Genomic DNA, 288358 nt, shown 5'->3' with positions numbered 1-288358 from the left:
ACACCTGCCAAAAGGCAGCGTAAAACTCAGTAACGCAGCCCCATTGATTCCTATGGGGAAACTAAAGTTATGTTTACACCTAACACCCTAACATGAACCCCCGAGTCTAAACACCCCTAATCTTACACTTATTAACCCCTAATCTGCCGCCCCCGACATCACCGACACCTACATTATTCTTATTAACCGCTAATCTGCCGCTCCAGACACCGCCGCCACCTACATTATACTTATTAACCCCTAATCTGCTGCCCCCAACATTGCCAACAGCTACATTATATTTATTAACCCCTAATCTCCCGCCTGTCGCTGCAACCTACCTACACTTATTAACCCCTAATCTGCCACCCCCAACGTCGCAGCCACTATATTAAATGTATTAACCCCTAAATCTAAGTCTAACCTTAACACCCCCTAACTTAAATATAATTTAAATAAATCTACATAAAATTACTATCATTACCTAAATTATTCCTATTTAAAACTAAATACTTAACTATAAAATAAACCCTAAGATAGCTACAATATAACTAATAGTTACATTTTATCTAGCTTAGGGTTTATTTTTATTTTACAGGCAAGTTTGTATTTATTTTAACTAGGTAGAATAATTACTAAATAGTTATTAACTTTTTAATAACTACCTAGCTAAAATAAATACAAATTTACCTGTAAAATAAAACCTAACCTAAATTACAATAACACCTAACACTACACTACAATTAAATAAATTACCTACATTAAATACAATTAAATAAATTAAATTAATTTAGCTAAATCACAAAAAAATTACAGATCTTTAAACTAATTACACCTAATCTAAGAGCCCTATCAAAATAAAAAAAGCCCAACCAAAATAAAAAAAAAACCCTACCCTAAACTAAACTACCCATAGTCCTTAAAAGGGCCTTTTGCGGGGCATTGCCTCAAAGAAATCAGCTCTTTTACCTGTAAAAAAAAATACAAACAACCCCCCAACAGTAAAACCCACCACCCACGCAACCAACCCCCCAAATAAAAGCCTAACTAAAAAAAACTAAGCTCCCGATTGCCCTGAAAAGGGCATTTGGATGGGCATTTCCCTTAAAAGGGCATTTAGCTCTACTGCTGTCCAAAGCCCTAACCTAAAAAATAAACCCACCCAATACACCCTTAAAAAATCCTAACACTAACCCCCGAAGATAAAGATTCACTTACCGGGAGAAGTCTTCATCCAAGCGACAAGATGTCCTCAAGGAAGCCGGCAGAAGTGGTCCTCCAGACGGGCAGAAGTCTTCATCCAGACGGCATCTTCTATCTTCATCCTTCCGATGCGGTGCGGCTCCATCTTCAAGACATCCGGCGCGGAGCATCCTCTTCAAACGACGTCTTCTTCAGAATGAATATCACTTTAAGTGATGTCATCCAAGATGGCGTCCCTTAGATTCCGATTGGCTGATAGAATTCTATCAGCCAATCGGAAATAAGGTAGAAAAAATCCTATTGGCTGATGCAATCAGCCAATAGGATTGAACTTCAATCCTATTGGCTGATCCAATCAGCCAATAGGATTGAGCTCGCATTCTATTGGCTGATTGGAACAGCCAAAAGAATGCCAGCTCAATCGTATTGGCTGATTGCATCAGCCAATAGGATTTTTTCTACCTTAATTCCGATTGGCTGATAGAATTCTATCAGCCAATCGGAATCTAAGGGACGCCATCTTGGATGACGTCACATAAAATGATATTCATTCCGAAGAAGACGTTGTTTGAAGAGGATGCTCCGCACCGGATGTCTTGAAGATGGAGCCGCTCCGCGTCGGAAGGATGAAGATAGAAGATGCCGTCTGGATGAAGACTTCTGCCTGTCTGGAGGACCACTTCTGCCCGTCTGGAGGACCACTTCTGCCAGCTTCGTTGAGGACATCTTGCTGCTTGGATGAAGACTTCTCCCGGTAAGTGAATCTTCGTGGGTTAGTGTTAGGATTTTTTAAGGGTGTATTGGGTGGGTTTATTTTTTAGGTTAGGGCTTTGGGCAGCAATAGAGCTAAATACCCTTTTAAGGGCAATGCCCATCCAAATGCCCTTTTCAGGGCAATGGGGAGCTTAGGTTTTTTAGTTAGGCTTTTATTTGGGGGGTTGGTTGTGTGGGTGGTGGGTTTTACTGTTGGGGGGTTGTTTGTATTTTTTTTTACAGGTAAAAGAGCTGATTTCTTTGAGGCAATGCCCCGCAAAAGGCCCTTTTAAGGACTATGGGTAGTTTAGTTTAGGCTAGGGCTTTTTTATTTTGGGGAGGCTTTTTTATTTTGATAGGGCTCTTAGTTTAGGTGTAATTAGTTTAAAGATCTGTAATTTGTTTTTTATTTTCTGTAATTTAGTGTTTTTTTGTGATTTAGCTAATTTAATTTAATTTATTTAATTGGATTTAATGTCGGTAATTTATTTAATTGTAGTGTAATATTAGGTGTTATTGTAACATAGGTTAGGTTTTATTTTACAGGTAAATTTGTATTTATTTTAGCTAGGTAGTTATTAAATAGTTAATAACTATTTAGTAACTATTCTACCTAGTTAAAATAAATACAAACTTGCCTGTAATTTAAAAATAAACCCTAAGCTAGATACAATGTAACTATTAGTTATATTGTAGCTAGCTTAGGGTTTATTTTACAGGTAAGTATTTAGTTTTAAATAGGAATAATTTAGTTAATGATAGTAATATTTATTTAGATTTATTTAAATTATATTTGTTAGGGGGTGTTAGGGTTAGGGTTAGACTTAAGTTTAAAGGGTTAATAAATTTAGAATAGTGGCGGCGACGTTGGGGATGGCAGATTAGGGGTTAATAAATGTAGGTAGGTGGTGGCGATGTTGGGGGCAGCAGATTAGGGGTTATTAAATATAATGTAGGTTGCGGCGATGTCCGGAGCAGAAGATTAGGGGTTAATAAGTATAATGCAGGTGGCGGCAATGTTAGGGGCGGCAGATTAGGGGTTAATAATATTTAACTAGTGTTTGCGAGGCTGGAGTGCTGCGGTTTAGGGGTTAATATGTTTATTATAGTGGAGGCGATGTCCGGAGTGGCAGATTAGGGGTTAAAATTTTTATTATAGTGTTTGCGATGCGGGAGGGCCTCAGTTTAGGGGTTAATAGGTAGTTTATGGGTGTTAGTGTACTTTGTAGCACTTTAGTTATGAGTTTTATGCTACAGCGTTGTAGTGTAAAACTCATAACTACTGACTTTAGAATGCGTTACGGATCTTGTCGGTATAGGGTGTACCGCTCGCTTTTTGGTCTCCGAGGACAGACTTGTTATACCGGTTTTATGGAAGTCCCGTAGAAAAAAGGGTTTACGAACTTTACGTAAGTCGGTTTGCGGTAAGGCCAAACAAGTGTGCGGTGCACCTATACTTGCAAGACTCGTAATAGCAGCGGGCATAAAAAAGCAGCGTTAGGACCTGTTAACGCTGCTTTTTTACCTTAACGCACAACTCGTAATCTAGCCGATTGTTTTTGTTAGCAGAATTATATTCGCTATGTATGGTGCTAAATAACGTGTTATGCAACATGTATAGTGATGCTATCAATATGCTTGCATATCCGTTGAAATGAATTTATTTATTTATTTGCCTTTCCTTTGTTACAAGGAGTTAAAAAATAAAAAAAACATTAAAGGGACATGAAACCCAATTTTTTTATTTCATAATTCAGATAGAGCATACACTTTAAAACAACTTTCCAACTAAATTCTATTAGCAGATTTTCTTAATTCTCCTGGTGTCCTTTGTTGAAAGAGCAGCAATGCACTACTGGGAGCTAGCTAATCACATTGGGTGTGCACTCACCAATCAGCAGCTAGCTCCCAGTAATACATTGCTGCTCCTGAGCCTTCTTAAGTAACCTTTTCAACAAAGAATACCTAGAAAATGAACCAAATTAGATAACAGGAATAAATTGGAAAGCTGTTTAAAATTGCAGCCTCTATTTGAATATTAGAAGTTTAATTTTGACTTTACTTTCCCTTTAAACTCAAAATTGGATCAATCCATCAAATGTTAAATTAAAGATATTTACAAGCGTTCACTTAAAGGGATATTAAATACTTTCAGATGGTAATATAAAATGATAAATCCCATATATATAAAAAAAATGCAATATACTTATTTATTTTAGCCCATTTTCCTGTAATTCCATTCTGAAATTGTGAGCTTTTCGATTCCTGTTATAAATGGAAGTGCAGAACACTGTTATATTCCACACAGCCATTGGCTGCACACTCTAGTGACCTATTTATAACTGTCCCTTATTGGCCACAGGAGAAAAGGTAACCTAAGTTACAACATGGCAGTTCCCATTGTTTTGTAGACACTAAAAATTAAGCTTATTTTGTCAATATTTAAACAGCTTAAAAAACTTAAAAAAATCCATCTACATGTTATTCTCAGACTAATCTTTTCTTTGAATGTATCATTCTATCTAGCAGTTATTTAGTGTTTAATGTCCCTTTAATGAACTTTTTCATTATACTCACATTTACTAAAATGTTTTTAAAAATAAATTATAACAGGATTAGGTAATGTGCACATACATCAGAAATGTGTGGACATGCTGTTACATCACACATCACTTCAATTGGGACTTGTTAAAGGGACAGTCTACACCAGAATTTTTATTGTTTAAAAAGATAGATAATCCATTTATTAAGCATTCCTCAGTTTTGCATAACCAACACTGTTATATTAATATACTTTTTACCTCTGTGATTACCTTGTCTATAAACCTCTGCAGACTGCCCCCTATTTCAGTTCTTTTGGCAGACTTGCATTTTAGCCAATCAGTGCTGACTCCTCGCTAACTCCACGGGCATGAGCACAATGTTATCTATATGGCAAACATGAACTAATGCCCTCTAGTTGTGAAAAACTGTCAAAATGCATTCAGATAAGATACAGACTTCAAGGGCTACGAAATTAGCATAAAAAATAAATAATGAACATTATTAATATTGCTGTATTTCCTTTAATTCACTTTGGCAAATTATGTTTTTTTTCCATTTCCCCAGCGAAGCTGAAATGCATACTGCATATTTAAGTGATTTAAAACATTTTTATGCTGGTCTCTTGAAATGAAGCACTTAATGTCCCTTTAATTATAAATGCATTTAGAGGTAATATGATATGATATATCTTTGGAAGGGAACTATGAATCACAGATGCATTCTTTATGTCCAGTTCTAAATAAAATGATGTGCCTTAAAAGGACGATAAACTCATAGCATATCAGAAAATAATTGCTGTATTGGAAAATAAATGTATCAAAATCATTTAATATTTGCATACTGGCCAGTTTACATTGTCAAGGGCGGTTCTGATATACTTCTCCTGAAAATCTTGTTAGAATCCCTGTTTCTGGTCTCCTTTGCTGCAGGGCATTTTTACAGTTTTTCTCCACTAGAGGGTGTTAGTTCATGTGTTTCATATAGATAACACTGTGCTTACGCATGTGGAGTTCCTAGGAGCCCGCAGTGATTGGCTAAAATGCAAGTCTGTCAAAAGAATTGAAATAAGGGGCAGTTTGCAGAGGCTTAGATACAAGATAATCACAGAGGTAAAAAGTGTATTAATATAACTGTGTTGGTTATGCAAAACTAGAGAATGGTTAATAAAGGGATTATCTATCTTTTAAAACAATAAATATTCTGGTGTAGCCTGTCCCTTTAATAGGACATTAAAGGGATAGTAAAGTCCAAATTAAACTTTCATGATTCAGATAGGTCATGTAATTTTAAACAACTTTCTAATTTACTTTTATCATCAAATGTGCGTTGTTCTCTTATTATTCTTAGTTGAAAGATAAACCTAGGTAGGCTCATGTGCTAGTTTCTAAGCTCTTGAAGGCCGCCTCTCATCTGAATGCATTTAACAGTTTTTCATAGCTAGAGGGCGTTAGTTCATTTATTTAATATAGATAACACTGTGCTCACGCACGTGAAGTTATTTAAGAGTCAGCACTAATTGCCTGATATACAAGTCTGTCAAAAGATCTGAGATAAAGAGGCAGTCAGCAGAAGCTTAGATACAAGGTAACTACAGAGGTAAAAAAGTATATTAATATAACAGTGTTAGTTATGCAAAACTGGGGAATCGTAAATAAATGGATTATCTATCTTTTTAACCCTTTAAGGACACAGCTTTCAGTTTGCTCAATTGTTTTATGACGGAAAAATTCTGTCATATGTCCTTAAGAGGTTAAACAATATTTTTGGTGTTTACTATCCCTTTAAACACATTTTAAGCTGCATAACAATTTACGTCTATATCTGGGAAGAACTTTGCAAAGAATAATTCAGCTTTATTTTATCAAATGAGCAATTTTTTAATGTTTTTTTCTTTTCACGGATTTCCCTGTCCCCTAGAACAAAGGAACCCTTGTTAACCAATCACAAACTAGTACAAAGAAATAGCATAATCTTTGTTTGCACATGTGCATTTTAGGAAAGAGACTGGGGTAGCCTGCCCTCTTGTATTCCTTTAAAGGGACAGTCAACACTAAAATTGTTATTGTTTTAAAAGATAGATAACGCCTTTACTGCCCATTCCCCAGCTTTGCACAACCAACATTGTTATATTAATATACTTTATAACATTTAAACCTCTAAATGTCTGCCTGTTTCTAAGCCGCTATAGACAGCCTCTTATCACATGCTTTTTTATTAGCTTTTCACAACAGGAGACTGCTAGTTTGTGTGGGCCGTATAAATAAAAATGTGCTCACACCCGTTGAGTTATTTAAGAGTCAGCACAACACAGCACTAATTGGCTAAAATGCAAGTCAATAGATAATAAATAAAGTCATGTGATCAGGGGGCTGTCAGAAGATGCTTAGATACAAGGTAATCACAGAGGTAAAAAGTTTATTAATATAACTGTGTTAGTTATGCAAAACTAGAGAATGGGTAATAAAGGGATTATCTATCTTTTAAAACAATAACAATTCTGGTGTAGATTGTCTCAAGATGGTTTAGCTTAGTTGATTAGTAAAAAACAAACAACAAACAAACAGGTGTTAAAATAAGCAGACATATATTCCGTGTATCCTCTTTATCTAATAGCTAAATATAAATATACAATAATATTAACACCTAAACTACCTTATATGCTCACTGCTATTGCAAAAAATACTTTTCCTATCATGATTGATGATGCAAACCTTATAATACACCTTAAAAGAACAAATGAGGACTGAAAATGTGAGGTAAGGTGGGGGCGGGGTAAACAAAACTTCACAGATAAATTAGCTAAAAGTATTAAAGGGACATTATACACAACATTTAACTTAACTGCATGTAATAGACATTACTATACATAAGAATATGCAAAGATACTGGTATAAAAGTCCAATATAAAACCTTTTAAAAACGTACTTAGAAGCTCCCTATTTAGCACTGTTGGTGCTGTTAGGCTGGGACACCCACTGAAAGGTGCTGAGAACTGACCCCCCATATGACATTTATACAAACAGAAGCAATCTGAAGTCTGTATACATCAGTATACATCTAAAATGTTGGGGTTTGGTTAGGAGTCTGAAAATCAGAACAATGTTATTTAAAAATAAGCAAAACTATACATTTCTTTCATGTAATTGGCAAGAGTCCATGAGCTAGTGACGTATGGGATATACAATCCTACCAGGAGGGGAAAAGTTTCCCAAACCTCAAAATGCCTATAAATACACCCCTCACCACACCCACAACTTAGTTTTACAAACTTTGCCTCCTATGGAGGTGGTGAAATAAGTTTGTGCTAAGATTTCTACGTTGACATGCGCTTCTCAGCATTTTGAAGCCCAATTCCTCTCAGAGTACAGCGAATGTCAGAGGGACGTGGAGAGTATCACCTATTGGACGCAATGATTTTCCTAACGGGGGTCTTTTTCATAGGTTCTCTGTTATCGGTCGTAGAGATTCATCTCCTACCTCCCTTATTCAGATCGACGATATACTCTCATATACTATTACCTCTACTGATAACCGTTTCAGTACTGGTTTGGCTATCTGCTATATGTACATATACATTTTTACAAAAACACCCCCAGATGCGCTATATAAATAGATCATCTACAAAACATTTATGCACAGAAAAATCTAGTGTATAATGTCCCTTTAACTCAAGCTTCCCTGATGTAAAGTGGAACAAGTACAATTTTCAAAAGTATTTCACAGCAAAAGAAAGCAAAATAAATAATTTAATATATTGCAATAATGTTTCTTTTCAATAATGAAATATTTTATGCATTGTGGAAATGGTCCTTTCGACATGAATCCCCTTTTTTCCCTTTTCATGATTCAGATAGAGAGTATAATTTTAAACACGTGTCCAATTCACTACTATCACATTTGCGTCATTCTTGTTGTCCTTTATTGACAGAGCAGTAATACGCTACTGGGAGCTAGCTGAACACATCAGGAGAGACAATGACAAGAGACATGTGTGAACCCACCAATCAGTATAATCTCCCAGTAGTGCATTGCTGCTCCTGAGTTCGCCTAAGTAACCCTTTCCAAGAGAACAAAACAAATTAGATAACAGAAATAAATTAAATTGTTTGAAATTACACTCTATATCTGAATCAACAAAGTTTAATATTACATGTATTGTCCCTTTATATCTAATGACACTGCTGGGGTTTATGGCAGTTAAGGGGCTTATTGCAAATAGTAGCTTAGCAGTTAATAGCAGTGGGGTTTATAGTATTTTAGGGGTTTATTGCTGTGGAGCTTATGGAAACTAAGAGGTTTATTGCAGTGGGGGTCTTATCAGTTCAGTAGTTGGAAACAGTTATGGCAGTTTAGAGGTTAATAGCAGTGGGGATTTTAGCAGTTATGGGGATTTATTGTGGTGGGGGTTATTGATGTTTACGGGTTAAAGGGATACTAAACCCAATTTTTTGCTTAAAATACTCTATTTGAAGCATTAAAGAAAAAATTTGGGTTTAGTATCTCTTTAATAGCAATGGGGAGTATGATGGGGTATGGGGCAGGAAGACATATTGCTTGATATATATTCAAAAATACACATTTCTATATATATATATATATATATATATATATATATATATATATATATATATATATATATATATATATATAATCGTATTTTGGTACAATATATATATATTTATACCTATATATACGCATGATTAGATATAGGTATATATATATATATATAAAGGAATATATCTTTAAAAATACATAGAACATATTCTGCTATGTACAGAACATTGGAATGTGAAATATTTACAGTAAATACACAGTATAACACTTTATTAAATATGAATATTGCATAAATATGCTTTTACATGTTTTCATCTACCTAATTGCAAAGGGCTCCAATGAACTTATATATATATATATATATATATATATATATATATATGTGTGTGTACATATGTATTTATGTGTTTATATGTGTATATATGTCTGTTAATACATATATAAATACATATGTATACATATAATTATTATATATATATATATATACACATTTATACATATAGTGTACATCTTTAAAGATGTGTATGTGTATATCTAAATGTTAAAGTCCTCTGCCTGCCTTTTTTTTCTAACACCTAAGATCTCATATTTTTGAGCCCTTATAATTTGTTTGTGGATTTTTTTTTTTTTTTTAATAATTTCTAGTAGACAGTGTTATTATGAGCGTAACTGTACTTTGTAATGTATTTTTATATGTTTTGTACAACTTTTTAATTTCGCAAAACAGTTAGCCACAACTCTGAGATTGCGATTATGATTCTAGTGTAAATCGCGATTGCGCTCAACTTTTAATACAAGCGCAATTTAACCTGCGCGCAAACAATCGTACGTCACTGTGAAATCTAGACCTTAGTATTTGAATTGTATCAAGAGATTTTTAATATATCTTTGTTATAGATGAAATAACAGACACGCTTTATGTAATATAATTCATCTTCTAAAGTAAAGAAGTTTACTTATAAATAGTATATTGTTTACATTTCACAGACATTATTGCACTTATTTGGTTGTAAAGGATTGATCTGATCAAGTTACATTTAAAGGGGCAGTCTGGTCAAAATAAACATGTTAAGGATTCTAATAGGGCACACAATTGTAAACAACTTTCCAATGTACTTTTATCATCAAATTTGCTTTGTTCTCTTGGTGTTCTTAGTTGAAAGCTAAACCTAGGTAGGTTCATATGCTAGTTTCTAAGCCCTTGAAGTCTGCCTCTAATCTCAGTGCCTTTGACAGTTTTTTCCAAGTTAGAGGGTGTTAGTTTTTGTGTGCTTATAGATAACATTGTGCTCACGTGTGTGGAGTTACTTATGAGAGGTCAATGATTGATAAAATGCAAGTCTGTCAAAAGAACTGAGATAAGGAGCAGTCTGCAGAGGCTTAGATAAAAGGTAATCACAGAGGTAAAAACTATATTAATATAACCGTGGTGGTTATGCAAAACTGGGGAATCTGTAATAAAGGGATTATCTATCTTTTAAACAATAACAATTATGCAGTAGACTATCCCTTTAACACTGTTAGATAAGGCATAGTCTGGCTTGTCTCTACTACTATTTTCCCTTTTTTTTCACTGGTGATCTATTTTTTTCTGAAGTAATAAATAAAGTTCATATTAAAAAAAAAATAGAAATCTGTATAAAATAGAACAAATATACCAAAAAAGAAGTAAATAGTAAAACATTTAATTATATCATGGTCATTCAATATTTAATTATCCATAACGCTCCTGGCTGCTATATATTTATTTATTTAGAATTATTTTATTAGCTGAACTAAACTAAAAAATGGAATAGAGGTTTATAATGTAAGAATTAAATTTCTAGGTAGTTTGGTTTGTTACATTAGGGGAAATAATAATTCAGAATACTTTGGAAACAATACTATGTAAACAAGTCTGTTACCTGGCTCCTCAAATCTACAGAAATTCAAAATATGCTCCACTTTGCATCATTACCTTGCCCAGCTTAAAGTAAGAGGACTCATTATAGTATTATAGAGATTTGTATAATGTAATTTGTCGAAGTCTGAGTGGGGATTTATCTGGCCACTGCTAATGTGTTGTACAGATATATCAGAGGTGTTACTTTATGAAAATCTTGTAATTGTCACCTCCACAGACTAAAATGCACATATTACAATTATGATTCTTGAGTATAGTGCACGAAGACACCATTGTTACACACCAAAACAATTCCTGCCTTATCAGATATATATTGTAAGCATTAATGGGTCTTATTGTATGCAGAGCCATATACAGTATATTACTTTTATTATAATACTGTATATATATATATATATATATATATATAATATTTTTTTTTTAAATGACACCATTTAATGGATAACAAATTATAGATTTTTGCATAGATTGATACTAAGTGTAATTGTGAAATGATTCCATATATTTAATACTATTTTGGCTGTCTAAAGACCTTATAGCTTCTAAAAATAAAAGTTACTACTGTAATTTTGTAAATATCATCAATATAACTGGCCTTTTACCCTGAATGGTAAAGTTATAAAGAACAGAGTGACTGTATTACATATTTCTCCATGAATACAAATGGGTTATCAAATTATTCAATAAAATTGCATGTCTAAAGAATAGATGTGTTTATCAGATATGATACCTGTTATAGTTGCATTATGTGTTAAAATAAACACTTATTTTATCTGTAACCTATTATCTATGGATGTTCATTATGTAAATCTCAAATTTTGCTGGCACTGTGATAAGTATGTTTGTATAAAATGTACCTCAATAAAAGAAATATATAAAGAATATATGTGATTAACATAGACAAACACACCATTGTACAATTGAAAGGAATTATTTATTCCACTCGGTGAACTAGAACCAGCCACTAAAAAGCTACCAGAGCAAAAAGATAGCTTTGAAAATGTGCTTCCGATGTATATAAAATATGAATGGTTCCATATATATACATTTTTAGTTAGTGAATATTTATTTAAAATACTATTGGACCACTGTCTGTTGTTGTTGTTTTTTAATATATAATCTGACTCATAAATTGTACTTTAAAGGATTTCCTTGGGGGATATTGTATATAGTTATCTACAGGTTTATAAATCTAGTATATTTTTTGTTAGGGTGGGTTTTCCAATTACTGCCAGACATTTATTTAAATGGCTAATGTTTAAATACATTTAAATATGTACAAAAAAATGAGCATTGTTTTCTGCACACTCAAGCCAATATTTGCTCTTCCAAGTAAGGTAAATCGTGGGTATAGAAATTAGAAAAGTACTTTATGTTGACCACACACCTGGCTTTGGCCAAAAAGTTGTTGAGAGATTTCAGTAAAAATAGAGGCAAAACCAAATGAGAGTAACTGGGGAGTCGAAAGAGTAATTGTATTTTTTGCAATCCTCTTATAACTAATACTGTGAGCTTAGTGACTGCTATTTTAAGTCCCTGTAGGATTACCAACTAAAATGTTCCCATTGCAGATAGTTAGAGGCTAAATGTAGCCTTTTTTAAATAAAAAACTTGCGTAAAGTATTATAATCAAGATACATTGTGATGCAGCAGTCAAAATATCTTATATGTATACAAATGTATGGGCTAGTAGCTTTGAACCCCTGACTAGTAAGATATATATATATATATATATATATATATATATACAGGGAGTGCAGAATTATTAGGCAAATGAGTATTTTGACCACATCATCCTCTTTATGCATGTTGTCTTACTCCAAGCTGTATAGGCTCGAAAGCCTACTACCAATTAAGCATATTAGGTGATGTGCATCTCTGTAATGAGAAGGGGTGTGGTCTAATGACATCAACACCCTATATCAGGTGTGCATAATTATTAGGCAACTTCCTTTCCTTTGGCAAAATGGGTCAAAAGAAGGACTTGACAGGCTCAGAAAAGTAAAAAATAGTGAGATATCTTGCAAAGGGATGCAGCACTCTTAAAATTGCAAAGCTTCTGAAGCGTGATCATCGAACAATCAAGTGTTTCATTCAAAATAGTCAACAGGGTCGCAAGAAGCGTGTGGAAAAACCAAGGCGCAAAATAACTGCCCATGAACTGAGAAAAGTCAAGCGTGCAGCTGCCAAGATGCCACTTGCCACCAGTTTGGCCATATTTCAGAGCTGCAACATCACTGGAGTGCCCAAAAGCACAAGGTGTGCAATACTCAGAGACATGGCCAAGGTAAGAAAGGCTGAAAGACGACCACCACTGAACAAGACACACAAGCTGAAACGTCAAGACTGGGCCAAGAAATATCTCAAGACTGATTTTTCTAAGGTTTTATGGACTGATGAAATGAGAGTGAGTCTTGATGGGCCAGATGGATGGGCCCGTGGCTGGATTGGTAAAGGGCAGAGAGCTCCAGTCCGACTCAGACGCCAGCAAGGTGGAGGTGGAGTACTGGTTTGGGCTGGTATCATCAAAGATGAGCTTGTGGGGCCTTTTCGGGTTGAGGATGGAGTCAAGCTCAACTCCCAGTCCTACTGCCAGTTTCTGGAAGACACCTTCTTCAAGCAGTGGTACAGGAAGAAGTCTGCATCCTTCAAGAAAAAACATGATTTTCATGCAGGACAATGCTCCATCACGCGCGTCCAAGTACTCCACAGCGTGGCTGGCAAGAAAGGGTATAAAAGAAGAAAATCTAAAGACATGGCCTCCTTGTTCACCTGATCTGAACCCCATTGAGAACCTGTGGTCCATCATCAAATGTGAGATTTACAAGGAGGGAAAACAGTACACCTCTCTGAACAGTGTCTGGGAGGCTGTGGTTGCTGCTGCACACAATGTTGATGGTGAACAGATCAAAACACTGACAGAATCCATGGATGGCAGGCTTTTGAGTGTCCTTGCAAAGAAAGGTGGCTATATTGGTCACTGATTTGTTTTTGTTTTGTTTTTGAATGTCAGAAATGTATATTTGTGAATGTTGAGATGTTATATTGGTTTCACTGGTAAAAATAAATAATTGAAATGGGTATATAATTGTTTTTTGTTAAGTTGCCTAATAATTATGCACAGTAATAGTCACCTGCACACACAGATATCCCCCTAAAATAGCTAAAACTAAAAACAAACTAAAAACTACTTCCAAAAATATTCAGCTTTGATATTAATGAGTTTTTTGGGTTCATTGAGAACATGGTTGTTGTTCAATAATAAAATTAATCCTCAAAAATACAACTTGCCTAATAATTCTGCACTCCCTGTAAAACATGGGCAGGCAGTCTGGATTTTCAAATGTACTCAAACTTTATTTGTGATATTTTGAGGTCATCTGAGAAACATCACATTTGCATAAATCAAAGGTGAGTATGTTTGAAAATCTAGAGAATGTCTGCCAGATGTTTTGCCGGCACCAAGGTAGAGGGTGAGAGAAGTGAGAATGGGCACCTTTGTTAATATATATATATATATATATATATATATATATATATATATATATATATATATATATATATATACACACACACAATATCTCACAAAAGTGAGTACACGCCTCACATTTTTGTAAATATTTTATTATATCTTTTTATGTGACAACACTGAAGAAATGACACTTTGCTACAATGTAAAGTAGTGAGTGTACAGCCTGTATAACAGTGTAAATTTGCTGTCCCCTCAAAATAATTAATGTCTAAACCGTTGACAACAAAAGTGAGTACACCCCTAAGTAGAAATGTCCAAACTGGGCCAAAAGTGTCAATATTTTGTGTGGCCACCATTATTTTCCAGCACTGCCTTAACCCTCTTGGGCATGGAGTTCACCAGAGCTTCACAGGTTGCCACTGGAGTCCTTTTCCACAACGACATCACAGAGCTGGTGGATGTTAGAGACCTTGCGCTCCACCACCTTCCATTTGAGGATGCACCACAGATGCTCAATAGAGTTTAGGTCTGGAGACATGCTTGGCCAGTCCATCACCTTTCCCTTCAGCTTCTTTAACAAGGCAGTGGTCATCTTGGAGGTGTGTTTGAGGTCGTTATCATTTTGAAATACTGCCCTGCAGCCCAGTCTCCGAAGGGAGGGGATCATGCTCTGCTTCAGTATGTCACAGTACATGTTGGCATTAATGGTTCCCTCAATGAACTGTAGCTCCAAAGTGCCGGCAGCACTCATGCAGCCCCAGACCATGACACTCCCACCACCATGCTTGACTGTAGGCAAGACACACTTGTCTTTGTACTCCTCACCTGGTTGCCGCCACACATGCTTGACACCAGTTGAACTAAATAAGTTTATCTTGGTCTCATCAGACCACAGGACATGGTTCCAGTAATCCATGTTGTTAGTCTGCTTGTCTTTAGCAAACTGTTTGCAGGCTTTCTTGTGCATCATCTTTAGAAAAGGCTTCCTTCTGGGACGACAGCCATGCAGACCAATTTGATGCAGTGTGCGGCATATGGTCTGAGCACTGACAGGCTGACCCCCCCCTCCACCCCTTCAACCTCTGCAGCAATGCTGGCAGCACTCATATGTCTATTTCCCAAAAACAGCCTCTGGATATGATGCTGAGCATGTGCACTCAACTTCTTTGGTCGACCATGGCGAGGCCTGTTCTGAGTAGAACCTGTCCTGTGAAACCGCTGTATGGTCTTGCCCACCGTGCTGCAGCTCAGTTTCAGGGTCTTGGCAATCTTCTTATAGCCTAGGCCATCTTTATGTAGAGCAACAATTATTTTTTTCAGATCCTCAGAGAGTTCTTTGCCATGAGGTGCCATGTTGAACTTCCAGTGACCAGTATGAGAGAGTGTGAGAGCGATAACACCAAATTTAATACACCTGCTCCCCAATCACACCTGAGACCTTGTAACACTAACGAGTCACATGACACCGGGGAGGAAAAATGGCTAATTAGGCCCAATTCAGACATTTCCACTTAGGGGTGTACTCACTTTTGTTGCCAACGGTTTAGACATTAATGACTGTGTGTTGAGTTATTTTGAGGGGACAGCAAATTTACACTGTTATACAGGCTGTACACTCAATACTTTACATTGTAGAAAAGTGTAATTTCTTCAGTGTTGTCAGATGAAAGATATAATAAAGTATTTACAAAAATGTGAGGGGTGTACTCACTTTTGTGAGATACTGTATATATATATACATATATTTATGGACACAGATGTGGCTGAAAGTATTGGTACCCTTGAAATTTACAGAAAAACACGAAAATGCCCAACTGGAGTTTGCCAAAATGCATGTTGACATGCCACAGTCCGTTTGCGAGAATGTCTTTTGGACAGAGGAAACAAAAGTAGAGCATTGTGCAAATCACAACTCAATGTTTGGAGAAGGAAAAAAGAAGCTTTTAAAACAAAAGAACACCATCTCTACCGTGAAACATGGGGGCAGCTCAGTTATGTTTTGGAGTTGCTTTGCTGCCTCTGGCAATGGGTGCCTAGAATCTGTGCAGGGCACAATGAAATCAGAATTCTATGAAGGCATTCTGGAATGACATGTACTGCCAGTGTCAGAAAGCTCCGTCTCATTTGCAGGTCATGGATCCTCCAGCAGGATAATGACCCAAAACACACCTCAAAAAGCACCCAAGAATGGATGAGAAGAGAGCATTGGACTGTTCCAAAGTGGACTTTTATGAGTCCAGATCTGAATCCATTTGGAAATTTGTGGAAAGAGCTGAAATTCGCAGTGGAGAAAAGACACCCATCAAATCTGAGAGAACTGAAGCAGTTTGCTCAAGAAGAGGGGGCCAAAATCTCAGTCGAAAAGTGTAGAAATCTTATTCAGTAATTGACACCCTTCCACTTTTTAAGAACATGCACAATTTTCTCTAAACTAAGTTATATATATATATATATATATATATATATATATATATATATATATATATATATATGGAAAATTCCGGATGAGTAAGAAGCTGCTGCAGTGGATGATTAAGGCTTCTATCTATTCTTAGCATTGAGTGGACTAGTAACTTTTCCCATAAGTTGGCAATCTTGCTTGAATTTGAATAATAGCCATAGAGCCACTTAAAGTAATCTTTTGTGTCTCACAGCTTTGACTTTTGATATTTATGTGACTCTTCATCAGTCTTCCTTTGGGGTAGCTGTAAAATGTATGATTTAACCAAGCTAATGCTTCTCAGAAACTGGTGCTAAGCTACTGTTGCAGCTTGCTTGCCTCCTAAATCTATATTTTTTAACAAAATATAAATGTCTCCTGTATATTTCTATATATCAAGAGATGTAAAATAAAAATGTATTATTTTATAGCCTATGTGAATTTGTTTATCCAGAAAACAGGCGGTCTTCTTAGTGCATGGGCCAAAAAATACTTTAAATGAGCAAACACAAAAGATGATTGTATGTCATTTTCAATATGTAAATGTTGGTTTGTTTTCTCAGAAAATTGTTTTACAAAATCATTAAAATGTTTTCAACTAAGACTGTACTTATAATATATATATATGTATATATATATATATATATATATATATTGTATCCTCAATATTATAATTAATTTATATTTTAATTTGCATACTTTAAATATTAAGTAATTTAATTTACTTATTATATTTTTGTGTGCATACCATGATTTATAGCTTTTTTCTCTACATTATTATGAGCAAAAATAAATAAATACATAAATATAAAAGGACTCCATGCTAGTAAAAACCCAAAGGGTATGTTGTAAAATTGTCATACTGGTTATTAAATAATTTTATATTAAAATAGTACCAGTAAAAGAAAAAATGTATAATATTTTATAATAATAATAATTATTAATAATAATAAAAAATGTCTTGCATAACACAAATATAAATAATACTAAGAAATAAAATAAAATTATACTTCTACTACTACTACTAATTATAATGTTATAAATTAAAGTATTATATAAAGAAGTATATATATATATATACAGTATATATACACTATATATATATATATATGTATATATATATAGTGTATATATATATATTATATTATTTACCCTAAAGTTTTCTAGATGCAAATTACTTTAATGTAAGTGTTAAATAAACAGTACATTATTTATTTAGAAGACTGGGTTCACCCGCTCATGTTAGCTAATCCAGACACTCAAAAAACAATTACACTGATTTTTAACAACATTTTCAACTTACTGCAGTGTGCCTTATACTAAATCTATTGTTTCTTTAATGAACACATTAACCATTACATATGCATATGAAATAAATAGTCACATTTTCATCAGGATTAGCCTAATAGCATTAAGAGCTTATTTATTTATTTTAATTTCCTTGAAAATAAAATGGAAACACTTAAATAAGATCACTTATTACTTGACTGGTTTCTTAGAATACTGTAAAGGTATAACAACCCAAATTCATTAAAATATAAAAAATAATTTTATACATTAATGGTTTTAAATAAAAGAGGAGTTATATGATTGCCACTTTAGAGAAAGGAAGGGGGATGTTCTGGTTGGAAGAGATAACACCTTGTCCCACGTGATAGCTCCTCTAGTGTCCCCATTAGCTACTAATTACTTGCAAACAAATAAACAATTAACTCGCCATGCCTCTTGGTGGGGGAGTCTTCATTGAGATGCTAAAACTTTCTAATGAAAGATTTTAATTAATGACGTTGTAAATCCAACCCCCTCATCAACTAAACTATAAGAAGGGCCAAAAGGCTGAAGGCTAATCATTGTGGTGTGGAAGTTACACAGAAAGTGTAAGAATGGCTAGTGCAACCCTGTGTGAGGCCAGTCCAAGGATGTCTTCAACTTTTCAGAAAGGTTCTATTTTTGCAGAGAACAGAATCTCGCAGTGTTCATTTTCAATTGATCACATTTTGGGATTAGACAAGAAAAAGGATTTTTCACCAACACTTTCCAAGCCTCATAGGCCATGGATGGACCGATGTGACAAAAAAGGTATTTGAAGAAATGACATATTAGTTGTAGAACTGTAATTAGTTGCCATAGTGTGCGTGTGTGTGTATATATATATATATATATATACAGTATATATATATATATATATATATATATATATATAAATATATATATATATATATATATATATATATATATATTTTGACTTTCGCTTATGTACTGTGTTGTTTGACTGAAAACTGAACAACTTACTTTGGAGGCCAATAGCAGAATATAGACAACAGTCTTTTTCCCCCTTTTTGCATGATTTAAATTGTAAAAAGTTAATTAAAAATAGTTCCCTGTTTATATGCAAAATGATATATTTTTAGTTTTTTTTTCTTTGTTATTCAGTATTTATTTCTATTTTTAGGAGCAGTTGATACCCATTGTTGGCGGATCCCTGTGTTTACATATGACGTACCAATAAAAATGAATGCAGTGCAGCAATCTACAGAAAAAGAAACAACAATGAGCTATGAGAAATGTTGCCCAGGACTGGATCGGCTAACTTATAAACGGGAATTAAGTTGGTACCGAGGGAGAAGACCAAGGACAGCTTTCACAAGAAATCAGGTAGGTTCAATATCAAGAAATTGTTCAGTTTTGCTATGAAAATATTTGTCCTCCTTAAGCTTGTTTTTTTTTGCATAGTTTATCAATGGAAAAAGTTGACCCATAAGTTGACATTGTAACAGTGAATGTGTTTCTAAGTATATTTATTTAAAGGGACTGTGTAGCTCCCAGTGATCTATTTTACCTACTGACCTGCATACAATTTTTTTACAATAGCACCTTTACCTTTATTTAGTCATTTGAAATAAATGATTTTGCTGTTATACTGACAATTTCAGTACATAAATGCTGGTTATAGAGAAAGTATGTTAACAAGAAGGTTTAGATGAAATGATGCTCCTTGTGGGGGCTGTGACAGAGGGGTATTAATATATATATATATATATATATATATACCTGTTGTTGTTTTTTCCAGATCGAAATACTGGAGAATGTTTTCAGAGTAAATTCCTATCCAGGTATTGATATCAGGGAGGAGCTTGCGAACAAACTAGCACTAGATGAAGACAGGATACAGGTATGACATACAAGTTGTGTTATTTATATCTCAAAAGTGTTTTTTTTAATGTACACCTTTATAGATTTATGTGTGTGCTTGCCTGCATGTGTGTGTCGGCATGTGTTTGTATGTATATGTGTTACTGTATAAATATATGTGTTTGTGTGTATGCATGTATATGTGTGTATCTGTGTATGTATACTGTATACATATATGTGTGTGCATGTGTATGTATGTATATGCATGTATCTGTGTATGTATACTGTATACATATATGTGTTTGTGTGTGTATGCATGTACAGTATATGTGTTTATCTGTGTATGTATACTGTATACATATATGTGTGTATGCATGTATATGTGTGTATCTGTGTATGTATACTGTATACATATATGTGTGTTTGTGTGTATGTGTGTATCTGTGCATGTTTACTGTATACATATATGTGTGTTTGTGTTTATGCATGTATATGTGTGTATCTGTGTATGTATACTGCATAAATATGTGTGTGCATGTGTATGTATGTATATGCATGTATCTGTGTATGTATACTGTATACATATATGTGTGTTTGTGTGTATGCGTGTATATGTGTGTATTTGTATATGTATACTGTATACATATATGTGTGTTTGTGTATCTATGTATCTATGTATAATTAGCATAACATTAGAAATCTCAGTTTAGTCATTGCTACATTTTTATCAACATAGCTCTGAATAATAAAATAAAAATGTATTGCTTTTTTTTTTATGATTGCTTTTTTTTTCCATTACAGATTTGGTTCCAGAACCGTCGTGCAAAACTCAAAAGATCCCATCGTGAATCACAGTTCCTAATGGTCAAAGACTCATTAACTCCACAAATACAAGAATAAGGAGATCGTCTTGTAATTTACTTGAACTTGTATAATATTGTTTGGTTAAACATATACTGTATGTTAAAAAAGATAATCTTTCTTTACGCCCCTCAATGCCTTCATGAATGTGATGAACTATTGATTTTTCCCCCTTCCTGATTTATTTAATATTAAGTTAAAATATGTGTACCCCACCCCACAAGAAATGTAAATATTTTCATGTGAAATACAGATGCACTTTTTTGTAAATAGGTTTTTAAATGATTTAAATAAATATTTTTAAGGAGTACAGTGTACTTTTTTATTCTAGTTCACAACAAGGAAAGAATTTTTGGGATCAGAGAACAAGGTTTTAAAAACTGATTCCATCAAATACAGTATAGCATAAAGCATTGTTCTGCACTTGACTGTGTAATTTCTAAAATATATGGTATAGAGTAAAATATTTTGAGATACGTTTGCAAAAACATATATATATATATATATATATATATATATCTTACACAACCTTAAAGGGACAGTATACAATCATTTTCATATAACTGCATGTAATAGACACTACTATAAAGAATAAGATACTGATATAAAAATCCAGTATAGAACTGTTTAAAAACTAACTTAGAAGCTCTCAGTTTAGCTCTGTTGAAAAAGCAGTTGGAAAGCCCACTGCAAGGGGGACATAAGACATCCCCCCCTCCACCCTTCTTTTGCACGTGAAAAGACCCTTTACACAAACAGGAGCAAGCTGGAGTAGGTATCTGATGGTATTCTCATAAAACTTTGGGGCTTGGTTAGGAGTCTGAAAATCAGAGCAATGTTATTTAAAGTAAGCAAAACTATAATAAAAATTAAAAAAAAAACTTTATGGGCTTTATAAATAGATCATCTACAAAACATTTATGCAAATTAAAAATGAGTGTACAATGTCCCTTTAAAGGAACAGTACACTGTAAAATTGTTTTTCCATTAATGTATTCTGAATGACTTGTTATACCAACTGCAGAGTATAAAATATTTGAGAAATTGCATGTTCATGCTTATATGTATATATGAAGTAGCTGATTTTGTGCTTTGAAACCACAGCCTATTACAATGGGTTGAACTTAAAGGTGATATCAGATCTCATTATGTTATCACTTTGTGTACACACACTTGCTTCGTTATCTTTTATTTGGCTGGAACAGCAAAGCTCAATACATAGAGAGAACAATGGACAATTATCATTTTATTTCCTGCAGCCCACTGAGAGTGTAACTTCTTCTGCTGGCTGTGTTTACTTAAAAATATGTATATTAAAAATTTGTATAATTCACTTTCCATGTCTTTGTGATAACAAGTTGAACATATAATATTTATAATAAATTTGCTGCTCCCTAGAAATAGTTAAAATGGGTTATGCAAAAGAAAGAATAGAAGAAATGCATCATGATAACTTTTTAATACTGCACAAAAAAAAAAAGAGAAAAGATTTTTATCTTAAATAGAATCTGTCCCTTCAAGAGAATTAGAAAATAGTTTTCCATTCAATAAGCTTTAGCACACGCAGATGGATTATATTATACATTGTGTTAAAAGGACATACAAGTGCAAAATGCATATAACTATTTATTTAACCCCTGCAAAGGGGTCAAATACATCATTAAAGTCAACTCCTGAGCAGCAATACACTAATGGGAGATAGGGAATGGTGACAACACATATATGCTTCTTGTCATTGGCTTACCAAATGTGTTCAGCTAGCTCCCAGTAATGCATTACTGCTCTTTAGCTAACTTTAATTATGTGTTTAATCACATTGTATGGGGCTAATCGTGTAGTTACATGCAAACGTGCAAGCAGTAGTGCAATTCAACGCTACTGAATCTGTTGGCTACAAATAACTGATAACAATAATAATAATTATTATTATATTTTGTACATTTATGTCTCCTTGAATTATCTAAATGATCTCATTGCTTATTACAATAAATATAAATTTAACTATCATATATTGATATTTTTCATTGTCATTTTCAGGAGTACGTGAATTCCCTGGGAATACTTCTATGTTCTCTAGAGTGTTTTAAATAAAGTTATTCCCTGACATTAGCTATATGCTGAGGCAATATTCTTCATGTACCATTTTAAGTGTATCACTTATTTTTTTATAAAAAAAAAAAAAGGAAAGAGGGTTTAAGAGAGAATATCTAGCAGGGGTTATTTTATTATTATAAAGTTAGTAATTTACACTAGGGAAGAGAAGTGTGTGCATTTAAAACATTCAGCAAAGATGATGAAAAAAGCCAGCCAATTTTGGTGAAATTTAGCTGTATCAAATCAGCTTTAAAAGTTGCTTTATTCTCAAAAAAAGTGACGTTATAAAATTAAACAAACTGGCTTGGAAATTAGCAAAGTTTAACTGACTTGTAAAGGGAATTCACAAAAAAAGCTGCCTTGCTAGATTTTTATTCTTGTTTTCAATAAAATATTATCTTTGACAGGTCTATTTAATAAAAATGTACAACAAAATTTGCTATAATTGACAAGTCAAAGTTTTAAAGTAAGTTGCAAGTCAGGTATTTGTGGATAGTCGACTTGACAAACTTTTATTAGCAAGTTGGATATATGTTTTGAATAGCTAATTTTAAGTGGATATTATCCATAGCATGTTTATGTAAAAATATAGCAACATTGCAATATGCATACATTATTTACTTTGCTTTCTCTTGCTGTAATATAGCTGAAAATTCAGCTTGTGCACTTTCTAGATCTCTTTGCTAATCAAGACAAATTTTTTTTTTCTGTTATAGCAGTGGGGATACTGGGTGGTTTACATATATTCTTGTAGGATAGAAATGAGCAATATGTGTTTTACAAAGTAACTGTAGACTGTGAGCTTGTAAGGATATGTATGTGCCATATAACTATATAAGCATATGAACGTGGCAGCATTTCAAATTTTTTGTTTATTTGCAAGTGGATGTACACCAATACCCCCTGTTTTGTGTAACTATGTGTTCTCATTGACTCTACTTCCAAAGATGTATTTAAACTCTTTTTGTAAGGTGTGTTTAACCAAACTTTATGAATATATAATATATAGATAGTTAGATAGATATATTTGTTATTTATTCCAATATATTAACATAATATTGCACACATTTTTACTTTGTTTCCAAAGAACAAGATTATTTCATTTTTCCCTTTTAAACTCTTTTTTAAATTATTAAAAATCATTATCAATTTTTTTCATTCTCTTGGTATCTTTATTTGAAAAAGCAGGAATGTAAGCTTACAAGCCGGCCCATTTTTGGTTCAGAACCCTGGGTAGTGCTTGTTTAATGGTGGCTACATTTAGCCACCAATCAAAAAGCGCTTACCCAGGTGCTGAACCAAAGATGGGCCAGCTCGTAAGCTTACATTCCTGCTTTTTCAAATAAAGATACCAAAAGAATGAAGAAAATTTGATAATAGGAGTAAATTAGAAAGTTGCTTAAAATTACCTGCTCTATCTGAATCATGAAAGAAACAATTTGGGTTCAGTGTCCCTTAAACGTTCCTAATGTACTCTGGAAATGTAAGGGTGAAAACCACAATTCACTCCTACCGAGAGACTCTCCTCTGCAACCTCCCTTCTATAAAACCAAGATTTAACAACACCAGGAGCTGATTTTTCAAGGGCCGAATGGCCCCTGATGACCCTTTTTCCGCGCGAGCCTTCAGGCTCGCCAGAAACAGCAGTTATGAAGTAGCGGTCTTAAGACTGCTGGTCCGCCGCCACTTAGGCGGCGGACATCAATCCGATTGGATTGATTGATTGGCTGAGAATCTGCAGGGGGCGGCATTGCACAAGCAGTTCACCAGAACTGCTTGTGCAATGCTAAATGCCGACATTGTATGCTGTCGGCATTCAGCGATGTCTGGCGGACATGATAATTCGGCCCCCAGGTCTCCTGCTAGTGCCAAATGTAAAGTGGTGGACATTTTACATAGAGTGGATTTGTTAATGTGACAGTAAATACTTGTACTTACACGATTTGTCTTCAGTCGTGCAATACATTAACATTCTAGGTGAGCAGTGTTCCCTCTAAGGCCACAATCTGTCTGTGGCGTAGCAGTGAAAAAGTTAATTAGGTAACCCCCAACCTGTATTTAGCTAACACTGCACAATGCAGACTGCAATGTGTGGTTCTCTTATTAACTGTGTCACTGCTGGGCTGCACACAAACTGGCCTTAGACGGAACGCTGTAGGTGAATGTGAAATGTTGTAAATGCATTAATACTTTGTCTGTTGACGTTGCTATTCAATGACCAAACTTCCCCATCACATGTTTTATTTGCCATAACATTTTTAGATAAATTATATGACTGTGGAGCATTTATATCACAGAACAAACAAGATGTGTTTAGTCAGGGTAACTTACAAAGGAAATTATTTCTTGTAACAGTAAGTGTGGGCTGCAAAGATTATTCCTCACTCGATTGCAAAAGGGTTCAATCAAGTGGCATAAAACAAAATAAGAATAAGAATAGGATTTCTAACCTATCAGGAAGTGTGTGTTTGTGCACATCTCATCCTATTGGATAGATTTGCTCACTGGCTGATAAAGACAACTCCCGCATCACTATTGGTAGACATTAACAAGCCGAGAAAGCTTGAAATAAAAGTCTTATTTTAGTATAGCAGCATCTATTTTTAAAAAAAAACAACATTTTATCATATGTTATCATGTAACAAAGTTCCTTTACATTTTATTTTTAAAGAGACATGAAACCCAATTTTTGTTTTATGATTCAGATAAAGAATACAATCTTAAACAACATTCCAATTAACTTCTATTATCTAATTTGCTTCATTCTTTAGATATCCTTTGTTGAAGAAATAGCAATGCACATGAATAAGCCAATCACACAAGGCATCTATGTGCAGCCACTAATCAGCATCTACTGAGCCTATTTAAATATGATTTTCAACTAATAATATCAAGAGAATGAAGCAAATTAGATAATAGAAGTAAATTGGAAAGTTGTTTAAAATTGCATGGACAGGTAAGAGGAGCCGCAGCCTAGGTGTGTAGGGCGGTGAACCGGAAGAATACCTCGAACAGGCTTAGTGTGACCCTGGTTACCCGGAGCGCCGGAGCCAAGGTGGTGGATCAATCCGCATAGCAACAGAGAAGAAAGTAACAGCAGACACTGCTCCAGATTACAAAGTTAAAACCAAATAACTTTTATTTCAGTTGGTATAAAAAGCAAACAGACAGACATGGCAGGTTGGAGGACAGACCGTCTATGAGACGGTCTGTCCTCCAACCTGCCATGTCTGTCTGTTTGCTTTTTATACCGACTGAAATTAATGTTATTTGGTTTTAACTTTGTAATCTGGAATCTGGAGCAGTGCCTGCCGTTACTTTCTTCTCTGTTTAAAATTGCATGCTCTTTCTAAATCATGAAAGAAAGAAAAAAATTGGGTTCCATGTCCCTTTAAACAAACATGAAATATACTAAAGCAATGCCATTGCATTCTTAATTAACTTCCCTGTGTGATTCATCCCCATTTGTCTTGGTATTATATTTTGTGCCTTGAAATGCCAATGACAATATAGAAAGAGACTGTCCAATTATTTTTGTGTATAGTCATCAAGCATTGAGCCGGGTAGCCAGTGCACTTGTTAAATCTTCAAATGAGCTCTGCTCATAGCTGTGAAAGAGTGATAAAGACGCTCTGTTACTTTGCGTATTCTGTATTTTCTCTAAATCCCGTTAAAGGAACATTACAATCAATATTTATTTCTGCAGAGATTTTATTCCTCATCCATTCTCTAAACATTGCAAACTCAGTGGGAAGTAAATGCAGAAGTACAAACAGCCTTGTACATCATTAGTTATTTTAATATCAGTTTATTTTCTGATAAGTAATAAAAAAATAGAGAATCTCCAGTATCCTCTGATACAGTAGCCAACCTACTTAACAGAGGGCCCTAGTTCAACTCAGTAATAAGCAAGAGTAATAATATACCTGGTTCCCTGTATAAGTATTTTGAGTATCTATCTATCTATCTATCTATCTATCTATCATCTATCTATATATTATATATTTATTATCTTTTATCTATCTATTTATTATCGATCTATCTATCTAATTCTATTTATTATCTATTATCTATCTATTATCTATCTATTTAGTATCTATATATCTATCTATTTATCTATCTATCTACTTTAAAGAAATATGGTACTTAAAATCATTTATTTGAAAGAGAAGCAGTAAAAGGGACATGAAAAACAAAATTTTCTTTCCTAATTAAGACAGAAAATCAGATTTAAAACAAATTTCCCATTTATTTCTATTTTCAATTTTGGTTCATTCTCTCTAAAATATAACAATCATGATCATCTATCGATCTATTTATATCTGTATCCATCTATCTCTATCAGTCTATCTATCTCTATCAATCTATCTCTATCAATCAATCAATCAATCTTTATCTATCTATCCTTATCTATCTATCTATCTATCTTTATCTATATATCTATCTGTATCTATATATCTATCTATCTATCTCTATCAATCAATCTATCTTTATCTAGCTATCCTTATCTATCAAACTATATATCTTTATCTATATATCTATCTATATCTATCAGCTATCTATCTATCTATCTAAATAAATCTATCTATCTGTCTGTCTACACAAACACACACAAATAATATAAAAAAAGAATAAGACAGATAAACAAAAGTTGCTCTTTTACTGAAGTGTGGGAAGACAATTTTAAACATTATGCAAATAGTATGTTAAGTGCTGTACAATGATGTGAGTTTCTATCTATACATTACACCCTGATGAGTACACTTCTCTGTATAAACACAATGAGTTTGTATACTCTGATGAATATGCTGTGCTGTACAATGTTGGAATATCTATACACTACTAGGGAACACACTGTACTGTATAATGATGTATCTATACACAGATGAATATGTTGTAATGATGTATCTATACACTGATGAATATGTTGTAATGATGTATCTATACACTGATGAATATGCTGTGCTGTACAATGTTGGAATATCTATACACTACTAGGGAACACACTGTACTGTATAATGATGTATCTATACACAGATGAATATGTTGTAATGATGTATCTATACACTGATGAATATGTTGTAATGATGTATCTATACACTGATGAATATGCTGTGCTGTACAATGTTGGAATATCTATACACTACTAGGGAACACACTGCACTGTATAATGATGTATCTATACACTGATGAATATGCTGTAATGATGTATCTATACACTGATGAATATGCTGTAATGATGTTTCTATACACTGATGAATATGCTGTAATGATGTATCTATACACTGATGAATATGCTGTAATGAGTATCTATACACTGATGAATATGCTGTGCTGTATAATGTTGGAATATCTATACACTACTAGGGAACACACTGCACTATGTAATGATGTATCTATACACTGATGAATATGCTGTAATGATGTATCTATACACTGATGAATATGCTGTGCTGTATAATGTTGGAATATCTATACACTACTAGGGAACACACTGCACTATGTAATGATGTATCTATACACTGATGAATATGCTGTGCTGTATAATGTTGGAATATCTATACACTACTAGGGAACACACTGCACTGTATAATGATGTATCTATACACTGATGAATATGCTGTAATGATGTTTCTATACACTGATGAATATGCTGTAATGATGTATCTATACACTGATGAATATGCTGTGCTGTATAATGTTGGAATATCTATACACTACTAGGGAACACACTGCACTGTATAATGATGCATCTATACACAGATGAATATGTTGTAATGATGTATCTATACACTGATGAATATGTTGTAATGATGTATCTATACACTGATGAATATGCTGTGCTGTACAATGTTGGAATATCTATACACTACTAGGGAACACACTGTACTGTATAATGATGTATCTATACACTGATGAATATGTTGTAATGATGTATCTATACACTGATGAATATGCTGTAATGATGTATCTATGCACTGATGAATATGCTGTGCTGTATAATGTTGGAATATCTATACACTACTAGGGAACACACTGCACTGTATAATGATGTATCTATACACTGATGAATATGCTGTGCTGTACAATGATGTGAGTTTCTATCTATACATTACACCCTGATGAGTACACTTCTCTGTATAAATACAATGAGTTTGTATACTCTGATGAATATGCTGTGCTGTACAATGTTGGAATATCTATACACTACTAGGGAACACACTGCACTATGTAATGATGTATCTATACACAGATGAATATGCTGTGCTGTATAATATTGGAATATCTATACACTACTAGGGAACACATTGCACTGTATAATGATGTATCTATACACAGATGATTATGCTGTAATGATGTATCTATACACTGATGAATATGCTGTGCTGTACAATGTTGGAATATCTTTACACTACTAGGGAACACACTGCACTATGTAATGATGTATCTATACACTGATGAATATGCTGTAATGATGTATCTATACACTGATGAATATGCTGTAATGATGTATCTATACACTGATGAATATGCTGTAATGATGTATCTATACACTGATGAATATGCTGTGCTGTACAATGTTGGAATATCTTTACACTACTAGGGAACACACTGCACTATGTAATGATGTATCTATACACTGATGAATATGCTGCAATGATGTATCTATACACTGATGAATATGCTGTAATGATGTATCTATACACTGATGAATATGCTGTAATGATGTATCTATACACTGATGAATATGCTGTACAGTATAATGTTGGAATATCTATACACTACTAGGGAACACATTGCACTATGTAATGATGTATCTATACACTGATGAATATGCTGTGCTGTATAATATTAGAATATCTATACACTACTAGGGAACACTGCACTATGTAATGATGTATCTATACACTGATGAATATGCTGTGCTGTATAATATTGGAATATCTATACACTACTAGGGAACACACTGCACTATGTAATGATGTATCTATACACAGATGAATATGCTGTGCTGTACAATGTTGGAATATCTATACACTACTAGGGAACACACTGCACTATGTAATGATGTATCTATACACTGATGAATATGCTGTGCTGTACAATGTTGGAATATCTATACACTACTAGGGAACACACTGTACTGTATAATGATGTATCTATACACTGATGAATATGCTGTGCTGTACAATGTTGGAATATCTATACACTACTAGGGAACACACTGCACTATGTAATGATGTATCTATACACTGATGAATATGCTGTGCTGTACAATGTTGGAATATCTATACACTACTAGGGAACACACTGTACTGTATAATGATGTATCTATACACTGATGAATATGTTGTGCTGTACAATGATGTGTATTTCTATCTATACATTATACCCTGATGAGTACACTTCTCTGTATAAATATGATGAGTTTGTATAATCTGATGAATATGTTGTCCTGTATAATGTTGGAATATCTATACACTACTAGGGAACACACTGCACTGTATAATGATGTATCTATACACTGATGAATATGTTGTAATGATGTATCTATACACTGATGAATATGCTGTGCTGTATAATGTTGGAATATCTATACACTACTAGGGAACACACTGCACTATGTAATGATGTATCTATACACTGATGAATATGCTGTGCTGTACAATGTTGGAATATCTTTACACTACTAGGGAACACACTGCACTATGTAATTATGTATCTATACACTGATGAATATGCTGCAATGATGTATCTATACACTGATGAATATGCTGTAATGATGTATCTATACACTGATGAATATGCTGTAATGAGTATCTATACACTGATGAATATGCTGTAATGATGTATCTATACACTGATGAATATGCTGTGCTGTATAATGTTGGAATATCTATACACTACTAGGGAACACACTGCACTATGTAATGATGTATCTATACACTGATGAATATGCTCTACAGTATAATGTTGGAATATCTATACACTACTAGGGAACACACTGCACTATGTAATGATGTATCTATACACTGATGAATATGCTGTGCTGTATAATGTTGGAATATCTATACACTACTAGGGAACACACTGAACTATGTAATGATGTATCTATACACTGATGAATATGCTGTAATGATGTATCTATACACTGATGAATATGCTGTAATGATGTATCTATACACTGATGAATATGCTGTAATGATGTATCTATACACTGATGAGTATGCTGTAATGATGTATCTATACACTGATGAATATGCTGTAATGATGTATCTATACACTGATGAATATGCTGTAATGATGTATCTATACACTGATGAGTATGCTGTAATGATGTATCTATACACTGATGAATATGCTGTAATGATGTATCTATACACTGATGAATATGCTGTAATGATGTATCTATACACTGATGAATATGCTGTAATGATGTATCTATACACTGATGAATATGCTGTAATGATGTATCTATACACTGATGAATATGCTGCAATGATGTATCTATACACTGATGAATATGCTGTAATGATGTATCTATACACTGATGAATATGCTGTACAGTATAATGATGATGAGTGTCTATACACTAATAATGACCACATAGGCACATGCCTATGAATAGACTGGCTGCTATGGCCACAAGCATTTGGGTTCTGGTGTTACTGCACGTGCCAAACCAATGGTAGCTCCACCCCTAGTCTGATATATGTTTCTGGTGTGTTTATTTCAAACAACAATTATCTTTATAGTCTATGGTTGTGATGTCACTAAGTGTAAATAAATAAATGTTTCAGTGGCTCTAAAAGAAAGTGGCGTTTTCTAATATTATGAAAAGCAAAATACCTTTCTCAACGTTATAAAAAACTAAAAAAAGATTGCATGAAAGAGCACTTTCTTTAATGTTAGCAAGAGTCCATGAGCTAGTGACATATGGGATATACAATCCTACCAGGAGGGGCAAAGTTTCCCAAACCTCAAAATGCCTATAAATACACCCCTCACCACACCCACAATTCAGTTTTACAAACTTTGTCTCCTATGGAGGTGGTGAAGTAAGTTTGTGCTAGATTCTACGTTGATATGCGCTTCGCAGCAGGTTGGAGCCCGGTTTTCCTCTCAGCGTGCAGTGAATGTCAGAGGGATGTGAGGAGAGTATTGCCTATTTGAATGCAGTGATCTCCTTCTACGGGGTCTATTTCATAGGTTCTCTGTTATCGGTCACAACAAACAAGGCAAGTAGGAAATGAACTCATGCCTAGAGATACTTACTGCTGAAAACAGAGATGTGCATTTCAATTCACACAAACAAAAATCCATACATTTGAAAAATGCTAAATAAGTACCCTCTTTAATGAATGCATGTGATAAAAATGTAGTTGTGTCTTCCATGCAGGTGGGAAAGGTATATCTGCAAATGGTAAAACAACTTCAAAATTACAATTTTATACTATGCAATGACACTATTCAATACATTAAAAATATCTGCTGCTGGCTTGTAGCAGGGGCACTATCTCCTGCTGCATTGAACACATGTGAACATATGTGAACCTCCTAATTGATTCCTAATTGAATTATTTTATATCTATATTGTCCCTTGTCAATGCGAACTTATCTGGTTCACAATTTAAACCTTAATGTTTGCTATAATTATTTGTAACTAAGGAGGTCATTATTTCTCTATTACATAGAGAAAAGTTTTGAGCTGCATTTATCATTCTTACCACCACATGTGATCTGACATTTGTGTTTTTAAAAATATCAACCTTGGCTATTCAGTGCTCATATGTATAAGAGATCATTTGGGAATTTAATGCCCATTAAAGTTGTATTCTACCTTTACATTCTTTTTACAAAATCAATGAACATGTCATGTTACATGAATTAAAGGACCACTAAATACAATAAAATTGCATAATTAAGAAGAGTATGATAAAAAGACAATGCAATAACACTTTGAATTTCGCAAAAGCAGTGGATTTTTATTCTGGCAAATATATTTTTTCTCCCATTTGCCAGCCCCCTATATAATGTGACAGACATCAGCCAATCACAGACTAGTAATATGCGTACCCTGTGAGCTTGTGCACGTGCTTAGTAGGAGCTGATGCCTCAAAAAAGTGTGCATATAAAAAGATTGTGCAAAATTTGATAATGGAAGTAAATTGGAAAGATTCTTAAAATGTTGTGTCCTTTCAGAATCATGCAAGTCTAATTTTGACTTGAGTGTCCCTTTAAGTGACACTAATGGGTGGGAACAAATTAATCCAAATAATAGTAACAGAAAAGTATCTATACTATGGATGGATTAAGCATTGAACAAACTGCTTTCAATCCCTATTTTCAGAGAATGATGGAGATTGTATTAAAATCTATAAACCCAACATATGGGATCCACTGCCTGGATGAACCCATTTGCAGGTAATTCCATTGCATTGTTTACCTTAATGCTGAGAACATCTTTGACAATAGCAGCAGCTCTGGTTAATCCAGTCAGGTTAAAGCTTCTTTGGCTTTTCACTATTAACTGGCAACTGCCAAAATAAGTCTAATTTGTCCAGAGTGAAAACTAGAATCACAAAAGACACTTACACAGGAGGGATGGAAACATAATGGCTCCATCTCTGGTGGCCAATTGTCTATTAAATGACCATTGTCACCAGTAGTTAAATAACCATTATTTTAATCTTTTTGTTTTTAAGAAATTCCCATGTGTCTCAGTGACAAGTATTTTTTTTTTTTTTAAATAAAGGAATGAAAAACAAAATAAGTCTAAATTATGACACATTTAACAGCCATTTTGAAATACCTAAATACTAATTTATTTAAATGTAATGCAAAGAAGCACCTAAGGATGTATCTTTACTTTAAAAAAAAATGATGGACTTGTCTCCTAGCTGTGCCATTCTGGAACCAAATCCAAAGTAAAACAGGAACTGTTCTTTCTTGTGCTATGTCTTTTGACCTGCTAAAGTGAGGGTCCAATTATTTCATAATTTGATAAACAGTGTCTCCCAACTTATACTTAGGAGATGGAAACAAAAAAGATATCCCTTCTATAAAAACGCAACACAAGTTTCAGCTGCTATCTGTCTTGAAATATATCATTATTTGGTCAATTCTCAATTAGATACTTATGATTCCCTAAAATTCCCGTGAGATTAATACTTTGGTTCACATGGTAACCTGCTCTAAAGATGGGGTAAATTTATAAAGGCTTCATCAGCCTTTCGCCCCTCTACGACCTCAGGTTCTCACAAGAGAACCTGTAGTCCGTATCTATGAAGCAGTGGTCATCAGACCGCTGCTTCCCTGACCTCTTGCCCCTGTCCACTGCAGCTTGATAAATCGACTCCAATATGTAGCTTATTATTTTTCTTACCAAGTGGTTCTTTTCATCTTATAATATATAATTAATTAATATAATATTATTTTTTTTAAGTATACTCTTATTTATTACATTCTTTAATTTGTGTTCTTTTTATTTGACTGGATACAGTGTTAATAATATATGCAATGTTGTTTAAGTCTATATTTAATTTTGTATACAGCTTTTAATTTTTCAGTTTTTGTTGAGAAAAAGTACCATTAAAAAAGTAATAATAATAACAAACACATTTTAAATAAATTCTTGTCTTTTAATTAGATGGTGGTCAGCAACCAGTGTCACTCATTTTTCAATACCTATTCCTATTTTTATGATTCCTAATAAATAATTTCTGTTTTCTTAAAATAAAAAAATAAAATAAAAAATACACACACACACATACATTAGACCAGATTACAAGGGGGGGCTCTAACAAAATTTTTGGCTGCATTCAAAGTAAATTTTTTACACGGCCGGGTTTAGCACTCGTTATACAAGTTGAAAGCAAAAAGTTAGCGCAACAACAAAACATGATTCACGATTACTTTAATACCTTGGATATCGTGACTGCATTAACTTCTTCTTCCATAGACTTCAACAGACCGTACTGAATAAATCGCTTGCGCACTATCCCGACACACATTTGACCTACAGTGCTAAACCTGAAGTTAGTTATGAATATTTTATATTCCAATATTCTTCACATAGAATTTTTTTTTTAAATATACTGTATATATGTATGTATTTATATACATATATATAAACAAATAAACACATAAATGAACATGTATATACATATATACACACACATATATATGTATATATACACACATACACATATTTAGACACTATAGCTGTAGCAATCATGGCCGCCCGGCTTCGCTAAATGCAGACAGCATACGCTGTCTGCATTTAACATTGCACAAGCATTTCTTGTGAAATGTTTGTGCAATGCCGCCTCCTGCACATTTGCGGCCAATCGGCTGCTAGCAGGGGGTGTTAATCAACCCGATCGTATCAGATTGGGTTGATTGCAGTCCGCCACCCAAAAGGTGGCCAACAAGTTAAGGAGCAGTGGTCTTACAACCGCTGCTTCTTAACTTAAGTTTCCGGTGAGCCGGAAACGTCGGGGGTAGAAAGTAGCATCCGCTGCTTGTTAATACTACCCCATGGTCTTCAGCCACGCTAATAAGTTGAGCGCAAATTTTGTTTGTGTTTGAGCACAACAGTTTACATACAACTTGTAATATGCGCACTAGTTAGCGTGGTCACGATATTGTTTAGCAACCCACCTGTAATCTAGCCCATATTCTTTAATATATTTTTGCATATCAATATATTGATTCCATGTCATGATGGTGAGACTGGGGAAATCACAGGTACTTTTTCAGTTTTGTCAAGGTTCCTTAATCAATCCATTAAGTATTTTTAGGGATATTTAAAGTGACAAAAGAGATTTTCCTTTTTTTAATTGCAAATGGTTTTCTGGTGATCTTTGGGATAAATTTAGACTTGGCTATTGACACTGAGCAAGTGGCATCTAGTGTCTTTTTAATATATAGAAATCCATTTTTAGATTTTAAGGTATAAAGATTTTGCCCACAGTGGGGTATCTATGAGTAAACTAAGGGCTAAATTACAGTTGGAGCTCAACGCACCGTGCTCTTGCGCTGGGGCAAAAATGCACTTTTATGGGCGCACCTGTTATTGCGGCCTGTAGCAATTCCTGCGACCTTGTCTGTGGTATGTACTAGTCCCTGTGGCCTGTACCAATTCCTGCAGCTTCACCTGCACCTACGGTTGCCAACTGTCTGGGAATGACCCAGACAGTTCGGGTTTCCTTTTGTGTGTCCGGGTTTGAAGCTGAGTCAGGTCTGGACATGCAGATGTCTGGGTTTGGTGGGAAATAGCCACAGCCAAAAAGGTGACAGTGGGCATTTGCAACATACTGGACATGCCTACAGTTATTTCTCTCTTGCGTGTGTGTGTTTTTGTGTGGCAGTGTGTCTGAGTGTGGCAGTATGTGTGTGCGTCTGTGTGTTTAAGAGGGTGTTATTTTTTTGTTTTTTGTCAGTGTCTTTCTTTAGACATGTCTATTTATGTATCTGAATGTTAAAGCCTTTATCAGCCTTTTATTTTTCCTTACACCTGAGACCTCATATCTTTGAGCCCTGATAACTTTTGTGTGCAATATTTATTTGTTTTAATAATGTTTATTTGTGTTATTATGAGTGATATACTTCGTAATGTGTTTTTGAAGTGTTTTAAACAACCTTTTTGTTTTGCAAAACAGTTAACTAGAGCTCTGAAGTCGCGGTAATCATTCTAATCGCAATTGCGCTCAAGTGATCGCATCTACTTTCAACTCGTAATATCAGTGGTAAGCTGGATAAGCGCAAACACCCGTGATAAACCCCTTATTCCTTGCCCACTTGTAATCTGACCCTATATAGATAATATTTTTATTTATATTCAGGTAGCCCTCAGTTTACGCTGGGGTTAGGTTCCAGAAGGAATGGTTGTAAATCAAAAGCGTTGTAAATTGAAACCCAGTTTATAATGTAAGTCAATGGGAAGTGAGGGATATAGGTTCCAGGCCCCTCTCAAAATTGTCATAAGTAACACCTAATACATTCTTTTTAAAGCTTTAAAATGAAGACTTGAAATGCTAAACAGCATTATAAACCTAATAAAACAATCACACAACACAGAATATATAATTAAACTAAGTTAAATGAACAAAAACATTTGCTAAACAGCATTATAAACCTAATAAAATAATCACACAACACAGACTTCACTTGCATTTTTCTGCAAACAGTTCTTTCTATGCATTCCAATCTGGACTGATTTATAGGCAGGAAGATCTTGTTCCTTAGAAATCTGCTCGATAGCTCAGGTCTGGTTAAACTGATCAATGTCAGCTTGCTTAGCTTTGCTGCAACACAAGTGAACAGCTCCACCTACTGGCTATTTTAATAAATGCACTGCTTCTCAATGCTTTTCAATAGCAGTCACATGACTGGAAAAAAGGTTGTTATTCTGAAACTGTGTAAATTGAACCGTTGTAAAACGAGGGCCACCTGTATATAGAAAATGTGATTTATGCAAAATGCTCAATATAGCACTAAAGTACCTGATGCACGCAAACTTTAGGACCTTCAAATATCTTGACCGAGTTAACTTCTTCTCCCCATAGACACCAATAAAGCTTGCACACTAACCTGACACCGCGTTCGACCTATAGCGCTAAACCCCAAGGTAGTTATGAATCTTTTACATTCCAATGTAAAATAAAATTTAAAAAGTCCAATATCTATCTATCTATCTATCTATCTATCTATCTATCTAGAGATAGATTATATAGATAAATAGATAGATAGATATAATATGAATATATACAGGTATATATATAAATATTTAAAAATACTAAGAACATTTTCTTTTGTTAAATATTTACAGTAAAAACACATCATTAAATATGAAAACTGATTAAAAATTATTTTCAACTTTCAAGGTATTTGACTGTTGTACATATAAGTGTATTTATGTATATACATCTGTATATATGTGTTTATATTTGTATATACATATATAAACACATAAATACACGTATACATGTAAATACACATTTACAAATACACACATACACACATATTTAGACATATAATATAATATATATATATATATATATATATATATATATATATATATATAGATATATATATAGATAGATAGATATATATTTACATACACACAAAATAGCCCTTTCCGGTCAAATAGCTTGTCATATACCATATGTATACCCTTTAACTGTTATAAAATGTTTTTATTAATATTTATGTAAATAAATTTAATCAGAAACTGTATATATGAGTGTAACAATTTATTTTGTCTTTTTTTTTTTACCCCTTACATTTCACGCTAGGTTTTCAGTTGCGCTAACCTGACGAGCGCAAATTCTATTGAAATTATTATTAACAGTTTAGGATGGTATTCCAGGTGCACTTTATATGTGAGAATTATTTTAATGCCATTGTTTTTCAGTTTCGTTATTTGATTTAAAATGTCTATTAACCTCTCAAATCAGTCTATGGGGTACATTTATTATTCCGCACAAGCCTTCTGGCTTGCCGGAAACAGGATTTAAGACTGCTGCTCCTTAACTCATGGCGGACAGCAGTCATCCCGATCAGATACGATCGGGATGATTGACATTCCCCGCTAGGTGCCGATTGGCCGCGAATGTGCAGGGGTGGCATTGCACAAGCATTTCTTGTGAAATGCTTGTGCAACGATAAATTCGGACAGCGTATGCTGTTGTCATTTAGCGATGTCGGGCGGACATGATTCGCTACAACGAATCATGTCCGACCGACATTTGATAAATCGGCCCCTATATGTATAGACTAAAGGAAATGCTCTAATATGCCACATCATTAATTGCATATAACTATGGTCTAGATTACGGGTGGAGCAGTAGTTTGTGCCCGTTAACTTCGCTATAGGTAACCTTTTTGAGCGTATCTGGTTGTGCACGTATTACAAGTTGAAAGTAAAATGTTTGCACTCACGGGCTAACACGACGCACGCACAAAGCCAAACTTGGAATATTGCAACCGCATTAACGTATTCCCCCATAGACTTCATTAGAGCACGAAAAGTGGGGGGAAAATTAACATCCAACACGTTGCGCAAACTCTATCGTGTTTTCTTAAATGTGCTAAACCAGCATGAAATATATCTTTCAGAACTGTTTCATGCAATATTTTTATTATATAATTTTTATTAGACAGTGTTATTATGAGTGTTACTGTACCTTTAAATGTATTTTTGGTGTGTTTTGTGCAACTTTTTTGTCTCGCGTAATAGTTAACCAGAGATCTGAGGTTGCTTTATCGCTACGCATATTAAATTCAAATGAGCTCAATAGAACGCATTTACTTTTAACTTGTAATATGCGCACTACTTCTGACGTGCACAAAGAGCTGTGATAAACCCCTTTTCGCTCAAGCGCAACAGTTAGGGTGCCACTCGTGATCTAGCACTAAATGTGATAATATAATTAAATTGAAAGGTCTATGGGTGTTTAATTTGGACTTTGATGCCCCTTTAGTTGAAATGTGTTAAGGTATTAAAGCTATTGTAGTTGCGTTAAAGCTATATATTTGGTAAACTACACAGGATCAAGCGATGCTCACAATGTCTTGGGTCTACAATACCCCAACTACCTCTACAATACCTCTTGTTTAAGGATACAATTGTTCAAAAGGAGAAGTCTTGAGATGAGACTTGATGGTGGGTGGCATTGTATCTTGAAACAGAGAAAAATCTATATTCTATAGACTAATACATAGGTTCGGAGGGGTGTAAGGGAAAATGCCCCCCCCCCCTCAATAATTGCTCATTAGAGCTATGTCTAAGCATCTGCTTGAGAAACATCTGTAATTGTGATGCCACTATGTTTTAAATAATGTGTAGAACAAGAAGCTCTGGTATTATTTTGGGCGTTTAATTTTATTTGTTTGTTCCCCCAACCCCACATATCTGTAATATACAATCTATGTGAATTTTAACGTTCGTTCATTAAACAAATGCCAAAAATGTCCAAAGTCTTCTGCATTGGGCTAATTTTTAGCTCCAGATACATTTGTAAATAAGTGCAACAGACAAATATCTGGATTAGCACGTAGACAAATTACTCAAGTGAATTATCTGCTTTGTTCACATGCCTAAGTATGTTAATAAATATTTAAGTAACAAATGTGATTTTATATAAGATTGTCTCTATTTTCATTAAAAGATTAAATTATTTAAAGGGACAGTCTACTCAACAATAAACTTTCAGGATTCAGATAGGGCGTGCAATTTTAAACAACTTTCCAATTTACTTTTATCATCAAATTTGCTTTGTACTCTTGATTTTCTTTGTAGAAAACTAAACCTAGGTAGGCTCATATGCTAACTTCTAAGCCCTCAAAGGCCGCCTCGTATCTCAATGCATTTCACAGTTTTTTACAGCCAGATAGCCCTAGTTCATGTGTTCCATATTAGATAACATTGTGCTCACGCCTGTGGAGCTACCTATGAGTCAGCACTAATTGGCTAAAATGCAAGTCGGTCAAAAGAACTGAGATAAAGGGGCAGTCTGCAGAGGGTTAGATACAAGGCAATTACAGAGGTAAAATGTTTATTAATATAACTGTGTTGGTTATGCAAAACTGGGGAATGGGAATAAAGGGATTATCTATCTTTTTAAACAATAAAAAATCTGGAGTAAATTGTCCCTTTAAGAGACATGTTAAAGGCATATGGAACCCAACAATTTTCTTTTGTGATTAAGAAAGAGCATACAATAAAAAAAAGTTTTTAACTTACCTTGATTATAAAATTTGCTTTATTGCCAGAGTATTCTGTGTTGAAGAGATACCTAGGTAGGCATCTGATCACTACATGGCAGGAAATAGTGCTGCCTTCTAGTGCTCTTGCAAATGCATAATATTCTTGCAAAACTGCTGCCATACAGTGTCCCAGACACATGCACACTCCTGAGCTTAAGTCCCTGCCTTTCAACAAAAGATACCAAGAAAATGAAATAGAAAGTTGTTTAAAATTGCATGTCCTATCTGAATCATGAAAGAAAATGTTGGATTCCGTGTCCCTTTAAAGCAATAATAAAGTGGTCTAATTTGTTAGAGCATTTGATTTATTACAGGAAACTTTAAAAAAGAATGTCTAGTGATTTTTTTCTAAAAAATGGGCCTCCAAAGCAGTAACTATTGCTTGATGAATGAAGCCCAATGTGTTAAAAGGAACATTATATTGTAATATTTCCTCCTTTAATATGTTCTCAATTATCCCTTTTACCTGCTTGAGTGTATTAAATACATAGTAGATAAGGTTGAAAAAAAGACTGAAGTCCATCGAGTTCAACCTATACAAATCTAAAATACTTACAAAAAGCTCCAGTTAAGCTTAAATAACCCCATTAAAATGTGACCCATTTAATACTAGCAATCATATCCATGAATTTTGTTAGTATACAGAAACTTATCCAGACTATTTTTAAATGTATCTATGGTATTGGCATTCACTACCTCCTTTGGTAATGAGTTCCACAATTTTATTGCTCTCACAGTGAAAAAACGTTTCCGTTGCAGGAGATTAAATCTCCTTTCCTCCAACCTTAAATTATGACCTCTTGTCAGAAACAATTTTCTTGGAATAAACAGAGCTTCTGCCATCTCTGTATATGGGCCTTGAATATATTTATATAAAGTAATCATGTCACCTCTCAAGCGCCTTTTTTCTAAAGAAAACAGACCCAGTTTGGCTAGCCTCTCCTCATAGGTTAATTTCTCCAATCCCCTTATTAGCTTTGTGGCCCTTCTCTGAACTTTTTCTAGTTCTGCAATATCTTTTTTAGCAATTGGTCCCCAGAACTGCACTCCAAACTCAAGGTGAGGTCTTACCAGGGCTTTATATAATGACAGAATTATGCTTTCCTCCCTTGAATAGTTTATAAAAAGCTCCCTTCTTTTTATTTTGTCATTTGAAATAGCTACATTTGCACGGCAAAAACCTATATTTAGACTGAACATTTCACTAAAGCAATATTGGCTACAGAAAACCTATGTTAACAAGAGTCAGAAGTAGAAATCAACCTACCAAAGGGGTGGGAGAGAGACTGCTCAGTCCATTTGAAAGGGTGTTTCTGCAGCTGTTTTGAATACAATGGACTTACTAGCTGCTTGGCTGATTACATTGTCTCTTTAACCCCCCAAAAGGGGTTAAACACATAATTAAATTCCTGTTCAGGAACCAGAATATGTTGAAGGTCCTGAGCAGGCCATATTTGGTGATTCAAACAGGATAGCCATCAATCACCATTAATCTCCTGCTCATTACCAATCTGGAAGTTTGTCTAGTACCTTTGTTGGCATTAAAGGGACACTAAACCCAAATTTTTTTCTTTCATGATTCAGATAGAGCATGCAATTTTAAGCAACTTTCTAATTGTCTCCTATTATCATTTTTTCTTCGTTCTCTTGCTATCTTTATTTTAAAAAGCAAGAATGTGATGCATAGGAGCTGGCCCATTTTTGGTTGAGAACCTGGGTTATGCTTGCTTATTGGTGGGTAAATGTAAGCCTCCAATAAGCAAGCGCTATCCATGGTGCTGAACCTAAAATGGGCTTGCTGCTAAGATTTACATTCCTGCTTTTAAAATAAAGATAGCAAGAGAACAAAGGCAAATGTATAATAGGAGTAAATTAGAAAGTTGCTTAAAATTTCATGCTCTATCTGAATCATGAAATATATTTTTTTTGGTTCAGTGTCCCTTTAATTGTAGTAAACAAGTATTTTAGCTCTAAAAATTCCAATAGACTTTATGGGTTATTTTTTGCAGAGAGAGAAAAAACCTCCTCATTTGTGAAAAAGAAGATTATTAAAAGTTTATACAATAAAGAGTGTTTTATTATCACAGTAGAATGTCCCTTTAAATTGTTTCAGAATTTCAGTAGATTCATTTAGTATTTTCTGTGAGACAGAATTTTTATTTTATATTTTTTACCATTAATAGTCTCTCAAATTAGCATTTGAAATAATATGCGGATAAAGGACCAATACACATGAGTACAAATGCTAATAAGATATAGCCTACCCTTATCACTGCTTACATGGATATAGCTAATTTGTTGGAAAGGGGGACACACAGCCTTTCTGGCCCCAGGCCTTAAAAACCACACTAGTTTCATTATATTGGTCAGATAAAGAACTCCCTGTCGTGTACTAATTAAGGATTAAGACAAAATAACAAATGCTTTTGCTTATAATTACAACTTGCCCCAGGTACCTAAACAGTCTATACATTTTATTAAGGATAGATGTGTAAACATAAACAGATATTTTAAATGCTGTAGTGAATTATGCATTATGCTAATTATAAAATGTATATTGAATTAAGTTCAAATCCTAATTCACAATTGCCATATTTTTTAGAGTTGTAAAGAAATTCTTTCATTTACACTTTTGATACCGAACACCTATAAATGCAAATTAAAGCGAGTTGATCAATAAATGTGCAACTTTACAATCAAATCTCATCCTGATTTGTTGCAAATAAGTGATTATTCTCAACATAGCCTGAAAATTGCTTTAAATGTTTGTTCCATTTGATAGTAACCTCAGGATAAAATGTATCCGAGATAATGGCCTATAGGTGAATACTGAAAATCAGGCAAACCTGACAATTCGCACCACAGGAAATAAAAAATAAAAAATCACCTATTTATTTTGTTTTTCAAGCAGTGCTTGAAAACTCACTACTAGTCACACAAATTTTGGCAGCATATTTTGCCTGTATTTCTTTTGGCATACGTGGCAAAATACAACACAGATTAAAGCAAACCTGCTTGAATAGAGGCCTAAGGTCTGGGATCCATATAAGGTGTGTGTGTGTCCACCACCTGATTTTGTACAGCCTAGCTAAAAATAGTTCTTACATTTCTAAATGCTTGAAAACAATCAAAAGAAGAATATTTTATGCCCACAAACAACATTTTATTGGAAGGAAATCAATCTAATTTGTTTACGAATCATCAATGAGCAAGGCCGCATGTATCACTCTAAACACTCTGTCCTGCTGCTCAGCGCAATACAATATAAGTGGACATAATGTTTCCAAAGGGGCCGCCTTGTAACAGCCTGACCGCATACAGTGCTGATTTATTCCTTCTTTGTGATGTGCACAAAGCATTTATCTACCAGTCAGTGCATTGCAAAGTAAACTGCAATAGACAAGAGAGCCCCAACATACTAATGTTTAATTTCCATTTAAACTGATATTTGGCCTGGGTGTTGAGGTTTCTGACATATACACATATACGTGACAATGGTTTTCAGGGAAATGTAAGGAAATGTAAGGTTATGCGATATTAGGGTTGCCAACTGCCTTCCTCAAAAATACTGGACAATTTGTTGGTGACTGGTCACGATGGTAAGTAGGATCCCAGAATGCCTACCTGAAAAGCTGTACCTTAGCCACTGCTCATGATTAAATCCAAAATGGGAAACTAGCACACTTCAAGGTATGGGGCACGGAAAAAAGACTTGCCAGGTCTCAATAGAACTCATACAATTCATACAATTTCCAGCCTCCAAAGGATTAAAAAGTCCTTTATTTTTTGTAAACTGAGTCCAAAGATACAAATACAAGATTTAGGCCTGCAATAGGCCCTTAGTCATGTATATTTATGCATGGCTAAGGGCATATTGCAGGCCTGAAACAATGTATTTGTACCTATGGATCCAGTTTACAAGAAATAAATGTCTTTTTAATCCTTTGGAGGCTGGAAATTGTATGAATATTCCACTACTCATGATCCCACCATTTATATTTTTCCCAACTGGGCAGTAGATCAATACGTTTACCTCTTTGGCTGCCAGTAATTTGACCCTCTTGACTGCCCCTTAATTATTTATGCTCAATATAGATAATGCTTTGAGGCTTAGGAGGTCCTTTACATTTAGCTAACACTAGGGATTTAAAAAAAACCTGGACATTTATGTGTCCAGTATTTTTATGAAGATTTCACTGGACAGCCTGCCAAAATACTGGACTTTCCGGTCGAATACTCGTCACCTGGCAACCCTATGCAATATATAAATAACAACCAATAGCACTCAGCTAACCTACATGTCTTATTTGTTTGCAGAGAAGTAAAATTTAGTTTCAGGCAATCAGCAGTTAAAGGATTTTCAAAAATTGCATTGTTTGTATATTTACAATTAAAATCCAACATTTAGCAACAAATGAGAATACAAGTGGATCCAGCTAGTGTTTTCTTCAGGCTTATGAGGCTTAGCCCAAGTGATTAGCCTTAGGTGTGGCTCTTGTTTTCAATAGGATAAATAAGGTAGACAAAGTGGAATTCTGAGAACAATCTACATTACCTAAGCCTTAAAATTCAGCTCAGTATGTGAAAACATTTCATACCAAGGACCCACACAGTAAATTATATTGTAGTACATATAATACATTATAATAGAGTGAAGAGTTTCTCCTAATGTATACATAATAAATCATGAATAGCCAACAAAAGTACCTGCTGACATGTAACATGTTTCATTAATTAATTAATTCATTCATTCGACAATAGAACTATATTTTAAAGGGACATTAAACACTAAACAAATGCTAGATAGAATGATGCAGTCAAAGAAAAGATTAGTTTGAGAATAACATGTAGATGTATTTTTTTAAAGTTTCATTAGCTGTTTAAATATTGAAAAAATAAGTGCAAAGTTTTAGTGTCTATAAAACAATGGGAGCTGCCATGTTGTAACTTAGGTTACCTTCTCTGCTGTAGCCAATTAGAGTAATTTATAAATAGGTCACTACAGTGTGCAGCCAATGGCTGTGTGGAATATAACAGTGTTCTGCACTTTCATTTCTAACAAGAGCTGAAAAGCTCACAATTTCATAATGGAATTACAGGAAAAGGGGACAAAATAATGAATGAAAGTATATTACAGTTTTTTTTTATATACGGTTTATAATTTTATATTACCATCTCAAAGTGTTTAACGTCCCTTTAAGATGAGAGTTATTTCATTACTATATTAAGCATATTAGGGATGGAGAAAACTGTTACAAATTTGAGTATGCAAATTTAAATTACCCAGAAAAGCTTTGCATGTAAAAACAGGTCTACTTACACTCGTTTAGAGCTATATAATTACATTTGCAGATTTTGGAGCTGGATATCCTCAATAAATATTTTAGGTGATATAAAGCATAACAAAAAAATCTTTGGCGGGGATCTGCAAGCTACAAAGGGGGAGGCAAATACCTAATACCAATTTTTTGTATGTTCCTCTTCAAACTAGGTTACTTGCTTCAAGAAGTTTTCAGCTTTTTCCATTTACATTTATGTACTGTGTTTATAAACTATGTGTATTGATTAACAGTTGAGTAATTCAGAAAACTATGGAAGATGATTGAATAAAAAATCATGTAACCAAAGTAATACTTAAAAGGACAGTCTACTCCAGAATTATTATTGTTTTAAAACAATATATAATCCCTTTATTACCAATTCCCCATTTTTCCATAACCAACATTTTTGCATAACCAACACAATTATTATACTTTTTACCTCTGTGATTACCTTGTATTTAAGCCTCTGCAGACTGCCCCCTTATTTCAGTTCTTTTGAAAGACTTGCATTTTAATCAATCAGTGATGGCTCCTAGGTGACTCCACATGCGTGAGCACACTGTTATCTATATGGCACACATGAACTAACGCCCTCTAGTTGTGAATACATGTCAAATGCATTCAGATAACGTTATGTTAATAATGGTGATCAAAAATAATAAAAATATAGAGAGAGATCAGGAGAGCAGCACAGTTCATTAGATTTCAAATTAGCAAAGAGGAGAAGTGAAAAATATAATGAGAGATCAGATCATCATTACAGCTCATTAGAGTTAAAAATAAAATCAGACACAGATGTTTTTTTTAACTGCTGTAAGATTTTTTAAATTAATTATGCTGTGTGTTTGTGTGTTCTTTATTTTAATAAAAGGCCTAATCTGTAATTTTCCTTGAGACATAATACAAAATAAACAAGCCCTGCAAAAGATAATCAGTTAGATTACGAGTTTTGTGTTACGGTTTTAACGCTGAAAAAATGGCCATTTCAGCGTAAAAAAAGTAACGCAGCCATGGCTGTCATGATGAAACAGCTTTGTGCAGCCGAGAAACTTGTTGCTGGATTTTTATACTTTTTTAATCTATTAAAACTGTTTTAAGCTTGTATCCCTGCTGGAGTCGATCTCCCTCATTTCGAATTGATATATACATATATATACATTTGCTGAAGCAAGCTAGTACCTGGGCAACAACAGGGTGTATCTAACCTACACACCCCTTCCGATACGAGTGGCGATTGGATATCCCATAGGAAGGCGTTGGTGCAGGTCGGTTCCTAATTGGTGGAAGGTTCCCACGTGACTGGCTGGTGGCCATTGCTGTTTGTTGTCTGTCGGGCGACTAAGAGGTCCTGGCTTGCGAGTTCTGGCACATACAAGTGCCGCTTCGTTTGTGAGTTCATATTCGTTATTCTGTTTTGTTTGTTCACAACCTGACGTAATTATCCTATTGGCGCCTTCTTATCCCCTTTTTTAGAAAACCCATAAACTACCTATTAACCCTTGCATTGCAAACACTATATTAAACTTATTAACCCCTAATCTGCTGCTCCCGACATCGCCACCACTAATAAAAGTTATTAACCCCTATTCCACCGCTCCCCAACATCAACACCACTATAATAAAGTTATTAACCCCTATTCCCCCGCACCCCAACATTGCCGCCACTATAATAAAGCTATTAACCCCTATTCTGCCGCTCCCCAACATCGCCGCCACTAAATAAAGTTATTAACCCCTAAACCTCTGGCCTCCCACATCACCGACACTAAATAAACCTATTAACCCCTAAACCGCCAGCCCCCACATTGCAAAAAACTAAATTAAACTATTAACTCCTAAACCTAACAACCCCCTAACTTTAAATTACAATATCCCTATCTTAAAATAAATAAATAAGTTTAAACTAACAATTAACCTAACATAACTATTATACTAAAATTAAAATAACTACCAATTAAATAAACTAAATTACACATTAAAAAAAACCTAACACTACTAAAATAATTTAAATCTAAAATTATAAAAAAAAATATAACACTAAATTACAAAAAATAACAAACACTAAATTATGAAAAATAACAAACGAAAACATCTAATAGCCCTATACAAACAAAAAAGCCTCCCCAAAATAAAAAAAAACCTAGCCTACAATAAACTACTACATTAGCCCTTAAAGTGAATGTCAATTTTGATGCTAAAGTGCCCGGTTTTTAAAAATTTTATTAAAAACAGGGGCACTTTAATTCATCAAAATTTACATTTCACTCCTGTTGTGAAAAAAACTTACCTTTTAAACTTGACAGCAGCTCCAGCTTCCTCCACCCGTTGCAAAGCCTCTTCCTGGGTCTAAAATGAGGAATCCGGCTTCCTCCAATCACGGCGTGGAATCAGACACTGATTCCCCCGGGGGGGGGAGCCGTGATTGGAGGATGACCTATCCATCTTTTCTGATGTCAGAAATGGTTTGCAAGGACCAGAGGAAGCTGGAGATGCTGTCAAGATTAAAAGGTAAGTTTTTTTCCCAATAGGAGTGAAATGTAAATTTTGATGAATTAAAGTGCCCCTGTTTTTAATCAAATTTTTAAAACCCGGGCACTTTAGCATCAAAATTAAAATTCACTTTAAAAGGGCCTTTTGTAGGGCATTGTCCTAAAGAAATAAGCTCTTTTACCTGTAAAAAAATACAAAGACCCCCCAACAGTAAAACCCACCACCCAACCAACAACAAAAACCTAAGCTACCCATTGCCCTGAAAAGGGCATTTGTATGGGCATTGCCCTTAAAAGGGCATTCAGCAATTTAAAAAAGCCCAAACCCTAATCTAAAAAAAAAAAAACACCCAAAAAAAGTTAAAAAAACCCTAACACTAACCCCCGACGATCCACTTACAGTTTCTGAAGTCCGGACATCCATGCAGCGAGAAGTCTTCATCCAGGTGGCAAGGTCTTCATCCATCCAGACGGCGTCTTCTGTCTTCATCCAGACGGCATCTTCTATCTTCGTCCCGGCAGCGTCTTCTATCTTCATCTCGGTGGCGCGGAGCGGGTCCATCCTTGAAGACATCCGGAGCGGAGCATCCTCTTCATACAGTCACCACGGTACACTGAATCTTCAATGCAAGGGAGCCTTTTCAAAATAGCCTCCCTTGCATTCCTTTTGGCTGATTTGATTTTTTTGAAATTCAAATCAGCCAATAGGATGAGAGCTACTGAAATTCTATTGGCTATTCAAATCAATAGAATTTCAGTAGCTCTCATCCTATTGGCTGATTTGAACAGCCAATAGGATTTCAGTAGCTCTCATCCTATTGACTGATTTGAATTTTAAAAATCAAATCAGCCAATAGGAATGCAAGGGACGCCATTTTGAAAAGGCTCCCTTGCATTGAGGAATCAGTGTAGTGTATGGCGGTGACCGTATAAAGAGGACGCTCCGTGCCGGATGTCTTCAAGGATGGATCATTGCCCTTAAAAGGGCATTCAGCTCTTTTACATTGCCCTTAAAAGGGCATTCAGCAATTTAAAAAAGCCCAAACCCTAATCTAAAAAAAAAACACCCAAAAAAAGTTAAAAAAACCCTAACACTAACCCCCGACGATCCACTTACAGTTTCTGAAAGTCCGGACATCCATGCAGCGAGAAGTCTTCATCCAGGTGGCAAGGTCTTCATCCATCCAGACGGCGTCTTCTGTCTTCATCCAGACGGCATCTTCTATCTTCGTCCCGGCAGCGTCTTCTATCTTCATCTCGGTGGCGCGGAGCGGGTCCATCCTTGAAGACATCCGGAGCGGAGCATCCTCTTCATACAGTCACCACCGTACACTGAATCTTCAATGCAAGGGAGCCTTTTCAAAATAGCCTCCCTTGCATTCCTTTTGGCTGATTTGATTTTTTGAAATTCAAATCAGCCAATAGGATGAGAGCTACTGAAATTCTATTGGCTATTCAAATCAATAGAATTTCAGTAGCTCTCATCCTATTGGCTGATTTGAACAGCCAATAGGATTTCAGTAGCTCTCATCCTATTGACTGATTTGAATTTTAAAAATCAAATCAGCCAATAGGAATGCAAGGGACGCCATTTTGAAAAGGCTCCCTTGCATTGAGGAATCAGTGTAGTGTATGGCGGTGACCGTATAAAGAGGACGCTCCGTGCCGGATGTCTTCAAGGATGGATCCGCTCCGCCGGGATGAAGATAGAAGACGCCACCAGGATAAATATAGAAGATGTCGCCTGGATGAGGATAGAAGACGCCGCCTGGATGTATGAAGACCTCGCCGCCTGGATAAAGACTTCTCACCGCTTGGATGTCCAGACTTCAGAAACTGTAAGGGTTTGGGCTTTTTTAGAAGAGCTGAATGTGGGGGGCTGGCGGTTTAGGGGTTAATAGGTTTATTTAGTGGCAGTGATGTAGGAGGCCAGAGGTTTAGGGGTTAATAATTTTATTTAGTGGCAGCGAAGTTGGGGAGCAGCAGGATAGGGGTTAATAGCTTTATTATAGTGTCGGCGATGTTGGGGTGCAGGGGAATAGGGGTTAATAACTTTATTATAGTGGCGGTGATGTCGGATAGCAGCAAAATAGGGGTTAATAACGTTTATTAGTGGCGGCACCCTCTATAGCGCAAAACTCGTAATCTAGGTGAATGTGAGGGAGGATGTGTTGAAAATACTAGCAGCCACCGGCAGAAAGAAGGAGATCCACTTCAACACAAAAATTACAACCTATAACATTAGGGACTAATTAGGCTGCAACACTTCAGGTGATATTTTCATGTGGTATCATTTACAAGTCATTTAGCATATGGGTATTGTGTCCCTTTAAAGGGATAGAAAAGTTAAACTTGCATGAATAAGATAGAACATTTAATTTTAAGACACCTTTGCTCTTTTGGTATCCCTTGTTGAAAAAGAATACGCACATATCCTACACTAGTGGGAGCTGGTTGCTGATTGGTGCCTGCACACATTTGTCTCTTGTGATTGGCTAACTAGATGTGTTCAGCTAGCTGCCAGTAGTGCAATACTGCTCCTTCAGCAATGGATAACAAGAGAATGAAGCACATTTTTTAATATAAGTAAATTGGAAAGTTGTTTTAAATTATATGTTCTTTCCAAATCATAAAAGAAAATGTTGGGGTTTCCTGTCCCGTTAAAGGGACATTCAAGTAAAAAAAAAAAACTTTCATGATTCAAATAGGGCATGTAATTTTAAACAACTTTCCAATTTACTTTTATCACCAATTTTGCTTTGTTATCTCGGTGTTCTTAGTTGAAAGCTAAACCTTGGAGGTTCATATGCTAATTTTTTAGACCTTGAAGGCCGCCTCTAATCTAAATGCATTTTGACAGTTTTTCCCCACTAGAGGGCGTTAGTTCATATGTTTCATATAGATAACATTGAGCTCATGCACTGGAATTTACCTAGGAGAGAGCACTGATTTGCTAAAATGCAAGACAACAGTGTTGGTTATGCAAAACTGGGGAATGGGTAATTAAGGGATTATATATATTTTAAAACAACAAAAATTCTGGTGTTGACTGTCCCTGTAAGTTAAAGTTTGTAGTATAATTTCTATTGGCAATCATGTTGATGTGAACAAGATATTATTGTTTCTTATTAATTTTTGTTTGTTGGCAGTCAAGATTACTTTCACATTTCTTTCCAAATCAACAATTTCAAATGTTATTATTACACACTTTTTTCAATATGAAGAAGCTCATTTGTTCTGGTTACAGTAATATAAATGTTATGAGGCTAATTTTTCAACTTTTCAATTTAAAAAAACTGTCACAGTAGACGTTTTTTTGTTAAAGGGACAGTCAACACAAGAATTTTTGTTGTTTAAAAAGATAATCTCTTCATTACCCATCCCCCAGTTTTGCATAATACAGTTATAGTAATATACTTTTTACCTCTGTAATTACCTTGTATCTAAGCCTCTGCAGACTGACCCCTTATTTCAGTTCTTTTGACAGACTTGCATTTTAGCCAATCAGTGCTCACTCCTCAGTAAATTCACGTGCGTGAGCTCAATCTTATCTATATGAAACACATGAACTAACACCCTCTAGTGGTGAAAAACTGTCAAATGCAGAGGCGGCCTTTAAGGTCCAAGAAATTAGCATATGAACCTCCTAGGTTTAGCTTTCAACTAAGTATACCAAGAGAACAAAGCAAAATTGGTGATAACAGTAAATTGGAAAGTTGTTTAAAATGACATGCCCTATTTGAATCATGAAAGTTTTTTTTTTTGGCTTAACTGTCCCTTTAAGCGTATTTATTTTGTATTTTTTATGCCATTACTCAGTGCAGACAAATCCTGTACAGTACAGTGAGAATGTAAACCTTTGTCGAGATTTTAGCTACTATGTTCTTTCAATGGAGAAAACCTATAAAAATTGTCTGAATTTAAAAATATTGATTGCTAATATTGGAAAGTTTGTCATGAACCTTCAAATTTTAAAAAGCATGTAAAGTCTGAAATTAAAACTCACCCACCTCCATAAAAGTGGTGGTCCCGGCATTTCTTGGCAGCACCCCAGCTGTACTTTTACCTGTGTGTTTAACCCCCACAAAGGGTTGCTAGTGATAAAACTAGATCTCTAACAAATTAGAACATCTAATTATATCACTATAACAACCTTTACATTTTTTATTTGGAACTTTACCATCAATGTAAGACACACACATACATATTCTGCATAGAAACATTTAATGTGTGATACAGACCACAAGAGGGAGCTCATGTTCTGACTTGCTATTGAAAAATCCTGAAAATACAGACAGGTAGAGTTAGAGATTTTAAAGGGACAGTAGACAACTTTTTAATTGACGTCTTTTTCAATTTTGCTTAGCACTCTTGGTATACTTTCTAAAGAGTAATCATAGGTGAGCTCATTCAGGAGCGTGCACGTGTCTTTAGCCATCGGGCAGCAGTTTGCAACAATGTTTATAGCAATGTCATAGCCACAAAGTGCTAAAGGCACGTGCACACTCTTGAGCTCCTATCAGCATACCTAGGTTTACTATTTAGCAAAGGATACCAAGAGAACAAAGCAAATTTATTATAGAAGTACATTCTACTGTTGTTTAAAATTGCATGCTCTATCTGAATCAAAATTTTGACTTTACAGTCACTTTAAATATTAGCCAAAATAATTTCTTAGTACATTAAAACACTTCATTCAACATATTAGAGAAAAGAAAGTTAATTTTACAATGTGCAACTTTCAGTCTGTCATGTTTTTTTAAATGTTACTCTTTTGACAGCTTTTCAATAAATAATAAAGGTATGTGTTATTTTTATTATTAATATTATTTTTTTATTATTATTAACAACAACAAAATTAAATAACAAAAATAATAATCTTTCTAAATACATTGTTAGAATACTCCAAATGTATTAAAAAACCTCATGGTTAAAAACCAAATATCTAAAACACATCACAGCAAATAATAATTGTCCTCTTATGGTGTTGCCTCATGAGTTACAAACTGTACATGCTTCAGATAGTATTTATTGTATCACTGTGAATTCTTATTGGCTTAAAGGAACAGTCTAGTCAAAATTAAAGGGACAGTCAAGTTCAAAAGAAACTTTCATGATTCAAATAGGGCATGTCATTTTAAACAACTATCAATTTACATCAAATGTGCCTTGTTCTCATTGTATACTTTTTTTAAAGCTAAACCTAGATAGGCTCAAACTAATTTTTAAACCATTGAAAACCGCCTCTTATCTCGGTGCATTCTGACAGTTTTTTCACCGTTAGACAGTGCAAGTTTATGTGTGTCATATAGCTAATATTGTGCTCACTCCTGTGGAGTTTTTTTAGGAGTCAGCACTCATTGACTAAAATGCAAGTCTGTCAAAAGCACTGAGATAAGGGGGAAGTCTGCAGAGGCTTAGATACAAGGTAATCACAGAGGTAATAAGTATATTAATATCACAATGTTGGTTATGCAAAACTGGGGAATGGGTAATAAAGGGATTCTCTATTTTTTTAAAATAATAACTATTTTCAAGTAGACTGTCCATTTAACACTTTTAATAATAAAAAATATAACAGGTTTAGTTCTGAGCTTTGCAACATGTATACAGGGACTATTATGATAATATGATTCTTTAGAAATAAAAATAATGAATTAATATTGAAATGCTGTTTTATAATCCTTATTTACTTAATTCTTGGGGAATTGCATTTAAGCTAATTGTCCTTTTAAGTGTTATATAGGGATTTAATACATATTGTCATCCTGTAAATAGTATGCTCTAAATTAATTTTCCTTAGAGATTTATCATATGAGGTTCCAGGGCAGTTTCCTATAAGTCTGAGATTGTTTATATTTGTTACATAGGACACCTAATCATATTACATGTTTGCAGAATAGGGGTGTCACAGAAGTTTCAAATATTAAAGAGACATAGAGGTTAAACACATAGATATAGTCAGCAATTCACTACTGGGAACTAATTGATCACATCTGGTGATCCAATGAAATGAGACATATATGTGTACCCACCAATCACCAGCTAGCTCAGAGCTGTGCATTGTTGCTCCTGAGCCTACCTTGGTATGTTTTTCAGCAAAGAATAGCAAGCGAATGAAATACATTTGCAAATGCACTTTCTATGTTAACCATTCATTTTGTGTCCCTTTAAATTTAAATCTAAGACTAATACAATTTTTGTGTACTTCATATTAATGTTTACTGGCTGATCAGGACATATCCTATAGCTATTGGTGGACAAACAGAGGTTTATTTAGGACAGATGTATGATTAAAAACAAATGCAATGCATTATTAACCTTTTAAAGCCGTTATGCCGTTCCATTCCGTCATAATTAGACTGGGCTTTAAAGCCGTTATGACGGAATGGAACGTCATAACTAACGGCTGTCCTGAAGCCTTCTGTGCTTCAGGGATTTAATCGCGGTCTGGAGGGCGTTCCTAGGATTGTAGGGACGCCCCCCAGATGCGATCCAATAATTGAAATCTCGCGATCGTATGCACGATCGCGTAGTTTCAATTTGTCTACATCGGAACAGTTGTTCCAATGTAGGCACTTTAACCCTGTCACGAAAGGGTTAAATGTCATGCCTTATCTGAAAAAAAACTAATTACAATGTCCCTTTAGACTTTAAAGGATTACTTTCTGTTATAATTTTTAAGCTAAACAACTAACATATTAAAGTTAATAAACATTAATTAAAACCTACTGACCTATATTTTCTCCAAAACGAAGTTTCATAACGTTCTAAAAGTTATATCTTTTATTCGCCGATGATGTCACGTTATCCTGCCCACTATTTTCAGCACTGCATGTTCAAAATACTTAAACCAATAACTTAGTGTTTAAAGCGCCATTTTGAAACCTAGGTATTGTAAGCGGATTGGTACAGAGCAAAGGATACCCACGGAGTAGGTTTGGAAAACAATTAAATTTGCAGACAAGATTTCTGATATACGGTAGAGATATGTTAATGAAATGCTATTGATAAAAAGCGTATTTGGGGTAGTTAGTAACAAGCATAGAAAATATTTACTTACAGTGGCCCTTTAATTAATTAGGGTTGATGAGAGAATGTTATCAACTTGTCACGTGACAAAATAGTTTTTCAATGGGTGCAGTTCCCTCTCTAGTCTCTTGATGGTGCTCATCAGCTTTAAAGGGATATTAAACTCAGACTTTTTTTGTGCTTCAGACAGAGCATATTGTTTAAAAAAAAAGTTTCCAATTTTCTCCCATGATAATCTTTGTTGAAGAGATACCTGGGTAGGAATCTGAAGCACTACATGGCAGGAATTAGTGCTGCCCTCTAGTGCTCCTGCAATTGGATACTATTCTTGCATATCTGCTGCCATCTAGTTCTCCAGAGATGGGCTGGCTCCTAAGCTTACGCCACTGCTTTTCAACAAAAGATACCAAGAGAACAAAACAAAAGATAATAAAAGTAAATTAGAAAGCAGTTTTAAAATCACATGTTCTATCTGAATCACAAAAGAAACATGTTGGGTTTTATATTGCTTTAAGGGATAGAAAGGTCAAAACTGAAAAGTGCATGGTTGCATTTCAATCTTAACCTCTTAAGGACATATGACGGAATTTTTCCGTCATAAAACAATTGAGCAAACTGAAAGCTGTGTCCTTAAAGGGTTAAATAGAAGCATTTTTGCAATATACTTCCATTGACAAAAAGGCTTGTAGTAAAAGGTATTACTCTTTATGAGAGACATACGTACATATGCTGTCAGGGCCTGTTCACCAGTATTCAAACACCTGCTCAGAGAGTCAGCGGGGGCTTGTATGGCACAAAGACTTCACTGATGCAATACACAGCACTGCCAACTCTCTGAGCAGCATGGTGTTAAAACCCTGATGCTCAAGGCAGACCTGGCATATGTGCGTATGCCACTGAAACAGTAATATGTTTTACTAGAAACATTTTTGCTAGTAGAAATATATTGCAAAAATGCCTTAATTTCAAATTTAAATGTACCCATAAACATTTCAATTTTGACTCTTCTATCCATTTAAGAAAAGATCCTCAATAAACTAACGCCTAGATTACGAGTCTTGCGTTAGCCTTAAAAAGCAGCGTTGAGAGGTCCCAACGCTGCTTTTTAACACCCGCTGGTAGTACGAGTCTGGCAGGTACAGGTGTACCGCTCACTTTTTTTCTGTGACTCGAGCATACCGCAAATCCACTTACGTCAATTGCGTTTCCTATCTTTTCAATGGGATTTTCCTAACGCCGGTATTACGAGTCTTGGAAAAAGTGAGCGGTACAGCCTCTCCTGTCAAGACTGATACCGCATTTAAAAGTCAGTAGTTAAAAGTTTTATGGGCTAACACCGTAACATAAAACTCTTAACTAAAGTGCTAAAAAGTACACTAACACCCATAAACTACCTATTAACCCCTAAACCGAGCCCCCCCCCCACATCGCAAACACTATATTACATTTTTTAACCCTATCTGCCTAACCGGACATCGCCGCCACTTCAATAAATGTATTAACCCCTAAACAGCCGCACTCCTGCCTCGCAAACACGAGTTAAATATTATTAACCCCTAATCTGCCGTCCCTAACATCGCCGACACCTACCTACATTTACTAACCCCTAATCTGCAGACCCCAACATCGCCGCCACTATATTAAATTTATTAACCCCAAAATCTAAGTCTAACCCTAACACCCCCTAACTTAAATATTATTTAAATAAATCGAAATAAAATTACTACAATTAAATAAATTATTCCTATTTAAAACTAAATACTTACCTATAAAATAAACCCTAAAATAGCTACAATATAACTAATAGTTACATTTGTATCTAGCTTAGGGTTTATGTTTATTTTACAGGCAAGATTGTATTTATTTTAACTAGGTAGAATAGTTATTAAATAGTTATTAACTATTTAATAACTGCCTAGTTAAAATAAAGACAAATATACCTGTAAAATAAAACCTAACCTAAGTTACAATTACACCTAACACTACACTATAATTAAATAAATTAACTAAATTAACTACAATTAATTACAATAAAATAAAATAAACTAAATTACGAAAAAAACAAACTCTAAATTACAGAAAATAATAAAAAAAATTTTTTTTAATTTTTAAAACTAATTACACCTAATCTAATCCCCCTAATAAAATAAAAAAGCCCCCCAAAATAATAAAAATCCCTACCCTATACTAAATTACAAATAGCCCTTTAATGGGCTTTTTGCGGGGCATTGCCCCAAAGTAATCAGCTCTTTTACCTGTAAAAAAAAAGACAATACCCCCCCAACATTACAACCCACCACCCACACACCCAACCCTACTCTAAAACCCACCCAATCCCCCCTTAATAAAACCTAACACTACCCCCTTGAAGATCACCCTACCTTGAGACGTCTTCACCCAACCGGGCAGAAGTGGTCCTCCAGAAGGTCCGAAGTCTTCATCCTATCCGGGCAGAAGAGGTCCTCCAGACGGGCAGAAGTCTTCATCCAGGCGGCATCTTCTATCTTCATCCATCCAGAGCGGAGCGGGTCCATCTTCAAGACATCCGACGCGGAGGTATTGTCTTTTTTTTTACAGGTAAAAGAGCTGATTTCTTTGCGGCAATGCCCCGCAAAAAGCCCTTTTAAGGGCTATTTGTCATTTAGTATAGGGTAGGGATTTTTATTATTTTGGGGGGCTTTTTTATTTTATTAGGGGGATTAGATTAGGTGTAATTAGTTTAAAAAACTTGTAATTATTTTATTATTATCTGTAATTTAGTGTTGTTTTTTTCTCTCGTAATTTAGTTTATTTAATTTAATTGTAATTAATTGTAGTTAATTTAGGTAATTTATTTAATTATAGTGTAGTGTTAGGTGTAATTGTAACTTAGGTTAGGATTTATTTTACAGGTATATTTGTATTTATTTTAACTAGGAAGTTATTAAATAGTTAATAACAATTTAATAACTATTGTACCTAGTTAAAATAAAAACAAAGTTGCCTGTAAAATAAAAATAAAACCTAAGCTAGCTACAATGTAACTATTAGTTATATTGTAGCTATTTTATGGTTTATTTTATAGCTACGTATTTAGTTTTAAATATGAATAATTTATTTAATAATAGTATTTTTATTTAGATTTATTTAAATTATATTTAAGTTAGGGGGGTTAGGGTTATACTTAGGTTTAGGGGTTAATAACTTTATTATAGTGGTGACGACGTTGGGGATGGCAGATTAGGGGTTAATAACTATAATGTAGGTGTCGGCAATGTTGGGGGCGACAGATTAGGGGTTCATAAGTATAATGTAGGTGGCGGCGGTGTACGGAGCGGCAGATTAGGGGCTAATAATATAATGTAGGTGTCTGCGATGTCGGGGGCAGCAGATTAGGGGTTAATAAGTATAAGATTAGGGGTGTTTAGACTCGGGGTTCATGTTAGGATGTTAGGTGTAGACATAAAAAGTATTTCCCCATAGGAATCAATGGGGCTGCGTTAGGAGCTGAACGCTGCTTTTTTGCTGGTGTTAGACTTTTTTTCAGCCAAATCTGCCCCATTGATTCCTATGGGGAAATCGTGCATGAGCTTGTTTTACCTGCTTACCGCTACCGTAAGCAGCGCTAATATTGAGGTGAGATGTGGAGCTAAATTCTGCTCTACGCTCACTTTTTTGCGGCTAACGCCGGGTTTCTAAAGACTCGTAATACCAGCATTGTCTGTGGTGAGCGGTGAGGGAAAACTGTGTATTAGCACCGCACACCATCACCGACAAAAGCTCATAATCTAGCCGTATGTTTTGATAAAGGTAGAAAAACTGATTGGGACCGGAAAAGGTTTGGGTTTCAGAATAGTTTGGATTTTGTAATATTTGCATCTGAAAAATGGCAGAGTTTGGAGAGGGGATGGAATCAAGTGTAGACAGCAATATCTTATGTCATTTAGGCAATATTTATATGTTATAATACAGCTTATACATGTAACCTAAAGGTAGTTTTATATAATTTGTAATACTTTTATATGCATCGTACCCTCAGAAACATACAGTACTCTAATCAGAAAGGTAATATTAGTTATTTTAAATAAATTGAGACTATTACTTGTATCGTAGAACACAAAAAAGAAACCAGACACAGGCAGAGAAGACTGTTACAGATGTGGAAAAAAAGTCATTTTTGATAATTTTATTTAAAAAATATATATATATATATATTAATTAAAAAGTTTGGATTTCAGAATAGGTTTGGATTTCAGAATTCCGGATTGGAGGATTTGTACCTGTATTATCTTACAATTACACATTTGTTTAATAAGTGAATCTGCACGTATGCTTGTGAGATGGTATGAACTGATGACTCTGAAAGGTTATCCAAGCTGGCGAGGTTGTGGCATGTTTGGATTGAAATTTGAGTATTGTGATATTTCCTATGCAGCCTCTTGTGTGGCCTTTACTGGTTCACGTATTCATACAGCAAGTCCAGGTGCAGTTAGGAGCGTCTTTTTTTAATCTTTTTGAGCTTTCATAACAGATATGAGAGACAAAGTATTCTTTATTTTTTTATAGAAGGATTACTAATCATTTTTTGATCTAAACAATATCACCAAAGGGTGCAACAATTGCGATTATTGATATCAAATATATCAATGATAATATTGTGCACTAAACAAAAACCTTTATATGTGGCATTAAATGAACAGTGTAGTCAAAATTAAACTTTCATGATTAGGATAGGGCATGTAATTTTAAGCAACTTTCCAATTTACTTTTATTATCAAATTTGCTTTGTTCTCTTGGAATTCTTTGTTGAAAGCGAAACCTAGGTAGGCTTATATACTAATTTTAAAGCCCTTGAAGGTTGCCTCTTATCTTAGTGCATTTAAAAAATATATTTTATTCATACGAAGAACATACCTTACATAATGAAGGTGCTTAATGTGCGATTCTCTGATGTTTGCAGAGAGTGCTGCCTTTCAAGCTTTTGATGTGCTTTGTTGCACTAATGTAGTTGATATATCTGTGTCCAGTATTTGGGACCATGTATCACTAATATGGCTCAATGTGTGTGCCTTGTCAGTGGCTATCAGAGTTTTATAGTTTGGTGAAATTGACTTGTTTCCCTGTATGTATATATTAATCAAACGATAGAGGCTGCTATCCTTTGCAGGTAGCTGTTTTGAATTCAGCAACTCAGTCACATAATGTTTTGCTTGTAAGTATGCAAAATGCTGATTGTGTAGTAAGTGATGTAGTGATTGTTGGTGTATAAATGTTGGAACAGTCTGGTAATCCCCATCCATTAGTTTAGAAATCGTATCTATGCCTATTTTTTCCAGTCTCTAGACACTAAGGTAGTAAAGCCTGGGATAAGGTTGGGGTTACCCTGGAGTGGAAGAAGTCTAGTGATCTTGTGGTATACTTGCAGTTTTCCTCCAGGCATATACCGGTTGTTGTAGCAAGGGATAGTGTGTGAGGTATTTATCCACCTTATCAGCGCTCATGTGCGGTAACATTGCAAGAGACCAAGGATCTACCGCCTGCTGTTCTAAGTCTGGTACGGTGAAGTGTTCCTGGCCTCTCAGCCAATCTAGCACAACTCTATGTAGGGAACAGCCACCCTCCCATACGTCCATCAAACTGGTCATTCTAGTGTATTTAATTCTATGTTTCTTTTTTGCCCATATAAAGGAAAATATAAGCGATTTCCAGAACTTTAGGTCAGCTTTACGTAGAACTTGGGGTGTCATTTGAAGTAAGTAAAGAAGTTTGGGAAACAGGATCATCGTTATTAGACTGATTCTGCCTGCCATAGTGAGAGGGAGTTTTGTCCAGTGTAAGATCAAATCTTGGGCTTCTTTTTTAAGGGGCGAGTAATTGGCTTCATACCATGTTTTGAGGTCTACATTGAGTCTAATGCCCAAATATTTGAAATTGCCTTTCACTATTTTGAAGTAGTAATTTAGATTTGGTGGGGATTTATATGATTTTAGCCAAACTAGTTCTGTCTTGTTAGTGTTGATTTTGTATCCCGAAATTTGTCCAAAGTCTGCTATAATGTTCATTACCTTGGGGATGTTAATGTCAGGGTCCTGTAAGTATAATATCATATCATCTGCAAAGAGGGATACCTGTAATGTTTTTTTTTCCCTATTTTTAAACCTTCTGTTTACTCCCGGACCTTGATGGCCAGGGCCTCTAGAGTGAGGTCGAATAGGAGGGGGAAGAGTAGACAGCCTTGCCTCGTTCCTCTTTCAAAAGTGAAAGGTTGGGATTGGGTTGCATTTACTAAGATCGATGCTTGTGTGAAATGTCCCTTGATCCCAAAGTTCCTTAGAGTTGAAAAGAGATGGTCCCAAAGTACCTTATCAAAGGCCTTTTCCACATAGACTAACAAGGCACATGCGTTATGTGTGGTCTTCCCTTCTTTAGAGTCGCGTTGGTCAGTAGATATTGTAAGGTTCTTATATTTGTGACAGCATTTCTACCCTTAACAAAGCCCGTCTGATCTTTATGTATTAGGCAAGGCAAAACGGTAGCCAGTCTGTTGGGGGGAATTTTGGTAAATAATTTATAGTCCGAATTCATGAGAGAAATAGGACTGTACGACGCTGGGGAAAGGGGATTTCTGTCAGGTTTGGGGTTTAAACTAATGTTTGCTCCTGCAAATCATTGTGATAATGTGGAGATGCCTGTCATTATTCCATTAAATAATACTGAGAGGGTGTCTGCTACCTCTAGTTTAAGTCGTTTATAGAATTTGCTTGGTAGGCCGTGAGTCCCCGGGGCCTTTTCAATTTTCAGGTTCCCGATTGTCTTGGTTATCTCGGTTATGGTTGCGTTAATGGCATGGAGTTGGTCTTCGGTCAGTGTAGGTAGCTTTAGGGTGCTTCAGTATGTCGATTTTCCCCCAGTCTACAATATGTCCTTTGTATAGTGTGTAGTATTCTCTAAATGTTTGCTGTATTTCGCTATTCTCTGTATGAAGAGTGCCATTGTCTGTTATGGCTGCTATGTTTCGTGTACCTTTAGTCAGTTTTGTTAATCTCGCCAGTAATCACACCATTTTGTTTCAATGACTATAATATCTAGCATGTGTTGCCTGTAAATTTCTGACTGCAGTCTGAGTTAACATTGTGTCTCTTTGAGATTTTATGTCTTTGTATCTTTTTCATTTTTTTTTTAATCAGTAGGGTGTCTTAGGTATTTGTTTTTACGGTTTATTAATTGTCTCAAAGCCAGTTCCTCCCTGAGTTTCTTTTCCCCCCATTGTAATGACATAGGTGGTTTGTCACCCCCCTTTACCGGCTTCCCAGTGGAGGACAGGGTCATTGGTGTGTTGCTGATTTAGGGTCTTGTATGCAAGCCATTCTCCCACTAGGTATCTCTTAAGATTAATGTCTTGGTAGGTACAAATATTTGGAAAAGGACCAGGTGTTAGGTTGGATTTGTGGTTTGCCCAGTGTCAATTTGAGAAGTATTGGTGCGTGGTCAGAAATGGTAGGGGTATCAATAAAGGCATTTAGGACTTTTGGACTTAAGAGGTCTGAGATAATAAATAAATCAATGTGGGACATAGTGTCTTTTGCAGGAGTAATGCATGTGTAATCCCTTCCTTCTGGGTTTCTATGTCTCCAAATGTCTTTTAGTGAGAGTGCCTTCTTAAATTTATTCAGCATTAGAGATTCCCTTTTTGCATTGGGTGTCGGTCGCATTGTGTTATGTGGTGAGTTGGGATTTTTTCATCTGTCTGCAGGGGTTTGCGGTTCTACATTGAAACCCTCCCCTAATATCAATGGCGCATCAGACATGCATAACAGCTGTGTACGGAGACCACTCCAGAATTATTTTTTGTGTGTGTGTAATGCTCGTGGGATACTCCTCTATCAGACCGAACTCGGCCAGTAGTATTGTTATCCCGGCGTCGAGATGGAATGATAGGGAATATCCCAGAGCAGAGTAGGTTTGCAAAATGAGGTAAATGGCACTCACCACAGGCAGGACAGTCCTTGGCAGCAACAGGCAGGAAGCCAGAAACAAACCACTAGGGGGGTCAGGCAGGCAGGCAAGGTTTGGTAACAGTAAGGCAGTCAAGGGGTAAACCACTAGGATGGTCAGGCAGGCAGGATTTGGTAACAGTAAGGCAATCCAGGACAGATAGGGGTTAACAGGTAGAGTGGTCAGACAGGCAGAGTTCAGCAACAATATCAATCCAGCAGTTAAGGGTTAAAGAGGCAGAGTGGTCAGATAAGCAGAGTTCAGCAGCAGTATCAATCCAGCAGTTAAGGGTTAAAGAGGCAGAGTGGTCAGGCAAGCAGGGGTCAGCAACAAAATAACAATCCAGCATACGAATCAATAACACCCAGGAGAACAGTAAGTAACACCTATACTTGGGCAGTGATAGTTAGGACTGAAGTACAGACCGGCTTCTGAAGGAGAAAGCGTGCGGCAATGACGTCACCGCCGCACGCAGAGAGGAGCCGACTCCCCTCTAGGCAACGAGCAGACAGCAGGCGCCGCGTCCCTAGCAACAGTTAGAGCGGCGCGGCCGCGCAACAGTGTGTGCGGGCTGTATACTCCACCTAAAGATAGGGGTTATCTTTAATCACTAATTTAAGGAGTATATTCCTTCTGGATCTACTGTAGTTTGTAGTATTTTGTAGTCTAGATTTCTTCTAAAGAGGATAGCCACACCTCTAGCCCTGCTACTATTATATTGAGTATATTTAACCTTGCCTACCCAACCCTGTTTAAGTTTTTGGTGTTCTTTCAGGTGTGTTTCCTGCAAGATAGCTATGTCTGCTCGTTTAGATTTTAATTGTTTTAGTATAGCTTTCCTTTTTATGGGTGATGTAATTCCCCCCACGTTCCAGGATACAGTCCGCATGCCCATGATGTAATGAACGTGTGTTGTCTGGAGTTTTTTTTATGTTGGGAAGAGTGATTTCAGCGTTTATCGGAGTTGTGTTGTGGGGGACTTTACTTACGTTATGGCACCCTGGGGTTTCCGTTTGGAGGAGCGATCAACAGAATAGATGTTATGGTGTGAGTTGATTCTAAGGCAAAGATAATAAATGGCTATAACATGGACCAATAAAGAAAGAAAGAAGAATGGAAAGAAACAAAAAAACAAAAAACAAAAGTATCAGTACAAATATACAGGGAGTGCAGAATTATTAGGCAAATGAGTATTTTGACCACATTATCCTCTTTATGCATGTTGTCTTACTCCAAGCTGTATAGGCTCGAAAGCCTACTACCAATTAAGCATATTAGGTGATGTGCATCTCTGTAATGAGAAGGGGTGTGGTCTAATGACATCAACACCCTATATCAGGTGTGCATAATTATTAGGCAACTTCCTTTCCTTTGGCAAAATGGGTCAAAAGAAGGACTTGACAGGCTCAGAAAAGTCAAAAATAGTGAGATATCTGGCAGAGGGATGCAGCACTCTTAAAATTGCAAAGCTTCTGAAGCGTGATCATCGAACAATCAAGCGTTTCATTCAAAATAGTCAACAGGGTCCCAAGAAGCGTGTGGAAAAACCATGGCGCAAAATAACTGCCCATGAACTGAGAAAAGTCAAGCGTGCAGCTGCCAAGATGCCACTTGCCACCAGTTTGGCCATATTTCAGAGCTGCAACATCACTGGAGTGCCCAAAAGCACAAGGTGTGCAATACTCAGAGACATGGCCAAGGTAAGAAAGGCTGAAAGACGACCCCCACTGAACAAGACACACAAGCTGAAACGTCAAGACTGGGCCAAGAAATATCTCAAGACTGATTTTTCTAAGGTTTTATGGACTGATGAAATGAGAGTGAGTCTTGATGGGCCAGATGGATGGGCCCGTGGCTGGATTGGTAAAGGGCAGAGAGCTCCAGTCCGACTCAGACGCCAGCAAGGTGGAGGTGGAGTACTGGTTTGGGCTGGTATCATCAAAGATGAGCTTGTGGGGCCTTTTCAGGCTGAGGATGGAGTCAAGCTCAACTCCCAGTCCTACTGCCAGTTTCTGGAAGACACCTTCTTCAAGCAATGGTACAGGAAGAAGTCTGCATCCTTCAAGAAAAACATGATTTTCATGCAGGACAATGCTCCATCACACGCGTCCAAGTACTGCACAGCGTGGCTGGCAAGAAAGGGTATAAAAGAAGAAAATCTAATGACATTGCCTCCTTGTTCACCTGATCTGAACCCCATTGAGAACCTGTGGTCCATCATCAAATGTGAGATTTACAAGGAGGGAAAACAGTACACCTCTCTGAACAGTGTCTGGGAGTCTGTGGTTGCTGCTGCACGCAATGTTGATGGTGAACAGATCAAAACACTGACAGAATCCATGGATGGCAGGCTTTTGAGTGTCCTTGCAAAGAAAGGTGGCTATATTGGTCACTGATTTGTTTTTGAATGTCAGAAATGTATATTTGTGAATGTTGAGATGTTATATTGGTTTCACTGGTAAAAATAAATAATTGAAATGGGTATATATTTGTTTTTTGTTAAGTTGCCTAATAATTATGCAATAGTCACCTGCACACACAGATATCCCCCTAAAATAGCTATAACTAAAAACAAACTAAAAACTACTTCCAAAACTATTCAGCTTTGATATTAATGAGTTTTTTGGGTTCATTGAGAACATGGTTGTTGTTCAATAATAAAATTAATCCTCAAAAATACAACTTGCCTAATAATTCTGCACTCCCTGTACAGCAATGCAATATAGTGCAACTATGTTAACAGTGTAAAACATTCCAGTCCCCCCACCCCCACTTTCAAAAGGATATTAAAGGCCTTGGGTTGTGACCTTTTGTGTGCTAGCAAATAGTCCTCAGCCCTTATTAGTGTTCTTTTCATACCAGTTCAGGTATCAGTATAGTTCTTCTTTGGTATTCAGCTTCCTGCCTCTTCAATTAGATCTTCAATTCCCCTCTTGTCTCTCAGGAGGTTCTTTCATTGTAGATAGATTTGGAGTTGTTTTGTAGAGTTGAATAACTTTGGTTCTTGCGGTGTTTGCAGTTTGAGGCGAGCAGGGTACATCAGAAATACCGTCTCCCCCTTCTCCAAGAGTTCCTTACAGTATGGCAAGAACTCCCTTTGCCGCTTGGCCACCTCAGCTGAGTAGTCTTGGAAAAGTCATGCATTAGCTCAGGCGCTTGTCTGTAGGCTTTCAAAATGGTCATCTTATCCTTAAAATTAAGGTATTTTATCATGATCTGTCTGGGTGCAGATGGTTGTTCAGGTCTTGTTGAAAGGGATCCAACCCTATGTGCCCTCTCTGCAATGCATGGGATTTTGCTCAGTGGTACTTTTAGCAGACTTGGTTAGCAATCTCTCAGCAAAGTCCAGGAGTGCAGAGCTAGGGATATTTTCAGGCAGTCCCCCCACCCTATTGTTGGTTCGCATGGACCTGTTTTCCAGGTCATCCTTCTTTTCCTGTAGGATTTTGTTTTGCCTTTGTAGTTGTGCAATGTTGGCAGAGGGTTCCCTATTCTGGATTTCAGTTCTGCGACTTTTTGTTCCACCACCGCCAGATTTTGTGGACAACACTTTAAAGTCAGAGGTTAGGGCATCTAGTCCTGTTTGGAGTTGGTCAATTTTTGGTAAAAACAGTGCTGATAATTGTGAGACAATAGGGTGGGTATCATGCTGGGAAAGATCTGCATCTTCTGCAGCTCCACTTGAGACTGAGTGAATCTCTGCTTGGTGTTTAAGCCTTTTTTCTTTTTGTCTCTGCTTACCAGACATGTTGTCTGTTTTTTTGTATAGGGAGTGTAATATTTTTGCATGCAGGATGTGTACTAAGTAATAGCTTTAGTTGAAGCAGCTTCAGTAACTTTACTTTGAGACAATACTGAGAATATGGCTGGACTGAGGGGTATTTGTGAGGTGGTGGGTTTATAATAACCCCAGACTACTCTCACTTCATTGTAGAGCTCCATGTGCTTTTCATGAATTAAGGTAACTGGGAGTTAGAAGGCTGCAAGGTAGTTGCCACGTGTGCTTAATTGTGCACCACAATGGGCATTGTTGCTGCGGGTTGGGATATTAAAGATCGATGTGCTATTAATTCTCTTATGTACTTTCCAGTTGTCTGTGGCTGTGTTTGGGCCTTGCGGGGGATTTACTGTTTGCAGGCTTGGAGGGTGGTGTTTGTCTCACCTATGAGAGGCCACGTGACTGGACAATTGCCACTGCGTGATGGTGGCTATCCGCGCTTCTGGGGCTGTGTGCATAGGCAGCCTGACTCACTAGGGTTCCGGAGTGGTCTGCAGCTTTAAGGCAGATGGCTGATTCCCCAAGTGCGGCGTCCGCCGGAAGTGTTTGTGCGCTGTTTCAGCCCCCGGGTCGCACCATGGTTCCTTCAATATGCGGCTTCACGGCAGAAGAGCTGATGGTCAGGCTCCTTACTCTTTTTGCTCCAGATATAGCTGATTTAGCCTATAGTACTGGTTTTCAAACCTGTCCTCCAGCCTCCCTAACAGGCCACATTTTAAGGATATCTGAACTAGAGCACGGGTGAAATAATCAGCTGATCAGTAACCATGGTTATTTTACCTCCTCTCATCCAAGGTAATCCTGAAAACCTGGTCTGTTGGGGAGGTCTGAGGACAGGTTTGAAAACCAGTGGCCTATAGCAGTGTTTTTCAACCAGTGTGCCGTGGCACACTAGTGTGCCATGAGAGATCCTCAGGTGTGCCACGGCAGACTGACAACAGTGTGACATATTTTTTAAACTTTGCTTGTTTTTTACTCCCAGTGCAGGGGTAGTTTGTAGGAGGCATGGCATAACAGCACAATACATACAGTGTGTGTGTGTTTGTGTGTATGTGTATATATATATGCTGTATTAGGTTACAATGTATGATTTTTTTTTAATTTTGGGATGGTGGTGTGCCACAGGATTTTTTAATGTAAAAAAGTGTGCCACGGCAAAAAAAGGTTAAAAATCACTGGCCTATAGTATACCTACCTATACTGAAAGTTTCTATACCAAGATATATGCTATTGAGAAACTACATAAACACAGCCAGCAGAAGAAATTACACTTAAAGGGAAGCATTTGAGTGATAAGATAACGAGATCTGCTCTGACCTATTTTGATGGGCTGTGCTTTCAAAGAGCAAATGCAGTTATTTATTTTGCAGAAAGAAGCATAAATGGGCAATTTCTCATACATGTTATATGCTGCAGCTGGTATAATAAGTCACGGGGAACACACTCAGGGGAAAACAATTTTACAGTGAACTTTTAAAATTTGTAACCAATCCTTTTCATGGAATTCTGCACATGAGAAAAATGTAAAGAAAATAAAAGACAAAACAAGACTAAGACCAACTTGTTGAAATAGCAAGAGACAACCACAAGACAAGATACTTCACTAGGTAATCATATATTTTTAAACAACACATGCAAAGTTGAGATTTAGGCAAAATATCTTAAAATGTCTTGAACCCTCGAGAATGCCCACAGTCAGCCCCTTGTTCACATCTGCACCATTTCAGAGACAAGTTTTGTTGTATACAGTAAGTATACTGGCATGCAAATATTTAAAGGACCAGTAGAATTGAATAATTGAAACATTTACAATAAAATGACAATAGCACTTTTTAATTTTTTCAGGCAAATTTCAAAGTTAATTAAATTCTCCCTCCCCCTGTATCATGTGACACAGGCCCCAAAATTCAAAGCATTGACTTTAAATATTGCCATAGCGACGTAAGTTTTACTACACCTACACTAACTAGCTCAGGCGATGTAGTCTCAACAGCTGATAGCTAGCGAGTCAAACATGGACACTACCTTCCTCGCAACCTGCATTCACCGAAGGGCCAACAAAACCTTGTCGACCTATCCGGCCTCCTTGAACTCAGTACTGTCCCGGAATCGAGCCCTGGTCCATCACTTCTTAAAATGGGTGTCGATCGAGTAGGGTGCGGGGGATCAATTTGCCCTTTTAGTATGCTGTCAGCAGTTTGATGAGGCACGTAGGGATACCACTTATTTTTTGGGGGGCTACCTTCTGGGAGAATGGGGACACTTCAAATCCAGTCCCCCATTCATCCTAGAAGGTAGCACCCACACGCAAGTGATATCTGTCTGTGCCTCATCAAATTGCCGACAACATACTAAAAGGGCGACTCTTCCCCTCCCTCCAATATACAATCTTTATCCATGCTCCTAGCGCCGGGGGCCCATCTTCGCAAGAGGCAGACTCTGGTAGCCTCTTCTGCCTCCTCAGCACCACATCTTCTTTTATTTGGCTCTACTCAGGGAGCCCTCCTCTTCATGCGGTCACCGCCACACACTGAAATTCCGTAAACGCAGAACCCCAATAAATAGGGGTACCACTTAATCCTGACTGGCTGATTTTAAATCAGTCAATCCCTTTTGGTTGATTTAAATCAACCAATAAAACATATATACTGTGTACTTTTGCATATGGTCAGTTTTTTTTAAATGTCATGCTTTTTATGAATCATGAAACTATAATGTTGACTTTAATGGCCCTTTAACAATCACAAGCATTTACAGAAAGTGCAAATGTGTTTCCTAAAAATGAGCTTTAATTACTATTTTTCTGTGTTGCTAGCGGTTCTAGTTTGATGTGTGAGTCCTCATGTATTGGGTACTTCATGCAGTTATAAAAGTTAACTGTTGGAATTCCCACAGGCAAAAGGCTGGGAAAGAAGAGTGAGGCTTAATGAATTTCTAACATGATCTTGCCTGACAGATGAGACCTGTCGGCAGGTTAATGAGGGTCCATGAATCTAGCCCATTATCTTGTTTATTTAATGTCCACTGGAAACATTATAGATTCCCTACTGACATATCTTAAAGGACCAGTCAACACAGTAGATTTGCATAATCAACAAATGCAAGATAACAAGACAATGCAATAGCACTTAGTCTGAACTTCAAATGAGTAGTAGATTTTTTTTCTGACAATTTTAAAAGTTATGTCTTTTTCCACTCCCCCTGTACCATGTGACAGCCATCAGCCAATCACAAATGCATACACATACCATGTGACAGCCATCAACCATTCACAAATGCATACACACTTATTCTTGCACATGCTCAGTAGGAGCTGGTGACTCAAAAAGTTTAAATATAAAAAGACTGCGCACATTTAGTTAATGGAAGTAAAATGGATAGTTGTTTAAAATGGCATGCTCTATCTGAATAATGAAAGTTTAATTTTGATTGAGTGTCCCTTTAACCCTTTCACTGCCAGGCCATTTCCCATCCCTGTGTTGAAGATATTTTTAGTATTTTAAAATTATTTACACAGTTTCAAGGGACAGTAAACACCTTGACATTTTAGTATAAAAGGTTTATTTATGCATGGTAAAATAACTTTACAATATACTTCCATTAATATTATTATTTCACTATTATTATTTATTTTGCCCCTTTAATGTAATTTAGCTCTAAAAATTGGGGTTCAGACCTGGAAAAGCACCCTGCAGACTTCTCAAGGATAACATAGATACACATTTATTTTATTATTGGTTTTAACTTATAGCAACTGCAAAACAATGCATTGTATACTAACTTAATGACCGTGGCAAGGCTTATTGTCTACAGCATTAAAGGGACAGTCTACACTAAAATTGTTATTCTTTAAAAAGATAGATAGCGCCTTTACTACCCATCCCCCAGCTTTGTACAACCAACACAGTTATATTAATATACTTTATAACAGTTAAACCTCTAAATCTCTGCCTGTTTCTAAGCCACTAAAGACAGCCTCTTATCACATACTTTTTTATTAGCTTTTCACAAAAGGAGACTGCTAGTTCATGTGGGCCATATAGATATTATTGTGCTCATGCTATTTATTTATTTAAGTTAGCACAACACAGCACTAATTGGCTAAAATGCAAGTCAATAGATAATAAATTACAAGTCATGTAATTAGGGGGCTGTCAGAAGATGCTTAGCTACAAGGTAATCACAGAGGTAAAAAGTAAATTAATATAACTGTGTTGGTTATGCAAAACTGGTGAATGGGTAATAAAGGGATTATCTATCTTTTAAAACAATAACAATTATATTGTAGACTGTCCCCTTAAGCCCAAATTGGCTTTTTCAAATAAGACAGGTGGAGTTTGGCTTTCAAAAGTCAATTGCAAGAAACAATATTTTAATTTGTAATAAAAATGTTTAGACATGGCAAATAGTTTATTCTATAGTAAGCCAACGGAAATATTGTGTAATTACAAAATGTTTACTGTCCCTTTCAGAGCTTTTTAAAATTAAACACTTAAATCATACTATCTTCTTTTTTTAGTGTCAAGGGCAGCTCAAAAGCTAAATACACCACCACTACACATATTAGATACTTTTTAAAACAATCATAATTCTAATTTTACGAAGGAACAATGAACTATTTGACAATGTAGTAGCCTGATACACCTTTTTAAACTCACTGTAGTAAAATATAATTAAAAAATAAAATAAAAAACTAACTCCAAACAAAAAATGTTGTACCAAAATAATCTACATACATGTTATTGAAAGCACTATTTGCGCTCAACTGAGTAATACCAGGTCACGCATTTGTGCGCTGGTATTACGAGTTAGATGCAATGCAATCGCAACCTTGTGTTCGCATTGCACAGAAGCATTGCACTCACATTGGGAGCGTCATTCTGCTGCCGTCATACATGACACAGAACCTAAGGGCAGCAAAGGGGGTAAGTAACACAGTGAAGGGCAGCAAATTTAAATATATAGGTATATGAATATATACATATATATTTATGTGTTAATATGTATATATACACATATTAACCCATAAATATATAATATATGTATATATTCATATATATTTACTAGGAACACACAGTTCCCATAGACCGCAATGTAAAGGCACTTTTCAGTGCAGTTTTTTTTTTTATAACTCCCCAGACTCTCTACTTTTAACCCTTAAAAACTGCCTAGTGCAGTAGATTTTTATGAAAAAAATGCTATTTTTTTTTCCCCATAATAAACTAAAAGACCATTTATTGGCTACATTTGTTTAAATAAAAACTATAATGCCCTATATTTTGAGGGCATTTAAGGCACTTTTTGCCCATTTGCAGGTGCGCAATAACTTAGTGCTCCACTTGTATTCTAGCCCTTATTTGGACACCTGTAGTTGTTATTAGTTCAGAGAAAGGATCTTTGAGCCATGAAAACAGCAACAAAGCAAAATAAAGCCATCAGTTACTGCTGGGTGATCAATATTACTATGACCTCCCAACATCTCCCCAGAGGCCTTTTCATGACTGGGAGATGAGCGAGACTTCTTGGCATGGGATATGGGTGTTTTGTGATGGGAGCCATTAACAAATGAGTGGAATTGTGGGTAGAGTTAGGTGTACAATAGGGGGTCAAGAAGACTTTGTTTTTATTTGGAAACCACAATATTTACCCTGAAGGGGAGGCTGGAGCAAGTCAGAGCTCTCAAACCATGACAAACCCATAATATGTGCAATGGGTGGGACACCTTTCAAATGTATGGTCTGAAACATTCATTTGTTTTTTATTTATTTTTTTATATAAAAATTAAAATAAAACACATTTTAAAATGTTCTGTTTTAGTTAAAGGAAATAAAAAAGTTCACTACAATATCCGTTTAATAGTGACAGTCATAGGATTCTATCACTATTCTGTTATACCAGCTCCTATAGAAATTAGTAGCTATTACTTTTCCTTGATAGTTGATCAGATTTTGAACTTGTTGAAATTCATAGGATTTAATCCATAATATCTGCAAGTTTGTTGTTTGTACCTTGTTGCATCCTCATTTGATGACATAACGGACGATTTCTCAAGCTGCATTCACAACTTCTGAGAGCTTGGAGTGCAGACTCACAACCACAAATTTAAAGGGACACTGAACCCAAATTTTTTCTTTCATGATTCAGATAGAGCATGCAATTTTAAGCCACTTTCTAATTTATTCATATTATCAATTTTTCTGCCTTCTCTTGCTATCTTTATTTTAAAAAGAAGACATCTAAGCTTCTTTTTTTTTATTCAGAACTCTGGACAGCACTTTTCTAATTGGTGGATGAGTTTATCCACCAATCAGCAAGAACAACCCAGGTTGATCACCAAAAATGGGCCGGCATCTAAACTTACTTTCTTGCATTTCAAATAAAGATACCAAGAGAATGAATAAAATTTGATAATAGGAGTAAATTAGAAAGTTGCTTAAAATGCCATGCTCTATCTGAATCACGAAAGAAAAAATTTGGATACAGTGTCCCTTTAAGAAGCAGTTCCTGTGAATACCTCTGAGGTGGCAGAATTAAATCACCCTGAACTTACTTGTTCAAGGTAATTAACGGCCCTGCGTTTGCACAAGTGAGAGCAGGGATGCACAAGAGAATTTATGTGAAATCTTAAACATTTTTTAAAAATTTTTGAATTTGCTTCTATTATCTAATTTGCTTCATTATCATGATTCTCTGTGTTGAAGAGATACCTAGGTAGCCATCTGGAGCACTACATGACAGGAAATAGTGTTGCCATCTAGTGCTCTAGCAAATTTACAACATTCTGCTGTCATATAGTGCTACAGACATGTGTACGCTACTGAGCTTACCTCCCTGCTTTTCAATGAGGGATAGCAAGAGAACAAAGCACATTTTATAAAAGAAGTATATTAGAAAGCTATTTAAACTCGTTTGTGCTACCTGTATCTCAAAATAAAAATGTTGAGGTCTATGGCCCTTTAAATTTCACCAAGCAGTCATCACAAGTTGTGATTGGGGGTGGACAGAATCTCTTTTTGTTAACTTGTCTGCAGCTTCATAAATTTTCCTTATAAAGTCTAACAAAGATATTGGTAAACCTGACCAAAAATTGCCGTTCCTCTCGGTGTGCATAAAAGTGCGTACCACAGACTACGAAGCTGTATTACACACATTAGATCTTTAAACTGATGTTTGTTCTAGAGAGAAAGCAAACAGACACTTGTCATAATACTGAGTGATCATAATGACTGCAATTGTGTTATTCAAGTAAAGAAAAACAATCTTGTTTACCGATCTTTTCATATCAGGAGAATAGTGTAAGCTGTGTTTCTAATACTTTGTTCTGGGAAAATACATTTTACCATTTGCATCTGCCAAAGTTTACAGTTAAAATATTTAGAAGTGCTCTTCTTAGTGCTCAATATTAGTTAGGGACATTGGGGCCGATTTAACAAAGCCTGGAGGGAAAGGGATCGCTCATGTAAACTTGTCCACCCGGGTTTGCAAAAAACGGACTGCAATACGATGCCCGCATTTAACATTTCACAAGTGTCTGCTTGTGCAGTGATGCCCCCTGCTTACGCAATGGCTCTAAAAAAAAGGTCAAAGGTCACATTCGCATAATGTTATAGGGCTGTGCGATATACCGCAGATGCGGTTTTAAACTGCTATTAACTGCCGCGATTTAAAAACTGCGAGAGTCCGCATTTTTTTGGGGAAAAAAAATTATTCTGATCATCATGAAAATGGAGGAGTCCTCTAGGCTTCCATTGTATGAGGGAGAATTTTTTTTGCAGAGTATGTGGGAGCAGCGTCAACAGCCCTTTATCTGGGAGTGTGGCGGTGGTCAAGCGGTAGTGTGGCGGTGGTTAAGCGGTGGTGTGGCGGTGGTCAAGCAGTGGTGTGGCAGTGAGACATGCGCTCAAAGTTGTGACTCTAAAGTGAGTAGTATTGTACAAAAAAATTTTTAAAGTGCCACTGACTTTTTTTATGTTTTATTAATTTCTGTGACGCATAACATATTTGATTCCAATGCATTCCCTGATAATTGAGTTGAGTGATCATCAATCATCATAGTATGAGCAATTAAGTGAGTACTAGTAGTGTCCAATAACTTTAAAGTGATTTTTTTTTATTAACGTCTGTGATGCATAACATTGATTCCATTCCCTGTCTGGGTCAATTCATTTTAAAATCTATTTTTAGATAGATTATCATTTTTATATTATATAAAATATATAATTGAGTGTAAATAGTAGATAGATGATAGTCTATTTTATTTAATGAATAAAAAAAAGTGCTTTTGTACTTTTTATGATGTCCCTCCCAGTCCCTTACTGTTTCTGTGTGTGTTTGTTGTCTTTTCAAAAGTAGAACTTGTCTCCCCTGCCACCCCGGCCCCTACCATTCTATGTCTATTTTTTCCTCCCTCCCACCGCCTTATTCTATAACTTATGTTCAACCAACAGCAAAGACTGCCTGTGTGTCGTCTCCGACTCCTAGTATCAAGTTCACCAAAGTCTGCCAATACCTGTGGTTCCAGTCAAGAATATATTGCATCCTGTTTCTTCTTCTACAACATCAAGGTCATCCACAACATCCTGCACTAGCCTGTCTATTCTTCTACAACAGCAAGGTCATCCACATCCCGCACAGTCTGTGTCTTCTACAATAGCAAAGTCATCCTGCAAGTGCACTGCAAGCTTGTGTCTTCTACAACAGCAAGCAGGTCAGCCATATTCAGCCAGTGTCTTCTACAACAGCAAGGTCAGTCATCCAAAGCCAGTGTCTTCTACAACAGCAAGGTCAGCCATTCAGCCAGTGTCTTCTACAACAGCACAGTCAGTCATCCAAAGCCAGTGTCTTCTACAACAGCAAGGTCAGTCATACAACAGCAAGGTCAGTCCTCCAGAGCCAGTGTATTTTACAACTGCAAGGTCAGTCTCCTCCAGTGAAAGCCAGTGTTGCCTCATTTTCAAATATTCAATTAATTACAAGTGTAAGCATGTGGTATCTTGTCTCTCAATCAAGGTGACTACATCATCAAGCCCATTGTTGTCTTCTTTATGTTCAAGTGCAAGCCTGAGGTCTCTTGTCTCTTAATCCAGGTGACTGCATCATCCAGCCCATTGTTTTCTTTATATTCAAGTGCAGCAAGCCTGTGGCCTCTTTAATCAAGGTGACTGCATCATCAAGCTCATTGTTGTCTTTTTTTTATTCAAGTGCAAGCCTGTGGTCTCTTGTCTTAATTGCAGCACAAGCAGATCATCCTCCTTCTTGATCCAAAATAATTGAGCATAAAAAATCTTTTGGAAGCTTTTTCAAGACTGCTTCATCTCTGCAACTTGAAGAAGCTATACTAGCATCATCAAAGCTAAGCTGTAACAGCTAACTGAATCTTCAAGCCTATTCAATTGTTGTCTATTTTTGTTTTCAAGTGCAAGCCTGAGTGTGGTCTATTGTCTCTCATTGTGCCACCCTACTGATCCTTGCAGTTTGGACTGTGCGGTACTATAAATCTCCTATTTTTTTGTGCCAGCTGGTAGTGTGTGCGGTAGATTAAATTCAAGATGAGTTCTGATCCAGAGCTGTCCATGTCCAACAATAACAACAATGATGATGATGATGATGATTGTGATGATTTGTTGGTGCCAAAGAAAAATTCTACATCAGTTGTTTGTGAATATTTTGTATTCAGTAAAGATGATGTGAAACAAAACCAAGTAATCTGCAAGATTTGTGGAATGAGTGTTGCAACAAAACAAAGTAACACAACAAACCTGTCCCAGCACCTTAAAAAGTGGCATAAGGAAATCTTTGATTAATGTATGGCAAAAAAAAACACAGGCAGAGAAAAGACAACACAAAAAAAGCTGTGAAGGTAAAGTTGAGCAGAAAGTTCAACAATCAATCATGAAGGCATTTGCAAACACATCATCACCATATGCGAATAACTCAAAAAGGCATATAGAAATAACCAACGCTATTGCATATTATATATTTAAAGACATGGTGTCTGCATAGACGGTTAGTAACGAAGGCTTAAAAAAAAAAATTATATACACACTCGACAAGAGATACCATCTGCCATCTCACAAATACTTCAGTAGTTGCAATCCCAGAAATGTATGCAAAATGCAAAACCGTAGTTGAATCTGAGATAAAACAATTGGAATACTATATGCAACAACAACAGATATGTGATCAAGACGAACAATTGAGCCATATGAGTTTAACTGTGCAGTTCATCAAAAAGAAGATCGCATTAACTCAAGCCCAGGAAGAACTTCAACTGCCAAAGCATTCCATTATAACAGAGTGCCCAACAAGGTGGAGCTGAAGACAACAAATGATAGAGAGAGTTTTAGTGCAACAGAGAGCATTGACTCAGGTTCTCTCTGCAGACAGAAAAAAACAGACATCTAGTTCAACAATGGCAGGACACTGATGTTCTTGAATCTGTGAGTAAGGCACTGGGTCAATTTCAAGATTTTACTGATGCTCTTTCTGGAGAGAACTATGTCAGTGTATCCTATCTGAAACCATTTCTGCATCTATTAAATACAAAGATACTAGCTCTGGAGGAAGATGATTCTGACCTGACCAAGACACTGAAAATAAATCCAAAATTCTTGAATATATGAATATAAAGTATGAAGAAGATACTCAAGATATGCTAGATATGGCATCATTCCTTGATCCACGATTCAAGACAAACTTGTGGATAATGTGGATAAAATTCCAAGCATCAAGGCCAGGGTGATGTCTAAAATGGCCATTGTGTCTGAGCAGCAAGTTGTGCAGGAGCCAAATCAAGCAATCGGCAGTCCCCCATGCAAAGTAATTGTAAATGTTGTTGTTGTAGAAGACACAGTGCCAGCAACTGAAGCAGATGGTCCTCCTCCAGCAAAGCAATCAAGAAGAAAGTCTTAGGAAGCTTTTTCAAGAATGAGTCCCCTGCCCAATCTCTGCAACTTGAAGAAGCCATAGCATCAGAGCTGAACAGCTACCTGCTTTCTCCCTCCATTGAGTGAGAAAAATCATCTGCAATGGTGGAAAAACTACATCAGATGAAGTTTCCCAAATTAAGCAAGCTTGCACAAAAATATATTTGTGTTCCTGCAACTAGTTCACCATCAGAGAGGGTGTTTAGCACAGGAGGAAATGTGGTGACCTGTCAACATTATGATTACCATTTTGGATTTTAAATTAACCTTAACCAGTCCACCAGCAGCAGTAATGCTTGAGTTGAAATCCAAAAAAATTTAAGTTATATATTTATTTTATTCTCTGATTTTAAATATATAATATTAGGAAATAATAATAATATTATATAATTATGTAACTTATTACATAATATTACTAAATTATTTACTAGTACTACAAATTACAAATCATCAGAATTTCTTCCTGGGCCCTCCTATTACAAGCTCTACAGCTTATAGTTTAAACTTAAAGGGACATTCAACACTGCACAAAACATTAATCTATGTTGAAAAACTAAAAATCAAGATCAAGCTGCAACGTGCCCCCTTTCTCTTACTTCCTGCCTTCACCGTTGAATCGTCTACGATAACTTCTAAATTTGTGTCCTAATATGGCTGCCTAACTCCCCCCACCGTGACGTATAGAGCTTCTTCTTCAAACTAGCTGCCAGTGATATCCCATTTCTCATACTTCAATGCAAAGCGCGTTCACGGCCCTTAGCGCATGCGTGATAATCTAGGAACACTAAAAGCGGAACCATAATAAGCAAAGTTGTTTCCGTTCCGCTTATATTAAGCATAGTACTCTATTTCGTTCTATTAGGTAAAACCCCTATCCACATGAACTCCTTAGTTTACATTGATAAGAATCTTTATTTGTAAATTTCTAATAATGTTTATGTCGTTAGCACATTAGTGGATTGGTATAAATAATAGGGAGACTGCACCGAAAGCATGCCTCATCAATTAATTATATAAATATCATTTCGGAGCAGTCTAACTATTATTTATACCAATCCACTAATGTGCTAACGACATAAACATTATTAGGAATTTACAAATAAAGATTATTATCAATGTAAACTAAGGAGTTTATGCGGATAGGGGTTTTACCTAATATAACGAAATAGAGTACTATGCGTAATATAAGCGGAACGGAAACAACTTTGCTTATTATGGTTCCGCTTTTAGTGTTCCTAGTTTATCGCGCATGCGCTAAGGGCCGTGAACGCGCTTTGCATTGCAGTCCGAGGAATGGGCTATCATTGGCTGCTGGTTTGAAAAAGAAGCTGAATACGTCACGGTGGGGGGAGTTAGGAAGCCATGTTAGGACACAAATTTTGAAGTTATTGTAGACAATTCAACGGTGAAGGCAGGAAGTAAGAGAAAGGGGGCACGTTGCAGCTAGATCTTGATTTTTAGTTTTTCAACATAGATTAATGTTGTGTGCAGTTGTTATGTTCCTGTCCCTTTAAATCAGGATGTTCAGGTATTCACATTCCTATATAAGGCCCCTCCTCCAGTCTACCTATGCTTGGTAATTTGTATTCACTTAGCTATAAGCTGAGCTACAACGAAGACACCTTGCTGATATTCCTAACCAAGGAATTTACTATTAGTAACTACAATTGCTGTGTGCTTTTCAACTTTGGATCGTCATATTTCAGGTTTCCTTATTTTGACCGGAATCCTCAAAGTATCTTTCACTTGTTAAATCTGTTTCTCCCGGCTTATACATTGAAGCCGTGTATCGGCGTCTGACGTCACCGAAGTCTCAGGAGCTCTCTCTCACTCTGGCTGCAAACAACCAACTCCTGTGCTTAATAGCAACTCACCTTGAAGCTGCGGTAACCGTTACTATTTCTTACTCTCTGAAGGTGGTAACGTATTATACCTTAATTCACTTACTACTTAAAAGGACTTTCCTGCATGTTATACAGTGTGACGCTTATGCAAATACAGCTACCTTTAACAATCTGATTGCTTGTAATATCTATCGATTCAGCTTGACGAACTGTGCTTTAATATTCTATGTGCCTTATCAAATATCATACTGTTGGTTGTGAAGGACTGCCTGCTGTTTACATGAATACTAACAACGTTATAGACTAACTAAGGACTGCCTGTTAACTAAAAACAATATAACCTGTTATAGAGCTCTCCTGCTTAATTTATATAGAAACACCTCCTGGTTGCAACCTGTGTTATTTGAGGCTGACATTCACCTACTAACACTAATCTATATTTATCTTTCTTTTATCTACTATCTCTATAATTATCTGCATATTGCAAACTGCTATTGCAATCGGGATAATATACCTTTAAATCTCATTTCTTTCACTCTGCATCCATGCAGCAGTGACCCTCAGATCTATGAGCAAAAACTAGGTTCTTGATTACATCTAATGAACCTAAAGGTTTGGTGTGAGACTGAGTGGTCCTGCAGTTAGGATATCAAATACTTGCACCTGACATAACATATTACCAAGCCTAACATATATCCTACAGCATGGATATCAGTGAACTTACAAACCGTGTTGGTTCCCTTGCACAAAGCATGGACCATATGCTACAAGGCCTCAGAGAAATTAAAATTGAAAATGATCACATTAGGAAGTTTATTAATGTGCATTTATCTGATAAACCTGCTCCTATTGATTTAACACCTGAACCAATTGTATCTCCACCTGAAAAATTCTTTGGTGACAGGACTCAGTTTAGAGAATTTAAAAACTCCTGTACTTTGTATTTTTCTTTAAAACCCCGAACCTATGCATCTGATCGAGTCAAAGTTCTAACGGTCATCTCATATCTCAGAGGAGAGGCTAAATCATGGGCTAACGCCTTCTATGAGAACAATGACCCCATATTGGACTCCTTAGATGCCTTTTTCTCTGCCATGTCCCTTTTATATGAAGACCATCATAAGCAGAATACTGCTGAGACTGCTCTTAGGAACCTACGACAAGGTAAAAGAGCAGTAGAAGAATATATCACGGACTTTAAAAGATGGGCACCAGACACCCAATGGAATGAACCTGCTCTGAGAAATCAGTTCAGAACAGGTCTTTCTGAAACATTAAAAGATGAATTAGCCCGTGGTGCAGTTCCTGTGGATTTAGAGAATCTTATGACCTTATGTATCACTGTTGATAGAAGGATAAGAGAACGTAGATCTGAAAGGGCACTATCTGATCCTGTTGTCAAGAAAATCCCAGCATACCATCCTGTGGTCACTGCACCATCTAAATCAAATGATGAACCTATGGAAGTTGCTGTCATGAGGGGTCCTCTAAAACCAGAGGAAAAAGCCAGAAGGAAGCTACATAACTTGTGTTTATATTGCGCAGCAAAGGACCATGCTGTTAGAGACTGTCCTGTGCTTATCAGACAGAAGAGGGGTAAGAATCTTCAACACCAAAGTTGCCTTAATAAATTGTCTGCGCTTACCACTCATTTACCAATTTCTGTTCTTTTGCAGTGGCGTCTACAGAAGACAAAAACCCAGGCCGTTATTGACTCTGGTGCATCTGGGAATTTCATTGACCAAGCATTTGTAACAAAACATAAAATACCCACAATAAAAAAAGATAGTGCACAAGCCATAAGATTGGTTGATGGTTTTCTTATGAATACGGGGCCTATCACCCATCACACTACACCCTTACAAGTTATCACACAGAAGGGCCATACTGAGACATGTACATTTGACATTTTGCCCTCTAGTTTATACCCGTTAATTTTTGGTATCAATTGGTTGATAAAACATGATCCTGATATTTCTTGGAAGCAAGGTGTTGTGAATTTTAATTCCACTTACTGTAAGGAAGTCTGTTTTCCCAAAGCTTCTGTGTGTTGTATGACTGATCATGTTTTACCTGAATGTTATAAAGAATATTCTGATGTGTTTGACAAAGTAGAAGCTCAGAACTTACCCCCCACAGGTCATATGACTGTCCTATAGACTTACTACCGGGCAGTTCCATTCCCTTTGGTCATATATACCCTATGTCAGAACCTGAATTGGTTCATTTGAAACAGTACTTAGAGGATAACCTTAAGAAAGGTTTTATAAGACCTTCCACCTCTCCAGCGGGTGCTGCAATGTTTTTTGTTAAAAATAAGGACGGATCACTTCGTCCTATTATCGACTACAGACAACTTAATAAATGTACCAAGAAAAACAGGTACCCACTCCCACTTATCCCTGAACTTATAGAACGGTTGCAAGGAGCTAAAATTTACACAAAATTAGATCTTAGAGGAGCTTATAACTTGATAAGAATGAGGAAAGGCGATGAGTGGCTAACAGCTTTCCGCACACGTTATGGACTGTATGAATATACAGTAATGCCTTTTGGGCTGTGCAACGCTCCTGCAACGTTCCAGTGTTTTATAAATGACGTATTTCATGACTTACTTGATGTCTGTATGGTCATTTATTTAGATGACATTTTAATCTATTCTGACAATATAACAAACCATCACACCCATGTCAAGCTTGTTTTGTCCAGACTTCGTACACACCATCTCTATGCCAAGTTAGAGAAATGCATTTTTAATACCACTACTATCTCCTTCTTAGGATACCAGGTTTCCCCTTCTGGTATCGCTATGGAAGCAAACAAAGTGGAAGCTATTACTAACTGGAGCACCCCCCGTACAAAAAAAGATGTTCAGAGATTTCTTGGGTTTGCAAACTTCTATAGGAAGTTTATCAAGGGCTTTTCTGAGATTGCTAGACCCTTGACTAAATTAACTCAGAAAAAACCTGGTTTCTCTTGGAATATACATGCTGAGAACGCATTTAAAGTATTAAAGGAGAGGTTTGTAACAGCACCGATACTCAAATTCCCAGATCCCAGTTTACAGTACACGCTTGAGGTTGATGCTTCTGAGTACGCTCTTGGAGCTGTACTCTCACAAAGAGTTTCACCCAAGGAAGCACTACATCCAATATCATATTACTCTAGGGTAATGAGCTCAGCCGAGCTAAATTATGCTATTGGTGAAAAAGAGCTTCTCGCTATAAAATCAGCACTAGAGTTTTGGAGACACCTCCTTGAGGGTACTAAACATACTATTCTTATATTTACGGATCATAGAAACCTTGAATATTTAAAAACCAGCAAAACATTAACATCTAGACAAGTTAGATGGAGCCTCTTCTTTTCAAGATTTGATTTTACCATCACTTACCGCCCAGGTTCCAAAAATACAAAAGCAGATGCGCTTTCAAGGAAGGATCCAAAACCTCAACATTATATACCTCCAGATTCTATCATTCCACAAAATAAGTTCATTGGATTGACTTCAATCACTGAAACCTCTATAAAAGAGTATCAGAGAGCAGATCCAAAACTCCCATTAGCAGATCTACAAAAACACAGTAGTAATCTGTATTACCATGGAAACCAGATATACATTCCAGAACCTCTACGAAATGAATTGATGCATTCTGCACATGATTCTCTCCTTTCAGGACATCCTGGACTTCATAAAACACTACGCATACTACAAAGAGACTATTGGTGGCCCAATATGAAAAGTTCTGTCTCTTCTTACATTCGATCCTGTTCTGTCTGCGCTACTTGCAAACATACTAGAACTCGTCCTTATGGACTTCTACTTTCATTACCAGTTCCTGAAAGACCCTGGAAGGACATAGCAATGGACTATATAGTGGAGCTACCTCCATCCTCTAACCATAACACAATTCTAGTCATTGTTGATCTGTTTTCTAAAATGGCACACTTTATCCCACATATGGGTTTACCAACCGCATCCGAAACAGCCATACTGTTCTTGAATCATGTTGTAAAGTTACATGGACTACCTGACTCCATCACGTCTGATAGAGGATCTCAATTCACCTCTAAGTTCTGGACTCAGTTATGTTCTATTCTCAAGATTACTAGGAGATTAAGTACTGCTTATCATCCCCAGACTAATGGTCAGTGCGAAAGGACTAACCAGTCTCTTGAACAGTATCTGAGATGCTATTGTACCAACCAACAGGATAACTGGTTCGCTCTGCTGCCTACTGCAGAATTTGCACATAATAACATGACCAACGCATCCACAAAAACTTCGCCATTCTATATTAATTATGGTTTTCACCCTTCATATCATCTTTTCCACAGAACCGATTCCTTGCTACCTACGGTTGATCAGACAGTTAATACTATTGCTGAGGGTTTTTCTGTTCTCAAAACAACCTTACAAGAAGCTCAAGCTTCACAGAAACATCATTATGATTTGAGACGCTCAAAACCCCCTCCTTATAAACCTGGGGATAAGGTTTGGCTAAGTACCAAACACCTGAAACTCTGTATTCCAAGTAAAAAGCTTGGAAGTCTCTTCATAGGTCCCTATGACATAGTTAAGGTTGTTAATCCAAATGCTGTGACTCTTCAGCTACCTCCCTCTCTCAGGATACATCCTACATTCCATGTGTCCCTCCTGAAACCTTTCTCTCCGACAAGGGATCCCCCTCATCCGTCATTGACTAACCCTCCAGTTGTGGATGATGTTGAGTATGAAGTGGATTCTATTTTGGACTCTCGTTTATACCGCAATCAACTCCAGTACCTGGTACGATGGAAAGGTTTTGGGGCTGATGAGGACTCCTGGGAACCATACTCTAATTTGTCGGCACCCCGTCTTCTTTCAATTTTCCATCGAAGACATCCCGACCGACCCAAGCCTTGATCCGCGGAGCGGCTCTTTTTAGGGGGGCGTCCTGTTATGTTCCTGTCCCTTTAAATCAGGATGTTCAGGTATTCACATTCCTATATAAGGCCCCTCCTCCAGTCTACCTATGCTTGGTAATTTGTATTCACTTAGCTATAAGCTGAGCTACAACGAAGACACCTTGCTGATATTCCTAACCAAGGAATTTACTATTAGTAACTACAATTGCTGTGTGCTTTTCAACTTTGGATCGTCATATTTCAGGTTTCCTTATTTTGACCGGAATCCTCAAAGTATCTTTCACTTGTTAAATCTGTTTCTCCCGGCTTATACATTGAAGCCGTGTATCGGCGTCTGACGTCACCGAAGTCTCAGGAGCTCTCTCTCACTCTGGCTGCAAACAACCAACTCCTGTGCTTAATAGCAACTCACCTTGAAGCTGCGGTAACCGTTACTATTTCTTACTCTCTGAAGGTGGTAACGTATTATACCTTAATTCACTTACTACTTAAAAGGACTTTCCTGCATGTTATACAGTGTGACGCTTATGCAAATACAGCTACCTTTAACAATCTGATTGCTTGTAATATCTATCGATTCAGCTTGACGAACTGTGCTTTAATATTCTATGTGCCTTATCAAATATCATACTGTTGGTTGTGAAGGACTGCCTGCTGTTTACATGAATACTAACAACAACGTTATAGACTAACTAAGGACTGCCTGTTAACTAAAAACAATATAACCTGTTATAGAGCTCTCCTGCTTAATTTATATAGAAACACCTCCTGGTTGCAACCTGTGTTATTTGAGGCTGACATTCACCTACTAACACTAATCTATATTTATCTTTCTTTTATCTACTATCTCTATAATTATCTGCATATTGCAAACTGCTATTGCAATCGGGATAATATACCTTTAAATCTCATTTCTTTCACTCTGCATCCATGCAGCAGTGACCCTCAGATCTATGAGCAAAAACTAGGTTCTTGATTACATCTAATGAACCTAAAGGTTTGGTGTGAGACTGAGTGGTCCTGCAGTTAGGATATCAAATACTTGCACCTGACATAACAGCAGTGTTGAATGTCCCTTTAATGTGTCACTCACTATGACTAACTAAACCATTGTGATATTGTCAAGTCAAATTACTTCTTGATTCACATTTCCCTCCTGTGTGAAACTGTGCATGCACTTAGTGCACTGACTGCAGTCTGGCTGTAGGGATGGCCAATGCCATAACCAGGGCAGGTTCCAATGTTTTGTATTGTAACTATTCTGTTTTATTTTTGAAAAATGTACTCTTACTGTACTATGTTGCAGTGCTGCTTCTATTAGTTGATGCATGGACGATCGTCTGGGGTTGCTGTGTTCCTTGTTCAGAGAAGAATTGCCTGGTATTTTGGCGCTGGACTGACCATAATAGGCGGGATCATACTGATATACTACAGGACAGTTCTACTCTGTGAAAAGCATTACTGGGCTAAAAAGCTGCACCCAGGTGGTAAATCGCCATAGAACAGGCTAACAATGGTATTGAGCCAGTTGTTCGTTCCTGTGAGTGTACTTCTCTCTGTATGATGTTAAAAACAGGTTGCAGGAATGACCTTGTCAATGCCACATACCTCATGTTTTCCTGGACAGTCACTCAGCTAAATGACTAACACACGAAGAAGTGTGCATGCACTGCTTCATTTGTTACTCATACCACAGCTAGACTGACTGCCCAAGAAAACATTGACAATGTGGTAAGAATTGGCCAGCTAATTTCATTTCAATTAGCTTTGTGTGTCTTGAGTTCACTTGTTTGTATTATGTACTCTAACTAGAACAGTTCTTAGTGTTCTGTTATGTACTACATAATAGCTGTGTGATGTAATATGACAGATAGTGCAGGATGTCAGGATTGACCTTGTCAGTGCCACATAGGGTTGCTATCTCGGCCATGTTTTCCTGGACACTTATGAGTTACACATGCTGTAGGGTGGGCAGGGAGGAACATGCATTGTGCTGTTCATCAGCACTATTCATGTGATGTCCAGAGGCTCAATACATGTTCCCCCTGGTTACCCTGCAGCATGTGTAACTTATAAGTGTCCAGGAAAACATGGCAGAGGTGGCAACCCTAGTGCCACATCCCTCATGTTTTCCTGGACAGTCACTCAGCTTAATGACTAACACATGAAGCAGTGTGCATTGTACTACCTTACCTTTACTACACTTAGAAACACAAATCATCAGTCAGTCAAAAATCAATCAATCAAATCAATCAGTCAATCAAGTCAGCAGTTTTCAGGTTTCTCCATGCACACACTGCTTCATTTGTTACTCATACCACAGCTAGACTGACTGCCTAAAAAAACATGGACAATGTGGTAATACCAGGCCAGCTGATTTCATTTCAATTAGCTTTGTGTGTTTTGAGTTCACTTGTTTGTATTATGTACTCTAACTATAACTGTACTTAGTGTTCTGTTATGTACTACAGCATAGCTATGTTATGTAATATGACAGGCTGCAGGATGTCAGGATTTACCATGTCAGTGCCACATCCCCCTTGTTTGCCTGGACACTACAATCATTCATCTAAATAATTATCACATGCAGCAGTGTGTGCATTGTACTACCTTTACTTACTGTACTTATACGCAAATCATACTGCTGTAAAGTCAGCACTTTTCCGGTTTCTTCATGCTTACACTGCATCATATGTTAATAATACCACAGCTAGACTGATTGCCCAAGAAAACATGACAATGTTGTGTGTCAGAAGCCCTAAGAACTGGCTAGTGTTTACTTGTTACCACAGCACTGGCAGCTAATTTGATTTTAACTATTTTTTTCTTTTGTATTTTTATGCTCCCTTAGTCTATTGGCCATTGAGATACATGTACGTTAAGATTCTGTAGTGTTAAATACATTTTTAACTGAAAAAGTAAGGTGTTTTAGTCATTTTTAATAAAATCGCAAGTTGAATCGCAAACCGCGTTTTTTGGGTCGAAAACTGCAATTTTATTTTTTTTTCAAAACCGCACAGCCCTATGTCATATCATAACCAACTTGAAAGGTGGCAGATGAAAGTGAACAAATTGTATTTACTTACAGAAGCGATATCCATTTCCAGATGTTCATATAGCAGGATCCACCGAACTAACACGCCTCTATCGTTTGTGGTGTTAATGGAGTCTTCCTAATATCCTGCTCATGTTCTCATTAAAAGCTGTGTGAGAAGCAGTGTAAACTGTTAGGACACATTCAGATGTGGTAGCAGTCGATGTAAGGACGGTGAATATATTATGGTTGGCGCCTATTTTAATTTTTTTGTTACTAAAAAACTATTTGAGATAGCACAATTTATCAACTGTTCTATGGATTATGTTATCAATTTAGTGTCATGTGAAAAATATAAGATGCAATTTATGGGCCCATCGTTTCAGGTGAGCCTGAAACGGACGTTACGAAGCAGCGGTCATAAGACGGCTTCTCCTTAACCTGTCAGCCACCTTTTAGGTGGTAGTTTGAAATAATCCCGATCTGATATGATCAGGCTGATTGGCAGCCCCTGCTAGCGTCCGATTGGCCACTAATGAGCAGGCGGCATTGCAAAAGAATTTCACTAGAAATTCTTGTGCAATGATAAATGCTGACAGCATATGCCTACTGTACTGTTTACCACTGTACTGTTGGTGGACAGGAACACTTGCATACTAGTGGGCGTGAAACGTGTCAAACTGTAACGCTCTATGGGGTCGATTTATGAAGCGGCAGATGCTGCTTCCGACCCACTCTGCTTCAGGTCCGCCTGAAGCGGAAGATAAGAAACAGCGGTCGCAAGACCGCTGATCCTTAACTCATCCATCACCTCTGAGGCGGTGGACAGAAATCATCCCGATTGGATACGATCGGGTTGATCGACACCGGAATGTGCAGGGGGCGGCTTTGCACAAGCATTTCACAAGAAATGATTGTGCAATGATATATGCTGTCGGCATTTATCAGTGTCCGCCCGCACATTAGTAAATCGGCCCCCATGTTTGTTTTATTGTTTTTTTTAATAAACACTTTGTTTTTTATACTTGACACTGTTGTGCAGACTTTTCCTATTGTTTGCTTATTCGCGGTAGAGCGTTTCCCACCTTTTTGGGCTAGCACCTTGCCTGATTTACTCAGACGCGAACTTGTTTCTGTTGATGACGTCATTCACCCGTGCCTAATCGATACTGTGCAGGACGCTTGCTGTTGCAGTCAAATACTACTTTTTGGACACACTTCCAAATGCTTTCAAAGGAATGTTGTTTTACTGAGCATGGGAACATTCACTTATAATTTAAAAAAAAAAAAAAAAATATTCTGTTTACCCTCATGATACTTTGTAAAATAATCTCAGTAAAAAAGCTATTTTCCCTCTGCTGATATGCCCTTATTCAATACACCTATTTTTTCGGAAGCAGTGAACACATTGCTCACAGGCTGATTGCTAATTTGCAGAGTAGCAGTATTTATAGAGTGTTTGTACGCAAACACAGGAGCCCTATAGAGTAACCGCATACCCAAATGCTTCTAGTAAGGAGGTGCTATGTAGTGCCTGAGGACTCTATTTGACAAGTACTTGATAATATAGGAAGAGCCTATTGTCTTAACAAGGTGAGAAGTTCTCATTTTACTCAGGAAGTGATTGAACAAGCATCTCAGTATGAGCCTGCCAGCATAGCCTTTTCCTAAGCAGTCCACATTGGTATGCACGGAACTCCTTTGTCTTTTGTATGCAAAGACTAACAGGGTTTTATGGCCTCAAAATAATTGCAAGATTCATCTCATATAATCACGTTTCACTAACACTTTATCCTGCTCCAGATACAGTGTATTGTTATTTCCTTGCTGTCTGTAGCTTCCATTTGCAATCAGTTGTGCTATTTATCAATCCTGCTCGCGCACTAACACCGATAGATGTGCGCTAACCCGACTCACGCAAAAAGCCAAAGTTATAATATTGCGACCATGGTAACGTATTCCCCCTTAGTCTTCAATGGGGAGAAAAGTGCAAAAAAACACTACTCGCGCAAAACTGATCACATAATGTCAAATGCGCTAACCCGACATGACAATATGAATATTTCACTTTCCAATGTTCGTCACATAACAGAATATGTTCTATTTATTCATAAATACATATTTCTACATATATTTGATGTGGTTTTTTTTTGTAAAATATATATCTATACCTATGTATAGATGAATATATATAGGTATAGATATATACAGATATATATAGGAATATCTATTTATAAATACTTGGAAGAACATATTCCATTATGTGAATAACATTGGAATGTTAAATATTTACAGTAAATACACAGTATAACACTTTATTAAATATGAATAACGCATAAAAATGATTTTATATGTTTTTATCTACTTGACTGCGAAGGGCTCTAAAGCACATATATATATATATACAGGGAGTGCAGAATTATAAGGCAAGTTGTATTTTTGAGGATTAATTTTATTATTGAACAACAACCATGTTCTCAATGAACCCAAAAAACTCATTAATATCAAAGCTGAATAGTTTTGGAAGTAGTTTTTAGTTTGTTTTTAGTTATAGCTATTTTAGGGGGATATCTGTGTGTGCAGGTGACTATTACTGTGCATAATTATTAGGCAACTTAACAAAAAACAAATATATACCAATTTCAATTATTTATTTTTACCAGTGAAACCAATATAACATCTCAACATTCACAAATATACATTTCTGACATTCAAAAACAAAACAAAAACAAATCAGTGACCAATATAGCCACCTTTCTTTGCAAGGACACTCAAAAGCCTGCCATCCATGGATTCTGTCAGTGTTTTGATCTGTTCACCATCAACATTGCGTGCAGCAGCAACCACAGCCTCCCAGACACTGTTCAGAGAGGTGTACTGTTTTCCCTCCTTGTAAATCTCAAATTTGATGATGGACCACAGGTTCTCAATGGGGTTCAGATCAGGTGAACAAGGAGGCCATGTCATTAGAGTTTCTTCTTTTATACCCTTTCTTGCCAGCCACGCTGTGGAGTACTTGGACGCGTGTGATGGAGCATTGTCCTGCATGAAAATCATGTTTTTCTTGAAGGATGCAGACTTCTTCCTGTACCACTGCTTGAAGAAGGTGTCTTCCAGAAACTGGCAGTAGGACTGGGAGTTGAGCTTGACTCCATCCTCAACCCGAAAAGGCCCCACAAGCTCATCTTTGATGATACCAGCCCAAACCAGTACTCCACCTCCACCTTGCTGGCGTCTGAGTCGGACTGGAGCTCTCTGCCCTTTACCAATCCAGCCCCGGCCCATCCATCTGGCCCATCAAGACTCACTCTCATTTCATCAGTCCATAAAACCTTAGAAAAATCAGTCTTGAGAAATTTCTTGGCCCAGTCTTGACGTTTCAGCTTGTGTGCCTTGTTCAGTGGTGGTCGTATTTCAGCCTTTCTTACCTTGGCCATGTCTCTGAGTATTGCACACCTTGTGCTTTTGGGCACTCCAGTGATGTTGCAGCTCTGAAATATGGCCAAACTGGTGGCAAGTGGCATCTTGGCATCTGCACGCTTGACTTTTCTCAGTTCATGGGCAGTTATTTTGCGCCTTGGTTTTTCCACACGCTTCTTGCGACCCTGTTGACTATTTTGAATGAAAAGCTTGATTGTTCGATGATCACGCTTCAGAAGCTTTGCAATTTTAAGAGTGCTGCATCCCTCTGCAAGATATCTCACTATTTTTGACTTTTCTGAGCCTGTCAAGTCCTTCTTTTGACCCATTTTGCCAAAGGAAAGGAAGTTGCCTAATAATTATGCACACCTGATATAGGGTGTTGATGTCATTAGACCACACCCCTTTTCATTACAGAGATGCACATCACCTAATATGCTTAATTGGTAGTAGGCTTTCGAGCCTATACAGCTTGGAGTAAGACAACATGCATAAAGAGGATGATGTGGTCAAAATACTCATTTGCCTAATAATTCTGCACTCCCTGTATATATATCTATATATGTATACATATGCATTTATGTGTCATATGTGTGTATATATATATATATATATATATATATATATATATATATATATATATATAAATACATAAATACATATGTACACATATATAGAAACACACACATACACACATATATACATACATATACACACACATAAATATACATCTTTAGACATGTATATCTATGTATCTCTATGTTAAAGGCCTTTCTCTGCCTTTTTTTTTCTAACACCTGAGATCTCATATCTTTGAGCCTTTATAACTTTTCTGTGCAATTTTTTACTTAGTTTTATTATGAGTGTAACTGTACTTTTACGTGTAATTTTTTTTGTGCATTTTTTTATTCGAGCATAACAGTTATCCAAAGCTCTGAGGTCGCGCTAACCTGATGTGTGCAAATAGGCACGATAAATCCAATATCGCTTGTGTGCAGGAAACTGCAGGTGTGTCATTTGAAACTTTAAAAGAAAATACATATGTCAGGGAGATTTTAAAGGGGCACTAAACACCTACGCCTAGATGTAGAGTTTTGTCGGTAAAGACCCGCGGTGCTAACGCTCCTTTTTTTCCAGCGCACCCTTAAGCCAACGCTTGTATTTAGAGTTGTCTGAATGGCTGCATTAGCCTCAGAAAAGGGAGCGTTGAGCATAATTTAGCTCCACTTCAACCCTCAATACCAGCGCTGCTTACGGTAGCGGTAAGCTGGAAAAACGTACTCGTGCACGATTTCCCCATAGGATACAATGGGGCTGAGCTGGCTGAAAAAAAACACATGCAAAAAAGCAGCGTTCAGCTCCTAACGCATCCCCATTGTTTCCTATGGAGAAACACTCTCTAAGTCTACACCTAACACCCTAACATGAACCCCGAGTCTAAACACCCCTAACCTTACACTTATTAACCCCTAATCTGCCGCCCCCGCTATCGCTGACACCTGCATTTTATTATTAACCCCTAATCTGCCGCTCCGGACACCGCCGCAACCTACATTATAGCTATGAACCCCTAATCTGCTGTCCCTAACATCGCCCACACCTATATTATATTTATTAACCCCTAATCTGCCTCCCCCAACGTCGCCGCGACCTACTTACACTTATTGACCCCTAATCTGCCGACCGGACCTCGCTGCCACTATAATAAATGTATTAACCCCTAAACCGCCGCACTCCCGCCTCGCAAACACTATAATAAATTGTATTAACCCCTAATCTGCCCTCCCTAACATCGCCGCCACCTACCTACAATTATTAACCCCTAATCTCCCGCCCCAATGTCGCTGCTACTATAATAAAGTTATTAACCCCTAAACCTAAGTCTAACCCTAACCCTAACACCCCCCTACCTTAAATATAATTTAAATAAAACTAAATAAATTTACTATAATTAAATAAATTATTCCTATTTAAAACTAAATACTTAACTATAAAATAAACCCTAAGCTAGCTACAATATAACTAATAGTTACATTGTAGCTATTTTAGGATTTATATTTATTTTACAGGCAACTTTGTATTTATTTTAACTAGGTAGAATAGCTATTAAATAGTTAATAACTATTTAATAGCTACCTAGTTAAAAATAATTACAAAATTACCTGTAAAATAAATCCTTACCTAAGTTACAAATACACCTAACACTACACTATCAATAAATTAATTAAATAAATTACCTACAATTATGTAAACTAAAATACAATTAAATAAAGTAAACTATAATACAAAAAAAACAAACACTAAATTACAGAAAATAATTTTTTTTTACAAGAAGTTTAAACTAATTACACCTAATCTAAGCCCCCTAATAAAATAAAAAAGCCCCCCAAAATAATAAAATGCCCTACCCTATTCTAAATTACAAAGTAATGAGCTCTTTTACCAGCTTTTGCGGGGAATTGCCCAAAATAATCAGCTCTTTTACCTGTAAAAAAAATACAACCCCCCAACATTAAAACCCACCACCCACATACCCCTACTCTAACCCACCCAAACCCCCCTTAAATAAACCTAACACTAACCCCCTGATTCCTGAAGATCTCCCTACCTTGAGTCGTCTTCACCCAGCCGAGCCGAATTCTTCATCCAAGCGGAGCAAGAAGAGGTCCTCCATCCAGTAGAAGTCTTCATCCAAGCGGGGCAAGAAGAGGTCTTCCATCCGATTGAAGTGATCATCCAAGCGTCATCTTCTATCTTCATCCATCCGGAGCGGAGCGGCAGCATCCTGAAGACCTCCGACGCGAAACATCCATCCTGGCTGACGACTGAACGACGAATGATGGTTCTTTTAAATAACGTCATCCAAGATGGCGTCCCTCGAATTCCGATTGGCTGATAGGATTCTATCAGTTTTTCAGAGCAAAAAATTACAAGAAAAGTGGACAATAAATAAAACGTATATTGCAAAGTTAGTTATTTTACCATGCATATAACTAAACAATTTATATTAAAATCTCAATATGTTTACTGTTAACTACTATTTTAGCATGTCTAATGATCAATATTTTACCTTACAACTTTCTACTTACGGGTGACCGCTATTTTATATGTTCACTGCCTATAGATGTATTGACTTAAATAATATAATAAAGGGACATTATACACTAGATTTTTCTTTGCATAAGTGTTTTGGAGATTATCCATTTATATAGCCCACCTGGGAGTGTTTTTGTAACAATTTATAGTTTTGCTTATTTTTAAGTAACATTGTGCTGATTTTCAGACTCCTAACCAAGCCCCAAAGTTTTAGATGTATACTGATGTATACAGACATCAGATTGCTTCTGTTTGTATAATCGGTCTTTTCATATGCAGGGGAAGGGGAGGTTCTGCTATCAGCCCCTTTTAGTGGGTGTCCCAGGATTATCTGTTAAATTGGGAGCTTCTAAGTAAGTTTTTAAAATGTTTTACACTGGATTTTTATATCAGAATCTGTGCATATTATTCTTTATAGTAGTTTCTATTACATGCAGTTATATGAAAATAGGTGTTAACTGCCCCTTTAAATTGCCCAAAATATTTACACAATGCACACTCACACAGGAGTTTTATTTGTTAGTTTTGTTTTTTTGTCAAGCACAACAATGATTTACCAATTTGAGACATGACTTACCAGTCTCAAGTGGGATATTTTAGGGATGTTAAAATTATGGTAAAGTATCCAATTCATACAATCAGTTCTAGAATGGAAACACTATTAGAGATGGACTTTAATTCACCCATTCTAACGAAGATACGCTATAACTTTTACTTTTTAATATATCAATGAAATTCTAATACCCACATTCCAGCCGCTAACTTCAAAAGTTTTTTTTTTTTTTGAGCTGATGGTTTGAACTCTTCTCCAATCAGCGCTCTAGCCATACGGCTTTTTGTTTGGCTAGAGCGCTGACTGGAGAACAGTTCATACTGTTAGCTCACCAAAAAAAAATATTGCTTTTTGAAGTGGTTGGCAGGTGCGCTGGATATTAGAATTTAATTGCTATATTAAAAAGTAAGTTATAGCCTATCTTCATTAGATTGGATTCATTCAAATATCTAAAATATTGTTTCCATTCCAGATCTGATTATACAAATTCGGAAATTTACCATCACTTTAAATCTGCTTAACGACATTGTTGTGTTCTAGGAATTCTGCCCATTGCCGTTCTATATTCTTTAATATATTAATGCTTAAATGGACATTAAAGGCAAAATTAAATTTTCATGATTCAGATAGCGCATACAATTGTAAGACATTTTTAAATTAAATTCTTTTATCAAATTAACGTTGTTCTCTTTTTTTAAAAAAAAAAAAGCTTTATTGATGTGAAATGCCAATTACAAACAAGAATTAAAACGAAAAAGATCCATTTACATTTCTTCAACTTATACATTCATAACTTCAACCATATGACTCTAGGTATGTTTCACATCTTAAATATTTGAATACTTCCTTCAGACACCGTCCGAATCGGAAGAAAGCTATATGTCCATTTTCTATTTTATCCTACGTTGTTCTCTTTTTATCTTTTGTTGAAAAGCATACCTAGGTAGGTTCAGGAACAGCAATGTTTTGGCTATCTCTATAATATATAAAACAAGAACCATTTGTGTGTGTGTGTGTGTGTGTGTGTATGTGTATATATATATATATACACACACAGTATATATATATATGTAGATTCATAGACAAATATGTATATACACACACACATATGCACTTGTGTTGTGTATACATGTGGCACCTGGATTTGTCAAACCCTAACATACAAGATGCTTATAAAGTCTTTTAGTAAAAGGGTAGAGAAGACTTTTTAAAACATTTAAATGGATATTAAATGTAAATGAAACCCCATTTTTTTTTCTTTCATGATTCAGATAAAGCATATATGTTTAATGGACCACTAAATATAATAAAATTGCATAATTAGCATGTGCATAATAAAAAGACAATGCAATAAAATTTTCTCTGAATTTCAAATAAGAAGATTTTTATTCTGCCAAATTAATTTTTTCTCCCATTTTTCTGACTCCCTGTATCATGTGACAGACATCAGCCAATCATAGACTACTTTATGTATACCCTGTGAGATTGTGCACGTACTCAGTAGGATCTTGATCCCCAGAAAGTGTGAATATAAAAAGAGACTGTGGAAAATTTGCTAATGTAAGTAAATAGGAAAGTGTCTTAAAACTGCATGTTCTATTTGAATTATGAAAGTTTATTTCAACTAACAATTTACTTCTATTATAAAATCTGCTTCAGTCTCTTGGTATCCTTTGTTGAAGAATCAGCAAGCTGGACATTAGGTGAGCCAATGACAAGAAGCATATATATTTGTGCAGCCACCAATCAGCAGCTAGCTCCCAGTAGTGCATTGCTGCTCCTGAGTCTACCTAGGTATTTATTGCAACAAAGGATACCAAGAGAAAGAAGCAAATTAGATAACACGTAAATTGGAAAGTTGTTTAAAATTTCATGTTCTATCTGAATCATGAATATTTAATTTTCACTTTTCTGCCCCTTCAAATGAACAATAAAGTTTTTCCTTTTTATAGTTTCACAGTTCAGCAATTATAGTTTGATTATTTATGGCATGGACTAATATGAAAAATAAATGATTAAAGGGACAGTCTACTCCAAAATTTCTATTGTTTGAAAGGATAAATATCCCTTTATTACCCATTTCCCAGTTTTGCATAACCAACACTGTTATATTAATAAACTTTCTACATCTGTAATTACCTTGTATCTAAGACTCTGCAGACTGCCCCTTATGTCAGTTATTTTGACAGACATGCATTTTAGCCAATCAGTGCAGACTCTTAAATAACTTCACAGGAGTGAGCACAATGATATTTATATGACACACATGAACTAGCATTGTCTAACTGTCAAAATGTACTGAGATAAGAGGCAGTTCAACAGCTTAGAAATTAGCATATGAGGCTACCTAGGTTTAGATTTCCACAAAGAATACCAAGAGAGCAAATTAAATTTTATGATAAAAGTAAATTGGAAAAAAAAAATTAAATTGCATTCCCTATCTGATTCATGAAAGTTTAATTTTGACTAGACTGTTCCTTTAAACATTACAATTGCAGTGTTGTTATTATTGTGATTGCCATAGGTGGAGTGCGAGCAGATCTATTTTGAATGCCACCTTGGGTACTCATACTCTTCACCCCTTTTAAAATACATCCTTGAAATAAACTATATATAATACATTGTAGATGGTGGAATGTATCACACTGTGTTTTATTACTGCCCTTTGTGTGCATAAAACTTAAATTCCTAACTTTTAACAATGTATTTGTAGCTGTCATCATGTGAATTTCTACCAACTTAGCAAAAAAACAAATAACTTCCTGAAACCCACTTTCTTTTTTTATATGTTGTGTTGCAGAGGTTAGTAAATATGACCTACCTGCATATTTTTTAGAGTACTGTAAATCTAGTGTGTTCAAAAATAATTTTATAATGCAATAGAGAATCTGGATATAATTTTTTTCTTTAACTTCAAGGCTAAAAGGAAATATGAATATAGCCACATGAGAAAATAAAAAAATATTAAACTGGTTGTCTTTTGTGCCATATTGAGCATATTTAGAAATCAGCTATAGGGAAAAAAAGATCTTTAGAAGCTTAAAATGATGAGTCCTAATTTCTTTACAAATATACTGAATATTATTTGTTGTGCAGCAGTGACTGTGTATGAGTTGTCCCTATTTGTCTTATTATTAATAATAATTATAATAATAATACAGTATATAAGACATGAAAAGTTAGTGTTAAAACTGGGAAATAATTTACTTAAAGGGACATAAAACCCCCAAAAAATGATTTCATAATTAAAATAGAAAATACAACTTTCCAATTTACTTCTATTATCAAATTTTATTCATTTTTTGTTATCCTTTGCTGAAAAGCAGGAAGGTAAGTTCAGGGGTGTGCACGTGTCTGCAGTACTATACAGCAGCAGCTCTGCAAAACCTATACATTAGCAAGAACACTAGATGGCAGCACTATTTACTGTCATGTAGTGATTCTATATATCTGTGCAACAAAGAGTAACATGAGAATGAAACAAATTTGATAATAAAAGTAAATTATATTCTCTATCCGAATACTGAAAGAAAAATTTTCTTCATGTCCCTTTAAATATTGAAGACTTCAAATATAATAACTTTTATAAAGCACATACAAATTGTGAAATATGGAATGCTAATAAAATATCTAAGATGCCCCTTATTTTAACAAAAACTAGTGTACATTTTCAGCTTCATACAAAAGAGGACACTTAAAGGGACACTGAAGTCAAAAATAAACTTTCATGATTCAGATAGAAAATGCAATGTTAAACAACTTCCCAATTTACTTCCATTAACAAAATGTGCACAGTCTTTTTAAATTTACACTTTTGATTTACCAGCTCCTTCTGAGCATGTGCAAGAATTTACAGAAAATACGTATATGCATTTGTGATTGGCTGATGGCTGTCACATGATACAGGAGGAGTGGAAATAGACATAACTTTGAAATTTGTCCAAAAAAATCTACTTATTTGAAGTTCAGACTAAGTGCTATTGCATTGTCTTTTTATTGTGTTGTTTATGCTAAATCTACTGTATTTGTTGGTCCTTTTAAGGGATAGAAAGGTCAAAAAATAAATGTGCATAGATGCATTTCACTTTTAAATAGAAGCAATTTTGCAATATAATTTCTTTAGCACAAGTGCTTCTAGTAAAAGTGGCATACACACATATCCAGTGAAGGCCTGTGCACCAGTATTCAAAAAACCACACCTTCTCAGAAGCACAACACACTCTATGAGGACCTGATATTAAAAAGCTTGCCGGTCTGGAGAGAAATTGTGCAAAATCTTTTTTTAGGGACCTCTCCATACTGATGAGATGTCTTAGATCAGGAGTCAGCAACCTGGGCCCCCATATGTTTTGGAACTACATTTCCTATAATGCTCAGACAGCCTAAAGAGTGTCTCAGCATCATGAGAAATGTAGTTCCAAAACATCTGGAGGCCCAAAGTTGCTGATCCCCATCTTAGATCACCTCACCTGATCAGGGAGCTTTTGAATATCAGGCCTTAAAGGGACAGTATACTATAAAATTGTTTTCCCCTTAATGCGTTTCCAATTACTTTTTTTTATCAGCTTCAGAGTGTAAAATGTATGAGAATTTGCTTTTTTAAGGTTTATTTGTGTATATGAAATAGCTGATTTTGTGTTTTGAAGCCACAACCTAATAAAATGGGTTGAGCTTGTATGTAAAATCAGATCTCATTACTTTATCACATTGTGTACATATACCTGCTTGTTTATATTATATCTGTCCATAAACCAATCACCAATACTTGGAGAGAACAATTGAAAATTAACATTTTATTACCTTATCTCTTCTATACCCCACTAGGAGTGTAATTTCTTCTACAGCATGGCCTTGAGGCAAAAAACCTTTCAGGATGAGTGGGGATACCACAGGCTAAATCAACTATTTCAAATGCCAATATAAGGGTAATGGAAATACTTGTAAACAATTTAATACACTCAGCAGGTAAAGTGGATCATTGGGAACAAATTAAAGGGGATACTTTTTTTGAGTTAACTGTCCCTTTAAGCATGCACAGTGTTTGACTACTGGTGCACAGGACCTAACAGAATACACGTGTATGCCAGAAAAACAGTAATAGCGTTTACTAGAAGCATTTTTGCTGATGAAAGTATATTACAAAAATCCTTCTATTTCAAATTGAAATTCACCTATGCACATTTCACTTTTGCACATTTTCTTTCATGATTTAGATAGAACGTACAAATTATAAACAACTTTCCAATTTACTTCTATAATCAAATTTTATTTGTTTTCTTGTTAAAAAGCAGGAAGTAAGCTCAGGAGTGTGCATGTGTCTGCAGCAGTATATGGCAGCAGTTTTGCAACAATGTTATACATTAGCAGGAGCACTAGATGGCAGCACTTTTTCCTGTAATGTAGTGTTCCAGACATAAGCACATTACCTATCTAAATATCTATTTAACAAAGGATACAATGAGAACTAAGGAAATTTGCTAATATAAGTAAATTGGAAACTTTTAAAAAAAAAAATGGTATTCTCTATCTGAATTAATCAAGGGAACTTTTTGGGTTCCATGTCCCTTTAAAATAAGCGCATATAAGAAGCAATTAGCTCAAGTCTAATAACCAATGTTCTGATCCAAAGAGCACACAATCAAATCAGCAGATCTCTGGCACAAGCACTGGGTCAAGATAAAATCCTACAGAGCCTGATGTGGGTGCTTAGCAATGTGTCCCGGAGAACAATAGGGAGTGACGCGGGGAGCAGGGCGTGCTCAGCCGGGACAACCGAATACAGATCACAGGCAGAAGGTAAAGCTGCACCAGCAGACACGGAGTATTTGGGGTCTTTTGCTAAACTGGTACAGGGCGGAGCTGAGAACTGCCCTACTACGCATGCGCACTGGGGATCCCAGACAAGTTTACTAACTGCAGACGATGGCACCGTGGATGCAACTTCTGTGCCCTCTGTTTACTTTGTATTTGGTTTTGTGCCCGCGCCCTGGGTCGTTAGCTGCTGGTGGACCTCGGAGAGGATCTGCCGACTCGTGTGGGCTAAAGGTAAGTTTGTTTGTGATCCCTGTACCTGGGCATGTCTGGCTCTAGAGCTGTCCGGACACATCACCTCTGTATACAGCCTGTCCCAGCTAACTCATTCACAGTCCTATTATTTCTATATCTGTGCTCAGCTTGGTGACTTTACAGCTGTAATTGGGCTCTATAGATTCACTTGCAACTGTGTCACTTGTATTTTAGTAGCATTTTGTACATGTGTCTGTGTATGTATATATATATATATATATATATATATATATATATATATATATATACACTGCAAGTATATATTATTACTGTATCTGTGCCCAGCTTGGTGGTTTTACAGCTGTAATTGTGCTCTATAGATTCACTTGCACATGTGTCACTTGTATTTTAGTAGCATTTTGTACATGTGTCTGTGTATGTATGTGTGTGTGTATATATATATATATATATATATATATATATATATATATACTCCCATACACTGCAAGTATATATTACTGTATCTGTGCCCAGCTTGGTGGTTTTATAGATTCACTTGCACATGTCACTTGTATTTTAGTAGCATATTGTGTATGTATGTATATATATATGTATGTGTGTGTGTGTGTGTATATATATATATATATATATATATATATATATATATATATATATATATATATATATATATATATATATATATATATATATAGTATACTCCCATACACTGCCTGTAAGTATATATTATTACTGTATCTGTGCCCAGCTTGGTGGTTTTACAGCTGTAATTGTGCACTATAGATTCACTTGCACATGTGTCTCTTGTATTTTAGTTGCTTTAATGCAAATATAGCATTTTGCATGTGTGTGTGTGAGATATATATATATATATATATATATATATATATATATATATATATATATATATATATAATCTTCTTTATAGTATAGATATAATGTAGTGAATCCGGATGCAACAGATGTTGCCAATAACTTATTAGGAAGTAATTGTACTGCTTGGCTGCCTTGCCTTTGTTTTATTTTTTAACATGTTCATGTCTTTTTAACAACGTCTCTTTTACTCACCTGAGTTCAGAGGAGTCTATTTTATGCTCAGGAGATTAGCATTTCCTTGCCCTAGGATGTTAGGGGGAGGGTGGAACATTTGTTATATAGCCTGGTAGTGAGAATAAGTCACTTAAATGCTCCTTTCATCACATTCATATTGACAGCCAGATAAAGGTTCACCCAGAGTGTGCTGTAATGAGAACAAGTGAATGGGAATATGCTTTTCAATGATGTATTGCACTGAGCAAGTACATGTGTGTGTATATCATACGTATATCCTATGTGTGCTCATTTGGTATCATGCACTAAAACTGTTGGGTCAGACTGCTGAAGTGTTCTGTAGCAAGGAGCTGCAGTGCTTGGTGGTAATTAAAGGGTTAAACAGGCTACACACTAACAGTTTTTAGAAAATAGTATGTTGGGCCATATTCATATTAAAGGGAGATGAAACCCAACATTTTTCTTTCCAGTTTACTTCTGGGAGCTAGCTGAAGACATCAGTAAGCCAAGTACAAGAGGTATATATTCACAACCAGCAAGCTAGCTCCCAGCTCCTGAGCCTACCAAGGTATGGTTTTCAACAAAGGATGCTCAGAGAACTAAACTAAGTAGAAGTTTAAAATTGTATGTTCTATATGAATCATGAAAGAAAAATAATTTGGGTTTCACATCTCTTTAAATGCGATTACAAGAGACCTGTTTTTAAAGTAAATTTATATGTACTTTAAAGGGATAGGAAAGTCAAAATTAAATGTGCAGGATTCAGATAGAGCAGGTCATTTTAATACACTTTTAAATTCACTTCTATTTCCAAATGTGCTTTGTTCTTTCGGTATCCCTTGTTGAAAAAGAATATGCACATATCCTAAACTAGTGGGAACTAGCTGTTGATTGGTGCCTGCACACATTTGTCTTTTGTGATTGGCTAATGAGATGTGTTCAGCATTTGCACTACTGGAAGATAGCTGTTCCTTCAGCAAAAGGATAACAAGAGAATGAAGCATATTTGATAATAGAAATAAATTGGAAAGTTGTTTAAAAATTGTTTGTTCTATCCTTATCATGAAAGAAAAATTTGAGGTTTCCTGTCTCTTTAAACTCAAAGGTGTTTTAGCTGATGTCTCCTTGTCATTATCTTTAAAAGGCTGAAACCTTTTGAAGTGTACCTGTCTCATACTATAAATAATATCTCCCTTCTCCAACTCCTATGATGCGAACAAAAGAATTTGTTTTATCTCACATACCTGCGTGAGCTGTTAGTTTCAAATAGACTTTCGTGACTCTGATACATTTTTTTTTTTACAGCATCTAATGGGGCATACTTGTATAACCTGTTAGTGTTGTCTGCTGTTTTTTTTACCATTATCTGTCGTTGACCTGAGCCTCCTTATAAACCCTGAAGAAGGTTTGACATCTCTTTTTAAATGACTGATGGCCTCTAGCATTTTGTTTGCTCCTGGGAAGGGTTGCCTTTGAAGTGTTGCTCTATAGGAAACAGAACCGCTGTTAGCTCTATTAAAATTCCTAGGTATTTCCTCTCTGTGTAACCACAGGCTTATTTCCCTCTGCCACTTATGCTGCAGGGATACTGACTGAATGATATGCTGCAAATACTTAGACATTTGCATTACAAAGTGACGCTAGTGTTGAGTTCTCACGCTACCAAATATAAATTTGTAAATCATGTTCTTTTTAAGATTACTTATTAAAAGTCAGAGTGAAACAATTTACAGGAATATGTCTGATATATTTAATTAGAGCATTTATTAATATGCTTAAAGGGATAGTCTAGTCAAAATTTTAAACTTTCGTGATTCAGATAGAGAATACAATTTTCTAATTTACCCCTATTATCAATATTTCTTTGTTCTCTTGGTATCTTTATTTGAAAAAGCTAGATTAGCTAGAAGTTTTGCATAACCAACACTGTTTTATTAATACTTTTTTTTTTTACCTCTGTAATTACCTTGTATCTAAGCCTCTGCAAACTGTCCCCTTATTACAGTTCTTTTGACAGACTTTTTAGCCAATCAGTGCTGACTCCTAGGTAACTTCACGTACCTGAGCTCAATGTTATCTATATGGCACACATGAAATAACGCCTTCTAGTGGTAAAAACTGTCAAAATGCATTCAGATTAGAGGCGGCCTTCAAGGTCTAAGAAATTAGCATATGAGCCTACCTAGGTTTAGCTTTCAACTAAGAATACTAAGAGTACAAAGCAAAATTGGTGGTAAAAGAAAATTGGAAAGTTGTACAAAATTACATGCCCTATTTAAATCATGAAAGTTTATCTAAATAACACATCTAGATATTACCAGGCTAATATTTTCTTAGAATATACAACTAACATTTATTTAGCATTTAATGTCTCTTAAATAAAACATTAGCATTTTACTTTCATTCGATACCCACTTTTCTTGTAATATACATTTGAAAATTGTGTGTGTGTTTTTTTTGTGTGTGTGTTTTTTAAGTGAATTCTGTAGTCTAGAACCTGACCCTCCTGCATAATGCAAGGTGATTGCTTGACATATATTGCAGCTCATTTGTATATGCCCCTAGTTTGGCCACAACATAGGGCATACAATAAATCTAATAAAGAATTTTTAAGGGGTATGTTCCTGGTCTGCAAAATAACACACATTTTGCAATTAAACATTTTTAAAATATGTATCTAGTATACATTTTTATTGTAATGCAGTGCTAAATGTCTTATGTATACTAGGTATTTATTTACAAATGAGTTTAACATTTTGAATATTTATTATTTACCCTTCCCTTAGGAGCGATTCTCTTGCATCTATTAGTCAGCAAGTTGACTCTGCTTAAGGCATGGTTGACTGCCAGAGTAAATATGGGCATGGTTCTTAAGACTGACTGGTGCATGTATGATGGGCCCCTATGGTGAGAAGAGAAATAATAAAAATGTGTTTTGGCTTTAACACTCAGTCTGTGGGAAAATATATAGCAACCTATATCTCTAACATCTCTTTGTTGGTACACAGCCCCCTCCCCAAATAGGTCTAGTTATTTTTCTAGTTTATGAAAGCTGACTTTATATTTAGTTCTTGGTTTATTCCTAGGTCATGTATCTTTGTTCTGTGTAATTATTTTGTGGTTGTTGTTGTTTTTTTGTTTGGCTTGTTTATTAACCCCTTAGCGACATGGACGTACCCTTTATGTTGCTTGTCCTTAAAGGGACAGTATACACCAATTTTCATTTAACGTCATGTTATAGACACTACTATAAAGAATACTATGCACAGATACTGATATAATAATCCAGTATCAAACCTTTTAAAAATGTACAAGCTCCCAATTTAGCACTGTTGGTGAGGTTAGGCTGGGACACCCACTGAAAGGGAATGAGAGCAGACTCCCCTCTCCCGCATATGGAAAAAAGACCCATTATACAAACACAAGCAATCTAAAGTCTGTAAACATCAGCATACATCTACTTGGTTAGGAGTCTAAAAATCAGCACAATGTTATTAAAAATAAGCAAAACTATACATTTTTACAAAAACACCCCCTGATGGGCGATATAAATGGATCATCTACAAAACCATTTATGCAAAGAAAAATGTAGTGTACAATGTCCCTTTTTTAAGTTACACTACATACAGCAGAATTGAATAACTGACAAATGCATAATAAAAAGACAATGCAAAAGCCCTTACTTTGAATTTGAAATGAGCAGGAGAATATTTTCTTGCAAATTTCAATTTAATTTTCTCTCCCCCCTGTATCATGTGACAGCCAAAAATCCAATTACAAAATGTATATATGTATATGCTGTGCACATGCTCAGTAGGAGTTGGAACCTCAAAGTGTGCATATAAAAATGTGCATATTTTGATAATGGAAGTGCATTGCAAAGTGTGTTTTTTTTTTTTTGTTTTTTTTTTTAAATAATAATTGCATTCTTTATCTGAATCCTGCAAGTTTTAATTTTGTCTTTAGAGACCCTTTTAAAGGGACAGTCAAGTCCAAAAAAACCTTTAATAATTCAGATAGGGCATGTCATTTTAAACAACTTTCCAATTTACTTTTATCACCAATTTTGATTTGTTCTCTTGGTATTCTTAGTTGAAAACTAAACCTAGGAGGTTCATATGCTAATTTCTTAGACCTTGAAGGCCGCCTCTAATCTAAATACATTTTAACCATTTTTTCCCACTAGAGGGCATTAGTTAATGTTTTTCATATAGATAACATTGAGCTCCTGCACATGAATTTACTGAGGAGTGAGCACTGATTGGCTAAAATGCAAGTCTGTCAAAAGAACTGAAATAAGGGGGCAATCTGGAGAGCCTGAGATACAAGGTAATTACAGAGTTAAAACGTGTATAATTATAACTGTGTTGGTTATGCAAAACTGGGGAATGGGTAATTAAGGGATTATCTATCTTTTAAAACACAAATTCTGGTGTTGACTGTCCCTTTAAGGAGTTTTTAGCCATGTAATAGCGCAGATCTTCCTGTAAGCTGTGAGACGTGCTATTACAATAGGCCTCTCTCTTGGAGTTATCTGGCTATGGTGCGGTGGGGCCGAACTATTTAACCTCTTCATAAGGAAAATGATGACCGTGTAGGGTTCGTCAGCTATTGTTAAGGGAACTTTGTAATGCAATTTCATATGGTATTCTCTAGAACATTTATTGCTTGCAGTACTGACCCTAGATAACTATGGAGTTAGTTTATCTAATGATTTTTCTACGAAATTCACCATCAAAATCGAGGGATTTTTTGGAAATAAATTATAAATACAGTAGAATTGCACAAACGTAAGACCACCAAATACAGTAGAGCTGCATAAACAAATTTATTTCAAGACTATGAATAAAACTTATTCTATATTTCAAATGAGCAGTAGATTTTTATTTTTTTCTGGCAAATTTCAAAATTCCATGTGTCATGTGACAGCTAAAAGCCAATCAGACTCATATGTATGTGTTGGGCAGTCTTGCACATGCTCAGTAGGTGCTTGCGCCTGATAAAGTGTTCACATTATATATATATATATATATATATATATATATATATATATATATATATATATATATATATATATACCTGTTTAGAATTTGATAATGAAAGTAATTTGTTGTTGCTTTTTTGCATGCTCCATCTGATTCTTGGAAATTTTTAAGTGAAAGTCAATCCTAGGGTTTCTGAAACGCTATGATTAACCATTGGAACAAATCATAAATACTTCATGCTGAAAGCTCCTTTATTTGTTTCAAGCGTTTTCACTTCTTAGCCAATAGCCATGCGGGAAATCGGACTTGGCGCCCTGTGGAGCCGGATTTCCCGCACGCTATTTGCTAAGAGGTGGAAATGTCACCTCTCAAGCAAAATAGAGTTCTGCCGTGGGCTGCATTAGCAGCTCAGTTTGGTGAACACTTGAAACAAATAAAGGAGCTTTACAAACACTAGGATTGACTTTAACTTTAAAGGGACAGTCTACTCCAGAATTTTAATTGTTTAAAAAGATAGATAATCCCTTTATTTCCTATTCCCCAGTTTTGCATAACAAACACGGTTATATTAATATACTTTTTACCTTTGTGATTACCTCGTATCTAAGCCTCTGCAGACCTGACCCCTTATCGCAGTTATTTTGACAAACTTTTATTTTAGCTAATCAGTGTTATCTATATGGCACACATGAACTAGCTGTGAAAAACTGTCAAAATGCACTGAGATAAGAGGCGGCCTTTAAGGGTTTAGACATTAGTATATCAGCCATACCTATGTTTAGCTTTCCACAAAGAATACCAAGAGAACAAAGCACATTTGATGATAAAAGTAAATTGTAAAGTTGTTTAAAATTGCATGCCCTATCTAAATCACAAAAGTTTAATTTTGACTAGATTGTTCCTTTATGTTTAATTTGAATGTCCCTTTAAAGATTGTGATTGAAAAACAGTTAAACACATAGTTACATTTCAACTTGGAAGTCGCAAGCAGAACATGCCAGTGAACCAAGAGTGGTAGTTGCTCAACCCGCCAATCACTGCCTGTGTTTCTTTTAGGAACTGCAATGCCTTCAGCTCTTGAGTGGCACTTTACCCATGTGTTAAACCCCTTTTGTCAATTAAACATAGTTATTTAGGGTCAGTAATGCAAAATACAGCTCTAACAAATTAGTGCATGGACGTTTACATTGGATGTCCCTATGCACTTATTAAAGGGACACTGAACCCAAATTTTTTCTTTCGTGATTCAGATAAAGCATGCCATTTTAAGCAACTTTCTAATTTACTCCAATTATCAATTTTTTCTTTGTTCTCTTGCTATCTTTATTTGAAAAAGAAAGTCCAGCACCTTGGACAGCACTTGTTTATTGGTGGATGAATTTATTTACCAGTCAGCAAGAACAACCCAGGTTGTTCACCAAAATGGGCCGGCATCTAAACTTACACTATTTTTTCAAATAAAGATACCAAGAGAATGAAGAACATTTGCTAATAGGAGTAAATTAGAAAGTTGCTTAAAATTACACGCTCTATCTGAATCACAAAAGGAAAAATGTGGGTTCAATGTCACTTTAACGTATTCCGCATCTCATGTAATAGTAATGCATCAGATTGTGTTTTGTTCCATCTCTGTTTTAGTGCCAGGTTCCTTGATTTTCACTGTGCTGCACTCTCTAGTAAATCTTCTCTATCTATCCTTACTAATGGAATTACTGCAATACACCAAAAAAGAATTACATATATATGTAAATGGGAAAAGATGTTCCTTCCTGAAAGTACTTGCAATCTAATAAAGAGGAATTTAGATCAAAGGGTTTAAATACAAACCAGGTTGTAATCTGCCTAATTATATATGTGTAGCGTTCAGATGCTGCTGTTTATATCAGCTGCACATTGTTATGGGGTTGGATTGTAGGATTAAAGCAAAACTCTCTTTTTACCAACAGCTGCAGACAGTTGGAAACTTTTGCCTCTACAAAAGCTCAAAGCCCCTGTATGGTTTTTGTCACGTTGGACAGAACTGCTTGTAATTATTTTTTTTTTTTATTGTACAGGGAATTTTTGACATCTGGAAAGAAACTTATTCGGTAGAATTTTGCAAATAAAGTAACAACAGTGTAGAACTTGTGTGTGTGTGCTCCAAATACAAGTAAACCTGTTTTATTAAATCCATAACGCATGGGGACTTGTCATTTACAAGACAAAAAAAAGTTATATTCTCTTCTTTATATAGATGGCTGAACAAATAACAAGTCTTAAAGCCATCTAGTCATATTTTTAAATGTTAAAAGGACATAAGTGGTATTTGACATGTACATCAAATGCAATATATTTGCTTTTGCAAAAAAGCCTATTCTTAAAGTAATAATGGTTAATATGCACGCTACTCGGTGCACGTACACTGCTAGGCTGTCATGTGATGTTATAAGCCCCAGCAGCATGCACGCTTGGTACACGCTTATTTGTGCACAGACCACCTTTGCATGGGCAGTCGATTTCTTGCATGTTACAGATGGTGTATTTATTGTAGTAGTAGGAATAATAATATGTATTGTTATAAAATAATTTATAGTAATCATATTGGTCATTTATTACAGAATTATAAATAGGAAATGTAAAGGGACATGAAACCCAGCGTTTTACTTTTTATTTGTCATGATTCAAATAGAGCACGTAATTTTAAACACATTTCCAACTTCCTTTATCCATCTTGCTTCACTTTCTTGGTATTCTTTTTTTGAAGGAGCAGCTATGCATTACTGGGAGCTATCAGAAGACATCTGGTGAACCAATGAAAAGAGGCATGTTGTGCAGCTACAAATCAGCAGCTAGCTCCCAGTTGGGGTTGCCACCCGTCCCTTAAAATACAGAACACTTATAAGTTACACATGCTGCAGGGTGTGCAGGGAAGAATATGAATAGGGCTGTCCAGAAACACAATACATGTTCCAACTTGCACACCCTGCAGCATGTGTAACTCATAAGTGTTCAGGAAAACATGGCTGAGGTGGCAACCCTACTCCCAGTAATGCTTTGCTGCTCCTGAGCCTACCTAGATATGCTTTTTGACTAAGGATACCAAAAGAATGAAGCAATTTAGATAATGGAAGCAAATTGGAAAGTTGTTTAAAATCACATGTTCTGTCGGAATCATGAAAGAAAAAATTTGGGTTTCACGTCCCTTTAACTTTAGACATCTCCTTGCTTATATCATTTTTTCGTTTTGTCCAAAATTAGTTTTTTTTAAAGTTTTATATAATAAAAAAATAAATAAAATGGAGCTATGGTAATGTTCTTGTGGCTTACTGGATTTGTCACACGCTATTAATCATTTCTCACTAAACAATATTGTAGGTACAAATAGCCAGCAAGGTGGTGCCTGCATAGAAATACATTAGGAAGTGCGAGAGGGAGATTGTATGAAGTTTGCTTTCTGTAAACTTTGTCTGAATTGCTTCTTTTCTCCTACTGGTCATATATATTTACTGCCTTCCCATGATAACTTGGCAGTATGCCCTCTGGCCTTGCAGTATAATGCAAATCCAGATGTGCCCCTCCTCCCCGAAGGCTAACAGACGGACAAAAGGTGCTCAGGAAGTGTGATGAGACATACTGGTTGGATACATACAAATGATTCGTTATGGGTCCTTGGGAAAATGTTGCAAGGATTTTTCAGGAGAGGTGTCAAGCAGGATTTTTATTTGTTTATGTATACATTTGCTCTTTTTACTAAGCAATCTTAAAGGGATGGTAAACAATAGAAATGACTTAAAGGACCAGTCAACACAGTAGATTTGCATAATCAACAAATGCAAGATAAAGACAATGAACTTCAAATGAGTAGTCGATTTATTTTTTTTCTGACAATTTTAAAAGTTATGTCTTTTTCCACTCCCCCTGTACCATGTGACAGCCATCAGCCATTCACAAATGCATACACGTACCATGTGACAGCCATTCACAAATGCATACACACTTATTCTTGCACATGCTCAGTAGGAGCTGGTGACTCAGAAAGTTTAAATATAAAAAGACTGTGCACATTTAGTTAATGGAAGTAAATTGGAAAGTTGTTTAAAATCGCATGCTCTATCTGAATAATGAAAGTTTAATTTTGATTGAGTGTCCCTTTAACATTTAAAATGAGAACTATAGATGGTACATGCAGTGCGTATATCTCACTTAGAGCACGATTCTCGAAAACTTGCTGGCATAAGAGAGAAATCATTAGATTATTTTACCAAGCTCTCCATTATAAAGTAAGGGTCTCTCCTTCACATAAATAATATTATTGAACCTTAAAGTGATGGTAAATCATAGCGGTTTAAAAATACTAGGATTCACCGTCCTTTTTTTGAATGAGGTGACGTTTTCACCTCTTGGCCAATAGCAGTGCTAATCATACAGAGGTGGAAACATCACCTCATTGAAAGAAAAAAAAGTGCTTTGCCATGGGCGTCCGGAGGAGCTTAGCAGTAAAGCCGCGGAAGAAGAAAAGTATGTTTTACACATAAAAAAAAAAACACCTCATGAATGAAGGTAGCCGTTATTTATAGCGACAGTAAATCCTAGCATTTTTGAAACTCTAGGATTTACCATGACTTCCATGTGATACATGTTTCCCAAGGAAATTAAAATGCCTCTAAAACAATCCCTGAGGGGCCAGGTAATAGTGACAAGGCATCTTATAGCCCACTCCATTTCCTCTTTTGGCTGAGCTGTGACATAAAGAGGCTTCCTAAGGGCTTTTAAAGGTCTTGACTTTTGAGAGTGTCATATGACAAACTCATTGATTGGCTGTTCATTGGAATTGTCATAAAACTAAAAAAAGAATTCACCCCAGTGGTCCGGCATAACATTATAATAGAAACATTTACTATAGGCACAGATTTAACCCTTTTAACAGATAGTTCTTTCTTTTTAAAAAAGGTACACATATACTTTTTTAAATGGCAAAAATTACATATATGGCATTCGATTAGCTAAAGTTTAAAACATGGTGGCACCCATTATTTTATAGAATCTGAGTGGAATTTAGAAAACCAACACATTTCAGAGAGGACACTGAACCCAAAAATGTTCTTTCATGATTCAGATAGAGAATGCAATTTTAAGCAACTTTCTAATGTACTCCTATTATCAAATTTTCTTCATTCTCTTTGTATGTTTATTTGAAAAGCAAGAATTTAAGTTTAGATGCCGGTCCATTTTTGGTGAACAACCTGGGTTGTCCTTGCTGATTGGACAGCACCAATAAACAAATGCTGTCCATGGTTCTGAACCAAAACATTTCTGGCTCCTTAGCTTAGATGCCTTCTTTTTCAAATAAAGATATAAAGAGAATGAAGAAAAATTGATAATGGAAGTAAATTTGAAAGTTGCTTAAAATTGCATGTTATATCTGAATCATGAAATAAAAACAAATTGGGTTCAGTATCCCTTTATAGAAAGGGTTAATGGTGAGGCACTGCAGTATAAATTTGCAGGTAAAGTAATTAAAGTACATATTATATTTTGTCTCTAGCTCAACTTGTTTTATGCCTCTTTAAACTGACAAGCTTAGGTTGGCCTTGTGCTCCTTTCGTTTTCAGGACTGGAATACCCACAATTTTCAGACTTTAAAAGGGACGTTGTACACTAATATTTTCTCCCTTTTAATATGTTCCCAATTATCCATTTTACCTGATGGATTGTTTACAAATGGCTCCTTCCCCTTTATTTTCTTATTTAAATTAGCTGATTTTGCTTGTTGTCTACACACTTATACTGAACATTTCTGAACTTAAAGGGACAGTCAACCATAGAATTGTTATTGTTTTAAAAGATAGATAATCCCTTTATTACTCATTCCCCAGTTTTGCATAACCAACACAGTTATATTAATGTACTTTTTACCTCTGTGATTACCTTGTATCTAGGAACCTTCTTCCAGCCCCCTGATCACATGACTGTGACTGTTTATTATCTATTGTCTTAAATTTAGCATTGTTTTGTGCTAAATCTTAAATAACTCCCTGTGCCTGAACACAGTGTTATCTATATGGCCCACGTGTACTTTGTCTCCTTGTGTTGAAAAGAGATTTAAAGGGACAGTCAAGGCCAAAAAAAAAACGTATTTTTCAAATAGGGCATGTGATTTTAAACAACTTTCCAATTTACTTTAAACAACAATTTGGCTTTGTTCTCTTGGTATTCTAGTTGAGAGCAAACCTAGGAAGGCTCATATGACAATTTCTAAGCCCTTGAAGGCCGCCTCTAATCACCTGCTTTTGTATTTGCTTTTCACAACAGGGGAGAGTAGTTCAGGTAAACCCTATAGATAACATTGTGATCACGCCCGTGGGTTGTGGCAGACACTGCACTAATTGGCTAAAATGCAAGTCAATAGATAATAGCTAAAAGTCATGTGATTAGGGGCGGTCAGAAGATGCTTAGATACAAGTTAGTCACAGCAGTAAAAAGTGTATTAATATAACAGTGTTGGTTTTGCAAAACTGGGGAATGGGTAATAAAGGGATTATATAGCTTTTTAAAAAACAAAAATTCTGGTGTTGACTGTCCCTTTAAAAAGCCTGTGATAAGAGGCAGCCCTCAAAGGCTTAGAAATTAGCATATGAGCCTACCTATGTTTAGTTTAAATTAAGAATACCAAGAGAAAAAAGCAAATTTGATTATAAAAGTAAATTGGAAAGTTGATTAAAATTAAAAGTCCTATCTGAATAATGAAAGTTTAATTTATACTTGACTGTCCCTTTAAAGGGATATGAAACCCAAACATTTTATTGTGTGATTCAGGCAGAGCATACCCTTTTTTAAAAAAAAAAGTTTACAATTTATTTCTATTATCACATTTACATCATTCCCATGCTATTTGGTGTTGAAGAGATACCTAGGTAGGCATCTGGAGCAATACACGGCAGGAAATAGTGCTGCCATCTAGTGCTCTGGCAAATGGATAACATTTTTACAAATCTTCTGCCATATAGTGCTCCAGAAATAGGTTAGTTCCTAAGCTTATGTTCCTGCTTTTCTACAAAAAACACCAGGAGAACAAAGAAAAATTGATAGAAGTAAATCACAAAATAAAAATTTGTGGTTTCATATCCCTTTAAAGGGACAGTCAACACCTGAATTTTTGTTGTTTAAAAGATAGCTAATCCCTTTATTACCCATTCCCCAGTTTTGCAAAACCAAAACTATTATATTAATACACTTTTTACCTCTGTGATTACCTTATATCTAAGCCTCTTCTAACATCCCCTGATCACATGACTTTTTATTTATTATCTATTGACTTGCATTCTAGCCAATTAGTGTAGTGTCTGCCACAAGCCACGGGCGTGATCACAATGTTATCTATATGGCCCACATGAACTAGCTCTTCCCTGTTGTGAAAAGCAAATAAGAAAAAGCATGTGATAAGAGGCGGCCTGCAAGGGCTTAGAAATTATCATATGAGCCTTCCTAAGTTTAGCTTTCAGCTAAGAATACCAAGAAAACAAAGCAAAATTGGTGATAAAAGTAAATTGGAAAGTTGTTTAAAATTACATGCCCTATTTGAAACATGAAAGTTTTTTTTTTTTTTTGTTTTTTTTTTAAACTTGACTGTTTACTGCTTTATTATTACTGTTTACTGATTATTTCAAGGTGTTTAATGTTTAAAGCAGTTTTGCAAATAATAGACACTATTTTTAAATGGGTTTACCACATTGGGGGATAGGCATCCAGCTGTTTCGTTAGCTGCCGAATGCGGAAGAAGGCGACCGCTTGCGGCATTCAAATCTTTTAGAGACTGATTTCTTCTTGTGAAAGTGTAAGACGCTAAGATCTGTGCAAATCCATATTTTAGTGTTACCCTTTCACAAGAAGAAATATGACTTCGAAAAGAGATGAATGCCAGTAGAGGCCGATCTATAAGAATCACAAAAGAAAAAAATGTGTGTTTCATATCCCTTTAACAGCTAACCTATCTGATTTTTAGTAAGTTCAATGAATGACTTACTTGTTCTAGTCCTTGTGCAAAGTCCATGAAACAGCTGACAGAATTCTATTCTAACAAGACTTGGAACTACTGTGTAAAGACACAAAATCATTAGCACTGGAAGGAAATACTAAGAGTGAATGAGGTGACAGAAATCTATTGCTGTTACTAGAGATCCTTAGAACATTGATCAAATTTCAGCGCCACAAAAGCATTTTAGAAGTGTTGGGATTCAAGCAATAATAAATGTTTAGAGGACTTCTCTTTAGGAAGAAAAAAAAGGCTGTATCTGACATAAACTGTAATATAGATCTTCCGCCACCCCAAGCTATGTTTTTTTGTTTTCTTTTGTTAATATGAAAAATCCGTACCGGACATATATTGTCCAATATTGTCATCTTAAAAATATATATATATATATTTCTTTTTTCATACCTGTTTATTTTAGAGCATTTTACTTCAAACAGATGGGCAATGCCATAAAATTGCTTTAAAATGTTGCTACAATGTTGAGACAATGGTAACTGTAAGCGGCATGCTGAGAGAATGAACTTTTTTATATTTGTTAGTTTGTTTTTAATTGTGGTGCAAATCATTGGAGCCAGAGAACCGTCCCGAAAGTTTGAAAGTCTAACCATTAAATACAGTAGAATTGCATAATCAACAAGTGCACACTAAAAAGACAATGCAATAGCATTACATTTATTCTGAGAAATTTCAAAATGTACTTCAATTTGCTGGCCCACTTTATCATGTGACAGCCACCAGCCAATCACAGACTCATATGCGTATATACTGTGAGCTCTTGCACATGCTCAGCAGTAGCTGGTGCCTCAGAATGTGTGCACTTAGACTATGCACTATTTTATAATGGGGTAAATTGGAAAGTCTCTTTAAACTGCATGAAAGTTTAATTTTGACTTTAGTGTCCCTTTTAAAGGGACTTTAAAGTATATATCTTTTTAAATGCGCATGGTATATGACCAAAACTAAGTACTAGATCTGTGCGTTTGGCGGCTTTGTTTTCTGCTGAATGCGGAAGAAAGCGGCGGCTCGCAGCATTCAACTATTTTCAGTGAACAAAACTGCCGAATGCGCATATCCACAAAGCACTGTTACAAAAGATCCATATCCAAAACTGAAGTTTTATAAGTATCTAGGTTTATTATTTTGTTATTAAAAGTTGCATTTTTACAGTCCAGGGATACACCATTTGAATATATTCATATTTTATTCTTGTGTCACAAATAAAAGATCTAGTATAACAAGGAAAAGTGATCAAAGTAATTTTCACTCCTCTTTAAGTGGTGCAGCCAGCGTCAGGATCTCCACTCTAAGGGCTAGATTTATCAAAGCTGAGGCGTACAGGGGCACGTATAAGCGCCCCTGTACGCCTCAGCTCGCCTGTGGCGGGGTGAAATTACTCGCAGGTAATCAACATTGCACTCGCGTGCAATCACGCCCCCTGCCCGCGCACAGCCAATCACACACGGACATGAGCTGTCAATCTCCTAGGTCGGACTCGAGCGTGGAGATTGAATTTCGCCACCTTAGAGGTGGCGAAAAGGTTAAGGAAGCGGCGGTCTCCAATTGAATGTAATAATTTGTGCGCAGTTCTGAATGCTTGTTAACCAACAAATAATGTATGTTTGATAAGTAAAATCTCAGTATAATTGTTCCCTATAATTCAGTGCAAGCTGTAGGGCTCAAACTGACCTGTGACCTGGGTCTGTTTTGTTCCTGTAGGTTAACTCTTGGTATTCTCAGCCGTTTCCCCCTCATTCTTTAAATGAGTTTTTTTATTTAGTCCTGTCTAGGCTAGTTTTCCTGCCCTTTCTTTGTTTGTTAATGTTAATTAAACCTGGAGTATTTAAAGGGGCGCATAATGGAAAGCAGCTGTCTGTTCAGGCAGATCACTTGAAAAATCAGGAAGCAGAGATTTACCACGAACATGCACAGTTAATTCCCCTGTAAAGCATGTGTTTGTCTGCGGACCTAGTAATTTACAAGGCTACAATTAACCTCTTCACCTCAGAAAGCTGTGCTTGTGGCACCATTTACGCATGATCTATTATTACAACAAAGGTGAAATCGCCAAGCGGGGTGAAAAGGACTTGAACCTAACTTTGAGTGTGGGGGATGGAGTTTTTTTAATTTGTTGTATGAAAAAAAGCTAAGTGTTTAGATTTATACTTTAGAGAGACATTTATGTGGTTTTTCATTGATGGGGAAAAAAAGCAAGAGCAGGCTATGTGCATATACTGGTGTTAGCTGCTTCTAGATATCTTCTAAAAGCACTGCTAGGGGTGTGGAGAGGGCATCAGTTTCTAAGTTAAAGGGATATTATATGCAAAAAATAATGTGCAGATTTATTTAACGTTATCTTAGCGACAGGTTTAAAAATCTAAAGATTTTAGAGCTTTTATCCCTCAAAGTCGAACTTACCCAGTCTTGTCTCCGGGGATCTTCTGATCGTGTCTTTTTCTAAAGCGCTTCACAGGCGCGCTGTCTAATCACAGCCCTATTGAACTGAATGTAGCGCGCTCCCGCGACCAGACCAAAGTGGGATCACGCTACATTCAGTTAAATAGCGCGATCGGGTGCGCTGTCATTAGACAGCGCGCCCACAAAGTGCTTTTGAAAAAGGAGATAAGATCAGAAGATCCTGGAGAGGAGACCAGGTAAGTTCAACTTTGAGAGGTAAAATCTTTATGCAACATTATTTTTTGCATTTTCTGTCCCTTTAAATGGACTATAAAATCAAAATTACACTTTCATGAATTATATAGCACGTGAAATTTTAAACAACTTTTCAGTTTACCTCTGTTCTCAAAATTGCTTTGTTCTTTTGGTTACCTTTATCGAAGGGTAAAGCTAAGTAGTTTTAGGAGCAGCTATCCACTATTGGGAGGAACTGAATACATTGGGTGAGCCAATGACAACAAGCATAATGCAGCAACCAATCACTACTGTCTTTACTGTTTGTGTAACGTATCACAGTTCAAGGTCAAATGTTAAGTAGACATGTAATGAAATATAATAAGATAGACTGGGGTCAGATACCACATTATCAACTCACATTAATATCCATATTTCAAGTAATTTTTTTTTTTGTGGTAAAATCTGAGTTAGTTTTCGCATTAATTTAAGCTATAAAGGGACATTTTGATGCAAAAAATAATTATACTAATTTATTACAGCGTGTCATTTTTATATTACTAACCCCATCAAACCAGTATTTAAATTGTATTTAAAAGGGTTAAACACATTGCTAAATTACCTCATGTGAAACTCGAGCATTACAGTTCCTGAACAGAAAATCACAGGAGGTTGGGAAGTAAGAACCACTTCTGATTGGCTCAGAGCTGCAATGTTTACAGATGTTGTGTGATTCTATTTCTTATGTGTCTAACCCTTTTGATGGGGAATGAACACAGAGGGCCAGATTATGAATGGAACACTATCGTTTCCGCCCGAGCGATATAGGGTTTTCACGTTCGTTTGAGCGCAAGTTAAATTACGCTCATATTACAAGTTGAAATGTAAATGCGAACGCGTGAGCGCAATCACGATTATGCTTGAATGATTACCGCAACCTCAGAGCTGTTTGACTTTCGCAACACAAAAAAGTGTCACAAAACACTTTGGCTTTTTGTACGCATCGGATTAGCACATGAGCTATAACTTTTTTTACTTTCAACTTGTAATATGAGTGCAACCCAACGCGCAGTTAGAGTACGAGCGCTAAACATAGCTTCCACGTGTAATCTGACCAATAGTGTGTCATTTTTGTAGTGCTGACCATGGCTAGCAAATTAGAGCATGACATTTTTTTGTTTTAGAATGTCCTGTATATTTAAAAACAAAAACACTTTGATCACATATTTAGCAAGACATATTTAAAGGGATATATAATGTATAGCAACAGTTTTCTCTCTTAGTTTTTACAGGGACAGTCCACTCCAGAATGTTTAAAAAAAAATATATACACATTCCTTTTATTTACCAATTCCCCAGTTTTGTATAACCAACACGGTTATTTAATACAATTTTTAGCTCTGTGATTACCTTGTATCTAAGCCTCTGCAGACTGCCCCCTTATTTCAGTTTTTATATAGACTTGCATTTTAGGCAATCAGTGCTAACTCCTAAATAGCTCCACAGGAGTGAGCAATATATATGTGTGTGTGGCACACATGAACTAGCACTGTCTAGCTGTGAAAAACTGTCAAAATGCACTGAGATAAGAGGCGGCCTTCAAGGGATTAGAAATTTAGCTTATGAGCCTACCTAGGTTTAGCTTTCAACAAAGAATACCAAGAGAACAAAGCAATTTTGATGATAAAAGTAAATTGGGAAGTTGTTTAAAATTGCATGCCCCATCTGAATCCTGAAAGTTTAATTCTGACTAGACTGTCCCTTTAAATTAATCTTCTTTACATTGCTTTAAAATGTACATTCATGCCAGAATTAAGTTCTCACTCATGCAAAAAAACCAGGGAAATTCCTGGATTTATCCCTATCTAAATAGGAATTTTAAACCTAAACTCCTCTAATATGCAATATGTAAGCACAACTTAAATACTGCACTACCTTACCTAGGAACTCCTTATTTAATAAAGCTTCTTTAGGTGAGACAATAAAATTAAAACTAACATTGATCATTCAGACAGAGCATGCAATTTTAAACAACTTTCCAATTTACTTCTATTGTCAAATTTGCTTTGTTTCCCTGCTATAATTTGTGCAAATTAATACTTAGGTAGGCTAATGGGAGCTTTGGACTGTTTGCATGTCTTTAAAAGTTTATGGTTGTTTTTGCATTAATATATAACTGTGCTATAAACCAGTGCTTGACGAATATGTTAAAAAATTAGGAGCCAGTAAGAATATTTAGGAGCCAGGCATATTTCTTAGGAGCCAGACAGTTTGATTTGTATATAGATATATGGAGAATAACCCAAAAAGTTAGGAGCCAGGGGTAAAATTCTAGGAGCCAGTGGCTCCCTGGCTCCTGGGTTTGTCGAGCGCTGCTATAAACATCGTTGCAAGCACTGCTACCAGGTGGTTAAAGACTTACATGATCCTGAGCTCACTTTTGATACCAAGAGAACAAAGTTAAAGAGACAGTCTAGTCCAAAATAAACTTTCATGATTCAGATAGGGCATGCAATTTTAAACAATTTTCCGATTTACTTTTATCACCAATTTGGCTTTGTTCCTTTTGTAATTCTTAGTTGAAGGCTAAACCTAGGAGCTTCATATGCTAATTTCTAAGCCCTTGAAGGTTGAAGGCTGCCTCTTCTCTTAGGGCATTTTGACAGTTTTTCACTACTAGAGGGTGTTAGTTCATGTGTGTCATATAGATAACACTGTGATCATGCACGTGGAGTTCCTATGAGCCAGCACTTATTGACTAAAATGTATGTCTGTCAAAAAAACTGAAATAAGGGGGCAGTTTGCAGAGGCTTGGATACAAGATAATCACTGAGGTAAAAAGTGTATTCATATAACCATGTTGGCTGTGCAAAACTGGGGAATGGGTAATAAAGGGATTATCCATCTTTTAAAACAATACAAATTCTGGTGTAGACTGTTCCTTTTTAAAGGGACATACAACTGGTTGAGATCAGTGCATATCCTAAAAGGGCTAATTAATTAAAAATCATTTGTATATATATATATATATATATATATATATATATATATATATATATATATATATATATATATATATATATATATATATATATATATATATATATTTTAAATTGCTGGCAAGTATTTAAAATAAGCACAATTATTTACATAGCTAAGCTGCCTGGAGCAGCCAACTCCACCCCCCTTATCAGTGTTTAGACACAGGCATTGTATTTTAACTAAATTCACAGCTTCTAGGCCTGCTCCAGCAGATGATCCCTGTGTCTCTTTGCATTCTACCAAAGCTACAATAGATATAGATACAACCATAAAAGGAAATGTGTGGAAGGAGTTAGAGCTGTACAATTCAGAAACGTAAAAGAAATGGTTAATGGCGAAGCACTGCAGTATAAATTTGCAGGTAAAGTAATTAAAGTACCGATTATTATATATTTTTTCTCTATCCCAAATCTGATTTATTTGCTATATTTCTTCAGAGTAAATGCTTTCAGGAGTGGTATTTACAGTATTTGTAAATGTGTCATTCTCTCTGTGTCTGTAGAATTTCAGGCTATACGTAGATGGCAGGTAACATATGTAGCGAGCTGTTTGTGAAAAGCATACGCTCTAGGACCCCGAAAATGCTTTTTACTGTCTGCTCTCAGAGGATAAAGCCGCAGTCTGATTTAGGTACCAGACTTTGGATTCTTTATCTGCAAATATAATTTCAGATACTCGAGTTCTATCTTGTTGCATGCTTTTATTTACAGATTCTAAAAATTGTGTATTTTATGAGAACATAATTATTTAATTTGCAGTCAGGTCACGTTGAAAGTATCTATAGCTTGATCCGTTTATGATTATTATTAGTAACATGTGAAAGGGCTATTATACCATAGACTGTACACTGGGTTTCTATAGATTCTGCATAAAGTTGTAATATGTAAGTGGTTAAAAAAAAAAAGTCATTTCTTTTCTGTTTTTAAATGCTCCTGTTCTGATTATAGAGCATTTTCTCTGACTGTTGCGTATACACTGCACATGCTATTGCGTGTCGAATGTGTGTGTGTTCTAAATGACAGCGGTGAATCCACTTTGGGGGTGCAAGCAGTAAAATATAAATAAATAGACAGGATATTTAAAAGAAATAAATAAATGTTCGGATTCCTTGGAGCATGTTAGTTTTTGTACTTTATTTCTCTTGCTGATCTTCTGTTTAAAGCCTCTTCATAGGGCATAAACACACATCTACAGACCCACTCTGGAGACGCAACACACTGCAGCTCTTGAGCAGAACACAGACTGTAATTGGTGGCTACATTAAATAAATCATATATTTATTTTATTTTTTAAGCCATTATGAATCCCCTTACTGCCTACTAAGCTGCTCCTATTGGGTAATGTATTGTTATCCAGCCCAGGAGGAGGCTGCTCCTATTGGATAATGTATTGTTATCCAGCCCAGGAGGAGGTTGCCCCTTTTTCTTCTTGTTCATGAGCTTTGCTTGCCTGTCCGGTTTTGCTGAGCAGTCAAGTGGTGAATTCCAGCAACTTTTCACAAGTGGGCTCACACTGAGAAACTTGAATGTGCACCCCCTATACAAACAGCAGCACGATTGGAGCAAGAGGGGTGGCTACAAGGCGCCCCAAAAAATAAAAAATAAATAAAACACACCGTATCATAGGGAGGCTGGCAGAGACACCCACCATTGTTGCCTGCTTTTCTAACACATTGCCTATAAATGTTCAGCATCAAGTGAGCATAGATTATTTTAGGTACATTAGGCATTTTGTAAACTTTCATGTAAATGTCTACTCTTACTTTGCTTTTAGAGGGATTGGAAAGTCAAAATTAAACTTGCAGCATATACTTTTAAATTCACTTCTGTTTTCAAATGTGCTTTGTTTTCTTGGCATCCCTTGTTGAAAAAGAATTCACACATATCCTACACTAGTGGGAGCTAGCTTCTGATTGGTGCCTGCACACATGTGTCTCTTGTGATTGGCTAACTAGATGATAAGATCTAATGAAGCAAATTTGATAATGGAAGTAAATTGGAAAGTTGTTTAAAATTATATGTTCTATCCCAATCATGAAAGAAAATGTTTGGGTTTCCTGTCCCTTTAAACATGTAGTTTGAAGGAACTTCAGTACAAAATAAAATGTTATACATTAAAGTAAGGGGAAAAATGACTTCCCTACACTGATGTGTGCTAGGCAGTTTGAATTGCGCATATGTTGCGCACAGCTCTATTGCTATAAACTCATGATGTTGCTTATAGCGGTATCAATGTTTCACAGAGAATTGGGGGTATGTGTTTTGTGATATTTTTATTCCTTATGTGTTATTTATATATCCGGGCATTTTATCAGAATTGCTAGTTTTATAAAATTATACATTCCCTTCCTGCTCTAATTAATTATAGCTTATTATTTTATCACTAACAACACTGCAACTCTGTGTTTAAACCCAACAGGTGTTAAACACATAGTTAAGGTACTGCTCAAGGCTCGCAGAGCACTGCTGGTCCAAAGCGGAGACTGCTGTTGATCCAATCGGCAGCACTTGTTGCACAGCTGTCTTGTGCGACTATTGCTGCTGATTGGATCAGCAGAAGTTTCCTCTCTGTACCAGCAGTGCTCTGCGCATCCCGAGCAGTACTGTAAACTGTGTTTAACCCTTTAACAGATAGTTGCAGTGTTGGTATTGAAATAAATGGCATTCTAACAAACTACAGCATGTAATGTTATCACTATAATGGCCATATTTGATTTTAATATAGGATACCAATTCACTTATGTGCCAACATTTTCTGATCTATATTTATTTTACTGTAGTTTTTTTTTTTTTTGTGTGGATACATGATGCAAGATTAGTTTAGTGGTATAGTGAGCTTTATCATTATGCACAGGGGAGGAATTTGTTTTGTTTGTCTACTCAGAGTGCAAAAGTTATAAAACATATTTTTAAACTGTATACAACTATGGGCATTACAGTTGGCTGAATCTGGGACAGCCGTATAAAATGAAATATGTCTTAATTGAGAACACTGCCCACAGCTGCAGACTGACTGATGTGTGTCCAAAGTTCAGAATTGCATTACAAAAGGAAATACTTTTTTTTTTTTTTCCACATTGCAACCAATAGAAATCTCTCCAGAATTTTGTTTCACTCAAATTTTTAATGTGCAGATGGGAAAGTAACTAAGAGAATGCTCCTGAGAGAGAAATGAATTGGAAAACAGATGCAGATATGCCAGAGATTTAGAAAAGACTATGATTTAGTTTGTTATTGCTAGACGTGAACAAATCCTCACTGTGCATCTGAGTGTGTTTATCTTATATCCAAGCATTTGAATGAGTTCCTGTCCTGCTTATACCTTTTTAAATTCCCTTGAAAGGACGGGATATCTCCATAAAGTTAAACGTTGGCTGTTGGATTAACAGATTTTATGCATATTCTCATTTGCAGATGAGTCGTAATCATATAGAGAATTTTTAAACTACACAGGAAGAACACAGGAAGAAAATATATTTAAAGTGAAGGTCCATTTTGATGAATTAGTGCCTGGTTTTTAATAAACCTATTAAAAACAAGGGCACTTTAATTCATCAAAGTTGAAATTTCACAGTTTTCTTCAAAAAGTTACCTTTTTAATCCTGAATGCCGCTCCAGCGATTCCCCCGGCCGTCGGAAGCCTCTGCAGATGTCAGAAATGAGGAATCGGGCTTCCTCCAATCACAGCTTCCTTGGCCTGATGCAATGCTGTGATTGGAGGAAGCCGGATTCGTCATTTTGGACCCGTGAAGACAGCTTGCGACGGGCGGAGGAAGTGCTGGAGCGGCTGCCAGGATTAAAAGGTAAGTTTTTGAAGAAAACAGTGAAATGTCAATTTTGATTAATTAAAGTGCCCTTGTTTTTAATAGGTTTATTAAAAACCAGGCACTAATTCCTCCAAATGGACCTTCACTTTAAAGGACCAGTACATACAGTAGATTTGCATAATAAACAAACGCATGATAACAAGACAATTTATTTATAAAAATATTTTACCAGGAAAGATACATTGAGATTTCTCTCGTTTTTAAGCACTTTGTCTGAACTTCAAATGAGTAGTAGTTTTTTTCTGACAAATATCAGTTATGTCTATTTCCACTCCCCCTGTACCATGTGATAGCAATCAGCCAATCACAAATGCATATATGTATAGTCTGTGAATTCTTGCACATGCTCAGTAGGAACTGATGCCTCAAAAAGTGTAAATGTAAAAAGACTGCACAGTTTGTTAATGGAAGTAAATTGGAAAGTTGTTTAAATTGCCTGCTCTGTCTGAATCATGAAAGTTTAATTTTGACTTGTTTGTCCCTTTTTAAAGTGCAACATGAGTTCATAATATGAAATTTAAATTATACCAAAAAATATAAAATTAAAAGCATGCTTTATATTTCTTTTGTAAAATTAGTCTGACAGCCTTGGCAAGTAGGTTTAACAGAAGCATTCCTTGGGGGGTGTCTGTGTTTTCACCGGTCTTGTGTATTCTATAAGCATTTTACACAGCACGTTTTGCAGTTTCTTCTTGCTAAATAAAAGCTGGCAAGTTTTCTCAAAATTTCGCAATACATTTATTGCAGTGATAGAATAAAAGGTATATGCAAAACTAGAAGTTGATGTACTGAAATGAAAATACAGTAATACAATTGGTTTTTGCTTAAAAAAATATCAGTGCCTGGTGCTCCCTGTCACATTCCCTCTACCCTGCGAAATCCATTGTAGAGAGTTTCATTCGATTTAATGGGAGGCAGCTGACCACTCGCAAGAACAAAGTTTTATTTAACTATTGCTTGCTTATAACTGAGTTTAACTCCTGCAATACACACAGCAGATACTCGCCTAAATATGGTTATTTGGTAGCTACATACAAATGCCATCCCTGACTGTGCCATCTCTGGGGAAAGAAACAGCCGGATCTTCCATAGCTAAATTACAAAAAAAAAAAAAAAGCACATAAATAATGAAAGTGCAGTACAAAGTTTATTTAAATGTGCACTCCCTTAACTTTCTATGAGAACTGGCAGTAGTGCACTTATTTCATTCATATTGCAAGTCACATTGTTTAAAGGGACAGTCTAGTCAAAATTAAACTTTCATGATTCAGATAGGGCATGCAATTTTTAAAGACTTAACAATTTACTTTTATCATCAAATTAGTTTTGTTCTCTTGCTATTCCTTTATGTAAAGTTAAACCTAGGTAGGCTCATATGCTAATTTCTAAGCCCTTGAAGGCCGCCTCTTATCTCAGTGCATTTTGACAGTTTTTACAGCTAGACAGTACTTGTTCATGTGTGCCATATAGATCACATTGGGCTCACTCCTGTGAAGTGAACTAGGAGTCAGCACTGATTGGCTAAAATGCAAGTCTTTCCGGAGAACTGAAATACGGGGGCAGTCTGCAGAGGCTTAGATACAAGGTAATCACAAAGATAAAAAGTATATTAATATAACATTGTTGGTTATACAAGTGGAAAAGAACATTTCCATAGTTAGAAAATGACATGAAAAGCATAGCAAAATAAACAATGGACATATATTGCAATTTTTTTTTTTTAACTACTAAGTTAATATGTTAAATTACAGTCTTAAGTTGTTTAATGTCACTTTTTAAACTTTTTTACCTTAAAGTGATATGAAACACAATAATGTTATTTCGTGGCTTAGATAATGCTCACAATTATAATCAACATTCTAATTTATTTCTAAGCTTTAATTTGCTTTGTTCTTTTGACATCATTTGTTGAAAAGCTCAGGAGCTGTTAGCTAGCTGTGGATTGGTGACTGCACATAGGCTTACTAGTGTTCAGCTAGCTCCCAGAAGTGCATTTCTGCTCCCTTCAATAAAGGATACCAAGAGAATAAATCAACATTTTATAATAGAAGTAAATTGGGAAAAAGTTATTAAAAATGTATGCTAAATCATGAAAGAAAAGAAATGGATTTGACAGTGGGGAAAGGGTCATTTAATGCGCTGTTGAAGAAATAAGTTACCCAGCTATGTGTGACTTGGTTGTACCCTTTGCTGTTAGGTTACTCATAACTAATAAATGGAATCTCAGTCCACAAGCAATGTTTCATAGATGCAAAGCACATTTCTATTTCAATGATAACTAAACTCTCTTTTTGAAACCTGTTTCCCATTAGGATTGGAGAAATGTTTGAGCCCCGTTTATTCGGATCACATTGAAATGCAGCCATGCAATCAGTGACTCTCCTGACTTTATGTTGTTAAGGGCTGTGAGAAAATTCCTGGTTGGCTGACTGTGAATTAAGGAGAATCTACAAAACATTTCACTAGCAATAGCTCCTGGGGTTTTGTTGTTTGTGGGTTTTTTTTTTATATATATATTATTTTTTTTGTTAATTTCAGGAATAGTTTATATAGTTACACAGACAAGGGCAAGCATTTACAATACATCTGGTAATTTTTCTTTGCCAATAGTCTGCTTTAGTACAATAGAGAATGTCCTGTGTTTCAGAGGTAACCAGGGTGACCCCTCTGTGATTTCATTGCATACACAGTGCTCGCTCATTGCTGGCCGGCAGGAACTCATGGCAATTGTGTGGGAATTATCTATACCTGGTTTTGATAATGGCTTCACACAGAGTTTTGGCAGCTTTTTGGAATGTCTAGGTCCCTTACATCATTTGTACGCCAACAGGGACAATTTCATCAAAGACTTAAGTTATTGAAGCCAAGCTGGGCTGTATTCCCTTCTAAAAAAAAAACAAAAAAGCCAACATGTTGGTCTAGAATATGTGGGAAAAGGGTCTAGTTCCTTGAATAGTCTTACCCCCCCCCCCCATACACTTAGTATTGATTTTTGAAACTAAACAGGAAGTGTGTGTTTGTGCAAATTACGTTCCTAGGGACAGTGTATAGTTTGTCAACCTGTTATTCTGTAGACCACCCTACCCCAATTTTTCACATTGGATTGTTGGTGATCCACAGCTTATTTAGCAGAGATAAATTAGCTGATTCTGACCAAGTAACAGCTTAAAATGTAAATAAAACAGGAAAATGTAATTAGTAGTGTTTATAATGTATAATATTGGCTGTATAATTCCTGAGAAGTTAGAGATTCTGAAAATTATTTAAAAAAAACAAAACAAAGCAGTGCATCACAAACCAAAAGATAAAAAAAACACCTTATTACTATATTTTGCTGATTGGTTCTATTTGATAAGATTGACTTGTGACATAGAAAGTTTCTCTAAAATTATTACAGTACATGATACCCAAATGTTAAAGCAATCAAAAGTGATGCAGCATAGCTGTAAAAAGCTAACTAGAGCAGTGTTTTTCAACCAGTGTGCCGTGGCACACTAGTGTGCCGTAAGAGATCCTCAGGTGTGCCGCGGCAGACTGACAACAGTGCGACATTGACATTCATTCACAGACAATCATTATGATTGTTTGTGAATGAATGTCAATATGTCATGTATAGTTTGTACTGTGCTGTCATGCCATGCCTCCTACAGTGTGTATGTGTATATATATATATATATATATATATATATATATATATACTGTATTAGGCTACAATGTGTGATTTTGTAAAATTTTGGGATGGTGGCGTGCCACAGGATTTTTTAATGTAAAAAAGTGTGCCACGGCAAAAAAAAGGTTGCAAATCACTGAACTAGAGAATATCACCTGAACTCTATATAAAAAAGGAAGATATTTTAACCACAAAATGTCCTCACTAGCCACATCACATTGTAAATGGATTTTCAGCGGCCAATCAGGATGTTGGTCTCAGGACTTACAAAGGAGCATATATTTAGCATATTCAGGCACAGTCATGTTATTTGCCTATTCAGTTTAAAGAAGTTTACTATGAAATCTTGGAATATTTTAGTAAAATCTCTGCTGATGAGATTGTACTTTTTTTTTTTTTTTTTTTTTTTTTTAAATTGCAGCGTGATAGTAGCTGAAGAATAATGGTTCACTAAGCACTTATTTTTGTGAGATGAAGAAAGTTTGTGGTAAAATATCTTACTTTTTACATAGAGATGTTCAGGTAATATTTTCAGGTCTGCTTTTTTCAGTTATACTGAATCACTTTCAAGTGATTTAGCAAATGGGTATTATGTCCCTTTTTAAAGGGACAGTAATGGAAAATGGACCTTCTAATTTGTTATAGCATATCATTGTTTCCATTATTGACCCTAGGTAACCCTTGTAAATGGCTTAAACACATCCATAAAATGGCCAGTGATTTGTGGCATGTGTGACTGCTGCTCCAGATTGGATCACTGACTTTGTTCTGCACAGAATCTGCACAGTTTGCAGCTTCCAAGTGATACTATAATATATGTTTAACCCCTTTGTTGAGGTTAAACCAACAGCTAGCAATTACCATTACTGCAAAATGTACATGTTCTGGCAAATTAGAGTGTCTCTTTTTTTTTTTTTTTTTTTTTTTTTTTTTAAATTGGAATGTCCCTTTTTTTTAACTTCATATTTCAATACCAACAATCCAGCTTTGGGTACTTGGGTTTTGTTTTTATTCCACTGACTGAAGTGAGTATATTTTGCAGTATTTAAATCTTGTGCTGTTACTTTTAACCTTTCAAATAAACAATATTTTAAACATTGCAGACACCATTCTACACAGCCATTTATGTTTGCTTAGTGTCACTGCGTCTTATGAATACGCTTTTCAGCCCGGCAGCTAGTGTTGAACACTTATTAATCCAGACTAAAGAAATCACCAGTTTTGCAAAGGAGTTTAAAAAAAAAAAAAGTAGCAATTCCTATTTCGTTACAGTAGTCTTAACGCTAATGGTCTATTGTTCCCAATACTGTGTTTTTTTCCCTTTCTATTCTTTTATACCAATAAAAGGTCACCGTGAAACACTGAGTCTAAATCATCCAACTTAACAGGTGAAAAGTTGTAGTTGGATGAATCCAGGCAGCAATGGAAACAAAATCTTCATCTTTTATTCATAACCCCAGAACAATAAGGAGTTGATAGAGCTTACGTTTCTGCAAATAGTCCCATTTGGAAAGCGTAATTCAGTAATCATGCCATTCACGTTAGAGTTTCTTTTAACTAAATACGGCAAAGCGTGAAATGTCATGCAGAGAATTAATGGGGGATGCATTCATCCGAGCTCTGAAAAGGAACATTGCTGCTTCATTTGATGTGGACTAAATTCTGCGTTCCAAAATCCCCCAAAGATCCTGAGACATTAATATACTTTTTTTATTTCTAAGTAGAGATTATTTTATGTAGTGTATATATTAATAAGTTAACTCCCCAAGGCTTTCATCTGAAATATCTTTCCTTTTGTTTCATTAAGAAGTTGCACTCTAATCTGTATGAGTCATCATAGTGGAATGTCGTTTTATTTTCATATCTGTTCTAATGTATTCAAAATTGTAAGGAAATAACTATAAGGTACTTTACATATGATGTTATTCCAATATGCTAGCAGGTTGGAATGCCAAGCAGGCACCAGTGCTGAAATTATTTGTAGAAAGCTTATACACAACAGGAAAAGTATGTAAATGTTGTCCAGTATCCAAGAACATAAAGATTTGAAACTACATTCTATTTTAAAAAAAATCTGTGTTTTACTAACTAAAGCTTGGTTTGCATCGTCCCCTATGACTTGACAGTAGGTGGAGACATGCAAATTATATCACTAAGCTTTCATCTATTTTAAGAAGACCTTATCATAAAAAAAAAAATAGAAAAGAAACCGTTCAGCTCCTAAATAGTAAGCCAATCAGTTGTGGCAGTTCTACTAGGCTAACTTTGTCTGCTTGGGAACTACAAGACTCTGTTTAGCTCCTTTTGCTAGGGTAAACACATAGGACTACATTTATCAAGCTTTGGATCAGAAGCATAACTAGAAATCAGTAAACCCCTGGGCAGGGCCCCCTCATTTTGAACTGCAACCCTTCCAAAGCATAGCTAATGAGATATATATGTATATATAATGGGGGAGAGAGAGAGAGACGGGGGGAGAGAGACGGGGGGGGAGAGAGAGAGAGACGGGGGGGGAGAGAGAGAGAGACGGGGGGAGAGAGAGAGAGACGGGGGGGGGGAGAGAGAGAGAGACGGGGGGGGAGAGAGAGAGAGACGGGGGGGGAGAGAGAGAGAGACGGGGGGGGAGAGAGAGAGAGACGGGGTGGAAGAGAGAGAGACGGGGAGGAAGAGAGAGAGAGATGGCGGGAAGAAAGAGAGAGAGAGATGGGGGGAAGAAAGAGAGAGAGAGATGGGGGGAAGAAAGAGAGAGAGAGATGGGGGGAAGAAAGAGAGAGAGAGACGGGGGGGAAGAGAGAGAGAGACGGGGGGAAGAAAGAGAGAGAGAGACGGGGGGGGAAGAGAGAGAGAGACGGGGGGGGAAGAGAGAGAGAGACGGGGGGGAAGAGAGAGAGAGACGGGGGGGGAAGAGAGAGAGAGACGGGGGGGGAAGAGAGAGAGAGACGGGGGGGAAGAGAGAGAGAGACGGGGGGGAAGAGAGAGAGAGACGGGGGGGAAGAGAGAGAGAGACGGGGGGGAAGAGAGAGAGAGACGGGGGGGAAGAGAGAGAGAGACGGGGGGGAAGAGAGAGAGAGACGGGGGGGGAAGAGAGAGAGAGACGGGGGGGAAGAGAGAGAGAGACGGGGGGGAAGAGAGAGAGAGACGGGGGGGAAGAGAGAGAGAGACGGGGGGGAAGAGAGAGAGAGACGGGGGGGAAGAGAGAGAGAGACGGGGGGGAAGAGAGAGAGAGACGGGGGGGAAGAGAGAGAGAGAGACGGGGGGGAAGAGAGAGAGAGAGACGGGGGGGAAGAGAGAGGAGACGGGGGGGAAGAGAGAGACGGGGGGGAAGAGAGAGACGGGGGGGAAGAGAGAGACGGGGGGGAAGAGAGAGACGGGGGGGAAGAGAGAGACGGGGGGGAAGAGAGAGACGGGGGGGAAGAGAGAGACGGGGGGGAAGAGAGAGACGGGGGGGAAGAGAGAGACGGGGGGGAAGAGAGAGACGGGGGGGAAGAGAGAGAGAGAGACGGGGGGGAAGAGAGAGAGAGAGACGGGGGGGAAGAGAGAGAGAGAGAGACGGGGGGGAAGAGAGAGAGAGAGACGGGGGGGAAGAGAGAGAGAGACGGGGGGGAAGAGAGAGAGAGACGGGGGGGGAAGAGAGAGAGAGAGAGAGACGGGGGGAAGAGAGAGAGAGAGAGAATGGGGGGAAGAGAGAGAGAGAATGGGGGGGGAAGAGAGAGAGAGAGACGGGGAAGAGAGAGAGAGACGGGGGGAGAGAGAGACGGGGGGGGAGAGAGAGAGAGACGGGGGGGAGAGAGAGAGACGGGGGGGGAGAGAGAGAGACCGGGGGGGAGGGAGAGGGAGAGAGATGGGGAGAGAGCCTTCCCCTAAACCATAATTTTGAACAATCTTTGTTTTCAGGTCATTTGAGAGTTGTTTTGAGGCCCCCATGTTGACACTCTTCAGAGGAGAGTCAAAGAGAACAACAACTTGCAAATGGCCATCTAAATACCTTTTCTCATGATTGGATGCACCTGTCCATGAAGTTCAAGGCTTAATGGGCTCACCAAACCAATTCTGTGTTCCAATTAATCAGTGCTAGGTAGTTACAGGTATTCAAATCAACAAAATGACGACAAGGGTGCCCAAATTTATCCACCTGTCTAATTCCGTTTTGATGCATATTGCACATTTTCTGTTAATCCAATAAACCTCATTTCACTACTGAAATATTACTGTGTCCTCCAGTTATTTAATGGATCAAAATTAAATTGCTGATCCAAACACCCAATTATTTATAAATGAAAATCATGGACATTTTCATGGGTGCCTAAACTTTTGCATACAACTATTTGTTTATTTTTGCATGAAGTGTAACTTACTGCTGATATGGTTCCAGTAAATACAAAATGATTGTGTTGAGGTCAGTGGTGTTGCCCAGCCTTGCCTTCTTTCCGAGGCCACGCCCATAATTTACCGGTGGGCCTCCTGGAAGTGTTCCCCCAAGGCGCTTCTTTATGAGAACATGGGGTTAGTGTTAATTATTTTTTTTTTAAATGTCATAGATCTTTTGAACTGGTGTACAATTTTCTTTTTGTTTTGTTCGCAGTTAACTAATTACAATTAAAACAAAAATAAAAATAACGCTTGACGTAAGTTTATGCACAAATAGATAAGAGCTTAAAGGGACATGAAATTCATTTTCTTTTCTTTTGTGATTTAGAAAGAACATACAAATTTAAGAAATTTCCAATTTTGTTCTGATATCAAATTTACTTATTTCTTATCTTATGTTGAAGAGATAACTTACGGCTAGATTACGAGTTTTGCCGTATGAGGGGTGCGGTATTAGCTTGCACGTTATTGTCACCTCTCACTTACCTACAGCGCTGGTATTACAGGTTTTCATAAACCCGGTGTTAACAGGCAAGAAGTGAGCGTAGAGCAAAATTGAGCTCCATACCACACTCCAATACAAGCGATGAGCTGATTTTACGTGCTCGTGCACGATTTCCCCATAGACATCAATGGAGAGAGCCGGCTGAAAAAAAGCCTAACACCTGCAATAAAACAGCGTAAAGCTCCATAACGCAGCCCCATTGATTCCCTAACATCGCCGCAACCTACATTAGTTATTAACCCCTAATCTGCCACCCCCAATGTCACCGTCACTATACTAAAGTTATTAACCCCTAAACCTAAGTCTAACCTTAACACCCCCTAACTTAAATATGATTTAAATAAATATAAATAAAAATTCCTATCATTACCTACATTATTCCTATTTAAAACTAAATACTTACCTGCAAAATAAACCCTAAGCTAGCTACAATATAACTAATGGTTACATTGTAGCTAGCTTACGGTTTATTTTTATTTCACAGGCAAGTTTGTATTTATTTTAACTAGGTAGAATAGTTACTAAATAGTTATTAACTATTTACTAACTACCTAGCTAAAATAAATACAAATTTACCTGTAAAATAAAACCTAACCTGAGTTACACTAACACCTAACACTACAATGAAATAAATTACCTAAATTAAATACAATTAACTAAATTACAAACAAACACTAAATTACACAAAATAAAAAAAGAAATTATCAGATATTTAAACTAATTACACCTAATCTAATAGCCCTATCAAAATAAAAAAGCCCCCCAAATAAAAAAAAAAGCCCTAGCCTACAATAAACTACCAATAGCCCTTAAAAGGGCCTTTTGCGGGGCATTGCCCCAAAGAAATCAGCTCTTTTACCTGTAGAAAAAAAATACAAAAACCCACCACCCACACAACCAACCCCCAAATAAAATCCTAACTAAAAAAACCTAAGCTCACCATTACCCTGAAAAGGGCATTTGGATGGGCATTTAGCTCTTTTTCTATTGCCCAAACCCTAATCTAAAGCTAAAACCCACCCAATAAATCCTTAAAAAAAAAAAACTAACACTAACCCCTGAAGATCCACTTGCAGTTTTGAAGACCGGACATCCATCCTCAACGAAGCCGGGAGAAGTCTTCATCTAATCCGGCAGAAGTGGTCCTCCAGACGGCATCTTCTATCTTCATCCTTCCGATGTGGAGCGGCTCCATCTTCAAGACATCCGGCGCGGAGCATCCTCTTCTTTCCACGGCTAACGATGAGAATGAAGGTTCCTTTAAATAACGTCATCAAAGATGGCGTCCCTTGAATTCCGATTGGCTGATAGAATTCTATCAGCCAATCGGAATTAAAGGTGAAAAAATCCTATTGGCTGATGCAACCAGCCAATAGGATTGAGCTCGCATTCTATTGGCTGATTGGAACAGCCAATAGAATGCAAGCTCAATCCTATTGGCTGATTGTATGGGTGTTTGTATTTTTTTTTTTACAGGAAAAAGAGCTGATTTCTTTGGGGCAATGCCCTGCAAAAGGCCCTTTTAAGGGAAATTGGTAGTTTAGTTTAGGCTAGGGTTTTTTTATTTGGGGGGGGGGGGCTTTTTTATTTTGATAGGGCTATTAGATTAGGTATAATTAGTTTAAATATATGATAATGTCTTTTTTATTTAGCGTAATTTAGTGTTTTTTTTTTGTTGTAATTTATTTAATTGTAGTGTAAAGTTAGGTGTTAGTGTAACTCAGGTTAGATTTTATTTTACAGGTAAATTTGAATTTATTTTAGCTAGGTAGTTAGTAAATAGTTAATAACTATTTACAGTAGTAACTATTCTACCTAGTTAAAATAAATACAAAATTGCCTGTAAAATAAAAATAAACCCTAAGCTAGATACAATGTAATTATTAGTTATATTGTAGCTAGCTTAGGGTTTATTTTATAGGTAAGTATTTCATTTTAAATAGGAATAATTTAGGTAATGATGATAAATATAATTACAATAAATCTAAATAAAAATTAAGTTAGTGGGTGTTAGGGTTAGACTTAGGTTTAGGGGTTAATAAATTTGGTATAGTGGGGGCAGCAGATTAGGGGTTAATAACTGTAATGTAGGTTGCAGCGATATTGGGGACATCAGATTATGGTTAATAATATTTAACTAGTGTTTGCGAGGCGGGATTTCTGGTGGTTTAGGGGTTAATTTGTTTATTATAGTGGCGGCGATGTTGGGAGCAGCAGATTAGGGGGTTAATATTTTTTTTTAGTGTTTGCGATGCGGGGCGGCCTCAGTTTAGGGGTTAATAGGTAGTTTATGGGTGATAGTGTACTTTGTAACACTTTAGTTATGAGTTTTATGCTACAGCTCTGTAACGTAAAACTCATAACTACTGACTTTAAAATGCGTTACGAATCTTGCGGGATAGGCTGTACCGCTCACTTTTTGGCCTCCCAGAAAAAGCTTGTAATACCGGCGCAATGGAAGTCCCATTGAAAAAAGACTTTACACAAATTGTGTAAGTTAATTTGCGGTACGGCCAAAAAAGTGTGCTGTGCCCCTAAACCTGCAAGGCTCGTAATACCAGCGGGAGTGAAAAAGCAGCGTTATGAGCCTTAACGCTGCTTTTTTACTCATACCGCAAAACTCGTAATCTAGCCGTTAGGTAGTTAGTATGCTCATGTCTGTGAGAATACGTGGCAACAGTTTTGTAAGAAGTAACATTTTCCTTTTTCCTATATCATGTGACAGCTATCAGCCTATCACAAAATGCATATATGTATAAACTGTGAAATCTTGCACATGCTCAGTAAGAACTCGTGCCTCAGAAATGTGAATATAAAAAATATAGTGCACATTTTGAAAATAGAATGGAATTGGAAAGTTGTTAACAATTGTGTGCGCTGTATGAATCATGATAGTTTGATCTTGACGTTGGTGTTCTTTTAAAACACTGCCCATTTCTAGGCAGTTACTAGTCCAGTCAATATTAAAGATCGGAAAAAGACAAATTTCTAACTTGTTTGCTGCTATTTCTTACTCGTCTGGGACTAGCAAACAAGTGGAAATTCCAAGATCTATCTTTAGATAGAATTAGGAAAAAAAAAGAAGAGTTTAATGTCCTTTTATATTATATTGTGTTTTTGTACTTTTATAGCCTTTATTTATTTAAAGGGACAGTCTAGGGGGGCGTGTCCATGCAGCGATCCTGAGCGGTTACTTAATTTTACAGTTTCAGAGCTACCTTCGACTACAACATTAATGGACCGCTCTGTTGCAAGCATATCATAGCCTTTTGAACTGTATATGTGACATCAGAGCCCTGGATTGGACATCATAGGCCTGTAGCGGCGGCTTATACCAGGCAGCGTTTCCCCCTCGGCAAGCCAAGGTACTCGACCATAGCTGGCTATGGCATATCAGCATTGTCTGACGCCCTTGGCGCTAATATTGAACTACATTAAAAAGCAGCAACTCACAGTGTCATATCATTTGGCACAAATGGAAGCCATGTGGCAGCGTCATGACGCACGCTATCTGAGGATCGAGGCCCTCTTACAAAGAATGCTGGATAAAGCTCCATCGGAGCAGCAGCTGCAAAGCTGGTGTCAAAAAACATCTTCAATAGCACCTAACGATGAAACACAGGATTCTACAAAACCGGAGCCCTCCGCATTAGTTGAGCAGCTGCAAACTGCGCACTATAAGAAACGGAAAGCGGGCCTACCGGGTCATATATGCTCCTTAACTCTTGACCGCCAACTCTTGTTCACGCGATCATCTAAAGGAAGTAGCAAGTCACTCACTCCGCAACACCTGTTCATGCCCTCAGGAAACCTACAGATGAAGCCTCAGAAGACTAACACAGAGAACTCATTGAGTTGCCTAGCCTTTACCGAGGGAGTCAGAGCAGGCACCTGTAATGGTCGCGATACTTTCCCTTTGATTACGGCTCCATCGAGGTCAGAGAGAGTCATACAGGCTGCGCCTCCTCCGCAAGCCCCTGGCGTATCGCGGATTGAGCCGACTAAGCAACCATCTGAACTGGGACATGGTTCAGCTAGCATTTTAGTGCAGCATAAATGGAGATTACCTCCGGAAGCGAAACTATCCGCCCTCCCTTGGCTTAACAAAGAGACGGTCAGTAAATTCTCTGCTCCTATACCCACAAGATGCAGCAAGATAGAGGAGCTAATAACCAATACGCTGCCTACCCTTCTACCCCTCTCACAAATCTTTATAGATGAGACTGAGCCTACTTATAACATAGAGGGGAATGGAACCTCACTGGAATTGTTTGGAAACGCTTAAAGCAAATGTCATACATAACAATGCCGGCCAATAGGTTATAACCTGTAATTACCTTGGTCCATATGGGTTATAGTGTTCTTGCTGGTTATTTCATGTACTGTTGAGAGGGGTTTGGATTGTTGTGTTAATAGGGTACAATTGGACAAGGACAATAATTTTTTCTTTATCTTTTTTTGGCACATAATAATGTATTATATCTATGTTAGCCACACCATGTTATGTTACAAAGAAGGTTGAGAATGCTATGCTAGAGTGGGAGGGGTGATATTATTGTTTGTGAAAACCTAATAAGTGCTATGCAATTTAGAATATACAGGGTTTGCAGTTTAGCTTAATACTCCCAATAATTGAATAATACCTAAATGTTTTAAAGCATTATAGAAATATTCTGATATGGGGGCCTCTGGGTCCCATAGGTTCACTGCCATGTGTCCTTTGCTGCTACAGCAGGAGTCTCCTACTCATACACATATATAGATGCAGCAATACCCATATACAGTTATTTTAAGTCCTCATATACTGACCGCATTACATTGGATGGGACCTAGCAGCATAACTTTTAAGATTGGCGTTCGATCTGCGCCTGGAGCCGCAGATAAGGGTTGCATATTGTTATAGGTTATAGATCCCTTCCTACAACTGTTAAGATTTGTATTTTTATTGACGCTGGTTTTAGGATGATTATTTGTTACCCATATATATCCCATCCTCTATATAATTGTGCACTGCTATAGCATCAATCTATTAACATGACAACATACTAGTGGACCCCCAGATGGCTTTATGTACATACTACCAGGCCCAATCATCAGCGCCCCACAATAACAATCTTAGGTAATAAAGGAAATACCCTTATATTTATTAACAAATTACTTTGTTAGTACTACTGTACGCTAGCAATTATACTAATCATACCACTTGTGTTAATAGCTGTTTATGCCGTTGGGATGTCACCAATTTATAGTAACATGTTTGCTGTGCTCGGTTATGGTCTTTGCTCCCTATACTAGGAAGCAAATTTTGTTTTTATTACTTTATATTTCAAGCCAATATAGCAATATGGGTTCATGTGAGACCTATATGGGACAGTAAAGAAAAAATATAGAACTGTATTCCATGCAAATATTTGATGTAACACGTATGCTCTTATATTTTATGTAACTTGTATTTGCCATTGTGTCCTCAATAAAAAATATTAAATAAAGGGACAGTCTACACCAGAATTGTTATTGTTTTAAAAAAATAAAATAAATGCCTTTACTACCCATTCCCCAGCTTTGCTCAACCAACATTGTTATATTAATATACTTTATAACATTTAAACCACTCAATGTCTGCCTGTTTCTAAGCCACTAAAGACAGCCTCTTATCACATTATTTTTTTTATTTGCTTTTCACAACAGGGGAGTGCTAGTTCATGTGAGCCATATAGATAACTGTGATCATGCTCGTGGTTTGTGGCAGACACTGCACTAATTGGCTAAAATGGAAGTCAAAAGATAAATAAAAAGTCATGTGATCAGGGGGCTGTCATAAAAGGGTTCGATACAAGGAAATCACAGATGTAAAAAGTGTATTAATATAACCATGTTGGTTATTCAAAACTGGGGAATGGGTATTAAAGGCATTATCTTTTTTTTTTTTAAAAACAATACTATTTTTGGAGTAGACTGCCCCTTTAATAATTGAAAGATATCTATGTTATGGACCAGAGGGGATTTTGGTATTTGTTCTGAGGTGATCAAACTGGTGTAAAATTAAATTTCTCTGAGACTAACGCAATGTACAAATTACACTTTAAAACAAATTGGTTATGTATTTTTCTTTCTTGCAAATATTAAACTTAAAAAGTAGATAGCAACATAAGCCATTTTTATCCGCCTGTGATCAAAGGACACAATCTTTGCCCCTGAGTGTAGTTGCACACTGACAATCTGTAGATACCATTACATGTTTTCAGCATGAAACCAAACCCTTCAAATCCCAGAAGCAGTCTCAAATTTATGCTTAATAAAAGAATTTATTGTGCTAGATGACATCTGCTATATCATTCTGGGAGCTGAAACTGGCAACGAGCAGACAGGAAATATTTCCATTTCAGATCATTGGAGCTCGGGCAAAAAGTATCTGATTTCAGTTAAATCTCATAGATAGAAAGATAATTAAGCCATTTTTTTGTCGTCTCTTTTCATACAGATAATTTACTTATTGTACAATTAGTCTATATCACTATGGGTTTTGTTTTTTTATTATTAATTGGTAATCCCAACAAATATCCCTCCACTTTGAGTCTTTGGAAACGACAGAGTAATAGTTAATCTATAGTCTGTCTAATATTCCCAGACAAATGTCTGCAAAAGTGAAAAATCTAGGCTCTGTTTCATCTTTTTTGGCAGAGTGTTTTGTAATTCTAAGGATTTTACACTGCTGATCAAAGTATGGATTTAAATTAAATAAAAAATATTTTAATGTGATTCCTATATTTCCATAAAACTAGCCTGTGATTTCTATTAATAGTTTTTATAGCATTTTTGATTAATAAACTATTTCAAATTTCTCTCTTTTTATAATGAAAATAGGGTCTGCCTAGCAACATTCATAGAATATTTAAAGGGCCATTATAGAAAAAAAATAATTACACACTTTAATTAGAGGTTGTAATTGTAAGACTAGTGACTCTGCATCTCTTTGATTAAACCCTGAAAAGGAGTTAAAAGGACACTCAAGATAAATTTAAACTGTCATGATTCAGATAAAGCATGTCATTTTAAACAACTTTCAAATTTATTTCCATTAAAGGGACAGTCTAGGCCAAAATAAACTTTCATGATTCAGATAGAGCATGCAATTTTAAACAATTTTCCAATTTACTATTATCACCAAATTTGCTTTGTTCTCTTGTTATTCTTAGTTGAAAGCTTAACCTAGGAGGCTCATATGCTAATTTCTTAGACCTTGAAGCCCACCTCTTTCAGATTGCATTTTAAAAGTTTTTCATCACTAGAGGGTGTTAGTTCACATATTTCATATAGATAACACTGTGCTTGTGCACGTGAAGTAATCTGGGAGCAGGCACTGATTGGCTAGACTGCAAGCCTGTCAAAAGAACTGAAAAAGGGGCAGTTTAGATACAAGATAATCACAGAGGTTAAAAGTATATTATTATAACTGTGTTGGTTATGCAAAACTGGGAAATGGGTAATAAAGGGATTATCTATCTTTTTTAAAACAATAACAATTCTGGTGTAGACTGTCCCTTTAACAACAAGTGCACAGTTTTTTTATATTTATACTTTTGTGAGTCACCAACTCCTACAGAGCATGTGCAAGAATTCACAGAATATACTTTATGCATTTGTGATTGGCTGATGGTTGTCATGTGATACAGGAGGAGTGGAAATAGTCATAACTTTGAAATTTATCAGAAACAAATCTACTACTCATTTGCAGTTCATACTAAGTGCAATTGCATTGTCTTTTTATCATACATTTGTTGATTATGCAAATCTACTGTAGTTACTGGTCTTTTAAATACATAGTAAAAGTACCACTCTGGACCCGCTGAACACTGCTTGTCCTGAGTAGAAACTGCTACTGTCTGTTGCCTAACATTTTGCCTTTGCACTGTATAACTGCTTAATTAAAGGGACATTTTGCCTTAAAATATTCTCCCTTATTTACTTGGTTTAAAGGATCCTTTTACCTGCTGGAGATTGTTGTTGTTGTTGTTGTTGTTATTATTATTATTATTATTATTATTATTATTATTATTATTATTTATTTTTTACAAATGGGTTATTTACCTTTGTTTTGTCATTTGGAATAGCTATTTAGCCTATTGGAAACACCACCTGTTCTGTAAAGTTAAAGGGACAGTATACACCAATTTTCATATAACTGCATGTAATAGACACTACTATAAAGAATAAGATGCACTGATACTGATGTAAAAATCAAGTATAAAACTGTTTAAAAACTTATTTAGAAGCTTCCAGTTTAGCTCTGTTTTAAAAGCTTACTGGAACACCCACTGCAAGTGGGAAATAGCAGACACATCCTCCCCCTTCCTCTGCCTATGAAAAGATCCTTTACACAAACAGGAGCAAGCTGGAGTAGATATACGACGGTATTCTCCTAAAACTTTGGGGCTTGGTTAGGAGTCTGAAAATCAGAGCAATTTTATTTAAAAAATAAGCCAAACTCATCAATTTAAAAACAAAACAAAAAACTGTATGGGCTATATAAATGGATCATCTTCAAAACATCTATGCAAAGAAAAATCTAGTGTATAATTTCCCTTTAAAGGGACACTGAACCCAATTTTTTTTCTTTCGTGATTCAGATAGAGCATGCAATTTTAAGCAACTTTCTAATTTACTCATATTATCAATTTTTCTTCCTTCTCTTGCTATCTTCATTTGAAAAAGGCATCTAAGCTAAGGAGCCAGCCAATTTTTATTTCAGACCCTGGGCAGCACTTGTTTATTGGTGGGTGAATTTATCCACCAATCGGCAAGAACAACCCAGTTTGTTCACCAAAATGGGCCGTCATCTAAACTTACATTCTTGCTTTTCAAATAAAGATACCAAGAGAATGAAGAAAATGTGGTAATAGGAGTAAATTAGAAAGTTGCTTAAAATTGCATGCTCTATCTGAATCTTGAAAGAAAAAAATTTGGGTTCAGTGTCCCTTTAAGTAGTTGGTAGACAGGAGGCAGCAGAAACCAACCTTCCAGTGTGGGAGAGAACCAAGCCCATTTAAAAGGGTGTTACTGCAGCTGCTATTAATACAAGCTGCCAGTAAATATGGTAGATTTGCATAATCAACAAATGCATGATAAAAAGACAATGCAATAACACTTAGTCTGAACTTCAAATAAGTAGATTTTTTTTTTTCTGACAAATTTCAGTTATGTCTTTTTCCACTCCCCATGTATTTTCTATGAATTCTTGCACATGCTCAGTAGGAGCTGGTAACTAAAAAAAAAGTGTAAATACGAAAAGACTGCACGTTTTGTTAATGGAAGTAAATTGGAAAGTTGTTTAAAATTGCTCCTCTATCTGAATCATGACGGTTTCATTTTTGCTTGAGTGTCCCTATAAATTGACAAATTTTACATCCCACATAATCATGTTTTAACACATCTAGGCCAGTAATAAATCAGTTCTTTGTTTTAAATTCTAGGTTAATACTATATTTATTTTTTGATCTCATGTTGATAGCCGTAGTATTTAATAATACCAAATTGTTAATTCTCTCACCACCTAGATGGTGACATATAAAGTGGACTCTGAGATTTGTAGGGTTTATTGTTGTGATATTTTTGAGTCTGCCTGACTACAATGCCAGTCTACTCAGAAGTTCAGTAAGGCGTAATTCCTTGTGCTGTGCCAGTTCATGCAAGTCTCTAGGCTATCAAGAACATTCTTGCCCTTAGGTTGTTGCGCTATGTTTGCTTGTCATATTGTCAGATTCATTTTAGGGAAATGCTAGGTGGATCAATCTCTCACTATTGTTTGACTTTTTACACATCTGCTAGTTGCAGCAGGATTTTTACATCCTGTCAAAAAAACAATAACAAAGTTACCAAAACAGCTTTAGATACAACAATGTATAATTTTCCTACATGGTTTGTACTTTAGTAGTAATACCATAAACAATAACAATTAATATGTTACATTTATGTGTTGAGTAAAGTAATATGGAACAAAAATGTTTCTTTCATGATTCAGAGAGAACATACAATTTTAAACAACTTTCCCATTTACTTGTTATCACGTGTGCTTCATTCTCTTGGTATCCTTTTGTTGAAAGAGCAACATGCACTACTGGAAGCTTGGTGAACACAGGTGAGCCAATGACGAAAGGCATATATGAGCAGCTAGCTCCCAGTAGTGCGTTGCTGCACCGGAGTCTAGAGGTATGTTTTTCAACAAAGGATGCCAAGAGTACAAAACAAATTTGATAAGACGTAAACTGGAAAATTTGTTTCAAATGGTATGCTCTATCTGAATCACCAAAGAAAAAAAAATTAAGTTTAATGTCCTTTTAATAATTTAAATTAGCTTTGTGTTAATTGATGTTCTTGTGTTTAAAACAAATGTGTTTTTTTTGTTTGTTTTGTGTCCTTCTCCATCCCTGCAGTTAGTATTTATCAAGCAGCGGTTGTCAGAACGCTGCTTCCCTAACTCTTCTCCACCTCTTATGTGGAGAATCTTAATCTCCCTGGTCTTTTTCGGCTGGGGAGATTTACAGCTCCTGCCTGCACGTGATTGGCTGTGCGCGGTCAAGGGGCGGTGTTGCGCAAGAACGCCAACGGAATTCTGCCAGAGGCGAGCTGCAGGGGACAGGGGCGCGTATGTCTGCCCCTATCCGCCTACGCTTGATAAATCAAGCCCTTTATCTCCTCATTCATAAAACACACATACATCTGCTGATCACGGCTTATCTCACAAGTGCATTTGTGGGACTGTCATGTCATTTTTAACTTGTCTTTAAAGTGAATGCCAAGCTTGCTGAATTAGTGCCCGGTTTTTAAAAACCCTATTAAAAACAGGGGCACTTTCATTCATCACACTTCACTTGTTTTGTTAAAATACTTAACTTTTAATCTTGAAAGCCGCTCCAGCGCTTCCCCTGCCCGTCGCAAGTCTCTTCATATGTCAAAAATGATGAATCCGGCTTCCTCCAATCACGGCGTTGCCTCAGGCAATGATTCCCCTTGGGGGGGAAGCCGTGATTGGAGGATTCTGTATTCGTCATTGCTGACGTATAAAGTGACGAGCGGCTTTCAAGATTAAAAGGTAAGTATTTTAACAAAACGAGTGAAATGTAAAGTTTGATGAATGACAGTGCCCCTGTTTTTAATAGGATTTTTAAAACCCGGGCACTGATTCATCAAACTTTACATTCTTTTTAAGTATATTAATGTAATAGTAAGCTGTGCTCTAATAGTTTTTAATATAAAATTAAATAATGAATGTAAGGGAACCATTATCAGTTCATCTTTAAAAACACTTTATTTTCTTTTAAACTTACTTTTAAAGCTCCATTATAGTCCAAAATTACTTGCTCTAATTCGTTAGACCATATCATTTTTAGACTGTCGACCCTGCACCTACTGTGTGTTTAACCTCCGTAAAGGGGTTAGACATACAGCAGAAATAATAATTGGGACTTGCAAAGCTTTGCTGGTCCCCGAGCAGAAAACGCAGCTGATCCAATCTGCAGCGCTAGACACACAATTCCTATCTGGAACTAGCACTACTGTTTGGATATTTTACTGCAATAGTTAAAGGGACAGTCTACACCAAAAATGTCATTGTTTAACAAGACAGATAATCCCTTTATTACCCATTCCCCAGTTTTGCATAGCCAACAGTTCTATTAATATACTTTTTACCTCCGTGATTACCTTGTATCTAAGTCTCTGCAGAATGCCCCCTTATTTCAGTCCTTTTGACAGACATGCATTTTAACCAATCAGTGCTGACTCCTAGGTAACTCCACATGTGTGAGCACAATATTATCTATATGGCACACATGAACCAATGCACTCTAGCTGTGACAAACTGTCAATATGCATTTAGATAAGAGGTGGCCTTCAAGTGCTAAGAAATTAGCATATGTGCATACCTAGGTTTAGCTTTTAACTAAGAATACCAAAAGAACAAAGTAAAATTGAAGATAAAAGTAAATTGGAAAGTTGTATAAAATTGTATTCTATATCTTAATCATGAAAGTTTATTTTTGACTAGACTGTCCCTTTAACCATCAGACAACATATATATACTGTACAAACTTCTATCATTTTCAAATGTCTAGAAGCCAAATTTTTCTGCATTTAGGTTGTTTATTATAAAATCCATTACATTAACGTTCTCTGTGCTGGAGAATTACTAAGGTCTGAGCTGACCTGGTAACATGCTTTATAGTAAGTAGTCTTTTGAAAAGCAGTGCGTGCCAAAGACAGATCTAAGCTATTCTGAAATGCATGAATTTCTGTGCATCCGATGATGGTAAGATTCAACAATACTACAAGGTCAACATGTTCTGACATAAACTGTGTTTGATGCTGAGTTTAAGAGAGGTGATTATATTTCTTTTCAGGAAATAAACTTGCAAAAAAAACTATAATTACAAGCTTGCTTTTGACTACGGATAGAGCACGCAAACCTTTTTGTTTTGGCTTGCAATCAAATACACTTTAGCACAAATCCTCAGGAAAATGGATCTCCCAAACCGGTTGGCTTTTCCCAAACATTTTATAGTTTGTGAGATCTATATAGGGTATAACATTAACTGGTAAAATACAAAACTGGCCAAATTTGTAGTTTAGACACAAAAATGGTCATGAAACATTTTCATAAAAATGTTAGCAATTATAAACACCACTGTGTCTAATACGGTAAATTTCCAAAAACATTTATACAATGCGATCCTAAAAATAAAATCACATTGCTAGCTACTTCTAAGGGGCCAGATATCCCAATTTTTTCCAGGACAGTGACAAATTTGTGAAGTCTGTGCCCAATTCTAAATCTAAAGCACAAATTAATTGTATAATTTAACATACATTGATTTACTGATAACTTGTGCAAAATACTGAATAATATTCACATTCTCCTTTCTTTCTCTTTTTCTTTCTCTTTTTCTTTCTCTTTTTCTCTCTCTCTTTTTTTCTCTCTCTTTTTTTCTCTCTCTTTTTTTCTCTCTCTTTTTTTCTCTCTCTTTTTTTCTCTCTCTTTTTTTCTCTCTCTTTTTTTCTCTCTCTTTTTTTCTCTCTCTTTTTTTCTCTCTCTTTTTTTCTCTCTCTTTTTTTCTCTCCCTTCTTTCTCCCTTCTTTCTCCCTTGGTCAGAGTACTTCTGTACCTGAGAAGTTGTTTCAGGGACATATAACTGTTGTGTAGTGTTGCAATAAACTAACATTAGCAACCAGCCAAGTGTGAAAATATTTTGGATACATTATGTTCCTGCTCTGAAGAAGAAAACATAAATATAGTTTATGCCAATCACAAAAATAAGTAATTTCATCAACTGCTGAAACAATGTGGTATTGCAGAGAGTAAGGCCAGTAGAATGATGGGATGTATTGCAGGAATAGTAAGTTTATTATGCCACATTACAGAACACAATTTAGGCCTCATCTTGAGTATTGTGTGCAGTTCTGGAGGCCATATATGTAGAAGAATAGAAACAAACTGTAATATGTTCAAAGCAGAGCTACTAAATAGTACATGGTCTAAAAAATAAGTTGCAAAGAAATACTTGATGACCTAAATATGTATAGCTTAGAGGAGAAAAGGGAAAACAATCTATTGCCTGGGATAAGCATAAGGCTCTCCTATTAACAAAATAAGTTTTTAGGATATTTTGGGCAGACTTGTTGGGCTAAATGGTTTGTAATTCTTACAAGAAAAGATGCAACATTTTTATCCAAAATTAAGATTAGATTTTCATAAGCCTCTGTGTTTACTTGTTTTTGTGTTGAAATTTATTTGGTTATCAACTTTAATTATAAAAGTCTGGCATTAAATATGCTCTGTACATGGGGAGACGTCATGTAACTGGGTACCATGAATATATATATTAATTATAATTTAGTGCAACAGAATCCCAGATAGATTAGCTGCAAGAGATAAAAACACAAAGCACATCTGGTTACAGAATGTTTGAAATCTCTGGTATTGCTCAAAGGATTATCTTCTAATTATAGTCTTCTGGTTACCCATTGATTGTAGAGCTAATTTAATCTTACAAAAAGTGCAGATTCACAATGGTACAAGTTCAAAACTTGCCTTTCTTTCCTTTTCGTTCGTTCGTTCTTTCTTTATTTCTTTCTTTCCTGTAAGACAATGCACTAATAAAATTACATTTTTTTTATCTTATCTCCTGTGTTGTGACTCCTTCTCTGATGACTTTGGAGCTTTAGTCATGGCCAGAGATATGAAATATGCAGCATGGCTGTAGAGAGAAAAAAAAAACAAGAATTTTTTTTTTCCTATGGAGAATTACATTTTATGTTTTTAATGTCCCCAAATCTGTTTGTATAATTTAGGACTACTTAAAGTGAAGGTAAATTTTACTCTATCATAAGACATAAATGTGTCTATTTTTACTATAAGAAGCTGATCGCTAACTTTATTTTTCAATTTTTAATCAATATGATTATTATATTTATATTATTATACTCCTACCGTTTCCATGTATGCTCCTCCCCACCTATATTTCCGGAGTTTCAATGCTGTGACGTATAGAGCGGTCCCACCCGCTCTATACGTATCTCCCAAGCGCGTGCACGACCTTCATTTATACTGCGCATGCGCGAATCGGCGATTCTGACAACTTTTGCGCATGCGATAGTCTAAACTTTCCTGCACCAATGCGCATGCGTAAGCAGACACTCATACAAGTCCTAATGACATGGAATACGCTTGCGCAAAACGGGAGCGCGTATCGAGTTTAAGATTGACACTCTAAATGTAACGCATGCGCAGTTTAAAAGGGAGACGGGTGACGTGGATTGACGGGCACCTAACGGCCAGAATTGCAATTGGATGTTAGGAGAACGTGATCTGGAGGTAAAAAAAAAAATAGAAAACGGGTTGAATCGGATCAGCTAAAAATCGTTATTTATTACAGTGATAACTTTTTACATCGACATTTGTGTAAAAGATGATGAATGAAACTCCTACTAATTTTGGTCAATTAATCTAATTCAGGATAAAGAAAAAGGTAACTTAACCTTCACTTTAAGGCCAAACAGAGAATCGATCTGGGATGGCTCCATTCTATCTGAAACTTATCTTGTTCATTTCAAAGGAGCAGCAATTGCACTTTGCACAGAATAAGTCTGTGTTTTTCTTTTTCTTAAAGACATATTTACCTCTGCAAAACACATACAGGAAATTTGGGCTCAGGTCTATTCACTGGAGTAACATTTATATCTACACATCATGACAGATCTGGATAACTGGTTAATGTACAGATCTGCTGATATAATGTCACAGAACAGATCTTTTCCAGTATCACTCCAAAATATATCCAACTAGTCTACTCAGGCATATTTGCAGCTGTTTATTGTAGAATTCAATCTCAGGGGGTTTCAGACAGTACAGTGTTGTGGATGTAAAAAAGTTGACCACACATACAAAATTAAAGGGACAGTAAACACATGGTAATTGCAAGACCTGTTTGTTGTGTTGCTATAGAATAACATATCAGCCAAGTCTTAACAGTTTTTTTTTTAACAAATTAACATCCTTTTTACCACAATTATGTTTCATTAGCTAAACTCCACCCACTGTTTTTCCTTATTTGGAGGAGCTAATCTGTGCTTTACTCTGCAGACAACAAGGCTAACCACTGTCATAAAGTTAGTATAAAGTAAATTGTTTTGCAGTTGTTATCTAATAAAGTCGATTAGGGACAGATATGTAGAAGGTTAGCCTTGAGAAGTCAGCAGGGTGCCTTTAAGTTCTGAGAATATAAACTGCTTAATTTTCATAGCTAAATTACATGATAGGGGGGCAAAGTAAATAATGAAATACAACTAGACATTTCAAAATATTCAGTTCTTGGTGCTTCCTGTTAGATTTTCTTTCACCTCTGAGATTCCCTATTCCAGAGAGCTTCAGTACTTTCTAGGAGACGTAGCTCACCACTCACTGAGTTCAGCCCCATATTTTAGAGAAAAGTATGAAGTCCTATGACAGTCGTGTAGTACTTTTTTCTGTGCCTGCAAGCTTTTTGTCATATGTATAGTATTGGAATTTTATTAATGGCTGCCTTGTAAATTCAGGACTGCTGGTTCATTTAAGTTTGGGGGTACTATGCTCCTCTTAGAACTTCCACTGAGACTACTACTTCCATAAAGTTGTAATTTTTTTAAGATGACTAGACATCTCACATTTTCTGGGTTTTTTCTAGTCCTGAATTTGGAAAGTCTGCCCCTAATTATCCCAATTTTGCCTTTTAGAGCGTTGCGCTACATATTTAGAAAATTAACTCTACTTATTTTGGTCCATCGTGCAACCTTTATTCCTGCTCATAGCTTCTCTCTATGAGGCAACCAGACGTGGCACCCCAATGAAGGCTGAAATAATTGTCTTGTTCAGAGGGGAATTGCGCTTGACTGGCCATAATAGGCTGATATACTACAAGTTCTACTTTTTGAAAAGCCACCCCATCCACCTTTTATGTGGCGTTTTGAATTTGGGTCTGAGGTGTCCCAAATTTGAGTCTGGGAAATCTGGGCACTTTTTGAACAAGCGTTCACCACTTTGTTTTGTTTTTTTGTTTTTTTTTAAATGTATGAAATCTAATGCCATTGAAGATCTGTACACATCAAAAAGTCATTGTTGCATCCACTCACTGTCAGATGTAACATTTGTCTGAATATCTACAGCAGAACATATTTGTTTACAGGTTCAACCTTACATAAAACAATACTTTTTTTGTTCTTTTTTCATGACATAGGTCAGTGGGGGTTTGGAGTGGACAAAGAATATAGTTTGACAAGATTCTAATTACTCACAGAAGACGTTAGGTCTGTCATGTATTATAAAAGATGCAGGTACCCGAAAAAATACTTTGTTGGGTTGAGATACAGATCTCTGTTCTGCTCTGTCCAGCTGGATTGGATTTCTCTGTTTAATTGATCCCAGAGTAAGATGTTTAATATGTTCATAACAGAGTTCTGAGGCTTTGTAGGTTTAATTCTGTAAAATGTATACATCACAAAGCAGACCCTAAGATGCAATCTCTGCGCAATTAACTCATTTACTTCCATTGCAGCTGCAGTGTGCGTGAGCTCACGCAGATTAGTATGGGCTGATATCTGAGATCTTCTAAAACACAACTGTCTGTTTGAAGCCCTAAAATCTACAGAAATAAATATTCTATCTGCTTTTTAATTATTATAAATGTTTATTTTAGTTTATGTTCTGTTTTAGTTTCATAGTTACTTTGTGTTGTTGTTGGATTGTGTATTCTTATTTAATTTTTTTAAATACCACCTGGGATCTTTTAAAACTCCACTATTTAAAGGTACATTAAACGCAATACTTTTTTTCTTTTATGTATGAAAAAGAACACTATCTAGTATACATTTTAAAATATTTTTAAAATAATAGTATTAATAATTACTAAGCCCCCTAACCTAACACCCCCTAAATTAACCCCAATACTAAGTAACAAATTATAAACAATAACAAACTCTAAAATTACAGAAAAAAATAAACCTAATTCATATGAAAATAAAAAAGCCCCCCCAAATAAAAACATCCCCTAATCTAAACTACCAATAGCCCTTTAAAAGGGCCTTTTGTAGGGCATTGCCCTAAGTTAAACAGTTCTTTTACGTTTAAAAAAAATACTAAATTCCTCTTAACAGTAAAAAACCCCCACCCACCAAACCCCCCAAAATAAAAAAAAAACTAACACTAAAAAAACAACTAAACTACCCATTGCCCCTAAAGAGCATTTAGATCTTTTGCTGGCCATTAAATCCCTAATCATAAAAAATATATATATATATATATATATATATATATATATATATATATATATATATATATATATATATATATATATATATATATATATATATATATATATATATATATATATCTATCAAAAATCTGAAACAGCCCCAAATAAGTACTCGCCATTCCTGAAGTCTGGCAGAAAAGGTCATCTTCTATCTTCATCTGGAGTGAAGGCAGTGCAGAGCGGAGGTGCGAAGCTGGCTTCCCCAATGCACGGATCCTCAGCGGCGTGGAGGCTCCTCTTCATGCGATCGTCCTTTGCACACTGAAGATTGAATGCAAGGTGCCCCATATTTATTGGGGTACCTTGCATTCCTATTGGCTGAAATTTTGAAATCAGCCAATAGGACGAGAGCTACTGAAATCTTATTGGCTGATATGAACAGCCAATAGGATTTCAGTAGCTCTAATCCTATCTGCTGATTTCAAAATTTCAGCCAGTAGGAATACAAGTTACCCTAAATTAAATGCGATACCTTGCATTTCATTTTCAGTGTACGCCGGTGATCGGATGAAGAGGAGCCTCCACACCATTGAGGAACGCCACTCCGGATCCGCAGATCGGGGAAGACCACTCCGCACTGCCATCGCACAGGATGAATATAGAAGATGACGGAGCCGCCTGGAAGAAGACCTTTTCTGCCGGACTTCAGGAACAGTGAGTACCTATTTGGGGCTTAGTTTTAAGATTTATTTTTTATTTATTTGGGGGGTTATTTTTAAGATTAGGGATTTAATGGGCTGTTAAAAAGCTGATTGCCCTTTTAATGGCAATGCCCATACAAATGCCCCTTTAGGGGCAATGGGTAGTTAAGGTTTTTTTTTAGGGTTAGGCTTTTTATTTTGGGGTGGTTGGTTGGGTGGGGGGTTTTACTGTTAGGAGGTAATTGGTGATTTTTTTTTAAGTAAGAGCTGTTTAACTTAGGGCAATTCCCTACAAAAGGCCCTTTTAAGAGCTATTGGTAGTTTAATATTAGATTAGGGGGGGAATTTTTATTTTTATAAGGGTATTAGTTTAGGTTTACATTTTTTATTTTGGCTAGCTTTGTTTATTTTTTTCTGTAATTTTACATTTTTTATTTTTAGTTAAAATTAGCTTGGGAGTTTAGATTTTCTAAACATAGACTGGTGTGTGTGTGTGTGTGTGTGTGTATGTATATATATATGTGTGTGTGTGTGTGTGTGTATTTGTATACATACAATAGATTGGTTGCACTAATGAGGGGATGGGTTTTGGATGTGTATGTAACTGTTCATTTGGATTTTGTCTGAGGGAGGGGTGAATACCTCGAAACTTCACGCTGGTAAAAATACTATTTGTTTTCAAAGCCAGAGAATGCTTTTTTCTTGACATCTTATATATATGATATATATATATTTCTTTCATGTAAGTGGCAAGAGTCCATGAGCTAGTGATGTATGGGATATACATTCCTACCAGGAGGGGGCAAAGTTGTCCAAACCTCAAAAGGCCTATAAATACACCTCCCACCTCACTCATTCCTCAGTTTTACAAACTTTACCTCCTTTGGAGGTGGTGAAGCAGGATGTGCTTGATTTCTTCTGTGAAAGGTTCTTCTAAGCATTTTGAAGCCCAATTCCTCTCAAAGTACAGTGTTTGTCTGAGGGATGCGAAGGGAGTAGTGCCTGATGATACCATGTTTTCACCTATGCGAAAACTATTCTAGGGCTCTCTGTAAATCGGTCGCAGGGATTCATCTGCTGCTTCCCTTTACAAATCGACATTATACTCCTCTACCATTTCCTCTACTGATTCAGTACTGGTTTGGCTGTCTGCTATATGTGGATGGGTGTTTTCTGGTAAGTATATATAATTTTTTAAGACACTCTCAGCTATGTTTGGCACTTTATATTATAAAGTTTTTAATATATATTGCATATATTTGCCATGAGTCAGGTCTGTGTATATTTCCCTTTGCAATCTAACAGTTTCAGCATGGAAATTATGTTTATGGGAGAATTTAGGTATTTTTTTTCTTATCTGGGGTTCCAGTTAGTTGTAACGTGGAGTCTGTTTTTCAATATTTTTGTGGGCAAATTAGGCTCGCGGTGATGCAAAATGCTACTTTTTATTTCATTTTTGTTGCGAAACTTTTTGACGCAAAGTTGCGCCGGTCATGACGTGAGTCACGTAATTTCTTGCGTCTTTGTTGATGTAAAATTTTTTGGCGCAAACATGCTCCTGTTAAGACACACAAGGTGCGTCATTTCATTGTGTTAGCTTTGGCACCAAAAGTTTATTCCACTGCATTTGCGTCATCTTTGTTTGCTTCATTCTGGGCGCTAACATTTGTTATATTAAGTCTCTCCCTCTTTTTTGTTCGCTGCTCTCATTTGTTTATAGAGGCTATGATGTTTGCTTTTGATTTTACTTTTGTTTATGAATTTTGTCATAAAGCATTTTTTCCCATTCCTGAAACTGCTATTTTGAGGATATTTGATATTTTGTTTGTGTTATTTTTTTTTCTTTTTTGTTACATTTTGCAAGATGTCTCAAACAGATCCTGACCCAGATGTTACTGTAGAAACTAAGCTGCCTGAACACAATTCTACCAAAGCTAAGTGTGTTTGTTGTAAATTAGCTGATCTTATTTCTTCAGCTCAAATATGTGGCACTTGTTATAGAAACATTATCAGCATGTAATAATTTGTCATAAGTACAAATACATCTACTGTTATTCCTTCACAGTCTAATGGACATGATATTCCTGCAGATATAAAAAATTATATTGCTGCAGCCACAGAGAAGGCTATGACTGCTATTCCGCCTTCAAATAAACTTAAAAGGTCTTTCCAAACTTGTCATAGATCTGATGAAATTGGTATTGACTGACAGCATACTGGAGTATCCTCTGCTGATGAGGATCACTCTGGCTCAGAGGTTGCTGCATTAGAGACTGAAATTGACAAATCTCATTTTCTATTTAAGATTAAATATATTCGTTCTTTATTAACCTCTTAAGGACATATGACGGAATTTTTCCGTCATAAAACAATTGAGCAAACTGAAAGCTGTATCCTTAAAGGGTTAAAGGAAGTATTGTTTACTTTGGGTATTGAGGAGTCTAGTCCTCTTGATAACAAAACTAGTAATCGTTTGAATTCTGTTTTTAAAACTTCTGAAGTTTTTCCTATTTCAGAAGCTATCTCTAATATGATTTTATAAAGAATGGTCTAAGCCTGGTTCCCTTTTTTTCCCTGCTGGAGCGACCAGGGGTAAAGTTAGCGGGTGTCCTGTGGCCGACCGGGAGTTCCAGGAGCCCGGCCAGCCTGAGAGGAGTGAGGCGGGTGTCTGTTGTGAGGCAGCCGATCGGGAGTTCCAGAAGCCCGGCCAGCGTAGGAGGGTTTTCCTGGTCATACACCAAACAAAGGTTCCAGAGATTGTGGTTGCTCTGAGGAGCCCAAAACCACTGAGAAACAGCTGGGGTGAAGTCTATAGGGGGGGCAAGGGTTCAGCCCTTGCAGCCCAGTATCCGTGACAGAGACCATCTCCGAATTGGAATAAATCCAAGCCTTATAAGAAACCAAATCCAGCCCCTATGTCTGCATGAGGGTGCAGCCCTCAAACCAGCTCAACTGGTGGGGGGGGGTAGATTGAAATTATTTCAAGACATTTGGACAGATTCTGTTCAATATCATTGGATTCAGGATATTGTTTCTCAAGGGTATCGAATAGGTTTCAGAATAAGACCTCCCATGGGAAGTTTTTTTCCTTCCGTCCTTCCCTCCCAACAAACCCTGTGAAGGCTCAGACTTTTTGGAAGTGTGTTTCAGACCTAGAGCTTTCAGGGGTGATTGTCCCAGTTCCTCATCAGGAACAGGGTTTGAGGTTTTTATTCAAATCTGTTCATTTTCCCAAAGAAAGAAGATTTGTTCAGCCCAATCCTGGATCTGAAAACTTTAAATCATTTTGTCATCAAAATGATCATCAGTTGTCCCAACTTTCAAGATGGTGACTATAAGGACTATTCTGCCTTTTGTTCAGCAAGGTCATTTCATGTCCGCAATAGACTTACAGGACGCTTATCTTCGCATTCTATTCATCCAGACCCCTATCGTTTTCTGAGATTCTCTTTTCTAGACAAGCATTACCAATTTTTCGCTCTTCTGTTTGGCCTAGTGACAGCTCCAAGAATTTTCTCGAAGGTTCTCGGTGTCCTATCTGTAATCAGAGAGCAGGGTATTACGGTGTTTCCTTATTTGGCCGATATCTTCGTACTAGCTCAATCTTTTCATTTAGCAGAATCTCACATGAAACAACTAGTGTGGTTTCTTTAAAGACATGGTTGGAGGATCAATTTACAAAAGAGTTTCTTGATTCCTCAGACAAGGGTCACCTTTTTAGGTTTCCAGATAGATTCAGTGTCCATGACTCTTTCTCTGACAGATGAGAGACGAATTAAGTTGGTTTTAGCTTGTCTAAACCTTCAGTCTCTATCATTCCCTTCAGTGGCTATGTGCATAGAAGTTTTAGGTCTCATGACCGCATCATAGGACGCGATCCCCTTTACTCGTTTTCATATGAGACCTCTACAGCTTTGCATGTTGCACCAATGGTGCAGGAATTATACTCAAATATCTTATTGTTCAAGGGGTCTCCTTTGTTCGTCCTTCCTGGACTGTTATCTCAACAGATGCAAGTCTTACAGGTTGGGGAGCTGTCTGGGGGTCTCTGACAGCACAAGGGGTTTGGAATCCTCAAGAATCAATATTTTAGAACTCTGTGCTATTTTCAGAGCTCTTCTGGCTTGGCCTCTATTGAAGAGAGAACTTTACATTAGTTTTCAGACAGACAATATCACAACAGTGGCATATGTCAATCATCAAGGGGGACTCACAGTCCTTCAGCAATGAAAGAAATATTTCAGATACTATCTTGGGCGGAATCCAACTCTTGTCAAATTTCTGCGATTCATATCCCAGGAAGTAGACAATTGGGAAGCTGATTATTTCAGCCATAAGACTTTACATCCGGGAGAGCAGTCTCTCCATCCAGATGTGTTTTTTCATCTTGTATAGATGTGGGGTTCTCCAGAAATAGATCTGATGGCGTCTCGTCTGAACAATTAGCTTCCCAGATACCTTTCCAGGTCCAAGGATCCTCAGGTGGAGATGGTGGATGCTTTAGAAGTTCCTTGGTTTTACCAACCTGCTTACATTTTTCCGCCTCTGGTTCTTCTTCCAAGGGTGATCTCCAAGATTATAATGGAACAATCTTATGTGTTTCTGATGGCACCAGCATGGCCCCACAGGTTTTGGTATGCAGATCTTGTCAGGCTGTCCAGTTGCCACCCATGGTCACTTCCTTTAAGGCCAGACCTTCTGTCTCAAGGGCCGTTTTTCCATCAGAATCTCAAATCTCTAAATTTGAAGGCATGGAAATTGAACGCTTTGTGCTTAGTCATAGAGGTTTCTCTGACTCAGTAATTAGCACTATCATACAGGCTCATAAGTCTGTTTCAAAGAAGATTTATCATCAGGTTTGGAAAACTTACATTTCATGGTGTTCCACTCATGATTACTCTTGGCATTCTTTCAGAATTCCTAGGATTTTGCAGTTTCTTCAGGATGGTTTAGATAAAGGGTTGTCTGCAAATACTTTGAAAGGACAAATCTTTGCTCTTTCTGTCTTATTTCATAGAAAGATTGCTAAACTTCCTGATATTCACTGTTTTTGTTCAGGCTTTGATTCGTATCAAACCTGTTATTAAATCTATTTCTCCTCCTTGGAGTCTCAATTTGGTATTGAAGTTTGTACAGGCTCCTCCTTTTGAGCCTATGCATTATTTGGATATTAAATTACCTTCTTGGAAAGTGTTATTTCTTTTGGCTATCTCTTCTGCTATAGAAGAGTTTCTGAATTGTCTGCTCTCTCTTGTGAGTCTCCTTATCTGATTTTCCATCAAGCTAAAGCTGTTTTGCAGACTTCATTTAAATTTTTGCCTAAAGTTGTGAATTCTAACAACATTAATAGAGAAATTGTTGTCCCTTCTTTGTGTCCTAATCCTAAGAATACTCTTGAAAGGTCTTTACATTCTTTGGATGTGGTAAGAGATTTGGAATATTATGTTGAGGATACTAAAGATTTTAGAAAGACTTCTAGTCTATTTGTTGTTTTCTCTGGTTCCAGGAAAGGTCAGAAAGCCTCTGCCATTTCTTTGGCGTCTTGGTTGAAACTTTTGATTCACAAAGCTTTTTTGGAGGCGGGGCAGTCTCCGCCTCAAAGAATTACAGCTCATTCTACTAGATCAGTTGCCACTTCTTGGACTTAAAAGAATGAAGCTTCAGTTGATCAAATTTGAAAAGCAGCAACTTGGTCTTCTTTGCATACATTTACTAAATTGTACCATTTTGATGTGTTTGCTTCTTCGTAAGCAGCCTTTTGTAGGAAGTTTCTTCAGGCAGCTGTCTGAGTTTGATTCTAGTGCTTTTGATTTGAGGTTTTTTTTTTTTTAGAAAACTTAATTTATTTATTTTTTAAATTTCATTTCTCAGCAGATATAGCTGTTTTTATTTTATTCCTCGCTCTCTAGTGACTCGTGGACTTAAACATCTTGGGTATTATATACCATACATCACTAGCTCATGAACTTTTGCCACTTACATGAAAGAAAACAACATAATTTATGTAAGAACTTACCTGATAAATTAATTTCTTTCATAGTGGCAAGAGTCCATGAGACCCACCCTATTTTTGTGTGGTTATGATTTTTTGGTATAAAGCATATTATTTTTCCAGTTCCTCTTTTTGTATGCTTTGTACTCCTTTTTTTACACTTTACTACTTGGCTATACGTTAAACGGAGGTATGAGTGAGGTGGGAGGTGTATTTTATAGGCATTTTAAAGTTTGGGAAACTTTGCCACCTCCTGGTAGGAATGTATATCCCATACCTCACTAGCTCATGGACTTTTGCCACTATGAAAGAAATGGATTTATCAGGTAAGTTCTTGCATAAATTATATTATATATAAGCGCACACACACACACACACACACAATGCTGAGTCTTCATGCTTGGAATATGAATTTATAGAAAGACTTGGCAAAAATAGAGAATACATATACTCTCATAAAAAGACAGGGATTTCAGCACTCAATTATATTCTCAAAAAAGTTATAACACCAATTCAATTAAAAAATACATATTTTATTTGGCTATGTCCACACACGTACAGACTCTGCAAGCAAAACCTCCAAGAGGCAGTACCCTAGCCACAAGAAAAATTCAATTACATAATTGTAATTGTATATTCACACTTTCTGGGGAACAAGATCATACTAAGGCTGTGCAAAATTTGATAATGGAGTAAATTGGAAAGTGTCTTAAAACGGCATTCTCTTTCTGAATCATAAACATTTATTTTGATTTGAGTGTCCCTTTTAATGTTAGATGTGGAATAGACTTATTAAATACTAAGCCGAAGGAAAGAATAGAGCCCATAATAAACCTTCCTTTTAGGTGTAGTTTTGTTGTAAAAACCATGTGTTTGCTAATTAACAGCACATGATGAATGAACTCTGTTTACTGCTTAGGTCTGTTGCACAAGGCAATGCTTAAGGGCCATTTATTTCCTGCCTCCTGCATAAGGACTTGGTAATTATTGCATTGTAATTATAGAACACACTGATTCCTGCCACAGTAGTACCTGATTAGGTTACGCTGTGTATGACTGATGTACCTAGTCTTTGGAAGAAGTGTTCTTAAAGGGTCCAATAAGTCACGCTTTGAAAATTATTTGTAGCATGAAAAAAAATCCTTAATCCTATTTGAACCTACTAACATAGTAGAGGAGGTTAAAATGAGACACAATGTCCTTTGAGTTCAAACTTTGATCCATGATTTGTAATATAAAAAATATACAGCGTAAACTTAAAGTAATACTTTTAAGGGGGCATGAATTGCTTTGATTTTGTAATTTGAATTTTGTAATGAATTTATTCAGTATCTCACAGTGTTAAATATAGACATGGAGGACACATTTGCACATACTTTTTCTTTATTTGCACCCCATACTGACCATAGATATGTGATTTTGGCAGTTTTGTCACTGCCGATTGGGGAAGAAGATGCCCTATTGTGACTTTTTGTCTCAATTCAGAGCTGAAATTATTTTTGTGAATTCAGAATGCACATATCTACTGGCCAGTACGTCTTCTCATACTGAAAGCAACATGAAACACTTTGTGATTGTAATTTAAATTGTTTAATTATGCATAGTAAAATCATATTGCAGTATACATTTATTATTTATTTTGTATGCTTTTCCTGTAATTTTAAGTCTAAAATATGAATTTTCTACATCTGAGAACTGGGAGTGCACACTGCAGGTCACAGTCAATACTTGACTGTGTGTAGTAAAAATGAAATTTTGCTTAAAATTTTTGATTTTTTGTTTGCTAAATCCCACTTTTTTTTCTTCTTCTGGAGCTTAAACAATATCAACATGTTTTATAAATAATATATTTGGCTTTTCTTCCAGTTTGAGGACTAAGAAAATACCTTGCGGTCTAATAGTCATGTTTTGGGTCAACAACTCCCATTGCTCAGGCTAGTCTCAACCTTCCATCCCTAAAGCCGTTTGTAGACAGGACGGAAAATAAATTATGTTCTCTGTTCTGCAATTACTCAGTGGTATGGAACTGTTCTTAAGGAAATATTGTGCAAGCTGTGACCCTATTCTGGGAGTCAAACTCTTGATTGATTTAACATAACCTTTTAATTTACCCAAACCTATATTTACATTCCATGCTTTCTGCTTAGGAAGTGGTCTACAAGCTGCAAGATTCTTGTGTTGGGCTTGTGGAAAATGTATTTTTTTTTTTTTAATTTTTGCAAGTGTTTAGTTGTCTGTCCGGATCGATCTATATCTATCTATCCCCCAAGGCAGAACATGCTGCGATCTGAGATGTCATGCAGAAAAGACAGCATATCTGCAGAAAGAAAAGGACACATGCAGGAACTGTTAGTGCTTTCGCTGCTCTGCATCAGGCTGTTCTCTTCAAACAGTGCTGTGCTCTGGCTGCACTGTGTAAGTTTTCCCTAACACAGTGAAGCCAGAGTGACACGCTGTTTGAGGAATATGGAGCAGCACTGCAAAGTAGTGCATTAATTGATGACTGAATCTCTGAATTTTAACCCGCCGCCTAGCCTTTCCCAGTATTGCATTCAATACAGCAGCCATATTGTCCTGTAGGGAGCAATAAAAAGCATGATGTATGGGAAGATCTGCAGACTGCCAAAGGAATAAACTACGCACTCTCGTCATTTCAGACATGCACTGACTTGGCTTACAGAATGACATTTTGCTCGTTGATTACGAATTTGTTTGTAAACTGGTCATTTTTTCAAGTGTATTTTAACTAGAGCAATCTTAAAGGGGTAGAAAGGTCAAAAATTCAATTTGAAATAGAAGCGTTTTTGCAATATATTTCCATTAGCAAAAATGCTTATTGCAGTTTTTCAGCGGCATACGCACATTTCCTGTGAGGTCCACTGCACCAGTATTCAAACGCTATGCATTCTCAGAGAGGTGGCTTTTGCTTCTGAAGACATAATTTGTGTCATACAAGCCACTGCGGCCCCTCTAAGAAAGTATGGAGTTTGAATTCTGGTGTAGTGGCCCTCACAGGATATGTGCGTTTGCTGCTGAAATACAGTAATAACTTTTATTAGAAGCATCTGTGCTAAAGGAAGTATATTGCAAAAATGCTTCTATTTCAAGTTGAAATGCCCCTGTGCATATTTAATTTTTTACCTTTCTATTCCTTTTAACAGGGGTGAAACTTCAGGGGGTGCAGAGGTCGCAATTGCGACTGGACCCCCAAGGGTGGGGGCCCAGCTTAAATTTTTTTTTTTTTTACAATAAAAAACATTGACCTGCCACTGCCTGCACTGATGTCATGTGAGTGTGACATGTTTCACTAGTGTCTCTGACTTCAGGGGTTAGTCTTTATGTTTTACCCATTGGTGTTTATGTGTGTGTGTGTGTATGTGACTGTGTGTGTATTTATGCATGTATGCGTGTGTGTATTTATGCATGTATGCGTGTGTGTATGTATGAATGTGACTGTGTGTGTGTATTTATGCATGTATGCGTGTATGTATGTGACTGTGTGTGTATTTATGCATGTATGCGTGTGTGTGTGTATGTATGTGACTGTGTGTGTATTTATGCATGTATGCGTGTGTGTGTATGTATGAACAGTGGCGTCACTAGGGTTGGTGTCACCCGGTGCGGTAAGTTATGGTGTCACCCCCCCCCCCAGAAAGCAGACACACACATACAAACACTCAGACACACTTAAAAACATACTCAGATGCACACACAAACACTCGGAAACACACTCAGACACACACACACAAAAACACTGAGACACACACACACACAAAAACTCAGACACTCACACTTACAAAATATGTAAACTGCACTGCATTAATTATAAAGCTCATGCCTAGAGCTGCTCCCTGGCTCAGCAGAGCATCAAATGAAAGATAAACAGAGCACTCTAAAAATAAATCACTAAAGAAAAGGTTTAGGCGCAAACTATGAAAATTCTGCTCTCTGACTCTGTTCCAAGCCTGTCAGTGCACAGCCCCGGGCCGCGTGCCTACCTCTTCTTATGTCCAATCACCTCTGCACTCTGCCCACCCCCAGACCCCCGCCCGCCCTCCTACCTGTTCAGTGTGCACTTAGTGTACCGTAATGGTCTGGTGGGCATCATACGTGGCTCCTTCACTTTAAAGACAGTGTCAAACAGTCATGCAGTCAGGTGCCAGGCATCCCCTCATGATTTGCCAGTTCCCGTTTAGAGAGACAGCACAGCAGTGAGTGACTCCACTGCTCCACATGTCACTGAGCAGTGAGCACAGATAGGCAGGCAGGTTTAGGCTAGCAGCGCAACTTTGCAAGCCCCACGGCATGCCCACAACATTCATAGCGAAATTGGGCAGGGGAGAAGCAAAGTACAAACAAGCAAAAGCAGCCGGGAAAACTATTTGTTGAAATTGCAGCACTGGCTCAAGGGGCAAATAAATTGTGTGTCTACAACTTCCCCAGTCCAACCAATGTTCACAAATGCCAGCCCCTCTAATAAAAAAAAAAATCTATGCATCTCAACATTAGTATTTCTTTGAATTTCAATAAAATTAAAAAAAAAAATTAAAAAAAAAAAATTTTTTTTTTTTTTTTTTTTGGTGTCACCCCCTGGAGGGTGTCACCCGGGTGCGGCCCGCCCCCCCTAGTGACGCCACTGTGTATGAATGTGACTGTGTGTGTGTATTTATGCATGTATGCGTGTATGTATGTGACTGTGTGTGTATTTATGCATGTATGCGTGTGTGTATGTATGAATGTGACTGTGTGGGTGTATTTATGCATGTATGCGTGTGTGTGTGTGTATGTATGTGACTGTGTGTGTATTTATGCATGTATGCGTGTGTGTGTGTGTGTATGTATGAATGTGACTGTGTGTGTATTTATGCATGTATGTGTGTGTATGTATGAATGTGACTGTGTGTGTATTTATGCATGTGTGTGTATGTATGTGACTGCGTGTATGTATGTGACCGTGTGTGTATTTATGCATGTATGCGTGTGTGTATATATGTGACTGTGTGTGTATTTATGCATGTGTGTGTGTGTGTGTATGTATGAATGTGACTGTGTGTGTATTTATGTATGTGACTGTGTGTATTTATGCATGTGTGTGTATATTTGTGGAACCAGCAAATTACAGACCTTGTTACTACAGCTTCAAAGCAATTTAGATATTTTGTTTTTCTTTCTTTATCCACAAGCATTCAATATTTGTCCAATGTTGGTTTGTTGTGCATACTTTGGTCGTAATACTATTTAAAAAAAAAAATTACAGTTTTGGGACCCACATTCTTTGTTAATGACCAGCGACATTTCTTAAAGTTGTGCAGCTTTTTAATTGGTTTTAACATAAGTTTGTGTTTGGGCTCTCAAAATTCTTTGGGTTTACTCACTTTTGTAAGCCTAAATGCAAAATGCTGATGTTTTAATTAATAAAGTTATTTTTTTTTATTTAACTGGTTAGCTTGGCTGAATGGCTTCAAAGCATCAATCCCTATAGATGCATTTCAAACACCCATCTAAGCACTAAATGTTATTGTGTGCTTGCTTATTGGTGGCTACATTTAGCCACCAATAAGCAAGCACTACCCAGGTGCTGAACCAAACATGGGCCTGTGTTCATAGTGAAGATGGGGCAATTACATTACCCATCGTATATATGGTTGATGCGGCGACTCTGAAGCGCATGCGTTCTGAGGGGATTTGCAGTTAGCTGATTTGTGTCACCGGAAGTGATGCAGTCTAGCATTCTTCTGGGTCCAGGAAAATTTTAGAACGCCGGCTCCTAAGCTTTGCATTACTGCTTTTCAAATAAAGATAGCAAGAGAACAAAGAAAAATTGATAATAAGAGTAAATTAGAAAGTTGCTTAAAATTGCATGCTCTATCTGAATAGAGGCGGTTTAGGGGTTAATATGTTTATTATAGTGGTGGCGACGTTGGGGCGGCAGATTAGGGGTTAATAAATGTAGGTAGGTTGCAGCGACATTGGGAGAGGGAGTTTAGGGGTTAATAAATATAATGTAGGTGGCGGCGATGTTGGGGGCAGCAGATTAGGGGTTAATAAGTGTAAGATTAGGGGTGTTTAGACTCAGGGTTCATGTTAGGGTGTAAACATAAATTTTATTTCCCCATAGGAATCAATGGGGCTGCGTAACTGAGATTTATGCTGCTTTTTTGCAGGTGTTAGACTTTTTCTCAGCCGGCTCTCCCCGTTGATTGCTATGGGGAAATCGTGCACGAGCACGTACGACCAGCTCACCGCTGACTTAAGCAGCGCTGGTATTGGAGTGTGGTAAGGAGCACAATTTTGCTCAACGCTCACTTCTTGTCTTTTAACGCCGGGTTTGTAAAAACCTGTAATACCAGTGCTGCAGGTAAGTGAGTGGTGAGAGAAAACTGCTCGTTAGCACCGCATAGCCTTTAACGCAAAACTCGTAATCTGGCTGTTTAATAATGAAAAGAAATACATGCTCTTATACGTTCCGCTCTGGACCTGCGGAGCACTGCTGGTCCTGAATAATAGAATTTCTACTGTGTGTTTAACCTCTTTGTGGGGGGTTAAATACCCACTAGTGTGGGGTTGATAATCTTAAAATGACATGCTTAGAGTGTCATTTTTCAACTATTATGGCCCTTTAAGTGGCCTTTCATTTTTCTTTTATTACCAAATTAACTTTTTTTCTTTTGGTATCCTTCACTGAAAAGCATACCTTGGTAGGCTGAGTAGTACCAATCTGGTACAGGGAGCTTTTTGGTGATTAGGTGGCTACACATAAATGCCTCTTGTATTTGGCTCACCAGATGTGTGCAGCTAGGTACCAGTAGTGCACTGGTGCTCTGGATCTGACTTTAAATATGTGTTTTAACCTTAGCAGGGGTTAAACAAATCATTCTTTACAAGTAAAAGTGCAATAATAAAGTGCTGTAACACATTAAAGAATTTTCTTTGTTCACTTTTAGGTATTTTCTCTTGGGAATTGCATGAGCCCATATTATCAATTATATACAAAATCTAACCCATGCACTATTAATACTGTCTGCACAGTGCTTGCTGAATATGCTGTACTAGCAGAAGAAACCTGCTTGCAGAGTTTATAAACCAAAGTCCTCCCATTTCCTATAGGATCAATATTTCTTTATACAAGAACTTTGACCGTCATAAGTTTTGTTTTGTTTATGAATATTCATTATAAATATTCCCAAAAGCATTTTTTGTGTGCAGAATAGAGCAATATTGTGCCAAGTTATCTTGATAAGATACGCTTGGCTAATTAGGAGTTTGGAAGTTTGTAGGAACATGAGGTTGTATGGAATTTGTTTATTTATTTTTTTATACTTTGTGCTGGAGCCAAGAAAATGATCTGACTTATTTTTTTTTCTGCCCAGATTAGCTAAATCCGCTGAACCTTGCAGATCCTTTTGAACTGTGTACTGTAAGTTACTAAAAGAAAGGGATTTTCTCATTTTCATTCATCTGATAAATAATAATAAAAAAAATACACACTATGAAACCTGATTTAATTTTCCTGTAATTGTTTTTTTCTCTTTGCACGCACACTGAAATGATCAGGTTTTGTCGTTGTCTTGAACCTGTAAAGTGGCTGGTGTATAGAATGCACCTGTAAGGTATTGTGTAGTAGCGATAACATCTGTTATCTTGTGTTAAGCTTGCTTTGCACGCACAGAAGGTGCACACTATCCTGTTTGCTCAGACGTCTTTCAATCTTCCAAGCCCTGGAATTCCAAACCCTTTGCGTACCAGAAGGGAATTTGTTTTAGGTTGGCTTGTCAAGACCTGAGGTTGTTAAGTTTTCCTGATCACGCAGCCATCTGCAAATATTTTAAGAGACCAGAAAGTCAAAATGATACTTTCATGACTTGGATAGCGTGTACCATTTAAAGAAACAAGAAAAAGAAAAAACATACAATTTTAAACAACTTTTCAATTTACTTCTATTATCAATTTTACTACATTCTTTTGGAATCCTTTATTTAAGCACTGCTGGGAGCTAGCTGAACACATTGGTAAACCAATGACAAGAAGCATTTATGTGCAGCCACCAATCCGCACCTAGCTCCTGAGCCTACCTAGGTATCATTTTCAACAATGGATACAAAAAAAACAAACAAAGCCAATTTGATAATAGAAGTAAATTGGAAAGTTGTTTAAAATTGCATTCTCTATCTGAATCACAAAAGAACATTTTTGGATTTTATGTCCCTTTAACTTTGCTCTCTTCTTTGGTGAAACTTAGTTACTTTTCATATGAGCATACTGTGGTAGATTTGTAAGCGTGCAGGTGTCTTGATAGCTATAAGTAATGCTGCTATGTAGTGCTCAAGACACGTGCACACTCCTGTGCCTACCTCAGTATGCTCTAATGGAACAGAGCACAGTCTCAACAGAAGGGATATCGAGAAGATTTTTTTTTTTTTACGTTTAAACGTATTGTATTTTTTCTTTTAATTAGTCATAGAAAGGTGATCTCTTTTTTCAGTTTGAGGTTAACCTTAAAGGGAGATAAAAGTGAGAAAAGAAAATACGCTATTAAGCACTTTATTATTGCACTATTGCTTGTATATATAACTATGTATCCCTGTAAATGTATAAAACACGTAGATAAAGTTGGCTCCAGAGCAGCGATACAATACTGGGTGCTAGCTGAATACATCTGGTGAGCCAATGACAAGGAACACGTGTAGCCACCAATCGTCAGCTAGCTCCCAGTAGTACTTTGATGCTGAGCAAATGTATGCATTGTTTTCACCAAAGGATACCAAGAGAACAAAGAAAATGTAATTATATGTAAAAGTGTCTTAAAGGACCACTAATGCAGTATAATTACATAATTTAACAAGTATCTAATAAAAAGACAATGCAATAACATCTGACTTTCATAAGCAGTAGATTTTTGTTCTGACAAATTATTTTTTTCTCCCTTTTTCTGGCCCCTGTATCATGTGACATACATCAGCCAATAACAGACTAGTATACGTATACCCTGTTAACTTGTGCACGTTCTCAGTAGGATCTTGTTCCCCAGAAAGTGTGAATATAAAAAGACTGTGCATAATTTGATAATGGAAGTTAATTGGAAAGGGTCTTAAAACTGCATGCTCTGTCTCAATCATACAAGTTTATTTTGACTTGAGTGTCCCTTTTTAAAATAGATCATATACCTATGCAGTACTGTTTTATACTTTAATTGGCAGCCTTGTATAAAATAAACACCTGTAAAAATCACACCTTGAACTAAGGCAAATCCTAAACACAAGTTAGTGTCTAATCAAGCTGCATTTTCCTTTGAAATAAAATTCCCAGTGAGGTCATAAGTGGCGCTCAGATGATTGTTGTATCGCAGTGAAAGCCTCCTACCGAGGTGCGGGCGCAGTACTTCCTGTAACAAGTAAATAACACCTACTTACTGACAAGATCAAACCCTCTTAGATCTTTTTCAATTACAACCATCAGTTCAGTGGTTTATGGAAGGTCCCATTGTAGGCACAACACCATGTAGTTTTGGGTAGATTTCAGCAATTCAAGACTTGTGTAGAATACATATTGTTAGCATAATCACAAGACATCACATTTTTTTTTTTATAGCCTTTTTAATTGCTCAGGTGACACAGCACATGATTGGCTGCATTTTCCTTTTCTCTGTGGGGACAAATAATTGAGAAAATGCATTTTAGAAGCATATTGTTTTAGGTAGGGTAGTGAGCTGATGGTGTATAATCCAATGCAAAGGAACATTTTACAACTAAAATATAATTTTATTTTGTGTGGGTTGAACTACATGGCCATACTCTTTTTGCATTTTGAATTTCCCTTTAATTGTGCATAGTACAACAATCTCTGCAGTTTACTTTCATTATAATTAAGATTGCTCTTCTTCTAATGTAACATTGATCATTGTGCTTTTTCCACTGCTGCTGGAGAGTCTTGAGTAGATCATGCAGTATCTTTCACCCTGCCACATTCTACACAGTGATTGCTTGATCTATGCAAGAGCTCAATTATATCTGTATCTGATAAAAACACATGAGAGGTTTTTCAAAGAGTTTGTGCCTGGAATGCAAAAAACAATGCATATATTAACAGCTGATATGTGCTATGCAGTATATTAAAATCTACTTATATCCCTTATTTATATATCCTTTCCATGTCCTTTTTAAAAACATTCATGGTTCAGACAAGGCATGCAACTTTGAGACATTAAAATTAACATCTGTTATAAAATAAACTTTGTTCTCTTGTTGAAAAGCATACCTGGGTAGGCTCATGAGCAGCAGCGCATCTCTTGGAACTAGCTAGTGATTGGCTACACACATATGCCTTTTGTCATTGGCTCACCATATGTGCTCCACAAGATCCCAGTAGTACACCTTTTCCTCTGAAGCTGAAAGGTTAAACATATTGCTAGATCATTTTATTGTTAGGGACACTCAAGTCAAAATTAAACTTTCATTATTTAGATAGATCAGCAATTTGAAACAACTTTCCAATTCACTTCCATTAACAAAATGTGCACCGCCATTTTATATTTACACTACTACCTACTGAGCATGTGCAAGAATTCACAGAATATACGTATGTGATTGGTTGATGGCTGTCACATGATATAGGGGGAGTGGATATAGACATAACTGAAATTTTTCAGAAAAAAAAATCTGCTACTCATTTGAAGTTCAGACTAAGTGCTATAGCATTGTCTTGTTATCATGTCTTTGTTTATTATGCAAATCTACTGTATTTACTGTCCCTTTATTGACACAGTAGAGCATTATCTTTTGTTGCTCTATTATGTCCATTGTACGTGTGTTTAAATGTCAGTGCATTGAAATGGTAAGTGTGACATCTATAAGCAAATATATTATGCAAACGGGACCAAAGCACATTGTTTAGAAGAAATATTAATGCACAACAGAGGAAGCAATATTTCCGTCACACCTTTCTGGCCTCTTTTATTTTAATGTTTCATTCTCTGCTCTGTCACATTTTATTTGGATACTGCAACAGCTTTTTTTTTTTCTTTTCTTTAGTAATCTTTGTGCCAAGCTGCCTTTAGCAAACTATAAAAGCTTAATATGATATCCTTCCTCTGCTAAAGCATCTTACATGGCCAGCTATGCACTGCAATTGTATTCTTAAAATAAGTAATTTTACCAGTTCCTAACAAATAAGGTTAAAGGGATAGAAAAGCGAAAATTAAACTTGCATGATTCCGAGTATGTAATTTTAAGACACTTTTAAATTCACTTCTATTTTCAAATGTGCTTTGTTCTCTTGGTATCCCTTGTTGAAAAAGAATGCCCACATATCCTACACTAGTGGGTGCTAGCTTCTGATTGGTGCCTGCAAACATTTGTCTCTTGTGATTGGCTAACTAGATGTGTTCATCTTGCTGCCAGTAGTGCAATGTTGTTCCTTCAGCAAAAGATAACAAGAGAACGAAGCAAATTTGATAATGGAAGCAAATTTGAAAGTTGTTTAAAATTGTATGTTCTATCCAAACCATGAAAGAAAATTTTGGGGTTTCCTGTCCATTTAAAGAGACCATTTACTCTCTTGCACAAGAAAGGGAACATCATTTTACACATGCTAAAATATTTTTATGTAAAAAATGGTAAATTTAATAATATAATCCAGCAGGAAATGCAGGTTTGTACACAACTGACACAGCTGTAATGCTTATTGGCTAAAATGGACAGCCCCATTCTGCTGGCGAGATAAGGTAATGACTTTGTTTTATACGTTCTCTGCTAATAAAACAACTTGAGGGATTTCCTTGTTTACCACCGATATAACCCTAGCAGTCACTGTGCACTTATACAACATTATTATTTGTGCACAAACATGCATTTCCTGTTGGATTTCATTTATTACTTTTAAACTATTTGTTTCAATAAACAATATATTAGGATATTGCTAATATTTGATTTTGACATGACAACATTAGGAGGTTGTTACTACAACTATTACTATTAAAACTACTACTACTATTTAGTGTTTAGGTAGAAAAGAAGTAAAATAACAGCTTGTTCTTCAGGGACATTGTTCTCGTATTTTAACTCTTTACAGCTTCCGACTGGTAAAGCTTCATGCTGGGTGCACATATTCTTGCATCCTGGCTTTTTCATAGGTGTATCATGTGCTTCAGGTTACACACACTTTACAGAGCAGTGGGGTTTAAAAAAAATTTTTGCGTTTTTTTTTTTTATATATACAGTTTAAAAGTTACGTAAAATATATAAATAGGCCACAATCCCACATAAATAATATAGAGCAATGCTACAACTATAAAAATGTAAAGTTCCCGCTCTGTATGTTAACGTGAAGAGCACAATACAGCTGTCAGAAAGCCGACAACATCCCTGATCTGTAAATTGCAACGCCGCTGTCACAAGAATACCTAAGTTCCAAGATGGCGGCGGCCAGTATAAAGATGCTGAACTTCTCTAGCAGACACCTGCTAGACGTTAAAATGAAAGAGCCGGCTTAAAAACAGCTGCTGGCACAGGCGTTAAAACAATATCTTGGTTAGTAGTAACCATGTAATTTCAGTTATGCCCAGCAATATTAGTTTGTACTAAGCAAGCAACACATTTATACAATAATTAAAAATTCTAAAACTGAACCCAATTTTTTTTTTCTTTCATGATTCAGATAGAGCATGACATTTTAAGCAACTTTCTAATTTACTCCTATTATCAATTTTTCTTCGTTCTCTTGCTATCTTTATTTTAAAAGCAGGAATGTAAAGCTTAGCAGCAAGCCCATTTTAGGTTCAGCACAATGGATAGTGCTTGCTTATTGGAGGCTTACATTTACCCACCAATAAGCAAGCATAACCCAGGTTCTCAAGCAAAAATTGGCCGGCTCCTATGCGTCACATTCCTGCTTTTTAAATAAAGATAGCAAGAGAACAAAGAAAAATTGATAATAGGAGTAAATTAGAAAGTTGCTTAAAATTGCATGCTCTATCTGAATCATGAAAGAAAAAATGTGGGTTTAGTGTCCCTTTAAAGGACCACTCAATGCAGTAGAATTGCATAATTAACAAGTGCATAATGAAAACTCGATGATTAACACCTACTCTAAATTTAAAATAAACAGTAGATATTTTTTCTCACAAATGTATTTTTCCTCCCATTTTCTGCCCCCCTGTATCATGTGACAGACATCTGCCAATCACAGACTAGTATAAGTATACCCTGTGAGCTTGTGCACATGCTCAGTAGAATCTTGTTCCTCAGAAAGTGTGAATATAAAAAGACTGCAAAATTTGATAATGAAAGTAAATTGGAAAGTGTCTTAAAACTGCTGCTCTTTCTGAATCATAAAAGTTTATTTTGACTTGAGTGTCCCTTTCATACTTCTGTCATTTAAATGTAAGAATTTGCCTGTCTTGTGTCCCTCTTACCTTTTATAGAGGAGCCATTTCATACTGCAGTTTATTATTAATACTGACCTTGCAAGATGCTACACAAGGATTGCTTGGACCAGATCAAGACATTTTTGTATTTATATGGCATTGATTGCTCATACTTCTGTGTATTTTAGGGTGTTTCCAAGGGGTCTATTCCTGGTAACAAAACAAAAAAATCCTGCAAATAGTGAATTGGGTTCCCTAAACTTGAGTCTTTTCCTGCAACATTGTCACTACTAACAACACTTTTATAAATAATGAATATAGTATATCTATATAGTACAGAGCTTGACACATTTTTACCAAGCTTAGAACCCAGTTGAAAGAAATATGGGACCATCTACTTTTATAAGAAGCCAAGCAAGAGGTTTTGTGTATTGGGAATAGTTGAATAAACCATTAGGTACTATGGAAACATTCTAGTAGTTGTAACTACTTGCGATTGTCAGGCTCAGATCTAGTACAGTACATAATAATATGTATTGTTAGTGTGCAGATTCTGCTGGAATTTACAATGAGATCATTGCAGCGTTCAAATCCCAGATTTGCAGGTTGGCTTTTGACCCTGTCAAGGGTTCGGTTTCATGCGTTCTACTTTGTAGGATGTTGTCATCGCTTACAACGAAGGTGTCAGTAAAATAAGAAGCTGTCCGCTCCAGGCTCTTTGATGTAATTTGATAGCACAGATCCTAAAGATTATCTTAGCTTGATATGGCTAAAGGGAAGTTAGTGATTTTTTTTAAAAAAAATTATTTTTTACAAGTGGTCATTTTAAAGGGACACTCAAGTCAAAATTAAACTTTCATGATTCAGCAATTTTAAACAACTTTACAATTTACTTCCATTAACAAAATGTGCACAGTCTTTTTTATATTTACACTTTTTGAGTCACCAGCTCCTACTGAGCATGTGCAAGAACTCACAGAATATATGCATTTGTGATTGGCTGATGGCTGTCACATGATACAGGAGGAATGGAAATAGACAAAACTTTGAAATTTGTCAGAAAAAAATCTACTAATTTGAATTTCAGACTTAGGGGTCGATTTATCAAAGACATCGCAAGCCTTTCGAAACCAATACAACTGCAAGTTCTCACAAGAGAACCTGCACGCTGTATTTAACAAGCAGCAGTCATCAGACCGCTGCTTTCCTAACCTTTCGCCTCTTCTAAATTGGCGAATTTCAATCTCCCCGGTATAGATCGACCGGGGAGATTGACAGCTCCTGCCATGCGTGTGATGGGCAGGGGACGGGATTGCACACAAACGCAAAATAGCGCTCGTGTACAATGCTGAATTCAGCCCTCTAGAGGCGAGCTGCAGTGGACGGGTGCGTATATGTGCCCCTGTCTGCCTCAGCTTGATAAATCGCCCCCTAAGTGCTATTGAATTGTCTTTATCATGCATTTGTTAATGCTCATCTACTGTATTTACTGGTCCATTAAATAGTTGCTGCAGTGTCCTTTTAATTATGATTATTATTAGTATTAATATTTTAAAAATATTTTTTGAGTTGTCTACCAATATAGCTGTGGAAATTCTCCTGATCAGCCAGTGAGGAGTCAGTCCCTAGGGATGCACGCAGACATGGATTTCCTGTTAGTTTAAAAAATAAAATAAATTCATGCAAAAATTATAATATATATCAGCACTGCAAAAATATGTATAAAGGGGAAAAAAGTGTTAAAGGAACAGGTACAAATCCCCATTTCTAATTGCTTGCCATAGTACACTGTATATGTTCTTTGTAGTAAGTTGTCATAATAATAAAATAAAAAGTATTTGATACAAAGTTACATAAACTGTACAGGTATGGGTACTTGCAAAATATTAAAGGGACATTCTGATGTAAACACAAAATGCTACATTCCATTAGAGCATTTTATTTTTAAACAAATTATATATTTTTTATATGTGTTTAAAGGGACAGGAAACCCCAAAATTTTCTTTCGTATAGAACATACATAAACTTTCCAATTTATTTCTATTATCAAATTTGCTTAATTCTCTTGTTATCCTTTGCTGAAGGAACAACATTGCACTACTGGCAGTTAGCTGAACACATCTAGTTAGCCAATCACAAGAGACAAATGTGTGCTGGCACCAATCAGCAGCTAGCTCCCACTAGTGTAGGATATGTGTGTGTTCTTTTTCAACAAGGGATACCAAGAAAACAAAGCACATTTTAAAATAGAAGTGAATTTAAAAATGTCTTAAAATGACCTGCTCTATCGAAATCATGCAAGTTTAATTTCAACTTTCCTATCCCTTTAACTCTGTTAGTAAAGACATACATACACTCCTGGAACACCTTATTTCTACTCTAGGTGAGGATACAGCCAGTGATTGGAGCAGGCCCATTTTTAGTTCAGCATCTGGGTAGCTCTTGCTGATTGGTGGCTAAATGTAGCCACCAATCAGCAAGTGCTACCCAGGGTGCTGAAACAAAAATGGTCCGACTCCGAAGCTTACACATAAAGATACTAAAAGAATGAAGAAAAATTGATAATAGGAGTAAATTAGAAAGTTGCTTAAAATTGCATGCTCTATCTGAATCATGAAAGAAAAAAAAAATTGGGTTTAGTGTCCCTTTAAATCCTTTGCATGGTTTAAACATAAAAGCAAGGATTATTTTTTTAATAAAATGCTCTATGTTTACACTAGAATGTCCATTTAACTTTTTATGTTAACAAAGAGAGGCTAATTTGAAAGAGATTTAATTAATCCATATTTCCACCAAGATATCTAATGCAAACACAAGTTTTGTTGGAAGCAAGAATACTTACATTTACTGTGCATAGATTTGATTAAACGTTGCTAAATAGCTTAGATAAAGAAGGGGAAAAAAAGTCTGGCTCCATTTGTCTTATCATAATGAAAAATGACCTCCAAAAACAAATATTGCACAAAAGACTGTGTTTCTTGAATGCCATTTCTGTGTGTTTGCAACTATCTGTAAAGAATCTGTAGTCAGTGGACACGGCTCTTTGCTTGGCTGACGGACACAAGCAGATTTAAACCATACTATGCATTCAGTGTAAATGAGTATTCCCTTATGACGGTCATCAAGAATCACTTCCAGGCCAGTTCCTCTGGCACTCTGTGTCTGCACAGGTGGGTTTAAAGGAACAGTACATTAAACAGTACCTGGGTAGTGCAATATAAAAATGCATTAAAATCTGGCATTGTGTGTGAGCAAGAAGAAGCCCCGTGGGAGGCTGATTTCTGATGTTGCCTTTGTTTACATAGCTTTTCTATACCCAAAACTGCATTATTGAAATTTTCAGTATAGTGGGTAGTTTCAACAAGCAAAATCTATTTCACACGACAAAATAAAGATAAAGGAGATATGTGTAAATTATTTAATACCCTCCAGCAGCTTAAATTGATCATCAGTAACACATTAGATGGTATTACCTTTTACAATTAAAGGGATATAAGCACTAAGAACACAGTCTGATTGTTAAGTACATACTGCACGTGCTTTGAAAGAAGCATATGCAGTACCCAGCAGTGACATATGCTCTGAGATCAGCACTGCAGTTTGTAAATGGTAGCAACTTCACAGTTGATAAGAAACTTATTTTTTAATGTGCTTATATTAAATAGTGACTGTTGCTGTTAACCCCCAGCATATTATTATTATTTTTTATTTGTATAGTGACACAAAATTCGGTAGCGCTGGGTACAGGGATAGGGGTATACAGTGACAAGGGTTTGTAATTCAAAAACATAACAGACTAAACAAATCTAGTACAGAAGAAAGGGGGCCCTGCTCCGGAGAGCTTACTGTCTACAGGTCGAGGGTGCAGATGTAGTATAAGGTTTGGGGTAGCTTGTCACGTGGATTGTAGATACAGCAGTGAGTCAAGGCAATTCAAATATTATTTTGGGTAGGATGAAGAACAGAGGAGAGATGGTAAGCCTCTCTAAATAGGTGGGTTATCAAGGAGCGTCTGACGGAGCTGGGTATAGATATTTTGTTAGCAAAACCTGCACTCTTTTGCAGTTTCTTGTCCTATCACTTTCTCTTACGCAAATTAAGGACAAATATGCAGCAGGGTTAGCCTAGTGATGTGTGCAATGTGCACTTCAAATTCTCTGAAACGTCAAACTAATTGTTTTGAGATATAAAGCAATAACCGACTCAAAAACCGCCTATCATATATGAATGAGCAGTATTTTCATTTGTGAAAAAAAACTAAAAATCTGTTTCATTTCAATTAAAACTAATACAGCTATATTTGTATTGTAGTTCCTACTAATCCTCACTGGCTGATACAAACATTTCCTTTTGTGTATTGGTGGAGAGGGACACTTCTCTCTGAATACAGAAAGAAAACTTTCAGGAATATGAGTTTTTAAAAAAGTTATTTTGAAATGCCCTCTCTTAAATATGTTTACTAAATTGTCTCTTTACTTTGCCAGAAAATGGGGCAGAATAAGTATTTACTACACATAATAGAACATATTTTATATTCTAATATGATGTCCCTTTTAATAGGCATGTAATAATGAGGGTTATTATTTTATTATTTAAGAGAAATGCATTTTTTACTTGAGATTTTTCATATATATCTGTGTGTGTGTGTGTATATATGTATATATATTTTTTTTTTATTTTTTTAGATTGGTGGGAACATGGATTTTGCTATAATAGCTGTAACAGAACAAACCAGGAAATAATCAGTACTGGTGTAAAAATGTGAATAATAAAACAGCAAGTGTCAGTCCAGTTGTAAAAGAAAATGCAATTAAGCAACATTGTCACTCTGCAAACTCCGTCATTTTGACACTTGTGAAGCCCAGAGCAGCTGTGCAGATCACCATAAACATGGGGATACTCCTTGGTGGCTATTTTCTTGTTAATTAGTGCGCAAGTGTGCGTGCAAGGAAGTTCCTGCTATTAGGAACAACAGATGTCTGTTTCTCCTGTTAAGTGTAGTCAGTCCACGGGTCATCATTACTTCTGGGATATTAACTCCTCCCCAACAGGAAGTGCAAGAGGATCACCCAAGCAGAGCTGCTATATCCCCTCTACGTCACACCCAGTCATTCTCTTGCACCCAACTAATAGATAGGATGTGTGAGAGGACTGTGGTGATTATACTTAGTTTTTATATCTTCAATCAAAAGTTTGTTATTTTAAAACAGCACCGGAGTGTGTTGTTCCTTCTCAGGTAGAATTTGAAGAAGAATCTACCTGAGTTTTTGGATGATTTTAGCCGGCGTAGCTAAGATTCATTTTGCTGTTCTCGGCCATTCTGAGGAGTGAGGTAAACTTCAGATCAGGGGACAGCGGGCAGGTTCACCTGCAAAGAGGTATGTTGCAGTATATTATTTTCTGAGGAATGGAATTGACTGAGAAAATACTGCCAATACCGATATAATGTAAGTTCAGCCTTAAATGCAGTAGTAGCAACTGGTATCAGGCTGTTATGTATATATGTTTACACTTCAGTATTCTGGGGAATGGCACTTCACTGGGATAATACTATATGCATATAACTTTTAGCCTAACTTGCAGTGGGAACGTCTAGCAGCAGGCTGTTTAATGACATTTCATATTATTTGATTTTAAACGTTTTGCTGGCATGTTAAATCGTTTAGTTATCTGAGGTACTGGGTGAAAAATTGTTTTGGGCACTGTTTTTCCACTTGGCTGTCGTTTATTTTAATTTAATTTATTTTAATTTAAGACAGTTTACTGAACTTCCCTCACTGCTGTGTGTGAGGGGGAGGGGCCTATTTTGGCGCTTTTGCTACGCATCAGAAATTCAGTCACAAGTCTGTTTCTCTCCCTGCATGATCCGGATCGTCTCTACAGAGCTCAAGGGTCTTCAAAAATTATTTTGAGGGAGGTAATCACTCACAGCAGACCTGTGAGATTGTCCTTTGACTGTGATAAAAAACGTTTATATTTTGTACATTTTTTCTGCTATTAAGGGTTAGTTATCCATTGCTAATGGGGGCAATCCTTTGCTAAATTTATGCCTTTACCGGGAAAAATTTGGTTTTTATAATTTCTCCGGTTCATTGTTATTCAACTGTCATAGTTTTTTTCTGTGCTTCTTAAAGGCACAGTGCGTTTTTCATATTACTTGTAAATTGAGTTGAAAAGTATTTCCAAGCTTGCTAGTTTAATTGCTAGTTTGTTAAACATGTCTGACTCAGAGGAATATCTCTGTGCTATATGTGCAAAAGCCAAGGTGGAGCCCAATAGAAATTTATGTACTAATTGCATTGATGATACTTTAAATAAAAGTCAATCTGTACAAATTGAACATCATTCACCAAACAACGAGGGGGAAGTTATGCCGACTAACTTGCCTCACGTGTCAGTACCTGCATCTCCCGCTCGGGAGGTGCGTGATATTGTAACGCCGAGTACTTCAGGGCGGCCATTACAAATCACACTACAGGACATGGCTAATGTTATGACTGAAGTTTTGTCTAAATTACCAGAACTTAGAGGTAAGCTAGATCACTCTGGGGTGAGAACAGAGTGCGCTGATAATAATAGGGCCATGTCAGATACTGCGTCACAATTTGCAGAACATGAGGACGGAGAGCTTCAATCTGCAGGTGACGGATCTGATCCAAATAGAGTGGATTCAGACATTTCAAATTTTAAGTTTAAACTAGAAAACCTCCATGTACTGCTAGGGGAGGTATTAGCGGCTCTGAATGATTGTAACACCGTTGCAATTCCAGAGAAATTATGTAGGCTGGATAGATACTATGCAGTACCAGCGAGTACTGACGTATTTCCTATACCTAAGAGGCTTACAGAGATAATTACCAAGGAGTGGGATAGGCCCGGTGTACCCTTTTCCCCCCTCCTGTATTTAGAAAAATGTTTCCAATAGACGCCACCACACGAGACTTATGGCAGATGGTCCCTAAGGTGGAGGGAGCGGTTTCTACTCTGGCTAAGCGTACCACTATCCCGGTGGAGGATAGCTGTGCCTTTTCAGATCCAATGGATAAAAAATTAGAGGGTTACCTTAAGAAAATGTTTGTTCAACAAGGTTTTATATTGCAACCCCTTGCATGTATTGCGTCTGTCACGGCTGCAGCCGCATTTTGGTCCGAGTCTCTGGAAGAGACTCTTGACTCAATAACTATAGATGAGATTTCAAATAAGCTTAAAACCCTTAAGCTAGCTAATTCATTTATTTCAGATGCCGTAGTACATCTAACTAAACTTACGGCTAAGAATTCCGGATTCGCCATTCAGTCACGTAGAGCACTGTGGCTAAAATCCTGGTCAGCTGATGTTACTTCTAAATCTAAATTACTTAACATACCTTTCAAAGGGCAGACCTTATTCGGGCCCGGTTTGAAAGAAATTATCGCTGACATTACAGGAGGTAAAGACCATGCCCTGCCTCAAGACAGAGCCAAACCTAGGGCTAGACAGTCTAATTTTCATGCCTTTCGTAACTTCAAGGCAGGAGCAGCATCAACTTCCTCTGCACCAAAACAGGAAGGAGCTGTTGCTCGCTACAGACAAGGCTGGACACCTAACCAGTCCTGGAACAAGGGCAAGCAGGCCAGAAAACCTGCTGCTGCCCCTAAGACAGCATGAATTGAGGGCCCCCGATCCGGGAACGGATCTAGTGGGGGGCAGACTTTCTCTCTTCACCCAGGCTTGGGCAAGAGATGTCCAGGATCCCTGGGCGTTAGAGATCATATCTCAGGGATATCTTCTGGACTTCAAAATCTCTCCCCCAAAAGGGAGATTTCATCTTTCAAGGTTGTCAACAAACCAAATAAAGAAAGAGGCGTTTCTACGCTGTGTACAAGATCTTTTGCTAATGGAAGTGATCCACCCGGTTCCGCGGTCAGAGCACGGACAGGGGTTTTACTCAAATCTGTTTGTGGTTCCCAAGAAAGAAGGAACCTTCAGACCAATCTTGGATTTAAAGACCTTAAACCAATTCCTAAGAGTTCCATCGTTCAAAATGGAAACTATTCGGACAATCTTACCCATGTTCCAAAAGGGTCAGTACATGACCACAGTGGATTTAAAGGACGCTTACCTTCACATACCGATTCACAAAGATCATTACCGGTATCTAAGGTTTGCCTTCCTAGACAGGCATTACCAGTTTGTAGCTCTTCCATTCGGATTGGCTACGGCTCCAAGAATCTTCACAAAGGTTCTGGGCGCTCTTCTGGCGGTACTAAGACCGCAAGGAATTTCGGTGGCTCCGTACCTAGACGACATTCTGATACAAGCGTCAAGCTTTCAAACTGCCAAGTCTCATACAGAGTTAGTACTGGCATTTCTAAGGTCGCATGGGTGGAAGGTGAACGAAGAGAAAAGTTCTCTCTTTCCACTCACAAGAGTTCCCTTCTTGGGCACTCTTATAGATTCTGTAGAAATGAAGATCTACCTGACAGAAGACAGGTTAACAAAGCTTCAAAATGCTTGCCGTGTCCTTCATTCCATTCAACACCAGTCAGTGGCTCAATGCATGGAGGTAATCGGCTTAATGGTAGCGGCAATGGACATAGTACCCTTTGCACGCCTACATCTCAGACCGCTGCAATTGTGCATGCTAAGTCAGTGGAATGGGGATTACTCAGATTTGTCCCCTACTCTGAATCTGGATCAAGAGACCAGAAATTCTCTTCTATGGTGGCTTTCTCGGCCACATCTGTCCAGGGGGATGCCATTCAGCAGACCAGATTGGACAATTGTAACAACAGACGCCAGCCTACTAGGTTGGGGCGCTGTCTGGAATTCCCTGAAGGCTCAGGGATCATGGACTCAGGAGGAGAGTCTCTTTCCAATAAACATTCTGGAATTGAGAGCAGTTCTCAATGCCCTTCTGGCTTGGCCTCAGTTAACAACTCGGGGGTTCATCAGGTTTCAGTCGGACAACATCACGACTGTAGCTTACATCAACCATCAAGGAGGGACAAGAAGCTCCCTAGCGATGATGGAAGTATCAAAGATAATTCACTGGGCAGAGTCTCACTCTTGCCACCTGTCAGCGATCCACATTCCTGGAGTGGAGAACTGGGAGGCGGATTTCCTAAGTCGTCAGACTTTTCATCCGGGGGGAGTGGGAACTTCATCCGGAGGTCTTTGCCCAAATACTTCGACTTTGGGGCAAACCAGAGATAGATCTCATGGCGTCTCGCCAGAACGCCAAGCTTCCTTGTTACGGGTCCAGGTCCAGGGACCCGGGAGCGGTCCTGGTAGATGCTTTGACAGCACCTTGGACCTTCGGGATGGCCTATGTGTTTCCACCCTTCCCGATGCTTCCTCGATTGATTGCCAGGATCAAACAGGAGAGAGCATCGGTGATTCTAATAGTGCCTGCGTGGCCACGCAGGACCTGGTATGCAGATCTAGTGGACATGTCATCCTGTCCACCTTGGTCTCTGCCTCTGAGACAGGACCTTCTAATTCAGGGTCCTTTCAAACATCAAAATCTAATTTCTCTGAAGCTGACTGCTTGGAAATTGAACGCTTGATTTTATCAAAGCGTGGATTTTCGGAGTCAGTAATTGATACCTTAATACAGGCTAGGAAACCTGTTACCAGAAAGATTTACCATAAAATATGGCGTAAATACTTACATTGGTGCGAATCCAAGAGTTACTCATGGAGTAAGGTTAGGATTCCTAGGATATTGTCTTTTCTACAAGAGGGTTTAGAAAAGGGTTTATCTGCTAGTTCCTTAAAGGGACAGATCTCAGCTCTGTCCATTCTTTTACACAAACGTCTGTCAGAAGTTCCAGACGTTCAGGCTTTTTGCCAGGCTTTGGCCAGGATTAAGCCTGTGTTTAAAACTGTTGCTCCACCATGGAGCTTAAATTTAGTTCTTAACGTTTTACAGGGTGTTCCGTTTGAACCCCTTCATTCCATTGATATTAAATTGTTATGAGTTATCGGCCTTACATTGTGATTCTCCTTATCTGATTTTTCATTCAGACAAGGTAGTTCTGCGTACTAAACCTGGGTTCTTACCTAAGGTAGTCACTAATAGGAATATCAATCAGGAGATTGTTGTCCCATCATTGTGTCCTAACCCTTCTTCAAAGAAGGAACGACTTCTACACAATCTGGATGTAGTTCGTGCCCTGAAATTTTATTTACAGGCAACTAAAGATTTTCGCCAAACTTCTTCCCTGTTTGTCGTTTATTCTGGACAGAGGAGAGGTCAAAAAGCTTCTGCTACCTCTCTCTCTTTTTGGCTTTGTAGCATAATACGTTTAGCCTATGAGACTGCTGGACAGCAGCCTCCTGAAAGAATTACAGCTCATTCTACTAGAGCTGTGGCTTCCACTTGGGCCTTTAAGAATGAGGCATCTGTTGAACAGATTTGCAAGGCTGCAACTTGGTCTTCTCTTCATACTTTTTCCAAATTTTACAAATTTGACACTTGCTTCTTCGGAGGCTGTTTTTGGGAGAAAGGTTCTTCAGGCAGTGGTCCCTTCCGTATAAAGATCCTGCCTGTCCCTCCCGTCATCCGTGTACTTTAGCTTTGGTATTGGTATCCCAGAAGTAATGATGACCCGTGGACTGACTACACTTAACAGGAGAAAACATAATTTATGCTTACCTGATAAATTCCTTTCTCCTGTAGTGTAGTCAGTCCACGGCCCGCCCTGTTTTTTATGGCAGGTCTAAATTTTTAAATTATACTCCAGTCACCACTGCACCCTATAGTTTCTCCTTTCTCGTTCGGTTCTCGGTCGAATGACTGCGTGTGACGTAGAGGGGAGGAGCTATATAGCAGCTCTGCTTGGGTGATCCTCTTGCACTTCCTGTTGGGGAGGAGTTAATATCCCAGAAGTAATGATGACCCGTGGACTGACTACACTACAGGAGAAAGGAATTTATCAGGTAAGCATAAATTATGTTTTTTCGAAGGTTTGCCTGCGGGGGCAATATTCAAATAGTGTTCAAGACACATGTACATGTCTGAGCCTACCTAAGTATGCTCTAGTCAAAAGAAGGGAAGTTTCAACAAAAATACTAAGAGGAAAAGTTAAATTTAAAGGGACATTCCGGTCAAAATTTAAATGCACATAGATGAATTACATCTTTGAACCCACACATATATGCAATATACACGCATTGGCACAAATTCTTCTGGTAAAGGTTATCACTGTTTTAGTGTTAACATTTTTCTCTGCACTTGCATATGAAACATAGCGAGATATTCTCAGTGCACCAGCATTTTAAATACTGCAGCTGCTCAGCACACCAGTGGGGCTTGTATCACATCTACAATTAACCAGTATTACAAAAATGCTTCTATTCAAAACTGAAATGCATCCATGTGGATTTCGATTTTGCCTGGAATGTCCCTTTTAATAACCGGATTAATTTGATTTTTAATTTTTTGAATTTCATTCTCTGAATCATGAATATTTAGATATGATGTCCTTGACCCTCTTGGGCTATTTCTATAGTTTTTATTGACATTAAATACATTAGGTGTAATCTCTGATTAGCTGAATATGTCTCACAAGTGTTCTACCCCCCAAACACCTGTATTTAATTAACAATAAAAACAATTTATGTAGCTCTGTTTGAAAGTACGAACACTTGTGGAAACATTTATATATAAAAAAAATCCTTCCAGGACTCTAATTGGGTCGTTATTACATATCGTTAATAATGAGCGTCTTTTCTAAGCTTCCCAGCTCAGGTTGTTACTAATGAGGTTGTAAAACATTTCTTGTTGTCTGGTATATTCAGTATTATACAGCTAATTATAACGCTAACTCTTTCTTAGAACTGGTCCAACATTCCGGAAAGGGTTCGCTATAAACATTCTGTTCATATGTTTGTTGTAGGATAAACCAATAGTCATGGTAAAATGTATTAAACTGCTGCGTTAGACATTTTGTATATTACATTCATAGGTGGGGGTACCTAGGTTAGCAGCTTTCCCTTTAGGTTTGTACATATTTATGGCCTTTAAAGGGATATGAAACCCAAAATGTTTATTTCATGATTCAGATAGAGCATGTGATTTTAAACAACTTTCTAATTGACTTCTATTATGAATGTGGTCTTTTTCTTGGTATCTTTTGTTGAAAAGCAGGGACAAAATCCCAGGAGCTGGCTCATTTCTGGAGCATTATCTGGCAGCAATTTTGCAAGAATGTTATCCATTTGCCAGAGCACTAGATGGCAGCACTACTTCCTGCCGTGTATTGCTTCAGATGCCTACCTAGGTATCTCTTCAACACTGAATATCATGGGAACTAAGCATATTTGATAAAGGAAGTAAATTGGAAACTTTTTTGAAAATTAAAATTTTTGGGTTTCGTATCCCTTTAAAGGGTCAGTAAACCTTAGTATAAATGATATGCTATATATACTTACCCTAGTACTGGGTTTTAACTGATACACTGCAGAAATGGTTTCTTTAGAGCACTGGTTTTCAAACCTGTCCACAAGTCTCCCTAACAGGCCAGATTTTGAGGATATCTGAACTGGAGCACAGGTGAAATAATCAGAAAACCTGGTTATTTTACCTGCTCCTCATCCAAGTGAATCCTGAAAACCTGGCCTGTTAGGTAGGCCTGAGAACAGGTTTGAAAACCAGTGCTTTAGAAGAAAATTAAAGGACCAGTAAATATGGTAGATTTGCATAAACAACAAATGCATGATAAAGACAATGCAATAGCACTTAGTCTGAACTTGAAAAATTAAGTAGATTTTTTTTTTAAACAAATTTCAAAGGTATGATCATTTCCACTCTCCCTGTATCATGTGCTAGCCATCAGCCAATCACAAATGCATATATGTATAGTCTGCGAATTCTTGCACATGCTCAGTAGTAGTTGGTGACTCAGAAAGTGTAAATATAAAAAGGCTGTGCACATTTTGTTAATACAAACAAAAATAATACCCTAAGAATTGCGTGGCTCCTCTTAGTTAGAGAGAGTTCATCAAATCTCTCAATAAACAACGTACAAATAAAAATAAGAGTGCGCTAAGAAAGCAGCAATATGAAAGACAAACTAAGATATTCCATATAATAAGAACGATGCAATTTATTGTAAACGGTTCCTAAAGGTAACAATAGTTATGTAACTAAAACCACTGGTGATTAATAAGATACAATCTAAAAGCGTGGAATCTAAAATGTAGCAAATAATGCGCATATATTAATAAAAATAAAAAGTATACATCCATGCTGCTCCGATACACTTGATAAACATAGAAGTGTTTGTGCAAATACAGTCAATGTATCCCGGCTTGTGATATTGGAGGTTTAGCTCAGGATGTAATCAATCTCACTGTCCTGGTTTGGTCCGATATGGATACAATACTCCAAACAGCGATATATCTCCCAGCATTCACCGGAATACGAAATCTTACTTGGTTAACAATCTCTCTACTCACAGGATCCCAGCTCTCACTCTCAACCTCTCCTGTGGCAAACACGAGAGTCTGTCCTGTGTTTTTTGTGGTCACGTGCCTTCCATTGACCAATGGGATAGGTAGATTGCCGGTTCTGACTGCTGGAACACTTTCTAGCCGTTATTTTTGAAGTATAATGTCAGTGATTCGAATTTCAGAGTGCTCTGATATAGAATAAACAAGACTTAAAATGTTAGCGTGGAACAAGCTCCATCATCAACGCGTTTCAGCTCGTAAAGCCTTTTTCAAGAACTTTTGATGGATGTATACTTCTTATTTTATTTAATATATGCCCGTTATTTGCTACATTTTAGTTTCCACGCTTTTAGATTGTATCTTATTAACCACCAGTGGTTTAAGTTACATAACTATTGTTACGTTTAAGAACTGTTTACAATAAATTGCGTCGTTCTTTTTATATGGAATATCTTAGTTTGTCTTTCATATTGCTTTGTTAGCGCACTCTTTATTTGCACATTTTGTTAATGGAAGTCAATTGGAAAGTTGTTTAAGATTGCCTGCTCTATCTGAATAATGAAAGATTAGTTTTGACTTGAGTGTCCCTTTAAAGTCAAACATTTAAAGGGACAGTTAACACCAAAAATGTTATTGTTTAAAAAGATAGATAATCCCTTTATTACCCATTCCCCAGTTTTGCATAACTAACACTGTTATCTTAATACAATTTTTACCTCCGTGATTTCATTGTATCTAAGCCTCTGCAGACTGCCCTCTTTTCTCCGTTTTTTTTTTACAGAGATTTTAGCCAATCAATACTGACTCATAAATAACTCCACAATGTTATCTATATGACACACATGAACTAAAGCCCTCTAGTTGTGAAAAACTGTTGAAATCCACTGAGATAAGAGGCGGCCTTAAAGGGCTTAGAAATTAGCATATGAGCCTACCTAGGTTTAGCTTTCAACAAAGAATACCAAGTGAACAATGCAAATTAGATGATAATAAATAAATAAATATATATATATATATATATATATATATATATATATATATATAGCCACCAATCATCAGCTAGCTCCCAGCTCTGGAGCCTAAGTTTCCTTTTCAACAATAGATACCAAGAGAACTAAGCAAAATCGATAATAGAAGTCAAATGGAAAGTTGTTTAAAATGTTATGATGAGCTATATAAATCATTAAATAAACATGTTTGGATTCATGTCCCTTTAATTAAACAGTTGTGTATTATATTGGCTTGTGTTCTTCTGAGACATGGAAGTCGAACTTAAACTCATACAATAAAAAAGTCCAGTTTACTTCTAATAGCAAATTGGCTTTTTTCTCTTGGTACCCTTTGTTGAAACTCCTTTTCATGAGAGCTTGCCCCATCATATTACAATATTATTCTTGCACACATCTGAACCTACAGCAGTATGTTCTCATATAAAGGAACTAAAGTTTTGTTTTTTTAATTGCAGTTTAACCTCCATGTCCCTTTAATGGGGATATGGTCCTCTGAACCCACAGAACTGCAGTCGCCGCCCTTGACTGCACAAACATAAGACTTTTTTAAGGTTTTGTTTGTGGGAACTATTTCTAAACCCTGGAATGTGTATGATCCAATTGTTTGGTGACTTTGAGATCTATTTGTTTTCTCCTTGTGTTCACATTGCTTTTTCCCATTATACACACTTATTTACCAAGTGCTTCTTTAGTGACAGAATAAGTCAGAAATGTCTTTCTGTTTTCTAAAAAATCTGATGATATTAAAGGGACACACTAATGGCAGATTTTCTTACAATTGGCCAATGTTTTGTCCTGGCATACAGAATTACATTTTATACTCTACAGCTGGTATAACAAGTCATTGAAAATACATTAACCCCTTAACGACCAAGGACGTGCAGGGTACGTCCTCTTAAAAAAGTCACTTAACGACCAAGGACGTACCCTGCACGTCCTCGGTTTGGAAAGCAGCTGGAAGCGATCCTGATCACTTCCAGCTGCTTTCCGGTTATTGCAGGATGCCTCGATATCGAGGCATCCTGCATTAACAATTTTTGCCCCTCCGGTGCAGAGAGAGCCACTCTGTGGCCCTCTCTGCACCGGACATCGATGGCCGCATTCGTTGGTGGGTGGGAGCGGAAGTGGGAGGTGGGTGGGCGGCCATCGATGGCTTCTTAGTAAGAGAGGGGGGCGGGATCGCCGGGGGCGCGCACGGGCGCGCGCGCGTGCACAGGGGGCGGCGGGAGGGTGCGTGCACGGGGAGGGAGCGGGTGGGAACCGCTTACACTACAGAAACTATTTTGCTGCTATTGTAAAAAAACCTAATGGACATCATCTAAGGGATCTGGGAGGGGGTGGGGGATTGATCTTGGAGGGGGGGGAGCTACACTACAGAAAAAACTAAAATAAATTGTTAAAAAAACATTTTTATATGCAAACTGGGTACTGGCAGACAGCTGCCAGTACCCAAGATGGCCCCCAATAAGTCAGTGGGGAGGGAGTAGAGAGCTGTTTGGGGGGGATCAGAGAGGTTGGGGGCTAAGGGGGGATCCTACACAGCAGCATATGTAAATATGCTTAAAAAAAAAAAAAGACAAGAAAAAAAAATACCTTTTTATTTTAGTACTGGCAGACTTTCTGCCAGTACTTAAGATGGCGGGGACAATTGTGGGGTGGGGGAGGGAAGAGAGCTCTATGGGAGGGATCAGGGGGTCTGATGTGTCAGGTGGGAAGCTGATCTCTACACTAAAGCTAAAATTAACCCTGCAAGCTCCCTACAAGCTACCTAATTAACCCCTTCACTGCTAGCCATAATACACGTGTGATGCGCAGCAGCACTTAGCGGCCTTCTAATTACCAAAAAGCAACGCCAAAATCATATATGTCTGCTATTTCTAAACAAAGGGGATCCCAGAGAAGCATTTACAACCATTTGTGCCATAATTGCACAAGCTGTTTGTAAATAATTTCAGTGAGAAACCTAAAATTGTGAAAAATTTAGCGTTTTTTTTAAATTTGATTGCATTTGGCGGTGAAATGGTGGCATGAAATATACCAAAATGGGCCTAGATCAATACTTGGGGTTGTCTACTACACTACACTGAAGCTAAAAATAACCCTAGAAGCTCCCTACATGCTCCCTTATTAACCCCTTCACTGCTGGGCATAATACACGTGTGGTGCGCAGTCGCATTTAGCAGCCTTCTAATTAGTAAAAAGCAAAACCAAAGCCATATATGTCTGCTATTTATGAACAAAGGGGATCCCAGAGAAGCATTTACAACCATTTATGCTATAATTACACAAGCTGTTTGTAAATAATTTCATTGAGAAACCTAAAGTTTGTGAAAAAAATTGTGAAAAAGGGAAAAAAAAAATTAAATATTAAATTAAATATACCAAAATGGGCCTAGATCAATACTTTGGGATGTCTTCTAAAAAAAAATATATACATGTCAATGGATATTTAGGGATTCCTGAAAGATATCAGTGTCCCAATGTAACTAGCGCTAATTTTGAAAAAAAGGGGTTTGGAAATAGCAAAGTGCTACTTGTATTTATGGCCCTATAACTTGCAAAAAAAGCAAAGAACATGTAAACATTGGGTATTTCTAAACTCATGACAAAATTTAGAAACTATTTAGCATATGTTTTTTTGGGTGGTTGTAGATGTGTAACAGATTTTGGGGGTCAAAGTTAGAAAAAGTGTGTTTTTTTCCATTTTTTCCTCATATTTTATAAATGTTTTTATAGTAAATTATAAGATATGATGAAAATAATGGTATATTTTGAAAGTCCATTTAATGGCGAGAAAAACGGTATATAATATGTGTGGGTACAGTAAATGAGTAAGGGGAAAATTACAGCTAAACACAAACACCACAGAAATGTAAAAATAGCCTTGGTCCCAAACGGACAGAAAATGGAAAAGTGCTGTGGTCATTAAGGGGTTAAGGGAAAAATAATTGTACAGTGCACTGTCACTTTAATTCTCCAACCTAGATACTGTAAGGATTGAGCCCTTCCCACCATATAAATACAGAGAAGAAAGCAGGGATTGGTTGTTTCTCACATAAACACAGATGGACCAATGATTGACCCTTTCCTGCTCATACAGCCAGAGTACACAATACTATGACAGTAGTTAACCCCTTCCTGCCCAGAGCAGTAACAGACCCCTTCCACCCTAGACACAGGGATTAATAAGCTATCTTTCTCCCATTTACTCCCAAATTCCATACCACTTCTTCTTTTTTCTCTCCCTTGCGCCAATAGCGATTGAGATAGTGCCACTTTTATCCAAACGTTGCCATTATGTGTAATTTTTTTTAAAGGGACACTCAAGTCAAAATAAACTTTTATGATTCAGAAAGATCATGCCGTTTTTAAGACACTTTCCAATTTACTTCCATTATCAATTTTTGCCCTTTCTGGGGAACAAGATCCTGCTGAGCATTTGCACAAGCTCACATGGTATACTTATACTAGTCTGTGATTAGCTGATGCCTGTCACATGATACAGGTGGTCTTTTTTTATCTGAAGTGTTACCATAGTTACCAGGTAACACATCCATTGTATTTATTTAGATATACTTTTACTATGAGTTGTTCTGTTGAGATGCATTAAACCCATCAAGCCGAGGCTTAGACATATTATATTGTGTGTAGTTTATTAGATGCTACTTTTTAGTTTGTTAGACAAGTTACTTTCTAATATATTTCGGTATTATGAAGCATACATACCTATATATTGTTTTTTATTTTTATTGTTTACAACAAAAATGTGAAAGGATGAAAATTAAGCTAATAAAGTCCATGTTACTTATTTATATATCTGTCATTTTTAGGGTATAACTGTACAGAACAAAAATAACGGCCTTTCAAATATCACTTTCAAATATGACAGTAAGTATATGTCCATTTTTTTTGTTTTGTTTTGTTTTGTTTTTTATGAAGAAAAATATGTTTGCCTGAAATTTAAGTAATACAATATTTTAATTATTTTGATTTTATGCTAAAAATAAGTTGCCTGCATTTGTTCTGAATTACCTACCCTGAAATAACCTCAATACATAAGGGGTTCTCTTTTTGATGGAAAAGAAGAAAAACTGAATAGAATGTCCCTTTAAAATATTAGGGTAGGAACCTCATTATTAACCTGAGGTGGGGTGCAATGAAGATAAGGGGTTAACGCTAACACTTGCTCTAAACATAACTGTTTTATTGGTGCCGTAATCTTGTCAATATTCTAAGTCTTGCAGTTGTCACCTTTTTTGCATTACCATTTAAATTGGATAATTTAAAGGGACATGAAACCCAAAGTTTTTCTTTTATGATTCAGATAGAGAATACAATGTTAAACAACATTCAAATTTACTTCTATTATTTAATTTGCTTCATTCTTCAGATATCCTTTGTTGAAGAAATAGCAGTGCATATGGGTGAGCCAATCACACAAGGCATCTATGGGCAGCCACAAATTTGCAGCTACTGAGCCCATTTAGATGTGCTTTTCATTAAAGGATATCAAAAGAATGAAGCAAATTAGATAATAGAAGTAAATTAGGTTTTTTTTTTTATTGCATTCTCTTTCTAAACCATGAAAGATAAAAATTGGGTTTCATGTCCCTTTAAAACTGTACCTTTAAACATCTATATTTTTCGGTTACTGCAGACTGCACTTATTTAAGTTCGGGAGGAAAGCACCTGATAGGAGATACGCAGAACATAACCATCAGCCAGTTTGCGTGCAGTGACCAAGTTGCAGTATCGGTTCTTTGGACAGCCAATGCTATTGGTAAGTTCTAGAATTTGTATTTATTTGTTTGATAATAAAAAGAATAAATATTAATTTGTAGTTAGTATTGTCATTTGAAAATAATGTAAAATAATTAAAAATAAAATGTAATAATGTTATATGTGAATAACATACATTAGCAGTTATACACTGTTTTAAAACAGATATGCAAGAAATTGAGTATTTTAAAATTATTCGAATTGGCTACAAAATTTGCAGGTTTTTGCATATTCAGAGCAGCACAGGCATGCACTCTTTGAAAACCACACCTAGTTTTATTTCCTGTGGCCAATTAGAAACCGGATGAAAATTAGCTCCTTGCTGATTTAAGCAATCACAGTGGGGAATGTAGAGGGGGTCAGCACAGCATACTTAGATATACTGTATGCCTTCTCTGGTGTTGCATTGTTTTCTTTATTGATATGGGGATATAATTGTGAGTTTTATGTACCTTGAATCAGGTGAATTTTTTTTTTTTTTTAAATCCTAATGTTTCTAAACTAGCTGCAGTTTTTAAATCTAATTGCTGTGAAAATCTACAGTCTTTGTTCTTCATCAGTCAAGCGATTTGTTGTGTGGATATTTTTATTCATATGATAAGCATTTATAGCAAATTAACTAATATTTGCTAAGAAAACTAATCAGTCACCTGCTTGGCACTTTTATGTTCTAAATATTAATTATTCTGTTTAATTTCCTAGACTGCCGCTTCCTTTAGAAAGAGGAAAGACGTAATTTTTTTACAAATTAAAACATGTGTCTCATAATTTTTTACATGAATTTTTCCTTGTATAGCTATAATTTACAAGCTTCTGTGGCTAATAAAATGTTCATGAGATATTGAAGGTCTGGAAGGAAAAATGTATTTTCTCGTTTGCATATTTTAGTGAGTTAAGCGTTTAGTAATCAAATCATCATTTTGCAACAAATCTGCAAAATTCTACAAACGTTAGCACTAAAAGTAAAGTCTAATTTGCACAAACAAGAAACTTGAATATGTCAGACCTTGTTATTTTAGCACTAGAGGCCTTTAGTGACTGTTTGACACCTACAATTTCCTGCTCGGCACTGGAGCAGCTGCAAGTCTTAAGTCGTATCTGGCTGGTGAGTCGACTGGGGTTAGCCTGAGCAACTCTCCACCAATAACTGTCTGTGTCCTGCCCAGACGCTGCAGTAGGTTAGGATCATAAAAGCCAAACTTTCATAATTCAGATAGTGCATGCAATATCAACAGTTTTTTACTATACTGTTGTTAGCAATTTTACTTTGTTCTCTTGGTATCTTTTGTGGAAAATCATACCTAGGTAGGCTCAAGAGCACAATGCACTACTGGGAGCTTGCTTCTAATTGGTGGCTGCACACATGCCTCTTGTCTTGGCTCACCAGATGTGGTCAACTAGCTTCCAGTATTGCATTGGTGCTCTTGAGCTGATGTTAAAAATGAGTTATTTGCAGGGGTTTAATACATTACAGCATTTTCCTGGGGATTAATCATAGTAAGACACACTAATGCAATAAATAATATATAATATACAGTATATATATATATATATATATATATATATATATATATATAATATAGGTTTATATATATATATATAATCTCAAGCAATCACTGTGTGCTATGTAGCTGGGTCAGCATTCTGACTGCTCCAGGATACAGTCTATCTTCTTTGTGGGCAGGGGGGGGGGGGGAACAGTATTTCAAAGGACCATAAAAAACAGCAGAATTGCATAATCAAGAAATACACAGTAAACATTTAATGCAATAGCACTTGTTTGTTTTTGTTCCTGATAAATTTGAAATTAGTTTCATTTTCTGTCCCCCTTTATCATGTGAATGCAATCAGCAAGTTCAATATACACTGTGAACTCCTGCACATGCTCAGTAGTAGCTGGTATCTCAGAAAGTGTGCATATAGAAAAAAAACACTGATAATGGAAATAAATTGGAATGTTTTTTTCTCTTGTTAAGTGTAGTCAGTCCACGGGTCATCCATTACTTATGGGATTATATCTCTTCCCCAACAGGAAGTTGCAAGAGGATCACCCAAGCAGAGTTGCTATATTGCTCCTCCCCTCACATGTCATATCCAGTCATTCTCTTGCAACCTAACTAAAGATAGGTCGTTGTGAGAGGTCTGTGGTGTTTTTAAACTTAGTTTATTTCTTCAATCAAAAGTTTGTTATTTTAAATGGCACCGGAGTGTGCTGTTTGTTTCTCAGGCAGCATTAGAAGAACAATCTGCCTGCGTTTTCTATGATCTTAGCAGACGTAACTAAGATCCACTGGCTGTTCTCGCACATTCTGAAGAGTGAGGTAACTTCAGAAAAGGGGAATAGCATGCAGGGCCCCCCTGCAAACGAGGTATGTGCAGTAAATTATTTTTCTAAGCAATGGAATTGACTGAGAAATTACTGCTGATACCAATGTAATGTAAGTTCAGCCTTAAATGCAGTGGTAGCGACTGGTATTAGGCTGAGGAGTGTGTGTACACTGAAGTATTTTTCTAGGGAATGGAATTTGACTCAGAAAATACTGTTAATACTGAAGTAATGTGTGAGCCTTAACTGCAGTAAAAGCGACTGGTAGCAGGCTTATTAATAACACTTCATAACTTTTAAAATGTATGTTCAAAATGTTTACTGGCATGTTAATCGTTTTTTGTGAGGTACTTGGTGATAAAACTTATTGGGGCATGATTTTTACCACATGGCTAACTTTTGTTTCTGCATAGAAACAGTTAACTGAGCTTCCCCACTGTTGTAATATGAGTGGGAGGGGCCTATTTTAGCGCTTTTTTGCGCAGTAAAAATTCAGTCACAATCTTCCTACTTCATCCTCCATGATCCAGGTCGTCTCTAGAGAGCTCAGGGGTCTTCAAAATTCATTTTGAGGGAGGTAATCAGTCACAGCAGACCTGTGACAGTGTGTTTGACTGTGATAAAAACGTTAATTATTAAATTGTTATCCGTTTTTGGGTATTAAGGGGTTAATCATCCATTTGCTGGTGGGTGCAATCCTTTGCTAACTTAATACATTTACTGTGAAAATTTGGTTGCTATAACTAATTTGGTTCATTGTTATTTCAACTGTGACAGCTTTTTGTGCTTCTTAAAGGCACAGTAGCGTTTTTTATATTGCTTGTAAATTTATTTGAAAAGTATTTTCCAAGCTTGCTAGTCTCATTGCTATTCTGTTTAAACATGTCTGACACAGATGAATCTGTTTGTTCACTATGTATGAAGGCCAATGTGGAGCCCCATAGAAGGTTGTGTACTAAATGCATTGATGTAACTTTAAATAAAAGTCAGTCTTTACATGCAAAGAAATTATCACCAGACAACGAGGGGGAAGTTATGCCGACTAACTCTCCTCACGTGTCAGTACCTTCGCCTCCCGCTCAGGAGGTGCATGATTTTGTGGCGCCAAGTACATCAGGGAGGCCCTTACAAATCACTTTGCAAGACATGGCTACTGTTATGACAGAAGTATTATCTAAATTGCCAGAATTAAGAGACAAGCGTGATAGCTCTGGGTTAAGGACAGAGCGCGCTGATGATGTGAGAGCCATGTCCGATACTGCGTCACAATTTGCAGAACATGAAGACGGAGAGCTTCATTCTGTGGGTGACGGATCTGATCCAGGGAGACTGGATTCAGAGATTTCTAATTTTAAATTTAAGCTTGAGAACCTCCGCATATTGCTAGGGGAGGTATTAGCGGCTCTGAATGATTGTAACACGGTTGCAATTCCAGAAAAATTATGTAGGTTGGATAGATACTATGCGGTACCGGTGTGTACTGACATGTTTCCTATACCTAAAAGGCTTACAGAGATTATTAGCATGGAGTGGGATAGACCCGGTGTGCCTTTTTCCCCTCCTCCCATATTTAGGAAAATGTTTCCTATAGACGCCACCACACGAGACTTATGGCAGACGGTCCCTAAGGTGGAGGGAGCGGTTTCTACTTTAGCTAAGCGTACCACTATCCCGGTGGAGGATAGTTGTGCTTTTTCAGATCCAATGGATAAAAAATTAGAAGGTTACCTTAAGAAAATGTTTGTTCAACAAGGTTTTATCTTACAGCCCCTTGCATGCATTGCGCCTGTCACTGCTACGGCGGCATTCTGGTTTGAGTCTCTGGAAGAGGCCATTCGCACAGCTCCATTGGATGAAATTATGAACAAGCTTAAAGCACTTAAGCTAGCTAACGCATTTGTTTCTGATGCCGTTGTACATTTAACCAAACTTGCGGCTAAGAACTCCGGATTCGCCATCCAAGCGCACAGAGCGCTATGGCTTAAATCCTGGTCAGCTGACGTGACTTCTAAATCTAAATTGATTAATATTCCTTTCAAAGGGCAGACCTTATTCGGGCCCGGCTTGAAAGAAATTATCGCTGACATTACGGGAGGTAAGGGTCATGCTCTACCTCAGGACAGGGCCAAATCAAAGGCCAAACAGTCTAATTTTCGTGCCTTTCGTAACCTCAAGGCAGGAGCAGCATCAACTTCCTCCACTCCAAAACAGGAAGGAGCTGTTGCTCGTTACAGACAGGGCTGGAAAACTAACCAGTCCTGGAACAAGGGCAAGCAGGCCAGAAAACCTGCTGCTGCCCCTAAGACAGCATGAAGAGAGGGCCCCCTATCCGGAAACGGATCTAGTGGGGGGCAGACTTTCTCTCTTCACCCAGGCTTGGGCAAGAGATGTTCAGGATCCCTGGGCGTTGGAGATCATATCTCAGGGATATCTTCTGGACTTCAAAGCTTCTCCTCCACAAGGGAGATTTCATCTTTCAAGGTTATCAGCAAACCAAATAAAGAAAGAGGCGTTTCTACGCTGTGTACAAGACCTCTTACTAATGGGGGTGATCCACCCAGTTCCGCGGACGGAACACGGGCAGGGATTCTATTCAAATCTGTTTGTGGTTCCCAAGAAAGAGGGAACCTTCAGACCAATCTTGGACTTAAAAATCCTAAACAAATTCCTAAGAGTTCCATCATTCAAAATGGAAACTATTCGAACCATCCTACCCATGATCCAAGAGGGTCAGTACATGACCACTGTGGACTTAAAGGATGCCTACCTTCACATACCGATTCACAAGGATCATTATTGGTACCTAAGATTTGCCTTCCTAGACAGGCATTACCAGTTTGTAGCTCTTCCCTTCGGGTTAGCTACGGCTCCAAGAATCTTTACAAAAGTTCTGGGCTCACTTCTGGCGGTACTAAGACCGCGAGGCATAGCGGTGGCTCCGTACCTAGACGACATTCTGATACAAGCGTCAAGTTTTCAAACTGCCAAGTCTCATACAGAGATAGTTCTGGCATTTCTGAGGTCGCATGGGTGGAAGGTGAACGTGGAAAAGAGTTCTCTATTACCACTTACAAGAGTTCCCTTTCTAGGGACTCTTATAGATTCTGTAGAGATGAAAATTTACCTGACGGAGGTCAGGTTATCAAAACTTCTAAATGCTTGCCTTGCCCTTCATTCCATTCCACACCCGTCAGTAGCTCAGTGCATGGAAGTAATCGGCTTAATGGTAGCGGCAATGGACATAGTACCATTTGCGCGACTGCATCTCAGACCGCTGCAATTGTGCATGCTAAGTCAGATTTGTCCCCTCTACTAAATCTGGACCAAGAGACCAGAGATTCTCTTCTATGGTGGCTTTCTCGGCCCCACCTGTCCAAGGGGATGACCTTTCGCAGGCCAGATTGGACGATTGTAACAACAGACGCCAGCCTTCTAGGTTGGGGCGCAGTCTGGAATTCCCTGAAGGCTCAGGGATCATGGACTCAGGAGGAGAAACTCCTCCCAATAAATATTCTGGAGTTAAGAGCAATATTAAATGCTCTTCTAGCTTGGCCTCAGTTAGCAACTCTGAGGTTCATCAGATTTCAGTCGGACAACATCACGACTGTGGCTTACATCAATCATCAAGGGGGAACCAGGAGTTCCCTAGCGATGTTGGAAGTCTCAAAGATAATTCGCTGGGCAGAGTCTCACTCTTGCCACCTGTCAGCAATCTACATCCCAGGCATGGAGAACTGGGAGGCGGATTTTCTAAGTCGCCAGACTTTTCATCCGGGGGAGTGGGGACTTCATCCGGAGGTCTTCGCTCAACTGATTCATCGTTGGGGCAAACCAGATCTGGATCTCATGGCGTCTTGCCAGAACGCCAAGCTTCCTTGCTACGGATCCAGGGACCCGGGAGCAGTGCTGATAGATGCTCTGACAGCCCCATGGGTCTTCAACATGGCTTATGTGTTTCCACCATTTCCGATGCTTCCTTGACTGATTGCCAAGATCAAACGGGAGAGAGCATCAGTGATTCTGATAGCGCCTGCGTGGCCACGCAGGACCTGGTATGCAGACCTAGTGGACATGTCGTCCTGTCCACCATGGTCTCTGCCTCTGAGGCAGGACCTTCTAATTCAGGGTCCTTTCAACCATCCAAATCTAATTTCTCTGAGGCTGACTGCATGGAGATTGAACGCTTGATTCTATCAAAGTGTGGCTTCTCGGAGTCGGTTATTGATACCTTAATACAGGCTAGGAAACCTGTTACCAGAAGAATTTACCATAAGATATGGCGTAAATATTTGTATTGGTGCGAATCCAAGAGTTACTCATGGAGTAAGGTTAGGATTCCTAGGATATTGTCTTTTCTACAAGAGGGTTTAGAAAAGGGCTTATCCGCTAGTTCGTTTAAAGGACAGATTTCTGCTCTGTCTATTCTTCTACACAAGTGTCTGGCAGAAATTCTAGACGTTCAGGCTTTTTGTCAGGCTTTGGCTAGGATTAAGCCTGTGTTTAAGACTGTTGCTCCGCCGTGGATCTTAAACTTAGTTATTAACGTCCTGCAAGGCGTTCCATTTGAACCCCTTCATTCCATTGATATTAAGCTGTTATCTTGGAAAGTTCTGTTTTTGATGGCTATTTCCTCGGCTCGAGGAGTCTCTGAGTTATCTGCCTTACATTGTGATTCTCCTTATCTGATTTTTCATTCAGACAAGGTAGTTCTGCGTACTAAACCTGGGTTCTTACCTAAGGTAGTTTCTAACAGGAATATCAATCAAGAGAGTGTTGTTCCATCATTGTGTCCTAACCCTTCTTCAAAGAAGGAACGACTTTTGCATAATCTGGATGTAGTCCGTGCCCTGAAGTTCTATTTGCAGGCAACTAAAGATTTTCGTCAAACTTCTTCCCTGTTTGTCGTTTACTCTGGACAGAGGAGAGGTCAAAAGGCTTTGGCTACCTCTCTCTCTTTTTGGCTTCGTAGCATAATACGTTTAGCCTATGAGACTGCTGGACAGCAGCCTCCTGAAAGAATTACAGCTCATTCTACTAGAGCTGTGGCTTCCACCTGGGCCTTTAAAAATGAGGCTTCTGTTGAACAGATTTGCAAGGCTGCGACTTGGTCTTCACTTCACACTTTTTCAAAGTTTTACAAATTTTACACTTTTGCTTCTTCGGAGGCTATTTTTGGGAGAAAGGTACTTCAGGCAGTGGTTCCCTCCGTTTAAAGTTCCTGCCTTGTCCCTCCCTTCATCCGTGTACTTTAGCTTTGGTATTAGTATCCCATAAGTAATGGATGACCCGTGGACTGACTACACTTAACAAGAGAAAACATAATTTATGCTTACCTGATAAATTTATTTCTCTTGTAGTGTAGTCAGTCCACGGCCCGCCCTGTCTTTTAGGCAGATCTAAATTTTTAATTAAACTCCAGTCACCACTGCACCCTATGGTTTCTCCTTTCTCGTCTTGTTTCGGTCGAATGACTGGATATGACATGTGAGGGGAGGAGCTATATAGCAGCTCTGCTTGGGTGATCCTCTTGCAACTTCCTGTTGGGGAAGAGATATAATCCCATAAGTAATGGATGACCCGTGGACTGACTACACTACAAGAGAAATAAATTTATCAGGTAAGCATAAATTATGTTTTTTTTTCAAAATGGTATGCTCTATGAAAGACCGATTTTGACTTTAGTGTCCCTTTTAAAGGGATAGGAAAGTCAAAATTAAACTTTCATGATTCAGATAGAGCATGTAATTTTAAGACATTTTTTTAAATTCACTTCTATTTATAAATTAGCTTTGTTCTCTTGGTATCCCTTGTTGAAAAAGAATGTGCACATATCCTAAACTAGTGGGAGCTAGCTGGTGATTGGTGCCTGCACACGTGTCTCTTGTGATTGGCTAACTAGATGTGTTCAGCTAACAAGTTTTTTTTCTGTGCATAATTTAAACACTTTATGGAGAATTAATTTTTTCGTTTACTGTCCCTATAAATATGTAAACTAATGTATCCTCTATGCGTGAAGCTTTTAACATTCAGACGGCTGGTAGAGCAGAAGATATCCCTAATAGGATCTGCACAGGATACGCACAAGTAGTGGTTTCGTTTTAGTCATCACAGGTTAATCCAATTTTGAGACATCAAGTCAACATTGCAGCTGTATGATCTCAGGTAACAGGAAGGCTAAAGAGCCCTCCTCTCGGAGTTATGCCTACAAAAACAAACCTCTCTTTGTTCTGTCACTTATGGAAGAGCCAAATGAACATTGTTGAGGTTTCTCCAAGGCACAAAACGCAATCTATACCTTGGCAGCGTGACTGGGCATATAGCTCAGACCTGCCCATAGCTCTGTGTCTCGTATTGTCATTGTTCATTGTACAGGAGAAAGCACATAACTTCTGCTGCTGTAGAGACTGCACATAGCTTCCCCAAGGTAGCTGCCTGTAAAGATGTCTAATATCATCCTACTTAAAGGGACAGTCAACACTAAAATTGTTATTGTTTAAAAAGATACCCATACCCCAGCTTTGCACAATTATTGTTATATTCATATACTTTATAACATTTAAACCTCTAAATTTCTGCCTGGTTCTAAGCCACTACAAACAGCCTCTTAATCACATGCTTTTTTTATTTGCTTTTCACAACCGGAAACTGCTAGTTCATGTAAGCCATATAGATAACATTGTGTTCACGGCCGTGGAGTTATTTAAGAATCGGCACAACACAGCACTAATTGGCTAAAATGCAAGTCAATAGATAATAAATAAAAAGTCAAGTGATCAGGGGGCAGTCTGCAGAGGCTTAGATACAAGGTAATCACAGAGGTAAAAAGTGTATTAATATAACTGTGTTGATTATGCAAAACTGGGGAATGGGTAATAAAAATGATACAAATTCTGGTGTAGACCATTCCTTTATGTGCATTTTATAGTTTACCTTTTGGCAATTTGCTACATTTTATAGTGTGCTGCATATAAATACTGATATTCTACTAACCTCATAACAATAACATAATAAAAAATTACAGTTATATGTATGAAATGTTATTAAAAGCAAATAATATGATACTGCGCGCCTTTAGTTAAAAAAGGGGAAAAAAAATATGTTAAATCAAAGTAAACTTAAAAAGGAACAGATTGTGTTAAAAAGACAGCAAACAACTTGGAAAAATCTCAGTGTAGCGATTGCCTATAGTTATATAAGGGAGCGGACCTGCTGAGAACTTAAAGGGACAGTTTGCTTGAAAATGTTTGTTTAAAAATAGATAATCCCTTTATTACCCATTCTCCAGTTTTACATAACCAACAATGTTATATTAATATACTTTTTACCCGTGATTACCTTGTATTGAAGCATCTGCAGACAGCCCCTTGTCTCAGTTCTTTTGACAGACTTGCATTTTAGCCAATCAGTGCTGACTCCTAAATAACTCCACAGGGGTGAGCACAATGTTATCTATAAGACACACGTGAACTAGCACTATATAACTGAAAAACTGTCAAAATGCACTGATATAAGATGCAGTTTTCAACAGTTTAGAAATCGGTTTTAGCCTATTTAGATTTAAAAATAAAATTACCAAGAGCAAAGTAAATTTGTTGATAAAAGTAAATTGGAAAGTTGTTTAAAATTGCATGCTCTATCTGAATTCTGAAAGCTTAATTTGACTTGACTGTCCCTTTAAGTTGCATTGGGCCTCTTCTGAGCATGGGCAAGAAATTGACAGTAAACCAGCTCATGTTGCTCTACAAGATTTATGGCATCAAGTTAGATATGCCTTCCTGTAGCAACCCTGCCCCTGGTGGGGCTGTGACGGGAAACAATAGACCCTACACAAATGATTTTTTTTTTTTTTTAAATGAATACAAGGTATAACCCTTTTTTAAAATGATGAATAATACATATTGTAATAATTTATTTTAATCATAACCACTGCTTAGAGCTTTTTTATTACAACTATGAAACAGCCTGTTTTATATTTCTTTTAATTTCTTTTAAATGTTTAAAAAAGGGATTATTTTTCAGATTCATATAACATACAAATAAAAAAAAACAACTTTCCAATTTACTTGTTATCAAATTTACTTTGTTCTCTTTGTATCCATGTTTGAAAAGCAGACACATAGGCTCAGGAATCGCACATGACTGCAGCTCTATATGGCAGGTTTACACGGTTTTTCTATAGCTAATACTTAAAGGGACACTAAAGTCATAAAATTACTGCTCATGAAGTTTAATTTTGAGACTTTCTAATTTACTTCCATTATCAAGTTTTGCAGTCTCTTTGTATGCACACTTTATAAGGCACAAGTTCAGAGTATATGTATAATTGTCAGCGATTGGCTGACAGCTGTCACATGATACAGTGGGCCGGCAAAAGGGGAATAAAATAAATTTGTCAGAAAAAAACCTAGGTTACATAATTTGCTTTTTTGGCCCCTCAAGAGAATGTGAGACAATCGCACATCTATTTATTTGTTTTATTAGTAATTTACCCAATGTTCTCATCGACTCCTCAGCTAAAGACGAATAAACGTAGGTAGGATTTTTATATATAGTTATTGGCTTCTACAAATATTGTGTGTATCACGTGGCAAGGAGTAAAGGTTTTTTAAAAGACTGCAAACTCCTTCAGAGGTTTATATGATATACATTAGTGCTTGACAAATGTGTTTAAAAATTAGGAGCCAGTAAGAAAATTTAGGAGCCAGGCATATTTTTAGGAGCCAGATCGTTAGATTTGTATATAGACATATGGAGAATAACCCAAAAAGTTAGGAGTCAGTGGGTAAAATTCTAGGAGCCAGTGGCTACCAGGCTCCTGGGTTTGTCGAGCCCTGATATACATAGTAAAACGACTTTGCATTATACTTTTTCATGTAATTTAGCTCTGAAAATTGTGGCTTTTCTGTTTCTCAGAACTGGAAATGAACCTTTGTAGACTTCTTACGGTACCTGCTACATATCATTCCCTAACTGGCTTTAACAGATAACAACTGAAAAACAATGCATTTTATACTATAAGTAGCATAAAGAACCTGGCTAGTCCTGTCTTCTCCAGAGGAAACAACGGACTGGCTTCTCCAAATAAACTAAATAGTGGATGGGGATAGAATAATTGAAAAAAAAAAAACATTTGCAGTAAATCTGTTAATGTTAATTTGTTTTAAAATGTTTGCACTTGACTGGTGCATTATTCTATAGTAAGACAACAGAAATATCTTGTAATTTTAAAAGGACATTGTACACTAGATTTTTCTTTGCATAAATGTTTTGTAGATGATCCATTTATATAGCCCATCTGGGAGCGTTTTTGTAACAATATATAGTTTTGCTTATTTTAAATAACATTGTGATGATTCTCAGGCTCCTAACCAAGCCCAACAGTTTTATATGTATACTGATGTCTACAGACTTCAGATTGCTTCTGTTTGTATAATGGGTCTTTTCATATGCGGGGAGGGGGTCTGCTCTCAGCCCCTTTCAGTGGTTGTCTTAGCTTAACCTCATCAACTGTGCTAAATTGGGAGCTTTTTAAAATGTTTTATACTGGATTTTTATATAATTATCTGTGCATATTATTCTTTATAGTAGTGTCTATTACATGCAGTTATATGACAATTGGTGTATACTGTCCCTTTAAGGTTTCCCTTTATAGGGAGAGTACAGAGAGCTCTAAGAATTTGCTGTAAGCACAATGACAAATGCCAGTTATAAACATTGTGTATGTTCTCATTTCCAGGCATTGAGTACCTTAAAGGTTTTCGGGTTATACTGGAAGAACTGAAATCTGAGGGACGACTTTGTCAACAGATGGTCTTGAAGGATCCAAAGCAGCTTAATTTTAATTTTAAAAATGTTGTAAGTATTATGTGCGTCAGTTTTTTTTTATTTATAAACAATATACTCCATAAAACACACTAGCTGCACTGGTGACCTACCGGGAGATAGTGCTGTGGTTTTGTACCTATTCTGTTTAGAACTATTGTTGTCTGCTTTATGTTAATACAAACAGGTTCTTCATTCGCCTCATAACATAATGTTCAAGCTATATGATATCCAAAACATTAAAAAAGCATATTGTAGTCTTGATTACTTAAAGGGTCAGTTTACCCCAAAAATGTCTTCCCTTTATTTTGACATTTGAAATAGCTGATTTAGCCTGTGGTATCCCCACCTTTACTGAAAGTTTCTGTATTTATGTCTAGGCTATTGACATGCTATGTAAACGCAGCCAGCAGAAGAAATTACACTCCTTGTGGGGTATAGAAGAGTTAACTAATAAAATATTATTTTTTAATTGTTCTTTCTAAGATCCTGATATTCAAAGATTCTCCGGCTTGGAGAGAAATTATAGCTCAGACTTCACAAAGGCTGAACTCAATGAATTTTCAAAAGAGAAAGGGTTGAACTCTCCAGCACTGCAAGATCTCTCTTATTTATGTGAAGGGGAGACAATCCCAGTGCAATAGAGCACTGCTTGATATGAGAGCTTTGTTATACTTTGTGCTTTGTATTTTATATTACTTTACATTTCAGATTGGTTCCTTTCAGTGTTATTGCATTTAAGTTTGCACTTTCTCATTTTGTATTTTAATACATTTAAATTTTGGTCTAGCAGTGATTTTACACAATGTGATTATCCTTTGAAAGCTTCTGTGTTACTTTAATAACTTTAGGATCATTCTTTGTATATTTTTGTGAATCAGTTACAAATTACATTGCACTTTTGTAGTTTCTCCATTGTAAACTTACAGTTTCAGAAAGGGGGAGGGAGAAGGCAATTCCCTGGACTGAACAGGGGAGTTCCCAGAGTATGTCTGAAGCTTACTCTCAAGTTTTTATAAGCATTATTATTATTATTGGTTATTTGTAGAGTGCCAACAGATTCTGCAGCGCTATAAACAAAGGCAGAGTACAACAAAACAATTATAGGATCAAATGGGTAGAGGGCCCTGCCAAGAGTCGCACTGTTGTAGTCGGCTCTTAAGAAGGTGATCTACAAACAGCTGGACTCTTAGGCATACATGCTAAGGGGGTCCAGGGGATAGCAATGGAGGAGAGGAACTGGTATAAAGAAAGGTTAGTGTAGGTTGTATCCATCCCTGAACAGTAGAGTCTTTAGGGAGCTCTTGAAGCTTTCAAAACTAGGAGAGAGTCTTATGGAGCGAGGCAGAGAGTTCCACAAGATGGGAGCCAGTCTGGAGAAGTCCTGTAAACTGGAGTGTGATGAGGTAACGAGAGAAGGAGCGTAGGAGGTCATGAGCAGAGCAAAGGGGACGGGAGGGAGGGAGAGTATTGGGAGACAAGGTCTGAGATATAGCGGGGAGCAGTGCAGTTGAGGGCTTTGTATGTCAGAGTGAGAATTTTGTGAGCATTTTAAACAAGTTGGTCTAACTGATTTGTCTCGCCAGCTGTATCCAGGTGAAGTTTGCTCAAAATTCACAATACACTTATTTTAACTAACAGAAAAGTAATATATACTAAAATATAGACAAAAGCAAGTTAAATTTATAGTGAACACATTTCAGTTTAATTTGGAATTGATGCAAACAGAGCCTTTATATCAGCCCCAGGGGTTCTCCAGTTACCTTGTCTCTCGCTTGTGAAATTTTGTATCCTAGAGAGCTTCATTGCTTTCTGTGTGTGTGTGTGTTTTTTATTATTATGGATGTTTCTTTTTGGCTCGATCACTGATTTATTAACTGTGTTCTATCTTCTGCAGGTAATGGAGAGCCAACCTTTTATAAACCTGAAATTTGAAACAGATTATTTTGTGAAAATTGTCCCTTTCCCATCAATTAAGAATGAGAGTAACTACCACCCGTATTTCTTCCGAACACGTAGTAAGTATTGTAACCGGTATTCATCAGTGTTGCAGATTTCATAATAATTACGTTTCCATTAGGAAGAGAACAATATAATGTTTGAGACCTTGACCTAAATTCCTCTAAGGGATAGTAAGCACCAAAAATGTTATTGTTTAAAAAGATCGATAATCCTTTTATTTACCATTGCCCAGTTTACCATAACCAACCCTGATATAGAAATATAAGTTTTACCTCTGTAATTACCTTGTATCTAAGCTTCTGCAGACTGCCTGCTTATCTCAGATCTTTTGACAGTCTAGCATTTTAGCCAATCAGTGCTGACTCATAGGTAACTCTACGGGCGTAAGTACAGTGATAGCTATATGAAACACATGAACTATTGCCCTCTAGGTGTGAAAAACTGTCAAATGCATTCAGATGAGAGACGGCCTTCAAGGGCTTAGAAATTAGCATATGAGCCTACCTAGGTTTAACTTTCAACTAAGAATAACAAGTGAACAAAGCAAATTTGATGACAAAAGTAAATTAGAAAGTTGTTTAAAATTACATGCCCTATCTGAATCATGAAAGTTTAATTTGGACTTTACTATCCTTTTAATACTTCTCAAAACCATCTGAAACAAAACACCTTGCTTGTCTGACAGTCATGTAAATGGCTGGAATGAAACACCTACATTTAAAAATTAGTAGCTGCCATATAGTTTATATAGTATGATATTAAAATTAGTTTGTTAGCTTTAATCTTATATAGTAAAATACAACAATCCGTTGCTTGCTGAAACTTCTGAAAGGGCAAGCTGAGGGCCACTCCAAGGTGTTTTTCCCACCTCTTCCTAAAATAGTCAAGTACCTTATACAACAACATTATAGGCCCAACTGGATTTGTCCCAGAATGCTTGAGGCATGAGACACATACAAAGGTTTGCTAGTGTTTTTTTATTTATCTGTGGCAGTCGTCCAGTGGTTAAACTCATCCTTTCCACAAGAAAATACTGGCAAGTTTTACCACTCTGATCTTTTTTATCATAAGAACATATTGTTTTAGGTTTCCACAACAAAAATAATAAAACCCTGACTTTGTCATTTAAATGACTTAATAGTGATAACGTGTTTTTCTATTGCAGGTGACTTTCTCAATTTAGACTCTATTTTTAACGAAACAAACAAATATATTCTGTGCACGTTATGTAGTTTTACTGACTATTTATTCTGTGGAATATTTACCAGGGATTTTATTCTTTGTACTTTGGTGCTATTTTACCATACTAATAGACATTGTCAGTAGGAAGGGCTGTAATCGTGTTGTAGCTGTGTAGTCTGCCCTGTAAGGTGATATTGCACAAACATAGCCTATTTTGCAACAGAGCATACAAAGTAAACTGCTTTTCCTTTTCATAATCTTGTTGCATAAACATATCTCTTTTTTTATGAAAAATTCTCATAACATTTTAAAGGGACATCAAAGTTAAAATTTAAAGGGATACTAAAGCCAAATTTTTATTTAATCATTCAGATAGAGCATGCAATTTTAAGCAACTTTCTAATTTAGTCTTACTATCAATTTTGATTTCGTTCTCTTGTTATCTTTATTTAAAAAGCAGGAATGTAAACCTTAGGAGCCAGCCTATTTTATGTTCAGCACCCTGGATTAGTGCTTGCTTATTGGTGGCTATATTTAGCAAAATATACCGAGGTTCTGAACCAAAAATGGGCCGGCTCTTAAAGGGACATTAAACACTCAATTTTTCTTTGATGGTCCATTTATATAGCCCATACAGGTTTATTTTTAAAAAAAAATAAAATTGCCCTGATTTTCAGACTCCTAACCAAGTCCCAAAGTTTTGTGAGAATACCGTCAGCTACCTACTCCAGCTTGCTCCTGTTTGTGTAAAGGGTCTTTTCATATGCAGAGGAAGGGGGAGGGGGGAATGTCTTATTTCCCACTTGCAGTGGGCTTTCCGGCTACCTTTTTAACAGAGCTAAACTAGGAACTTCTAAGTAAGGGTTTAAACAGTTTTATACTGGATTTTTATATCAGTATCTGTGCATCTTATTCTTTATAGTAGTGTCTATTACATACAGTTATATGAAAATGAGTGTATACTGTCCCTTTAAGCTTTACATTCCTGTTTTTTAAATAAAGATAGCAAGAGAACGAAGAAAAATTGATAATAGGAGTAAATTAGAAAGTTGCTTAAAATTGCTGCTCTATCTGAATAATTAAAGAGTTTGGTTTAGTGTCCCTTTTAAGAGATTTTTTTTTAGAAACTTTTCAATGTATTTCTCTTATCAAATCTACTCTGTTCTCTTGGTATCCTCTGTTGAAAAGCATACCTAGGTAGTCTTAACAGCAGCAATGCACTACTGGGATTTAACTGCTGATTTGTGTTTACGCATATATGCCTCTTGTCACTAGCTCACCAGATCTGTTCTGCTAAGTTTCTAACACATTTTCTTTTTTTGCACTTATTTATTCTTTTAACCCCTTAACAACATGACATATCCTGTATCTCACAAGTGATTAAGGGAGTTTTATGCCAGTAATAGTGTGGGTATCACCGCCAGCTGCAAGCCGCTCTTTTATTGCACGCCTCACTCCATGATGTATTTGGCTATAGCTCAGTATCGCTGCTGGCGGTGAGACCCACGCTATAATTAACCCCTTTGTTTAAAAATGACAGCCAACATGAAAGGTTATGGGTTAAAGCCCGATCAAAGTTCTCCAACATCATATTTCCCCCTCTTTATCACTGGGATTAAACGGTGCATTTTAGAAACATATTTGTTAGAAGAAAAAAAAAATTGCTAGTAGGGGTTAAGAGTGTTTGTCAGTCAAAATTTTGCAGAATAACTTTAAATGGACCAGTAAATACAGTAGATTTGCATAATCAACAAATGCGTTTTAAATTTCAAAGTTGTCTATTTCCACTCCCCCTGTACCATGTGACAGCTATCAGCCAATCACAGATGCATATAGTATATTCTGTCAATTCTTGCACATGCTCAGTAGGAGCTGGGGCCTCAAAAAGTGTAAATATAAAAAGACTGTGCACATTTTGTAAATTGGAAAGTTGTTTAACATTGTGTGCTCTATCTGAATCCTGAAAGTTTAATTTTGACTTGAGTATCCCTTTTAAAATGCATCACCTCTTTCTATGGAGGTAAAATATGTAATATGAAATACTTTGTTACCTACCATACTAACCGTCTGTATTTGCCTGTTTGCAGCTTGTGAGACATTGTTACAGCCGGATAGTTTAACCTGCAGGCCATGTAAGTAATTTATCTCGGGCATGCCTCCGTTAACATATAATAATGTGTTCCCTATCTAAAATAACCACTAATTCTCTCTGCTCACGCTTGTGCAGACTGGAGGCCAAAGAATGTGAACGTTACTCAGCAAGGAGTCAATATGCAGGTGACGTTTGACCACGCTCCTTACAATTTCGGCCTCAACTCCTATTATGTGAACTATAGAATGAAGCATGAAGGTTTATTTAAGCAGAAGATCTGTAGAACGGTAAGAAGAAATGTAATGTGCATTGTACAGAGAATGAATATATGTATATGATAGAGGAGAGAAAGTATGTGCTCTAATTATTCAATTGCAGCATCAATGCAGAACAGTACAAAAATAATATATATATATATATAATATACTTATGAAAAAGCACTAATTAAAGGGACATTCCAGCCACAATTGGAATCTACATGTGATGTATTTTAGTTTTGAATAGAAGCATTTTTTGTAATATACATGTATTAGCAAAAACGCTTCTAATAAAAGCAGTAGCTGTTTCAAATGTGTATTTAAGCATGCACCGTGCACCAGCATTTTAAACACGACACTTGCTCAGAGAGCCTACGGTGCTTGTACCATCTGGTAATGACTCAATTTGTTATGTGCTGAAATGATACAAGCCCCACTGTTGCTCTGAGCAGTTGCAGTATTTAAAATGCTGGTGCGCTGAGAATATATAGCTATGCTTTATGTGCACGTGCAGAGAAAACTGCTAACATTAAACAGTGATAACTTTTACTAGAAGCATTTTTGCCAATACATGTTTCTATTCAAAGATGTAATTCATTTATGTGCATTTAAATGTTAACCGGAATGTCCCTTTAAATGGCCATTATAGTTAAAAAAATGATATGCTCTCATTCATTAGACTCTGTAAATTTTTTTTGTTTAACTCCCACAACTGGGTTAAGCACATAGGTAAAGTACCACTCAGGAGATGCAGAGAATGGCCGGTTCCAAATGGAAACTGCCAATGAGCTCATCAGCAGCAGCAGTCGTACAGCTGGGTCATGAAACTACTGCTGCTGATTGGGTCAGCAGCAGTTTCTGCTCAGAACCAACAGTTCCCGAACAGTACTTTGCCTATGTATTTAACCCCTTTGCGGGTGGTAAAAAATACATATATTTGCAGGGTCGATAGTGAAGTACGAATGAGAGCATGTCATTGTTTCCCTATAGTGGCACATTAACTATGTTTAAATATTTTATGCATGAAAACCTAATGTTGGTGTGTACCGTCTATGTCTGTTTATTTGCTCTGTTTTTTTTTATAATCTCCACTTAAATGGTTAAATGTATGTGGAGCGTAGTTGCATTAAGTAAAATATTGTTTAATGGATAACTGTCAAAACTCAGGATCCATGAGTGATTATGACTACTATGTGTGCGTTGGATCCCTGACGCTTTTGACACAGTTGAATGCTCTAAGGCATTACTAGGAGATTTTCCAATTTGCGTCAGCTCGACAAGCAAAGCTTAGCTCCTTTATCTGCCGGAGGGGCTGGGTATGTGTAGGAGTAACATTGTGTACTTACTTTGGCAGTAACGACCTGGTAAAATCATAAAGTGTTCAGTTTTCCCAAGTTAAAGGCTGCATGTAGCAAGTGTGAACTGTTTTATGGCTTTTATTTCATTTAATGAAACCAGGGTGTCTGTTCCTTCCTTTTCTTTGTTGTTGAAAAGAGTTTTATATGTCCAGTTCCTGAAAGCTTAGAAACACTTGGCTAGCATGAAGTATCTGTGTGTGTATGTATCTGTGTGTGTATGTATCTGTGTGTGTGTGTATCTGTGTGTGTATGTATCTGTGTGTGTCTGTGTGTGTATGTATCTGTGTGTGTCTGTGTGTGTATGTATCTGTGTGTGTGTGTGTATAAAATATATATTTACATACAGGGCTTGACATTTTCAGTCATCTACTAGACCTGCACCAATGCAAAAAACAAAAATGCAGCGGATGAGTGAAAAATGTGACTTTTTCCAATCTACAACATTGAGTGGACTAGTTTATTTCCCCCCCCCCTCTGGGCTAGTAACTATTATCCCCTGACTAGTAAACTATAGTGTTATTTTTACACGTGTGTGTATATGTGTGTATATGTAGTGTGTGTGTGTGTGTGTATATGTGTGTATATGTACTGTGTGTGTGTGTGTGTATATGTGTGTATATGTACTGTGTGTGTGTGTATATATATATAGTGTGTATGTATCTGTGTGTGTGTGTGTATAATATATATATTTACATACAGGGCTTGACATTTTCAGTCATCTACTAGACCTGCACCAATGCAAAAAACAAAAATGCAGCGGATGAGTGAAAAATGTGACTTTTTCCAATCTACAACATTGAGTGGACTAGTTTATTTTTTTCCCCCCTCTGGGCTAGTAACTATTATCCCCTGACTAGTAAACTATAGTGTTATTTTTACACACACGTGTGTGTATGTATGTATATGTGTGTGTGTGTATATGTACTGTGTGTGTGTGTGTGTGTGTGTGTGTGTGTGTATATATATATATATATATATATATATATATATATATATATATATATATACACACACTATTTTCGAGCACCAGATTATTTACTGATAATTAACAACTTAAACAAGACTTGTAAAGCAGAATATGAGAGAACAGCCTTGCAAGACATCAATAAAATAAAATGTCCAACCAAAAGTAATTCATAGCAGTAGAAATGATCCCATCAGACCAGTTTGAAATGCTGTTCCCAATCTTTAGTTATTATGTTGTTTCAATGTATCGCATCCACAGCGCAACATAAATGTAAACAGATTGTATTCCTGGATACTGAGGCCAAACATTACCCCTTTAAAGCATACAAATGACTGTTTTTATTACTTTAATAAATTGTAATCCACATGTTCCGTGTCGTTAAATGCAGTGTTAGGCAGGACACGTACCTTTGTGAGCCTCATGGCGCTGCCATCTCAACAGCCGTACATCATACTCACAACACCACTCGGGTTAAACGGTGGTGGTGCGAGAATTCTGTTGCAAGAATGGTGGTGCGAATTACAATTTATCAAAGTAATGAAAACACAGTCATTTGTATGCTTTAAAGGGGTAATGTTTGGCCTCAGTATCCAGGAATAAAAATATGTTTACATTTATGTTGTGCTGTGGATGCGATACATTGCAAAAACATAATAACTAAAGATTAGGAACAGCATTTCAAACTGGTCTGATGGGATCAGTTCTACTGCTATGAACCTTGAATGACTTTTGGTTGGACATTTTATTTTATTGATGTCTTGCAAGGCTGTTCTCTCATATTCTGCTTTACAAGTCTTGTTAAAGTTGTTAATTATCAGTAAATAATCTGGTCCTGCAAAATAGTGGTCTCTTTCTCCTTTTTGAATTTATCTAATATTTTACCACTACCGTGCACTGTTAGCAGTGTATTTCTTGTGTTAAGAGCACTGCTTTCAAATGGTTACTGTTATAACTGTTATATCAAGTGGTGCTGATATAATAAGTTATATTGATTATTTGATTTGTTAGCTTTAGTAGTACCAGGTCTACATAGTTTGTTTTACCCCATAGAGATTGCTACAGGGTTTTAAAGTGAAAAGCTGAATTTTGAGCTATTTTTAGTTCAAAATGTGTTGATATTTTTGCAAACTTAAAGGGAAATGAAACCCAAGACTTTTATTTCATGGTTCAGATTGAACGTACAATTTTAAACAACTTTCCAATTTACTTCTATTATCTAATTTGCTTCGTTCTCTTGGTATCCTTTGCTGAAAATGATATCTAGATAGGCTCAGGAGCTGGGAGCTATCTGCTGATTGGTGGCTGAACATATATGCCTATTGTCATTGGTTTACAGATGTGTTCAGCTATTTTCCAGTAGTGCATTGCTGCACCTTCAATAAAAGATAAGCAAAATTGATAATGCAAGTAAATTGGAAAGGTGTTTAAAACTACGTTCTGTCTGAATCGGAAATGTTTTGGGTTTCATGTCCCTTTAACTCACTCCAGAACATGACATATATCGCCTACATATGAGGTTAAAAATGTTCTAAAAAAAAAAAGGATTATTTAAAGGGACAGTAAAAGTAGATATTAATGTTACATAATTCTGCAGACACCTGTAAAACATCAGTCATTTAAGATTTATCCTCCAAAAACTTTACTTACCTTTTGGAATAACAAAACGGCAGCTGAAGTGGACAGCGAGGAAGTTAAAGGGACACTGAACCCAAATTTTTTCTTTTGTGAATCAGAAAAAGCATGAAATTTTAAGCAAATTTCTAATTTACTACTATTATCAAATTTTCTTAATTCTCTTGGTATCTTTATTTGAAATGCAAGAATGTAAGTTTAGATGCCGGCCCATTTTTGGTGAACAACCTGGGTTGTTCTTGCTGATTGGTGGATAAATTCATCCACCAATAAAAAGTGCTGTCCAGATTTCTGAACCAAAAAAACCCTTAGATGTCTTCTTTTTCAAATAAAGATAGCAAGAGAACGAAGAAAAATTGACAAGAGGAGTCAATTAGAAAGTTGCTTACAATTGCATGCTCTATCTGAATCACGAAAGAAAAAAATTGGGTTTATTGTCCCTTTTAAGTTAAAGGGACAGTCTACTTCAGAATTTGTATTGTTTAAAAAGATAGATAATACCTTTATTACCCATTACCCAGTTTTGCATAACCAACACTGTTATATTAATACACTTTTTACCTCTGTGATTACCTTGTATTTTAGCCAAGCATTGCTAAATCATAAGTAACTCCTCAGGAGTGAGCACAATGCTATCTATATGGCACACATGAACTAGCAGTAAATTGTAAAGTTGTTTAAAATTGCATGTCCTATCTGAAATTTTAATTTAATTAATTTCAGTTGAATTATGACTAGACTGTCGCTTTAAACACAGTTTTTAGGGCTTAAATCTTTAGAATGCTTTATTCTTTTACAGGTGTCAGCAGGTTAATGTTACATCATTCTACACATAGTGCAAAATTATGTAACATTAATATCTGTTTACTGTCCCTTTAATTCAGGGATGACCAGCTGACGGACCATATGTGGCCCTCTGCGCTATTTTTTGCAGCCAGCCCCAGGGGAAATAGATTTATGGCCTCAGGAAAAAGTGGATGAAATATTTGTGCTTTGGGGACGTGTGTTGGATGTGCAAACAAGGCGGCCACAAATCAAAATTCCTCTGGAATGGAGAACAGCATATAGACAGTACCCTGCAATCATGCTGTGCCATTGGCCATTTTTTCGGAAATATATATTGTGTGTGTTTAAAAGCCATAGATTTTTTTTTTTTTTGCTTCTAAAATATTGATTTGCGGCCCTCATGTTTTTGGAAGTTTTTTATCACTGATTTAACTTACAATTAAAACGTTAAAAGGACATAAAAGTATTCAAATGAAATGCAGATTTTTTGTTAAATGCTTAAAGTACCCTTTAATGTCCCTGATAAAGACACTGTTGGGGAGCCAATGAGGGGCAAAATACTTAAAGATTTACCAATTAATGTCAGTTTCTTACTCAGGAGGATTTAAACAGAGTGAAAAACAAGAGAACATTTTATGTGTACGCTTCAGAATAAAATCCCAGATGTGTAATGGCGTAAAATCAGAGCACTAGAGATGTGTACAAAAAACGGTTGTGTTTTTTTTTCTTCTTGGAAGTGATTCCAGTACATTGTTGTGCAGAATGAGCACAGAGTGTGTTCTAAAGGTCAATGTTCATTTATGTAAATATTTTATTTCTTACCTTTTTTTAGGTTCTGAACACTGAATACACCAACTGTCTTCTGCAAAATGTCTCCCCTGGTGATTACGTGATTGAGGTAATATTTTAAAGAATACATTTGGGGTTATACTGATACATTTGCTGAATGGTTTAACAGTAAAGACGTTTCTAAGACAGGATAATGTTAGAAACTTGTAATAACAGCCAAGGTTCAGTTCTGCTTCAGAGTGTTAGCTGAAAGGGATCGATGGTTCCCATTGGAATTCAGTAAATATGAGTTGCCAGGTTTCACACAGTCATATTAGGAAATAACTACTTGCAAAATAGATAGACTTGTATACTACATCACAACAAGTACAATAACAAAGAAAAAAGGAAGATGCTCAGAATTTATTCCCCCCCCCCCCCCCACGTTTTTTAGGGTTTAATCATAGAATACCTTTTTTAACACATGGTTCTCTTTCTTGTTGTTCCTAATGGTTGTTTGGATCTCCATTTCACTATACTTTGCAAAGCATTGTGGTAGAGTTTATATTTGAGGTTTGCTTTAAACACCTGAAAAGCACCACCGCGCCAAGGTGGTTTGGAAGCACCACCGCGCCAAGGTGGTTTGGAAGCACCACCGCGCCAAGGTGGTTTGGAAGCACCACCGCGCCAAGGTGGTTTGGAAGCAGGGAATTTTAAAACAAGCTGGATCCTTTTTAAGAGCATTACATATTGGTTTTATCTTATGACAGGCATATCTTCCTAACCCAAATACATTTTTTCAAGGCATATGTTCTAAACTCTAATACATTTTGATAAACCTTTTTTTTCTCTGGTTTTCTTTTTTGCTATATGTGAAGGAATCTTTTTGCAACAGAACATAATAATTTTTAAAAACCATAGAAACAAATTTCAATTGTCAAAGCCTGTTAATGTATATAATTGGAAGAACTATTTCAATAATATTATGAAGGCTACTCGTTTGTTGGCCTTTTCATGGGTTGCCAGCTCCAGTATTAGAGAATATATTACATACTAAATATAGAATGTACCAGCCCATATGGGTCTGTTAGTGGCATATGAAGTTCAACTTGCTCCTTTGCCAATGTTCTTGGAGAGTTGTGCCTCACTGATACCTAGAAAAAAAAGCAATCACAAAGTGGCATAAAAACAAATTTAAAATGTATTTTTCTTTTGTCACAGCTTATTGATGACACCAATACCACAAGAAAATCCATGCATTATTCTTTAAAACCAGGTAAGTATCATTCTTCTTCTTGATTGTATAATCCATTGATACAGAACACATGTAGTTCCTTTCAAACGAACTGACATATGAAATAAAGATATTTATTTTTAATGTTCGGCCTGGTTAATTTTTACTTATAATGGCAGGACTTAAAAAAACAAAACAAAAAAAACAGACACACACACAGGGAATTAATCAGTAATGTGGAGAATAGATGCCAAATGTAGAATGGCTTCTGCACACCCGTTTTAAATATAAAGCATAGAGAACAACCAAGATTAAAAACTTTTTTTTTTAAACTTAATGTTTTAATATATTTTTTTATTATTTTTGTACACGATAGTTTTGCTATTATAAGGGAACTTTGAAGTAATGTAATAAATATATATATATATATATATATATATGTTTGTTTGTGTGTGTGTGTATATATGGAAAGCACTCTCCAGGTCTTGTACCATAATAATCAAATTTATTAATACCAGTGACGTTTCGGAGATATTATCCCCATCCTCAGACCATGTAAATAACAAAACGCATACCTGACTCTTTTATCCCTTCACCAATTCACCCAGCCGAAAATATATATATATATATATATATATATACATACAGAGAGAAGGGCACTCACAGGAACGAACAACTGGCTCAATACCATTGTTAGCCTGTTCTATGGCGATTTACCACCTGGGTGCAGCTTTTTAGCCCAGTAATGCTTTTCACAGAGTAGAACTTTTTTGTAGTATATCAGTCTGATCACGCCTGTTACGGTCAGTCCAGCGCTGAAATATCAGGCAATTCCTCTCTGAACAAGGAACACAGCAACCCCAGACGATCGTTTCGGCCTTCATTGGGCCTCGTCAGTTAGGTGTAGCAGTATTCCTCTAAGCACACTGAGCAAGGAGTCCACGTCTGGTTGCCCCTTTTTCCCATATATATATATATATATATATATATATATATTTCAAACTTTTGATAGACATAGTTGCATTACTTTGCAGCCCAAGAGCATAACCCTTGAAAGTTCACTTGAGTAGTCAAAAATTATTGGTTTGGTGTTTTTTTTTCTTCCTGTGCATAATTAAACATTTTATATGGAATTAAATTATGGCTTTAATATCAATTTAAAGGGATACCAAACCCACATTTTTTTATTTTTATGATTTAGATAGAGCATGCAATTTTAAACAAGTTTCTAATTTATTCTATTATACAATGTTCTGCATTATCTTGTTATATTTTGTTGAAAAGCAGGGAAGTAAACTTTAAGAGGATGTACATTAATGGAGCACTAGATGGCAGCACTATTTCCTGTCTTGTAGAGCACTAGATGGCAGCACTATTTCCTGTCTTGTAGAGCACTAGATGGCAGCACTATTTCCTGTCTTGTAGAGCACTAGATGGCAGCACTATTTCCTGTCTTGTAGAGCACTAGATGGCAGCACTATTTCCTGTCTTGTAGAGCACTAGATGGCAGCACTATTTCCTGTCTTGTAGAGCACTAGATGGCAGCACTATTTCCTGTCTTGTAGAGCACTAGATGGCAGCACTATTTCCGGTCTTGTAGAGCACTAGATGGCAGCACTATTTCCGGTCTTGTAGAGCACTAGATGGCAGCACTATTTCCGGTCTTGTAGAGCACTAGATGGCAGCACTATTTCCGGTCTTGTAGAGCACTAGATGGCAGCACTATTTCCGGTCCTGTAGAGATCTAGAAACCTACCTAAGTATCTCTTCCACAAAGAATACCATGGGAAGGAAGCACATTTTATAATAGAAGTGAATTAGGAACTTGTATATTGTATGCTTTGCCTGAATCACTAAATACATTTTTGGGGGTTTCATATACCTTTAAATATTAGTAGTAATGTGGGAACTTGTGTAATGCAAACTTGGTTAAAGAACCAGTCTACAATAGAATTTGTATTGTTTTAAAAGATAAATAATCCCTTTATTACCCATTCCCCAGTTTTGCATAACCAACACAGTTATAGTAATATACTTTGTACCTAAGCATCTTCTGACAGCCCCCAGATCACATGACTATTATCTATTGACTTCCATTTAAGCCAATTAGTGCAGTGTTGTGCTGACTCTTAAATACTCCAGGGGTGTGAGCACAATATTATCTATATGGCTCACATGAACTAGCACTCCCCTGTTGTGAAAAGCAAATACAAAAGCACGTGATAAGAGGCTGTCTATAGTGGCTTAGAAACAGGCAGACATTTAGAGGTTTAAATGTTATAAAGTATATTAATATAACAATGTTGTTTGTACAAAGCTGGGGAATGGGTAGTAAAGGCGTCATCTATCTTTTTAAACAATAACAATTTTAGTGTTGACTGTCCCTTTAAGATTGTATTGCTATTAATACTATACATTATGTATTTTTTCCTGTAGTTCATTCTCCCTGGGCAGGACCAATAAGAGCAATGGCCATAACGGTGCCGTTGGTCCTGATTTCTGCATTTGCCACTCTCTTTACAGTGATGTGCCGAAAGAAGCAGCAAGGTTTGTTACTTATTTGGTCCCTGATTGTGTATTAAAGCTCCGTTTTTAGATGGCTTAAAATCCGAAAGAAAAAATAAATAAATAATGTTCCTATGTTTAATTAAAAATATTTATGGGGATTTAGTTAAGTTTTTTTTTTTATCTAATAATAATAATTAGGTACCACCTGTAAATTGTTGTGACATCTGGATTAAATTATTTTTAAAGATTTTTAAAAAGACTAAATATATATTAGATATACTAGATATCGTATATCTCTCTATAGTAAGGTATGTAGAGACCAAATAACTCCACTTAATGCCCTTAAGAATACCAAATAAATTGATAATTATGTACATATAACAATTATTAGTATACCATATTGGCCAAACCATATATTCCAATGGTAGTAAGGACAGTCCCAATTAAGAGTTCCAATTCAGATCTCAAACAAGAGTTGATGTGGTCTATCCAATGTGATGAAGAAATCCAACTCAAATCAATCAAAAGGACACAGATAGAAGGCTGCTCTCCTCCTCACAGAATTATCCGGAAGTGGCTATAGAGAAAACAGGAGAATAGAGGGGCGCCTCATGTGTGTATCAATATGTCCGATTCAATCAATCAAATAAGCAAAGCCAAGTGGGTACTCGCATTTGTCCCAAGTACACTTATGTACTGGTATAAGCAGGCTGGTAACGTGGGGTGTACCAGCTAACCCTCTCCAGACATAGGTCGAGTTATAGAGTACTAAAGAGAGAAAGGGAAAGAGCGAGCAAGAGAGAGTGTGAGCGTACAAAAAGTAGTGAGACAGGGAAAGAGAGACCGAAAACCTACAACTAAAGAACCTCTATTCCAGAGCTCATATTCAGTTCTAAACAGACTTTTAAAATACCCAAACATAGTCTATAACTGCATCAAAACAGGGATAATTAATTCATTATCATTTCAGGTCCCTATAACTGAAACCATTGTTTGAGGAAGGGGTTAAACTACAAAACACAAAGTACAAATGAATCAATTTCCACAGGGACAGTGTGCAATGTACAGAGCTTAAAGGAACATTAAACACTAAATACATTTCATGCACTTCCCTCTAATTATAGGTGCAGCCATATTGTAACCTAGGTTACACTGTAGGTATCTGAAGGAGAGGTGCTGCACCTGTGCAAACACATCACTGGAATGCAGCGAGAGCCATATTATAACATAGCAGCACTCATGAATAGAGAGGTGGGGAATAACCCCATACTATGCTTATAATATATATTTAGAGAAAACAGAATAGAGGGGCGCCTCATGTGTGTATCAATGTGTCAATCAATCAAATAAGCAAAGTCAAGTGGGTACTCACATTTGGCCCAAGTACACTTATGTACTGGTAGAAGCAGGCTGGTAACTTGGGGTGTACCAGCTAACCCTCTTCAGACATAGGTCGATCAGTGCAGGGGGGATCCTGCCGCACTCGGTGTGAATAGAAGTCGGTTGCAGTAGTTGTGACTGCTCAAGAAGGTGATGAACCAGAGCTTGTATAAAACAAGTTAGTTTATTTAAAGCAAAATTAAAAACAGTAGCAAGCAATGGTTAGATCAAATCAACGCGTTTCTCAGCCCTAGCATGGGCCGTTTCATCAGGCATAATGCACCTTCCAACTGACAACCCATTTCAACTAATGGTTAGCAAGGACACACCCATTTAAGGGCGTGCAAGAGTACATACATTCCTAATTGATTAATTGACATTAAGCAACAAACTTATGGTTAAAGTGGATACATGGCAAGCATATATAATGTTGTATAATATAATCTACACTATACATAGCAATCTAAACATTGCAAACCTATCCTGACCATCAACAATATCAATAATGTATTCATTTGTATAATGTTAAATATAACATTGCACTGTAATCATACATAACCGAGCTGTAATCATACATAATAAAAGTACAATCATTTATACAATGTCAAATATCAATAATAAATGTATCTATACACATAACCGTTGTACAGATTTAAATGTTATCCTCCAATGAGCAAACAAACCATAGACGTAAGTTCACAGCATTGAACACATACACATCACTGTTCAATGCTGTGAACTTACGGCTTATGAGCAAATCTACAACCACATCCTTATAAGATAACTATTTTCTTCTGATTGCATCGTTTTAAGCAGAGCTTAGTTCACAATATTCATTCAATTGTTATAATATATGACATGAGTTAATAATATGCATAATTTTCTTTCCCTTCCAGAAAACATTTATGCCCATCTTGACGAGGAGAGTTCTGAATCCTCAACAAATGCAGGAAGTCTTCATGTAGAAAAACCGTGGCCACGCCCAAAAGTGTTTATTTGTTATTCCACTAAAGATTGCCAAAAGCACATTAATGTGATACAATGTTTCGCTTACTTCCTTCAAGATTTCTGCGGATGTGAAGTAAGTCTAAATGTATCTGTAATTTCATAGTAATTCAAACACTTTATATGTTTGGTAATGTTTGCTGTTGACTTAAAGGGACAGTATACACCAATTTTCATATAACTGGATCAGTGACGTCAGAGGTTGGTGAGGCAGTGGCTAGGATACGCCTTCATTCTTTAGATATCCTTTGTTGAAGAAATAGCAATGCACATGGGTGAGCCAATCACATGAGGTATCTATGTGCAGCCACCAATCAGCAGCTACTGAGCATATTTAGATATGATTTTCAACAAAGGACATCAAAAGAATGAAGAAAATTAGATATTAGATGTAAATTGGAAAGTTATTTAAATTTGCATATGGGTTTCATATGGGTTTCATGTCCCTTTAAATGGTGTCTTGGAAAACTGGCCAACTTAGTAAACATCTGATTTTAGTCTAAAAGGATTGTAACAGAAACTCTTGCCAGATAACACAATGCTTGCTCTGATTATGAGATCTAGAAATCCATGCCCATTAAAATATGTTTAAAACATACTTTTTACTTTAATGCTGCAAATTATGCTTATAGATTCTTTCATTACATAAGGGATGAGAGTCAGAGGGGGAGGAAGAGAGACAGAGAGAGAGAAAGAGACCATGTGGAGAACAACACATAAGGAGAGAGATGGATAGATAGAGAGAGAGAGACACACACACACAAGGTGGGGGGGGGGGGACCACTGCATTTTAAAGTAATAAAACAGCAGAGCTATAGAGAGTTCATAAAATTAGTCTATAATTTAGTGTGAAGTACAGAGGCAAGCTGCTAAGTTAGTGGGTGTAAAGTTTGAGTAAACAAAATACAAAAACGACCCTGCTGTAAAAGAGTAAAAAACACTAAACCACATTCATTAAATTATCATTTTCACTAACAGAATCCCTTTCAGTAAAATCTTACTTTAATAAGATGTGGCTAAAACACTGCTGTCTCTGCCTCTCTTCCTGCTCTGTATAAGGATTCAGGAAGTGACAGTGGCACATTCCACTGCACTTAGAGGGGAAGAACAGAACTCTCTTTTTCACTTTAGCAAAGCTAGCAGGTTCACAGGACAGCAACAAAATATATGAAAGTTGTTTTTTTCCGTTTTTGTTTTGTTTTATATGATTTAACATCCAGCCCCAACCCTATGTTCCACTTACTAATGCCTCTCGCTGGATTGGTTCAGCCCAAATAGGACTGCCTCAAATAAAGCACTTATGGGCCATGCAATGATCTTAACCACTTGCATCCAGTAGATGGCGCAGCATGTTGTGTAATGGTGGGCAGACCTGCTTGTGCCTCTCCATTGCACAACATCTAGCTGTGAAAAAAAATGCTGGGGAAAAAAAAATTACAATTTTTTTTTAAAGCCAATAAAAATATATATATTTTTGCCCATATGAAAGGTGAAGCACTGCCTCACCTGCCTCTAGTGACTGCACAGATGTAATAGACACAACTATAGAATAATATGCACAGATACTGATCTAAAACTTAGAAGCTCCCAGTTTAGCACTGTTGATGAGGTTAGGATGGGACACCCAGTGAAAGGGGCTGAGAAAGCTGAAAGAGCAGACACTCCCCCCTTCCCTGCATCTGAAAAGACATTACACAAACAATAGCAACAAGAATCTGTAGACCTGGGTCTACAACTGAAAGTTTAGGGCTTGGTTAGGGGTCTAAAAATCAGCCCAATGTTACTAAAAAATAAAATAAGCAAAACTATACATTTTTACAAAAACACCCCCTGATGGGCTATATAAATGGATCATCTACAAAACATTTATGCAAAGAAAAATCTAGTGTACAATGTCCCTTTAAATTATGTTAACTCGTACACACAAACCCTGAAATTGAGAACCTATCGTTCCTCCTGTAATCTCATCCTCCTCCCTTCCTCCTCCCTTCCCACCCACCTTACAAACAGGCGTGCAGCTACGGTGCGCAAGGCAGGTTTGCTGCAGCAAAAAAGCCTTTTTGAAAATAGGAAAATGTGAGTAGCAAACTTATTTTCATTATTGCAAGTTCAGTTGTTTCACCTTCTGTTTAAGTCTCTACCAGTGAAATCCCATCTAGTTTTTAACTGTAACCATCCCACACCCTTCTCTTTTGAAATGAAATGGATTATAAATAAATTGTAAGCCAGCAGTCGGCCCATTTATTTCAAATATAGGCGCTAAAGAACAGTTTTTTTTTTATAGACACACGGAATAATCCAAAAAGTAAAGTACCATGGATACCTTTATTCTGTTACGCCCAGTAGAAGCATTTAATCACAACTATTATTGTTTGCTTACTTGAATTTCTCCCATGCTGGCTAGAAGTGTGCTGCATATTGAAGCAGGAATCTAAGCTTAGAAGCCGGCCCATTTTTGGTTCAGTACCTGGGTAAGCGCTTTCTGATTGGTGGCTAAATGAACCCACCAATCAGCAAGGGCTATCCAGGGTGCTGAACCAAAAAAAGGCTGGCTCATAAGCTTACATTCCTGCTTTTTCAAATAAAGATAGCAAGAGATCGAAGAAAAATGTATAATAGGAATAAATTAGAAAGTTGCTTAAAATAGCATGTTCTATCTGAATCAGGAAATAAAAAAAAATGGGTTTAGTGTCCCTTTAACTCATAAAAAAATGCTTTAGAGGGCAGTGGGAAAATGTTTGAGGCAGTTGTGCCTTTGGGGCTTCTAAAAGGAGCAGAGAAATTCCAGCACACTAATGGCATTAGCCTTTTCTTTAAATAGGGAGATTGGTACCATGTGACCGGTGCCATCTTTGTGATAACACCATGCCAGTTGGCACAATAGCTATGTTCCTTGTGCTGTGAAGAATAAAGAAGTAGGACCCTATCCAGGAGATGTAAATTGCATGACTTTTTGTGTGAAACATATTCCAATTCTTATGTTTATCTTGTACTTTTCAAATGCATATGGAGGTATTTAACCCCAGTATTACAATCAGACTATCTTTGAACTTTTCAAATTTAGCAAATTGGACTTTCAAGCAGCATTTCTGGGCTGATTCAGATAGAAAGATCAATTATAGACAACATTCTAATTTACTTCTATTGTCATTTGCTTTCTTGGTATCCTTTTGTTGAAGAGCATACATGCATAGGCTCAGGTCCCTGCACATGTTTAAAGCATTATATGACAGCAGTTTTTGCAGCAACTATACCAGTAGCAGACCTACTCAACTGCGCCCCCCCCCCCCCCCCCAACACACACACTGAAGGTCTCTTAGTATATATATATATATAAATAAATGTGTGTGTGTGTGTGTGTGTAATAAATATATATATATATATATATATATATATGTATATTGTTATTTATACGCCCATGGCTGTGCTGTATAATGACGTAATAGCTATACACTAATAGTGAACATGCTGCACTGTATAATAATGCATCTATGCACTGATGAGTATGCCGTGCAGCATAATGATGATATGTGTGTGCCTATGTGGTCATTATCTGTGTTTAGATACCTATGTATAGACTGGCTGCTATGGGCCCTCCCAGAACTTAGGCCATTGCTTTTGATTTGCAGTTCACAGGGTAGCTGGGGCTTCAGGATATCCCTGTTTGAACACCAATATGTCAATAAATGGTGCAGTCAAGCAAGGCTTCGTTCATTTCCAGACATAAAAATAGCCTTTGGGGACTGAAGTTATGCATTGCTGTTATGGAATATATTTTAAACTCAGGATATGATCTTTTCCTCAGAAGTAAATGGAAAGCTTTTGCAAGTATTTTGCAAGCAATCCAAATGGTAAAAAGATTAGAGAGGGCAAAAATGGATTGTTAGGTTATTGGTAAATTTAGTTTACTGGTAATTTTATATGAAAAGTGTGACTCCTAGTGGCAGCCATGAGACACTGCACTTTTTTTCTTTGCATAGCAACTTTTAACCCAAATCACTGTATATCTATATAGATATAGATATAGATATAGTATAGTGTAAGATATATATATATATATATATATATATATATATATATATATATAGTGTAAATCTCCTACTACTGTGCACATTCCTGAGGCTACGTAGGTGGGCTATTCAACAAAGGATGGCAAGAAAACATAGTAACTTTGATTATAGAAGTCATTTGGAAGATTTTGTTTAACCCTTTTAGTGCTAAGCACTTTCCCACCTGGGTGCTAAGGTTTTTTAAAGGTTTTTTTATTTTATACTTTTAAAAATATATTTTTTAAAACTTTTTATTATTTAAGATCCCCAGGCGATTACTTTTCCAATGGTGGGTCTTGGGGGTTTGTAGCTGCTTAGATGCCTGAGATACAGGCTTCTAAGCAGCATGACCCCCTGCTCCTATATTTAACGTTGTTAATGTTAAATAAAGTTGCGCAGTGACGTCATCACGTTATTGCGCATGACGTCACTGCGCGTAAGGTGAAGCCCCGGCGATGCCTGTCATTATGCAGGCCCGATCGCTGGGGTGGGAGCCCCCATATTTCCCTCAAACTGGGATAGTGCTAGTGACGGCTCTGAGCCATCATTAGCACCTGACTGAGACAATTTGTGACGGCTCAGAGCCATCGTTTGCACTCAAGGGGTTAAATTACAGTTTAATATTCAGTTTTATATATCTTTTTAAATCCAGATTTTACCTGTCTCCAGTTTTTGTGATCCCATGCAAGGAAAACCTTTTTAGTTAAAGGGACGTTACATTGATAAGCGCAACTACAGTAGTATGGTTACTGTTCACCGTGATATTGTATTTCCTTCTGTTCTGCAGCTCTCTTTAAAGCCGTTTTCTTATTTTAACAAATTGCAGAAGCCGATTGGTTAAAGGGATAGTAAAGTCCAAATTTAAACTTTCCAGATTCAGATAGGGCATGTCATTTTAAACAACTTTCTTATATACTTTTATAATCAAATTTGCTTTGTTCTCTTGTTATTCTTAGTTGAAAGCTTAACCTAGGTAGGCTCGTATGCTAATTTCTAAACCCTTGAAGGCTGAATCTCATCTGAATACATTTGACAGTTTATCACAGCTAGAGGGCATTAGTTCATGTGTTTCATATTATATAACGTGCTCATGCATGTGAAGTTATTTAAGAGTGAGAACTAATTGCCTGAAATGCAAGTCTGTTAAAAGATCTGAGATAAGGAGGCAGTGAGCAGAAGCTTAGATACAAGGTAATCACAGAGGAAAAAAAGTATATTTCTATAATAGTTTTGGTTATGCAAAACTGGGGAATGGTAAGTAAATAAAGGGATTATCTTTCTTTTTAAACAATAACACTTTTGGTGTTTACTATCCCTTTAAGCTCTGCATCTCTAAACTGGGAGCCGCTATCTTGGTACTTGCGTATTCTACATGAATGAAGCAGTGTACTTTCACACATCAGTGACATTTTAACAGCTGTACCTTGCACTAAATTAGCTTGCACAATAGAAAGCAGAAGATAAATTTTTTTTTTACAGTTTCCAAGTTTTATAACAAATATTAAAAATAATCCTCAGTAATATGACTGTATAGAGAAATGCAAGTCACTGAAAGTATAGATATCCTGCTCTGTACTGTGCACACTAAACTGCAGGATACAGCTTGTTAAGAAGACAATATCACTTATCTGTGAATGTGCACCACGTCTGTCACAGGGTATAAGAATAATTAAATTCCAAGATGGCGGCGCCCAGAACTCTTGAAGTGTTCACATAAAATAATAGTTGTAAAGACAGCTGCAGGTACTGGAGTTAAATCCGTAGCCAGCAGTTTAACCCCTTCAGTACCTGGAATTTTACAACTTGCTTAAACTACTAGAGAATTTTTAGCATTTTTGCTATCACTCCATTTAAACAGAAATAGAGCCTTGTTTTTTTTAATTTTATTTACCTATCAAAGCTATAAATTTCTTTTAAATAGAAAGCCCAATGTATTGATCTAGGCTCATTTTGGTATATTTCATGCCACCTTTTTGTCGCCAAATGCGATAATATAAAAACAATCATTAAATTTTTCACCAACTTTAGGTTTCTCACTGAAATTATTTACAAATTCCTTGTGCAATCATGACACAAATGGTTGTAAAAGTTTCTCTGGAATTCCCTTTGTTCAGAAATAGCAGACATACATGGCTTTGCCATTGGTTTTTGGTAATTAGAAAGTCGCTAATTGCAGCTGCGCACCACTCTTCAGTAAAGGGGTTAATTAGCTGACAAGGGTAATATTATTCTAATGTAAGGTTTACCCTCCTACCTGTCACCTCCCAAACAGCTCTCCCCCACCCACACTCCTCACCACCATCTTAGGTTTCTACAATGTATTGATTTTTCCTTAACCCTCCCTGATCCCTTTCCTAACAGCTCTCTAACGCTCCCCCTCTGCCACTAGCATCTGTCTGCCAGTACCTAGTTTATAGGTATTTTTTTTTTTATTATTATTATTATTATTTTGCCTTTAGTGTAGGGACTGCACGGGTTGCCTGAAGTTTGCATGACATAGATCTACACCGATTGGGGCAAGGGGTTAATGTCCCTTAAATTATGTAGGGCCCCCTCAACCTAAAGGTCATATATCCTGTTTCATCATTGGAAAGGGTCTGGAGTTTTGTTGTGATTTGTAAGATCCCAAGAGTCTGTTTTATCTACTGTTAGACTTGAATGAGTTTAGCAAGTTTGTACGGATCCCACATTTCAACACATTTCAAGAAAGCTTGCCATTATTCATAGTTTGTAATGGGTCAGTTCATGATCATTATAAATCTAATGGTTATTTGTGTTCATATTTTCCATCCCTACAGATTTTTTCAAGTAAATCAGGTTTGGCCTTTTCAACAAGCCACATCTCTCTAGCGTCTTTCAGATGAACTTGTCTATTGTCCAGCAAAAAACTTATGGGTCCCTGACCCATTTAGCTTGGCAACATTTTGGCAAGGCATTGGTTAAGAGACATGGAGGTGAAAATTAAACTTTCAGGATTCATATAAGAGTAAAATTTGTAAAAACTTTCCATGAGAGCAAACAGAGGTAGGTTTAGGAGTGTTCACGTGACTTGAGGACTATATAACAAGTGTTTCTAATGTACTATATATAATGGGCAAGACATGCACATTTCTGGTCCGACCTTAGTATTTTCTCATAGAAAGAAGCTAAGTTTCAACAAGATAACAGGTGAAACTGGTAGATTTGATAATGGAAGATATTTATTTTGTAATTGTACATACTAATCATGTACGTTTAATTTTCACTTGTCCCTTTAAATGAGCTGATGGCCTTGTCAACTTCATGGTGTTTCAGGTACTTCTGAAGTTTACCCTATCCAACATCTAGTTGTTTTTGGAAGTCATCCAAGATGCAAACGTGTAGTTTTTCTCCCAGACCGTACAATTTCTAAAACCATTCTGAAATTGCCATATCATTTTGTGGACCTTTTATAGAAGCCTACGTATTTTTGAACAGAGTTTGTAAACGTGTATTTATTTCCTAATTTTATTTTGCAGGTTTCTCTGGACTTATGGGAAAACTTGAAGATATGCAAAGACGGACAAAAGGAATGGCTGAAACAGAAGATCAAAGATTCTCAATACATCATAGTTGTGTGTTCGAAAGGAATGAAGTACTTTATAGACAAGAAGAAGCGCAAGCACAAAGGAGCAAACCATGAAGCTGAAAAAGGGGAGCTTTTTGTGACGGCCATGTCTATGATCACGGAGCAGCTCGGCAAAGCCCAAGACAGTTCCGATGATCTTTCAAAGTTTATCACGGTCTATTTTGATTACTCCTGTGACAATGATATCCCTGGAATTCTTGATAGCACACGGAAATATAAATTAATGGATCATCTTCCCCAGCTTTACCACCATTTATATTCAAAGGAAATCAATCTACAGGATCCTGAACAATACCCAACCAATATTAGCAAAAGAAACTATTTCAGGAGCAAGGCTGGCCGCGCATTGTACGTTGCCATCTGTAACATGCACCAGTATATTGACCAGGAACCTGACTGGTTTGAAAAACAATATGTAACATCTCATTCTCCGACCCTTCATTGCCAAGAACCAGTTATGGAAAAATTTGATTCTGGCTTAGTTTTAAATGATGTAAAACAGCTGTCCGAAAAAGATTTTTCTGTAAAAGCTGATGTTGTAGTTCCTGCAAAGTGCCATCCAGCTGTTGGCAAAGACAAACGCGATGAACTGGAAACTCAAGAACATGCTGGCAGCTGTGCGCTACAGCCTGTGTTACATTCGGTCAAAGCTGTCCATCAGGCCGACATGCCGCGGGATTCTGGGATTTATGACTCCTCTGTCCCTTCCTCAGAATTGTCATTACCTTTAATGGATGGACTATTAACTGACCAAGTAGAAACTTCCTCAATTGCAGAGAGTGTCTCTTCATCGTCAGGACTAGGTACTACATACCAACTTCATATGAACCAGTTTTAGTCCCATTCTGTAGCATTTCTGAGTTTCCTTTTCATGACCAAACGCAATTTGCAATATATAAAAAAAAATAATCAGTCAAGCTGTAGGAATTGTTCTTGTTAGCCAATGAGCAATCTGTCTCTAGATTCACTGTCAATGCAGACAGTTTTAACATTTTTATATGCTACTTTCGCACTTGCATCAAATATTTATCTTTTTAACAGGACATAAAGAACCTTACAAGACTTTCCTGTTGTCTTGCAATAAGTTAATGTCAACTCAGTGTAAACACATTCCTAATATGCCAACATCTTGTTTGTTGCAAATGTTTTTCAATAGCCAAAATCCCCCATTGCATGCCTTATTTAAAGGAGCCAATCCAGACTTATTACTAGAGTAGACAAAGCTAACTACTATCATTTTGTTGATACAAATTTCTATTCATTTGCAATTCTTTATGTTCTCTCTTAGGCCAATTAAAGGGACATGAAACCCAAAAATTGTTCTTTCATGATTTAGACCAATTTACTTCTATTATTAAATTTGCTTCCTTCTCTTGTTATCCTTTGCTGAAAGGTTTATCTAGGCAAGTTCAGGAGCAGCAAAGAACCTAGGTTCTAGCTGCTGATTGGTGGCTGCATATATATACCTATTGTCATTGGCTCGCCCATGTGTTCAGTTAGAAACCAGTAGTGCATTGCTGCTTCTTCAACAAATGATACAAAGAGAATGAAACAAATTAAGATAATAGAAGTAAATTAGAAAGTTGTTTAAAATGATATTCTCTATATGAATCATGAAATAAAAAATTGGGGGTTCATGTCCCTTTAAGGATAGGTACGAGTATTAGGCTGGTGAAGCTGGCAATGTAAACTTCCAGTTGTCAGAATTGGAAAATATCACACTTTTTTTTTAAATTTTAATTACAAAAAAAAAATTGTACATAGTTTTTTTTGTTACTTACTAGCCATAATTCAACATTTTAAAGCCTTCGTTCAGTCGGATATATATGACGCAATATATTGATATGTTATTTGTTTCTACAGGCGAAGAAGAACCTTCTATCCCCAAATCTGTGGTTTACGGAGTGTGTAAAGCGGAACTACATTGCAACCTCCATCCGGATGAGCTACAGGCAATAGCACCTTTATAGCGTTGTTTATTTGGCGCTCATGCATTGCCACTTTAAAAGGTTTTGTGACCCATCACTGCAAACCCTGAACCTACTTGAAAAAATGAGATTATAAACACTCCTTACCATTCAGCCTGGGACCTTTCGGCCAGTGAAACGGACTTTGACCTATATTTGTACCAAGCTGGGAACGGATACACTCAATTTACTCAGCCAATAGGCGTTCAAAGGAAAATATCTCTACTATTTTTATGTGCTGGTTGAGACTATTCATATTTACAATGGAGTAAATTAAATCATGTTTCTATATTAACAAGATTATTGAACCACTGATATATTATATTATATTATATTATATTATATATATATATATATATATATATATATATATATATATATATATATATATATATATATATATATATATATATATATATATATATATATATATATATATATATATATATACACACACACACACACACACACACACACACACACACACACACACACACGTTATTTCCATGATTAAAATGCTTTGCGACAAAAAGTAACAGAAATCATGAACTAGGCTAAGTTTGACCCATGTATCTTCATTTACTATTTTTCAAACCCCGGTAAATAATTACTTTTATTTGGAGCAGAAAGCTAAAATAGATATGATTGATCACAAGAAACTTCTGGAATTTTTGGATATTTCATTGTGATTTTGATAATCTGTGAAGTAGTGATCAGCTTTGTGATATATTCTCTTTATCTGCAAATTGTGCCTTTTATACTTAGTTTTGGTCCTTTTTTGGCATGCTGGCTGTTTTTATATCTGAGAGGTACGGGAGTGAGTATGTATTTCACTTTGACGCTTTATTTATAACTGGGAGTGACAGCTTCTGGAATTCAAATATTATCCCTTGCTATAGTGACTCTTGATAGTGAACAATATAAAAAAAAAAATTGCCTGATTCCTAAATATGCGAAGCTGGCTATTTAATCTTTTAGAGATGCCAACTAATATAGATTTTTCAAGCCAAGATGGTTAGATACAAACATTGAAACATTTATCATTTTGTATCAAATTTGTGCCCTGGGGTTTTCTTTTCTTCAGAATTCTATACCAATTCATGGTTTTGTTGCCCTCTACTGTTTTAGATCTATTATTACACAAGCAGTTAAAAAAATTTTATGTTTGTTCTAAACTAAATGATTCCTGACCGATTTTCCCTACATTTATTACAGTGATGGTTAACTCTGCTCTGTTCCTGAATGAAATATTAAAGTACAAGTCATTTTACATATATTTATTAATAGTTTGCAAAGTTTGTTATAAATGATTATTCAATACTGATATGTTTTACTTACATCTTCGCTTCCGCCAGCCCCCTCCCCCACGAGACCCTTTTTTTTTTTTTATCAAGGTGATGTTTCCTTATGGCAACCAATCATCTTGTTTGCCATACAGCTCACTATTCTCAATGCGGTCTCCTGCTATTGTTAAACACATACGCTAGACATTCATGCGAATGACGTAATAGTAAACACAGTGAATCTGAACTCTCATTCCGATTCAATGTTGACTTTAATCACAGTGATCTAATATTACTTACACAATTGCTCGTTCTAATAAAGGGGGAGGTTAGAAGCGCTATTCTTTCACACAATCAGTTCTTAGCTCTCCAAGTAAACATTAAATCTCGTGATTCAGTGTTTACATTGGAGCGACTGAGAAGACGATCTGAGCATGCGCGCACTGAGAAATAAGTATAGAGCAGGTGGGATCGCTCTGTATGTCACTAGAAGACAGGCAAATGAAAGGGGGCAGAGAAATAAACTAATACAGAGCAGTACAAATGAGAGAGCGCTATATATGATTAGAGACCAACTCTGTTTTGTTGAATTGCATTTTTTTTTTTTTACAGAGGGATTTTTTAAAATTATGTATTTATTTATAAAACAGCAACATTCCACAGAAGTGAATTTCACTTCTTAGATGCAAAAAAAAAAAAAAAAGACCCAATATCGCTGGATTATTCAAAAAAAAAAAATTCTTTCAACTATGACACAAGCTTTGTGATTATAGTGGAGTGTAGTGAATTAAAGGGATACTAAACCCAATTTGTTTTCTTTCATGATTCAGATAGAGCATGCAATTTTAAGCAATTTTCTAATGTACTCCTATTATCAATTTGTCTTTGTTCTCTTGTTATCTTTATTTGAAAAAAGCAGGAATCTATGCTAAGGAGTCGGCCCATTTTTGGTTCAGACCCTGGATAGCGCTTGCTTAAATGGTGGCTACATTTAGAGACCAATCAGCAAGCACAACCCAGGTGCTGAACCAAAAACGGGCCGGCTCCTAACCTTATATTCCTGCTTTTTTTCAAATAAAGATTGCAAGAGAATGAAGAAAAATTGATAATAGGAGTAAATTAGAAATTTGCTTAAAATTACATGCTTCATCTGAATCATGAAAGAAAAAATTGGGTTTAGTATCCCTTTAATACATTTTGTCAGTGGTTGTATAATTCCACATAATGTATTGGTTATACCATGAACTTTATATTTCTTACAGTCTCTAATATAAAAAGTACCTACATATCACCTTGTCAGACCATGCACAGTTATTGATTAGTAATACATGAATTAACTCTTATTTCTATTAAAAAAGAACATTCAACATTAATCTTTCATGGATCAAATAGAGCAAGCAATTTTAATTTGAGACTTTCCAATTTACTTTGATCTATTGATATCCTTTGTTAAAAAGCATACCTAGGTAGGCTCATGAGCAGCAATGCACTACTGGGAGCTAGCTACAGATTGTGGCAGCCGTGCACACACAGCTCTTTTCATTCGCTCACCAGATGTTCAGCATATTCCTAGCAGTGCATTGTTTCTCTGGAGCAAATGTTAACTTTGCAGGGGTTAAACACACCTTTAAATGTTTGACCTTCATAAAAAGTATTATTTGCAGATAAACTCTTAGCAATAGAGCAGTTTCCTGGTACTATAGAGTACCGTGTGCTGCTGTTGCTCAGTAACGTAGCAGTACCGTATTTATTAGATGTGATGTCCCGGCTTCTCATACAGCACAGAGATTTCACAAGAAACCTCAAAATGTAATGTTAAATTATGCATAGTAAATATTTCATTTTCATTATTTATTTTGCCAGAATTTACTGGAATTGAACCCTTACAGTTGTTGTTTTACCAATGTCCCCAGAGCAGCTGTAGTTCAGACTGCAAGATTCAGAACCATGACCCTGCAACAATTCTACACAGTGACTGCTTTACCAGCGCAGGAGCTCATTTTATATATTTCCTTAATTGGCCACAGCAAAGGAAATAACAAACATAACCTAGAAGTTTTTATCACCTTAATGACCACTGATCTACTCTGTACGTCGGCGGTCATTCAGATGCGCACATACATGTGCCGGACCATGTTATATCTGCATGCCTTCAGATTTGAGGCATGCAGTTCTATCACAACTTCCCACTTTCGACGAAGCTGAGCTAGTTAAACCCTTAATGACCATGGACATGCAGAGTACGTTGAACGTTAAAGGGTTAAGAGATTTATCCCTGGACTGTAAATGTATGCACATTTTCTGCAGGTGGTTTTCAATGCAGTGGTCAGTTAATTATATATACTATCTCTCTCTCTCTCTCTCTCTCTCTCTCTCTCTCTCTCTCTCTCTCTCTCTATATATATATATATATATATATATATATATATATATGTATATGTGTGTGTATATATATATATATATATATATATTTTAAAGTCCAAATAAATAAGAGTAAATGTATATGTTTTATTAATCACAACTTATGTGTATAATGTATGTGTAATAATTTGGTGGGTGTGATATTTGTAATGCCTGATCCTTGTAAAAAATGTACAGCACCAAGTATCTTTTTGGTAATAGTTTATGTTCCTTGTATATAGGGTGCATCAAAGTTAATTTTTATTTTTTATTGCTGAAGTGGGTTGCAATTCCCTGTAGCAAAATGAATGAGTGGTGAAGCTTACACTTAGCTAAAATGTTTGTTAGTTTTACGGTACGTCATGTATTGTACTTTTGTACATTTTGTAGTATTTTTACACTTATTTGAACAGCTGTAGCAATTTTTGACTTGTTTATTTTATAAATTAGATGGAATCTGATATTTCTTTATTTGAAACAATGTACAGTTTTATGGTACCTTTGTATTGTATAATAAAAACTAAAAATTTTCTTAACTTTTGTGAACAGTTTTTATTTTAATTGAAAAGTTTCCTTAAAAAGTAGCAAATAAAAAAAAAAAACGTTCATAACATTGCTTAACCGGTTTTATTTTTCTTTGGAGGAATGTTTATAAAAAGAGAAATAAATAAGAGAAGAACAAAACTGACTGGATCAAATAGGTGCTCTTTCATCTTTTTATTTTCACACTCAGTGATTTAAAGGGAGATTAATTACTTTGAAATTGTAATATAAGATGTTTGTGTATTTACGCTCTGCAATATACTCTAATTATTTATTTTGTCCTCTTTTCCTTTAATTTAATTCTGAAAAATTGTGGGATTTTCCATAGATAGAGCCATGATGAAACTTAGGTTTCCCTTCAATGATCTCTTCTGCTGGAGACAATTAGGGACAGGTTAAAAGGGACAGGAAATCCCAAAATTTTCTTTCATGATTTGGATAGAACATACCATTTTAAACAACTTTCCAATTTACTTCTATTTTTAACCCTTTAACGCCGTTAGGATGTTGTTTTATTGTCCAAATTTTGCTGGGCTTTAGCGCCGAAGGACGAAATACAACGTCCTAACCGCTTGGCTTGTCTGGAGGGCGTGCCTAGCATCATAGGGACACCCCCCTGACGCAATCCCATCATTGAAATCTCGTGATCACATGCACAATCGCGAGATTTCAATTTGTTTACATCGGAACAGTTGTTCCGATGTAGACAAGTTAACCCCGGCACGGAAGGGTTAAATCTACTTCATTATCTTGTTATTCTTTGCTGAAGGAACAGCATTGCACTACTGGCAGCAATATGAACACATCTAGTCAGCCAATCACAAGAGAAGTGTGCAGGCACCAATTAGAAGCTAGCTCCCACTAGTATAGGATATGTGCACATTCTTATTCAGCAAGGGATTCCAAGAGAACGAAGCACATTTGAAATAGAAGTGAATTTAAGTGTCTTAAAAGAATATAGCAGTGTTAAATGGCCGTTAAACTTACAGCCATTGTTTGCACATTTTATATGTCCCTAACTGTCCTCTGCAGCAATGGGCAACTCTGACTGTTGTTTTTTTTTTTAAACTGTTATGTCTGAGCTCCTGTTTCAACTAGAAACACACCCTGCTGACTTATCCTGTGCTAACCCTGCTACATATTTTCCCTTAACTGGCTTTAACTGATAACCACTGCAAAAAACAATATAATTTTATACTAACATTATTATCATTACTAGCCTTGTTGTCTACAGGCTCAAGTACAGATTTTGCTCCTCCAAATGAGGTAAAAGGTGGGTGCAGTGTAGCTATTGCAAAACAGTTGTGATTTGTTTCTGACTGATATGTTATTATATAGCTACACAAATGCCCATTTAAAGGGCCAATGTACTTATATCAACAGATAAGGGTTAATTGTATTCAAAGCTGCTGCATGAACACCCTTTAAAGTGGGCTGGGCTATATCTCATCCAACCTTAATGGGGGTTGATTTATGTAGCTTATGTTTTCCTAAGCTTTTCTACAGCCAATACTGTAGTATTCATATTTTATTATAGGTGGATATTTCCTCAGACAAATACAGCTATTTCAAATGACAGAATAAAAGTAAAGGATCTATATGTAAACAATTTATAGGGACAGTCTAGTCAAAAATAAACTTTCACGATTCAGATAGGGCCTGTCCTTTTAAACAGCTCTACAATTTACATTTGTCATCAATTTTGCTTTGTACTCTTGGTAATCTTAGTTGGAAGCTAAACCTAGGTAGGCTTATATGCTGATTTCTTAGCTTGTGAAGGCCGCCTCTTATCTGAATGCATTTTGACAGTTTTTAACAACTAGAGGGCGTTAGTTCATGTGTGCCATATAGATAACATTGCGCACGTCTAGTTACCTAGGAGTCGGCACTGATTGGCTAAAATGCAAGTCTGTGAAAAGGACTGAGATAAGAGGCAGTCTGCAGAGGCTTCCGATACAAGGTAATCACAGAGGGAAAAAGTATATTATTATAACTGTGTTGGTTATGCAAAACTGGGGAATAGGTAATAAAGGAATTATCTATCTTTATTAACAATAACAATTCTGGTGTAGACTGTCCCTTTAATACACTCCAGCTGGTAAAATATATCATTGGGAACACAAAAATAAAATTAAAATACAATGTCCTTTTAAAGTAAATTTAGCTACAGGATTCTAAAGATTTCTAAAAATGTTCACTATACACAGTGATTGCTTAGACCAGGGCTTGATAAAAAGCCAAGTAACCGCAGTTCCTAAAATGTTACTTCTGATAGCTGTTTGGATTATTGTACATTAGTCTATATATTACATTTCATCACCTGACTACTAAAAATGTGTGTCTGGTTACTAGATTTCATATAGAATGTAAACCACCACTGGCTTATGTCTGTGCAAAGCTTATTTACATGTGAGCTCTGATTGGACAGAGTAAAGGACTAGGTAAATATATTCATGAAGGTTTTAAATGGGTATATTCCTGTACTGCTCTGAATTTGTAAGAACCCAGCAATCTTTTGCTATCTTACTGATGTTTACATTTTTTTTTCTAAGCAGATCTTCAGCAATGTCTTTTTTTAATTTGAAACGAATACAGCAGTTTATGATGTGTATTTTCTGCCAATGCTCATTGGCTGACAGGTATATTGCACATTTGCAGGAAGTACATATCAGCCAATCAGCTTAAAGGGACACTGAACCCAATTTTTTTCTTTTGTGATTCAGATATAGAGCATGCAATTTTAAGCAACTTTCTAATTTACTCCTATTATCAATTTTTCTTCGTTCTCTTGCTATCTTTATTTGAAAAAGAAAGCATCTAAGCTTTTTCTTTGGTTCAGACTCTGGATAGCACTTTTGTATTAGTGGATTAATTTATCCACTAATCAGCAAGGACAACCAAGGTTGTTCACCAAAAATGGGCCGGCATCTAAACTTACATTCTTGCATTTCAAATAAAGATACCAAAAGAATGAAGAAAATGTGATAATAAGAGTAAATTAGAAAGTTGCTTAAAATTGCATGCTCTATCTGAATCACAAAATAAAAAATTTGGGTTCAGTGTCCCTTTAAGCTGCTGATATTGCTTTATTAGTATTCATACTTTACATAGTTTTTGCTTTACTTAGGGAAAAAAATATTAACTGCTATCACATGGATAAAATGTTTTTGAGGATAGTGTCCAATTAAAGTACCACTAAATACAGTAGTAGGGACATTAAACCCAAACATTTTCTTTCATGAATGAGATAGAGAATACAATTTAAAAAAAAGTTTAAAATGTACTTCTATTATGAAATGTGCTTAGTTCTCTCTTTATTATTTGTTGAAGAGATATCTAGATAGGTAGCGTGCACGTCTGGAGCACTACATAACAGGAAATAGTGCTGCCATCTAGTGCTCCTGCTAATGTATAATATTGTTGCAAAACTGCTGCCATATACTGCTGCAGAAACATGCACGCTCCTGAATTTACCTTCCTGCTTTTCAACAAAGGATAACAAGAAAACAAAGAAAATTTGATAATTGAAGTAAATTGGAAAGTTGTTTAGAATTGTATGTTCTGTCTGAATCAGGAAAGAAAAATGTGGGGTTTAATGTCCATTTAATAATTGACAAATACACTGAAATACAACAATGCAATAGCATGTTCTTTGAATTTGAAATGAGCAATAGAATATTTTCTGGCAAATTTTAAAATGAATCAAATTTTCCTTTCCCCTTGTATCATGTGACAGCTATCAGCCAATCACAAAATACATTAAGTATCTATTGTACCCTTTTGCACGTGCTTAGTAGAAGCTGGAGTTTCAGAGAGTGTGCATATAAAACGTGAGCGTATTTTGATAATGGAAGTTTACTGGAATTTGTTTTAAATTGCATGCTTAATCTGAATCATGTAACTTTAATTTTGACTTTTAATATGTTTGTAACATACACACACATAACCAGGAAACATCTATTGGAAACATTCTTGCCTGAACAATGGTATGGAGAGGTAAAACATGATTTATATATAAAAAAAAAAATGGCATCACTTTTGTAATTGTTGTTTGCCAAATTATCTGTGCTCTTTTCTAGTCATTTTTTTTTTAAACACATTTTTACTATTAAATTCAGGTCCTTATACCATATTATAAGGAAATCTGAAATAGCGCTCATGTAATCAGCTGTAAAAGCTTATGGGTAAAACCAGATTTTACTTAAGCTCTGAAAATCCATCCTGTTTGAAATAGAAGGGGCATAGATCACAGATAAACAATACTCCTCTTTCCTCTGCTTTGTTTATTGAAAGAATATAAAATTAAAATGTCAAATTAAGCAGTAAATAATGATGCACTATAAGCACAAATATTTATTTGTCTTATATGCAGATGTCTTTTTATTTATTTTTTATTAAAAAAAAAATTATAAAACAAAAAGGAGGGAGGACTTCCGGTGGGCGGGCTTACTGAGCAGACTCATCTTTGTGGAATTCCGTATATCGTATACCAGACTCTACCAAACTTTAATGCCTGCCTAGCCTCACACAACAGACTTGTCGGGTTGAGGACATCTTCGCCGGCCATGTACTTCAGTGTGCAGAACAATCCACCTGTTCTGGCAGCCGGGAGCCCTAACACATACGGTGCAACAGATCTCAAGCCGCCATCTTAGATTACATAGAGCCGCAGCATGTTACGGAGAGGTAGTTCCCCCTGACCGATTAGACCTTCACAGCCAGGAAAAGAACAAGCTGTACGTGAGGGCGACGGAACCAGGGGAACGGTTATCTATATCTATACTGTAAAAATAAAGGGGACAAAGAGCAGCTAAATAAAAGAGATAACTCAGCTTTTTACGCCGTTTTTCTGTAAGAGATATCCAGATCCCTAAAAAGCAGCACAACGGGATTAACCCTTCTTTGGCAGAACACAATAAATCAAATATTCTCACGGATCACTGTCTTAAAACATACCACTCAGCTAAATAAAATGGATAAATAAGCTTTTTTTTTTTTTTACACCTTCTGCTATAAGAGATATCCAAATCCCTAAAAAGAAGCATAACAGGGTTAACCCTTCCCTGGCAGAGAATAATAAACCAGTTACACGGATTATTGCACTATACATACCATTACTCCCAAACTGATGAAAGTTGACACATACTTTTATAAACTCTCCCCCACCACTACAGCTGACATGTCTCACAGAACAAAGGCTGTCGACACAAAGCAACAGAAACCCTCAGCCGACATACATGCAGAGAATGCAGCCATATCCGATCAGATTATGGTCCAAGGCTTGGATCAGACTGCCCTGCTACAAGAGCTAAAGTCCTTTTTCCTCCCAAAGATGGAATCTCTACAGACAGGGGTAGACACTTTGACCTGTGAGGTGAGGCAATTCTCACGGCTGAGCTCAGCCGAAACTCGCATCTCTGAGGTAGAAGACAGACAATTTGCCTCGGATACCACAGTCAAACAACTAGCCAAAAAATCTCAATTACTTCAAGATCGTATAGATGACTTAGAAAATAGAAGTCGTCGCAACAACCTACATATAGTGGCTGTCCTGGAGTCAATCAAGGGCAAAGATCTGCTAGAATATACAGCGCTCACATTCCCTAAGCTGCTAGGAATACGTGCTGACATTTTGCCTATTGATGTGGAATGGGCCCACCGTGTGGGGCCAGAAAGAACTTTGGATTATGTTAGGGCCAGACCCAGACAGGTTATATTCAAATGCCTGAACTTTCAGGAGAAATTAAAGGTTCTGCAAGCCTATAGGCCACACAAAGAGATACTCTATGAGGGCTCAAAGCTTCTCCTTTTTCAGGACTTTTCAATGGAAGTGTCGAAACAGAGAAAATAATTTCCCCCACTATGCTCATAGCTACATGAACAAGGAAGACAGGCGGGTCTACTATATCCAGCGAAACTACGGCTGCAAACGCTGCATGGTGCTAAACTTTTCCACTCACCTCAGGCACTAAAAAGCTACCCGGCTACTGAGAACCATCAGCAACCAACGTGAAAGAAACTCTCTATGGGGCTGGAAAGCCTCTCTTTTGAGATGCAGTAAATGGCTGTGTCTTATTTTTGTATTGATATCCTGTGGAATAATAGGGATCCTCAAATTAAGGGGATACAAGGCCCTAGTTGGAAGTTAACCCATACCTCCAGGGTAATGTTGAACAGTTATGTATTCTTGACTTGTATTTTTCCATCATTGCTACACTTATCAAACGATGTACAAGTACAGATAACGACTATTGTTATGATTAATGTTACTTATGTTATTAGGTTTTACAGTTACATTTTAGAGTTATTGTTTGCAGGGAACCTCATACACAGATGTTATAACTTAAAGGGGAACACCGGTCTGCTTAGAGGCACGGAATACAAAATGAAGCACCACAAACGACCTCTGGGTCTTGGGAAGGGTGGAGAATCCCCTTAATTTAGGTTAGTGACGGAGACAACTTCACAAAGAATGAGGTATAGTGCTACTTACTCACCAGTTATATTTGACATTAAAGATGTTGCATTCTTATACATCCTTCATATATACTGGATGATATCACACTATATCACTAGAGTCCCTACTCTATGGATAGATCAGATAGACGAGGCAAATCATAACCCCATTAGGTCCACTTTGGTTGACATTAAGGGCAAGACTAGGCTAAATGCTGATCACATACTAGGGGAGAGGACACAACTTAGAAACGCTGCGGTCATTGATGTCAGGCCCCGCCCTCGCACCACTTCATACGAACCCCCAACACAAAAAATGGGGAGACGTATGTTCCCAAACCAAGATGTACAATTAGATACCTTTTCTTCTGATATTGGATGGGGGATGTTGGATTCTGTTATAACATGCTGTTGTCTGGGTTTGTTGTTGGGTGAGTCAAGCCAGATGGACATACTGTGGATTGCTTTAAAGATGTACCCCCTCTCCATCCCTGCCCCAACCTCCCTCCCTCTTCTTTCCTACCCCTCCTCTCCTTATTTATTTATTTATTTATTTATATATTATTATTATTTATTTTTTTCTTCAAAACAAGCACAGAACTATACTCCCTTAGATAAATATGTCACTTAAAATAGTAACTTGGAATGTGGGAGGCCTCAATTCGCTCATAAAACGCAAGACAATCCTTACCCATCTCAGGAAAATGGGAACAGATATAGCTCTACTCCAAGAGACACATCTAATTGATTCTGAGCATCAGAAACTACAAAGAGATTGGTGGGCCAAGTAACATTTTTATCCCACACTAGTGCCAGTCGTGGTCTGGCCATTGCGTTTGGAAAAAGAGTTGCGGTTAGTATAAACCACACATATATGGATTCAGACGGTAGCTTTATGATAGTTCACGCGACGGTGAACTCAATTGATTATGTATTCTGCAATTTATACTCTCCTAATCATAGATTGATAGGGTTCTGGAAAGATTTGATAAAAAACTTGGCCCCACACATAGGATCGAATCTGATAATAGGCGGCAATTTTAATATCTCCCCCACACATAACTTAGACTATGGTTGGAGCCCCATTGCATAGTGGACCTAAAAATAAATTATTAAACTAGATATGAAACAAAAATCTTTGACATTTTTAATAAAGACCTGGGTACATGTGATATATGGAGACTACATCACCCAGAGGGTAAAGACTATACAGGGCTAAACACACCCTATCTAGAATATACTTATTCTTGATAGCTAACAAATTAGATCAGGTACACCAATGCAAAATACATGACATATTAATATCTGACCATGCACCAGTAGAACTGATATTGGGGTTTGATGGTCCACGTATGAACAGAAAAACACTTAGATTTCCCACATACCTGACAAATATGGAAGCATTTATTAAATTCCTGCAACACTGTCCTCTCAGTTTATTGTTGTATAACCACTTTAGCTGTTTTGAGTATTGTATTTTATTAAAGTTAAACATTTTGGAAACGGAGAGTTCATGCAGGACCAGACCTTAAAGACTTTATATTACTTTCAATGGAACGATGGACAATAATGGGATGAATTCCCTCCTTCTTCTATATTATAATAGACTTTATTGAATATATTATGCACATTCTCAATCTACCGTATGTAAAACTGTATTTAACTTCCAAAGGTCTGGATTGATATGTTTTCTTGAATGGATTTTTTTTTGTTTCCTGTAATAAAAAGAATTAAAAAAAAAAAAAAAAAAGGATGGAGTGTATCCTGTAGGATTTAAAACAACTCACACTTCAACATGCTACTCAGTGATTGCTTAATTAGTGCAAGAGGTCATCTATATATGTCACTAAATGAATAAAGTAAATTAGATAAGATAAACATACTAAAGAGGCTTATAAATGGGGTATCTTCCAAGACTGCAAGACAATACAAATTGTGTTGACAATATAACAGCTTTAAATGTTTTTCCAACTCAGGACCCTTAGTTTTAGATGTTTTGTCTTCAGAATCATATGAGCTATTGAAAGGCACAGCATCGTGAAACCTTATTTTTGCTTACAAACTCTTTTGGCTATTATTTCCCTAAAGTTATACATTTTAAAACAAAATTATTTCTTTCATGTAATTGGCAAGAGTCCATGAGCTAGTGACATATGGGATATACAATCCTACCAGGAGGGGCAAAGTTTCCCAAACCTCAAAATGCCTATAAATACACCTCTCACCACACCCACAATTCAGTTTTACAAACTTTGCCTCCTATGGAGGTGGTGAAGTAAGTTTGTGCTAAGATTTCTACGTTGATATGCGCTTCTCAGCATTGTTGAAGCCCGATTCCTCTGAGTACAGCGAATGTCAGAGGGACGTGAAGGGAGTATCACTTATTTGAATACGATGATTTCCCTAACGGGGGTCTATTTCATAGGTTCTCTGTTATCGGTCGTAGAGATTCATCTCCTACCTCCCTTTTCAGAGCGACGATATACTCTCAATTTACCATTACCTCTACTGATAACTGTTTCAGTACTGGTTTGGCTATCTGCTATATGTGGATGGGTGTCTTTTGGTAAGTATGTTTTTTATTACTTAAGACACCTCAGCTATGGTTTGGAACTTTATGCATTTATATAAAGTTCTAAATATATGTATTGTACTTATATTTGCCATGAGTCAGGTTCATGTATTTCCATCTGCAGACTGTCAGTTTCATATTTGGGGAATATAAACATTTTAAGAAATTTATTTCTTACCTGGGGTTTAGTCTTTTTTTCAATTGACTACTTCTTGCTATTGCGGGTATTAGGCCCGCGGGTACGTCAAATGCTAAACTTTATTGCGTCATTCTTGGCGCGAAAAAATACATTTATGACGCAACTTCGTCATTTCCGGTGTCATACGTGATGCCGAGTCCTTTCACACGGCGGCGTCATTAGTGACGCGAGTGTGTCATTTCCGGTTATTTTTGGCGCCAAAATAGTTTACGTTACGTTGTGCGTCATTCTTGGCGCCAAACTTTTTCATTATTTCAATACCCCATTGATGTTTGCCTCTTGCTTTTTTCTCTGTCAGAAACTGTCATATAAAGAAATAGATAATTTTGCTTTATATGTTGTTTTTTCTCTTACATTATGCAAGATGTCCCAATCTGATCCTGTCTCAGAAGTTTCTGCTGGAACATTGCTGCCTGACATCGGTTCTACCAAAGCTAAGTGCATTTGTTGTAAAATTGTAGAAATTATTTCACTGAATGTCATTTGTAACAGTTGTCATGATAAACTTTTACATGCAGATAGTGTTTCCATCAGTAATAGTACATTGCCTGTTGCAGTTCCTTCAACTTCTAATGTGCATGATATACCTGTAAATTTTAAAGAATTTGTTTCTGATTCTATTCTGAAGGCTTTGTCTGCATTTCCACCTTCTAATAAACGTAAAAGGTCTTTTAAAACTTCTCATTTAGCTGATGAAATTTCAAATGACCAACAACATAATAATTTATCCTCTTCTGATGAGGATCTATCTGAGACAGAAGATCCTTCCTCAGACATTGACACTGACAAATCTACTTATTTATTTAAAATAGAGTATATGCGTTCTTTATTAAAAGAAGTGTTAATTACTTTGGATATTGAGGTAACCAGTCCTATTGACGTTCAGTCTAATAAACGTTTAAATGCTGTTTTTAAACCTCCTGTGGTTTCTCCAGGGGTTTTTCCTATTCCTGAGGCTATTTCTGATATGATTTCTAGGTAATGGAATAAGCCAGGTACTTCTTTTATTCCTTCTTCAAAGTTTAAAAAATTGTATCCTTTACCAGCAAAATCTATAGAGTTTTGGGAAAAAATCCCCAAAGTTGATGGGGCTATTTCTACTCTTGCTAAACGTACCACTATTCCTATGGGAGATAGTACTTCCTTTAAGGATCCTTTAGATAGGAAGCTTGAATCTTATCTAAGGAAGGCCTATTTATATTCAGGTCATCTTCTCAGACCTGCTATTTCTATGGCTGATGTTGCGGCTGCCTCAACTTTTTGGTTGGAGAATTTAGCGCAACAAGAATTGGATTCTGACATATCTAGCAGTATTCGCTTACTGCAACATGCTAATCATTTTATTTGTGATTCCATTTTTTATATTATTAAAATTGATGTTAGGTCCATGTCTTTAGCTGTATTAGCTAGAAGAGCTTTGTGGCTTAAATCTTGGAATGCTGATATGACATCTAAATCTAGATTACTATCTCTTTCTTTCCAAGGTAATCATTTATTTGGTTCTCAGTTGGATTCTATTATTTCAACTATCACTGGAGGAAAATGAGTTTTTCTGCCTCAGGATAAAAAAACCTAAGGGTAAATCTAAGGCTTCTAACCGTTTTCGTTCCTTTCGTCAGAATAAGGAACAAAAACTCAATCCTCCTCCCAAGGAATCTGCTTCCAATTGGAAGCCTTCCTCAAATTGGAATAAATCCAAGCCATTTAGGAAACCAAAGTCAGCCCCTAAGTCCACATGAAGGTGCGGCCCTCATTCCAGCTCAGCTGGTAGGGGGCAGATTAAGGTTTTTCAAGGATTTTTGGATAAAATCTGTCCAAAATCATTGGATTCAGAGCATTGTCTCTCAAGGGTATCGAATAGGATTCAAAGTAAGACCTCCTTTGAGAAGATTTTTTCGCTCACGTATCCCTGTAAATCTGGTAAAAGCTCAGGCTTTTCTGAAGTGTGTTTCAGACCTGGAGTCTTCAGGGGTAATCGTGCCAGTTCCTCCTCAGGAACAAGGTTTGGGGTTTTATTCAAACCTATTCATTGTACCAAAGAAAGAAAATATATTCAGACCAGTTCTGGATCTGAAAATTTTGAATCGTTATGTAAGAGTACAAACTTTCAAGATGGTGACTATAAGGACTATTCTGCCTTTTGTTCAGCAAGGACATTATATGTCCACAATAGACCTGCAGGATGCATACCTTCATATTCCGATTCATCCAGAACACTATCAGTTTCTGAGATTCTCTTTTCTAGACAAGCATTACCAATTTGTTGCTCTTCCATTTGGCCTAGCAACAGCTCCAAGAATCTTTTCAAAGGTTCTGGGTGCCCTACTATCTGTAATCAGAGAACAGGGTATTGCAGTGTTTCCTTATTTGGACAATATCTTGGTACTAGCTCAGTCTTTACGTTCTGCAGAATCTCACACAAATCAACTAGTGTTGTTTCTTCGGAAACATGGTTGGAGGATCAATTTACCAAAAAGTTTCTTGATTCCTCAGACAAGGGTCACCTTTTTAGGCTTCCAGATAGATTCAGTGGCCATGACTCTGTCTCTAACAGACAAGAGACGTTTAAAATTGGTCGCAGCATGCCGGCACCTTCAGTCTCAGTCATTCCCTTCAGTGGCTATGTGCATGGAAGTTTTAGGTCTCATGACTGCAGCATCGGACGCGATCCCCTTTGCTCATTTTCACATGAGACCTCTACAGCTTTGCATGCTGAATCAATGGTGCAGGGATTGTACAAAGATATCACAATTAATATCCCTGAATCCCAATGTACGACACTCTCTGACATGGTGGATAGATCACCATTGTTTGGTTCAAGGGGCTTCTTTTGTTGAGTGTGAGATGTGAGTCTTTCAGGTTGGGGAGCTGTTTGGGGATCTCTGACAGCACAAGGGGTTTGGAAATCTCAAGAGGCGAGATTACCAATAAATAAATAGATTACCAATAAATAAAAAAATAAATAGAACTCCGTGCAATTCTCAGGGCTCTTCAGTTCTGGCCTCTGCTAAAGAGAGAACCGTTCATTTGTTTTCAGACAGACAATATCACAACTGTGGCTTATGTCAATCATCAGGGTGGGACTCACAGTCCCCAAGCTATGAAATAAGTATCTCGGATACTTGCTTGGGTGGAATCCAGCTCCTGTCTAATCTCTGCGGTACATATCCCAGGTGTAGACAATTGGGAGGTGGATTATCTGAGCCGCCAGACTTTACATCCAGAGGAGTGGTCTCTCCATCCAGATGTGTTTTCTCAGATTGTTCAGATGTGGGGTCTTCCAGAGATAGATCTCATGGCCTCTCATCTAAACAAGAAACTTCCCAGATACCTGTCCAGGTCCAGGGATGTTCAGGCGGAAGCAGTGGATGCGCTGACACTTCCTTCGTGTTATCATCCTGCTTACATCTTCCCGCCTCTAGTTCTCCTTCCAAGAGTGATCTCAAAAATCATCATGGAACAGTCTTTTGTGTTGCTGGTGGCTCCAGCATGGCCACACAGGTTTTGGTATGCGGATCTGGTTCGGATGTCCAGTTGCCCGCCTTGGCCACTTCCGTTACGGCCGGACCTACTATCTCAAGGTCCCTTTTTCCATCAGGATCTCAAATCATTAAATTTAAAGGTATGGAAATTGAACGCTTAGTTCTAAGCCATAGAGGTTTCTCTGACTCAGTGATTAATACTATGTTACAAGCTCGTAAATCTGTCTCTAGAAAGATTTATTATAGAGTTTGGAAGACTTACATTTCATGGTGTTCTTCTCATAAATTCTCCTGGCATTCTTTTAGAATTCCTAGAATTTTACAGTTCCTTCAGGATGGTTTGGATAAGGTTTTGTCTGCAAGTTCCTTGAAAGGACAAATCTCCGCTCTTTCTGTTTTATTTCACAGAAAGATTGCTATACTTCCTGATATACACTGTTTTGTACAGGCTTTAATTCGTATTAAGCCTGTCATTAAGTCAATTTCTCCTCCTTGGAGTCTTAATTTGGTTCTGAAGGCTTTACAGGCTCCTCCATTTGAACCTATGCATTCTTTAGACATTAAACTACTTTCTTGGAAAGTGTTGTTTCTTTTGGCCATCTCTTCTGCTAGAAGAGTTTCTGAGTTATCTGCTCTTTCTTGTGAGTCTCCTTTTCTGATTTTTCATCAGGATTAGGCAATTTTGCGGACTTCTTTTCAATTTTACCTAAGGTTGTGCATTCTTACAACATTAGTAGAGAAATTGTTGTCCCTTCCTTATGTCCTAATCCTAAGAATTCTTTGGAGAGATCCTTACATTCTTTGGATGTGGTAAGAGCTTTGAAATATTTTGTGGAAGCTACTAAAGATTTCAGCAAGACTTCCAGTCTATTTGTTTTATTTTCTGGTCCTAGGAAAGGTCAGAAGGCTTCTGCTATTTCCTTGGCTTCTTGGTTGAAACTTTTGATTCATCAAGCTTATTTGGAGTCGGGTCAGGCCCCGCCTCAGAGAATTTCAGCTCATTCTACTAGATCAGTCTCCACTTCGTGGGATTTTAAGAATGAAGCTTCAGTTGATCAGATTTGCAAAGCGGTAACTTGGTCCTCTTTGCATACATTTACTAAATTCTACCGTTTTGATGTATTTGCTTCTTCAGAAGCAGTTTTTGGTAGAAAAGTTCTTCAGGCAACTGTTTCAGTTTGATTCTTCTGCTTTTGATTTAAGTTTTTTTCTTTCAAAAATGAAAATAAACTTATTTCTTTGGGTTGTGTATTAATTTTTTCAGCGGAATATGGCTGTTTTTATTTTTATTCCCTCCCTCTCTTTTTTTTTATATATTTATTTATAATTCAACAGCATAACAAGAAAAGTTGTCAAAACAATTATCTTCCAAAAAAAAATAAAAATAAAGTGTACAGAAATAGAGAACAAAGTAAATACAGTTTTTCTTTTTCCAGTACCAAAATTTGAATACTCATACAGATGACGCCCAGGTTCATTCAATATTCCCTCCCTCTCTAGTGACTCTTGAGTGGAAGACTCCACATCTTGGGTATTGATATCCCATATGTCACTAGCTCATGGACTCTTGCCAATTACATGAAAGAAAACATAATTTATGTAAGAACTTACCTGATAAATTCATTTCTTTCATATTGGCAAGAGTCCATGAGGCCCACCCTTTTTATGGTGGTTATGATTTTGGGGTGATAAAGAAAGGAGTAGAAAGCATCAACAAAGGAATTATTTCCAAATTTCCTTTGTTGATGCTTTCTACTCCTTTCTTTATCACCCCACTGCTTGGCTATTCATTAAACTGAATTGTGGGTGTGGTGAGGGGTGTATTTATAGGCATTTTGAGGTTTGGGAAACTTTGCCCCTCCTGGTAGGATTGTATATCCCATATGTCACTAGCTCATGGACTCTTGCCAATATGAAATAAATGAATTTATCAGGTAAGTTCTTACATAAATTATGTTGTTTTTTTTAAAAAAAACATAAACATTAGAGCACTTGTTATTAGTTTATTACACCATTAGGTGGCACTGTAGAATTCTAGATTCAAATATACATTTTTATATACACGTATAGGCAAAGTAAAAATTGGCAATTGAGATTAAGCACTGCATTGCAAAAGATATGTGAACAAAATACATTTTAATTGCATTTACCAGTACATTAAAGTCATTTATATATTCATATTTTATATCAGCAATTAAAGGGCCATTATAGTAAAAAAATAACGAATTAGAGCATGTACTTTTAAGAGTAGCGACTCTGTGCCCTGTAAAGGGGTTTAACATAGTAAAAGTACCACTGCCCCAATCGGCAGCGCTAGTCTCACGACCCAGCTGTGTAACTAGTGCTGTTGATAATTCTACTATGTGTTTAATCAGCTACACATCCCAGAACAAGCTTATTAAATAGTAGTAATATAATTTAGCCATACTGATTGTTTAAAGTGATAGGTGAGTCAAATGTAATCTTTAATGATTCTGATGCAACATGTCATTTTTAAATTCACTTCTTCTATGACATTTAGTTTGTTTTCTTGGGTACCTAAGTTTAAAAGAATATGTAAATATCATCAGCAAAAGCAATGTAACACTGGTGATTGGTCGCTACACACATTTATCTTTTTTCATTGGCTCACCAGATGTGTCTGACTAGCTCCCAGCGGTGCATTGCTGCACTGGAGATGTGTTTAATCCGTTTACAGAGGTGCAATTATAAAATTGCTCTACTTATATTAGAGGATTTTCTTTTTTGCTTTGTTACAGCCTTTAATGTAGGTTAAATCATCGAGCTCCTCATCACCTCCCTTACTCTCAAGCATATTATTGGCTCGGGAAGAAAAGTACCAAAATAAAGAAGCAAATAGTCATTTCTGATCTTTGCTGCAGAATGTCACTGTCTGTATCGGCGATCTGCCTTTATATGGTAAAGTAATAAGGATCAGTTCTTCATTTCCATATGAAGGCAGATGTCTTCTGCCTCTGGCTGCAGTCTTTGATAGCGAGGGCCACAGCAGAGTCAGTAGGTTGGATGTAGGTACTATGTCAACAGGGTATGCTGGGCAAAGTATACTTGACATGACTAAGGGCAACAAGCCCGAAACATTTTCTTAATCTATGTACTATGGGGAAACTCCAATAAATCCTTGAACTTTTGTATAACTTGAGTGCTGCTGTCTTTTGGACTTGTTTTACATTTGTATGCTGGGCAAAGTATCCAGTGAGAGTAGAACCTACGTCCATATGGCTTATGCCGAAAAATAACCACCCTAATTTTGCATAGATATTACCTACAAAAAACTCACTTGGGGGGTTCACTAACCCCTCTGAATTCTGGAAGACCCTCACAATGGATGTTTTTCCACATATCCTCCACACACACAAACCTATATATAGATATATAGCTGAAGATTTCTTTTTTCATTCATGATTTCATTAATATGCCTTTGGCATAGAAACCTAATTGTGTGGGGAGCATACACTCAGCTGGAGTTGCAGATGCTCCACAGGTGTAGACAGGGTGGGTGGCAGTGCATTGGCAGGTGTTCTAAAGACAGGGCCAGGTGGTCCTGGGGTGTGGTTAGGCAATTGAGGGACGTGGCTTACCTAAAAGGACAGGGGCAGGGAATAGTATTTATTTTTTACCTTTTTTTACTCTCCTCCCCTCAAGGAATGTTTTTGCATTTCTTATTGTTAACAAGAAACCTTTTAAACCAACGTTAAAGTCAAAATGAAACTATCATGATTCAGATTTATGGATTCATTTACCAAGCTGCCAATGAAGCTTCGGAAGCCCCTGCAGTGCAGCTTGGACCTCTGTTTACCAAACTCTGCCAGCTAAGAGGTAGTACAATCATGTCAGACACATTCATCCAGGATGATTGACAGGTCCTGTTCTTGTGCAGTTGATTGCACAAGAGTATTGAGAGGTACTGCACAAGCAGTAACTGGTGTCATTGTATAGTGGGCAGTGGATCCTACCTCACAAGCCCTGAACACAAGCAGAAGGGTTCACTAGCTGCTTGTTAAATAGGCAGTTTTATTTTCTCTTGATATCCATTATTGAAACTTAGCTTTGAGGTAGGCTCAGGAGCATGCATGGGTGTTGAGCACTAATATATATATATAAAACACTATTACAAACATTGTTCCAAGCACTGTTGTTACATACTGCATATGTACATGTGAGAATTTAAAGGGACATCTATACCAGAAATTTTATTGTTTAAAAAGATAGATAATCCCTTCATTACCCATTCCCCAGATTTGCATAACCAACACAGTTATAATAATACACTTTTTATCTCTGTGATTACCTTGTATGTAAGCCTCTGCAGACTGTCCCCTTATATCAGTTCTTTTGACAGACTTGCATTTTAGCCAATCAGTGCTGGCTCCTAGGTAACTCCACAGGCGTGAGCACGTTTTCATTTTGGCACATGTTCTAAAATAAGTTGTCTACCGTGTAGGAATGTGTCTACCATGTCACTTCCGGTGACGTGAATCAGCTGCTTGAGGTTTGTGGCGCTCACTGCGCATGCGCCTGAGGGCCAACCTCCTTAAAACAGCTGATTTACATGGGTCGAGGAAATATATGGCACCTCATTCCTGAGCGCACATTACTGATTGCATAACAAGCTGTCTGTCATCGGATTTTGTAACCAGAAAGTGCGCCAGACGGGTCTCAGAATCTGTACACCACCACACAACGGCTGCAACGACTTGCACAGCTATTAACCTACAGACTCACAAAAAGAGATAACTCTCAGATTGCTACACAGTGAAGGGACTGGCTGAACTTGTTGACTGAGTATAAGGGGTTAATAGCAGTGCAAATCGTTGCAGCCATTGTGTGGTGGTGTATAGATTCTGCGACCCGTCTGGCGCACTTTCTGGTTACAAAATCCGATGACAGACAGCTTGTTACGTCTGATTTTGGTTGGGCCTCTAGCGCATGCGCAGTGAGCGCCACAAATCTCCAGCAGCTGAATGTGTCCACCAGAAGTGACGTGGTGGACACATTACTATGGTAAACAACTTATTTTAGAACAGCACACATGAAAATGCATTCAGATAAGAGGTAGCCTCCAAGGTCTAAGAAATTTTGCATATGAGCCTCCTAGGTTTAGCTTTCAACAAAAAATACCAAGAGAACAAAGCTAAATTGATGATAAAAGTCCTCCTGATTGCCCCATCCACACTAAGCTGCGGGTGCAATAAGAAACCCTAGAAGTACCAGGGTTCCGCATTCCACTGAATGCACTTTTTTTTTATAAATTATAGCAAAAACGTGCAAATTAAATAATGAAAGGGCATAGCATTTTTTTTAAACAAAACAAGAATAATTAAAGAATAAAGTCCCTTTAATATAAATGATAAAAGGAGCTGAAAGCAAGATATGGCTGGTGATTGCTGGTTGCATGATACTGCTCCTCCTGATTGGATCACCAGCCTTGCCCTGCTCTACAGATACAATGCAACTTCCAAGAGGAACTTATGTGTCTGACCCATTTGTGGGGGTTAAACATCATGTAAGCTAGAATCAGTATAGCAAAAATAACACCAGAAGGATGAACACAACACACATGTTTTAAATGCTTGTCTGTACTATATGATTCAAATGTCCCTTTAAAGCAGGAATGGGGGAACCTTGGCCCTCCAGATGTTTCAGAACTACATTCCCCATGATGCTCAACTAGACTTCAGAGTGCCTAAGCATCATGGGAAATGTAGTTCTGAAACATCAAAAGTGCCAAGGTTCCCCATCCCTGCTTTAAAGTCTACAGCAGGTTTAAAATGACAGCTCTTGACAGTGATTTATTCACAGTCATTTGGGATGGGTGACAATTTGCCTAAAACATAAGGAACAACAGACTAAGGAGTGGTCAATTGACCTGAGCTGTTTGTAGGGAGTGGAATTATACAGCAAATTGCTGTGATTATTGTTATAACTAGTTTATTGTTATGTCATTCAGTTGAGATACACCTAGTTTGTGTCCAACTACATTAGACTGTCAGGCACAGTAAGTGAGAGAAGAAAACATTTATTTACAAAGCAATGCTGATGCTATTCCTCATCTTACCTCAGGGCCACTGATTCTAATTAACAACCTAAAGGAACATGAGAGTCAAACTCAAACTTTCATGATTCAGATAAAGTGCAATTTAAAGGGATATTATAACAGTGTTAAATCAAATGTTAAATCAAAGTAAATATAAAAAGAAAAAGATTGTGTTAAAAAAAAAAACAGCAAATACCTTACTTGTTTTCTTTTAAAATGAGCACTTAGAAATTCTCTATGTAGTTCCTGCCCCCCGTGTTTTAAAGGGACAGTCTACACCGGAATTAAAAAAAAAAAAATGAATACATTTTTATTAGCATTTTCGCAGTTACAGTGATGTAGAGAAATGATAACAACAAAGGCATCATTGACATATAGTATAAAATAGGTGCTCAGTATCACATTTCAAAGTCTTTCCAAGTGCAGGTTGATATTGAAAGATTCTAATGTCCAAACTGGGGCAGGCCCTGCATGTGGATGATGAAACAGTGTCATTCGTGGATCAAGAATACTTTGTTGTGATAGATTATACAAACTTAAATTAATTAAAAAAACTTGTTCACTTTAACTTTTAATAACCATCAAAATAAAAAGTAACAAAAAAGGGGATTAGAAAAGGGGAGGCAGTTAGTTGTATCAATTATTATTATACAATAGTTTACTTTATGTGGGTAGTGAACTAGTGGGGGAGATTGCAGGGTCCTGTTCTCATTTAATTAGTACAGAAAGTTTATCTAGGTATAAGTTTGGTTTAGGGAAAGAGATGGGGAGGGGGGGTTGCCTTGTTTGGGTTAATCGCGTACACCTGATTTTTATTGTTTAAATTGTTTTTGTTTTATTGTTTGTTTTGCATAATGATCACAGATCTATTAATATACTTTTTACCTCTGTGATTACCTTGTATCTAAGCCTCTGCAGATTGCCCTCTTATTTCAGTTATTTTGACAGACTTGCATTATAGCCAATCAGTGCTGACTCCTAGGTAAATCCACGGACGAGAGCACAATTTTATCTATATGGCACACATGAACTAATGCCCTCTAGTTGTGAAAAAATGTCAAAAAGCTCTGGGATAAGAGCAGCCTTCAAGGGCTAAGAAATTAGCATATGAGCCTACCTAGGTTTAGCTTTCAACTAAAAATACCAAGAGAACAAAGCAAAATTGATGATAAATTGGAAATTTGTTTAAAATTACATGCCCTTTCTGAATCATGAAAGTTTAATTTGGACTTTACTATGCCTTTAAGAGCAGATGATTTTTTAAAACCTAAGTTTTTATTCTGTCAGTTCTGAGCATGAGCAAATCTGACTCCCTGTTATCTAGTCTATTCATTAGCCTAGAAGTTTTATGTCATCAGGCTAAGATAAAACTTCCTGCAAAGGCTCCTCCTCCTTGTAGGGCTGTGACAGGAAGCACAAATGTATTGTAAAATATAAATAAAAGGTCAAATCCATTTAAATAGATTAATAATACATATTTCAATGATTTATATTAAGTATAAGCAACTGCTTAGTGTTTTTTATTACAACAATGCCACCGACCGTTTAACATCCCTTTAAAAAGACTTTTCAATTTACATCTACTATCCTATTTCTTTGTTCTTTGGAATTCTTTGTTGAGAAGCATACCTAGGTAGGCTTAGAAGTAGCATTGCACTACTGGGAGCTATATGGTGCTTGGTGTCTAGACACATGCCTCTTGTCAACTGGCTCGCCAGATGTGCTTAGCTAGCTCCCAGTAGTGCATGTCTGCTCTTTAATTGACTTTAAAGGCATTACTGTGCCTACAATGACTTGCTATACCAGCTGCAGAAATGAAAATGTATTGGAAACATGTCCTTTATTTTTATATATGAAATAGATGGCTCAGCTAATTTTGGCCACAACCCAATCACATGGGCAAAGCTTGCAAGGAGAACATAACTCATTATCTTATCTTTCTATCTTTACACAAAAATATTTAAGCCTATGAGCCCAGCTGTTATTACCTTCATGAGAGCTGATTTACATCAGTGCAAGTTGCAACCCTACCCATTTGTCTCCCATAAATGGTACCTTGCATATTAGACCTATGTTTATAGCTGTGGAATCTGTTGGTGCCCTACAAATAATTGATGATGATAATAACAATAATAATGGGTGCTTGGGTTTTCTAAACCTACTTGTTTACATAGCTTTTCTATAATTAATACAAAAAAGCCATTTCATATCACAATTAGCTATTTGTAGACAATTTAATACATGTCATCAGGTGGATCACTGGGAACACACTGTAAAAAAAACACTGTACCATGCCCCTTTATTAACTTTGCGTTGCAGGAGTTAAACAGTTATATGCAAGCATCAAGGCAGTAATAAAATGTTTTAATACTTTAGTGCATCTCCCTTTTGCACTGTGTCCCTTTAAAGGGACATTAAACAGCAAAAATAAAATACCCCATAAGCATAAAAATCTATGTAATTTATTTGTGAAATGTGTACTATTCCAACTACTTCTGAGGGGCAAGAATACATCCTGCATACTTAAGTATGCTGCAGTTTTGCTGGCTATACTAAATCTTATGCCGTGGTTGCTTAGCTCTGTGCACATGTTAATTTATATGTCTCTGTCTGATTGGCCATAGCAAAGGATTAGGAAAAAATATACTCAACAGGGTTTCAAGTGGTGTATTTTTGGTCTGCTCTAAAATTAAAAAAAATACATATTTCCATAACAAAAATACTGGTTTAAAAGCTTATATAGAATAAGTTTATTAATGATTTTTATGTGTATTTGTAGTAAAAATAAATGTAATGCATTGCTTTGACAGCACATAATGACTACCTGTATATGTTATTAATGATTATGTGAATATTGAGTTGAATTTGGCATTTAAAATCTCGTAAAAAATTGAATTTATAGGCTATTATTTGTATTATTATGTTCTGCATACTAAACCATTACTACTTTAACAACATCTATTTCCTGTTTATGTAACTTTTTAATATAACCTATAAATAAGGTACCTGATATTTATTTTACTATGTATCAAATTCCTTTTTTATATATGTATCAGACATTAATCACTGCATAGCAAAATAGCTGCATATAAAAGAAATGTTACAAAAATAAGTAATAGACAATTTGCATAGATTTGCAGGGACACATCTCTTGAAAAAAAACATTTTTTGTCTCCTTTGCCATGTGGGGACAGATATAAATGATCATGTATCAAACAATCACTGTGCAAGATGATTGTGAAAGTGCATTGCATTTTTTTTATTGGGCATAGTTAAACCTTTCATAAAAACTTAAATTTTTATTTTTTAACTTCCCTTTAATATCAAAATATGGCACATTACAAAATCCTGAGTGCTAACGACGGCTGTGAGCCGTTGCAAATGTTCCCAGTCAGGTGCTAACCACGGCTCTGAGCCGTTGCTAGCACTCACCCACCTTTATGGAGATCTGTATAGTGACAGGCATCGCCGAGGCTTCCTGTTTCATGCAGTGACGTCACGCGCAATGACGTGATGATGTCACAGTGTAACTTTATTTAAAACTGACAATTGTCAGTTATAGAGAAATGGGGGCATGCTGCTTAGATGTCTATATCTCGGGCATCTAAGTAGCTACAGACCCCCCAAGACCCACCTTTGGAAAGGTAATTTACTACTCTTTCCAATGGTATATGTATTACAATAAACAATAAAATAGTTTAAAAAATATTTAAAAAAGTGAAGAAGAAAAAAAAGGATTTGGGGTCTCTAAAAGCACAAAAATAAAGATAAAAATTGCTTAGAGACCCCCAAAACACATTTTATAAAAATAAACTTGTATTATATAAATTACTTGTATTATAGCTAAATGATCACTGTGGTAACGAGCGTTACCGCAGTGATCACCTAGCTGATAAAAGTCGCATTCCCTTTTACAATACAGACCGATATTATATTTGTAATCCAATGATCACTTGGATAATGTGGTTACAAATTAATAAATGGTAGAAGAATGATATTTAAAAAAAAACAACAAAAAAAATCAGTCTTTTAGCGCGTGCGTGGTAGACGAGTAAAACACTCTCTACACGCAGCTCTTTCCATCTTTCAAAACTTCTGTATTTTTTATTCAAAGAATTTTATTTTTTTGCAATAAAAATGATATATTTTCTAGCGACATAATTCCTTTAAAAATATCTATTTATTTTGTAAAGAGAATTATGGCTATGCGTCTCAGTGCTGAGGAAGCAGCTGCGTTCTCTATGAATTCCGACACTGATGCATATTTTATATAAACTAAATACTTCTAGAAAGTACACACCAAGTCGCATCAAATGAGGGGCCACATGTATTGCTAGCACAAAAATAGAAATATGGCTCTTTGCTAAAAAAAATTATGCAAAGCACCATATTGCATTAATTGTTGCGCACCTCAATTATATGCTAGAGATACATGTAGCCCCTCATTTGATGCGCCAAAGGGTGTACTTTCTACAAATGTGTGCTTTGTGTACCATATTTTAATTTTCAAAGTGGCTAGAACTGTTTAATTGCAGACATGGCAATCTTAAAATTGTCTAAAAAAAAAAATTGCATTTCAACTTGTATGGGTTATGTCTGCAATCAGACAGCTGTAGAAACCTGGGAAACTAAGAGAAATTAAATAAAGTACACGTTTTTTGTAAGTACACCCCTTGGCGCATCAAATGAGGGGCTACATGTATTGCTAGCACAAAAATAGGCAATGTAATAATAAGTGGAATATGGCTCATTGCTTAGAATTATTATTTTTTTTTTTAAGCAATGCAACTTATTCCATTGATTGCTGCGCACCCCAACTTTATGCTAGAAATACTTGTAACCCCTCATGTGATGCACCAAGGGGTGCACTTTCTGCAAATATGTGCTTTGTGTACCCCATTTTAATTTCTCAGGTAGCTAGAACGGTTTAATTGCTGAAAACCGTACCGTAAATTCGAAGAGGCTGTTTTTGATGATTTATTAAATTGACATGCCTGCAGTAAAACAGTGGAAAAAACAATGACATTTTCTTAATTTCTGCTTATTTCAGGTTACCTACTACAAATATTTATCCACACAGGTTTTGATAAAAGATTTTAGAAAAATAAAATTACATACTATTATTTATCTTGTCAGGAGTAAAAAAAATACACTTTTTTTTTACATTTTATGCTGTACTTTTTAAATTTCATGATACATACACATATAATAATGGTATATTTTGAATCTGCTGGGTCTGCTGAGAAAAACAATATATAGTTTGTATAGTTTATTTACACAAACTTTACTTCTAAAAGTGTTTAAACGTAAACTGCAACAAAAAGCTCAAAATCAGCTTAGCACACAAGTGGGAAATGGCTTAGCAGCCAAAGGTTTAAAGGGATATGAGACCCAAAAAATATCTTTCGTGATTCAGATAGAGAATACAATTTTAAAAATGTTTCCAATTTATTTTTATTATCAAATTTGCTTCATTCTGTTGGTATCCTTTGTTGAAGGAGCAACAATGCACTGCTGTGGCCTAGCTGAACACATTGGTTAAGCCAATCACAAGGCATATATGTGTGTGCAGCCACCAATCAGCAGCTAGCTCTCAATAGGAAATTATATTGGTTTCATATTATCCATTTGTATAAGCATTAGGCTGTTAAAGGGACATGAAACCCTTTTTTTGGGATTCAGATAGAGCATGTAATTTTAAACAACTTTCCAATTTACTTTAAGCTCAAATTTGCTTTGTTCTCTTGGTATCCATGCCTGCTTTTTCAAATAAAGATGCTAAGAGAACGAAGAAAAATTAATAATAGGATAGTAGGAGTAAATTAGAAAGTTGCTTAAAATTGCCTTCTCTATCCGAATCATAAAATAAAAAAATTGGGTTTAGTGTCCCTTTAAAGAGAACATTAAACTGTTATGATTCAGATAGAGCAAAACATCTTTAACTTTCTAATTTGCTTCTGTTATCTAATTTGTTTTGTTCTTTTTGAAAAACATACCTAGGAGGGCTCTGAAACAGCAGGGCACAAAGCAAATTTGAACTTAAAGTAAATTGGAAAGTTGTTTAAAAACATACCTAGGAAGCAAATAGGAGTAAATGAGAAAGTTGCTTAAAATTGCATGCTCTATCTGAATCACGAAAGAAAAAAAACTGGGATCGGTATCACTTTAAATATAAATCTTGCTGTGTATACATTTTCTGATAAAATCATATGTGTAATGCAGAACAGTCATACTCAGAAGTTTGTGTATATAAAACAGTTACAATCACTGTGTTCACAGTATCAAAGTAAATTTGATACATTGCAGCAGAATGCACAGGTACCTTCCAACCCTATATTATATTACAATATACCAAAGGTTCTATTATGAAACACATGGTGTGTGGCAATGGGTATACCCTGAGGACAAGGAGGACTCCAATTAAGAAATGAGTTGTTCAGCAATTTAATTTCAGGAAGTTAAAACATGAACTGACTGCGCTTAGCATGTATTAGGAAAACATGTTCCTCTAGTTAGACTAAGGCACAAAAACACACTGGTGACATGTGGAGGTGTTTCTGCTGAGATACAGAAACAATGCAACTAATTATTCAAATGATTGACAGTTCATTTAGAATGATTATTTAGAGAGCATTTTAGGAAGGAGAGTTAACACAGATCCTCATAAAAATGTAACATTGCTTAGCGTCTTTCATTTGATAAATGCTCATAATTATCTTGTTTGGTAACACACCTGGTCTATAGCACTACATTGTCTTGTCAAGAATGATGTTTGGTTGATTCTGGTCAGAATTTGCAGTGATGACAAAATATGTCACAATATTGCAGATGCCACGTGGCTGAAGCAATGTCATCTGTGCACATTGTTGTGGAAAGACTCATTAACTCCTTTAATGTCAGAAAGTTCTGCAGCACATTGCAAATGACTGTTTAAAATGTTTAATTAACCTCTTCAGGAAGGTTTGAACGTTCTATGACATTAGGACAGCATGAAACGTCTTAATGTATGCGGCCCCCTGCTCCCCTCGTTAAAACATCCATTGGATCTAACTGGGGGACTTGCCTAGTAACGCAAGCAGCCAATCAGCTTTGTAAGTCACGTGATCCCAGTGAAGATCATGGGACATCCTGTCTGCACTGTTGTTTACAATCTAAATTTGGACAATTGCCTCCGTCCTGAAGGGGTTAAAGGAAAATAAAAGTAAAAAAATGCTCTGTTTCTTGTATATAACTATGTGTTTAACCCTGCTCCTGAACCAACCTAGGTACATGTTTCAACAAAGGTTACTAAATGTGATAATAGAAGTTAATTTTTTTTTATAAATTTGCATGTTGTATCTGAATCATGAATGTTTAAAGTGCCAGTAAACCTAAAAAATAATGTTATATAATTCTGCACATAGTGCAGAATTATATAACATTATATTAGTGCTAGTTTTTTATTACATAATATATCCGGTGATTTTTATAAAATGAAGAGGGTTTTCCAGACCGCCCTCTGTGCTCTACTGAGCGGGTCTGGTTTTCCCTCAGAGCGCATCGGGCCAGCTGTCTAGTCACAGCCCGGCCCAACCGCGCCATTACATTCAATGCAGCTCGCTCCTGCTCTGTCTGACAGCTGGCCCGATGCGCTCTGAGGGAAAACCAGACCCGCTCAGTAGAGCACAGAGGGCGGTCTGGAAAACCCTCTTCTTTTTATAAAAAATCACCGGATATATTATGTAATAAAAAACTAGCACTAATATAATGTTATTTAATTCTGATATTTTACCTCAACATTTCCTCAGTAGCCACATCCCCATTGTAAATTGACTTTAAGCATCCAATCCGAATGCTTGTCCTGGGACTTGCAAGGAAGTGTGAATCTGGCATGTCCAGCCACAGACACTTTATTTTCCTTCTTGATTTAGGAAAGTTTACTATGAAATCTTGTGAGAGTATGGTGAAATCCTGTCCGATCACCATCAAGCAAAGAAAGAACTCAGAACTGATTTGGTTTTTTACCATGCAGATGACACTAAAGAGAGTAGCTGTAGGATAGCTCTTTAAAGAACACTTACTCTGCAAAGCCAAATTTTGAGATACTTTTTTTTTTTTTTTTACATAGAAATGATCATGAGATATGAGTTTTAGCATATATGATAACATCCCTTATATACAGTATGTTTTATCTGAGAGGATATTAATATTTATTTCACTTTTTGCGTGTACAATGGATATTCTTGTATTAAAAGGACACTGAACACAATTTTTTTCTTTCATGATTCAGATAGAGCATGCAATTTTAAGCAACTTTCTAATTTACTCCTATTATCAATTTTTCTTCATTCTCTTGGTATCTTTATTTGAAAAGTAAGAATGTAAGTTTAGATGCCGGCCCATTTTTTGTGAACAACCTGGTTGTTCTTGTTGATTGGCGGATAAATTCACCCACCAATAAACAAGTGCTGTCCAGCATACTGAACCAACAAATTAGTTTAGATGCCTTCTTTTTCAAATAAAGATAGCAAGAGAACAAAGAAAATTGATAATAGGTGCAAATTAGAAAGTTGCTTAAAATTGCATGCTCTATCTGAATCACGAAAGAAAAAAATTGGGTTCAGTGTCCCTTTAAGAAAACCCACACACACACATTTTGTTTTTATGGTTGTAAGGTGTATCGTTGTCCATCAATTGAGCTGTGGAAGTTTTGCTTATTAACCAATGAAATTCTATCCCACAGACCAGTAAGTCACAAACACAAATTTTCTGTGAGTTTCAAAATAAACAGCTTTAATTTAACCTTTATTTTATACAGAAAATATATGAAACCTTCAAACAGTGAGCTTTCATACACATAATATATATTTTTAGAGATTAATGTCCCTTTAGTGAAGGTTGTAAACACTTTCAGTAGTGGCGGATTTGTAACAATATGAATTATGTTATGACATAAAAATTTAACACAGCTTCGGCCTAGTTTTCAAGGATATTATATAGGTAACAAACTTGTATTTTATTGATGAAATTGAAAATATATGACACACAATTGAGTCACTCTGAAAATCTGGTTGCAGTCTTCTTTTTGTTTTTTTGGTGAAGACTTTTCTAGCCATTGTTTTTCATTAATTGGGAATAGTATGTCAATGTATGTGGTAACCAGACCATCAAACCTATATAAGCTTGTAGAACATCCCATTTCAAAATCTTTAGCATTAATAAGGAGTTAGCCCCACCAAAGTGCTTTAACAGCTGCAGCTCTTCTGGGAAGGCTTTCCACAAGAATTTGGAGTGTAGCTGTAGGAATTTGTGCCCATTTAGCTAAAAGAGCATATTTAAGGTCAGGCACTGATGTTGGATGAGATCTGGCTTGCAGTTGGCATTTCATTTCATCCCAAAGGTGTTCATTGGCGTTGAGGTCAGGGCCCTCATCAGTCTCGTCAAACCATGTCTTCATAGACCTTGTTTTGTGCACAGGGGTACAGTTATGCTGGAACAGGAAAGGGCCTTCCCCAAATTGTTACTGGAAGCACCCAATTGTTTAAAATGTCTGTATATCCTGTAGCATTAAGATCACCCTTCACTGGAGCTAAAGGGCCTAACCCAAACTCTTAAAACCAGCTCCCGATCATTCTCGCTACTCCCAAACATTACAGCAGGCACTACGCATTCCAGTAGGTAGAGTTCTCCTGTCATCTGCCACACCCAAATTCTTCCAATAGACTGACAGATAGGGAAGTGTGATTTATCACTCCAGAGAGCATGTTTCTCTACTCTTTCACAGCTACACAGTCCAGTGGCGGCGCGCTTACTTTACATCACTACAGCCGATGCTTGGCATTATACATATGATGTGAGGCTTGTTTGTCTATAGAAACTCATTTCATGAAGCTCTTGTGCTGATATTGCTTCCAGAGGGAGTTTAGAACTCTGTGATGAGTGATGGAACAGATTATAGGAGATTTTTAAAGGGACACTCAAGTCAAAATAAACTTTTATGATTCAGAAAGAGCAGCAGTTTTAAGACACTTTCCAATTTACTTTCATTATCAAATTTTGCACTGTTTTTTATATACACACTTTCTGGGGAACAAGCTCAAAGGGTATAAGTATACTAGTTTGTGATTGGCTGATGTCTGTCACATGATACAGGAGGCCAGAAAATGGGAGAAAAAATTAATTTGTCAAAATATTTTTTACTGCTTATTTTAAATTTAAAGTAGGTGTTAAATCATTGTCTTTTTTATGCACTTGTTTATTATGTAATTCTACTGCATTGAGTGATCCTTTAAGTGCTACACTCACTCTTCAGAACTCGGCTGTCCTGTTCTGTGAGTTTGAGTGGTGTACCACTGTGTAACTGGGCAGTTTCTGCTCCAAGAATCTCCCACTTCCCAATAAAAGCACTTACAGGTGACTGAGGCAAATCTAGGTGGGCAGATATTTTGCAAACTGGTGGTGTTCTAAAGTAAACCGACTACCGCGTAGGAATGTGTATACCTCGTCACTTCCGGTCACTTCCGGTGAGGTATAATCAGCTGGTGGAGGTTTGTGGCGCTCACTGCGCATGCGCTAGAGGCCAAAACTCCTTACAATAGCTGATGAGAATACGATCAATAATGTGGCTCGTGCACGTTACTGGTTACAAAATCACAATGAACAAGCGGCCTGTCATTGGATTTTGTAACCAGAAAGGGTCGCAGAATATGTACACCGGTAAACTGTTACTAGTAAACACACACACCATGTACTAGTGACAAATTCCCCAGATTCACTGTTCATATATTATATATATTTATATATATATATATATATATATATATACACACTATATATATATATATATATATATATATATATATATATATATATATATATATATATATATATACTATATATATATATATATATATATATATGGAAACAGCTCAGTCACACAACACATAATTACTCATTATTACTTTGCATTGCATAAATGCTTTACAGATTCATTGCCCAGAGCTGCAAAGAAGATCCTGTATAATAATAAAACTTTTAAAATATATTGAAAACGTTATGTGGAGTCGTTCTTTAAATACATACATAGATAAATCACCTTATGCCTAATATAGATACAATTTTATATGTATTCAATAAACTACAGGTCTATAATGATCTACAATTAAATTAATCTTATACAATAATAAACTTCACTATATATAGAATTGTGTCCTATATTGTGTGCTTTTTTTTAATATAGAGCAGCAAACATCTAGCATATTTAGATGACCTCATGACGTGTGCAGCTGCTGTTAAATCTCTGTGATTATTATCATCACTGGTGAGCCACCTTAGTGCTGTGTGCATACTGACAGGACTGTCATGCAGTGTCCTCAGTGTCTGCCTGCCAATGGATCTGGCGCCTATCTGTACTGCTTATTGTGCGCTAACCTGCCTTAGGACCCGGTAATATTCTGCTTGTCACATTATCACTGCAACAGTGTGACAACCAAAACACTCCTCAGACAGGTTGGCAGTAACGGGATAAGCTCCTCCCCGTCCTAACAGCCTTTCACCCAGCTCCTCTTTTATCCATCCTAGCTGGCAGTCAATGATAACTATTGCTCAGGGGCGGAAAGATTTGGAGGTTTCTCACTTCCAACCTGGGTTGGTTGGCAGTCCCCGGATAGGCTTCTCCTCCATCTGAACGTAGCCTGTCACACTGCTCCTCCTTCTTCCTTTCTAGATGGCTCTCAGTCATGGCTCTAACACTGTACAGGTCCAGTCATTGGGGCTCCCCGACCTCAACCTTGGATTGGTGTTATTATAACTATGCTGCATTTTATATAGCAGAGTTTTCCAAGTACTGGGTTTGGTAGTGCTGTATGTAATTTAAATGAGTACCTGCTGTGGGGTGCATGACTAGTTACCCAAGAATTAGGTGTTCTAGAGTCACCATCATTTAACTTGCTCCTGCATATAATATTGTGGTTCAGCTCATACACTCTAGTACATAGTTTAAAGGGGTGTGTGTGTGTATATATATATATATATATATATATATATACACTGCTCAAAAAAATAAAGGGAACACTAAAATAACACATCCTAGATCTGAATGAATAAAATATTCTAATTAAATACTTTGTTCTTTACATAGTTGAATGTGCTGACAACAAAATCACACAAAAATTAAAAAATGGAAATCAAAATTTTCAACCCATGGAGGTCTGGATTTGGAGTCATACTCAAAATTAAAGTGGAAAAACACACTACAGGCAGATCCAACTTTGATGTAATGTCCTTAAAACAAGTCAAAATGAGGCTCAGTAGTGTGTGTGACCTCCACGTGCCTGTATGACCTCCCTACAATGCCTGTGCATGCTCCTGATGAGGTGGCGGATGGTCTCCTGAGGGATCTCCTCCCAGACCTGGACTCAAGCATCCACCAACTCCTGGACAGTCTGTGGTGCAAAGTGAAGTTGGTGGATGGAGCGAGACATGATGTCCCAGATGTTCTCAATTGGATTCAGGTCTGGGGAACGGGAGAGCCAGTCCATAGGATCATTGCCTTCGTCTTGCAGGAACTGCTGACACACTCCAGCCACATGAGGTCTAGCATTGTCTTGCATTAGGAGGAACCCAGGGCCAACCGCACCAGCATATGGTCTCACAAGGGGTCTGAGGATCTCATCTTGATACCTAATGGCAGTCAGGCTACCTCTGGCGAGCACATGGAGGGCTGTTCGGCCCCTCAAAGAAATGCCACCCCACACCATTACTGACCCACTGCCAAACCGGTCATGCTGGAGGATGTTGCAGGCAGCAGAACGTTCTCCACGGCGTCTCCAGACTGTCACGCCTGTCAAATGTGCTCAGTGTGCCCCTGCTTTCATCTGTGAAGAGCACAGGGCGCCAGTGGCGAATTTGCCAATCTTGGTGTTCTCTGGCAAATGTCAAACGTCCTGCACGGTGTTGGACTGTAAGCACAACCCCCACCTGTTGACGTTGGGTCCTCATACCACCCTCATGGAGTCTGTTTCTGACCGTTTGAGCAGACACATGCACATTTGTGGCCTGCTGGAGGTCATTTTGCAGGGCTCTGGCAGTGCTCCTCCTGTTCCTCCTTGCACAAAGGCGGAGGTAGCGGTCCTGCTGCTGGGTTGTTGCCCTCCTACGGCCTCCTCCACGTCTCCTGATGTACTGGCCTGTCTCCTGGTAGCGCCTCCATGCTCTGGACACTACGCTGACAGACACAGCAATCCTTCTTGCCACAGCTCGCACTGATGTGCCATCCTGGATGAGCTGCACTACCTGAGCCACTTGTGTGGGTTGTAGACTCCGTCTCATGCTACCACTAGAGTGCAAGCACCACCAGCATTCAAAAGTGACCATAACATCAGCCAGAAAGCATAGGAACTGAGAAGTGGTCTGTGGTCACCACCTGCAGAACCACTCCTTTATTGGGGGTGTCTTGCTAATTGCCTATAATTTCCACCTGTTGTCTATCCCATTTGCACAACAGCATGTGAAATTGATTGTCACTCAGTGTTGCTTCCTAAGTGGACAGTTTGATTTCACAGAAGTGTGATTGACTTGGAGATACATTGTGTTGTTTAAGTGTTCCCTTTATTTTTTTGAGCAGTGTATATATATAATATATTTATATGTAACAGTTGACTGGTGTACATATTCTACGACCCTTTCTGGTTACAAAATCCAATGACAGGCCGCTTGTTCATTGTGATTTTGTAACCAGTAACGTGCGCGTGCCACATTATTGATCGTATTCTCATCAGCAGTTGTAAGGAGTTGGGCCTCTAGCGCATGTGCAGTGAGAGCCACAAACCTTCACCAGCTGATTATACGTCACCGGAAGTGACGTAGTATACAAATTCCTATGGTAGACGGTTTATTTTAAGACAGTGGCAAAGGTGCCATGCTTAAGTAACTGACCTCTTCAGTATGACACATTGTACTGCCAATTTTTGTCTAAGGAGATTTCATGGCTTTGTGCTGTTAGGAATGTGTGTGGCTGAAACACATTAACTCAATTCTTAGGGCTGTCAGACATTTGGCCATAGTCAAATGTCTGACAGCCCTAGTGTATATAATTATGGCATTCTAAAGAATTCAAATATTTTATTCTTTGTCTCAGTGCTTGATTGACACATAACATTACATCAGCAGATAAAGTAAAATATATCATCAGTACATTTCCTTTATCCCTTAGGGCTAGATTTATCAAGCCCCTGCGGCAGCAAGTTCTCACAAGAACTTGCTCGCCGCGATTTATCAAGCAGCGGTCACCAGACCGCTGCTTCCCTAACATCTTCGCCACATCTATTCTGGCAAAATTCAATCTCCTCGGTCGAGTACGACCGAGGAGATTGACAGCTCCTGCCCGCGCGTGATTGGCTGTGCGCGGGCAGGGGGCGGGATTGCACGCGAGCGCAAAATTGCGCTTGTGTGCAATGTTAATTACCTGCAGGTAATTGCGCCCCGCCACAGGCGAGCTGAGGTATACACGCCCCTGTACGACTCAGGGTTGATAAATCTAGCCCTTAATAGGCAATATTTAGCCCGCTGCAAGATCTGACCTGGAATTTTTTGGTGCAAAGTAAGTGTGTGATGTGTTCGAAAGAATCACACAGACACAAAGGATTTTGTGTGAATATATCGAGATAAGCTAATGGGGTCTGCTCTCCCTGAGACTGGGATGCTTCTGTCTAACTAGGCACATTAACGGCTTGTATGCTGTTGCTTTTAAAGTTTTTTTGAATAAACTACTAACTTTTATGCCGGAACCATGTTTGGATGTCTTTTTCCTTCCTGCAATATAGAGAGATAAGCTAATGGGGTCTGCTCTCCCTGCAAGCTTAGCCCATTTCATTGGTTATGACTTCAATGAACAGAAATCACTATTTCATATACAAAAACTATGCCTAATGGAGCAATTTCTCATATATTTTATGCTCTGCATCTGGTATAACAGGTCATTGAACAAACATTAAGGGGAACCTAATTTTGGAGTGCATTGTCCTTTAAGTTCCTTTTGCTAAAGAGGTTAAAGGGAAAGTATACTCAAGCAATCATCAGATAAGAATTCATTGTATTTTATGCTGATACATAAACGCCCTTTAAAACAGCTGGGATCTATCTCTCACCTCACCTTCCACTGGGAAATTGAGTACCTCTGATGCCTCTCATTTACATGATTTTCTGTAGCCATTGCAGAAGTGTTGACCTGTTATATATAGGTGGACGTTTCAGCAGGAAAAAGCAGCTATTTCAAATGACAAAATAAATGGAAAGGTGCTTTTTTGGTAAAACAATTTAAAAAAAACTCCAGTGATTAAAATCGATCAATGTAAATGCATTAAAGAAAACATTTTTATACCACACTGTCCCTTTATAGACACATTTTGTTTTGCTAAAGCAGAATTAGATGGCAACACATACTAGTCAAATAGACACAATAAAATGCTTTTGTGTTTAAAATATTTACATTTTCTTATGTTTCTAGAAGCTTAAATATATTTTTTTAACACTTGACTAAATGAGGACTATAACGATGAGATCAGATTTCCCTTGTCAGTATTTTTTAATGTCTGAATGTCATTTGCCTTTGTGTATTTCTAGCAAAAGATATCCCATAATCTGCTAAAGAAAGGCTTTAGTCATGTTGCTGCATGAAAATGAGAGATTCATTCAATCAGGGGAAACATTATTTGATATTTGTCTGAGCTTCTATTTCAAAATGATATCTCCTGTTTTCTAACATTTGTGTATTTGATCTTACATGATCCCACCCCAGATGTTCAAACATGGAAAATCATTTATAACAACACACTTTTTATTTTTTGTTGCTATGTGTTGTTAAAGGGACAGTCTACACTAAAATTGTTATTGTTTAAAAAGATAGATAATGCCTTTACTACCCAGTCCCCAGCTTTGCACAAACAACATTGTTCTATTAATATATTTTATAACATTTAAACCTCTAAATGTCTGCCTGTTTCTAAGCCACTACAGACAGCCTCTAATCACATGCTTTTTATTTGCTTTTCACAACAGGAGACTGCTAGTTCATGTGGGCCATATAGATAACATTGTGCTCACGCCCGTGGAGTTGTGGCTGACACTGCACAAATTGGCTAAAATGCAAGTCAATAGATAATAATATAAATAGCCATGTGATCAGGGGGCAGTCAGAAGATGCTTAGATACAAGGTAATCACAGAGGTAAAAAGTATATTAATATAACAGTGTTGGTTATGCACTAGGGAATGGGTAATAAAGGGGTTATCTATTTTTTTTTTAAACAATAACAATTTGTGTCTGTGCATATTCTTCCTTATAGTAGTGTCCCATTAAAGATATTCTAGAATAAAATAAAACATTGAAAGATTGCCTTTTCCCCACTGTGTTTAATCCATGTAAAGGACTTCTTAAAGGGACACTGAACCCAAATTATTTTATGATTCAGATAGAGCATGTAATTTTAAGCAACTTTATAATTTACTCCTATTATCAATTATTCTTTCTTCTCTTTGTATCGTTAATTGAAAAAAACCCCAGGAATGTAAGCATAGGAGCCGGCTCATCTTTTGGTTCAGAACCTGGGTAGCGCTTGTAATGTAGCTACCAATCAGCAAGCGCAAGCACTACCCAGGGTGCTGAACAAAAAAATGGGCCGGCTCATAAGCTTACATTCCCGCTTTTTCAATTAAAGATACCAAGAAAATGAAGAAAAATTTATAATAGGAGTAAATTAGAAAGTATTGTTGATTTAAAGGGACAGTCTACACCTCAGTCATCTTAAAGTCTTACCTTAGATTATGCTACAAATAGCCTCATGCGTCTTTTATATATCATGCAGCAGGGACAGTAAATAAAGTTATTCTAAAATAAATATTGTTTCTGGCCACTTTGAAATGGCTGCCAAACTCAGCCCACTGATGACATCACAATCTGGGCTACATCTAGGCCTTCTGCTGAATAGCATTGACAGTCTGTTGAATCCAACTAGTGAGCCTTTTGTGATTGGACGCCATATGCAGCCCATATCATGATGTCATCAGTGGGCGGAGCTTGGTAGCCATTTCAAAGTGGCCAGAAACAATATTTATGTAAAAAATAAAAATTTTACCATTCCTGCTGCATGATATAGAAAAGGTGCGGGATGCTATTTAAAGCTTAAAGTAATAGTAAATGATGCACATACTACTATGCATAAATCGATACGTTGTCAGTATAAATATGCTAACCGCATACTTTATTTTTTTTAAAAACATCTTTTAGAAATGAAATAATTTACATTTAATCATATGTCAGTCAAATATCCTTCCTTTCGCATTCTGTGAATTATTGGGCTTCAGCGATGTGACATGCAGAGTGGGCTGTACTGCCCTGCACGTCATTATAGGTTCTATCTGTTCCAAAAGATAGCTGCGCTCAAGCGTGTATGGCGCTGTTAGTTTTACATAGCGTTTAGCCTATCAATTGACATGCAATTTGATTGGCTGGTAAAGGAAAGCTGACGGGAAACAAAAAGTACTATCGAGTGGAGCCGGAGTGGGAACGATGCAGAGAACATACTACGGAGTGATATTGTGAATCATAGAAGGTACAAAATAAAAAAATAATGAAACATCAATAATCTTTATTTTGAATCTGCTTTCAATTGGCACTTAGTATTTTATCATGGTTTACCATCACTTTAATCTAAGGTATGTCGTTAAGATGATTGTCCCTTTAACTGTGTTTAAATGGTTATTTTGATTAACTGTTTATATATGTTTCAGAATGTGAATTTTAGAGCTAAACACTCACTTCAGCAATTTGGATTATTTCTGAAGAAAAAAAACAACAACAATCTCTGATCAATAAATACCTTATTATTCATTTGCAAACAATCGTGTGGTAAATAGGGTAAACTTGATTACTAGTCTAGTTCAGTTTGTACACATTATAATAAGTTTTGACTTAGTGCAACTTTATAAGCACAACTGTCATAATCAGATAGAAATAGCCCAGCACTAGATGACATCTGTGTCCATATAAAGTCCCAGCATCCAGACAGCTGTTAGCAGAACATTTGCAGGGATAACACAGATACTTAAATGCATCCTATGAATATTTTGCTTTTCAATTAAATGGAAACTACAAGCATCATATTGCATGCGTTAAGACTATACATTGAAACCACATCCTATGCAATCTGCAACTGATAGTTACAGGTTGGCATCATTATTGCAGAACGTCAGCTACTATTGGCCTGGGTGGATTTCATTTAAATCAAATCTATTTAAATCACTAGTCAGTATGACTCAGTTTAATCAGGGTTTTCTACATAAAGGTTTTATTTTTAGAATAATAACTTTTCAGATTATTTTTCCAGTTATATATCGAAAATCGAATTCTATTTGTTCTCTTGATATCCTTTGTTTAAAAGCATACATTGGTAGGCTCAAGATCACCAATGTACTAATGGGAGCTTGGGAACTAGCTGCTGATTGGTGGCTGCACATATGTGTTCAGCTAGCTCCCAGTAGTGCATTGCTGCTCTTTCAACAAAGGATACCAAAAGAATAAAGCAAATTTCATACTAGAAGTAAATCTGAAATACACAGAATGTATTCAGCAATAAAATGAGCATGCTCAAACTTAATATTTGATAGATTGCATACTTATTTTATCTTATTATACATATATACAGGGAGTGCAGAATTATTAGGCAAATTAGTATTTTGACCACATCATCCTCTTTATGCATGTTGTCTTACTCCAAGCTGTATAGGCTCGAAAGCCTACTACCAATTAAGCATATTAGGTGATGTGCATCTCTGTAATGAGAAGGGGTGTGGTCTAATGACATCAACACCCTATATCAGGTGTGCATAATTATTAGGCAACTTCCTTTCCTTTGGCAAAATGGGTCAAAAGAAGGACTTGACAGGCTCAGAAAAGTAAAAAATAGTGAGATATCTTGCAGAGGGATGCAGCACTCTTAAAATTGCAAAGCTTCTGAAGCGTGATCATCGAACAATCAAGCGTTTCATTCAAAATAGTCAACAGGGTCGCAAGAAGCGTGTGGAAAAACCAAGGCGCAAAATAACTGCCCATGAACTGAGAAAAGTCAAGCGTGCAGCTGCCAAGATGCCACTTGCCACCAGTTTGGCCATATTTCAGAGCTGCAAAATCACTGGAGTGCCCAAAAGCACAAGGTGTGCAATACTCAGAGACATGGCCAAGGTAAGAAAGGCTGAAAGACGACCACCACTGAACAAGACACACAAGCTGAAACGTCAAGACTGGGCCAAGAAATATCTCAAGACTGATTTTTCTAAGGTTTTATGGACTGATGAAATGAGAGTGAGTCTTGATGGGCCAGATGGATGGGCCCGTGGCTGGATTGGTAAAGGGCAGAGAGCTCCAGTCCGACTCAGACGCCAGCAAGGTGGAGGTGGAGTACTGGTTTGGGCTGGCATCATCAAAGATGAGCTTGTGGGGCCTTTTCGGGTTGAGGATGGAGTCAAGCTCAACTCCCAGTCCTACTGCCAGTTTCTGGAAGACACCTTCTTCAAGCAGTGGTACAGGAAGAAGTCTGCATCCTTCAAGAAAAACATGATTTTCATGCAGGACAATGCTCCATCACACGCGTCCAAGTACTCCACAGCGTGGCTGGCAAGAAAGGGTATAAAAGAAGAAAATCTAATGACATGGCCTCCTTGTTCACCTGATCTGAACCGCATTGAGAACCTGTGGTCCATCATCAAATGTGAGATTTACAAGGAGGGAAAACAGTACACCTCTCTGAACAGTGTCTGGGAGGCTGTGGTTGCTGCTGCACGCAATGTTGATGGTGAACAGATCAAAACACTGACAGAATCCATGGATGGCAGGCTTTTGAGTGTCCTTGCAAAGAAAGGTGGCTATATTGGTCACTGATTTGTTTTTGTTTTGTTTTTGAATGTCAGAAATGTTTATTTGTGAATGTTGAGATGTTATATTGGTTTCACTGGTAAAAATAAATAATTGAAATGGGTATATATTTGTTTTTTGTTAGGTTGCCTAATAATTATGCACAGTAATAGTCACCTGCACACATAGATATCCCCCTAAAATAGCTAAAACTAAAAACAAACTAAAAACTACTTCCAAAAATATTCAGCTTTGATATTAATGAGTTTTTTGGGTTCATTGAGAACATGGTTGTTGTTCAATAATAAAATTAATCCTCAAAAATACAACTTGCCTAATAATTCTGCACTCCCTGTATGTATTGTCTACTGATATTCACAGATACCCTGACAGGATACTAAACCCAATTTTTTTTCTGCAATTTTAAGCAACTTTCTAATTTACTCCTATTATCAATTTTTTTCTGTTCTCTTTATTTCATTAGTAAATTTTTATTAGTTTGAGATATCAGGGTACATACATCAAAACACATTAGTTTGCAAAATCCCGCAGAATACAAAATCATATATATATATTACAAACATCCTCAAACACAATTTAAATATTAGTATATTAGAAACAGAATCATTATCATTATGTTAAATTCTGCTTTAACCATCATCTGAACTTTCTATGAAGAGAGAAAAATTGTATTTATTATAAAAAATAAAAAAAAGGGGGGCCATTTATTGGAGCTCTCTACTCTCCCCCCCCCCACCCTCAGCTTACATAGACACCCTCTGAAGTATATCCTCTACATATTTACATGTAGTAAAGGGTGCCAATAATTGGGCCTGTATATTATTTTCATAAGTTTGAATAAAGCTGAGCCATTTTTTACAATACTTTTTAATACTCTGGTCCAATCCATTGATACTATCAAACTGCTCCATTACTACTTGTTTTAACATTAGATTGATCAAGTTATAAATAGTGGGTTCTTTCTTATTCTTCCAATTTTTAAGTATCAAATACCTTCCACCTAGGATTGTGGAATTAATGAAGCGTGTATTAACATATCTAATAGCATCAAAATCAACAAGGAGAAAAATGTGACGTTTCTCTAAATTAACCAAAGTATGAAGCGTTTAGCTCAGCCAGAAACTAATCCGTGACCAAGATTTTTGAATTTTCGGGCAATTCCAAAACATGTGAATTAAGTTGGCATTGAAATTAGAGCAGCGAGGACACTTATTAACTGTAGTCTGAGACTATTTATTTATAGTCGCCGGCGTGACATAGACCCTATTAATTCGCTTGAGATGGCTTTCTTTCCAGCTTGCATTGTTTACTTTACGGATACTTCTAGTCATTTTGTTTTACTATCTATTCCTGGAAGATACACTTGCCATCTTATAACTAAATTTTGTAAATTTAAATTTCCCGAGCAATTTATTAACATTGTATACCAATATTTAAGAGAATGAATACCTGTATTATAAAGAATTAGACCAGAATGTATTCCTGTATGTATCCATATATGATTAGGATTTTTAGTAATTCCATGAAACCAATGACGCACTTGTAGGTACGCATAGAAGTCAGAGTTAAATAGTTTATATTGTAGTCTAAGATCAGCAAAAGATAGACATCTAGAGGAATCCGGCTCTTTAAATTGATATATATATATATATATATATATATATACCGTATTGTTCCGCATATAGGCCGCACTTTTTTCCCTTGATTTGTAGCTTTAAATGTGCAGTGCGGCCTATATGCGGGGTGCGGCATATAATCGGGTGCTTATCGGCAAATTTGTACTTGAGCAGTACAGCCGAACTTCCGGTGCACCCTGTGGCCTTATGGGGATTGTAGTCCGCTGGAGTTGGATAGTTTTGCAACATTTTGCAAAGGCAATTGTTTTGGATAATGAGCAGGACGCTCATATACAGGAGCCGCCACTGTGAAGGTGTGTAATGATGCGGTAATGCTGTGTAATACTGTGCTGAGCACAGTGTAATTTGGATCTTGGGCTTATGAGGGAGGAAGTGAGTGGAGCACACAATGTCCCATATGAGTCCGTTTTGCTACTGATATTGTCAGGTAAGAAAGTGCTTTTATCCCCATCACATCGTACCTGCTAAAAATGTACCAGTACATACAAAATTATTTAATATGTTAAAATAAAAAAAAGGAAAGATGCTGTACTCCTTAGTACTGGTAATTTCAAATGTTAAAAAAAAGCCTTTATTAAGCCATTACAGCTTTAATGGCTAAATAAAGGTTTTTTTGACATTTGAAATTACTGAGGAGTGCAGCATCTTTCCTTGTTTTTCTTTTTTCTATACTCTTGGGGAAGTGTAAAAGTATCCCCTGGGAGCTGAGAACCCTGCATTGGGACTCATTGCTTGCACATTGTGTGTGTTTTCTTTAAAATTTTTATTTCTTCAAAATGGCACCCAAACTTTAAGGGTGCGGCCTATAATCAGATGCGGCCTATAATCAGATGCGGCACAATACGGTATATATATATATTTCAAGCCATTATTAGCAATTTTTAAATATCATGTTGTGCCAGCCCTTAATAAAGTCTGGATTTCCAGCAATTGGTAAACGATTAGAAATCGTAGGATCAACTACTATTGGTCTACATAGAGTCTGCCAAGCTTTAATAATTGAATATATGGATATACATTTCTTCACCTTTATAGGTAGCTTTCTTATATGTTCCTGCAGAGAATATGGAAATATCATACTCTCCTTAGCTATTAGAAAAGCTATATAATTGCCTTCTGTGAGCCAGTCTAGCGCAATTTTCCCAAGACAGATAATATTATAAATATCAAGGGATGGGAGGGAGAAGCTCCCCATACTTTTTGGCTGCATTAGTTTATTTAAAGCTATCTTTTTCCTTCCCTTGCCCCATATAAATAATCTAAATATTTTATGTACAACCATCAAATCTTTTTTATGTTGAAATAATTTTTATTGATTACAATATTGTTAAAACAGGAACAAAATCAATCATATGCACACATTTGTACAGGCTGCATTTTAAAGAACATGTCATAAACCAAAGACAACAAAATTTCTGTTCAAAATAATATACTGATGGCCATGATATTGTGCATCTTTAATCTTTCATAATTTCCTATCAGCCTTGTACTCTTAGTAACATAATGTATTAACTATCCCTAACACTCCCTCCCAACTACCAACCCTCCCCCCTCCAGGTGGTGCCATGTTACCTTAATAAAAGTTAGTAAACCTTACATTATAACTATACCTATAGATATCCTCTACTTCCCCTCTAGGTGTATATCCCTGATCCAAGTCTCCAGACACATTTAGGTCTAATGTCTCCAGCCATCTCCATCTTTGTTGTTATCACCTTTCTACCCTCCTCGCTTAGTACTCTGATCTCAAAATCCAGTAGAACCAGATCTTCTGGAACTGCTCTGGTTGCCCCAGCGACCAAGCAGCTAATTCCGACAGGGTGTATGTATCTGTAATCTTTCCTACCACCTCCTGCCATGATGGCACCCCAACTTTCCAATGTCGAGCTATGCAGATTCTCAAACATGTGCAAAGAATTCTAATAAGCTTATTAATTGTCGAGTTGAATGGTTTTACCCTATCGTGTAGTAAGGCTTGTGATATCGTGAGGGTCACTCTTTCTTCCAACAGTTTGCTTATCAAGTCTGATAGCTTCCCTTATATTGATTGGACTTCATGGCAGTCCCACCACATGTGTCTATATGTACCCCTTTCCTTACATCCCCTGTAGCAGTGGCCACTATGAGCTGAGACAAAATGAGCTGTCCTTTCAGGTGTCAGGTACCATCTAAACATCACCTTGATACAGTTTTCTCTCATATCTGCGCTAATCAAACCCCTATAAGAGTTTAACATCAATTCGCTCCATTCACTTGTCTCCCATCTTTCTGTTGTGTATTTTTCCCATCTCTTTGTCATGGCTAGCTTAGATTCATATTTAGCTTTCTGAATTAAGACGTAAATCCTAGAGATCAGTTTTTCCCCCCTAGTAGGTGCCACTACCATCCTCTCTAGCTCTGTGAGTTGGTTGGACTGTTTATATGGCGTATATGTTGCTATTGCCGAGCTAACCTGCAAGTATATAAACCAATGTAGCGTTTCCGGCTCTGTTTGACCTCTAATTTGGTTAAACGTGAGCATTTTGGAACCAGGTAAAAAGTCGGCCACCCTATACAAACCCTTGTTCGCCCACTTATCTGCTAATCTGCTCAGGTCCTTTGGCAACAAGAACCTAACAGGCCTTAACAATGATTCCGGCCTACATAAGCGCAACCCCTTCGCAATCTTATTCCACAGACGTATTGCTTCTAATGTTATTGGTGACCTATATTCCCCCGATTTGGTGAATGCCTCTGGGTCCCATAAAATATCTGCCGCCTCTATTTGTGGCCACACCAACCCATTGTGTTGTTTACTCAAGATAACCGTCTGTGCCAGCCTGGAGGCCTGGTAATACTCTACTAGATTTGGGACTCCCACACCCCCTACCTGTCTATGCATTTTCAGCAGTTGTGAGGCTATCCTTGTCCTACCTTCCCCACTCAAGAATTTCAAAAGATCAGCCTGTAGGGCTTCTATCTCCGGTAAGGGTATACTAATTGGAATGGCTCTAAATATGTACATTAATCTAGGAAGTACATTCATCTTGATAGACATAAGTCTCCCATACCATGAGAAACCACCTTTCCTCCACTTACTCAAGTCGGTTCTAATCGCGTTATAAACGGGGATAAAATGTAATCTGTATAAGTCCGTCAATTTGTCGCCTATTTTAACTCCTAGATATGTGATATGACCTTTTGCCCAAGAGAATGCAAAATTTTATTTGATCGCTTTCTTAGTGTGTGGGGGCAGTTTAACCGCTAGTGCCTCGCACTTATCGGAGTTTATCTTATAACCCGAAATTTCTGAATAGTCCCCTAAAACTTTATAGAGATGCGGCAATGAACTCATTGGCTTGGTGATTGTCAGCAAGACATCATCTGCGAATAACATAGACTTATACTCCGAAGTCCCTACCTGCACTCCCAATATTTCTTTCGGGCTCCTAATACATGCAGCTAGTGGCTCAATACAGATCGCGAATATTAGTGGTGACAGCGGACAGCCCTGCCTCGTCCCGTTCAGGATGTCTATTTGCCTTGATAAGTATCCCGCCGCTCCCACCACCGCCGTCGGCCTTGAATAAATACTGCCCAACGCCTGTACGAAGGCTCCACTAAATCCCATGACCGATAATACTTTAAACATACATTTCCAGTCTACCCTGTCGAACGCTTTTTCCGCGTCAAGCGACAGGAGTAGAGCTGGTGTCCCCATGGTGATCAAATAATCTAAGAGGGTAAGGGTTCTTCTAACGTTATCGGGCGCCTCCCTATCTTGGACAAACCCCACCTGGTCCTGGTGAATCAGCGAGGGTAAAATCTGCCTCAGTCTGTTTGCCATAATTTTAGCAAAGATTTTTATATCGTGATTGATCAGGGAAATAGGCCTGTAGTTTTGACATAATTTTGCATTCCTCCCACCTTTTGGTATTACAATAATCTTTGCCTGGAGCATTTCCCTAGGTATATCCCAACCCTCCATGATTCCATTACAAAAGTTTGTCAGATGGGGAAGTAATTCTTTCTTAAAGAGTTTGTAGTATTCACCCATCAATCCATCTGATCCCGCTGCTTTGCCTACTTTTAGTTCTTTAATTACCCCTAACACTTACATGCTTGTTATCTTTGAATTAAGGTTCTCTAGGTCCCCAGCTGCAATAGTTTTCAAATCCGCTTTGTCCAAAAACCTAGATATCAGGGTGTCTATATTCCCCTCTGTAACTTTATTCCCATCATATAAATGTTCGTAATATTGGGCAAAACTGTCTGCTATTTCCTGCGGGTTCGAAGTAAGCTCCCCCTTCAATGTAACTAACTTAGGTATAGAGAAGAATTTATTTTTCTCCCTCAGCTTATGTGCCAAATATCTATCCAGCTTATTCGCGTACACGAAATAATGGGCCTTATGTCGCAAAGCTGCTCTAATAGAAGCGTCATTCAAAAGTTTAGCTAGTTCCTTTCTCTTAATAACCAGTGTCTTGTATGTTCTCTCAGATAGTGTGCGTTGATGCTCTTTCTCTAATTGTTCCACCTCCCCTTGCAATGTGTTGACTAGTGCTGTCACTTTCTTATTTTTCATCGCTTTTTCTTTTATCAACAGTCCCCTTATCACAGACTTGTGGGCGGCCCAAGTAATTAATGGATTATCAACTGAACTTACATTGATCTCCCAATATTCGGTTATTGCCATTTGTACTCTGTCATAAATCTCAGGGTCTTTCAGCAAAGTCGGGTTGTATGTCCATGACCGTTGTCTGGAAAAATGTATAAGTCCCGTGAGCTCTAGATAGATGAGCGAATGGTCAGACCATACACATGCCTGGGTGCCCGTTGTCACTACATTTGGTGCTAAGATTTGACTGACATAAATATAGTCGAGTGTTGTGTATGTCTTATGGGCGGGTGAATAGTAGGTGTAATCGTGGTCTGAATTACCCATTACCTCCCATGAGTCTATCAGTCCTTGTTCCTCCAGTGAATGTCGGATTGATTTGACTATACTATTATGTCTGTGTTGTTTGGATGTAATTTTCAAGGTGTCTGTCCCTCCAAAAGAAGACATATTAACATTAAAGTCACCAGCCAGGATTAGCCTGGTCTGTGACCATTGCGTAAGCAAAGCAGATACCTTGGAGAAGAACACGTTCTGCGTTTCATTGGGGGCGTATATATTGCACAGCGTAACCGCTGTGCCCTGGAGCGTGCCCTGAACTATTAGATAGCGTCCCTCTTTATCTCTAATTACCTTCTCCTCCACAAAGTCAAGGGATCTGTGTATCAAAATTGTGACCCCTCTTTTTTTGGTATCAACTGTAGCGTGATAATGTAATGGAAAGTGGTGCGACCATAACTTTGGGATATTTCCCTTCACAAAGTGGGTCTCTTGCAAAAATATTATTTCGGCTTTTATTTTCAAATATTGTGACATGGCAGTTTTTCTTTTAGTGTCTGTATTGAGTCCCCTTACATTGTGTGGCAGGAGTATAAAGTTATGTGCCATTATCGCTCATTCCCTCCTTCATTCTGAGCCCCCATCCTCATCTCTTAAAAGAATATCTAATATGTGTTGGATATTTTGTACCTTGCTATAGCGTAGTGTCTTGTTGTCCCCTCACTGTATGGTACCCCCTGGATAAAAACCTTGTGTAACAAAATGTAAAATAACAAATAAACAATAATTTTCTCAATATTAACTAAACATTGCATCACAATAACTAAAAAGGCAGCATTATTACATCTTCTAATATTCTATATAATGTATAAGACAAGCATATTTGGATAACTGTAAGTACCCCAGTCATTATGGAATAACATTTTTGACATTTTCAACCTTTTGAAAGTCTTGATTTCGTATTGCCTAAATGTCCATATAAGTCTTGTAAAACAGTGTTTTTCAACCAGTGTGCCGTGGCACACTAGTGTGCCGTGAGAGATCCTCAGGTGTGCCACGGCAGACTGACAACAGTGTGACATATTTTTTAAACTTTGCTTGTTTTTTACTCCCAGTGCAGGGGTAGTTTGTAGGAGGCATGGCATAACAGCACAATACATACAGTATGTGTGTGTTTGTGTGTATGTGTATATATATATGCTGTATTAGGCTACAATGTGTGATTTTTTTAAAATTTTGGGATGGTGGTGTGCCACAGGATTTTTTAATGTAAAAAAGTGTGCCACGGCAAAAAAAAGGTTAAAAATCACTGTTGTAAAAGACTCTTAATACCTGCCAAATAACCCCCCCCCCGATATAGTCTCTATAGCGGCTCCTTGACAAATCTATCACATGGCCCCTTACATAGGCCCAAGTTAATAAGTCCTCATCTTGAAAACAAAGTTTGATCTTAACTCTCTAAACTAGAACAACATAAACAACATTAAACTATATCATCTGTCCGATGATCTGTATTGTCTGAAAGGTCCAAGGTTTCAGACCTCCAAACCTCGAAACATTCAAGACCATCTTGGGAGCGCAAATCAGCTCCAAATGTCTCTCTCTTTGTTTGGTCTTTACCTCCGTTTGCTTTCTCTTCATGATATTCTTCAGAAACTTCATGTCTTTCGTCTCTTCTCGGGCATCTTAAACCATCTTTTTTGGAAAGGTGATCTATTCCCCTCTTCTTTTCCTGCAGTTGAGTTTCTTTGTTGAAGAACCGGTAGGTCCAGCTTCAATTTTCTGTAAGTTTCTGGGATTTCTTCCGGGTCCTTAATGGACAGTATCTTGTTTTCCCAATTGATATGCAAAGCAAATGGGAAACCCCATCTGTATGGAATTTGAGCTTTCCTTAGCTGTGACGTAAGAGGCCTAAGAGCACCCCTTCTCTGGTCCTGAGGCATAGATCTTGGAAGAACTGAATTACGTTGCCTTGATGTTTAAATGTAGGATTTCTTTGCGCTGCCAAAATTTCTTCTTTTTCTTGGTATCTAAGCATCCTGATAATGATATCTTGTGGAGGGTCATCTCCTTTAGGTTTAGGCCACAGAGCCCTGTGAGCCCTTTCCATCTGGAATTTATTTACTTTGTCAGATCCCGTTATACTTTGGAATAAGGTAAGTAAATATGTATTCAATTCTTTAGGGGTCACCGATTCTGGCACACCTTTCAGTCGTATATTGCAGAGGCGACTCCGGTTCTCCAAGTCTTCAAGTTTATCGTAGATATTCTCTATGTCTTGCTGTTGGGCATGTGTTTGATTTGTGACTTCATTTAAACCTTCTGCTAAGGTATCCCCATTTTCCTCAAGAGAGTTCACTCTGGACCCTAATTCCCCCATCTCCTGTTTGAGTTCAGCCAGACTACTGGTAACAGTGTTTTGTAGAGTTTCCATTTTTTCCAGGAGTTTCTCAAAGTTTGTGGAAATGTCCTGTTTTGATACCAAATTATCAGGGTCTGCTTTTGTTAATGGCATCTGACTATCCAATTCTGCATGACATCTTGTAGCAGAATACTGCTCCTCATCCGATCGGGGTGATTGTTGCTCTGGGGATTTCTCTCCTCTTTGGGCTTTGAAAAAAAAAGGAGCCGTAGCTTGCTTGCCTGTTGGCGTAGCTTTTACGTTTCGCTTAGAGGCCATGGTAGCAACTTTCTGCTGTTATTTTATTCCCTAATCTTTGTGGCTGTCCGTTGATATGTTTTTTCAGCCGACCGTTACCCCTTTTTGAAGTTTGCAAGACTCTGTGGCCTGTCTGTTTAGGGGGTTATCCCTTCTCAAGATCTTTCCACCTAATGTTTAGTAAACTTGTGCTGATGATACAGACTGTGATCTAATACGCCATGCAGGCTATGTGTATAAAGACCTGCACTGATTTTGCCATCCGGTTCAAGAATCTAGCTTGTTATGTCACCTTTAACATTCTGGCTAGCGTACTGTCTTTCAATCTCTTTTAGCATAAATCTGGGTATCTGTCAGGGACAATCATTTTTATTTCTGCTGAAAGGGAATTTGAGTCTAGGGCCTGTATGTCCATGCATCAGTCTTGTGCTCTATTTTGCAGTACGTTGCTGCGCAGTGTCTTTTTCCCCCTTATGCTCTGGCTTATATATGCCTCTTGTTGCCGTTCTTCTGTGTATTAAAAGCCCTGCCACCCCTCCTGAACAGTAGCCACAGTCATTATCTTGTTCGGTCAGTGTGTATTCAAAAGTTCTGCGGTCTCTGCCGCACCACGTGGGTGTCCGACATGAGAATTCACTTACTGCGTTCTGCAGCTCCGTTTGAGTCACCTCCCTATCAGGCGCATTTGAGTGCTGCTGTGTTCTTTATTTTCTCCCCAGCAGTTACCCCAGACTGTCCGGTCTGCAGTTTAGGGACTGAGGGTCCTACCAGCCACATCTAGCAAGTCATAATATCCGTCTTATGCTTATTGTTGCCCGGAGCTCCACACTTATGCGGCCATTTCTTGGCCTCACCAGACTCCGCCCCCCATCAAATCTTTTTTAAATGGACAGTCTAGTCCAAAAAAAACTTTCATGATTCAGATAGGGCATGTAATTTTAAATAATTTTCCAATTTACTTTTATCATCAATTTTTCTTTGTTCTCTTGGTATTCTTAGTTGAAAGCTTAACCTAGAAGGTTCATATGCTAATTTCTTAGACCTTGAAGGCCGCCTCTTAAAAATGCAGTTTAACAGGTTTTTCACCATTAGAGGGTGTTAGTTCATGTTTTTCATATAGATAACACTGTGCTCATGCACGTGAAGTTACCTGGGAGCCATCACTGATTGGCTAAACTGCAAGTCTGTCAAAATAACTGAAATAAAGGGGCAGTCTGCAGAGGCTTAGATACAAGATAATCACAGAGGTAAAAAATATATAAATATAACTGTGTTGGTTATGCAAAACTAGGGAATGGGTAAAAAAGGGATTATCTATCATTTAAAACAATAACAATTCTAGTGTAGATTGTCCCTTTAAGCATAATAGCCAGTATATTATGTATAAGATACAGAAATTTTGGCATTATTATCATTTTAATAAGATTAATTTTAGCAGTCAAAGATAATGGAAGTTTCAATCAATTCTCAGAATCTTGCTTTATCTTGTTAATAACTGGGGTATAATTGATATCATACCATTGTTGGGGGTTACAGCATATGTTAATGCATAGATATGTAAATTGCACATTAACTTCCTTAAAGGGTGTCTTAATTTTCCTGTGAAAGATCCATAAAAGCTCTGATTTTAATGCATTAGCCTGATATCCGAAAATAGAGCTAAATATTTGAATCATATCTAGTAATGCCGGTAGTTCAGATTTTGCATCCTTAATAATACTAATTTACTCCTATTATCAATTTTTCTTTGTTCTCTTGGTAACTTTATTTGAGAAGCAGGAATGAAAGTTTAGGAGTTGGCCCAGTTTAGGTTCAGCACCTGGGTAGCGTCTGCTGATTGGTGACTAAATGTAACTAGCAATCAGCAAGCGCTATTCAGGGTGCTGACCAAAAATGGGCCAGCTCCTAAAGTTTCATTCCTGCTTTTTCAAATAAAGATACTAAGAGAACGAAGAAAAATTGATAATAGGAGTAAACTAGAAAGATGCTTAAAATTGCATGCTCTATCTGAATCATGAAAGATCCTCAAAGGTGAAAGCCGCCCTGAATCTGTAAGGTGGTGCTTTTGTTTACCTGTTCAGTGGTCTACACAGAGCAAGGATACATGTAAAGAGGGTGGTACAAGAATAAATAAATAAAGGTAGAAACATTCAGAAGAAGATAAGGTCCTCACTTTTATCTACATAGCCCTAATATTTAGCACCTGAAGGAACCTCTCAAAATGTCAACGGCTCAAGCACTATTGCAACTCCTAACTTAGTAGTAACTATTGATAGTTATTTCTATAGGAATCACTATAACAAAACAAAAAAAAGTATTAGTACCCTTTGACTGTCACTACTGTATGCAAATTGATAACTAATCTTTTTTGTACTAAGAGGTCAAAATAGAAAAACAAAGGAAGCAGCCGGAGCACTATGGATTGATGCCTCATGCCATGCTTAGCAACTTGCATCTGGTACTGTTGTGTCATTATCCAGTATCAAATCACAGGTTGCTTTATTCTTTGGCGCCACATTGCGTTTTTCTTGCATACATTTGGCGTGCTTTTTTTCCTTCCATTGCGTTATTATAAGCTCACCCTCCATGCTTGTTTGTTGGGTTACTCTACTAAGTTGTTGTTATTTTGTTGCTAACCTTGGCTCACTCCTAGACCACTCCTGATTGTGTTTTGACCTGTCTCTGTGTTACTAAACCTCTGTATCACCCTGACTACTCTTTAGATCCGGATATGGACTTTGTTAATTCCGGGGTGTTGCAACACATGCCTGTGTGTGACTATTCTTCCTCTCATTGTGAAGCTTTACACCCAGTCTCATATCCATCCAACATGTTGATGATATTGTTTACTACCTAGCCTCTGGGTGGTCATATAATAGCAACAAAAGTAATGCATGGAAGTGCAAATATATTTGAATACTTAAGCAATGGAAAAATATACCTATACAACTGGACATAGGAAATATATACATAACAACAACACCTAACTGCTTATCGGTCAAACCAAATAAGTGAATAAACTTGAATAAAATAAATAAAACATGAGTGCGGATCGAAATATTCCAAAGAGTCCAAAGATCGCAGGTAATATCACAATATCTATTGGAATCACAATATCATATGGCTGTGTTCCTGAAACACAAATTAAACCAAATATGGTGTATTATGGTTAAGAAGCATATGCAGAGTTAGGGGTGGTTACCATTTCATTATTGGACCCAGGCAGTACAACGAGCTCCATTTCTAAAGATGCATAGCTTGAGTTGGCCTGAAACGAGTTAAGTAGCTGTGGTCTTAATAGCGCTGCTACTTAACGTCTCAGATCTGATCAGGATGATTGACAAGCCCTGCTCTTATGTGATTGGTTACCTGAGAGCAGGAGTACGACCGCATGAGCATTTGCGAGCGGGCTTCTGCTATCCCGGGAGTGAACCTTGTCCACTTAGCATTTCAAAAATGGGAGCCAACGATTTGAGCAGACTGAGGCTATATTTTATATTCCTGTTTGTAATAATTAGATCAAAATATTTGCAAATATACATGGGTGGTACAAGTTTCCTGTATCTGTTTTCATTCATCCTCCAGGAATACAAATTATCCTGATAAAATGTAAGCACAGAATTATAGATTAAAACATTGATATATAAAATATAAAGTTTGATACAAGAACCCATAACTGGATTTGATAAGATCAAAACACCTGTAACCATGCATGGATGGTAAGGTCCATTAATCAGGGGTTTCATGCATCCTGTTGTAATATAGATTTAGTTTTGATTTGTTCTCAGATAGTGAACACATTAAAGGAACATGAACATACACAGGGAGCAGGAGAATAGCTTGGACATAGTGCTCTGATTTACCCGATATGACTGGATGGAAGAGGGAAACCCAAGTCTGTACTGGCATGGCTACCTTTCTGGTTATTATATGTTTCAGCTGCAAGCTCAGGATGCATTGATGTGCAAGAATTGCCCTTCTGGTAGATTTGATATGAGAGTTGGAGTTGGCTAAATTATATATAGAGTGGGGTAATTGTCCTCAGAATGATTCAGAATGCCAATAGTGCTTTAGCTCTGAGGTGGTGTAACTACTGACTTACAGAAGCACTCCAGTATCTATAAATTGTTCCCATTGCATGTTAGGTTTTAGCCAATGGGGTAACCAGACCTTTCTTGGCTCCAGGGCAAAGACTGAGGCAGAGCCCCCTATTTCAACATTGCCCTTTTGGTCTGTTTGCAATTAGCAGACGTCGATCTACTTATCTATTAATGTGAGTCACCCCACCCCCTTGTTTATTATGTTTAGGTGCAGCCTTCCTATACAAATATGGTGATGGGGTTTCCTATACAGCAACATTGTGGTAACCATCTTGAAAATCCTGCAACCATACTGTGAAGGAAAATCCATACACTTTGCTTGGTGATGCAGGACCCAGATGTTCCCTCGAGAGATATGAACCCAGTCTCAATTGAGACCCCTGTAATTATGCCCCTCTTTCAGCCAAACTATGTATTTGACTATGCTGATTCATTTGGAAAGAGGAATAGCTTTTTACTAGTGTTTTCATAAAATGCGTTTTGCCTACCGAAGTCTAGTATATTATATGAATATTGGGTTGAGTTCCCATCTTTATTTAATGCCACTGTTTATGTCATATGATTTGTGAGGATCGTTGTATCGTGTTTATCACGTAGAAGTTACAAATATGTTAATCTTCTTCATACCTGCATTAGCCTCCTATTATTATTATTTATTTACTACTAGTTAAGCTATTTTGATTGTACTGGGTTCTTATATATTTCTATTGAGTCTCTTACAATATTTTACTGCATAGCTCCATAAGTTGATGTTTTGTCTTTATTATTATATTGTGTGTGTTATTTCACAAGTGTGTGTGTGTTATTTTATATCACAACTGTGTGTGTGTGTGTTATTTTATATCACAAGTGTGTGTCATTTCACGAGTGTCTGTGTGTCACAAACAGTGTTCCCTCTAAGGCCAGTTTTGTGTGCGACCCAGCAGTGAAACAGTTAATTAGGTAACCACACCCTGCAATTAGCAAACACTGCACAATGCAGATGGCAATGTATGGTTCTCCTGTTAACTGTTTCACTGCTGGGCTGCACACAAAACTGTTCTTAGAGGGAACACTGGTCACAAAGTGTGTGTGCGTCATATCACAAGTGTCTGTGTGTCACAAAGTGTGTGTGCGTCATATCACAAGTGTGTGTGTGTGCGTGTGCCATATCACAAGTGTGTGTGTGTGTCATATCAGAAATGTGTGTGTGTCATATCAGAAATGTGTGTGTGTGTGTGCCATATCACAAGTGTGTGTGTGTGTCATATCAGAAATGTGTGTGTGTCATATCAGAAATGTGTGTGTGTGTCATATCACAAGTGTGTGTGTGTCATTTCAGAAATGTGTGTGTCATATGACAGGTGTGTGTGTGTGCGTCATATCCCAAGTGTGTGTGTGTGTGTCATATCACAAGTGTGTGTGTGCGTCATATAACAAGTGTGAGTGTGCGTGTGCCATATCACAAGTGTGTGTGTGTGTGTGTGTCATATCAGAAATGTGTGTGTGTCATATCACAAGTGTGTGTGTGTCATTTCAGAAATGTGTGTGTGTCATATCACAAGTCTGAGTGTGTCATATCACAAGTGTGTGTGTCATATCACAAGTGTGCACGCTTAATATCAAGTGTGTGTGTCATATCATAAGTGTGTGTGTCATATCAAAAGTGTGTGTGTGTGCACAACATATCACAAATGTGCGTAATATTACAAGTGTGTGTGTGTCATATCAAAAGTATGTTTGCGCAATATCACAAGTGTATGTGTCATATCACAAGTATGTGTGCGGCATATCACAAATGTGTGTGTGTCATATCACAAGTATGTGTGCGTCATATCACAAGTGTGTGTGTGTCACATCACAAGTGTGTGTGTCATATCACAAGTGTGGGTGCTTAATATCACAAGTGTGTGCGTGTAATATCACAAGTGTGTGTGTCATATCAAAAGTGTGTGTGTGTGTGTGTGTGTGTGTGCGACATATCACAAGTGTGCGTAATATTACAAGTGTGTGTCACATCACAAGTGTGTGTGTGTCATATCACAAGTATGTGTGCATCATATTACAAGTGTGTGTGTGTGTGTCATATCACAAGTGTGTGTGTCATATCACAAGTGTGTGTGTGTGTCATATGAGTGTCCTATCACAAGTGTGTGTGTCATATCACAAGTGTGTGTGTGTCATATGATATCACAAGTATGTATGCATCATATTACAAGTGTGTGTGTCATCTCACAAGTGTGTGTGTGTCATATCACAAGTGTGTGTGTGTCATAACGAGTGTCCTATCACAAGTGTGTGGGTGTCATATCACAAGTGTGTAGGAGTAGACAAAGAGTATATTTATGTGCTCGTGTTATGGAAGCTTAGTTTAACCCCTTAATGACCACAGCACTTTTCCATTTTCTGTCCGTTTGGGACCAAGGCTATTTTTACATTTCTGCAGTGTTTGTGTTTAGATGTAATTTTCCCCTTACTCATTTAATGTACCCACACATATTATATACCGTTTTTCTCGCCATTAAATGGACTTTCAAAATATACCATTATTTTCATCATATCTTATAATTTACTATAAAAAAAAATTATAAAATATGAGGAAAAAATGGAAAAACACACACTTTTTCTAACTTTGACCCCCAAAATCTGTTATACATCTACAACCACCAAAAAAAACATATGCTAAATAGTTTCTAAATTTTGTCCTGAGTTTAGAAATACCCAATGTTTACATGTTCTTTGCTTTTTTTGCAAGTTATAGGGCCATAAATACAAGTAGCACTTTGCTATTTCCAAACCACTTTTTTTCAAAATTAGCGATAGTTATATTGGGACACTGATATCTTTCAGGAATCCCTGAATATCCATTGACATGTATATATACGGTATTTTTTTTAGAAGACATCCCAAAGTATTGATCTAGGCCCATTTTGGTATATTTCATGCCACCATTTCACCGCCAAATGCGATCAAATAAAAAAAATTGTTCACTTTTTCACAATTTTTTTCACAAACTTTAGGTTTCTCACTGAAATTATTTACAAAAAACTTATGCAATTATAGC

At 36.8% G+C, this 288358-nt stretch overlaps 2 protein-coding genes across 2 annotated transcripts; both read left to right on the top strand.

Moving 5' to 3' along the window:
* Positions 1–18767: 18767 nt before the first annotated feature.
* Positions 18768–20880, top strand: HESX1 (HESX homeobox 1). Its single transcript, XM_053688977.1, has 4 exons — positions 18768–18927; positions 19301–19503; positions 19919–20020; positions 20782–20880. The coding sequence occupies exons 1-4, from the start codon at positions 18768–18770 to the stop codon at positions 20878–20880; spliced, it is 564 nt and encodes a 187-aa protein (XP_053544952.1).
* Positions 20881–100986: 80106 nt separating this feature from the next.
* On the top strand, positions 100987–229473 carry IL17RD (interleukin 17 receptor D). Its single transcript, XM_053720851.1, has 13 exons — positions 100987–101126; positions 189298–189355; positions 190125–190247; positions 202309–202427; positions 204292–204412; positions 207626–207670; positions 207766–207917; positions 213463–213528; positions 214620–214674; positions 217069–217179; positions 219417–219601; positions 227072–227984; positions 229045–229473. Exons 1-13 carry the CDS (start codon positions 101004–101006, stop codon positions 229149–229151), a joined length of 2178 nt encoding a protein of 725 aa, XP_053576826.1. The 5' UTR covers positions 100987–101003; the 3' UTR covers positions 229152–229473.
* The last annotated feature ends 58885 nt before the right edge of the window (positions 229474–288358 follow it).

The sequence above is a fragment of the Bombina bombina genome, chromosome 7 (assembly GCF_027579735.1).
Source record: "Bombina bombina isolate aBomBom1 chromosome 7, aBomBom1.pri, whole genome shotgun sequence".
NCBI classification, from domain to species: domain Eukaryota; kingdom Metazoa; phylum Chordata; class Amphibia; order Anura; family Bombinatoridae; genus Bombina; species Bombina bombina.
The sequence above is the reverse complement of the archived record's forward strand: the minus strand, read 5'-3'. Positions and strand labels throughout refer to the sequence as shown.

What these genes read in the sequence shown, in the direction of transcription:
- HESX1 (XM_053688977.1), top strand. Translation starts at nt 18,768, where the DNA reads ATGTCTTCAACTTTTCAGAAAGGTTCTATTTTTGCAGAGAACAGAATC. An exon ending in CAGCTTTCACAAGAAATCAG is followed by an intron (nt 19,504 to 19,918) that starts GTAGGTTCAATA and finishes TGTTTTTTCCAG; the next exon opens with ATCGAAATACTGGAGAATGT. An exon ending in TAGATGAAGACAGGATACAG is followed by an intron (nt 20,021 to 20,781) that starts GTATGACATACA and finishes TTTCCATTACAG; the next exon opens with ATTTGGTTCCAGAACCGTCG.
- IL17RD (XM_053720851.1), top strand. Translation starts at nt 101,004, where the DNA reads ATGGCACCGTGGATGCAACTTCTGTGCCCTCTGTTTACTTTGTATTTG. An exon ending in ATTTTAATTTTAAAAATGTT is followed by an intron (nt 202,428 to 204,291) that starts GTAAGTATTATG and finishes TATCTTCTGCAG; the next exon opens with GTAATGGAGAGCCAACCTTT. An exon ending in GTATTTCTTCCGAACACGTA is followed by an intron (nt 204,413 to 207,625) that starts GTAAGTATTGTA and finishes GCCTGTTTGCAG; the next exon opens with CTTGTGAGACATTGTTACAG.